The sequence below is a fragment of the Schistocerca nitens genome, chromosome 2 (genome assembly GCF_023898315.1).
Source record: "Schistocerca nitens isolate TAMUIC-IGC-003100 chromosome 2, iqSchNite1.1, whole genome shotgun sequence".
NCBI lineage: Eukaryota > Metazoa > Arthropoda > Insecta > Orthoptera > Acrididae > Schistocerca > Schistocerca nitens.
In genome coordinates this window covers 256,191,275-256,467,768 of record NC_064615.1, presented here as the reverse complement: position 1 = coordinate 256,467,768, position 276,494 = coordinate 256,191,275, and the positions used below count along the sequence as shown (strand labels likewise).

Sequence of the window (276,494 nt, the reverse complement as noted above, 5' to 3'; positions counted from 1 at the left end):
ATCATCGGTGGAGAATTTAATCATCCACCAATTAATTGGGAAATTACAATTCTTTTAGCTGTGGGCGTGATAAGATATCCTGTGAAACTTTACTAAATGCCTTCTCTGAAAATATGTAGAACAGATAGTTAGGAATCCAATTCATGATGGAAATACACCGAAGAGCCAAAGAAACTGGTACACCTGCCTAATATCGTGTAAGGCCCCCGCGAGCACGCAGAAGTGCCGCAAAACGTCGTGGCATGGTTTCGACAAATGTCTGAAGTAGTGCTGGAGGGAACTGACAGCATGACTCCTGCAGGGCTGTACATAAATCCGTAAGAGTACGAGGGGGTGGAGATCTCTTCTGAATATCACGTTGCAAGGCATCCCAGATATACTCATTAATGTTCATATCCGGGGAGTTTTGTGGCCAGCTGAAGTGTTTAAACTCAGAGGCATGTTCCTGGAGCCACTGTGTAGCAATTCTGGACGTATGGGATGTCGCGTTGTCCTGCTGGAATTGTACAAGTCCGTCGGAATGTACAATGGACATGAATGGATGCAGGTGATCAGACAGGATGTTTATGTACGTGTCACCTGTCAGAGTCGTATCTAGACGAATCAGAGGTCGCACATCACTGCCACGGCACACGCCCTACACCATTACAGAGTCTCCACCAGCATTATCAGTCCCCTATTGACATGTAGGGTCCATGTATTCAAGAGGTTGTCTTCATACCCCTACACTTCCATCCGCTCGATACAATTTGAAACGAGACTCGTTCCGACCAGGCAACATGTTTCCAATCATCAACAGTCCAATGTCAGTGTTGACGGGTCCAGGCGAGGTGTGACGCTTTGTGTCGTGCAGTCATCAAGGGTACACAAGTGGGAATTCGGCTCCGAAAGCCCATATAGATATAGTTTCATTGAATGGTGTGAACGCTGACATTTACTGATGGTTCGTCATTGAAATCTGCATAAATTTTCGGAAGGTTTGCGCTCCTGTCACACTGAACGATTCTCTTCACTCGTTGTTGGTCCCTTTCTTGCAGGATCTTTTTCCGGCCTCAGTGATATCAGAGATTTGATGTTTTACCGGATTCCTGATATTCACAGTACACTCGTGAAATGGTCGTACAGGAAAAGCCCCACTTAATCGCTACGTCGGAGATGCTGTGTCCCATTGCTCGGGCGCCGACTGTAACACCATGTTCAAACTCATTTAAATCTTGATAACCTGCCATTGTTGCAGCAGTAACCGATCTAACAACTGCTCCAGACGCTTGTCTTATTCAGGCGTTACCGACCGCAGCGCCGTATTCTGCCCGTTTACATGTCTCTGTGTTTGAAAAAGCATGCATATACCTGTTTCTTTGGCGCTTCAGCGTGTATTGGATCTAATGGCAACAAATATACCTGACTTCTTTGATGACGTCGACATCGAAACTGGTATCAGTCACCATGACATGGCTGTGGCAACAGTGATTAGTAAAGTACAAAGGACAACTAAAACAAGCAGAAAGATATATATGGTCAATAAACTAGATAGAAAAATCAGTAGTGTGATATCTCAATGAGGAACTTGAAACTTTCAGCACAGAACGGGAGCATGTAGAGGAACTCTGGCTTAAGTTTAAAAGAATAGTTGACCATGCACTGGACTGAGCCGGCCAGGGTGGCCGAGCGGTTCTAGGCTCTACAGTCTGGAACCGCGTGACCGCTACGGTCGCAGGTTCGAATTCTGCCTCGGGCATGGATGTGTGTGATGTCATTAGGTTAGTTAGGTTTATGGGTTTAAGTAGTTCTAAGTTCTAGGGGACTGATGACCTCAGATGTTAAGTCCCATAGTGCTTAGAGCCATTAAAAAAAAAAAAAAAAAAGAAGAAACACAAGCCACTGGACTGATATTTACCCAGTAGAACTGTTCATAATGGCAGGGAACCTCCATGGTATACAGTCACTGTAAAGAAACAGAGATTGCTGCGTAATAGGTATAAAACAAAGTGTAGGGCTGTAGGTAGAGAGATGCTTGAATGAAACGCGTTCGGCTGTCAAGAGAGCAACACGTGATGCCTTCAATGATTACCGTAGCAGAATATTATCAGTGACCTTTCGCAGAATTCAAAGAAATTCTGATTGTATGTGAAGGCTGTTAGCGGCACCAAAGTTAGTGTCCAGTCCCTAGCGAATGAGGAAGAAACGGAAACAGAGAGTAGCAAAGCAAAAGCTGTAATGCCTAATTCCGTTTTCAAATGTTCCTTTACAAAACGAAAATGCAATAGAATTGTCCCAATTTAATCCTCGTACCAGGGAAAAGGCGAATGAAATAAGTGTTAGTGTCAGTGTTAGGGTGTTGAGAAACAGAATCGTTAAAACTGAACAAAGCTCCAGATCCCGAAGGAATCAGTGTCAGACTGTATACTGTACTTGCTGCTGAGTTATCTTCTCTTTTAGGTATAATCTGTCGCAGATAGCTCTAACAAAAAACCGGGGCCGGTTCTTGAAAAAAGGCACGGGTCACATCCTACTGCAAGAAGAGTAGTAGAGGTGATCCATAAAACTACCGTCCAATATCCTTGACATCGATTCGCTGTAGAATCTTCTAATCTGAACGCGAACTTAATGAGATATTAGAACAGAATGACTTCCTCAATGCCAACTAGCATGGTTTTCGGAAACATCGATCATGTGAAACCCATCATACTTTTCTCACATGACATACTGAAAGCTTTGGCTCAAGGGAACCGGGTAGACGCAATATTTCTTGATTTCCGTAAAGCATTTGACTCAGTACCGCACCTATGCTTATTGTCAAAAGAACGATCATATGGGGTATCAAGTGAAATTTGTGACTGGATTGAGGACATTTTGGTAGGGAGGACACAGCATGTTATCTTGGATGGAGAGTCATCGTCAGACGTAGAAGTAGCTTTGTGTGTGCCCCAGGGATGTGTGCTGGGACCCTTGCTGTTCATATTGTATATTAATGACCTTGCAGACAATATTAATAGTAAAATCAGGCTTTTTGCACATGATGCAGTTATCTATAATGAAGTGCAATCTCAAATAAATATTCAGTCAGGTCTCGATAAAATTTCAGCGTGGTCCTGAGATTGGCAACTTGCTCTCAATGTTCAGAAATGTAAAATTTTGCACTTCACGAAACGAAAAAAACGTAGTGTCCTATGACTATAATATCAATGAGTCATTGGTGGAAGCGGCCAACTCATACAAATACTTGGATGTAATACATTTTAGGGGGAATAATCACATAGGTTCAGTCGTGGGTAAAGCCGGCGGTAGACTTCGGTTTATTAGTAAAATACTGGGGAAGGGGAATCAGTCTGTAAAGGAGATTGCTTACAGATCACTCGTGCGACCGGTTCTAGAATATTGCTCAAGTGTGTGGGACCCATACCAGGTAGGACTAATAAGGGATATTGAATGTATACAGAGAAGGGCAGCTTGATCCGTGGAAGAGTGTCTCAGAGATACTGGAGGAACTAAACTGGAAGGCTCCTGAAGGTAGACTAAACTATCCCGAAAAAGTCTATCAACAAAGTGTCAAGAACCGGCTTTCCGGCTTTAAATGGCTACTCTAGAAATATACTACAACCCCGTACGTATCGCACACATAGGGAGCATGAGGTTAAGATTATAAATAATTACTGCACGCACAAAGGCATTCAAACAATCATTCTTCGCCCGCTCGTGAATAGAACAGGAAGAAACCCTAATAACTGGTACAGTGGAACATACACTCTGCCATGCATCTCACGGTGGTTTGCAGAGTATATACGTAGATGTAGATGTAGGGTAGCTAAGGGCGTTACAGATCTGAGTAAATGGGCGACACTGTAATCGGAATTTAGAAGTACTTGCTTTCATATTGCTAGCGAGAGATTTTGACACACACTGTTTACAATTACCAAGTTTAAGCTTTAAAAGTTATATTCTAATGAATCCATTTAATTTTTGTGGTGATGGTTTCGCATGGCGCGATGATCTTGTCTTGAACTGCCTTTAGCAGGTGTGTGGGTCAGCGTGGAAGCCAAGATGTGTGACTTAAATACCTATAAATCGATATTTGCAGACGTGGGAACTATTTCATGATAAGTATTTGGTTATTTAGAGATTCCGGAGGTATTTTTTTTTTCAAACTGAATTTTTTACAACTTGTTTCAAAGATTTGGTACGGTTCAAGAACGTTCAAAGTTCTGTACGTTTTCCCAAGTCAAATAAAAAATACAAAATGTCATCATGGACGTGTTATTAGTTCCTTTTCCACCCACTGCTTATTCTTTATCGATCTCTCCAAAAGTCTTGTATGTTAAAAATCTGCTATCATTTTCATTCTTACAAACATTGCAGACAATGGTAGGGGTTACATTATACTGTATTAAAAACGTCTGTTTCGGAATAATGCCTTGAGATGCTGGTAGAGCCATAGTGTGACAAAAAAATTTAAATCCTCGCTCACTTGATCAGTTAAAGACACGGCAATACAAGCATTGAGTGAAATATAGAGAGTAGCTACTGTAAGGACCGTAACACTTTTAGAGGGTAAATATAACATTTAAAATACCATACTCAACGTGTTCGTAAAGTTTGTAGTTTCTCTTGATATTGTCCTCAGTTTCTGGATTAAAAATGAACCTCTCCACTTCCTTCAAACTGTATGTAGATGACTATTTCTCCGCAAATCAGCGAAATTCAATTTGGATTTAAAGCGTTACGTACCCACTTCTTAATATGAAACCCTGGAACATCTCGTCTAATCGACCACCTATAAAATAATAATACACTCTTCAGTGACACTGTGATCACCTGTCAAGAGCCTGAATAACCACCGTTTGCAGCCCGGGCAACAGCGAAACGTGCAGTGAGGTGGTGGGAGGTACCGACAGGGATGTAGAGCCACGCCCACTCCAGCACCGTGGCCAGCTGCGCTAGGTCTCTCGGTTGAGGATCCAAGGCGCGAAAAGCCCAACTGATGTGATCGCAGAGATTCTGGATTGTGTTTAAATCCGAGGAGTTTGGTGACCAAGGAAGTACGGTAGAGTCATCCTGGTGCTCTTCCAGGCGCACTGCGAGTTGTGTGACAAGTTGCGTTGTCCTGCTGGTAGACACCACCTGGGCGAGGAAAAACAAACCGCATGTAAGGCTAGAAATAGTCCCCTAGGATAGATGTATCATTGCAGTTGATACATTGTGGCTTCCAGAATGACGAGATTACCCATGGACCGCCCTCAGGCATAGACCCCTCCGACGGTGATTGCAGGGTGTTTGCTTTCTGACGTCTCACGGCTTACGCACCAATGGCCAACAGTACAATGGAGCGTAAAACGTGATTCGTATGGAAAGGAGTGGACGTCCAGTTGCGTTACTGAAATGTATATTCCAGACTTCGTCGTCGATGAACAGCAGTCAGCGTGGGTGCGTGAACCAGGCGCCTGTTGCGAAAGCCCATAAGCAGCAACGTTCGCTCAACGGTCGTTGAGGAGACATTGCTGGTAGCCCCTTGATTCATCCGGGCGGACAGTCGCTCAACCGTCGCACGTTTATTCGCCCGTACACATTTCTGCAGTCATCTTTCACCTCCGTCATCTGTGGCGCATGATGCTCGGAAGTTGGCTTGGCGCCAGGTTTAGATATGGCCATTATTCCAAGCACGGTAGACTAACATTAGCGCATTGTCTGCGGGCAAATGCTGGACTCGGCTAAACTAGCGGTAGCTGCAACAACGCAACACTTAATCTGCGATGAAGCAAATCAATGGACATGGAAATGCCGTGTGGCTAGGGCCTCCCGTCGGGTAGACCGTTCGCCTGGTGCAAGTCTTTCGAGTTGACGCCTCTTCAGCGACTTGCGTCTCGATAGGGATGAAATGATGATGATAAGGACAACACAACACCCAGTCCCTGAGCGGAGAAAATCTCCGACCCAGCCGGGGATCGTACACGGGCCGTTAGGTATGACATTCCGTCGCGCTGACTACTCAGCTACCAGGGGCGGACACCATCAGAGATTGGACGGCGATAGTGTTCGCACGGAGATCCAGTGGATCCCATGATGCGCGCCGCTGAGCCATGCCTTCAGCAGCTCTGACTATGAGCGCCCTCCGCCGCCGCGATACAGGATGGCCAGCGGCAGCTACTCGGCCCAGCCTTCTGCCTTAGTCAGCGTTCGACAGTATGCTCGTGCATTGGTGGGAGCCTCAGACTGCACGACGCTCTTTTGCAATAGCTGGACTTTACTGCTCTTTGTTCTTTTGTAAGGTTTCTTTGCAACACTTGGAGAAAGCTACAAGTTAAATGAAACTTCTATTTACTGTATTTATGTATTCGCTAATTAGTTGAGCTCCTATCCAGATTCCTACGACGACAGCTGCCACACTACTCTGTAGCCCACCTCTCTTTACCGTTGTATACCAGGCAGTACAACCGGCCAGAGTGGCCGAGCGGTTCTAGGCGCTACGGTCTGGAACCGCGCGACCGCTACGGTCGCAGGTTCGAATCCTGCCTAGGGCATGGATGTGTGTGATGTCTTTACGTTAGTTAGGTTTAAGTAGTTCTAAGTTCTAGGGGACTGATGACCTCAGAAGTTGAGTCTCATAGTGCTCAAAGCCATTTGAACCATTTGAACCAGGCAGTACACAACAGAAACTACTTTTGAAAGCGACTTTCTAAAACAGAAACTTCATGCATTATCTTCCTCTACATACAGATAGTTGGCGCTGCTCCTACTTCCTTCATGGAGTTGCGCCGAAATGCTAATCATTTGCACATCCAAACACGCAGTACACTTTAGGCCAGTTTGACGTTGATACCTGCCGTCTCCATAGTGTTGACGATTTAATGGTCAGCAGTGTACATACACTGGCTAAAGAAAATTTGAAGCACCCAGAACACAAGGTTGAATTCAAAGTAACTTCGTACACGTACACGTCATCGGTGGGCATGTAAATGATTAGAATTGCAATTCCCTGTGAGATATCGGACGGCCACCAGAGTGCATTAGTTTTCTTCGTGTTTAGTGTTTTTAACAATCAATGTCACAAAGAATGACAAATATGTCAACGTGGTAGGATAAAGGATCCTCGCAAGGAAAACAAACACTCTTTGAAATTCTGAAGGTAGGGAGGTTACTATGTAAGGAACAAAGACTCTCTAAAACCAGTTTAGAAACCAGAGTGCCACTATGAGTAGAAAGACGTGAAAGGCAGGCAGTAGTTGTCAAGAGTGAGACACGGCTGTAGGCTATCCCCGAAATTGTACAATCTGTGCAGCGAGCAAGCTGTGAAGGAAAAAAAAAAAAAAAAGCTCCGTCTTTAGGCCACAAGTGGCCCTTCCGGGACCGTCCGGCCGCCGTGTCATCTTCCGAGGAGGATGCGGATAAGGAGGGGCGTGTGGTCAGCACACCGCACTCCCGACCGTTAGGACGGTATTCTTTGACCGAAGCCGCTACTAATCGGTCGAGTAGCTCCTCAATTGGCCTCACGAGGCTGAGTGCACCCCGAAAAATGGCAACAGCACATGGCGGCAGGATGGTGACCCATCCAAGCGCCGGCCACGCCCGACAGCGCTTAACTTCGGTGATCCCACGGGAACCGGTGTAGCCACTGCGGCAAGGCCGTTGCCTGTGAAGGAAAAGGTCAGGATAAATTTGGGAAGAGAATTGAGGTTCCGTGACAAGGCATTAAAGGTCAGCTCGCACTAAACCGAACTGCAGTGCAGCAGGGCGGCGCGTCACGATGCGACCAAATATTGTTTATACGAAATCGTACGAGAGAGAACGCACTACGCGGCAGTGGAACTGCGTGTCGCGGCAGTGCGAGGAAAAGTTGACCATCTGGCCGACTGTGGCGACCCGTGTGGTTTCGCGTTCCGTTATCGCTAGAGCGTTGGAGCAAAGTACTGCGACACTGCACGTCTTGCAAATCGTTGCTCCTTTGATGTGCGAAAAGAAAGTTTCTTTAGCTAATTGGCGTCTGACGAGGGAAAGTTAATTAATTGTATGTATGAATGGATATCCAGAGGTCTAGGACCTCCAAAATGAACATTACCACAAAAAGCAATATTTGTAAAAAAAAATTCAAGGAAATGGGAGTAAACAGAATGTGCAAATACTTACAAAAACTTTTTGTTTTTGTTTGGTGAAACGGACCTGGCTCTGAGCACTATGGGACTTAACAGCTGCGGTCATCAGTCCCCTAGAACGTAGAACTACTTAAACCTAACTAACCTAAGGACATCTCACACATCCATGCCCGAGGCAGGATTCGAACCTGCGACCGTAGCAGTCGCGCGGTTCCGGACTGAGCGCCTAGAACCGCGAGACCACCGCGGTGAAACGGACCATTAGGTCTTTGCTTTTTATGGTTTAACGCTTTTATTACATTATTTTGACGTCTTATTTTCTCTTCGCCGACATCCCCCGTTTACCATGTCGTTTTGCCAGACCAAACTAACTTACGGCAAACTGAAATATTCGTTGAATCTATCCTGCATGTCGAATGCATTATTTACGAAATTGGTTGCTATGTGAGGTAGGTCTCGTAATTGTATCTCTTCAGTCACTTGCCGGCCGAGTTGGCCGAGCGGTTCTAGGCGCTCTGTCCAGAAGCGCGCGACTGCTACGGTCGCAGGTTCGAATCATGTGTGTGATGTCCTTAGGTTAGTTAGGTTTAAGAGTTCTAAGTCTAGGGGACTGATGACCACAGATGTTAAGTCCCACAGTGTTGAGAGCCATTTAAAACATTTTTTCTTCAGTCACTTCTTTGTCGAACAGCACTGTATTGTGTGTGAGAAAACTGTGCAAGACAGAGACAGATCTTGCGACAGTAAATCTTAAATTTTTGGCACAGTATTCTAAAAGCGTTTTCTGAAACTCTTCGGGCTCTGTTACGTCTGTAACCCTACACTTTTTTCGATTGGTCATCTGACTGTGTACCAGGATGCCTCATCAAATATGTTTTAATGGAAAAGTTAAGTTTCAAACAATCACCTGAGACAGTCGAATTCTCGTGCGTTATAATTATTTTGGGCAAGGTATATTCAAGGTACTTGTTTCCAGTGTTGTTACTAAATATGTACGTGAAAAGATTCCAGAGTAGCTGTTCTTTCCACGGTCAACCTCGTTCACACACACAAATTTACAGTCTTCTTCCTCACATAACAAAGAAATAATTATCACATCCATGTCACTTCCGTCCTTCTTCCTCGGAGACTGCAAAACGACTTACATGGAAAATAAAGAATATAATGTCGCACCGCTGCGTGTAATTTGCGGTGTGCTAGATAGAGCCGTGTCGTGCGGCGCCGCTTTGCTACGGAGCAGTTCCAGTCAGTGCCGTCTTTCTTTAACAGTACTGGATGTTTCGTTTTTGGATTGCAAAATAAGTGAACCTGCGGGCAGTAGAGGTGACATGAAATGGTGACTGCCAGCAGCACGAAAAGCATCTTGAACAATCGGGTTTCTGCCGGTTATTCGCGTCTTTCTTGCACGATATTTCAACTGCGTGATTCGCAGTCTTCTTCAGGTGCTGTCTGATACTGAGTCCAGTGTGGAACCAGTCCTCTCCTCCTTGATTTCTGAAGGTCTCTGGACCTCGTTTCGCGTAGTTTGATCAGTCATAATGCCTAGCCTACGTGTAATCTTGGGTTGGGAAGTTCAAACCTCGCGCTTGTTTGTTTGTCTTCTCTTGTCATCCAGTTTTGTGCAACTGCTCTTGCTACTTGCCAAAGTATTGCTGTTAAAGTAGCGCGTCCGGCCAGCCACTGGTCGGTAGACAGGGAACTGGTTGCCCAGGTTGGCGATGAAACTATTCTCTGACCGCTGCGCCAATGTGTAAAATTGGCGATCAGTCTGTTTAAATCTGTGTCGTGGAAGTGGTACGCCTGCCATCTCATGCACTTCTCTGGTGCTCGGTTCTCACCTTAGGAGATGTAGTGCAAGGTTCAAAAATGTTCAAATGTGTGTGAAATCTTATGGGACTTAACTGCTAAGGTCATCAGTCCCTAAGCTTACACACTAATTAACCTAAATTATCCTAAGGACAAACACACACACACATGCCCGAGGGAGGACTCGAACCTCCGCCGGGACCAGCCGCAGTGCAAGGTGTAAAGCTTTATTTTGCACCCACTGTATTGAGTCAATATGTTTATTAGTTGCATTTCCCCACACCGCAGCGGTGTATTCTAGAAAGGCCATATAAGGGCCATATACAGTGTTACTCCACAGTGTGTGGGTAGAGTCGAAATGGAGTTTAGTAGGGGGTAGAGCGTTTCCATACGCCCCAATGCTTTCTCCCTGACCTCTCTGACGTGCGGTCTCCACGTTGTGTGTCCGTCGAAGGTCAAGTCTAGGTGCTTCCCGGTTCGCGACCAAGGGATGGGGCCTCCCATGATGCGAATCGGTACTAAGTCTGCTGGAAGCTTTTTTCTCGTTATGATTAAATCCTGACTCTTCGTCAGGTTCATTTGGAGCTGCCACTTGGTGGCCCAAGCTCCAAGCGTGTCGCAAACTAGCTGTAAGCGACGTCTTATAATGTGTATCACTTAAACTGCTCGCAAGCAGCACAGTGTCACCGCCACATAACGCCAGATCAACTCTCGGGGTTTTCGGAGTATCGGAGGGGTATACTGTACGGACCCCTCTGATACTCCCGCCCTCATTTTTCACGCTGTCGAGACGCCTCCATCGGCTCTGACGTGGAATGTTCTATTACTGAGGTACGATTTGAGCAGGGACACATGTAACACGGATACCCCCTTGTCAAGAAGTTTGAACATGAGGTCGTTATGCCACACGCCATCGAAGACCTTCAAGACGTCTAATAATACTGCCCCAACGTACTCACGACGGCCTGGTGTCCCCATGCCTCGTTTGCGGTCCGCGCCGCATCAGGCGCTCTGTTCGTGGTGTGCGCCAACCAAGTGCAGTTGCCAGTGGTCGGCTTAGCACAACATAGACATAAATACGGGACTCGTTCCACACTGGAATCGGTACTCGTTCCACACTCGAATCAGTATCCGACAAGAAGACTGCGAGTCACGCAGTTGAAATGTCGTCCAACGAAGGCGCGAGTAACCGGCAGAAACCCGATTGTTCAACATAACAACGCCTCGCCGGGAAAACCTGAATTACAGCACGAAAAGCGTTTCCGAAAAAGTGACCCGTTAACTTCGAATAAAAATTAATATATTGGGATGTCTTTCTGTGAAACTATCTCTGGTGTGCCCCACTGCATGGAAGAGAAACGTGGACGGTAAGCAGTACAGACAACTGCAGAATAAAAGCCTTTGAAAAATGAAATACGGTGGTACGGAATAATATGGAAGATAGTGTGGATATATCGCGGTACTAATGAAAGGCTATCGAATCGACCTGTAGGCAAAAAATCGCTCCCAGTACGAGTAGTCAGCTCGCAGAGCACAAGATGGCGGAGAGGGCGCTAGCTGTTAGTGCGATGGGCGGCGCGCTCACGTCCCTCCGTGGCGGGTCCGCACAGGTAGCGCCGAGATGTTCGAAGAAGACACAATGGCGATTGCAACGATCTTGCTAAAAGTAGATGTAGCACTTACATGGAAACTGCGATAAAGGCCCTGCAAAAATAACACGATAAATCCAAAATCACAGTTATAATTGCGGTGACGAGACGAGCTCATTACTACTGTCAGCATAATTCTACCGTAAGTACTAACAAGTTACAATTGTTTTTAATCATGATTACATAGCAGAATAGAAATTATTAATAATTCAATCTTTGGACTACCATAGGTGAAAAAACTCAACAAGCTACAGGTAGTACAAAGGCGGCAACAGTTATTTAGTTTCTCACCTAATCGTCCCATGTAATGACTACCCACAGTTACTTTAAATGATTATTTGAGTAAACGGTCAGGAATAAGTTTTATTACATCGTTGGATGTAAGGTCCGCCAGTTACGCAAAACAACGTTTTTTTCAAAGTTTCCAAACATGTTTCAGCACCTCTGTGTCATCAACAGTGGGTTTCTGTTTTATTTAATCTGTAATGTGAACATTTTTACTAAATGATTACAAATTTACAGAAATACAGGGTGTTTCAAAAATGACCGGTATATTTGAAACGGCAATAAAAACTAAACGAGCAGCGATAGAAATACACCGTTTGTTGCAATATGCCTGGGACAACAGTACATTTTCAGGCAGACAAACTTTCGAAATTACAGTAGTTACAATTTTCAACAACAGATGGCGCTGCGGTCTGGGAAACTCTATAGTACGATATTTTCCACATATCCACCATGCGTAGCAATAATATGGCGTAGTCTCTGAATGAAATTACCCGAAACCTTTGACAACGTGTCTGGCGGAATGGCTTCACATGCAGATAAGATGTACTGCTTCAGCTGTTCAATTGTTTCTGGATTCTGGCGGTACACCTGGTCTTTCAAGTGTCCCCACAGAAAGAAGTCACAGGGGTTCATGTCTGGCGAATAGGGAGGCCAATCCACGCCGCCTCCTGTATGTTTCGGATAGCCCAAAACAATCACACGATCATCGAAATATTCATTCAGGAAATTAAAGACGTCGGCCGTGCGATGTGGCCGGGCACCATCTTGCATAAACCACGAGGTGTTCGCAGTGTCGTCTAAGGCAGTTTGTACCGCCACAAATTCACGAAGAATGTCCAGATAGCGTGATGCAGTAATCGTTTCGGATCTGAAAAATGGGCCAATGATTCCTTTGGAAGAAATGGCGGCCCAGACCAGTACTTTTTGAGGATGCAGGAACGATGGGACTGCAACATGGGGCTTTTCGGTTCCCCATATGCGCCACTTCTGTTTATTGACGAAGCCGTCCAGGTAAAAATAAGCTTCGTCAGTAAACCAAATGCTGCCCACATGCATATCGCCGTCATCAATCCTGTGCACTATATCGTTAGCGAATGTCTCTCGTGCAGCAATGGTAGCGGCGCTGAGGGGTTGCCGCGTTTGAATTTTGTATGGATAGAGGTGTAAACTCTGGCGCATGAGACGATACGTGGACGTTGGCGTCATTTGGACCGCAGCTGCAACACGGCGAACGGAAACCCGAGGCCGCTGTTGGATCACCTGCTGCACTAGCTGCTCGTTGCCCTCTGTGGTTGCCGTACGCGGTCGCCCTACCTTTCCAGCACGTTCATCCGTCACGTTCCCAGTCCGTTGAAATTTTTCAAACAGAACCTTTATTGTATCGCTTTTCGGTCCTTTGGTTACATTAAACCTCCGTTGAAAACTTCGTCTTGTTGCAACAACACTGTGTTCTAGGCGGTGGAATTCCAACACCGGAAAAATCCTCTGTTCAATGGAATAAACCATGTTGTCTACAGCACACTTGCACGTTGTGAACAGCACACGCTTACAGCAGAAAGACGACGTACAGAATGGCGCACCCACAGACTGCGTTGTCTTCTATATCTTTCACATCACTTGCAGCGCCATCTGTTGTTGAAAATTGTAACTACTGTAATTTCGAAAGTTTGTCCGCCTGAAAATGTACTGTTGTCCCAAGCATATTGCAACAAACGGTGTATTTCTATCGCTGCTCGTTTAGTTTTTATTGCCGTTTCAAATATACCGGTCATTTTTGAAACACCCTGCATGTAGTTCAAACAACTATTTGTTTCTGTTAGTTAATACCTTTACATTCGGTTCGCATCGTTTTGCAGGACAACTTGTGTATTATGTCGTACTGATAGCTTGTCATCTGCAACCAAACAATGTTTCTTGGGAGCCACCCTATCATTTTACGCTTTAAACGTAATTTAGTCTGTCGCGATATTACCCGCATATATTCGTTTTTACCTACGTTTTCCTGTGGCAAATCCTTTTTTGTGTTGTGAAGTACACGTAAATATAAGACATTTTTCAGAAAATTGGTCGCGAAGAGCACTTTACACTTCACCAAAACACACTATAATCGTGGTTGTTGTGTGTCCCAGCCCAGTCAGTATTCATTGGTTCACCAGTGAGTTTGGTGCCAAATTTGAATTTTGATGTATTCTTCAATTTCTCCAGGCGTATTTTATGACGAAATAAATCTCGGGTGCACAGCCTGTTTTGAGTGTGCATAGGACACAATATTTCGGCAATAGACCACGTTGCCATTATCAGGTGCGCTGATGTACTGACCGGCGGTGGGCCGGCGCCATGTATATATAGGACAATCCCCCTCCTGCTCCTCCCTCAGGCGCTTCCTATGAGTCGGTGCGGTCCGCGCCCCGCGCGCGGTCCAGGTACAGCGTCCGTTCTCCCGCCGTCTGGGCGCTGCGTCCTAGGTCTTCTCGTTCAGGAGGGTCTGCCGGCAACGCTCTCGTTACTCCTCCCTCCTTCCCCGAAGTCGGAACACTCTGAGAAATATCCTTTTTCTTCTTAATCCACTCTTACCAGGCTGTTCACCCGATATTTATTTCGTCATAAACTACGTCTGGAGAAATTGAAGAATCACATCACATACCTCTACGGGGAGGAGATGTATCGCAGTATGAAAAGGATCGACAAGCTGCGTCATCGGAGAAGTCGTCTACTGACCTCTTTTGTTTTTCTTATGAAGTGCCGAGAAGAACGTGTGGTACCGACTTTTGCTAAGGTCAAGCATCACATCGACTCAGCTGCGGCCAGAATAATCAAGAAACGTGCCAGCCTAGCTTTGGTACGACAGAGAGTTCGCTTCACGCGGTGGCGCTTGGACACCAAACAAACCAAAATAAAGCTGATAAAACCGAACATCTCCTACAGGGAAAGGGCCGCCATGCGGGAGCTAAGAGAAGATCCAGACAAAATAATATTACCTGCAGACAAGGGCAACGCAACAGCGATCTTTGCCCGACAGGATTATGCTGAGAAGATGCGGGGCCTACTTGGTGACAGTGCATACCGCAAGATTGACACCGATCCTACAAAGAGGGTCGAGAGGAAGACTGGCGCTTCTCAAGGATTCAGGCTTCCCTAACGAGATCACCAAGAAGCTACGCCCGAGGGCTGCTATTCCTCCTAGACTTTACGGACTGCCGAAGGTGCACAAGGAATCGATTCCGCTACATCCCATTGTCAGCAATATTGGTACCCCAACGTACCTTCTCTCCAAGAACCTCAAACAACTGCTTAGCCCTTACGTTGGGAGATGTACACACCATATCCGTAACTCCGTGTAATTCCTAGGACGCAACAACAACTTTGTGCTTAAGGAATCCGACATACTGGTGAGCTTCGACGTGGTATCTCTATTCACTAAAGTTCTGTTACAAGAATCCTTGGAACTCATCAGCCAGAAATTTGACGAAGAGACCACCAACCTTTTCAGACATGCTTGGAATGACATGGGGTTTTATTAGAACCAAAAAAATACAAAAGTTCAAAAAATGTCTGACAGATGGCGCTTCATCTGATCAGAATAGCAATAATTAGCATAACAAAGTAAGACAAAGCAAAGATGATGTTGTGAACAGCGCTGTAAAGCATGTCCGGAGTTACGGTGAGGCATTGGCGTCGGATGTTGTCTTTCAACATCCCTAGACATGTCGGTCGATCACGATACACTTGCGACTTCAGGTAACCCCAAAGCCAATAATCGCACAGACTGAGGTCTGGGGACCTGGGAGGCCAAGCATGACGAAAGTGGCGGCTGAGCACACGATCATCACCAAACGACGCGCGCAGGAGATCTTTCGGTAGATGTGGTAAATTCAACCCGTACCGTGACTTTCTCGTCGTGCAGTGGAGTTTCCACGACAGTTCTAGGATTTTCGGTAGCCCAAATTCTGCATTTGTGGGCGTTGACAGACCCTCGGAGGGTGAAATGCGCTTCGTCGGTCCACAAGACGTCACTCAACCAATCGTTATCTTCCGCCATCTTTTGAAACGCCCACACCGCAAATGCCCTCCGCTTCACTAAATCGCCAGGTAACAGTTCATGATGCAGATGGATTTTGTACGGATAGCATCGGAGGGTACGCCTCAGTGCCAACCAAACAGTAGTGTATGGAATGCCGGTGCGACGTGCGACTGCACGAGTGCTGACTTCCTGGTGCATAGACGAACCCGCTACTGTCTCCATTTCTTCCTGAACTGTCTCAGCAGCATTACGCCTTGTGCTCGGTCGGCCACTACGGGGTCTATCATCTAAACAACCCATGGCTTCGAACTTCGAAATCATTCTCGCCACAGCTGCGTTTGTCAACGGACCCTTACCCGTTCGAATCCCCTTCCTATGGGGATAGGATCGTAACGCTGAACTAGCACATTCCCCATTCTGATAATACAGCTTCACTAAAAGCGCCTTTTCAGGTACCGTCAACATGATGCGACTCCTGGCGCATCTGATTCTCTCTCTCATTACAGCTCCTTGTATACACGATTGTCATGCGCAGTCACTGACGTTTTGCTGTCCAGCGCCATCTGTCGGACATTTTGTGAACTTTGTTTTTTGTGGTTCTAATAAAACCCCATGTCATTCCAAGCATGTGTGTCAATTTTTACCTCTCTATCTACATTATTCCGTGGTATATTAAGTTTTCAAATTTATACTGACTTTTTGATCACCCAGTGCATGGAACATTTCGAGGAGGAAGCCCTTGAATCAGCACATCTAAAACCCACCTGTTTCTTTAGATATGTGGATGATACCTTCGTTGTCTGGCCACATGGAAGAGATAAATTGGCAGACTTCCTCACACATCTCAACTCCAGACACGAGAATATTAAGTTCACCATGGAGATCGAAATGGGATGGGATGCTCCCTTTCCTAGATGTTTTGATTAGAAGACGAGCAGTCGGCACTTTGGGCCATAGCGTGTATCTACATCTACATCTACATTTATACTCCGCAAGCCACCCAACGGTGTGTGGCGGAGGGCACTTTACGTGCCACTGTCATTACCTCCCTTTTCTGTTCCAGTTGCGTATGGTTCGCGGGAAAAACGACTGTCTGAAAGCCTCCGTGCGCGCTCGAATCTCTCTAATTTTATATTCGTGATCTCCTCGGGAGGTACTAGTATAAGTAGGGGGAAGCAATATATTCGATACCTCATCCAGAAACGCACCCTCTCGAAACCTGGCGAGCAAGCTACAACGCGATGCAGAACGCCTCTCTTGCAGAGTCTGCCACTTGAGTTTGCTAAACATCTCCGTAACGCTATCACGCTTACCAAATAATCCTGTGACGAAACGCGCCGCTCTTCTTTGGATCTTCTCTATCTCCTCCGTCAACCCGATCTGGTACGGATCCCACACTGATGAACAATACTCAAGTATAGGTCGAACGAGTGTTTTGTAAGCCACCTCCTTTGTTGATGGACTACATTTTCTAAGGACTCTCCCAATGAATCTCAACCTGGTACCCGCTTTACCAACAATTAATTTTATATGATCATTCCACTTCAAATCGTTCCGCACGCATACTGCCAGATATTTTACAGAAGTAACTGCTACCAGTGTTCGTTCCGCTATCATATAATCATACAAGAATGGATCCTTCTTTCTATGTATTCGCAATACATTACATTTATCTATGTTAAGGGTCAGTTGCCATTCCCTGCACCAAGTGCCTATCCGGTGCAGATCTTCCTGCATTTCGCTACAATTTTCTAATGCTGCAACTTCTCTGTATACTACAGCATCATCCGCGAAAAGCCGCATGGAACTTCCGACACTATCTACTAGGTCATTTATATATATTGTGAAAAGCAATGGTCCCATAACACTCCCCTGTGGCACGCCAGAGGTTACCTTAAGGTCTGTAGACGTCTCTCCATAGAGAACAACATGCTGTGTTCTGTTTGCTAAAAACTCTTCAATCCAGCCACACAGCTGGTCTGATATTCCGTAGGCTCTTACTTTGTTTATCAGGCGACAGTGCGAAACTGTATCGAATGCCTTCCGGAAGTCAAGGAAAATAGCATCTACCTGGGAGCCTGTATCTAATATTTTCTGGGTCTCATGAACAAATAAAGCGAGTTGAGTCTCACACGATCGCTGTTTCCGGAATCCATGTTGATTCCTATAGAGTAGATTCTGGGTTTCCAAAAACGACATGATACGCGAGCAAAAAACATGTTCTAGAATTCTACAACAGATCGACGTCAAAGATATAGCTCTATAGTTTTGCGCATCTGCCCGACGACCCTTCTTGAAGACTGGGAATACCTGCGCTCTTTTCCAATCATTTGGAACCTTCCGTTCCTCTAGAGACTTGCGGTACACGGCTGTTAGAAGGGGGGCAAGTTCTTTTGCGTACTCTGTGTAGAATCGAATTGGTATCCCGTCAGGTTCAGTGGACTTTCCTCTGTTGAGTGATTCCAGTTGCTTTTCTATTCCTTGGACACTTACTTCGATGTCAGCCATTTTTTCGTTTGTGCGAGGATTTAGAGAAGGAACTGCCGTGCGGTCTTCCTGTGTGAAACAGCTTTGGAATAAGGTGTTTAGTATTTCAGCATTACGCGTGTCATCCTCTGTTTCAATGCCATCATCATCCCGGAGTGTCTGGATATGCTGTTTCGAGCCACTTACTGATTTAACGTAAGACCAGAACTTCCTAGGATTTTCTGTCAATTCGGTACATAGAATTTTACTTTCGAGTTCACTGAACGCTTCACGCATAGCCCTCCTTACGCTAACTTTGACATCGTTTAGCATCTGCTCGTCTGAGAGGTTTTGGCTGCGTTTAAACTTGGAGTGAAGCTCTCTTTGCTTTCGCAGTAGTTTCCTAGCTTTGTTGTTGAACCACGGTGGGTTTTTGCCGTCCCTCACAGTTTTACTCGGCACGTACCTGTCTAAAACGCATTTTACGATTGCCTTAAACTTTTTCCATAAACACTCAACATTGTCAGTGTCGGAACAGAAATTTTCATTTTGATCTGTTAGGTAGTCTCAAATCAGCGTTCTATTACTCTTGCTAAACAGATAAACCTTACTCCCTTTTTTTATATTCGTATTAACTTTCATATTCAGGGATGCTGCAACGGCCTTATGATCACCGATTCCTGTTCTGCACTTACAGAATTGAAAAGTTCGGGTCTTTTTGTTATCAGTAGGTCCAAGATGTTATCTCCACGAGTCGGTTGTCTGTTTAATTGCTCGAGGTAATTTTCGGATAGTGCACTCAGTATAATGTCACTCGATGCTCTGTCCCTACCACCCGTCCTAAACATCTGAGTGTCCCAGTCTATATCTGGTAAATTGAAATCTCCACCTAAGACTATAACATGCTGAGAAAATTTATGTGAAATGTATTCCAAATTTTCTCTGAGTCAGGAGGTCGGTAAAAGGAGCCAACTATTAACCTAGCTCGGTTGTTGAGTGTAAACTCCACCCATAATAATTCACAGGAACTATCCACTTCTACTTCACTACAGGATAACCTACTACTAACAGCGACAAACACACCACCACCTTTCTAAACACCGTCTGTGCCTTTGTAAAAATTTTGGTAGAATTTATCTCTGGCTTCAGCCAGCTTTCTGTACTTATAACGATTTCAGCTTCGGTGCTTTCTATCAGCGCTTGAAGTTCCGGTACTTTACCAATGCAGCTTCGACAGTTGACAATTACTATACCGATTGCTGCTTGGTCCCCGCATGTCCTGACTTTGCCCCGCACCCTTTGAGGCTGTTGCTCTTTCTGTACTTGCCCGAGGCCATCTAACCTAAAAAACCGCCCAGTCCACGCCACACAACCCCTGCTACCCGTGTAGCCGCTTGCTGCGTGTAGTGGACTCCTGACCTATCCAGCGGAACGCGGAACCCCACCACCCTATGGCACAAGTCGAGGAACCTGCAGCCCACACGATCGCAGAACCGTCTCAGCCTCTGATTCAGACCCTTCACTCGGCTCTGTACCAAAGGTCCGCAGTCAGTCATGTCGACGATGCTGCAGATGGTGAGCTCTGCTTTCATCCCGCTAGCGAGACTGGCAGTCTTCACCAAATCAAATAGCCGCCGGAAGCCAGAGAGGATTTCCTCCGATCCATAGCGACATACATCATTGGTGCCGACATGAGCGACCACCTGCAGATGGGTGTACCCTTCATGGCATGCGGAAGGACCCTTTCCACATCTGGAATGACGCCCCCCGGTACGCACACAGAGTGCACATTGGTTTTCTTCCCCTCTCTTGCTGCCATATCCCTTAGGGGCCCCATTACGCGTCTGACATTGGAGCTCCCAACTACCAGTAAGCCCACCCTCTGCGACCGCCCGGATCTTGCAGACTGAGGAGCAACCTCTGGAACAGGACATGCAGCCATGTCCGGCCGAAGATCAGTATCAGCCTGAGACAGAGCCTGAAACCGGTTCGTCAGACAAACTGGAGAGGCTTTCCGTTCAGCCCTCCGGAATGTCTTTCGCCCCTGCCACACATCGAGACGACCTCCCACTCTACCATATGTGAGGGATCAGCCTCAATGTGGGCAGTATCCCGGGCAGCCACAGTCGTAGTCCGATCGGGGGATGCGTGGGACGAGCTGGCCGTCCCCGACAAGCCCCCATCCGGACCCCCACAGTGATGCCCATTGGCAACAGCCTCAAGCTGTGTGACCGAAGCCAACACTGCCTGAAGCTGGGAGCGAAGGGATGCCAACCCAGCCTGCATCCGAACACAGCAGTTGCAGTCCCTATCCATGCTAAAAACTGTTGTGCAAAGAACGTCTGAACTAATCTACAGAGAGCACAAACAATTCGACACAAAATTTAAACGGTTATTAAAATGCAAGATTGCCTAATAGATGCAGTAATGCTGCTACTTGCGCACTGCTGACACACTGCTCGGCGGCGGAAGGAGACTACGGGATTTTACACTATTCAGGTACTAAAACGCGATGCTACAGTCTCAAATACTATAATACGCCCGAAATTTAAAAATTAAACAATGCAAGTACACAAAAACACGCAAAGGAATTAAGAATTAAACTATGTAACAAATAAGTGAGCTAAGAGTATACGACTTGCTGCTGCAGCTGCTTCTCCAACGGCGGCAGGGAGCACACCGATTTGTACCTACATGCGGATAGCTGCCACCACCCGGCACAAAAGAATGGCGTGCTCAAAACTCTTGTACACTGAGCTCACACCATCTCCGACAGGGACAGTCTCCAACAAGAATTGGAAATTGGACCATCTGAAGACCGTGTTTCGGAGGAACGGTTACAAGGAAGGGCAAATTCGGAAGGCTCTACATCCCACACCTGCAGCACCGGCGGAAACTGAAGATGAACCTCAGGAGTAGGCGGACTTGGATATTATTCCGTTGTCTGCGGCCTTATCCGGAAACATTGGGCGCATTTTACGTAAACACCAAGTGAAAACCATCTTCCGTCCTCCAAGCAAAACCAAGAGCCTTCTTGGTAGTGTCAGGGACAACCTTGGTCTACATAAATCAGGGGTTTATGAGAAACCTTGCCATTGCGGTAGTGTATACATAGGGCAGACCATTCGTACCATTCAGGAACGATGCCGAGATCATCAACGGCATACTAGACTGCAACAGCCCAGTAAGCCGGCAATCGCTTAGCATTGCCTGTCGGAACACCACAGCATGGATTATGACCAAACCAAAGTCCTGACACAGACTTCCAAATACTGGGACTGTGTCATCAAAGAAGCCATAGAGATCAGAGTAAGGGAGCCACAACTAAATCGTGACAGCTTTTACATCCTTAGCAAGGCGTGGGAACCCACGATGACCCGGATTAAGAACAAAAAGGATATTTCCCAGAGTGTACTGACTTCGGGGGAGGAGGGAAGAATAACGAGAGCGGCGCCGGCAGGCCCTCCTGAAAAAGAAGACCTAGGACGCAGCGCCCACACGTCGGGAGAACGGACGCCGGTCAGTACATCAGCGCACCTGATAATGACAACGTGGTCGATGCCGAAATATTGTGTCCTATGCACACTCTTACCAGGCTGTTCACCAGAGATTTATTTCTGCAATTTGAATTTTGTTTACATTTTATGTGTGTGTATGTGTGTGTGTGTGTGTGTTTGTTCTGTACGCTTCTTAGCTGCTAGTGTTGTCTGTTAAGTGGTGTTCCCTTAGAGTGGAAAATTGATGAGCCTTCACAGAGCATAGTGTATTCATTTGTCATATATATATGACATATGAATACACTATATATCCTACCCCCATGAACCATGGACCTGGCCGTTGATGGGGAGGCTTGCGTGCCTCAGCGATACAGATGGCCGTACCGTAGGTTCAACCACAATGGAGGGGTATCTGTTGAGAGGCCAGACAAACATGTGGTTCCTGAAGAGGGGCAACAGCCTTTTCAGTAGTTGCAGGGGCAACAGTCTGGATGATTGACTGATCTGGCCTTGCAACACTAACCAAAATGGCCTTGCTGTGCTGGTACTGCGAACAGCTGAAAGCAAGGGGAAACTACAACCGTAATTTTTCCCGAGGGCATGCAGTTTTGATGTATGGTTAAATGATGATGGCGTCCTCTTGGGTAAATTATTCCGGAGGTAAAATAGTCACCCATTCGGATCTCCTGGCGGGGACAACTCAAGAGGACGTCGTTGTCAGGAGAAAGAAAACTGGAGTTCTACGGATCGGAGCGTGGAATGTCAGATCCCTCAATCGGGGAGGTAGGTTAGAAAATTTAAAAAGGGAAATGGATAGGTTGAAGTTAGATATAGTGGGAATCAGTGAAGTTCGGTGGCAGGAGGATAAAGACTTTTGGTCAGGTGAATAAAGGGTTATAAATACAAAATCAAATAGGGGTAATGCAGGAGTAGGTTTAATAATGAATAAAAAAAATAGGAGTGCGGGTAAGCTATTACCAACAGCATAGTGAACGCATTATTGTGGCCAAGATAGACACGAAGCCCATGCCTACTACAGTAGTTCAAGTTCATATGCCAACTAGCTCTGCAGATGATGAAGAAATTGATGAAATGTACGATGAGATAAAATAAATTATTCAGGTAGTGAAGGGAGACGAAAATTTAATAGTCATGGGTGATTGGAATTCCAAAGTAGGAAAAGGGAGAGAAGGAAACATAGTGGGTGAATATGGATTGGGGGAGAGAAATGAAAGAGGAAGCCGTCTGGTGGAATTTTGCACAGAGCATAACTTAATCATAGCTAACACTTGGTTCAAGAATCATAAAAGAAGGTTGTATACATGGAAGAATCTTCGAGATACAACAAGGTATCAGATAGATTATATAATGGTAAGACAGAGAATTAGGAACCAGGTATTAAATTGTAAGACATTTCCAGGGGCAGATGTGGACTCTGACCACAATCTATTGGTTATGAACTGTAGATTAAAACTGATGAAACTGCAAAAAGGTGGTAATTTAAGGAGATGGGACCTGGATAAACTGAAAGAACCAGAGGTTGTACAGAGTTTCAGAGAGAGCATAAGGGAACAACTGACAGGAATGGGGGAAAGAAATACAGTAGAAGAAGAATGGGTAGCTCTGAGGGATGAAGTAGTGAAGGCAGCAGACGATCAAGTAGGTAAAAAGACGAGGGCTAGTAGAAATCCTTGGGTAACAGAAGAAATATTGAATTTATTTGATGAAAGGAGAAAATATAATAATGCAGTAAATGAAGCAGGCAAAAAGGAATACAAATGACTCAAAAATGAGATCGACAGGAAGTGCAAAATGGCTAAGCAAGGATGGCTAGAGGACAAATGTAAGGATGTAGAGGCTTATCTCACTAGGGGTAAGATAGATACTGCCTATAGGAAAATTAAAGAGACCTTTGGAGAAAAGAGAACCACTTGTATGAATATCAAGAGCTCAGATGGCAACCCAGTTCTAAGCAAAGAAGGGAAGGCAGAAAGGTGGAAGGAGTATATAGAGGGTTTATACAAGGGTGATGTACTTGAAGACAATATTATGGAAATTGAAGAGGATTTAGATGAAGATGAAATGGGAGATAAGATACTGCGTGAAGAGTTTGACAGAGCACTGAAAGACCTGAGCCGAAACAAGGCCCCGGGAGTAGACAACATTCCATTAGAACTACTGATGGCCTTGGGAGAGCCAGTCATGACAAAACTCTACCATCTGGTGAGCAAGATGTATGAGACAGGCGAAATACCCTCAGACTTCAAGAAGAATATAATAATTCCAATCCCAAAGAAAGCAGGTGTTGACAGATGTGTAAATTATCGCACTATCAGTTTAATAAGTCACAGCTGCAAAATACTAACGCGAATTCTTTACAGACGAATGGAAAAACTGGTAGAAGCCGACCTTGGCGAAGATCAGTTTGGATTCCGTAGAAATGTTGGAACACGTGAGGCAATACTGACCCTAAGACTTACCTTAGAAAATAGATTAAGTAAAGGCAAACCTACATTTCTAGCATTTGCAGACTTAGAGAAAGCTTTTGACAATGTTTACTGGAATACTCTATTTCAAATTCTAAAGGCGGCAGGGGTTAAATACAGGGAGCGAAAGGCTATTTGCAATTTGCACAGAAACCAGACAGCAGTTATAAGAGTCGAGGGGCATGAAAGGGAAGCAGCGGTTGGGAAGGGAGTGAGACAGGGTTGTAGCCTCTCCCAGATGTTATTCAATCTGTATATTGAGCAAGCAGTAAAGGAAACAAACGAAAAATTCTGGGTAGGTATTAAAATTCATGGAGAAGAAGTAAAAACTTTGAGGTTCGCCGATGACATTGTAATTCTGTCAGAGACAGCAAAGGACTTGGAAGAGCAGTTGAACGGAATGGACAGTGTCTTGAAAGGAGGATATAAGATGAACATCAACAAAAGCAAAACGAGGATCATGGAATGTAGTCGAATTAAGTCGGGTGATGCTGAGGGAATTAGATTAGGAAAGGAGACACTTAAAGTAGTAAAGGAGTTCTGCTATTTGGGGAGCAAAATAACTGATGATGGTCGAAGTAGAGAGGATATAAAATGTAGACTGGCAATGGCAAGGAAAGCGTTTCTGAAGAAGAGAAATTTGTTAACATCGAGTATAGATTTAAGTGTCAGGAAGTTGTTTCTGAAAGTATTTGTATGGAGTGTAGCCATGTATGGAAGTGAAACATGGACGATAAATAGTTTGAACAAGAAGAGAATAGAAGCTTTCGAACTGTGGTGCTATAGAAGAATGCTGAAGATTAGATGGGTAGATCACATAACTAATGAGGAGGTATTGAATAGAATTGGGGAGAAGAGGAGTTAGTGGTACAACTTGACAAGAAGAAGGGACCGGTTGGTAGGACATGTTCTGAAGCATCAAGGGATCACAAATTTAGTATTGGAGGGCAGCGTGGAGGGTAAAGATCGTAGAGGGAGACCAAGAGATGAATACACTAAGCAGATTCAGATGCATGTAGGCTGCAGTATGTACTGGGAGATGAAGAAGCTTGCACAGGATAGAGTAGCATGGAGAGCTGCATCAAACCAGTCTCAGGACTGAAGACAACTACAACATATATTTACTGTGTTAAGTAGTGTGCCCTTGCAGAGTGTAGTTTATTCATTTATGATCTGTTTTCCTCCTGCTATTGCCTTCTGTATGTGGAAGTTTACCTCAGTGGTCGGTTTGCTGTATAGGCTGTGACTGGATTTTAATATTCTTAAGTCTGTGTCTATTGCAGTTGGGTGGTGATTGTGGGCTGTTAGGTGGTCATCAAAGGTGCTGTGGGAGCTATTGCTTTTTAAATCTCTGACATGTTCTGAATATCTTGTTTTGAAGTTCCTGCATGTCTGTCAAAAAAATGGTTGAAATGGCTCTGAGCACTATGCGACTTAACTTCTAAGGTCATCAGTCGCCTAGAACTTAGAACCAATCAAACCTAACTAACCTAAGGACATCACACCCATCCATGGCCGAGGCAGGATTCGAACCTGCGACCGTAGCGGTCGCCCGGTTCCAGACTGTAGCGCCCAGAACCGCACGGCCACTCCGGCCGGCCTCCTGCATGTCTGTCCACTGTATACTGACTGGCAGCTGTGCATGTGAGTTCATATATTCCTCAGCTGTTAAATTTATGTGTGGGTGTTTTCTTGTGTTCTGATCTTTTTCTCTGTTGTGTTCTCTCCCCTGCATCCTATTTGGAGTTCCTGTTTCTTTAATATGGTGCCTATTCTATGAATAATTTTGTTGTTGTAGATCAGTATGTGCCATTTCGTTTTTTCTGTATGTCGTTGCTGTGTTGTGTCTTGTATGTGGTCATTGTTAGTGTTTCGTGTTGTTCGTGTTGGATGAGAACTTGTGTCTGTCGTGTGATCTTTTCTGTATTGTTTACATACTTTTCGGTTTAATTTGTCTACCATACGGATATTATAACCATTTGTTGTTCTCATCATCATTTCATCCTCATCACTGGCACGCAAGTCGCCCAATGTGGCGTCGACTGAAATAAGACTTGCACTCGGCGACCGAACTTCCATGGTTGGGGCCTCCCGACCAACAATGCCACACGATCATTTCATTTTTTTCCCGCCTGAGTAGCAGATCCATTAGGGACATTTCGGTCCTTCTAAAGTTGCCCAAGTCGACTGTTAATAGCGAGACTGTGAAGTGGGTACGCGAAGGAACAACCACGACTGAACCAAGATCAGGGAGACTAGATGTACCGACAGATGTGGACGGTCGAACGTTGTGGAAGGTACCTGTAAAAAATCATATGCCCGTGAAAAAACTTCCTCGTGAATTCCACGGTGGTATCAGTTGTCCAGCTTACACAGTGATAGTGCGCAAGGAATTAAAAAGAATAGGCTACGATGGCCGAGCAGCTACTCATAGACTTCGCATTTCTATAGTCAGTGTTAAGCGACACTTAAGATGATGTTTTAAGGAGACCGAGCGACCGCTACGGTCGCAGGTTCGAATCCTGCCTCGGGCATGGATGTGTGTGATGTTCTTAGGTTAGTTAGGTTTAAGTATTTCTAAGTTCTAGGGGACTGATGACCTCAGATGTTAAGTCCCACAGTGCTCAGAGCCATTTGAACAACTTTTTTATGGAAACACCACTGGGTAGTGGATGACTGGAAATGAGTATTGCACAGAGATGAATCGCGCTATACCCTGCGTCAATCCTATTAAAGACTTTCATAGGGTTTGTCGAATTGCTAGAGAGAGCCACCTGCCATATTGTGTTGTGAATAATAACGATCCTGAAATAGATTGACCTCAGAAGGGACCTGACCTGAACCCAATGGAACACTATGGGATCACTTAAGACTTCGATGTCGCACGAGATACCAGGTCCAACATTACTACCTTGTCTGGTTTCATCTCTTGAGGAAGAACGAGCTGTCATTCCTCCACAGACACCAAGGTACACTCTTTGACATAAAACTTGACCGGCGGCCGGCCGCTTCAGAGGCTAAGTCCGCGCCGATCGCGACATGGGACAAAAAAACTGGCCAACTCGCTAATTCTCTAAGTCCGGTTATCTGCACAATCTGGCAACACTGTAGACTGCGGCACTTCGGGAGGAAAACTTGTCCCATGATAGAGAAACTATAGGCTGATTACGCCTGTGGTCTAGCGGTAGCGTGCGTTGTTTCTGTTCATAATGTTAGTGGATCGAGAGCAGCTGGCATAAAATATTTTTATAGCCTCTTCTGTCTGAATGCTGAAGACGTGAATGTAATGGTAGCGCAGATTCAATCTATTTCGCTTTGTGACACACCGATATCAAAATTTTATCCAGTAACGATTTTGCGGCAGATTTCCTGCAGACTGTCCTCCTCTGGACGCCGTATGCGGCAAAGCTCCGGGATCCATTTGCTGGCTACTGGCAGCGGCCGTGGCGACAGCAGCGGCGCTGCACTCCCCCGTTCTTTATCGAAAGCGCCTGCTACCGCTCATCGCTTTTGATGATTTAAAACGCTTTATTATTAAATGTTGCTCCACAGAAAATTTCTACAATTTCCATTCGCGCTCAAAAGCAACGGAGACAGACGCCCTGATTAGTAGGCGGGTATTATATTACATTAATCGGCAAGAGCTGAGTATGGCCCGGAATTAATTTTATAGACTGGGACGAAATTAAACCACCTCACTACATTCGATGAATTTATAAATGCTTCATACCTCGTTTCTTTTCCTTTCAAACTCAATTATTTGTGCAACTTTTGGTCAATATTTGGATGTTTTCGTCAAGCCAGAGTGAGCGTCTGTGGTGTAAAGTGTATTACAGTTCTTGTTTCATTCCTTATGGTAAGTCTATGCGATAAACTGTGTGAATACCTTGCAATGCATGCTCTGTAGCAGTGCAGGAACACTGCACATTTGGAGTTCCATGTATGGGTTCATGAAGTATTTATTGTTGATCGGAAGTGATAGTTAAGGTCATCAGATTTAAACCAGAAAAATTTGTCGTTTTGAAGGTTTCAGAGAACGGAAAGGAATTGCTAACGCCGGTGTTAGAAAACTTCTACAGTTAAATGCTATTGCAAAAATTTAGAAGAAGGGAACTACATTAATGAACATGTGCACTTCATAAACAACCTTGTGACATGTTAGACCTATATGACGAACAATGCTCAAATTTATATCGTTGACAGTCGGTTTGAATCTTTTCAGGGTCTATTTTACAGTGAAGCACCTTGGAATTTGCAAAGCAGAAATCCATGATATTAACTTAATTTACTAAGTCGAAATCGGACGAAGATTGATGTTTAAAGGCATTCTTCAGATTTCGTATAAGAAATTTTTACTAGCAGTTTGCAACTCCATTAATTAAAATGGAAAATAAAAGGTTGTAGTCAGCGGCTTCTACCGTGATTCGAACTGCTATTTCTTATAGTACAAGCACTGCAACGCACAAGGGAACCTCTGAGCTAACGACACACTGGCGGCCATAGGCGGAATATAGTCACTGCGATGTTGCCTGAGCCTCAAAACGCAACCTTAAACACACGAGCAGAGGAGGTGGAGATTACTGTTTTAACGTCCCGTCGACAACGATGTCATTAGAGACGGAGCACACTCTCGGATTAGGGAAGGATGGGGAAGGAAATCGGCCGTGCCCTTCCTAAGGAACCATCCCGGCATTTGCCTGAAGCGATTTCGGGAAATCATTGAAAACCTAAATCAGGATGGCCGGGCGCGGGATTGCACCGTCGTCCTCCCGAATGCACACACAAACAGGTGTTACTTATGTGAAGAACGCCGTTCTTGGAGTCCAGAAATTAAATATACTTTCTAATTGTGTCATCTTGCAGTGGATTATATCGTACGAGTCTTCGATGTGGAAAACGAATGTCAAGTGAATTTAGCGAGGTAACGCCGACCTACACCCGGAAATAAATGCACTATCAGAGTGTTGACAAATACTTGCTACGACGCTGCCATTTCTAGGCTCTCTGACGAGGCAGCTCTTTAGCGAAATGCTTGCCGTGATTCACCGATACTGTTCTTCAGGATGGAGACGCGCGCGCACGTTTGGTTTTTATGCGGCGTTCTCCCCTGATGGTTTCTGACGTCGCCTTGTGGGTTATGTATACATATGAGACATTCAATTATCATTAATCCTGAATGATACAAGTTTCAGCTTCCGGCGTGGAAGAAGGCTGTTGACGCCGACATTATATCATTTCAACGTAGGGAAAGCAAAACGGATCATTCAATGTTTCTCATTCAACATAAAGCATGTGAGATAATTTTCCGTATCGGTCATAATCATCTAAAAATACAAACGAAGTAAAAATACACCGGAAGCTTATTCGAATTGAATATAACGCTTTGCACCTCGATGTCGAATTTGTCCACTTGCAATCTTTTGCAGCATACTAAGTGGCCCGATCATTGTTTCAGTAATGTTACCCTCTTGTTTGACCCCGTAACGATGAACAGATTCCAAATGCATGTCTCCCTTCCTGGGTTGTTTTTGTGTTTTATTGCTTGGAATTCCTGAAGCAGACCACTGTGCCTTCCCCCCTCGTGGGTTAGGTCTCAAAACTAAACCGCTTTGTATCCAATGGCATAATTTATTCAGACAGCATCAGCATAAGACTATCAAACAAAGCCTTCCATTTACAGTTGCAGCACTCTAACCAGCACTGACCAAAGTGTAATCCACGGTCATGGTCCTAAATTACCAGCTGTCTGCTACTGTGGCAAAGTCCGTACTACACTTTCGATTCGGCAGCACCATTTTATCTGGTAACACTGTGTAGTTGCACAGTTGTGCTACCAGGTCTGTCCTCACACTGTCGACTTTATTTATCTCACTTCTCCTGTAGCGTAGATCACGAGGAGCCGAAGTAAATGAGTGTATTCTGCATGACGTAACATTCAGTATTCCCTTCTTTCATAGCCACTCTTCATGTGCATCGATACCAAATAGGAATGCGAAAACTCTTGCGAGTGAGAGAATGACAATAACAATCGTAACAAGAACAAGCAAATAATGAATGATGTTTATTCCAACGCAGAACGAGAATGGCTTTAAATATAAAAATCTGTATCTATATCTATATCCATATCTATTGATCTTTGAGTTGGCACAATGCAAATATATTCTTAGCATTTAGTTACTGAATTTAGTTCTGGATGTTTGCAGAGAAAAGGAAAAGTCGGTACTTCTCGCTAGTGTAATATAATGTGAACCAGCAACTACCCTTTCCTTAGAACACGACTCAAGCAGGTCCTCAAGTAGGTAGCAAGGCACTGCTGCATTCTGTTCCCTGACATTGCTCTGATGACGGTTAATGCAGATAGTTCCGATTATGAAATACAAAACGTATTGCAGGTTAGTTCCTAGGATAGTAACATTAAATTTGCGTTGTAGACGGCACATGAACGTGACGACTATCCATATTACTCATCAATATAAAAAGACAATATTTTGGGAATTTAGCAGGATTACTCAAAATGAATTCTGAAATTGGGTGACTGACTGCACAGGTGCTAAACGTCGTCAAGAGTATACGATGTCCTAATCGCATTAGGAATATGAAGATCGTCTTCGACAGCTCGCAACTTTCACATTGCTATCTCCACCCTACTCCAGACAGCCCTCGGTGGAGTTGCACTACGTTGCCGATGTTATGGAAGGCCTTCAAACCGACAACAGACCACATATTGAAAAATACAAGCGAATTCTGTTGCAGCGTAAGCTTATTGTAACTAATCTAAAAATTATTGGAGAGGAACATTGTCCTATTCAAAAAAAGTAAAATGTTACACACTGTTGACGTCAAACGGACATTATCTATGTCCTGTCTTGTGTCCTACTCATCTATAATATCAAGTGTACTATGAAAATGATTATATATAATGGATGATAGGGTAATGCATTGATACCAGGTGGTGGGGGCCGGCCGGTGTGGCCGTGCGGTTCTAGGCGCTTCAGTCTGGAACCGCGTGACCGCTACGGTCGCAGGTTCGAATCCTGCCTCGGGCATGGATGTGAGTGATGTCCTTAGGTTAGTTAGGTTTAAGTAGTTCTAAGTTCTAGGGGACTGATGACCTTAGAAGTTAAGTCCCATAGTGCTCAGAGCCATTTGAACCATTTGAACTATTTAACACAAAATGACATTAAAAATTAAAGTTATTCACGAGCAGCTAGTTGAGAATATGTATGAACATTAAATGACACGACGAACTGAAATAATATGACGAAGAGTTCAGCGCTCACTGGGAATAGAGCCCCACACATATCGTTGTTGACTACACACAAAGAGACGTCAGCTACCGAATTTTTCTCCACCAGCTGCTCAGAATAGTATCTTGAACTTACAGTCATCTCGCAAATAGTTCTGTGTCTCACTGGGAGTTAAAAACGTCAGATATCGTTAGTGTTGACAACGAATGAAAATACATTAAAAATCAAAATTATTATCCACCAGCAGATAGGTGTTCTCATGATAGAGCTTGATAATACATAATTAAATCTTTAGTGCCGGGCCAGGATTCGATCCCATTCACGCGTAATATGTAAAGGTGTTGAGGAATCTGCAGTTTTGAACAAACAACAAATTGTAGCCGAGCTGTATTGCCACGATGGGATCAAATTCCGCGTTAAGGGCGGTCTGAGTTGCATTCCCAGTTTAGAACCAATTTTATCGACATACAGAAGCTCAAATAAAAGATGGACTAAGTGTCCTGTGACCATACATAGCATTTGTGTCGTCACTTGAAATAAATAACTAGTATAAGAAAGGTTACTGGTGATAGAGTTTCTACATGTCGCCACTCCAGACTTTATTGTGGTTCAACCTACCGTCTACTTGGTAAAGAACGAATATAATCTTTAATGTGAATTTTCAGACCACGCAGCCATTATATCTCCTTCACTTGGTGTAGCCAGGAGAGAATGGAATCTGTCTCTCCCTATCTCAAATCATTGACGGTAGTGGGAATCGAACCCAGACCATAGGTATAACAACCTACCATCCGTCCAACAGACACGAAATCCTCTTCTCTGCGAGTCATTTTTCTATCGTAACGCAGTTGCGCCACACTGGATGAGAATTCTGACACACAGGCTCCCTGTAGTAATTTTCAGCATGTTCAGTAAATTCATTTACTTGGTTGACCGAATCACCATGAACTAGCTGCCTCGGCTACCCAGTGCATACATTCAACTATTTTGTAATCACAGAAATAAAATCACGTAACTGCCACCTACACACAACTGCCAACAGTGTAGGATGCAGAAGTTTAAATAGGAATGTTCCTTTCCACTTGAGCTATTCTATTGCGCTATCTGTTACTAGAAAACGTCGTTCAGTCCAAAAGAATAGCTGTAACTGTTTGTCTCTCAGAAGTCAAGACCTGGCCATATGCATAATCTCACAGTGCTGTGGAATCCAAAAGTTCTGGAGGAATAGTTGCCGAGCTCTGGAGCTGCTGTAGCTACGTGTCAGCTTGTAGCATAGATAAGATGTCGCGAGTTCGAATACATTCAGTGCTACATTTTTTAAAACACAATTCTGCTCTCTGCTGAAGGTATCAATCTAATGGAACTTTGAACATAATTCCCTTCACTTCTCAACCCAAAGTCGTCGCATGTGGAAAAAGAGCTAACTACTGTGACATTTTGTTCTATTCAGGTTTAATAGACAGCAGGCAGCAGATGCATCTCGAAGATGTGCAGGGAGAGCGCATCGTGCCATAATATGTCAGAAAAGTATTTTCTACATTAGCCGTCGTGTGGTAGTGATATTTTATTCTTCTTCAAACTTTGTTTGACAGCTTTAACTCAGAACAAGTTTTCTACATGCATGTAATCAATAAACTGCATGTGCATTGTCAGACTGTCATAGGTAACATCAGAGAATTCGCATATATCGTTGATGATTAATTTCTCTCTCATGTTTACTATTGTTTTAACAACACTAAAGGAAACCTTACGAAAATTGTGCACTGTATTATAAGAAATGAAATAAAACTAACCATGATAACCTTACGACGAAAGTATCTGTACACAAGCATGCCTCTATCGACACGAATTAGTAAAATACTACTCACTTAGATTTTGATTGGGTCTGTGTTTAATTGGTATGCTGTGTCATACTCAAGAGGTATGCAAATGTGGCATTTCATAAATATAGTTACGTATTCCTAGAAACCCAAAATTCGCTTGTCAGCAGCGGAAAGAGGCCTTACCTGTTGTGCAGCCTTGTAAGTTTTTCAACATTGCACTATGAGCTGAAAGCATTTTCTTGCGATTTCCTTATTGATGTTTGATCTGACTGCTTGTAGCTCTTTCACAGAAGGGATAAAAACGTTACAGTCAGTGAGACTGGAACTGCGAACCGTAACAGACGCTTTTTCACAGGTCAGCACGTTACCACAGAGCCGGCGAGGAGGTATGGGTCCTAGCTTCCTATTACGAGGGCAATAGTAACTAGAACTCGTAAACCGCTATTTGAAGGTCGAGATTAGTTGCGGTTTCCACCTGCAACGACTTTCCTGGGCTGAAAACCGTAAATTTTCAATCTTTTGTTACCCTTCAAGCGATAATAACTCAGATTATTCAATGGAAATGACAGGTAAAATCAAGTGAACTTTGAGGCTTAATTCCGTGCACACCAGGAAGTAACTCGTCGATCACAGAGTTGCCAAACATACGTTGCCTTGTTGCCAAATCTCAGTTACAGTACCAGCAGGAAGAAGACGAACCGATGTGATCCTACAGCGGTCTGGGAAGTGACCATAGCTGGTGTCTCCAAGTCGCGGCTGCTACGGCCTGGAATACGTAATGCGTATGATTCGCTTTCTGTAACTAGGTTTAGGGACTGGAGCGTAGTTACTAATAATACTCAGAACTGACTGCAAACTGAGCATCATAAATCAGTAACTCTCATTGTTGTTTTTATATTTCTTTCGTAAGTGTACTCAAAACTAAGAAAGTCATTCACAGGCGTTTTCGTGCCTCGCCGATAGTCGAGCACAACATACAAATAAAAATAAAAAAGAATGTGTGTGTGTGTGTGTGTGTGTGTGTGTGTTTGTGTGTGTGTGTGTGTGAGAGAGAGAGAGAGAGAGAGAGAGAGAGAGAGAGAGAGATAAATAAAAAGCAATGAGAGAGGGTGTAAAAAATTGTTGTAAAGAAATTGAATCATGGTATTTAAAGAAATCTTTCCTTAAAATGACACGTTTCACATCATTAAGAAATGTCGTATTCATGATCTATGGAACAAGAGTTAATCTAATGTAATGTAATCTAATCTAATCACATCATATTGATGATTAGCCATGAAGAGTCATGAATTACCGAAATATTGGCCAATACCAGTAACCAAATCTAAACTTGAAAATAAAAGACGACAATTTTTGTAATAAACCGTGACTCCTATCAAGACCCTTTCGTCCCTGTTATCTAACCACGAAAGATGTCTGATATACCTCCATTCTGAAGTAACAAAGTGTGCATGCATTTAAAGATGAAGTGCATGATGTGAAGTTCTGTGACGGAGATACGAACCCAACACGTAATCCGATTGTTAACTAAGAAAAATCAAATGGTACGTATCGGTTTTTCTTACGAGCCGCTAGGTGTCTGAATCTAAAATAAGGATACAAACTTTTGTGCCTAAGCGACAATCGAACTGCACACCTACCGTGCATCCACGAATATAGCTTAAGTATCAGTTGCTTACTCATGAACAGTAAGATGTGTGCGTGTTTGACCAGAAATAACGACACCTGTTGCGATTGTTGGAAACACATGAACAGACATTGAAATTGCGCGTTAATTTTCACTAGCAGGTGGGTGTGCACTTGATAAAGCTAGAAATGAAATTATGAATATTTTTGTACTGGATCAGGTTTCAGACCCACATACTTACCTTTGGAGGAGACCTAGAGAAGACTGCAGTCTTGGGAAAAGGAACGAAATGACTGAACTATACTGTTCCGAGAGATTCAGATTCTCGAAAGAGGAGATACGAATTCGAATCACAGTCCAGCACCAAATTTTTAAACATCTCTAGTTCAATCAAGTACAAGTAAAATAAGAGCCCTGTCCCTTTAAATGGCTATCGGTTCATCAAATAAAATAAAATTTTCTAATGTAAGTAAGCTTACTGGCGACTGTATTTCTGTTTACCATGACTTCTGCTGTGTCATTTCCCAACGTAAACCGGCTCTGCCCAGTTGGTAATGAAGGAACGTGATGTTTAATGCGGATTCTGGATTATAACGTCTTTCTCTTGAGGTTACCAGAGGTAAAATAAATCTGTTTGTGCCTCTTAAAAGTAAATGCCTGAACCCACGCATTGCACCTGTGATAGCTCGTTCCACCATACCATTGTGGCCACATTACCCAGCCCCAAGAGTGTGCTGTAACGGATGATGTGCTTAGCTTACAAAATTAGTCACGGTGGAAAAAATGCGAGTCTATTAAATGGTCAAGTAGAAGCAAGCTTCTGACGCAGAGATTATGCTATTCTCATGTCAGCAGGATGTAAAGACTCTTCTAGGCATCATAGGCTGGATGTGAAGCCATTTTGATTTTTCACAAATTCAGCAAATTTCTTAGTTCGAGAAAATCCACTGTGAAGTGTGAAGTTGCCGGATAATTCGATTATTACTGTTATTATTACTATCATTTTATTCATATCGCTGCTGGAACACGACCGTAGTCTTCAGGTAAAACGCGAGACCAGCTAATATGACGTCTGGCGACCGAAAGCACATATCGACAAAATTTTTATCGCCCCTTTCCTCTCGGTGCTGAAGCTATGAGTGTAATTCAAGCGAATCTACAATATCATATTAGCTGGTCTCGCGTTTTACCTCAAGACTACGGTCGTAGTCAAGAGTAATGTACTAAACCTGGAGTCAAGACATCCTCTGGGAAGTGCCGCAGTCTACATGTTGCTAGATCGAGCATATTGCCAGACATAGAATTCTGAGAGGAGCACGACTGTATTTTCCACATTACGTGAACGACTCGGTGGTCAATTTTTTGGTCTGAGACTGTATCTACAACACGTATTGCACGCTGAAGACCCAGAAGAATTAAAAAAAAAAAGTAGTTTATGAGAGCAACGTTAACCATAGCGTTCGAAGTATTCATAGTATTGTATACGTGTGTGTAAACGCCTTCCAATGACCACTCAAGAAAGACAAGGATACACAGTCTAGCTCCAATATTATAAATACGCCTCAGTTTGTGGATGAACTCAGACTTAGGTTGATAATAATTGTGACAATTTAGCAGCACTGTACCCATTGGTGTTAAACTCGTTTTCAACCAATGATTCCCACAGCTACAGAGATACTACTTGTGATACCTCTTAGACAAAATACTTAAGCAGTGTTATCAGACGAAAAGATCAACCTGACACAAACTGTGGGAAGTTTGTTTTACAACCTTCGTACCTGGATATTCAGCTTTTTCCTATTTGAGATATCTGTGAACGTTGCTGCTTAAGACGATTTAAGCAGAAACTAAATTCCCTCAGCTTCGACAATGTTTAAAGAAATCGTCTTATTGGCACTAAATCGTGGTTTGTGAATTGTTTACCGGCCGTACTCTGCCGTATTTTGCCGGTTGGAAGGCAAAAGCTTACTGACAAATTTCACACAGAAATTACTGTTACAGTGTACTTATGGAGCCAAATGAGTGAATTGCGTATTTTCCGGTGAGAAAGAGCACTGGCAAACAGTCTTCGCTACATTTGGTTATTTAAACTGGTGTCACTCTGAGCTAGAATTTATGGTCAGCGACTAAGTGTAAGGTCAACGTTTCGGATGCGAGTTTTTAAAGGGACAGGGCTCTTATTTTACTTGTACTTGATTGAACTAGAGATGTTTAAAAATTTGGTGCTGGACTGTGATTCGAATTCGTATCTCCTCTTTCGAGAATCTGAATCTCTCGGAACAGTATAGTTCAGTCATTTCGTTCCTTTTCCCAAGACTGCAATCTTCTCTAGGTCTCCTCCAAAGGTAAGTATGTGGGTCTGAAACCTGATCCAGTACAAAAATATTCATAATTTCATTTCTAGCTTTATCAAGTGCACACCCACCTGCTAGTGAAAATTAACGCGCAATTTCAATGTCTGTTCATGTGTTTCCAACAATCGCAACAGGTGTCGTTATTTCTGGTCAAACACGCACACATCTTACTGTTCATGAGTAAGCAACTGATACTTAAGCTATATTCGTGGATGCACGGTAGGTGTGCAGTTCGATTGTCGCTTAGGCACAAAAGTTTGTATCCTTATTTTAGATTCAGACACCTAGCGGCTCGTAAGAAAAACCGATACGTACCATTTGATTTTTCTTAGTTAACAATCGGATTACGTGTTGGGTTCGTATCTCCGTCACAGAACTTCACATCATGCACTTCATCTTTAAATGCATGCACACTTTGTTACTTCAGAATGGAGGTATATCAGACATCTTTCGTGGTTAGATAACAGGGACGAAAGGGTCTTGATAGGAGTCACGGTTTATTACAAAAATTGTCGTCTTTTATTTTCAAGTTTAGATTTGGTTACTGGTATTGGCCAATATTTCGGTAATTCATGACTCTTCATGGCTAATCATCAATATGATGTGATTAGATTAGATTACATTACATTAGATTAACTCTTGTTCCATAGATCATGAATATGACATTTCTTAATGATGTGAAACGTGTCATTTTAAGGAAAGATTTCTTTAAATACCATGATTCAATTTCTTTACAACAATTTTTTACACTCTCTCTCTCTCTCTCTCTCTCACACACACACAAACACACACACACACACACACACACATTCTTTTTTATTTTTATTTGTATGTTGTGCTCGACTATAGGCGAGGCACGAAAACGCCTGTGAATGACTTTCTTAGTTTTGAGTACACTTACGAAAGAAATATAAAAACAACAATGAGAGTTACTGATTTATGATGCTCAGTTTGCAGTCAGTTCTGAGTATTATTAGTAACTACGCTCCAGTCCCTAAACCTAGTTACAGAAAGCGAATCATACGCATTACGTATTCCAGGCCGTAGCAGCCGCGACTTGGAGACACCAGCTATGGTCACTTCCCAGACCGCTGTAGGATCACATCGGTTCGTCTTCTTCCTGCTGGTACTGTAACTGAGATTTGGCAACAAGGCAACGTATGTTTGGCAACTCTGTGATCGACGAGTTACTTCCTGGTGTGCACGGAATTAAGCCTCAAAGTTCACTTGATTTTACCTGTCATTTCCATTGAATAATCTGAGTTATTATCGCTTGAAGGGTAACAAAAGATTGAAAATTTACGGTTTTCAGCCCAGGAAAGTCGTTGCAGGTGGAAACCGCAACTAATCTCGACCTTCAAATAGCGGTTTACGAGTTCTAGTTACTATTGCCCTCGTAATAGGAAGCTAGGACCCATACCTCCTCGCCGGCTCTGTGGTAACGTGCTGACCTGTGAAAAAGCGTCTGTTACGGTTCGCAGTTCCAGTCTCACTGACTGTAACGTTTTTATCCCTTCTGTGAAAGAGCTACAAGCAGTCAGATCAAACATCAATAAGGAAATCGCAAGAAAATGCTTTCAGCTCATAGTGCAATGTTGAAAAACTTACAAGGCTGCACAACAGGTAAGGCCTCTTTCCGCTGCTGACAAGCGAATTTTGGGTTTCTAGGAATACGTAACTATATTTATGAAATGCCACATTTGCATACCTCTTGAGTATGACACAGCATACCAATTAAACACAGACCCAATCAAAATCTAAGTGAGTAGTATTTTACTAATTCGTGTCGATAGAGGCATGCTTGTGTACAGATACTTTCGTCGTAAGGTTATCATGGTTAGTTTTATTTCATTTCTTATAATACAGTGCACAATTTTCGTAAGGTTTCCTTTAGTGTTGTTAAAACAATAGTAAACATGAGAGAGAAATTAATCATCAACGATATATGCGAATTCTCTGATGTTACCTATGACAGTCTGACAATGCACATGCAGTTTATTGATTACATGCATGTAGAAAACTTGTTCTGAGTTAAAGCTGTCAAACAAAGTTTGAAGAAGAATAAAATATCACTACCACACGACGGCTAATGTAGAAAATACTTTTCTGACATATTATGGCACGATGCGCTCTCCCTGCACATCTTCGAGATGCATCTGCTGCCTGCTGTCTATTAAACCTGAATAGAACAAAATGTCACAGTAGTTAGCTCTTTTTCCACATGCGACGACTTTGGGTTGAGAAGTGAAGGGAATTATGTTCAAAGTTCCATTAGATTGATACCTTCAGCAGAGAGCAGAATTGTGTTTTAAAAAATGTAGCACTGAATGTATTCGAACTCGCGACATCTTATCTATGCTACAAGCTGACACGTAGCTACAGCAGCTCCAGAGCTCGGCAACTATTCCTCTAGAACTTTTGGATTCCAAAGCACTGTGAGATTATGCATATGGCCAGGTCTTGACTTCTGAGAGACAAACAGTTACAGCTTTTCTTTTGTACTGAACGACGTTTTCTAGTAACAGATAGCGCAATAGAATAGCTCAAGTGGAAAGGAACACTTCCTATTTAAACTTCTGCATCCTACACTGTTGGCAGTTGTGTGTAGGTGGCAATTACGTGATTTTATTTCTGTGATTACAAAATAGTCGAATGTATGCACTGGGTAGCCGAGGCAGCTAGTTCATGGTGATTCGGTCAACCAAGTAAATGAATTTACTAAACATGCTGAAAATTACTACAGGGAGCCTGTGTGTCAGAATTCTCATCCAGTGTGGCGCAACTGCGTTACGATAGAAAAATGACTCGCAGAGAAGAGGATTTCGTGTCTGTTGGACGGATGGTAGGTTGTTATACCTACGGTCTGGGTTCGATTCCCACTTCCGTTAATGATTTTAGATAGGGAGAGACAGATTCCATTCTCTCCTGGCTACACCAAGTGAAGGAGATATAATGGCTGCGTGGTCTGAAAATTCACATTAAAGATGATATTCGTTCTTTACCAAGTAGACGGTAGGTTGAACCACAATAAAGTCTGGAGTGGCGACATGTAGAAACTCTATCACCAGTAACCTTTCTTATACTAGTTATTTATTTCAAGTGACGACACAAACGCTATGTATGGTCACAGGACACTTAGTCCATCTTTTATTTGAGCTTCTGTATGTCGATAAAATTGGTTCTAAACTGGGAATGCAACTCAGACCGCCCTTAACGCGGAATTTGATCCCATCGTGGCAATACAGCTCGGCTACAATTTGTTGTTTGTTCAAAACTGCAGATTCCTCAACACCTTCACATATTACGCGTGAATGGGATCGAATCCTGGCCCGGCACTAAAGATTTAATTATGTATTATCAAGCTCTATCATGAGAACACCTATCTGCTGGTGGATAATAATTTTGATTTTTAATGTATTTTCATTCGTTGTCAACACAAACGATATCTGACGTTTTTAACTCCCAGTGAGACACAGAACTATTTGCGAGATGACTGTAAGTTCAAGATGCTATTCTGAGCAGCTGGTGGAGAAAAATTCGGTAGCTGACGTCTCTTTGTGTGTAGTCAACAACGATATGTGTGGGGCTCTATTCCCAGTGAGCGCTGAACTCTTCGTCATATTATTTCAGTTCGTCGTGTCATTTAATGTTCATACATATTCTCAACTAGCTGCTCGTGAATAACTTTAATTTTTAATGTCATTTTGTGTTAAATAGTTCAAATGGTTCAAATGGCTCTGAGCACTATGGGACTTAACTTCTAAGGTCATCAGTCCCCTAGAACTTAGAACTACTTAAACCTAACTAACCTAAGGACATCACTCACATCCATGCCCGAGGCAGGATTCGAACCTGCGACCGTAGCGGTCACGCGGTTCCAGACTGAAGCGCCTAGAACCGCACGGCCACACCGGCCGGCCCCCACCACCTGGTATCAATGCATTACCCTATCATCCATTATATATAATCATTTTCATAGTACAATTGATATTATAGATGAGTAGGACACAAGACAGGACATAGATAATGTCCGTTTGACGTCAACAGTGTGTAACATTTTACTTTTTTTGAATAGGACAATGTTCCTCTCCAATAATTTTTAGATTAGTTACAATAAGCTTACGCTGCAACAGAATTCGCTTGTATTTTTCAATATGTGGTCTGTTGTCGGTTTGAAGGCCTTCCATAACATCGGCAACGTAGTGCAACTCCACCGAGGGCTGTCTGGAGTAGGGTGGAGATAGCAATGTGAAAGTTGCGAGCTGTCGAAGACGATCTTCATATTCCTAATGCGATTAGGACATCGTATACTCTTGACGACGTTTAGCACCTGTGCAGTCAGTCACCCAATTTCAGAATTCATTTTGAGTAATCCTGCTAAATTCCCAAAATATTGTCTTTTTATATTGATGAGTAATATGGATAGTCGTCACGTTCATGTGCCGTCTACAACGCAAATTTAATGTTACTATCCTAGGAACTAACCTGCAATACGTTTTGTATTTCATAATCGGAACTATCTGCATTAACCGTCATCAGAGCAATGTCAGGGAACAGAATGCAGCAGTGCCTTGCTACCTACTTGAGGACCTGCTTGAGTCGTGTTCTAAGGAAAGGGTGGTTGCTGGTTCACATTATATTACACTAGCGAGAAGTACCGACTTTTCCTTTTCTCTGCAAACATCCAGAACTAAATTCAGTAACTAAATGCTAAGAATATATTTGCATTGTGCCAACTCAAAGATCAATAGATATGGATATAGATATAGATACAGATTTTTATATTTAAAGCCATTCTCGTTCTGCGTTGGAATAAACATCATTCATTATTTGCTTGTTCTTGTTACGATTGTTATTGTCATTCTCTCACTCGCAAGAGTTTTCGCATTCCTATTTGGTATCGATGCACATGAAGAGTGGCTATGAAAGAAGGGAATACTGAATGTTACGTCATGCAGAATACACTCATTTACTTCGGCTCCTCGTGATCTACGCTACAGGAGAGGTGAGATAAATAAAGTCGACAGTGTGAGGACAGACCTGGTAGCACAACTGTGCAACTACACAGTGTTACCAGATAAAATGGTGCTGCCGAATCGAAAGTGTAGTACGGACTTTGCCACAGTAGCAGACAGCTGGTAATTTAGGACCATGACCGTGGATTACACTTTGGTCAGTGCTGGTTAGAGTGCTGCAACTGTAAATGGAAGGCTTTGTTTGATAGTCTTATGCTGATGCTGTCTGAATAAATTATGCCATTGGATACAAAGCGGTTTAGTTTTGAGACCTAACCCACGAGGGGGGAAGGCACAGTGGTCTGCTTCAGGAATTCCAAGCAATAAAACACAAAAAACAACCCAGGAAGGGAGACATGCATTTGGAATCTGTTCATCGTTACCGGGTCAAACAAGAGGGTAACATTACTGAAACAATGATCGGGCTACTTAGTATATAATAGAGCATACAGATTTCAAGGAGGAAACGTATGAAGACGCAGACTTCCTCGTTATCAATATGTGGGGCATATCTTTCGTGTTAACGAAAGTAAATTCCCGCTTTACTTCTTCTTACGTGTCAAATGAAATGAATGCCATGAGGAATAGAATATTTGTTGACTGCGTCTCTTCTTGCTTCGATTCTCGTGGTAATCATGACATTCTATGTGTATGCTGCAAAAGATTGCAAGTGGACAAATTCGACATCGAGGTGCAAAGCGTTATATTCAATTCGAATAAGCTTCCGGTGTATTTTTACTTCGTTTGTATTTTTAGATGATTATGAACGTTACGGAAAATTATCTCACATCCTTTATGTTGAATGAGAAACATTGAATGATCCGTTTTGCTTTCCCTACGTTGAAATGATATAATGTCGGCGTCAACAGCCTTCTTCCACGCCGGAAGCTGAAACTTGTATCATTCTGGATTAATGATAATTGAATGTCTCATATGTATACATAAACCACAAGGCGACGTCAGAAACCATCAGGGGAGAACGCCGCATAAAAACCAAACGTGCGCGCGCGTCTCCACTCTGAAGAACAGTATCAGAGAATCACGGCAAGCATTTCGCTGAAGAGCTGCCTCGTCAGAGAGCCTAGAAATGGCAGCGTCGAAGCAAGTATTTGTCAACACTCTGATAGTGCATTTATTTCCGGGTGTAGGTCGGCGTTACTTCGCTAAATTCACTTGACATTCGTTTTCCACATCGAAGACTCGTACGATATAATCCACTGCAAGATGACACAATTAGAAAGTATATTTAATTTCTGGACTCCAAGAACGGCGTTCTTCACATAAGTAACACCTGTTTGTGTGTGCATTCGGGAGGACGACGGTGCAATCCCGCGCCCGGCCATCCTGATTTAGGTTTTCAATGATTTACCGAAATCGCTTCAGGCAAATGCCGGGATGGTTCCTTAGGAAGGGCACGGCCGATTTCCTTCCCCATCCTTCCCTAATCAGAGCGTGTGCTCCGTCTCTAATGACATCGTTGTCGACGGGACGTTAAAACAGTAATCTCCACCTCCTCTGTTCGTGTGTTTAAGGTTGCGTTTTGAGGCTCAGGCAACATCGCAGTGACTATATTCCGCCTATGGCCGCCAGTGTGTCGTTAGCTCAGAGGTTCCCTTGTGCGTTGCAGTGCTTGTACTATAAGACATGGCAGTTCGAATCACGGTAGAAGCCGCTGACTACAACCTTTTATTTTCCATTTTAATTAATGGAGTTGCAAACTGCTAGTAAAAATTTCTTATGCGAAATCTGAAGAATGCCTTTAAACATCAATCTTCGTCCGATTTCGACTTAGTAAATTAAGTTAATATCATGGATTTCTGCTTTGCAAATTCCAAGGTGCTTCACTGTAAAATAGACCCTGAAAAGATTCAAACCGACTGTCAACGATATAAATTTGAGCATTGTTCGTCATATAGGTCTAACATGTCACAAGTTTGTTTATGAAGTGCACATGTTCATTAATGTAGTTCCCTTCTTCTAAATTTTTGCAATAGCATTTAACTGTAGAAGTTTTGTAACACCGGCGTTAGCAATTCCTTTCCGTTCTCTGAAACCTTCAAAACGACAAATTTTTCTGGTTTAAATCTGATGACCTTAACTATCACTTCCGATCAACAATAAATACTTCATGAACCCATACATGGAACTCCAAATGTGCAGTGTTCCTGCACTGCTACAGAGCATGCATTGCAAGGTATTCACACAGTTTATCGCATAGACTTACCATAAGGAATGAAACAAGAACTGTAATACACTTTACACCACAGACGCTCACTCTGGCTTGACGAAAACATCCAAATATTGACCAAAAGTTGCACAAATAATTGAGTTTGAAAGGAAAAGAAACGAGGTATGAAGCATTTATAAATTCATCGAATGTAGTGAGGTGGTTTAATTTCGTCCCAGTCTATAAAATTAATTCCGGGCCATACTCAGCTCTTGCCGATTAATGTAATATAATACCCGCCTACTAATCAGGGCGTCTGTCTCCGTTGCTTTTGAGCGTGAATGGAAATTGTAGAAATTTTCTGTGGAGCAACATTTAATAATAAAGCGTTTTAAATCATCAAAAGCGATGAGCGGTAGCAGGCGCTTTCGATAAAGAACGGGGGAGTGCAGCGCCGCTGCTGTCGCCACGGCCGCTGCCAGTAGCCAGCAAATGGATCCCGGAGTTTTGCCGCATACGGCGTCCAGAGGAGGACAGTCTGCAGGAAATCTGCCGCAAAATCGTTACTGGATAAAATTTTGATATCGGTGTGTCACAAAGCGAAATAGATTGAATCTGCGCTACCATTACATTCACGTCTTCAGCATTCAGACAGAAGAGGCTATAAAAATATTTTATTCCAGCTGCTCTCGATCCACTAACATTATGAACAGAAACAACGCACGCTACCGCTAGACCACAGGCGTAATCAGCCTATAGTTTCTCTATCATGGGACAAGTTTTCCTCCAGGAAGTGCCGCAGTCTACAGTGTTGCCAGATTGTGCAGATAACCGGACTTAGAGAATTAGCGAGTTGGCCAGTTTTTTTGTCCCATGTCGCGATCGGCGCGGACTTAGCCTCTGAAGCGGCCGGCCGCCGGTCAATTTTTATGTCAAAGAGTGTACCTCATTGGAAGTGTCCCCAACAGAGTTCATGCAGTAATAAAGGCGAATGATTGACCCCTCTCACATCAATGTTCACTAACAGGTGTGCGGATACATCTGGTGATATAGTGCACCACATAGAAAGATATAGGTGTCACATAGATGTCTCAGTTACAGATACAGCAGAGAAAATATTGTTAAGGTTACATTTCTCCTTTTACTGAAGTATAAAAATGAATTTTTTCTTACCTAATTCATTTTTATACCTAGGTGTTATAAGCCTACCACTACCCTTGTAATTTAGTTTGTTTTTCCCTAAATAACAGAAAACCCTGTCTCTATGTTGCCATATACAACCCTCTTACCAAACTTAGTTTAGTTTCCAAATAATGTGCACTATTAGAAGATAGTTATGTTAATAGGAAAAGCTAATCAATAGGATTTGACCGTGCGTTATGTATAATGGATAAGTAAATCAGATTATTCAGTTCTTTTCCTAAGATTTTACCCAGCGATTAGAAAGGAACGCAGTATGAATAGTATTATATTGAAGCTAATGCAAATCAGTTCCAAGTTCATTTAGTGGTTTACAATAGTTACTAACGGTCGCCAGCCTATCCAGGCAATGAAGCAGTAAAGTATTGTAAAAGCAGAATTCTGCGTACTTTCTTCCAACTGTTTAAGTTGCTTCTTCAAATAATTATTACTGCACGTAAAAAAAGTTGGTGTAGACATTGGAATTTCTTTTTGACTGCTACACCTTGTAAGTAGGCTGTTTAGGTTCTTTTATTGGTAACGCCAACGCCACGTAGCGCTCTGTATGAAAATCACTGGCTGTGCTGTGTGCAGTCTGTGGCTGCTTTGCATTGTTGTTGGCTATTCTAGTGTTGGGCAGTTGGCTGTTAACAGCGCGCAGCGTTGCGCAGTTGGAGGTGAGCCGCCAGCAGTGGTGGATGTGGGGAGTGAGATGGCGGAGTTTTGAGAGCGGATGATCTGGACAGAGACAGTAAATTTGTAAGACTGGATGTCATGAAGTGATATATAATGACTTTTGAACACTGTTAGGGTAAATACATTGTTGTTTCTCTGTCAAAATCTTTCATTTGCTAACTATGCCTATCAGTAGTTAGTCCCTTCAGTGGTTAGAATCTTTTATTTATCTGGCAGTAGTGGCGCTCGGTGTATTGCAGTAGTTCGAGTAACGAAGATTTTTGTGAGGTAGGTGATTTGTGAAAGGTATGGGTTAATGCTAGTCAAGGCCATTCTTTTGTAGGGATTATTGAAAGTCAGATTGAGTTGCGCTAAAAATATTGTGTGACAGTTTAGTGTTGATCAGAATAAGTAAAGAGCGAAATGTCTGAGTACGTTCAAATAACGTAAGGGGTTAACCAGCATAGTAATTCACTAATTTTTCTAAGGGGACGTTTCAACCTTTATACATTACGATCTTAAAAGAAAACCCAGTAGATAACTCCGAGGAAGCTAAAAAAATTATTCCTGGGGGAGGGGGGACCTTTAGAAGAGCACTTTCCGTATTCAACAAACTCAAATACTAAAATACTTAGATACTAAAGCACACACTTTTTATACTGAACATTTCACTTCAAGAAAATCTCTTCCTTACTGGAATTTACTTTCAAACACTATTATTCTTTGAATTAACACTGTGTAGTCATTTAGCAGGTAATAGTAACTTGGCTTCACTCTGATTTAATTTTACGTAAGCAAACTTTCACTATAATAAAGCGCTGTACCTCCGAGGATGTCTCCCGCAGTCGGAGACAAAACGTCAGGAGAGAGTTTCATATTTCGACCACGGCCTATCAGCCTGGAAGTTTCAAGTGAAGACAATACCGGCCGTGAAAGCCTACATTGTATGATTTTACTATAATACTTTGCAATTGTTAAAAAAACTTTCTCATTATTTCCACAAAACAATTTAAATTGTGCCTTTTTATATGAACTTGTCACTTCATGAATCTGTAAAACAGGATACTCGGAATAATCAAACATCAGGAAGAAACCCTTTATAGGTGTATGATTAGGATGAAAAACAGGGTGAACCAGTTTCTTTAAAGTTCGAGAACAATTATTCACAGTTTAAGTTAATGGTTTACTCTGTATAAAAGTGGAATACAAAAAAAAATTATCTGGTGGCTGTGGACTTGAGAGTGGTGAACAATTATAGTGGCTACACTCCCACAGCTTCGCGTAGTTCGCGTATAAGGTCGTTGTGACAGAGACGGTCGAAAACTTTTTCGATGTCCAGGAACACGGCCCCTGTGGCTTTGTCCGTGTTGTAGCCGTGTATTATATGTTCGACTACGCGGAGGAGTTGTGTGTTATTGAGTGGTGATTCCTAAAGCCGAACTGCTCCGGTCTTAGGGTGTCGTTGGTGATGCAGTGTCTAGTGATGCGTTTTAGCATTACCTTCTCAACAATCTTGCTGGGCGAGCACAGCAGACCGATGGGTCGGTAATTATGGGGGCGAGAGTGTTCTTTCCCCGGCTTCCTGAACATCAGGACCTTGGCCACCTTCCAAAAGTCAGGGACATGGAGGACACGGATGTGAATGCCATCAGACGCAGGGGCTTTCCTAGCATTGGTATGTTTGATAGCCCAAGTAATTTCATTTGTCCTCCTTCGTCTGATTGCGTCACGCGAGGTCTGGGCTACAAGTCGTGTAACCTTCTGGTCCGTTTAAAATGTAAATACTGGATCTGAAGAAGCCAGATTCGGCATGAAAGACGCTGCAAGTGTTGTGACATAAGCTCTGCCTGCTCCATCGCGGAGTAAGCTGAGCCGTCTGGTCCTTGTAAAATGGGAATGTAATGTTTCTCCCTGGTGAAGTGTCTGGCTAGCTTCCACACGCCAGGACGTGTGGTCTCTAGCCCTGCGAGATTCTCTTCCACCCGCCCCCCCCCCCCCTCCCCATTGTTCGTTTCGAAATGTTTGTATTTTGTCCCGTATTATACCCTGAAGTCTCTAGAACTGGCACCTGGTACTCTGTCAGTATCTCCTGAGGCTGTTGCTCATTGAGATAAGGTCCAGGATTTCCTGGGGCAGGGCCGTCGAGTGTTGTTTTGGTGTTATACGTGGAATGGCATCAGTCATTGCGTCTTGGACGGCAGTAGTAAGAGCCTCCACCGCCTCATCAATTTGTTGCGTGTTGTTAATTTAGTGGCTGCCCGGAATACGACTATCAAGCTTTTCATTGAACAGGGTCCAATTCGCGCCCTTGTAGCTCAGTATCCTGCGTGGTTCTGTGTGCTGCAGTTTTTCTTTCGTGTGCAGTGTTACAGGCATGTGGTCTGAGTCCAGATCGTTTTCAACCGTGTGCTGTGTGACCACCAGCGCATTTGCGGCAGTGGGGAGCGAGACCGCAGCGGATACCCGAGTGCGCAAAGCGCTGGCAGTTGTGGCATTGTTGGGGGGGGGGGGGGAGGGTGCGCCGCGTGTTGTAAACCTCTACATTGACTACCATGTGAAGAAATAATTTTAACTTCAGCAGGTCTCGGCCAGCTTGACCATGTAGTTATGTGATGATCTCACTGTGACGAGCTCAAGTCATTCGATTTACACGAATGCACTCCCATACGAGGGCGGTGAGTTCCTCGTATACTGTCTCGATCTGGGTTCGAGAGTGTACTTCCTTGATCACGTACTGCTTGGTAGTTTCAAAGACTGCCCTGTACGTGAAGTGTTTTACCTTTCTTTCTTTAAGAAAGTCCAGCAGAATCTTGTAGTGTAATTTGTTCGCCACGTACTGTGCGGCGTGGTCCCCGGTGAGTTTGGAGTAGAATGTCGTGGGGTGGTGTTTGTTATTAAATTATTTGTTTAGGAGACTAAGGTCTCCATAGTTGTGTACAATGACTGGTGGGAAGCCAGCCGAGGGCTTGTTCGGATTCTGCGCAGCTGCTTGTGTGTTTGTGTGTGCTGCATTAGCAGGGTTGTTCCCTGTGTTGCTGGTGTTGCTATTTTGCGTTGTAGGTAGAGTTGGCAGCAGGACACGGCGGTTGCCTCGTGAGTTTGTGGGCTCACTTGTTTGTGTGTTTTAAGGGGTTTGTGTCGTAGACCGATCTGCTGCCATGACAGTTGTTTGTCTCTTCTGTCGGCTCTGGCTCCGGCTCTGTCGGAGCCTCGGCCGCCAGAGGTGAAAGCGAGGACATATCTAATGTGTTTTTAGCAGGCGCTTGTGTGTGCGGTGCGTGTGTCGGGGTTTGTGTGTGTTCACCCTCCATCAGCAGCTCGATCAGCTGTTGCTGCTCGGCGATCTGCTGATCCTTCGAAGCAACTGCCTCTTGGAACACGGAGAGTGGGATGGAATGGTTCAAATGGCTCTGAGCACTATGGGACTCAACTGCTGTGGTCATAAGTCCCCTAGAACTTAGAACTACTTAAACCTAACTAACCTAAGGACAGCACACAACACCCAGCCATCACGAGGCAGAGAAAATCCCTGACCCCGCCGGGAATCGAACCCGGGAACCCGGGCGTGGGAAGCGAGAACGCTACCGCACGACCACGAGATGCGGGCAGAGTGGGATGGAGATGCTGGCGGGAACAGCCGGCATTCCCGCCTCTCGTGCTGCAGCTTTGCTACTGGTTAATTGGAGGAGATATGCTGGAAGGATCGGACATGTTTCCTGAATAAGGATGTTTTATTTGGATAGGTTCAAGGGGGCAGGCAGTCTACGACAATTTTGCTCTTTTCGAAAACGACAACTTTTGCTTTTTCGGCGAGAGTGTAATGTATTGTGTACCTACAGAAGAGGGGAGTCACTACGACCTATTTGCACAAAGTGCAATGCGTGGCGCAAGAGAGCGCGGGTAGAAGAGAGCGGCCTACAGTGCGCGGGGTTATCCGACGTGAACGAACCCCTGTCACTGAAACACCCTACCAAAAAACGGGAGAGTCCCACTGGGGGGGTTTGCAATTGAGGTTGCGGAGAGGTGAGCCGAAACTCTTGCCGCTTAGCGCTATGAAGCGAATGCCAGTATGGCCTGCAAGTAACTTGTTGTACGGCTTCAATTTCTCTTCTTGGCGTCGTTCAGTTTAACATACAGTTGCCCAACAACTTGCAGCTATGCCGTAAGCCGTTTGCAGTCTTCATGCGAGGCATTTTCGTGCAAATATGCACGCAAAGCTTCTCCTGCTCCACAAGGGTGTTGCCTCAATCACTGCTTCCTACAGACTGTGTGACTTACTTTCTGAGCTCGCTCTAGGTAGCTCGCTAATTCACCCTTGCCACCTTTTCCACTCCCCAGAGCCACTTTCGGTACAAACAAAAGCACGCTGGGTTTTACATAACACCTATTTCTTACATTGTTCTTAAGCGTGGCCATTTATTACAACTGTCAAATTTACCTCAACATGAGTAGTTTCTACACACAACTATTTTTAAATATAAATGTCATAATAGAATAAAATGTTCTCGGGTTTCCAACGGCGTCACTTGCTTAAAACTAGACGAGCTTTCAGCCAAGCACTCCTTGGCCATTGTCAAGTGTTATGACTGCCGGTGGGCTGTTGATGCGCCCTTATATATGCTAGCTGCAGCTCTGATGTCACTGGTGCCCGTGACATTGCCATATATGGGCATGTTTTGAGTCGGCGTTCGATGTGCCCTCTTCAACCGCGCGATCGCTGGATCCCACGCAGCGCTGAGCTGCAAGCCACCGTCTCTATTCAGGGTGTTTGCGGTAATTTTTATTTCAATAGCTTCCTTTATTAACCTGTCCCAGAAGCCGTTAGTGCGAGCCACGACAGAGGTATCGTCAGATTTTATGTGGTGACCGTTTTCTAACGCACGCTCAGCTAACGCAGATTTATCTGGATAGCGTCGGCGATAATATCTCTGACGTTATTTTCTGCGTAGTTCCACAAAAATGGTTCAAATGGCTCTGAGCACTATGGGACTTAACATCTGTGGTCATCAGCCCCCTAGAACTTAGAACTACTTAAACCTAACTAACCTAAGGACATCACACACATCCATGCCCGAGGCAGGATTCGAACCTGCGACCGTAGCAGTCGCGCGGTTCCGGACTGAGCGCCTTAACCGCGAGACCACCGCGGCCGGCGTAGTTCCACACTGCGCACTGTTTGTCCGATATACTTCTGGCCACACTCACAAGGTATTTCGTAGACTCCAGGTATTCTGAGACCTACTGTGTCTTTAACTGGTCTCAGTAATTGTCGGATTTTCGTTGGAGGCCTGAAGATTGATTTGATCTTGTGTCTTTTCAACAAGCGGCTTATCTTGACCGACACAGAGCCACAGAATGGCAGTAAGCAAGTTTCTTTTCCTGCTCTTCGTCGGTGGTCTTATTCTGATATTTCCCAGAAATCACTTCTTTCACTTGATGGGCGCTGTAGCCGTTATTCCTGAAAACCTTGCGTAGGTGGCTCAGTTCATGGGGCAGGTTATCGTCGTCTGAGATTACTATTGCACGATGCACCAATGTTTGTAATACTGTGCGCTTCTGTGCTGGATGATGATGGTTGGTGGCGTGAAGGTACAGGTCTGTATGGGTGGGTTTTCTGTAGACGCTGTGGCCGAGGCACCCATTTCGTTTACGGTGGGCAAGGACGTCGAGGAAGTGCAATGCATTATCTTTTTCCACCTCCTTGGTGAACTGGATATTACTGTTGATGTCATTGAGATGTTACAAAAACTCGTCTGGTTTCTCGCGTCCGTGTGGCCAAATGACGAACGTGTCGTCAACGTATCGAAAGAAACACTTCGGCTTCAATGGCGCAGTATCTATGGCAATATCCACAAAATTCTCCATGAAGAGGTTTGCAACAGCTGGAGCCAACGGGCTACCCATTGCTACGCCGTCTGTCTGATCGTAATACTGGCCGTTGTACACGAAATAGGAGGACGTAAGAGTGTGCCTAAATAGCTAGACCACGTCACTTAAGAAGTACTGGGAAGACACAAGATCAAATCAATCTTCAGGCCTCCAACGAAAATCCGTCAATTAATGAGACCAGTTAAAGACGCAGTAGGTCTCAGAACACCTGGAGTCTACGAAATACCTTGCGAGTGTGGCCAGAAGTACATCGGACAAACAGTGCGCACTGTGGAACAACGCAGACAGGAACATCAGAGGTATTATCGCCTACGCTATCCAGATAAATCTGCGTTAGCTGAGCATGCGTTAGAAAACGGTCACCGCATAAAATTTGACGATACCTCTGTCGTGGCTCGCACTAACGGCTTCTGGGACAGGTTAATAAAGGAAGCTATTGAAATAAAAATTACCGCAAACACCCTGAATAGAGACGGTGGCTTGCAGCTCAGCGCTGCGTGGGATCCAGCGATCACGCCGTTGAAGAGGGCACATCGAACGCCGACTCAAAACATGCCCATATATGGCATTGTCACGGGCACCAGTGACGTCACAGCCGGCGGCTAGCGTATATAAGGGCGCACCAACAGCCCACTTGACAATGGCCAAGGAGTACTTGGCCGAAAACTCGTGTAGTTGTAAGCAATTGACGCGGTTGGAAACCCGAGAACATTTTGTTCAATGTTATCGCCGCGAGACTCTGCATTCATACATAAATGTCATAAGAAAATTATTGAACATAATAAATAACTTACATAGTATTTTACAAACATTACTAACATACAATGCCAAAAACTTCAATCTCCAGTATAGTACACTTTACATATACAGAAAATGTAGTACCAATATGCGAAAAATTTAAAGAAAGAAATTATAAAAAATGTTCATGAACCATAAACAAATAGTGTTATATTGTGAGGAGGATGGCAAAAAGGAAGTGTGAGAGATGAAGTACGGTTAACATTTTGGGAAATTGTGAAAGAGAGGGGGAGTGGTGTAAGGCTTCAAAATTATCGGGAGTAATTTTACATCCGAAATGGTCGCCCCAACCGCTTTGGTGTCAACTGTAAGTGAATTAAAGCCCCATAAGTGGACTGCGGATGTTTAGGTCGTAGAACGTGTAATTTAGGCACCTAAAATAGGTTCTTTCAGTACATCATTTAGGCCATATTAAAACTAAAATAGACCCTAAAAAGTATTTCACAGAAAAACGAAACGTAATGTAAAGTACGCATTGTTCACTTATGAGCGAATTGTTATTCATTTACGATAAGGAAAATGAAAACAGGCACAGCTGCACAACACAGAAAGCATTACCCACTATTAATGTTCCAAATGACTCCAAACCTTTATAGATTATCGAAGATAAAAATACGGTACAGAACACAAGCCATATGTTGAAATACATGTAATATATAATTTAACAAAGGCTGAATAAACTAGTGGTTTCAAAGTTGAGACCATAGTTGGATTCACAGTAAATGACTAAATACTTCATAGGTTTTCCATTGAAAAACTACGGTGCTTGTCAGTAAATGTTAATTTATACGCCGAGAAAAAACGTTCTAAATCAACGGATGTCACAGGGACGCACTTCATTAGCGGCACATGTTGGATAGGAACGCTGTATCCAGCAGAACTGGATTTTCAACTATTGATGCTGCCGCGCTCACGTCCTTCAGGCCGGGTCTCTTCTGGAAAACCTGCTCCTTTTTTGCCTGTACCTTTCCGCCGACTTCTACTGGCGCTTCATTAATTTTCTTTCTCACTTCCCGTGGCAAAGCAATGTTCTCGTAGGTAGATCTCCCTGAGCCTTGTAATTCGGAAATAATTCTCGCCATAAATGTGTAGGTTGCTCTAGTGTAAGTCCAGTCCCGTTGAACTGAGGGATCTTTGAGTAACTGTTTTGCGGAAGTTACAGAAGCGGCATCCTCCGGCGGATTTTGAATTACCCTCTGAACTGCTGGGATGTGCTTACTGTAATATTCTGCTGCAGCGAACGACGTGCCCCAGCGAGTAACTATAGGTTCAGGTGGCTAGAGGACATCTGGAAGTTGGTCCTTGAATGCCTGTACCCTTGATAGTCCCTTAACAAAAACTTCTTTTGCCGTGGAGATTAATTTATTTACCTTAGGGAACTCTACCCTTACTTGCTCCGCTATATGGTTGATACCATGTGCTACACAAGTTACATGCAGCATCAAAGGGTAGAACACTTGGAGCAAATGAGACGCGGCAAGCATGTATGCAGCGGCATCTATGACGGCCAGAAGCACTTTATTTTCATCTGCGCCATTTGGATATGGCACCTTCAGCCTATTGTTGACAAACTGTGCAATTGTTTGTCTTTGGGAGTTATTCTGAGCAAATCGAATAAGCTGTGGATGGCACATCTGGATCCAACTTGCCAACAGTCAGACTTGCAATGTACCGGCCGAGATTGTCAGTAGTTCCGTCCACAGAAATCCACATGCAAGACTCCCAAATTCCTTCTTGGATTCTTTGCAATGCATCAGTGTAAGTTGGGTCCACGTAATTTTTACGCAACGTTGATTCTGCAGGTACAGACTGACGGCAGTACTTCTAAACAAAACCTTTGAAAATAGGATTTTCCTATTTTTCTAAAAGGCTGCGTTAAGTGGGACTTTCGAAACCTAATCCAAGAAAGAAGCAGGATGCTGTAGAGAAGTGTGTATAGAAGTGGCATTCTTTGTGCCTTTCGTTTATAAAAAATCAAAAAAACATTAGAAAAACTTAAAGCACAGATTACAAATTTTTGTTTCCCAAGTATCCTGTCACTGAATAGATTTTTGTTATAACTCAAAACTTTTATAAAAATGTGCATCATTTTAAAAACATTCATGCTTTGCACCGTAGAAATGACATTTTCACATCGCTTAATTTTCCTTTACATCAAAATCGAACTCGGCAACTTAGAAGTTATGGTAAAACAATTAAGCCCCTGTGTCTGTTAGTATTATTTTAAAGGATATTTACACAATAAACTGCCTCACAAATGCCCTGGTGTCGAAAGATGTGAGAAGAAATTCGCAATTCCGAAATGGCAGGAAAAGCTAAGAGGCATAAAAATATAACAGCTGACTTCTTTGTTGCAAGCCTGGCAAAACATAAGTATCCCATCTGTCGTATAGAGCGGAAACTCTGTCAGCCACTGTCTTATGCGATTACACTTTGAACCAGCAGTTTTCGCCATTTTCTTCTGTTGAACCACTTGCCCACTGAAACTAGAATACGTTTTGAACAGTGAACATGTTCCACCTTGTACATGCAACTTTACACTATGTAGCAGTTGCCGCCACCAAAATAGATAAGAGAAGGTCATACCCGCTGCATGACGTCGTCAGCGCATAGCACTCTGATTTGTTAGCTTCACAGCATTGTTGCCACATTCGAGACACTGCAAAACGATGGTCAGCGCCAGCTGAATTTTCAGTCTTTCCGTGCAGTACTCACGTGTGGCTTCAGTCTTCAGGGGAAAGGTGAATGTCCGAAAGAACAAATACCATCGGTAACCATGCGGCTCGTTAGAATGAATTTACAATGAAGTAAACGCCCTTAGCTGCTTACAGGCGTTGACATACGTCAACGGGGACAGATGAAAATGTGTGCCCCGACCGGGACTCGAACTCGTGATCTCCCGCTTACATGGCAGACGCTCTATCCGTCTGAGCCACGGAGAACACAGATGACAGCGCGATTGCAGGGATTTATCTCTGGCACGCCTCCCGCGAAACCCACATTCTCAACGTATTGTCCCGCACTACATACGTAGTGCCCCCGACCATTATACTCATTACTCGCGGCTCGTTGCCTATTCCCGTAAGAGTTCGGGCTCTATTTGTGCATTCGCACATAAGAAGAAGATGGTCAAGTGGCCGGTGAGCCTTAACTATATATACACTCCTGGAAATGGAAAAAAAGAACACATTGACACCGGTGTGTCAGACCCACCATACTTGCTCCGGACACTGCGAGAGGGCTGTACAAGCAATGATCACACGCACGGCACAGCGGACACACCAGGAACCGCGGTGTTGGCCGTCGAATGGCGCTAGCTGCGCAGCATTTGTGCACCGCCGCCGTCAGTGTCAGCCAGTTTGCCGTGGCATACGGAGCTCCATCGCAGTCTTTAACACTGGTAGCATGCCGCGACAGCGTGGACGTGAACCGCATGTGCAGTTGACGGACTTTGAGCGAGGGCGTATAGTGGGCATGCGGGAGGCCGGGTGGACGTACCGCCGAATTGCTCAACACGTGGGGCGTGAGGTCTCCACAGTACATCGATGTTGTCGCCAGTGGTCGGCGGAAGGTGCACGTGCCCGTCGACCTGGGACCGGACCGCAGCGACGCACGGATGCACGCCAAGACCGTAGGATCCGACGCAGTGCCGTAGGGGACCGCACCGCCACTCCCCAGCAAATTAGGGACACTGTTGCTCCTGGGGTATCGGCGAGGACCATTCGCAACCGTCTCCATGAAGCTGGGCTACGGTCCCGCACACCGTTAGGCCGTCTTCCGCTCACGCCCCAACATCGTGCAGCCCGCCTCCAGTGGTGTCGCGACAGGCGTGAATGGAGGGACGAATGGAGACGTGTCGTCTTCAGCGATGAGAGTCGCTTCTGCCTTGGTGCCAATGATGGTCGTATGCGTGTTTGGCGCCGTGCAGGTGAGCGCCACAATCAGGACTGCATACGGCCGAGGCACACAGGGCCAACACCCGGCATCATGGTGTGGGGAGCGATCTCCTACACTGGCCGTACACCACTGGTGATCGTCGAGGGGACACTGAATAGTGCACGGTACATCCAAACCGTCATCGAACCCATCGTTCTACCATTCCTAGACCGGGAAGGGAACTTGCTGTTCCAACAGGACAATTCACGTCCGCATGTATCCCGTGCCACCCAACGTGCTCTAGAAGGTGTAAGTCAACTACCCTGGCCAGCAAGATCTCCGGATCTGTCCCCCACTGAGCATGTTTGGGACTGGATGAAGCGTCGTCTCACGCGGTCTGCACGTCCAGCACGAACGCTGGTCCAACTGAGGCGCCAGGTGGAAATGGCATGGCAAGCCGTTCCACAGGACTACATCCAGCATCTCTACGATCGTCTCGATGGGAGAATAGCAGCCTGCATTGCTGCGAAAGGTGGATATACACTGTACTAGTGCCGACATTGTGCATGCTCTGTTGCCTGTGTCTATGTGCCTGTGGTTCTGTCAGTGTGATCATGTGATGTATCTGACCCCAGGAATGTGTCAATAAAGTTTCCCCTTCCTGGGACAATGAATTCACGGTGTTCTTATTTCAATTTCCAGGAGTGTATATACTAAGATGGTATCTGTTCTTTCGGACATGTAATGAGTATAATGGGCGGGGGCACTACGTATGTAGTGCGGGACAATACGTTGAGAATGTGGGTTTCGCGGGAGGCGTGTCAGAGATAAAGCCCTGCAGTCGGGCTATCTTCTGTGTCCTCGGTGGCTCAGACGGATAGAGCGTCTGCCATGTAAGTGGGAGATCCCGGGTTCGAGTCCCGGTCGGAGCACACATTTTCATCTGTTCCCGTTGACGTATGTCAACCCCTGTAAGCAGCTAAGTATCTTCCTCTCATTGTGAATTGATTTCTGTTTGTAGTAAGTGTAATGCAGGAGCAAGGGCGTGCATCGAGCGGTAAGCGTAAAGGGCGAGAAACTAATATTTTAGTATCAAATGTACTGATCTCCAGATGTGAGCACATGTTGTGATTCTCGAAGGAAGAGACATAAATGAAAACGGGAATATACGGAAAATGGCGAGTTTGACAAAAAGTTTGGGCGTAGAACTGCACTCCTTTACTACGAAAGAGAACGGTATCTGACGGATAGAAAAATACATATTGATCTCGTGATAAAATTTATTATTCTGGCTCAGAGACCTCCGTTAATTGCCTTCTCCGTTCACCAGATTTTCGATTTAGAAAGTGTAACGATGGTTGAAAATGTTTATGGAATACAGGGACAGTACAGCAGCAAGAACGAAGGTTTGTGTACAATGCACTGTTTGCGTTCTGAGGATAACAGTCTTGCAGTACATTTCGATGGAACGTGGCTTTGACAAAACCATACGCACAAATTCAGTATACTTTTCTCGGCTTCAACGGAAATATTAGTCTAAACTAACCACAATTTCTTTTTTATAGCGTATACCGGCGTCTTGCGTGGTGGGATAGTACTGAAGAGTTTGCAGCAGCTGCAGATTTAAAATTCCACGAGGTAAGGAATATTCACAGTTCTGTTAAGACGAGTCCCAGGAACTAAAATCCTGTCGCGGATAGATGAGCTCGCAAATAAATTGCGTTCATAACGGGTGACAATTATTGAACTGTATGAAATGAAATCGTCATAATTTCTGAACCGTTTGCGTTAGGACGTTCAAACTGCACAGTTGGCTGCATGGGAATTACTATGGGAATTAGTACGCGCACGCGCACAGCACATAGCGACCAAGCCCACTTTGGTTTGGATGGGTGCGTCAATGAGCAAAATTGGCGCATTTTGGGGACTGAGAATCCCCATTTCGCGATCGAGAAGTCTCTTCGGCCTCAACGGCTGACTGTGTGGTGTACACTGTCCAGTCACGGAATTATCGATCCGATATTCCTTGATGACACGGTGACTACCGAACGGCATTTGAAGGATTTGGAAGGTGATTTCATCCCCATCATCCAAAGTGACCCTGATTTCGACAAGATGTGATGCATGTAAGACGGAGCTCGACCACATCGAAGCAGGAGAGTGATGTCCTGGAGGAGCACTTAGGGGACCACATTCTGGCGGTGGGTCACTGGCATGTGCCTCGATTGGCCACCATATTCTCCAGATCTGAACACTTGCGACTCCTTTTTGCGGGGCTATATTAAAGACAAGGTGTACAGAAAAACTGCCAAAACCATTACTGTGTTGAAAAACGCCATTCAGGAGCTCATCGACAGCATCGATGTTTCGATACGTCAGTGGGTCATGCAGAATTTCACTATTCGTCTCCGCCACATCATCGCCAATGATGGCAGGCACATCGAACATGTCATAACTTAAATCCGAATATCTGTAGTGACGTTTACATGTTGAATAAAGCGTGTGCACGCCATAGTTTGTAACTAATTCACATTTTGTTTTTTTCAGATGGTTCAATAATTGTCACTCCGTAGGTGACGCGTTAAAATAATGATGTCTCAGATGTCACCAGAATTAATTTCAGGAACGTACCTACAGCTTTTGCATGGGGGGGGGGGTCCAACACTATCATTTTGGAAGGTAAACCTGTCTTCGCCCACCACATAAAAAGGTTTTGCTGTTAACGCCAATAGAGTCAATCAACAAGAAATCAAAAACCCCACAAATACGGTAGCATCCACATTACATGCAGGTAAAACTGTAGAGAAACACTAATTGATCCAAGTGTCTTTAAATAAAACATATGTATTGTAGCTGTTGAGGTATTTATTTATGAAAAAGCAACTAATTGTAAGTTAACATTGGAGGTAATTATATATTTTTGAATATCATTATTAATCATTTATGTTAAGCAATAATATTATTATATTAGTCTTTATATTTAAATTGTGACACTTTGGCATTTTGCTGTAACTTCAGGTCGTAAGTTAATTTAAAAATAAACTTTAATTACTTTAATTTAAAGTATTATATTTAGCCTTTTACGTCTTGCTGCTAACTTACTAATAATTTCTTCACAATCTGATTGCACCTCCAGATCACGATGAACACTCAGCAGAGCAAGACCAGTAAGTCTTTCACCTCCCATTTTTTTCCTTATGTAAGTTTTTAGCGTCTTCATAGTCGAGAAACATCTTTCAGCGGTCGCCGTTGACACTGGGAGTGTGGCTAATATGATAAGAAGCTTTTTCATCGAAGGGAAAAACAGTTCATCACACTGATCAATAACTTCTATTGCAGTGACAGGTTTTTCCTCTACAGATTTCCAGTGATTGTGCCATATCTCGTATTCACTCAGATTGTTGTGCCTACATTCTCACCGGGAAATATTTGCACTATCTTCTTAAGATCTTCTTTTGTCCTGGAGTCATTATTGGTTTTCTCAGGCAGAAGCATCTGAATTCCTTCGATTGTTTCTCCATGTGGTTTAAAACGAGTATCAAATTCTGTTATCACATGTTCAATAGAAGAGTAAAATACATTTCAACGATAATATATTTCAGCAGTTTCTCCTGGTACATTGCTGCGCTGGGTTTGCCTTCCAGTCGTTCTTGGAACAGCTATGTCACTTGGGCTCATCTACTTTGCTGCTCGAAAAGGACTGAGAACTCACTTTGATTCCGAATATTTTGTAGAGCAATTTTAACTGTTTTCGCGTAACTGCAAGTGTTCATCAGGTCAACATTGACCTTCTGCATTGCTTTATTCAGGTTCGCTGGATATGAAAAACTTTTCGTAATATAACAAGCGACATGATAAATTGAGTATTGGCCCATTTGTTCACTTGTAATTAAATGTTAATCTAGAAGGTTCTTCTTTATTTTTTACAAAACTGCGGCTCAAAATCATATAACCCTTTTTATAATGGTAAATAGGAGACTCATCCTTCTTTGCTTCATCCTCAGTCTTCCTGGATGGTCCCGCTTCTTCACGCTGGGATTCCGCATCACGTGGTGACATGCCACTCTCTTTCGAAACAGGTGCATCAGAATTCTGTGTCTCTATTTTAGAAGAAAAACCAGAAGGTATTTCTGTCTTGTTCGTTTCATAGTTTTTTTCTTTCTTCAAACACGACTCTTTTAAACAACCAAACACACGCACGCACACTATAAGCGAGCTTAACACACGACGCTCTTAGCTTCGTCACTCTAATTGTGATTTCCCAACGGGAAGCGACAGAACACACTGCATTGGTTCCGATCAGTGTTGCCAGCCAAAAATAACTTAATACCGCTACGAGCTCATCCAAATTCCACTACAGTTTCAAATGTAATTTATGATATAGTCGAGATAATTCCTGACGATATACAGGCTAAATAAATAATTTAAGTTATAATCAAATATATTTCATATCTTTCCAACTGGCGCATTTAACGATCAGCAACAGCTAGGACGACAGTGTCCAGTGATGGACCTGAATATCGTGCTTCATTCAAATAGTTGCTGTAAATATAGTAAACGTAGTTTGATGCGGCAGGTAATTTTCCTCTTTATGTGGAATCTGAACTGGCTAATGCGTAAGGAATTAATTAACAAGGTTTTGTTAGCTTTGTGTGTGTGAAACGTTTCAATGTTTATTAAAATCGCAGTGAAATGTATGAATTTGTTGATGCAGCAATACTTTGGTCACCTTCAGTTCTCAGGTAATAATTGATACGTTTTTCAAACTTAAGGAAATGTTCCTCCGGAATTGTGTACGAAATATAATAATGATCAATAATGGTTGTTGTTTTGGATGTCTAGTCATACTTTCAACAAGTGGTTCAAAATGGTTCAAATGGCTCTGAGCACTATGGAACTTAACTGCTGAGGTCATCAGTCCTGTAGAACATAGAACTACTTAAACCTAACTAACCTAAGGATATCACACACATCCATGCCCGAGGCAGGATTCGACCCTGCGACCGTAGCGGACGAGCGGTTCCAGACTCTAGCGCCTAGAAAGGCTCGGACACACCGGAAGGCTTTCAACAAGTCACTTAACTTCCTGCGAGTAGCTTAATAAGTCTTTAAGTTTAATGTCTGGCATCATGAAGAAAGACTGTTCGGTATCTGCATTCCCGTGCATATATTACATGTTTTGTACTTGGCAGTGAAAATTTACGAGGGTTTTACATTTCGCCAAGTTGAAGTCCGCTACATCTTTAACAATTTCAGAATTTCGCCGCTACGCCACGAAGGCCAAAAAACTCCAATACGCGTAGAGGAATTCCGCTACGGTTGGCAAAATTGCACTCACTTCCTGTTGCACACATAGTGAGGGTGGGGGTAGACACCCCGCCGCAGGGCACAGCTATTTTTTGCAGCTCATTCCTCCATGCCGGCCAGAGTGGCCGTGCGGTTCCAGGCGCTACAGTCTGGAACCGCGCGACCGCTACGGTCGCAGGTTCGAATCCTGCCTCGGGCATGGATGTGTGTGATGTCCTTAGGTTAGTTAGGTTTAAGTAGTTCTAAGTTCTAGGGGACTGATGACCTCAGAAGTTAAGTCCGATAGTGCTCTGAGCCATTTGAACCATTTTTTTTTTCATTCCTCCATGGCTTCTCACTACGTCAACCAAGCGCAGTGCGCGACTATTTTGTGGCACGGGGTTTCAAAAGCGGGTATTCTTCTAATATTGGCGTTTCTTGTGTATACTATGGGGGGGGGGGGGAGGGTCCGGATCCCCTTATATACGTCCGTGATTAATTTTATAGTTTTGTTAACAACTTTCCCGCTGGAAGTTTCTGCAAGGTCTGACAGAACGCAAATTCATCAACGACGACAGTATTCGTTGCAGTGGTGGAATAGGTTCACTCTACATACGGTATTTTATTGTTTATCTTGGTATAGTTTTTGTTTTCACGTGAAAATATTTATGGCGTGGATCTATAATTTCTGAGAGTGTTCACATATTTTTTCAGTCCTGATAGTCCACTCTGTTTTTTTTTTCCAAACGTTGAAGTAAAAAATTATTTTCTTCAAAATTTATTGTAACTTTAGTTTATTTTATAACAGTTGACTAGAATTCTCTTTTGGAAAGTACTCCTACATACTGTAGACTCAAAATACAGATGTCTGGTGTTTTTTCGGAATTTTTACTAACATTTGAAATTACCGTTGACTGGTAATGCTGTAAAGGCCTGGCCAGACAGAAAAGAGCTTGCATCAGCGGCATACGGCACAGTGGATGGCCGGGGCGTTAAGTGACAAGCACCGCCACTAGAGGAGAGCGGCTGGCAAGTGTCACGCTGTGTAATCCGCCGAAACCCCATTTAGGAGGTTGCATGTGCAGCACAGTAGGACAGAGCTGCCTCGCACTGCTGCTGGCGAGTGCGGTACCAGATGCAAACAGTCCGACCAGCGGTGAATCTCTATTGTGAGACAAGCTGGTTGCCGCTGCGTCAGAGCCGCTTTCTGTGAGACCGACACCATACAACACCGAGCACGTCATCGATGCTGCCTAGCCGTTGCAACTCGAGGCCACAGGTTGGAGCACAAGGCCGCGTTGTGTCTGGTCAGGCGTTAGGGTGCGGTCACAGTGGCTTCGATATCGGTGCATTCCGCTGACGACCGACATCGGCCAGAGAATGCCGATCTTTTCAAATCAGTACGCCACTATGTGCGCGGTTACACTATAGACGATCTTATTTCCCGAACGTACAGACTTCGGACGACAATCGGTGAAATTCAAGTCAGTTTGTTTTCTTCGGTCAAATCGACCGACGTCCCCGCAAACGAAATATGGAGCGTGGGAAACTGATTAACTTAGTCCAAGAAAGAGCGAGTTTGTGGCATACTGAGGATGGAAATATCACCATCGGGTTATAGCTCGGAATCTATGCACTGAAATCGCAGGTTTATTCGAAACCTCAAATAGGTAAAATCTGTATTGGAAATTTTAAGCATAAATTATAACCTCAAAAAATAACGTATTCTAGTGAAAACGTATCTTATATGCTTATAGCAACTGTACTGGATCTTTCTTGCGGTAGGTTGTCATTAGTTGTCAACAAATCATTATTACTGCTTACTGGCGTTTTATGCCAGCGGGGGAGTGATTCTGTAAATACGACGTGGTTTGCAAATGTGGTGTACGGTATGTATTTCCACTTTTAAGAGCTTTATGTTTTCAGAGTTTCTTATGCTACGTATTTTGCTTGTCTTTCGCTAAATGACAGTCATTGAAGGTTAATTGACGTACGTCTGCACAGCGAAACAGTGTTTATAAGTTGCTTTTCAAGGTCATCACGAATTACCTTGAGTATGTAACAGAACGTTTCTCCCGTCATCTCATATATTCGTAAAACTTTCTGCTTATTCCGATAAAGAGGACAGAGTGTATAGTACGAGGCAGGAAAGCTCACTCGTATGTATCCGGCGTCTCTTTAACAGCAGAAGCCACTATGCAGCACTCGTATCCAAGCACAGAGGTGTCGGATCTAAAAGGTTAAAATCAAACCTACTTCATACCTACAATAGCTTCTAACCTAACCTAACCTAACCTAGCCTAGCCTAGCCTCCTTGACCCTGCAAAAAACTGACAAAGGAGATCGGACACACTATGACCATGCTGTCGGCCGATATTATCGGGCGACTTCTGGCCTAGATCTCTGACGACCGTTGTCGGTGCCACTGTGAACACAGCCTTAAGACCGTGAGATGAGCTCCAGGTGCGTATTTTCGTTACAGACGCTAGTGTTCAGTTTGGCGGGTGGATAACAAAAATTCAACAATGACCTTGAAACGCCCCCTCAGAAAAATTTATAAATTACTGTGTGGTAAACCTCTTACATTATTTGATTTTCAAACAGCTGAGCAATACTGAACGTACTCAGACATTCACTAAAGTGACACAGAATATTTTTAGCGCAACGCAATCTGACTTTCAGTAATCCCTACAAAAGAATGGCCCTGACAGACAATCACCTATACCTCACAAAAATCTTCGTTACTCAGGCTACTGCAATACAGCGAGCGCCACTGCTGCCAGCTAAATAAAAGATTCAAACTACTGAAGGCACTACCTACTGATAGGCATAGTTAGCAAATGAAAGATTTTGATAGAGAGCAAACAATGCATTTACCTTAATAGTGTTCAAAAGTCATTTTATATATATATATATATATATATATATATATATATATATATATATATATAGTCCCATGCTTCTTTACAGAGCGTAGGGGAACAATACGGGAGACCCGCACCGCCTTACTAGGCAAGGTCCTAATGGAGGTGGTTTGCCGTTGCCTTCCTCCGACCGTAATGGGGCCGTAATGGGGATGAATGATGATGATGAACACGACACAACAAGACCCAGTCATCTCGAGGCAGGAAAAATCCCTGACCCCGCCGGGAATCGAACCCGGCGTATATATATATATATATATATATATATATATATATATAGTAGTTCATGACTACCAGTCTTACTGTCTCTGTCCAGATCATCCGCTCTCAAAACTCCGCCATCTCTCCCCACATCCACCACTGCTGGCGGCTCACCTCCAACTGCGCAACGCCCAATACTACAATAACACTGTTCCAACAATGCAAATCAGCCACAGACTGCACACAGCATAGCCAGTGATTTTCATACAGAGCGCTACGTGGCGTTACCAATATAAAAACCTAAACAGCCTACTTACAACCTTGCTTTTCTACAACGAGAGTCGCTGTATAACTGAGGAGAAAAGTGAGAGTTTTTTTCTTTTTTTTCTTTTTTACGACACTTGTTAGGCCATTTCAACTCCCCTTTTTTATGTGTGTTTATCTTCTTTTTCCATCTGAGGTCGATTCAAGGCCTACGAATATCTTTCCTTGTGATTCTACGAGCTACAGATCTTTTTTTTCCAAATATCGACTTCGGTGCTTCTACCTATGATTCTTCGATGCAAGTCTAATCTTTTAAAAATAGAAGAAATAGGTGCCTTTTAGGATTTTAAAGTTGAAGTAGGCAAAAAGAGGCCTTAACATTAAAATAGGTTATATTAGGTGCTATGAAGTTAACGGTTTCGGTTTTAATTAGTCATGAAACGCATAAGTACAAGTTTATTTGCAACTAGGAACTCAGGAAAGGAATAGGTTTTAACCTAAAGATCCACGGTCTACTAATAAGTGTGTTACATACAGATGTGTGAGTTGTGGATTTCTTATATGAGTTCTTGTTAATTTTGTAGTGGTGGCGACAATGTAGTGTAACGGAAAAAACAACCTCGCAGCTGTCCTCAGCAGCATCAGCGGGCGGCTGCAAATGATGATAACTTGATTGTTAAAGGCTGAGTGGAACGCTTCATTTGCTTGGAAAATGGTTCCGAATGAAATGAACGTAGGGCTTCTGGTCAGTACGGTCTGAGGTTGAGAGATGGACAGTTCAGTTTTGGCTTGAGAGTCAATCGTTCGGGAGTAGTAATGAACAGTCGGGAGTTGGCCGCAAGAACTGTGGTAGTGCGCCAACGATCTGTTGAATTCAGTATTGCGCGTCCGGTAAAGTAATGTGAGACGCGTGGCTCACTGGTTAGTAAAGAGCATGTCAGTATAGGGCGATGTTATAGATTTTCCGCGAGAGAGGTTATTGACGCGAACGTGTATCGGAAGTTTGAGTGTCGAGATCTGAGTCTATTGAAAGTTAATTTGACGTTAATGCCTTATGATTTAATTCGGTAATAGTTGATTCACCGAAACACCTATTGGCCTTTGATAAGGTTAAATTGATTTGTTTGGTGATATTTGAAACGGATCGGAGAGCCGACTATTCCGAAGTAATAAAAGCAGTGCGTCTGTCTAGCTCGCTCAAAATTAGTTGAGTCGAAGCTTTTGAATACGCTACGGTATTCTTGTGGATTTGTGGGAAATGTTTCAGATTGTAACTCCGTTGTATGTTAGGTTGACGACCCCTACGTACACGCGAATGGAACATTATATGGTAACAGCACTTGGTAATTGATTTAACGTTGCGACTCGGATTTGAAGGTTTAATTTCGTACTCTCTGGAATTGAACAAGTTTCTACGGAACCATTTCACTGAGCAAATACAGTTGACCCATCCACTGTGAATAGAAAATTGCGAGTGGCTTAAAGTAACATTTTTAATTTGCGCGCTTTATTGGTCCAACGCCTTAAATGACTTTGTACCCTAACCCACTAAACGTCAGAGTTTAAGTGGTGGTGGTTGTGGTTTATTTTTATTTATTTTTCAGATATTTAGTCCGCTTTTCAGGGAGTTGCCAGATCTCGTAACGTACCATCGTATGACTGTATTAAAGAGAAATGAAATATTGTTGTTCAAAGTGAAAGAAAACTATATCCCGACATATTAATAAATTGAAACCCATCTATTGCCCTTTGATGCAAAGGAAGAGAAAAATAAATGGTTAAATAAAGTAATAATTTTAATAAAGAATACTTGTTAGATCAGAGACGTTTGCTAGACAGAAGTTTTGAAGCTTGTGGAATAATCAAAGATATTAAAATGAGGTTATTAATTAGGAAAGAAACAAAGTTGTTAAAACTAGTCAAAAGAAGAAGTATAATATCATTCGGAAGGAAAGATCAGGAGTAGCTGGCATATTAGGAACAGAAAATAATATTTTGAACAGTTACTAGTACGAAATATTTAGTAAAGACAGCAAAGACAGAGATTACCAGTAGTCAATCCTGCAAGCACTGTATCGATGGCATGAATTTAAATTCATAACTGACTTCAGAGAAAAGATGTGTAATCTTTAAACGAGAATTTTTAACGTTGAATTATCATAGGAAGAGTGGAAGAAAAATATCGGGCTTGAGTTTTTGAAGAACTTCAATGATACAGGATTTCGTGAGTATTTACTCCGCTGGTCGGTAAGTTATGTGAAATGAATTGACAGGGGTATAATCCTGTGAGGTTTAAAAGTACATGATTGACCGCCATTTAAGACCTGTGTACTAAAGCTGCGAACGGCAAATATTATTTGTTACTAAATTATTTAGTCCCAAGACGGGCTTTGTATGTTATTTGTTAGGAGATTGAATGTTACGAGTGGATTAATCTCTCGTGTATATGCTAACATTCTTGAATACCGTAAAAAAATTATTAGATGAACTTTGTATGTGTTGATGCGCAATATACGCGTCATTTATCTTAGGAGTTGAGCATAGAAAAGGCTGAAGTCAAAGTAACCACGTTCATTGAAATAGTTGGACTGTAGGGGCGATAGCATGGAAAGGCCCTGCTATGTATTAATAGGAAAACTGTTAGCAAAGGGTTAACGTTTTGCTCTTATGGAAGCAGTACGAGCGTGCATTACATTTAGAAGTTGGCGCGGCTGGTACTCAAGTGCTGCAGAGTATGATTGCAGCTGCCTCAGTTAAAACAGTCTTGGAATCGAATAATCTTAGCCCAGCATGACGTCTTGTAAGGCTGTATTCATTGTGAATTGTGATTAACTTTGGTTTACTTGCACGTGTGAAACGGAGTGACGTGAGTAAAGCAAAAAACAACACAGCTACCAGTAGTGGTATGTGCCGAAATGTACATCCGGCGTAGACGATTTGTTCATTAGTTCACCTACAGTTAAGGTGGAGACTGTTTCTTCAAACAGTGTCTGTGATCCAATTAGTGAACGTCGTTTCGTACCATTCTCGGCAGAAGTTTTCTGTGGGAAGGACGCATATGCACAATAATACGATACATATAGCATGCTGGTGTATAGTGTTCGTGGTTGCGTATTAAAGTAGTGATCCTGTACCAGATAAAACAAAGAATAGGGGATATTCGGATTAACTCTTTAATAAGGCAAATGGGCGAAAGAGATACAGTGTTGTATAGATATACAGGGTGCATCAAAAAGAATCATCCAATCAGGCACATCTACATTTCTGAAACTAATAAACATATACAATGAATTTTGTTTTTTGATGAACCGGAGACTGAAAAAGTTTTTTTTTTCATAGCTTTTCATAGGTGTTCAATATGCCCCCTTTGATGATGATGATGATGTTTGGTTTGTGGGGCGCTCTACTGCGCGGTCAGCAGCTCCCGTAAAAAGTTCCAATTTTTACACAGTCCAATTAGCCACTGTCATGAATGATGACGATGGTGATGACATGATGACATGATGACAACACAAACACCCAGTCCCTGGGCACAGAAACTCGCCAACGCGGCCGGAAATCGAACCCAGGACCTCATGATCCTGAGGCAGCAACGCTGTCCACTAGCTGCGGACTGCCCCCTTAGAGATGCACGGCCTATGTTAATGCGGTATTCAAACTGTTCTCACACTGCAGCTAGAATGTATCGAGTTACAGCTTCCACAGCTGCTGTTATGCGATGTCTCACTTTACTCATTATTGCTGGTAACGGAGGTACAGAAATAGTCTTTTATAAACTCCCACGAGAAATAATCACATACAGTCAGGTCCAGTGACCTTGTAGGCCAGTAATGTAAAGAAGAATCATGTGGTCCAGTGTGATCGATCCATCGTTCAGTAATCCTTTGATTTAAAAATTCCCGCACTTCCAGATGCCAGAGCCCCGTTCTGTTAGTAAATGAAGTCGTTCGAATCAGTCTCCAACTGTGGGAAAAAGAAATTTCTCAAGCATGTCGAGATATGTGCTTCCTGCAACAGACAAGAAAAATAGACCATACAGCTTTTCCCGTGAAACTGCACAAAACACATTAAATTTTCGAGAGTCCCTCTCATGTTGTACAACTTCATGTGTTTGTTCCGTGCCACATGTTCCATTCGGATGGTTCACCTTTCCATTTAAATGGAATGTTGCCACATTACTAAACACTAAGTGCGGAAGAAAACTGTTCTCCTCCGTCTTACCAAGAACGAAATTACAGAACTCGACACGTTGTTGTTTGTCACCTTCACGAAGAGCTTGCAGTAGCTGAATTTTGTAGGATTTCATGTGTACACGTTGACGCAACACACGCCAGATGGACATTGGGGGCATGCTGAGCTGTCCAGCAGCACGGCGAACGGATTTCTGCGGACTTCTTATGAAACTATGACGGATACATTCGACATCTGTGTCAGACACTTGGGGACGGCCCGGCGATTTGTTTTTACACGAACAACCTGTTTTTCGGAGTTGTTCATGCCATCATCTAATGCTCTGTGCTGCAGGAGGATCCACACCATACGTTATACCAAAATAACGCTGAACAGTTATTACCGAACCGCTCCGCGCAAAACGTAGAACACAAAACACTTCCTGTTGTCCCGACACCATTTTTACTAGAACTGAAGTGGGTGCATACTGCTGCTACCTAGCGGGAACCATGTAAAAGTCGAGAATTTGTTCTTTCCAACAGTACGTTGTTCACGCACATATCTCAAATAATCTCAAATAACATAATAGTAATGATTTTTTTAAAATGGGATGATTCTTTTTGATACACGCTGTATTTATAGGACGTCCGATTAGAGTATTCCTAACACGGCTAGCAATTCGTTTGCTTATCCGAAAATGGCACAGAAAATGGCGTAACTGTTTAGGTGTGGTGAAAGGCTGTAGCGGCACGCTCCGGAGCTTTCATTACTGTGGTTACGCCCCTGGTATTGAGCGCACAATGAATGACTGTCTATTTGATCCGTACATGTCATAATTTCTCTTATCTTATTTTCGTGAGCCTCGTGTAAGACACAAGATTGTGGCAGCAATGCGTTTGTACGGTCTTCCTGAAATACATCAAATGGTTCAAATGGCTCTGAGCACTATGGGACTCAACTGCTGAGGTCATAAGTCCCCTAGAACTTAGAACTACTTAAACCTAACTAACCTAAGGACATCACACACATCCATGCCCGAGGCAGGATTCGAACCTGCGACCGTAGCAGTCGCGCGGCTCCGGACTGAGCGCCTAGAACCGCTAGACCACCGCGGCCGGCCCCTGAAATACAGCTCCTCTACACTTATGCAATAGGATTTGGCAAGATATTCGTCTTCTTTGAGGATTCTCCTTGAAGTTCCCATCCTTTGCAGATCGTAAATCTAGCTGTTCAGCTTTGAGCAGTCTACAGTGCAATAGTCGTATAGTTGTACCTCTTGTTACAATAGCCTCCCTTTAAGTTTTGATTACTACTCTTTCGTATTATTATACAGTGGTATCTAGTAGAAAGTAGATGAGGATGCAAGAGGAATTGTCGCTTCCCCAGCCAGTGGATGTGGCGTTAGATGTCGTGCCATGCCCTCGGTCGTCTTCTCGGTATTTTGGTTTATGTCAAAGTGTAGTTTTGGTGGCCTTTATTCCTCCGGAGAACCAATGCCACGAGGAACATGTTGTGATGTGAATTCCCTTGTTGGTTTACCATGTTATTATGGCCATGAGAAATTCATTCTGGGATGGCTGGGATCTTTTTGACTTGCTCTTTTCTAGTGGCGTCCTTGGTGCAATTATGCTGCCCTGCTGCAGTCGATCTGATGTTCCCTGTGTCCAAGTAGACAACCTATAGCTTAGAGAGGTAAATCATGTCATCTGCTGATAAACAGCTAACACGAAGTGCCCAGAAAGAGTATAACAGTATTTATAACTTTGCTGATTCTTAGTGTCTTACTGGTGTTCTCTCGCTAATTAACTATACTGCGGTGGCTAAATTGCATTCACAACATTCATAAAAATACAAATACACAACATCGATATCTGTCAAATGTTGTAAAGCATAATAGTTTCTGCTATCTAAAATTGTGTAGGTGTATGACGTTCAATATTTTAATTTAACATATTGCTGTCTACAAGGTATCGTGACAACTGCCATCTGTGTTAGTTCTTAAAACATCTTATTTCTAGGGAAACCAAATAAATGTATAACGGTCTCGTTAATAGTGCCTGCGAGTTTCCCCATAAAAGAAATATGTCTTTAAACCGTATGTTCGTTCTTGTTATGTATTCATGGCTTTATTTTCACATTTACTGTCAATTTTTCTCGATACCCAAAGATTATATGCAAAGAAGCCTCTCTTAGCTCATGACGTATCAAGACAGCGAGTGATACTTCAGTCTCTACCTTGTGTGGTCCCTTTCTCGATTTTACGAGAACATAGCCTAAAATGTTTACTGGCGCTTTTGGGCGAAGTTACGCAATTAACATGCTATAAAATGAAGCTGCAACTTTTACGGGTATATAATGATACAACTGAATTTCAGGAATTTATCACTGGAACGATAGAAACTTTGATATTGTAAATCACAGACACCGATTTAAAACTCTGCTGAAGTAGGCCTACAGGTGAGAGATTAAACATGGCAGCAAATAACCGAACAATTTCATAGGTTATGATCAGTTTATTTCACAATACAGATTTGTGCTTGATATTACTTTGACTCCAATAACTTTCGTATGCTGCATCATCAACTGCTAATTTATGATGCGTCTACGGCTTCCTCGCGACGCAGAGGATACAAGGGAAGTTGTAAGAAAACTTCGTTTTCCCAGTATCTTCGTCACGACGGATGGTAATTGACTTTTGCTTTAGGTTGGCTTCCCATACTGCGTTCATGAAGTCTTCCTTCTCGTGCGCGGGTATGCGATTCAAGAATGGGTTGACAGAGGTCAAGATACCTGAAATAAATAAAAAAGTCTGCTATTTACTACATATAGACAGCAAGAAAATTTTAGGGAAGAGGATGCCAGATCATGTGTAGGCAAAGTAGCGTATTGTAATCCATGTAAGAGTACAATAAAAGTTTCATAATCACACATAGATATCTGTTTCCAACAGTTGAGTCTCTGTAAGTAACGCGGGAACTGTGTCAGACACATATACTATTAGGACCAAAACTGCTGTTACTTGGTGGTGTACTCTGAGATAAGAATTCTGCTCTGAAACATATTGCAGTATCTGACGAACCTTTCATCGCAACTAACTGCGCCTGTGCAGGAAAATTTAATATGCATGACAGTATCTGTCGGTGAGCAGAGTGAAGGGAGGTAGTACAGAGGGAAGCACTGTGACAGCATGATTTACACCAGCCACAAATAACTAATGCTGCCCGACCTATGCACATCACAAAAGAGTTAGAATGATCTCCAAATTTCCCTATATGTAACAATGAACGTCTCTGCGTTCGCATGTGACTAAGGATTGCAAGGAGTAGCGAACTTTTGATACACACACACCTCACACATACGCAACCACGCGTAACACAAAATATATGGACTTTGCACTTTTACTTTGATGTGAAACCAACGAAAGTGACGATTCCCGCCCTCGCTGGCTCAGATGGATAGAGCGTCTGCCATGTAAGCAGGAGACCCCCGGTTCGAGTCCCGCTCAGGGCACACATTTTCAGCTGTCCCTATTGAGGTATATCAACAACACCTGTTGGCAGCTGACGGTTTCGATTAGTTATCATGTCTTTGAATAAGTCTTTACCGTTCGTCTCATTGCGTATTTCTTTCAATTATCTTCTGTACTATACTGTACAAGTTCTTTCTACATATGGTCCTAACGACACATCGTGCAAATGATACCTTCGTCCTTCAGTGTTGCAACCATTGTATGAGGGAATTGTATGGACTACCAAATTGGATGACAATACCATCCTCTGCTCAGGACTGCCAGCACCTCTTCCTCAGCACAATAAGGCATTTGTGTTAAAGCAGGAAAGAGTGAAAGTATTAACTGTGTAAATACACGTAATAAAACTAAAGTTTGTTATGCCTCATTTACGACTGCATGCTGAAAAGTAATGCCTACGAATTTTTTACATGAAAATTCTTTAAGGTTTTTAAATAAAACAAATGTTATCAGCGTTCAACACCTTTATTCTTCATGGCTAAATATTTTTTCTCAACACTATCACTCTGGCGACGAACAAATTTTTCCCAACGAGAGACCGGTTTGTTGAGACCGTTACTATGGAATGTTTGACTCTGTCGACAGAGGCACAAGCTGACCTCTGGTCGCACTGCTTCACCACTATCAAAGTGAAGCCATCGAAGGTGTTCTGTAGTTTCTGGGAACAGATGAAAATCGGATGGGGCCAAGTCGGGACTGTATATAGAATGATATGACGGTGAAACCAAGGCGTCGGATTGTTGCAGATGTCACAGAGTTCGTGCATAGACTGGCAGAAGTTGCGTCTGAGTGGACGAACTCGTGGAATTCGAAACTCCATTTCGGCACGCTGTTTGTTTTGCGCCGACATAGTTAGGTAATAGACCGTCACGTTAGACGCTACAATTCGGAGCCCTCTAGCGGAAGAGACCTGCAAATCGGTGGACATGAAGAATAAAGATGTAGAATCTTATAACGTTTGATTTACATAAAAAGCTTTAAGAGTTTCCACGTAAAAAATTCTGAGGAATTTCTTTACAACACCCTCTACATCTGGAGTCATTATATCTTTAATGGTAATGATGGTCCATTACAAAATTAAATAAGGTACCGGTACTAAATCCAGTTTTTAAAGTTTCTCAACAGTTCGCATTATTGCAGTTTGCAACGAATAACATCGTTATTTTATTTTTCGATCGTTTACGGTTTTTAATATCGTGTTGCCTTATCTTTTCTTTTCAAATGTGATGTAGTAATTTTGTTACTATAATTTGTAAAGGTTGTTGTTCTTTCCTTTGATGCGTTGTTGGAAACAGTATTGTAACGGCGTTGCTGTGCATACTATACAAACATTAGTAATGAAATAGTGTTAAATAAAGGTAATCTTGCATGATTCATGAAATTAGTATTGGAAGCATGTAAAGTAGTCTACGGGAAACATCTGTACTATACGAGTACTAATTGCAAACATGTAAACCTTCGTGCCTGCTTGTTTGTCTTTCAACAAGTCAGTCTCCAAAACTACTACACCAATTTCTATGAACTACGAGATTTTCACTGGTAATGTCAACGTAGCTGGAGACCATGTACAAGCTTTATTGCAACAAAATCGAATCATGGAAAAAATGTATCCATACATATAAAAATGTATGTTCACATCTTCTCCGAAACCAATGAACCGATTTCAAAGTAGACATTTCACTTACTGTCTGGAAAGAATTGCTGCGGGGGTAAGAACCCCTGCAAATCAAAGTGGTGAAAAAGAAGTGTAGGACACGACATGCGAATGCCCAGATTTTATTCATCTAGTAATTGAGAACTAGAGCACTTAGTGACTTACAACAAACTTTAAACATAATTTCAAGCCTTTAAGAAACTCCCACAAAATAATGAAAGGAAAAAAGTTTATCGCTTACTACTATTTCGCTGTTCATTTTCGCATCAGACATGAACTTTTAATTTATTACTTTCTTTTTACTAACTGTATTCGCATCACATTTTGCCGAGAATATTGGCATAAACCCCAGAATATACGTGAAACATTTTATGACTGTACGACACTGCGTCAGGATATATTGAGTCATAAACACTGAGATGCGTTAAAAACTGCCGCATCGTGCATGACATTTAACTTTGTTATTACTAACCCACAGAACAGATTTCGATGAAATTTCATAAATAGATTGAACCCTCAGGGAAAATATGGATTACTTGAGAACGAGTATTGTGCAAGATACTTACTGATTTCAAGAATGTGACGTTAATTAGGGAAAACTGTATACTCTTTGATAAAGCCATTTACTCATTGATTTTTGAACTTTTCACATTTATGGAAATACTTCTGTTGGTTGATATTTGCTATCTGATATGATTAAAATGAATATACAGTGCTTTTGCAATCATCGGTGTGTTCCGTCAGTACTTGCACACTAACGTACACTTTGCATAACGTACAGCTATTATGCACGCATCCAGTATTCGAGGACGAGAGCACTTGTCAGTGACTTGCAACTATTTTTGCATATAATTTAAAACTTTCAAGAAACTTTTTCTCGCTTACAACCTCCGCAAAATGAAGAAAGGAAAAAAAAAACTCATTTACTGCATTTTCGCCATTCATGCAGCAACACAGTCGCGTGAGGCGTGACGTCATAACGTTTAAATTTATTACGTCTTATGTACTAACTCTATTCACAACGTATTTAGCAGACAGTACCCACATATGTCGCTGAATGTACCTACATACCTACAAATGTCATTGTACGACACAGAGGAGGAGATGGATAGGGAGAAGGGGGCCAAGAGGATATGGACGTACACCTAAAAATTTTAACAAATAAAAGGGTACACCACGAAGTAATTATCCGAATGGGACAGAAATTGATAGATGTAATTTACATGTACAGATGAACAAATACAATTTCAGAAAAACTGGATGATTTATTCAGGAGAAAGAGCTTCACAAATTGAGCAAAGAAAAACGCGTTGGTCTACCTCTGATCCTTATGGGAGCTGTTATTTGGCTTGGCATTGATTGATAGATGTGTTGCATATTCTCTTGAGGTATTTCGTTCAACTGGCGCATTAGAACGTTAAAATCCCGAAATGGTTGCAGGACCCTGCCTGTTATGCTCAAAACGTTAATTGGGGACAGATGCGGTGACCTTGCTAGCCAAGCAAGGCTGTGGCAAGCACCAAGACAAGCAGTAGAAACTCTCATTGTGTGCAGGCGGGTATTAAGGCTAAAATGTACGCCCAAGGTGGCTTGACACGAAGGGGTCAAAACAGGACGCAGAATGTCGTCGACATATCAACCAAAGGAGTCCTTATGAAAAGAAATGGCACCCCACACCATCACTCCTGGTTCTCAGGCTACATGGCGGGCAACGATCAGGTCGGTATCCCATCTAATCTCATTGGAGTAGAATTGTCTTCAGTGATGAGTCACGCTTCTAAATGATCCCCGATGACCAGTGAAGTCGTGTCTGGAGACGACCTAGATCTTTCACTGTGTGATTTTCACACCCTTGTCGACCTGAGGAAAGTCATACGTGAATGTCGTTTTCAGTCGTTAGGAAGTATTGATCGTCTCGTCCTCCAGTGGTATAAATGTCTTAATGCATGTGGTGATTGCTTTTGAATGGAACCATTTTATGGTCCCACTCAGGCGGACGTTCGATTTTCGTTTGACTGCGTCCCATAGAAAGAGGAGATGGACAGAGAGATGGGGCCGAGGAGAGGAACGAATACAGGAGGGAGTAGCACAATGGGAGAAGATGGACAGAGTGTGGCAGTTGGCGGAGGTGGACAGAGAGAAGAGATAGGAGTGGGACAAAGAGGGGAGGGAGTAGCAAGTGGAGACGAACGGAATCAGATGGAGAGAGAGTGACAGGTGGAAGAGGTGGACGGAGAGAAGAAGAAGGGGATGGACAGACAGAGGGGGAAAGGAGGACTGCACTAGCAGAATTTAAATGATTATATACCCAGGCATGTTGGATACTCAGTTAGTGAAGTAATGTTTCAAGTCAGCCTGTTTAAGCTTCACAATAATTAATTTCTGTTATCTAACTAGCAAATTTCTACACACAGTTCGAAGGTAACCAGTGGCTTCAGTTCTCTAAAGTACTCAGAATTATGATAGTGAAGAAATACTGAGCCGCGCGGAGTGGCTACGCAGTTGGAGGCGCCATGTCACTAATCGTGCGGCCGCTCCCGCCGGAGGTTCGAGTCCTCCCTCGGGCATGGGTGTGAGTGTTGTCCCGCCGGAGGTTCGAGTCCTCCCTCGGGCATGGGTGTGAGTGTTGTCCTTAGAGTTAAGTAGTTAAAGTAGTGTGTAAGTCTAGGGACCGATGACCTCAGCAGTTTGGTCCCTTAGGAATTCACACACATTTAAAGAAGAAATACTGATATTTCAAAGTGATTTGAGTGTTGATTATCGTATTTCTGGTCACTGTCCTTTCTTTAGAAGTGAACTTAAGTTGTGCTGATAGTTGCTACAAACGTCGGTTTCTTCATCTACTGTCGATCGTCTATACACGACGTAATTTAAAATCATGCAGAATAAGAGAATACAAGCATCCTATCTTAAATCGCTATTTACTATCCTTGTGTGCTGTGACAGCATTAAAAGCGGAGGCTTCTCCATTGTGTTTATGCAAACATAATCACGATCATTTACAAACAAAACAGAAAATTTGCGAAACAGATTCGCCTATTGCGACACTGAGGTGACAAAAGTCATGGCATGTCTCCTAATATCGTATCGGACCTCCTTTTGCCCGGTGCAGTGCAGCAGCTCGACGTGGTATGGACTCAACAATTCGTGGAAGCCCGCTGCAGAGAATCTGAACCGTCCGTAACAGTGAAAGTGTTGCCGTTGCTGGATTGTGTGCTCGAACTGACCTCTCGATTATGTCCCATAAATGTTCGCTGGAATTCATGTCAGGCGATCCGAATGGTCAAATCATTTGCGCGAATTGTCGAGAATGTTCTTCAAACGAATAGCGAACAATTGTGCCCCGATGACACGGCGCATTGTAATCCACGAAAATCCTATCATTGACTGGGAACACAAAGCCGATGAATGGCTGCAAATAGTCTCCAAGTAGCCGAACATAACTATAACCAATTAATTCAGTTTGACCACACTCCATTACTAAGCCACAACAAGTTTGCACAGTCCCTTGTTGACAACTTGGGTCCATGGCTTCGACGGATCTACGCCACACTCGAATCTTACCATCAGCTCTCACCAAATGAAATGTGGACTTGTGTGACAGTGCCACGATTTTCCAATCGTAGGGTCCAACCTATATAGTCATGAACCCGGAAGATGCGCTACAAAGGCACTCGCGTCGGTCGTCTGTTGCCATGACCTATTAACGACAAATTTCGCAGCATTGTCCTAACGGATACGTTCGTCGTACGTCCGACATTGATTCCTGGGTTTATTTCACACGGAATGAGTGCTGTCGACAAGGGATCTCAGATCGATTCCATATTCCTAGATTTCCAGAAGGCTTTTGATACATTTCCTCACAAGCGACTATTAATCAAATTGCGTGCATATGGAGTATCGTCTCAGTTGCGTGACTGGATTCGTGATTTCCTCTGAGAGAGGTCATAGTTCGTAGCGATAGACGTTAAATCATCGAGTAGAACAGAAGTGATATCTAGTTTTCCGCAAGGTAGTGTCATAGACCTCCTGCTGTTCTTGATTTATATAAATGACCTAGGTGACAATCTGAGCAGCACCCTTAGATTGTTTCCAGATGATGCTGTAATTTACCGTCTAGTAAAATCATCAGACGATCAATTCCAATCACAAAATGATCTAGAGAGAATTTCTGTACGGTGCGAAAAGTAGCAATTGGCAATAAACAAAGAAAAGTGCGAGGTCATCCACATGGGTACTGAAAGAAATCCGATAAATTTTGGGTATACGATAAATCGCACAAATCTAAGGGCTGTCAATTCGACTAAAGACCTAGGAATTACAATTATGAGCAACTTAAATTCGAAAGACCACATAGATAATATTGTGGGGAAGGCGAAACAAAGACTGCGCTTTGTTGGCAGAACACTTAGAAGATGCGACAAACGCACTAAAGAGACAGCCTACATTACACTTGTCCGTCATCTCCTGGAATATTGCTACGCTGTATGGGATCCTTACCGGGTAGGATTGACGGAGGACATCGAAAAAGTGCAAAGAAGGGTAGGTCGTTTCGTGTTATCGCGCAATAAGGGAGAGAGTGTCACTGATAAGATACGCGAGTTGGGGTGGCAGTCACTGAAACAAAGGCGGTTTGCTTTGCGGCGAAATCTATTTACGAAATTTCAGTCACCTACTTTCTCCTCTGAATGCGTAAATATTTTGTTGACCCCACCTAATTAGGAAGAAATGTTCATCATAAAAAAATAAGAGAAATCAGAGCTCGAACGGAAATATTTGGGTGCTCCTTTTTCCCACGCGCCATTCTAGAGTGGAATGTTAGAGAAGTGGTATAAAAATGGTTCGATGAACCCTCTGCCACGCACTTAAGTGTGAATTGCAGAGTAACCATGTAGATGTAGTAGATGGAACTCCTTGTCTGTTACCAATGCCAACTCTACGAAAATGCCGCTGCTCTCGGTCGTTAAGCGAAGGACGTCGTCGGCCACTGCGTTGTCCGTCGTGAGAGGTAATGCCTGAAGTTTAGTATCCTCGACACACTCTTGACACTGTGGATCTCGGAATATTGAATTCCCTAATGATTTCGGAAATTCAGTGTTCCATGCGTTAGCTCCAACTAACATTCCGCATTCAGAATCTGTTAATTTTCCTCGTGCGGCCATAATCACGTCGGAAACCTTTTCATATGCATCACCCGACTACAAATGAAAAATCCGCCAATGCAGTGCCCTTTTATATCTTGCGTACACGATACTATCGCCATCTGTATATGTGCACATCGCTACCACAAGACTTTTGTCACCTCAGTGTACATTGACATCAGCTGTTTGACATCAGAGTGGTGGAGTGGGACTCGAGCCCGGAATTGCGGCTTATCGGAAGCAATCACCTTAACCACATCGGCTATCCCAGCACGCCGGTTGCGGTGGCCGAGCAGTTCTAGGCGCTTCAGTCCGGAACCGCGCTACTGCTACGGTCCCAGGTTCGAATCCTGCCTCGGGTATGGATGTGTGTGATGTCCTTAGGTTAGTTAGGTTTAAGTAGTTCTAAGTTCTAGGGGACTGATGACCTCAGATGTTAAGTTCCATAGTGCTCAGAGCCATTTGAACCATTTATCCCAGCACGCCTCCATGACCGATCAAACCTTCCATATGTCACGTAATCACAGCCCTTATGCTCGCACAATTCGTGATTCCAACACAGGGAGGCAGATATTATATCGTCATTTTAGATTGATTACTGCGTTTCATTAGTAGGTATGGATGCTGCAGATTGTTCGTTTTTTGTGCACTGGTTAATGGACATTGTCATAAGACAGGTTGTCTGTTCAAAGAGCTGGACAGTATCTTGTCTTTAGAGGAAAATAATAGTTTCTGGACAAATACTGAAATTAACGAAGGTGTACATCGAGTCATTAGTTGGTAAATAGGCAGTCAAAATCCACGATGTATTCTGCATGTTGAAAAAATTTGTATTTAAGGGACCTCAAATACTACATAGCACATTTAACACATTCTCACATTCACATATGGATTTCATGTTTGAATTAAACACTTTCGTACAGACATTAAACTCTTACCTTTACAGTCTTCTTTAGTGTCGTAATCAATGCTTCTGGGTTCTGAAATCCGGTAAACGACTTCGAAACCTGCGTCCAGCAACAGCTGCAGGAAGTCTGCTGTTGGGTCCTTGGAATAGTGGTACGGCGACAGGAACAGCTCAACATCCTGCAACAGAAGTGGCGACATTTTATGGTCGTCAACTGTGCTGTCTGTTGCTACCAGCAGACCTTCTTCCATAGCTTTTTATTAAAAAATGGTTCTGAGCACTATGGGACTTAACATCTATGGTCATCAGTCCCCTAGAACTTAAAACTACTTAAACCTAACTAACCTAAGGACATCACACAACACCCAGTCATCACGAGGCAGAGAGCTTTTTATACCTGGGATTCATAGTCATGTAGAACTTTATAAAAGACATATTTACGCCAGTGACTGTAACACTTTCTCTATTTCACGATTGCAATTTCGGCCTTAGACCATTATCAAATGCAGATTTTTGTGGCTTTAAGCCATGTCAACTTAAAATGAGTTGACACATTTATACGTCGTCGTCATTACTATTAAATACATTCGTGACGCTGTTACATATTGCGGGCACACATATTCTTAAGTTTTATGATCTTTTATTTTTCCATAGCGTGCAACAGTCACTGAAGAAAAAGTGATAACAGGTGGTAACGCCTATAAGCTACGTAGAAAGCCCGCTGTCTTTCTGCCTCTAAAGTGTTCCTTGTTTCAAGTTTATCACATCAGCCTGCCACCAAGTTTTCTGGCAGACGTAGATTCGTTTGAAACTGTAATGCTGACAACACAAGTCTTACGACTTGAGCGCTGGTGTGTTTTCATGTAGTCAGTGAATCAGTGGACTGTAGAGTGTAGTAGTGGCAGGCGGAATTTTGAGGGACAGAATTACTTGGAATATTAGGTAATATAAAACGTGAAATTAGTGAAGACCACTGGTAAGCAGTATAGTTGTGATTAGAAGCGGAATATTAATTGGAAATATATACGAGAAAGATGATAATAAGCTGTACTGTGGAAGTAATAGTCGAGTTTAAAGTGGCTCAAGTGGTAAGGCTAACAATCTCGCGTGAATCGTAAGAAGCAGTAATTATCCTGTACAATGTTACATCTGATCTTTAGTGATTTTGATGGAGTCATATTCCGAATCCTTCCAGCCAGATTGAAATCAGTATTTTAAGAGCGGAGTGCGAGTAGCAGGTGAAGCTGTTTAGGTTTGAAATTCTTGTCGTATAAACAGTGACGGTATTTGTGTGCTTTGCTGCTTCTTAATTACTGAATACAAACCATGTGCATACTAGCATCTAATAAATTGGAATGAACAATTATGAAACTATATTAACATCGAAACGGCAGAGTCTTGGTACTACACGTGCAGTCACAACTCTCAAGAATCCCATGTTTCTCTTTATGTGTTTCTCCCACTCACCCACCCTCCCTCCTCACCAACTAAATAATTTCCTAAATTTGTGACCCATAATGTCGTTTCAGATATGGGACTTGGCGTGGGCAGAAGACTACATTGTGTTGGATGAGCTTGTTAAGGTTGCTTCAGATTCCTTTCATCAGGAAGATGGAACATGTCAGCTGCTGTTTGGCTAAGGACAGAACTGAGTAGTTTTAACTGTTACAAAATTGAAAATTAATTGAATTATATCGACAATTTTCATGTTAGGTCCGTCTGTACATAAGCGAATCAAACTAATTTGATCATGATACACATGTACCGCCTACTATTTTATTTTACATATTAGACATTGTAAACTGAGCTCAGAAACAGCTCTGGCACATTCTGATTCTCTATAACGTTACAGTAGTCCAAATTTCTGCTTACAGTGTTCATAGGTGCTGCTCTGTACGTGTTCTTGTTCTGGTTTTATAGCGATTCTTCTGCTTTCTGACATTCGAATTTTCATTGGTGCAGCACTGTGAATATGGACGTTCATTTACTTCGTTTTATGCTTTGAATGTTTCTGCCAAATACTGAGCATACATACTACAACAAATCGCATTAGGGACAATCGCACATAGGAGCCAGTATTCAAACAATGAAGCAAAAGATAATAATCAGTAACTTCACAATAACTAAGACAGACAAAGTATACGTAACATTATTCATTAATAAAGAACAATCATCACAAAAACAAAGGAATACATAAATACCAACATCATACGACCATTGAAATCGGACTCAATAACACCACTCCAGGCAAATGTGAGAAAGACTTTTCAAAAATTCAACATGCACACTTAGACAGACAGAAATACTATGTAACTCAGAAGGACCCACAAGAACCAATACTCTACAGCCAAACAAAAGTAGCTAAATACAACATACCCATAAACTAGATATAAATTTCAGAAAAGCTCCAACGTACCACCTGACAAAATGTTTCCAATAAGTGCTCACAAAACATTAAAAACAGAAACTAATAAGCCGTGAAAAAGCAGACATAACCTAATAGAACATATGCACAACATGTATACACCACACACAGGATTACTGATCTCATTTGACATTGAAAACATGTACACTTCATTCCTCATCATGAACACAATCGAAATGATAGAGCTAAGTGTCACATTACACGGCAGCCACATTTCTGTAGTGTCAGGAATAAGAAATAAGCTCAGAATGATCACTTGACAAAACTACTTCAAGTATGAAGACGAATATTATCTGCAATGTGATTTGCTACCAATGGATCCCCAATATCAAGAATCTTAGCTAACATATTATCACTCATTTCGTAAACCAAATATTTGAAAAAACAGTGACTGAAAAAAGATTTAAAATCACGTATTGGCCCAGATATGTGGATGGTGTAATTTACCTGGAAAATGAGCCGAAAGGAAAAACAGATGAAATCCACTCACAAGAAAAGCCTTGACCGTGTGGTCGCAAGTTCAATCTTCAGTAATGCTCATTTGAAAGTATTGTATAAACGATTAAGACACAAAATATATTCGCTACCATGTGCGTCAGGAGGGCGATAGAAAATGAGTGTCCAGGAGCATTTTCTATGGGATGTATGTATTACACATCACAACATGAACATCGTCAACGTTTAAGAAATGTTCAAAACAAACCATTAACTTGCTCCATGAACCGAAAGAAACATGGCACTCCGGAGTGATCACAAAGGCTCGCACCATCAAGATCGAAGTTGAACTCCTTGGGAGTTACAAACCGTGCGTTTCAGATGCAGACGTGATTTGTGGCTCCCTGTCCGGCAGCCCCATCAGTCAAATAAATCAGTAACGGTTTGCACTGTACGCGCTTGAGCATTGTCCTGTAAAATGATGGTCAGGTCCTGCAGAAAGTGTCATCACGTCTGTCTCTATGCTGTTCATGTTTGGAACACAACCTACGACCAGCTTAGAGACATAAGTGATGACACTTTCTGCAGGATCTGGCCATCATTTTAGAGGACAATGCTCAAGCACTTACAGTGCAAGCTGTTACTGATTTGTTTGACTGATGGGGCTAATAAGTGCTATACTACCTACTGCACTCCCCTGATTTAAGCCCTCGTAAGTTCAACTCGATTTCTAAACTGAAGGAAACACTTCGCTTCAGAACTGCTACAAATTCGTCGGGCAATAGACCGCGCCGCTCGAACTGTCAACACATCTGGCACTGCTGAGAGTATCCTACGACTTCCACGTCGCTGGCAGTGGGCTGTACACAAGGCTAGTGACTACTTTGAAGGTCAGTAAGCCGCCCGGTGTGGCCAAGCGGTTCTAGGCGCTTCAGTCTGGAACTGCGCGACCGCTACGGTCACAGGTTCGAATCCTGCCTCGGGCATGGACGTGTGTGATGTCCTTAGGTTGGTTAGGTTTAAGTAGTTCTAAGTTGTAGGGGACTGATGACCTCAGATGTTAAGTCCCATAGTGCTCAGAGCAATTTGAACCATTTTGAAAGTCAGTAATACTTTGAAACATGTATATGTTTTGTGCGAGCTGTAAATAAATAGTTGCAAATATTAAAGTTCCAACCCTTGAATTTTAATATTTTTCACAGTATGTTCCCAATGCCTAAATTGTTTCAAATCTATCTTTCCGACAACGTACTGAAATGCTTTTGGAACAGATGTTGTCTGGACTATTTTCAATTTGATTTATAACGCTGCGCTTTTCATGACGTACACCTCGAATAAGTATTTATAATTCTATCAGTTAAAGTGAAAATACAGCAATCCTGAAAAATGTGCATGCAGACGACATTTAATACGAATCCAAAAATCTAACGTAAATGCAGTAAGTAAAAATCACACTTTACTATCGTAGTAAATGCAGTAAGTGAAAATCACACTTTACTATCGTATGAAACGAAATGGTTTTAGATCAGGAGCCAAACCAACATTTTCAGTAAGTACGATTACAGACCATTCTTAAGTGAATAAAACGAAAAGCATATGGTAAAAGAAATAGGAAATTTTTTGGAGTAGCAAAGACGGATTTGAAATACTTTAAATAAGTAAATAACAGCTATGACACAAAGGCGACAAAAATGAAAAACTGAGTAAATGATTATAAAGCTGCCACCTCAATCCATTCGAGGGATGAAAGACGACATAGGAAAAAAATGGAGATCTGACACTATCGTCTGTGTGTCAGCAAAGACATCTACTACCAGAATGCTCTGTAACTCATTGGAATGTTTACACTCAATGAGAGGAGTGAATACATTGAATCTACTTGAGCCTTTTAACGTTAGGCAGAGATAACATAGGTAAGCGTATTTCATTGTTATCTGTGCCTAACATAAAACTATATGTCAAAATCTTGTCCTTGAAAATGGCTTAATGACGAAATAGCAATCGTAAAACAAAATTCTGACAGACGAAGGCAAGATGACAACTTTTAAAAAATCGGATGTGTTATTCGAAGATAATACCAACCTGTGTATCAATGCACATAATGAAGTTGATTTAAAGTAAAAGTTAGTGTTATAATACAAGAAGTTACAAGATAATTTAAGACAACCATTAAATTAGAGAAACATAATTGGTCAACATAACACATAAGGACAACATAATCATGGATTTGTAATACTGAGCAGACATCTTTTGTAACGTTTTATGGATATGTTGTTAGAAGATCATATAAGATGGTAAAATCGCGATGAGCTATCGAAAATGATTGAGAGATTATTGATGTAACAAAATATGTTTAATGGTTAGTGTAGTACTGAAACACAATTGTTTCCTTGCTACTCAAACACGTTTTATATATTGCAAACTCCTGAGATATAAAGCAGAAAGAGAGTCGTACAAAAATCATTTAAATTTCAAAAATTAGCACTAATGATAATGATGGGTGTAACCAACAGGTAACAGCGCAGAATGTTTATGTATACTTTCTGGTAACACATAATTAATTTTCAGACTTCAACAGCGAGGATCTAATTTATGAAACTAGCAGGGAGATACTTCCGTAACTGACTGCGTAGAATAACCAGGTATCAGAAAAACAGCCTAAAATAATAGCTTCTATATCTACATCATACTCCGCAAGCAACCTAATGGTGTGTGGCGGAGGGTACTATCGGTACCACTATCTGATCCCTCCAACCCTGTTCCACTCGCGAATAGTGCGTGGGAAGAACGATTGTCGGTAAGCCTCTGTATTGGCTCTAATTTCTCGAAATTTCTCCTAGTGGTCAATACGCGAGATATATGTGGGGAGAAGTAATATTTGTCTGACTCCTCCTGAAAAATGCTGTCCCGAAATTTTAATAGTAAATCTCTCCGTGATCGACAACCTCTCTCTTGTAACGTCTGCCAGTGGAGTTTGTTTAGCATCTCCGTAACGCGCTCTCGCCAGCTGAACGATCCCGTGACGAAACGCGCCGCTCTTCGTTGGATCTTCTCTGTCTCCTCTATCAATACTACATTATACGCATCCCAGATAGATGATCAGTACTCAAGAATCGGGCGAACAAGCGCCTTATAAGCCACTTCTTTCGTAGACGAGTTACATTTCCTTACGATTATTCCGATGAATCTGACTGTTGTGTCTGATTTTCCCACTACCTGTTTCATATAGTCATTCCACTTAAGGTCGTTCTGGATGGTTACGCCTGGATATTTTACAGCGGACGTTGTCTCCAGCTGTTTGCCATCAATAGTGCAGCTGTACAGTAATGGGATTTCTTTTCCTATGTATGCGCAACATGTTGCATTTATTTACGTTCGGGGTCAACTGCCAGAGACTGCACCATTCATCAATTCTCTGCAGGTCGTTCTGCAAATTCTTACTATCTTCTGGCGTTCCAACTTTGGTATAAACATGTGCATCATCTGCGAATGCTCTTGAAGAGCATCCGACGCTTTCTACTAGATCGTTTATATATTTTGTGAACAGCAACGGTCCTATCACACTTCCCTGTGGTACTCCGGATATTACCTTTACATCTGTCGATTTAGTTCCGTTTAGAGCGACGTGTTGAGTTCTGTCTGCAAGAAAGTCTTGAATCCAATCGCAGGGCTACTCCGATACTCCGTAACCTCTATTTTTTTCATTAAACGGCAATGCGGGTCGGTGTCAAATGCCTTACTGAAATCAAGGAACACGGCATCAGCCTGTGGAACTCATGGAGGAAAAGAGCGAGCTGAGTTTCGCAGGGTCTCTGTTTGCGGAATCCATGTTGATTTTTTTAGAGGAGATGTTCATTTTCCAAGAACGTCATAATTCTTGAGAATAAAACATGTTCCATAATTCTGAAACAGATTGACGTCAACGATATAGGTCTATAATTCTGTGGATCTGTCTTATGGCCCTTTCTTAAAATCGGGAATGACCTGCGCTTTTTTCCAGTCGTTAGGTACCTTTCGTTGCTCAAGCGATCTACGATAAATAACTACTAGAAGCGGAGCAAGCTCTTTCGCATAATCTTTACAGAATCTTATAGGTAATCTGGTCCTGAAGCCTTTCCGCTACTAAGCGATTGTACATCCACATCTACATGATTACTCTGCAATTCACATTTAAGTGCTTGGCAGAGGGTTCATCGGACCACAATCATACTATCTCTCTACCATTCTACTCCCGAACAGCGCGCGGGAAAGACGAACACCTAAACCTTTCTGTTCGAGCTCTGATTTCTCTTATTTTATTTTGATGATCATTCCTACCTATGTAGGTTGGGCTCAACAAAATATTTTCAATTCCGCGATCGGGTATCTCAATATCTGCCATTTCGACGTTCGCACGACGGTTGAAAGCAGGGATCGTGTTACGATCTTCCGCGGTGAAACAACTTCGGAAGACCGAATTCAGTATTTCTGCCTTCTCTCTGTTATCTTCCGTTTCGGTGCCGGTGTGGTCGCTGAGAGAATGAATAGATGATTTTGACCCACTTACTGATTTTACATATGACCAAAATCTCTTAGGGTATTTACTCAGGTCGGTTGACAACGTCTTACTTCCAAAATCTTTGAACGCTTCTCTCATTGCTATCCTTGCGCTCATTTTCACTTCGTTCAGCTTTTGTTTGTCAGCTAGGTTTTTACTTCTCTTGAATCTGAGATGAAGTACTCTTTGTTTACGTAGCCCTTTTCTAACACGGCTATGAAACCATAGTGGATCTTTCCCATCCCTTAAAACCTTACTCGGAACATACTCCTCTAGGGTGATGTGTCGACAGAAGTGCCGACACAGTGTGGTTTGAGGGGACCGCAATGCACGCTATAAGCTCACGAAGGATGGCGTGAGGTCTGAAACAGGATACGTAATGAATGCTATAAAGAAAAGTACGTAGCTGCTGGAATACTTAACTTTAATCCATCATTTGTATACAGCGTTCTTGATGATACAAGTGAGACTCTGTAGATTCATGCAATGTAATGCTAATGGCGCCTTGCTAGGTCGTAGCCATTGACTTAGCTGAAGGCTATGCTAACTATCTGCTCTGCAAATGAGCGAGGCTTCGTCAGTGTGCATCGCTAGCTAAGTCGTCCGTACAACTGGGGCGAGTGCTAGTAAGTCTCTCGAGACCTGCCGTGTGGTGGCGCTCGGTCTGCGATCACTGACAGTGGCGACACGCGGGTCCGACATGTACTAATGGACCGCGGCCGACTTAAAGCTACCACCTAGCAAGTGTGGTGTCTGGCGGTGACACCACATAGGGCATATTCAACGATGCTTTTGAATTTTTTCGATTTGTTATCCACATCTTCGTCCTCATCACCGAATATTTGATGCTGACTGCTGATATATTCTGAAATTTGTATCCTGTCACCCTTGCTAAGCAAATATATCTTTCTACCTCCCTTAACGTTCCTTGTAGGACCCGTCGTCACAGATTCTGTCACAGCCTTATGATCACTGATACCTTCCTCTACATTAACTGATTCGATAAGTTCAGGTCTGTTTGTTGCCAGGAGGTCTACGACGTTACCCTCACGAGTTGATTCTCTAACTATCTGCTCAAGGTAATTTTCGGACAAGACATCCAGAACAATGCCACACGAATCCCTGTCTCTCGCACCAGTTTTGGTGGCATAACACTCCCAATCTATACCTGGCAAGTTGAAGTCACCCCCTATTACAACGGCATGATCAGGGAAATTACTAATGATATTCTGCAAGCTCTGTCTGAAACGCTCTACAACTACAGATCTTGACCCAGGTGATCTATAAAAGCATCCGATCACCATTTTTGACCGTTCTTTGCTACTCAGTTTCAGCCAGATTAATTCACATTTGGAATCAGTGATAACCTCGCTAGATTTTATCGAATTTTTTACTGCAATAAACACGCCGCCACCATTGGCGACTAACCTATCCTTACAATAAACATTCCAGTCTGAACTTGGGATTTCGTTGTCACTGACCTGTGGCTTCAACCACCTTTCTGTTCCCAATACTATCTGTGCATTATAACCTTCAATAAGCGATACTAATCCTGGGACTTTTCCTTGGATGCTCCAGCAGTTTACTAGAATCATATTAATCTTTTCAATCTCTGATCTGCGAGGACCAGCATTCTCTGAGGTCGCTGTGGCTGATTTAACTGGCAAATCGTGTTTGTTCCCAGAGGAGGGGTCATCTAACCTAAAAAGGCCCTATGTGCATGCCACACGTACTGCGCTACCCTGGTAGCAGCTTCCTGAGTGTAGTGCACGCCTGACTTATTAAGGGGAACCCTTCAATGCAACACCTGATGGCGAAGGTCGAGAAATTCGCATCCGATACCGTCGCAGAGCCGCCTGCGCCTCTGGTTTACACCTTCCACTGCTCCAAACCAGAGGACCGCGATCAACCCTGGTTACGATGCTACAAATAGGCAGATTAGCTTGCACTTCTACGTTCAATGAAAAAAAAAATACAAGAAAATTACTTTCATTAAGAATTTATAGGAATAGTTGCTTCTAATAAATTCTATTGCATTAATGTACATTTTCTTACTAATTAATTTGTAGGGTGATATAATTAAACTTCCAAACCGCTGTAGAAATAACACCCTGGCGTTGTAAGCATCATAATTTAATAGTAGTCGCTACAAATGACAATCATACAACAATGCCTAAGGTGTACGTTTGACATTAAACAAACTGTACTACTCAGTGTGCTTGGGTGTACAGATGAGATACTGTTAGTTACGTAAGCCCATCCACCATGGCAAGGTCATATCACATCGGATGGGAAAATCGGTTTTTAGGTCACGAGGGGTACCCGCAAGGTCTAAGGAGCCTTGTCACGGTCCTCGCGGCTCCCCCCCCCCCCCCCCCCCACCACCCATCGGAGGTTCGAGTCCTCCCTCGGGCATGGGTGTGTGTGTTGTCCTTAGCGTAAGTTAGGTTTAAGTTAGATTAAGTAGAGGATAAGCTTAGGGACCGATGACCTACGCAGTTTTGCCGGCCGGAGTGGCCGTGCGGTTCTAGGCGCTACAGTCTGGAACCGCGTGACCGCTACGGTCGCAGGTTCGAATCCTGCCTCGGGCATGGATGTGTGTGATGTCCTTAGGTTAGTTAGGTTTAAGTAGCTCTAAGTTCTAGGGGACTGATGACCACAGCAGTTAAGTCCCATAGTGCTCAGAGCCATTTGGACCTACGCAGTTTGGTTCCATAAGACCGTACTACAAATTTCCTAAAAAAATTTAATTGTCCTGAGGCCAAAAACCGCATAAAAATAATCACTCACATGGTTTTTAATTGTCCTGAGGCCAAAAATACCATAAAAAGCATTTAAAAAAATGGTTCAAATGGCTCTGAGCACTATGGGACTTAACATCTAAGGTCATCAGTCCCCTACAACTTAGAACTACTTAAACCTAACTAACCTAAGGACATCACACAACACCCAGTCATCACGTGGCAGAGAAAATCCCTGACCCCGCCGGGAATCGAACCCGGGAACCCGGGCGCGGGAAGCGAGAACGCTACCGCACGACCACGAGCTGCGGACTAAAAAGCATCAATCAAAATCATATAGGGTTATTAGTTTCCGTGTGACTGGCGCAAAACATGTTCAGTATGCTGTCCACCGTTTTGTGCATCAAGTTGAAGCCGAGAAATAGCATGTTCCACAACTGGTCGAGGTGTTTCCGTGGTCACGCTCAGAAAGTGTTGCGCAATGCATGCCTTCAATACAGCTAAGTTTACAATCGTAACACTGAACACAGAACCTTTCTGATAGTCCCACAACCGGAAGTCACACTGATTAAGATCAGGAGGTCGGGACGGCCAGGCTGATAGGAAATGGCGGCTGATATTCTAGCATTCCCGAAATGGCGCTTCAGCAGCTGCTTAACTGGATTTTCAATGTGTGGAGGTGTGCTATCTTGCATAAAAATGATTCCATCCATATATCCACGTTGTTGGACAGCTAAAACGACGTGGTTGCGCAAAACACACTCATAACGCTTACCAGTGATGGTACAGGTAACAGGACCGGAAGCAACTGTCTCTTCGGAAAAATATGGCCCTATTATAAGTGATGCCTTAAACCCGCACCACAAAGTGACCTTTTCAGGATGAAGTGGTATTGCAACCAGAACCACTTCATCCTGAAAAGGTCACTTTGCGTGTGGATTTTCCGTTTCCCATATTCGACAATTCTGTGTGTTGACATATCCTGGCAGATGGAAGTGGACTGTCCACAAAATCTTCCACGGCCAATCATTGTCCACTTCCATGAGGGCAAAAAATTCTAAAGCAGAGGTCTGTCTTACTGACAGGTCAAAAGGAAGCAACCCGTACACAGGGATAATTTTGACTGGATAGCAAAGAAGGATGTTTCGTAGAATTTTACCCACAGTGCTCACGGGTATGTCCAGCGTTCGGGCAATTCTCCGTGCAATACATGTTTGCATACCACCACTCGTCTCCTTCTGCATTGCTGTGGCCGCTGCTTCCGCTGACGTCGAATCAGTTCGTTTCCTCCCTCTACCAGGTTCCACACCAAAAGAACCCGTCTTTTCGAATTTCTGAATCATTTTCTCCTGCAGTCATCGAACCAACGCCTTTTTTCAAACTCTCCAATGTCCGGAACTTGTGCGTCTTTTATAAGAGTGTTTCTATTAATGTTCTTCTGTTTTTATTTCTGCTGTATCATTACCAGTACAGTTTTCTCAAATGAATCTGTTGAAGAACAAGAAAGTAATGTATAAAATGATGTTAGGATAGCACTGTGAAACTGGGTACTGTACAAGGGAAGTCATAAAGTAAAGAGAGTTTCTAATTTCTTGCCATAGAGCTTGGTAACACTGGTAGTATCCAATGCTGAAATATTGTCATCTGCAGCAATTATACACAAGGTGTCATTCTTATTTCCGCGTTAGTCGTTGTATTGTAGTAGACCGTGAAACATGGCAGTTCCATTGTCGATCTGCACCAAGGAAATGAGGGCAGTTATTAGCTTTTTGTTTGCGGAAGGTGTTAAACCTGCGGAAATTATTCGTCGAATGCAAGCGCAGAAGGGTGATAGCTGTTTATCGCGAAGCAAGATCTACGAATGTATCGACCGCTTCAATAAGGGGACGAAGTAACCAGTGAGAAGAGGAAAGATCGTGCAGGCCATCGACGTCAACAACTGAGTACAATTTGGAAGTAGGCGAGGGTACGGTGATGGAAAACAGATGAATTACAGTGGACAAAATCGCCAATACTTTACATATCAGTCATGTTTTAGCATATTGCATCTTACACGACAGGTTAGATTTTCGGAAAGTGTGTGCAAAGTGGATACCGACAGAATTGTCAGCGCAACTTAGGCGCAAAAGATGGACATATGTCTTAAACATCTGGCCCATAATCATAGCGAGGGAGATGGATTTTTTTCGGCAAATCGTTACTGCAGACGATACAAGGGTGAATCATCACAAACCGGAGAGTAAGGCTGCGAGCATCGTTCGGAAACACCCATCATCAACAGAAGTTAAGAAATTTAAACATCAACCATCAGCTGCTAAGATTATGCTAACTGTATTCTGGGACATGGAAGATATGGTAGCTGTTCTTATCACCCCAAGAGGCGAAACTGTGAACAGTGAGAATTATTGTGATGTGTCGCGAATTACACTGAACCCTGCAAGCAGATCCAAACTTTGCAGAAAACTGCGAAAAGGTGTCATCCTGCAGCAAGATAATGCTCGGTCACATTCTGCCAAACGGACGGCCGAAACAATAAAGGAGTTGCGATTCGAATTGCTGGAATACCCGCTATACAGTCCAGTCCTGACTACAAGCGATTTCCATATGTTTGAACCACTGAAGAAAGCGAAAAGTTTTTCAACCGATGCAGAAGTCATTGATGTGGTGGAAAATTGGTTACAGGTGCAACCAAAAACCTTTTTTTTCCAACGGAATCAAAAACTTGTGAAACGTTGGACGAAGTGCATTGAAGTGCAGGGAGTTCATGTAGAAAAATAATGTATGTTTCAGTTTTCTATCGTTTAGAATTAATATTCCTTTTCTCGAAAGTTCCTATACTTTTTCACTGTCTCTCGTATATTATTATAAATTTAATTATGCACTGATCAGTCAGAACATTTTGACCACCGACCTACTATCGATATAAACCCGTCCAGGCGATAGCAGCAACTGGCGAGGAATGATTTCGTCAGACACATACACAGTGCATGTAGTATCAGTGAGCGTGCTATCCGTGGGTAGAAGGGGAAGGGACGTGATCTATCTGAGTTTGACTGAGGGCAGATTGTGATGGCCCAGAAGCTTGGCACGAGCATTTCGCAAACTGCGCGACTTCTCGGGTGTTCGAGGACTGCTGTGGTGTCTTCAACAAGTGGCGAAACCAAGGTGAAACCACGTCCAGACGTCGTGGGGTTGGACGGCCATCCCTCATTACAGATGTCGGACGTCGTAGGCTGCTCAGACCGGTAAAATAGGACAGGCGGCGAACTGCGGCGGAAATAACACCAGACTTCATGCTGGGCAGAGTACAGGAGTGTCTGAGTACACAGTCCACCGAACACTTGTAACGATGGGCCTTCGCAGCCGACGACCCATGTATGTGTCAGTGTTAGCAACACGACATCGTCAACTACGACTGAAATGGGCACGTGACGATCGGCACTAGACATCTGCGCAGTGTCAAAGCGTTGCACTTTCTGGTGGGCCCTATACCTTCATCATGCCGATGGGAGCGCGCGAATCTGTTGTCTTCCAGGGGAACAGCTCCTTGCCACCTGCATACCTGGACGTCTGGCGGCGGCTCCATTATGCTCTGGGGAACATTCAGGTGGGCATCATGGCTCGAGCCATGACGACCAAGGAGTATCGCGCACTGGTTAGAGACGCGAAAATTCAGCTGGGCATCAATGGGTGCAGTGGAGCTCGTCATGGCTCGAGCCATGACGACCAAGGAGTATCGCGCACTGGTTGGAGACGCGAACATTCAGCTGGGCATCAATGGGTGCAGTGGAGCTCGTCATGGCTCAAGCTATGACGATCAAGGAGTATCGCGCACTGGTTGGAGACGCGAACATTCAGCTGGGCATCAATGGGTGCAGTGGAGCTCGTCATGGCTCGAGCCATGACGACCAAGGAGTATCGCGCACAGGTTGGAGACGCGAATATTCAGCTGGGCATCAATGGGTGCAGTGGAGACTACGTACACCCCTTCATGGCGAACATGTTTCCCGACGGCAGCGGCATTTTTAGCAAGATAATGCGCCGTGTCCCGAGGCCAGGAGTCTGATGGAATGTACTGGCTCCCAGACTCGCCAGATATGAACCATATATAACACATCTGGGATGTGATTGAACGCAGTGTCAGAGCTTGTCATCCATCTTCCAGGAATTTACGGCAATTAGATGACTTGTGTGTGCAGATTGGTGCCAACTCCCTCCAGCGACCCACCAAGGCCTCACTGCTTCCAAGCATACACGCGTCGCCGCTGTTATCCGTCGCAAATGTGGACGTACCAGCTATTGGGTAGGTGGTCATAATATCGTGGCTGATCAGTGTACATGTATTTTGATTAGGTTTTTAGTTATTCACAATTTTTATACACTTTTTTGTAATACGTCCGATTGTTTCTATGTTATGAACATTGCGAAGTTTCCTGAAATATTAGAAAGTTGTGAATGTATTGTCTCAATACACATTCTTCAAAATGTCTTTTACACATCTGAGCTAATTATCAGTGAACTTACTTGCATGTATTTGCTCCACCTGGGATCTTTTCCCACGATATCATGTGCGAGGAAAGGGCTTGTTGCCATCATGACGAATACAGCTTCTCCTCCAGACGCCAGTAGCTTGTACATGTTCAGTATCGCGCGCCTGGAAAAAAAAAACAGCACTTCTTTTTTTAGTGTAATTGGTGTACACAAATTTCTTATCATTAAATTCAATAATCTTTCCAATTCTTGGGTCCACATTGCATTAAATCTAATCTGTATCTACATCTACACTCTGCAAACCACTGTGGAGTGCACGGCAGAGGGTACTTTCCACTGAAAAAGATATTAAGAGTTTCTTCCAGTTCCATTCGCGTGTAGAGCGCAGGAAGATGGAGTGCTTTCCTGCATCTGTGCGCACGGTAATACTCTACCTGACCAGAAATATCAGGACATTCTTATGTAATGTGGAATCGAACACTAGACATCATGAGAGGCCGACAAACGGTATTCAGTGGGACGGAGATTATTGTGCTGTCAGTAGAGAAGCGGTAACAGCCCAATGTGTTGGGCGGGAGAGCTCAGTTACTTCTAACGTAGAAGGAGGAACCACCACAGCAAAACAAGTACAGGCAGACCTTATGCACTGACGGACGCGAACTGTCGAGCATCCCAGAGGGTGGTTGCAAAATATCGTATGAAATCAGTGGAAGGAATCACTCCTGAGTTCAAAAGTGCTACTACAATTCCAGCTAGCACAACGTCTGTGCGTAGGAAGTTAAAAAGAATGGGGTATAAGGGTCGAACAACTCGCAAGTCACACATTTTTGCAGTCAGTATTAAGTGACGGTTGTGGTGGCGTAATAAGCTGCGCCACTGAACCGTTGATGACTGGAAGCTATTGATTCCGAGTGACGGTTCACGTGACATCTTGTGACAATTCATGTGTAGTGCCAACAGTAAAGTGCAGATGAGATGGTGTCACGGTATGGCGGTGTTTTACGTGGTCAGAATGCGGTCTCCTTACTGCGCCTAAGAAAACGCTAAGTGGGGAGGGATACGAATGCATTTTACAGCATTAAGTACTGCGTACAGCAGAGGAACAGTTCGGAGACGATGATGGTTTGTATCAGCACGACAATGTGTTCTGTCATAAAACAGCAATTGTGAAGCGACGGTCTGAGGACAGTAACATTCCTGAAATGAAATGGTCGGCCCATAATCCAGCCCTGAATTCAATGTAACACCTTTAGAATGAGTTAGTACGTTGCTCCAGATCTCAGCGTCCAATATCGTTACCTTCTCTGCTTTTGGCTCTTTAGGAAGCAGGGGCTGCCTTTCCTCAGCAGACATTCAGTCACCCCGTTGAAAGTGTTTCCAGCAGAGTTCAGAACCGTCATAAAGGCGGTCGGTGGACTGACCCCATATTAATGTTCACTAACATTTGTCCGGATACCTTTGATCAGAGACTGTATATGTACTTTCTATTCGCGTTACCTACGAGTGAATTGTAGGAGGTTGCAGTATACTTCTAGATTCCACACTGATTCTTGGAGCTTTGCAAACAGACTTTCGTGGGGTTGTTTGTTTCTACTTTCAAACGACTGCCTGTTGACTTTTTTTGCATCCGTGATATTCTCACATGGATCAGACAAACCTGTGACTATTAGTGCTGTTGGTTCTACGTATTCGGTATGGGTCTCTCAATCTTGAGAAACATTCTAGAATATGTAGCACGAGTGCTTTTTAAGCAGTCTTCTATGTAGACTCATTCCATTTTCCCAGTATTCCACCAATGAAGCGAAGTCTATTATCTGCATTGTTGCACTGTCTATGACAGAGGCTCATGTGACCACTCCCTTTCTTATCCTTACAAATTATTTCATCCACGTGTTTGTATGGGATGACTAATTCCAATCGTGACTCACTGATGCAAAAATAGCAGATACAACATTTGAGCGTTTTGTGAAGTGCACGATTTTACATTTAAAGCAAGTTGGTTCAAATGGCTCTGAGCACTATGGGACTTAACAGCTATGGTCATCAGTCCCCTAGAACTTAGAACTACTTAAACCTAACTAACCTAAGGACATCACACAACACCCAGCCATCACGAGGCAGAGAAAATCCCTGACCCCGCCGGGAATCGAACCCGGGAACCCGGGCGTGGGAAGCGAGAACACTACCGCACGACCACGAGATGCGGGCATTTAAAGCAAGTACTCTCGGCATTACATTGAAGTGGTGCCAAGATCTGGGTGCACAACTGTGCAGCTATTTAATTTCTGGTATGAAGCCATTTTTCTGCATTGGCTGTATTTTTATTCGAGACAAACATTTTATCGCATTGGAACCGAGTCTTCTACAGGAAAAAAGGACTTCGTGCAACAAACGAGTCGCTTCCACAACTTAAGGTTGTAAGAGTGCAATAAGGCTATAGGGGACCTACATAAATTTTTTTCTTTTATTAATTTGCTATGCTTATTATTTATTGTATTAAATATCGACATTCAAATACTACAAATATATCTATCTGGACATAAATTTTTCAACGTATATTTACGTATCTTTCCGAAAAGAGAACATATTTCGACTATCGAAACTGAACGATCGAATGAAAGGATCCGTAACGAGGAAACAATGGCTTTTAACGTGACGGGATGGCTGGTATGTTGGCTCCTATGTGTGAGGAGACGGATAAAACATGTAAATTATGTATACCGCATCATGTGAACAACACAAAGTGCTTATTATTGAGAGAACTGTGAAACTGAATGAAGTTGGACCTTTATTAAGTGCGCAGGGGCGCGTATCGGTGGCCGCTGCTGAAAAAAATCTGTGTACATGATATCATATTTGATCATTACGGGGACTGTGCTGTTTTGTTTCAGTGACTGTCACCCCAACTAGCGTATCATATCAGTGACACTCACACCCCTATTGCGCGATAACACGAAACGTGATGCCCTTCTTTGCACTTTTTCGATGTCCTCCGTCAATCCTACCCGGTAAGGATCCCACATCGCGCAGCAATATTCCAGCAGAGGACGGACAAGTGTAATGTAGGCTGTCTCTTTAATGGGTTTGTCGCATCTTCTAAGTGTTCTGCCAACAAAGCACAGTCTTTGTTTCGCCTTCCCCACAATATTATCTATTTGGTCTTCACAATTTAAGTTGCTCATAATTGTAATTCCTAGGTCTTTAGTCGAATTGACAGCCGTTAGATTTGTGCGATTTATCGTGTACCCAAAATTTATCGGATTTCTTTCAGAACCCATGTGGATGACCCTGCACTTTTCTTTGTTTAGTGCCAATAACCACTTTTCGCACCATATTGAAATTCTCTCTAGATCATTTTGTAATTGGAATTGATCGTCTGATGATTTTACTAGACGGTAAATTACAGCCTCATCTGGAAACAATCTAAGGGGGCTGCTCAGATTATCACCTAGATCATTTATGTAAATCAGGAACAGCAGAGGGCCTGTAACACTACTTTGCGGAACGCCAGATATCACTTCTGTTCTGCTCGATGATTTACCGTCTATCACTACGAACTGTGACCTCTCTGAGAGGAAATCACGAATCCACACAACTGAGACGATACTCCATATGCACGCAATTTGATTAATAGTCGCTTGTGAGGAACGGTATCAAAAGCCTTCTGGAAACTAGGAATATGGAATCGATTTGAGATCCTTTGTCGACAGCACTCATTACTTCATGGGAATAAAGAGCTTGCTGTGTTGCACAAGAACGATATTTTCTGAATCCGTGTTGGTTATGTATCAATAAGTCATTTTCGTCAAGGTGATTCATAATGTTCGAGTACAGTATATGCTCCAAAATCCTACTGCAAATTGAAGTCAGTGATATGGGTGTGTAATTCAATGGATTACTACATTTCCTTTCTTGAATATTGGTGTGACCTGTTCTGCTTTCCAGTCTTTAGGAACAGACCTTCCGTCAAGTGAGCGGATGTATATGATTGCTAACAAAGGCGCTATTGTTTCTGCATACTCTGAAAGGAACCTGATTGGTATACCATCTGGACCGGAAGACTTGCCTTCCTTAAGTGATTGGAGTTGTTTCGCAACACCTAAGATATCTACTTTTATGTCACTCATGCTAACAGCTGTTCTGGTTTAGAATTCTGGAATATTTACTTCATCTTCTTTCGTGAAGGAATTACGGAAAACTGTGTTGTGTCTTGCTCATACAGCATAGACACAATGAGGTAGCTAGGTGCACGCTAAACTAACGCAGACGGGCTTGAAGTTCTGGAACATGAGACTTATCAATGAATAAGAAGAAAAGTACGTAGATGTTACTTAACTTTTATTCTCTTGTTGGAATACATCTCTCTTGAATTTTAGTAAGCTATAAGCACTGATACAAATGGCGCCTTGCTAGGTAGTAGCTATGGACTAAACTGAAGGCTATTCTATCTGTCTCTCGGCAAATGAGAGGAAAGCTTCGTACGTCTGGTCTCAAGCTATGTCTTCCGTACAACTGGTGCGAGGTCTCGTCCGTGTCTTGTGACCTGCCATGTGGTGGCGCAAGGTTTGCGAATACACAGTGGCGACACGCGGGTCCGACATGTACTACAGGACCGCGGCCGATTTAAGTTACCACCTAGCAAGTGTGGTGTCTGGCGGTGACACCACAAACTGTATTTAGTAACTCCGCTTTAGTGGCAGCATCATCGTTAACATTTCATTCGCTATCGCGCTTCGAGGGGAGTGGGATGTATGCAGTTTGGAGTGAGGTGACATGGTATGTGGCAGTGATATGCTGTTTCACTGATCATAGGCATTTCTGAACGAACAAGGTACGTAATATACGTAGTAAGTCACATTAGAGAATAATTTAAGTCGTAATATATCTTAAATATGGTCTTTGATTTGCAATTTACTGACACTGACCACTTCAAAATTCGTCATTTGGAACACGATATGTGACTTTTAAACTGAGTAGCGTACCAAAATCCACCGAGGCATGCGGTAACCGGTTTCGGCCATTGAAATACAAGTTGTGGTGGCGCCACCACTGAAAAGGGGGAGCCTCCAGGTGAGGCGGAAGCGAGGGCGTCTAGAAGGTCCTCGAAGCTTCGCATAGGAATAATTCTGGGGGAAACTAAAAGTAAGGTGCAGATTTTGTGGGGAGACGTACCATGGGAACAGTTGGCGGACTCCGTACCTGGCCCTCACGGATGGGAGATGCAAAAGTAGTCCACTCAGAAACATACACTAATCTTCATCAAACGAGCTGGACACAGAAGGACAAGGCGAACTGCAATCATTGTTGGTAGCCAGGTAAATGGTACCAAACGTACAATACGATTACATTTTCAGCCTGGAAAGACCAACATGTATTGTGCTGCGTGGTCCAAAGACATAATTTTTCGAATCGCATCGAGACCCTATAGTTGCGAACATAAGCATCAGCACGAGTGGCATGCGCCTGTACTCAGATTTAGTCCTGTGATGCTCTATCCTACGCCGCTTGCTCCTGAGCGAACAGGTCCTACGTATTGTTGGGTGTAGGTGGAGTCCTGATGGCATACCCCACAATATCCCACTCATTCACCATCGGCCAGAGGCTGGCGATGCGGCTGGCCCTAGCAATCAAAAAAGGTTCAAATGGCTCTGAGCACAATGGGACTTAACATCTGAGGTCATTAGTCCCCTAGAACTTAGAACTACTTAAACCTAACTAACCTAAAGGCATCACTCACATTCATGCCCGAGGCAGGATTCGAACCTGCGACCGTAGCGGTTCCGGATTGAAGCGCCTAGAACCGCTCGGCCACAGCGGCCGGCTACCAGAGTATCCGTACCTGCGAGGCATGCTCCGGAGGTGGCTGTAGTATGAGGATGAGAGTTGTCTTGTTGAAAGAGAGCATGGACAAGGGCGTGCACATACGTCGAGCTACCGCTTTCAGGACCACATCCATGCACTGTGAACTAGAAACAGTAACGATGAATTGGAACCACAGGAGAATGCTACCCACAGTATCGCACCAGGCTGACAGGACGTGTGATAGGAGACCACAAACTGTGACGTTTTGCACTGCGGCTCCTGGCACATTCCAGCCACTAAAAAGGACTTGATGCCAGTCTGCAAAGCCCCATGCTCATCGTTGCTGACACCAGGCGCGTCGGGCGCGACACCGTAGGCTTGTGAGCGACGTGTGTTACAACAGTCGGAGTACTGTGAGGCCTTTGTGATGCACCCGCCTGTCAATAGTACCAGCTCTTACGGCACGTTGCATGGTAGGCGGATAGCCCGCCAGATATAACGTATTATTGCCTTCAGATCTAATCGCGTGTGGTGGACAAACTGTCGGTGCTCCCGGCTTGTATTGCGTGTCCTGATCCTACATGTCATGCATGCATGCCTTCCTGTATCCATTGTCGGCAATGATGGACAACGGTAGCCTCTGTACGACCGACGTGGTGCGCAGCAGGACGAGAGGAGCACCCAGTCACCCGCAACGCCACGGTGCGGCCGCTCTAGAACTCGTTCAGCTGGGCAATTTACGAATACTATCAGACGTGTCGCCTGACCGCAGCGCACATACAGCTGATATTTATTTATGCTATCCGCTGTCATACTGGCTGTCACAGGCGTTTGGGGCCCTCTTATATCAGCCTATAAGTGAAACGTCACGAGTCACTCATGGTCAATGAGTAGGTGACGAACCGTGCAAAATGAAATTGGTGCCACAGCTGGTATCGTGCAACATACGACGGCGGTATGCAGTGCATCAGTTGGGTCATTCTGGATGCAGCTCTTTTTATAACAGTGAGTGTACTTTTTGCAGCTAATCCTGGGATCGCTAAATTACTATAAGCAGGGTTCAGAATGAGCTTATGCAGTAGGAACATGTGTGGAGTATCAAAATATCAAAATTTTATATTTTCAGAAAATTGATATATCTGACATCACAGTCGGCTAAATAGTTGGGGTCGCCGGTCCTTGTTCTAGGTAGATCGAGACTAGGGATGACTGAGAACGGATCTGTAGTTAACGGCAGCTCAAACTCAATGACGCAATATTCTTTTTGGTACTTCTGACTTTTGTAAAGTCGAAATATGAACAATCGCATAGGAAGAGTCTTTAGCTGGTGTTTACAAGTTCCACTTTTGACTGTGATAATAGTTACAAAGTTCTAGTTTAGATCAGATGAACAAAGCTGAAGTCATGTTATGGCGTCATATCTCACCTTGGTACCGAGAATTGGATCTACGCTCAATATCTGGCTGTCAGCTTGCTCAGTGTTGTGTTGTATAATAGCAGATTACCTTTTGGTCGCGACTGTGGGTGCTATTTTTACTGTATTGGAGAACATTGCGCGCTTAAGCAGTTTCAGAAGTATCCTGGCATTTTGCTTGTAAAGTCCCACGTGGCAACAATATGCTTTGCTTAGGACTGGGGTCGAAGGACAGCCAAATTTACGGGAGACTAGAAATTATTGGCTACAGTGAAGGCTGCACGAATTATGGTGAACGGTACATTCATCTTTGTGTTTACATTGTTGCTAATGTACGGCAACTTAATACGAGGACACAGGGCCGCGACAACATTGTGCGTTTTTACCGGATTCGTGTGACACTTATTTGCTGGTGTACAATCTCTCCCCAAGTTGTTTTTGGCAACGCAGAGCTTAGGTACGCTAGCCCAGTTGAAGCGCAGCGTCAGAACGAATGCCGACCAGGTAAGGGAAGATAGGTTTTAACAGATGGATGCAGTGCTGGTACAGAAGGAGTAACTGAACCAGCAGACCAGTCTCTGGTATCACTAGACCATACATGGCTGTTAGCCCGTTCTAAAATACATTGTATGATTGCTTTTGTAGTCTTTCTTGTATCCGTTCTAAGTTGATGCATTAATAATTAATGGGTAAGCAGGAATAGCGGTTCAAGCAGAGGATGAATTTTTATGCATCAGTCCCACCCTCCCCCCCCCCCCTCTCTCTCTCTCTCCCTCTTCCCCTGTATGAGTGTATACAGTTTTATCTCATGAGGGTTCTAGGCCGTTGTCCTGTTTTTTTCAGAAATACTTGACAGTTTCGGCCTACCAACTCTACCGATGGCATCGCCAGCACCAGCTCCCGGACCATCGTGACTGCACCTTGACTTTCAACCTCAACACCCTCAGCAGCATTATCATCAGTACCTGGAGCATCACTGCAATAGCGCTGCCTGTGCAAGGACCGTCAACAAACTGGATGCGGTCACTGTAGTTTTGATGACGATCATCTATCGCCCAGTAGCAGTCTCTCAGCCCATTCTGTTTGTGATAATGACCATCAGGTTTGTTGGCCCCACAGCTTTGCCGTACTCAGTGATTCGAGGTGCAATTGGGGAAAGGATATCGTTTGCCCACATCGATAATTGGGTCGGATAGCATTACCCTATCTTTTTCCCTTAAGCGCGTGCCAACCCATGTTGTAAAGGGAATTTCCCGAAATCTTAAACGCCCTGTGGTATCCCGCCACTAAGTGTAACGCTGCACTACGCTGCAAGTTCACCGATCCGCATAAGGATGGACTTCCCTAAAATTCCACTATACATACTGGGGTGAAAATGGCGTGATATCGCGGGGCACCTCAGTTGCTGTGTGGTTTGATAGATCTGCCCTAAATGTCATATAGGCTCGATTCTCCACGAGAGAGATTCTGGGGAAACCCTTAGTAGAGCCCCGTATCGGGACATCCACATTCATGTGTTTGATCCAAAACGTGGGTGAGAGGGGTCTTCCAAAGGATGTAGCTGGAAAAGAGGGCGTTATTAATATCTAAAATAAATACAGTTATTACTCTGTGTGGTTACTTTCAGCTTCCGAGAGAAATTACAATAAACATCCACAGCATACAAGAAAACAGCACAAGGTGATAATATTAGTGGGTATTATAAACATGGTGGTATTTAATTCCCCACAAAACTCCAGGACGTTGCTAAATTTGAGAGGCGGAATACCTATTGCCCAATCCGTCACTTCACTGTTACACATTAAAAGACCTGACTTCAACACAAGCGTTAGGCATTGTTTTGGAGTAAGATGCATCGAAGCATACGAATTTATAGAGTATTAATTATCTGATTTTCTCGTTGACGGTCTCGTTATCTTCCGTAACGGCACAATACACTGATCTAGTACGATGAAAATTAACTGACGGAAGGACTGCAAAATTCAGGTGTCTTCTAAAACTTACTGAATGAAGTAAAGTTCCTGAACTTTAAACTGTTTGTATTCAGCAGTATTTCGCACTCTGAAAAATTAGCACAAAATACTTCTGCCTTCAGCAGTTTTACAGAAGCAGACCATCATTTCAAAAACATGTTATCAAAAAAATGGTTCAAATGGATCTAAGCACCATGCGACTTAACATCTGAGGTCATCAGTCCCCTAGACTTAGAACTACTTAAACCAAACCAACCTACGGACATCGCACACATCCATGCCCGAGGCAGGATTCGAACGTGCGACCGTAGCAGCAGCGCGGTTCCAGACTGAAGTGCCTAGAACCACTCGGCCACAGCGGCCGGCATGCTACCAAAACTGTCCATTTACAGCTAACCTCCCCCCGAGACTGTATACAACGAACAACAGAGATGTAACTTGTAAACCAAAGAGTTTACAACTCTGACAATTCTAACCGCTGGTGCATCTTTAAAAAACTTAATAAAATGAATTTACACAATTTTAAGTAAACTTCTTCAAAAAAAAAAAAAAATGTGTGTGAAATCTTATGGGACTTAACTGCTAAGGTCATCAGTCCCTAAGCTGACACACTACTTAACCTAAATCATCCTAAGGACAAACACACACACCCATGGCCGAGGGAGGACTCGAACCTCCGCCCGGACTAGCCGCACTGTCCATGACTGCAGCGCCTTAGACCGCTCGGCTAATCCCGTGCGGCAAACTACTTCAACATTAATTCAAATATGTAGATGGTACAAATGGCTCTGAGCACTATGGGACTCAACTGCTGTGGTCATCAGTCCCCTAGAACTTAGAACTACTTAAACCTAACTAACCTAAGGACATCACACACATCCATGCCCGAGGCAGGATTCGAACCTGCGACCGTAGCAGTCGCACGGTTCCGGACTGCGCGCCTAGAACCGCGAGACCACCGCGGCCGGCGAATACGTAGAATATGAATGAATATGAAATAATTAGTTTTATGAAGATGTATTTATCCGAAGTCATTTTTGTATAAGAAAAAGTTAGCGATACCGCCTGGTAACATAAGATTCTTATTGTATCACTGGCTCGATTGCATTACACCATATGTCTATTCGCGTATACAGACGGAATGAATGTAGGTAAGAGAAGTACAATAATGATATGCAGAACATTCAGCAAAAAGTTCTTGTATTCTTTCGCTTCACCAAATTTGCTAGTCGGCGTCTAAGGTAGATATGTTCTTCATCTCTCGGGGAAAAAAACGGCAATGGTACAGCCCGTTCTATCTTAGCGCTAGTTAATGAAAATGTACTAGTAGAAGTTTAAATTGAGAAAAGACTACAAAATATTTTTCTTTCTTTGTTCCATGAACTACACAATCAATAGACTAAGTAGGAGGCGAGACGGCAGTTTCCACCGCTGCACGAGGAATTTGTGTCGGTGAATGTAATCTTCCCGGAGTCGACGGCCACGCAGAAGAATAAGATGCCTGATGGTGCATTTCACTGTTTTGTTTACTCTTACAACAATGTAAAAAAAAGGAAAATATTGCATGTTGTGAAATATGTTCAGTCCTGATCTAGCCACGATTGCTTCTGCACACAGACTGATTACGTGGCGGTATTGTGCACGTTGTTCTGTGCTATAAGTATGTGCGATATGTTGAACATAACAGAAATATGTTTGTGTAATGATATATTTTGAAATAACCTAAATGAAGATATTTTTGAAAATATCTACTGAGGAAATAGTTCAATGAGCTGATAACGCATTACGACGCTAAAGCGTACGTGTATCTATGTTTGGTCGTTGCACATTACGTCTGCTTGAATTTAACATTGAATATTTTGATGTTTGTGAAAGGATGGAAGCAATACATTGTTTGTCAGTGAAAGGTTCTGTAATTAACTGTCCTAAAAGTGATCATAATGAACACGAACTTTAAATACCAGCTAACAGTAGACTGAGATCAACTATCTGCTTGTCAGAAACCGTTGCACGCTGCGCCATCGCCAAAGTTATCGCTGTCGTAGGTTAACTCTGGCTGACGTAGCAACGCAATCAACCGCGCCGTTAATAAACAACATGGCAGCCAGCCAGGAATCGCAATTGTCAGAAACAAGATACTTTGTAAAAACAGTGGTCTGGCAAGCTGCGCACTCCCGTACTTGTGAAACAAGTCGCCAAGAATAGCCGACTTGGTTCCCTATTAATAAATCACAATCATCTTTTTCCTCTCGACCTCGTGTTACACTGAACATCCAGGGAAACTGGTACAACTGCCAAGTATCGCGCAGAATTGCTGCAACACGACGTAGCATGGACTCGACTAATATATGAAGTAGTGTTGGAGGGAATTGACACCATGAATCCTACAGGGCTGTCCATAAATCCGCGAGGATAAGAGGGGGGTGGAGATCTCTTCTGAAGAGCACGTTGCAAGGCACCCCAGATATGCCCAAGAAAGTTCCTGTCTGGGGAGTTTGGTGGCCAGAGGAAATGTTTAAACTCAGAAGAGTGTTCCCGGAGCCACTCTGTAGAAATTCTGGACGTGTGGGGTGTCGCTTTGTTCTGCTGGAATTGCCCAAGTCCGTCGAGATGGAGAGTGGACATGAATGGATGCAGGTGATCAGACAGGATGCTTACCTACGTGTAACCTGTCAAGAGTCGTATCTAGACGTATGAGGTCCCATATCACTCCAACTCCACTCGCCCCACACCATTACAGAGCATCTGCTACCTTGAACAGTCCCTGCTGACACGCAGAGTTTATGGGTTCTTGGGGTTGTCTCCATACCCGTAAACGTCCATCCGATTGACACAATTTGAAACGAGACTCGTCCGACCAGGCACCATGTTTCCACTCACCAACAGCCTAATGTCGGGATCGTCGGGCCCAGGCGAGGCGTAAAACTTTCTGACGTGCAGTCATCAAGGGTACACGAGTTGGCCTTCGGTTCCGAAAGCCCTTATCGATGATGTTTCATTGAATGCTTCGCACGCTGACACTTGTTGATGGCCCAGCATTGAAATTGGCAGCAATTTGTGGAAGGGTTACACTTCTGTCATGTTGAACGATTCTCTTCAGTCCTCGTTAGCCCCGTTCTTGCAGGATCTTTTTCCTGGTGCAGCGATGACGGAGATTTGATGTTTTACCGGATTTCTGATATTCACGGTACACTTGTGAAATGGTCGTATGGGAAAGTGCCCACTTCATCGCTTCCTGTGTCCCATCGCTCGTGCGCCGACTATGACACTCCGTTCAAACTCACTTAAAACTTCATAACCTGCCGTTGTAGCAGCAGTAACCGATCTAACAACTGCGCCAGACACTTGTTGTTTTATATAGGCGTTGCCTACCGCAGCACGGTATTCTGCCTGTTTACATACCTCTCTATTTGTACCAGTTTCTTTGGCGCTTCAGATTATCGCTAGGCGTCGTGTTGTCCACGGACACATTTTACGCAGGAAGTATTCTTCTCAATTACTTGCAAAGTGCTCTGTAATGTTTTACATTATTGGTCCTTCGGAATTCGCGCTATATTTGGAAAGTGCTGGATTGTATACTTCGTCTATGATTACAGAAAGTTCCTGCGATGCATATCTTCACGCAAGCACACTAACAATAAGTAGTATCTACTGATTACAGATTATTTCATAACTGGAGTTTGGAAAACCGCCAAAAGTCCCGAGTGGACGACGCTGCTCTGCATCGGTCTCTCTTGCAACTGTGACGTATTCACATTGCACCATGGTATACAACCATAGGACTCTTCGCATTGGTTGCCATGCAAATATTGGTATAATCGCCTTGTTCTTGGTCGCATGGGTGCATAGTGCGTGTTCAGATGGTCGTCCGTTTCCCTATAAGCATGTTATTAATCTTTGTCCACTAAGCACTCCGTGTTTATACTGTTTATCGTGTAGTTTTGTTCAATTATTTCTCTTATAGTGAGAAAACTTCGCACCCAACTGAATCGATTCGGTGAAGAGGATTATCATTCTTTTGTATTAACTTTTGTTTAAAGATGGTCACGTCCCAGTTAACGCCTGCCATCATAAGTTGCTACATCTCTTTGTGAGTTGTACTGTTCTCCGTACGAAATGGTGCCTCCTGTTTCTTTACAACTAATAATGACAGAAATTGCAATACAAATAACAGCGTGACTCCGAGCTGACGTTCGGAGTTGACCACTCGTCAGAAACAGGTGCGCCCCACGTGACTCCCGTATGGTCCAAAACAGCGACAATTAGGCCAATTGAGAAGACTTTTATATACATAGCGCCTAACTTCAATAAAAGTTATTCGCAGATATAAAGAGTGTCACTATTCGGTGTTTTCTAATTCACAGGTCGAAAACATTTACATCCTCTGTACACTGAAGCGCTAAAGAAACTGGTATAGGCATGCGTATTCAAATACAGAGGTATGTAAACAGGCAGAAGACGGCCCTGCGGCCGGCGGTGCCTATATAAGACGAGTGTCTGGCGCAGTTGTTAGATCGGTTATTACTGCTACAATGTCAGGTTAAGATTTAAGTGAGTTTGAACGTGGTGTTATAATCAGCGCACGAGCAATGGGACACAGCGTCACCGTGGTGGCGATGAATGGTCACTTTCCCGTACGAACATTTCGCTAGAGTATGGTGAATATTAGAAATCCGGTAAAACATTTCCGATATCGCTGCGCCCGGAAAAAGATCCTGCAAGTTCGGGACCAACGATGACTGAAGAGAATCGTTCAACGTGACAAAAGTGCAACCCTTCCGCAAATTGCTGCAGATTTCAATTCTGGGCCATCAACAAGTGTTAGCGTGCGAACCATTCAACGAAACATCATCAATAAGGGCTTTCGGAGCCGAAGGGACACTTGTGTACCCTTGATGACTGCACGACACAAAGGTTTACGCCTCTCCTGGACCCGTCCACACCGACGTTGGGCTGTTGATGACTGGAAACATGTTGCTTGGTCGAAAGAGTTTCGTTTCAAATTGTATTGAGCGGATGGACGTTTACGAGTATGGAGACAACCTCATAAGTTCATGGACCCTGCGTGTTAGCAGGGGACTGTTGAAGCTGATGGAGGGTCTGTAATGGTGTGGGGCGTGTGCAGTTGGAGTGATATGGGACCCCTGATAGGTCTAGATACGAGTGTGACAGGTACACGTGCTTAAGCATCCTGTCTGATCACCTGCATCCATTCATGTGCATTGTACATTCCGACGGACTTGGGCAATTCCAGAAGGACAACGTGGCGTCCCATACGTCCAGAATTGCTACGGAGTGGCTCCAGGAACACTCTTCTGAGTTTGAACATCCTCTGGCCACTAAACCCCCAGACATGGTCATTACTGAGCATATCTGAGATGTCTTGCAGCGTGGTCTTCAGTAGAGATCTGCATCACGTCGTACTCTTACGGATTTATGGACAGCCCTGTAGTATTCATGGAGTCAGTTCCCTCCAGCACTACTTCAAACATACGTCGAGTCCATGCCATATCGTGCTGCGTCACTTCTGCGTGCTCTCGGGAGCCCTACACGATATTAGACACGTTCGTTGGCTCTTTAGTGTATAAGGAACGTTCAGGTGAAGCACTGATTCTTGTTTGAGACATGACAGATACAATGATGATACGAAACACCATGTACTGTAGTCGATAGGCGTAGCTGGCACCTGCTACCGACACCACAAAGATGCTCCTTGCTATCGGAGCATCGCTGGCCACTGTCTGCGGCTTGTCTTGAAAGAGACCGACACACGGACACGATGGCAGTTCTGCATCTGGCTACGTTCCAGTCAACGCCTAGTCCACAGCAAGCAGCGAGAGAAGGACGTTTACAGTGACAACAGAGTTAGAGGCAATCAATTAAACTCTTCATCTTAATCTGCAAGTACTCCCACATGTTTGTGACCTTTGTCTTTGAACAGTGCTCCGAGAAATAGTGATCATAGGTCTGTGAAAAGAGGCAGTTCTTTTGCTGCAGGCCACTATGCAACTCTGGTTGAGGGCAGCAATTGAAACTTCGTGTAGCCGTAACGAATGTTCATACTGGAGTTGACGTGACTGGTCCGTGTACGGAAGAAGAACCTTTAAGTCATACTATACTGACTGCACAATTTATTACATTTGAAGCCGTAGGAAGACGTTATGGAGGGCGGTACTTGTGGTTGTTGTGTTAACGAGGTGAGGCAGAATTACAAGGTACTAAACTGTGACTGTACACAGATTTTTTTGAGTGAGCTCGGTGTTTTGAACTCCATCCCGAATAACGGATGTCGACTGCTGTTGTCAGAAGTTTGATGTATCCATACTACCGGTATTGACGAATAGTAGAGACATGGTGTGGGTTGCTACCTGATATCGGAAATTTTGGTTTCCTTCCAGGACATAACTTAAGAGATAGGAGTGATTTCTGCATAGCACGTTATCTGGCATAGCCTGTTACGATTGTGCGGTTATTTTGTCTTCCTAAATTAGCGAATGCATTTGCCCTTGAACACATTTTGACCTGTCTGTGCAGTTTCCTGTTATCGCCATTGATAATGGGAAGATGTCGGTCCCAGGGATTCCAAGGCTTTCCCGAATATTTTAATTTCAGGTTTGAAGATGGATAACAAACGACAAAAGAAATAGTTCTTTGTGTGGTACAGTTACAAATTAAAAATTATCGGATGTTTTCCTTTACTTGTACAGTGAAACTTTGCTTCTTGCCAAATTTAATGTTTGTAGACGAACGGGAAGTACCCTACAGGTTTTGATGAGTGAGTTTGCGATTATCAATATATGTGACATAAATAGGCGTATCTTTTCATTGCACTGACTTAGAAGATTACATTTATTACACCGCCAAGTGACTAAAGACCTTAGCACGTAACATAAATTTCAACTTAATGCGTCTACCCATTACTGAGGAGCAGGGTTTTGAACAGTACGACAGACAGACAGACGGACAACAAAGTGAACGTACAAGGGTTCCGTTTTACCGATTAAGGTACGGAATCTTAAAAAAATGGAATTTCCCTGGATTAGTTTTATATATAGACTTTGTGATTTGTAAGCTGTATTATTAAGTGGGGTTTGACTTAAAAGTGGTTTAAATTTTAATTTATAAACGAGACATCTACTGTGTAGATTACAGATCAGCTACTGCGAGACGGAAGACGTTTAACACATTTACGTTTCTTCTGTGTGGTATTAAACCAGGTCTTTTCAGGTTGCTATCTAAATGTTTATCTGCTTTAGCTTTGTTAGAGATGAATAAAGAAACAGAATGCTATTGAAGATTTGATCGACGTCTTTGGCAGTATATCGTGTATGGCAGTAGCCGGAACATATTCATATTTGTTTATGTGGAAGCGATAGTGGAGATGTCGGAGCATGGCTGACATTTTTGGAAGTGCAGGAGGTCCTACAAGAATCTGAGCTTTTAAAGATTTTAATAATTGTATTTAGCTAGATATTTTACAGAATTTTTGATTATTATGCTAAATTTCCAAGCTGTGACATGGAAACTGATACTAAGTTTTAATAAGCGTGTGTTTTTCATTTGTTCCTTGATTGGCAATTGACTTCAATTGTGCAGGCTTTAAATCGTGTAGGTATTGTTTAGCATTTTGCGTTGTGATGTTAACAGTGCAAAAATATATTAATCCTGACTGCGTTCAGGCTTATGCCATTTGTGTATTTGAAAAGAAATGAGTAATTAAACCTGCAACATATACGTGAATTAGTCCCTTTTTGGTATTCTAATTTGTGTTTTGTCATCCACCCTAAGCGGAGAGGAGCTAGAGGGGCCTCAGTACAGTGCTGGTAGAAACGGATTCGTGACTCTTCACACCGAAACACCCCAGCAACGAATGACTCAGTAGTAGACATTCGACCACCCGCAGCGGCCCTGCGAAAAGAACATGCAGTGTGTTCCCTAAAACATTGTCATCTTCCTTTGGGGCGGTTTAAGCGTCTGGAAACATTCCTTTTGCCATACTAAAAATCCAGACACTGCTCACCTCGGAAACAAGAATCAATGTCTCCCACAAGTTTTGATCCACGCGTCTTGCCCGATTGTCATTCCACGTTTGAAGTCGGTTAACTCACCATGCCGCGACATGTTCACATCTTACTTATCTATGTTCAAAATATTCAAATATGTGTGAAATCTTATGGGACTTAACTGCTAAGGTCATCAGTCCCTAAGCTTACACACTACTTAACCTAAAGTATCCTAAGGACTAACATACACACCCATGCCCGAGGGAGGACTCGAACCTCCGCCGGGACCAGCCGCACAGTCCATGACTGCAGCGCCTTAGACCGCTGGGCTAATCCCGCGCTGCTTACTTATCTATGTCGAACTATTCACAAGCATATACCCAAGTGGCCTACCAGTTTCCTCGTCTTTCGCCCGACTATTGTACTGTATGGAAGTGGGGACCTAGAAACGACGGAGAGGCTTCGTCCCCGCCCTAGCCCTCAGTGGTTCACAACTATCCCCCGGGAACGTCTCATACCAGACGAGTGTAACCCCAACGTTTGCGTGGTAGAGCAATTATGGTGTACTCGTACGAGGAGAAAGTGTTTGCCCAGCAATCGCCGACATAGCATTCGCCGAGGCAGATGGAAAACCGCCTTAAAAACCATCCACAGACTGGCCGGCTCACCGGACGTCGACACTAATCCGCCGGGCGGGTTCGTGCCTGGGACCGGCGTACCTCCCCGCCCGGAAAGCAGTGCGTTAGACTGCACGGCAAAAGGGCGAGCCTCGCTACCGCCTACAGTACATACGTAGATGTGATAAATCCTGCTCTCGTACACTGCGTTCCTCAAGCATTTCCGAGAAATCGAGATTCAGAGTTCTGCGAGAGTTCAAATGGTTCAAATGGCTCTGAGCACTATGGGACTCAACTGCTGAGGTCATAAGTCCCCTAGAACTTAGAACTACTTAAACCTAACCAACCTAAGGACAACACACACATCCAAGCCCGAGGCAGGATTCGAACCTGCGACCGTGGCGGTCGCGCGGTTCCAGACTGCAGCGCCAGAACCGCTCGGCCACCAGCGGCCTGCTTCTGTGAGAGTGTTTTAATTCACTTCGCAAAATATGAGACTGATGATCACGAGACAGTAGCTAACATTCTGTGAGAAAAGATCTGTAAAGAAGCAGCGAAGCCTATAGCTAAGTGTCCCTGTTCGATGTAGCCCCAAGTAGATAAGTATTTTCAGCAAAAGGAAACAGAGTTAGAGCCGGCCGAAGTGGCCGTGCGGTTAAAGGCGCTGCAGTCTGGAACCGCAAGACCGCTACGGTCGCAGGTTCGAATCCTGCCTCGGGCGTGGATGTTTGTGATGTCATTAGGTTAGTTAGGTTTAACTAGTTCTAAGTTCTAGGGGACTAATGACCGCAGCAGTTGAGTCCCATAGTGCTCAGAGCCAAACAGAGTTAGACGTACAAAGATATTATGACACATAATTCTACTTATGCGAAACGACAATATGCACTTACTGGACGACCTCCAATGATACAGCCAGTTGGATTGGTCTGGTAATTTCTCTCCGCACCGGAATAGTGAAGATAGCAGTCTGTTAATCTCCGTGCAAAGCCGTATAAGTCCTTTACGCTTGACTTTTTCCACATTGTCGGCCCAAGACATCTTCTTGGAGAAGAACGATGTTGCCCATTCTGATTTTGCCTCTTTGGCTACGTTCTGAATTGATAAAAGCTCTTGGGTAACGGTAAGTAATCTTTTCTCCAACGAGTCTATAACTCTTCTGTTAGTCTCTGCCAGGCCCCCACAACCGCACGAGTGGTCGACTGTGAAGAGCGGACAAATTGAATAGCTGGGTGGCGGCCGTTAGAGTGGTAAACTGACGCGCAGGGTTCGAATATTTATACATCGCTTTTTGTTATAAAATGCCTTCCCTTGAGTTAGGTCGCAAACATAATGCCTCATTTAAATACGTTACTACAATATACTTTTTAATTTATGAACAAACAGCAACTAGTCACTGTTTATGAATTTATCTTACGTACTACATGGAATCTGCCGTAGCTAAAAGTTATGTACTGGATCCCTAGCATTTTTCGTAGTTCATTTACGATAGATGTACGCAAAATGCATCAAAATACTCAAAGATTTACCCACTATATTAATAGATATTATCTGACTGTACTTTGCTTTAGATTTTATGACAAGAAGTGCGTTATAGCCTATATGGCATAGTGCTTTGGCAACTCACGACCAAATTATCAAGTTTCAACCTAACCTAGACCATGAAAACACTACCTATCAGCCAACTTTCTTCAAAATGATCAGAACATATAAAATGGTATTCTGTCGGCCGGAAATCTTGTCTCCTGACAGCGTGTAACCATTTTTGTAACAGCTGTGGTTTTGAGAAAGGAAACCTGCAAATAGATGCACAGACATTATGCTAATACCATGTTACAAAAACATTTATTAAGCAAGCGCACTGACATATAAAACAATTTAAAATTTTCACATACCTGTGAAATGTAATAATCGTTCCTTTCTCGAATTTATTTGTACAATTAATCGCTGCACAACTCTTCACCATTGTACTTCTTTTGATTGGAACGTACAGACAGTAGAATTACGAGTAACAAATACTGTATGTACCCCCCAACAAATATACAACATTGAATCAGGGTCTTCATAAACAACAATACTACACAACACATCAGACTACAACCACTATAATGGCGTCCAGCCGAAGGTTCAAATTATTCCGCGACTGCAGCGCCATCAGTGAGTCTAGTTATTTTTTACAAGGTCTTTGGTCTCTGCTGACACATTAATTCTTTTAGAAAGGCAGTTGACTTTGAGAGCTCGTTCCCTCTCAGTAAAATAAGAAATCCCCCAGTATTAGAAAGCGCGCTGACGTAAGCACTTCATCATCATTCTGGGAGATAGATCTCGAGCGACTTGAGTCCAGCTTCGATGCTCACAACAATTTGAAGTCTCTCGTCGTCCAGCTTACTTCGCCCGAGTGCTTTACAAGGGCATCGTTTAACTGAACCAACGATCCTTCCTGGAGATACACCTTTGGGTGATAGATTCGTGGGTTCGATCAGATGTAAGGGTTTTCCAAAGTTACAATACTTGTCGGTGAGCTGTTTGGGTGGTCTTAGCCTCGTCACTGTAAATACGCGCCCGCATCTCGTGGTCGTGCGGTAGCGTTCTCGCTTCCCACGCCCGGGTTCCCGGGTTCGATTCCCGGCGGGGTCAGGGATTTTCTCTGCCTCGTGATGGCTGGGTGTTGTGTGTTGTCCTTAGGTTAGTTAGGTTTAAGTAGTTCTAAGTTCTAGGGGACTTATGACCACAGCAGTTGAGTCCCATAGTGCTCAGAGCCATTTTTTTGTAAATACGCTACGCGACGCAATTTAGGTGTCACGTTTTTGAAACCTCGTCATTTTCTCCCATTACGACGCAAAAGTTAGAAATTTGGTTCGAGGATGCCTAAAGTCTTCCCACAGCAAGGTGTCGACACTTGCCATCCTGATTTAGGTTTTCCGTGACTCCCCTAAATCACTCCAGGCAAATGCCGGGATGGTTCCTTTGAAAGGGCACGGCCGACTTCCGTCCCCGTCCTTGCCTAATCCGATGAGACCGATGACCTCGCTGTCTGGTCTCCTTTCCCAAAACAACCCAACCCCCATGATAGGTTACACCTTAGAACCTCATGTGGCGTGTAATGTGGGCTAATGGCGTCACATTGGCACCAAATTTCATCACGATTTTGCGCAACGCCACCCTTGAACATGGCACATGATGGGAAGGTCGTCACATCCCCCTTTACCCCCATCTCATCCCTTCTCTTGAAGTCTCTGCGATGGAGGTCAGAACCGGACTCTCACGAGTTCAAATCATTCTGTTTTCTTATGGATGGTCGAGGAAAACATTTCAGACACACCACCGCTCAGAATTTACACAAAAAAGGCTCAGGAGGTGGCACAAAGGGTGGCAATGAAAGCGCCCCTGCCCCTGTGGTGTATTTACACATATTTAGCACTCGAAAACGACAGTTTACAGTGCATCCATGTTATGGCCTCGATCAAATGTTATAACATTGCACGTCTCACTCATCCTGGATTTGAGTGACACGGTGATGGCCAACATAAACCTGTGGACATCTCTATCTCGTTGAAATAATCCATTCACCTGGCAGCAGGCAAGCGCGGATGCAGGGCTCATTTTCGGTGGGTGGAGTTTTTCACTGGGTATCGCCCCATCTCCCCTCAAACATGTCATCACACCATAACAACCACGTTTGAAGTGCCTTCAATGCCAAAGATTTTAATAATAATAAAAATGAAATAGTTAAAATTTTTAGTACTATCACAATAATTTGTTTACATCAGGGGTTGGTGAAATGCTTTTGCTTCTTGCGGTTGGGGCATCATAACCCATATCCGTGTGCCCCTTTCACCCCCCCCCCCCCCCGTGGAACCAGCTCCTGGCACGGGAACGCTCTCTGCCGGCCGCGGTGGCCGTGCGGTTCTAGGCGCTCAGTCAGGAACCGCGCGACTGCTACGGTCGCAGGTTCGAATCCTGCCTCGGGCATGGATGTGTGTGATGTCCTTAGGTTAGTTAGGTTTAAGTAGTTCTAAGTTCTAGGGGACTTATGACTATAGATGTTGAGTCCCATTGTACTCAGAGCCATTTGAACCATTTTGAACGGGAACGCTCTCTCTATCTCTCTCTCTCTCTCTCTCTCTCTCTCTCTCTCTCTCTCTCTGAGACGCTTATGAGTGTAGATAAAATGACACAGCTCATTGACTGAAGATGACACGAGACTGGCTCACCTGTTGTCTGGTATCCAGTGCATTGAGTACACAGTGAATATTTTTCCATAAGGTGCATGCTCCCACGCCCGAGTCTGCTCCAAGTGGCGAGATGCCGCGTCGTACACGTCATACTGTATGACGCCTGGGAGTGCGCTGTGCTTCTCGGCGTGCTTCAACATGGCCGGGCTCACGTCCGTCGCGATGAGCCTCACGCCTCTGGGAAGCCGTGCCGCTATCACCTGCCGCGAGAAACGGGAGTTTCGGATTCTGAGACACATATCAGCGAAAAAAATTTATTCTGCAGTGCATGTACGAGAAAGTGTTTTGGTCAGCGTGTGTTTCTTGTCATCGCAAAAGAGGGTGTAACCAAAATCAAAGGAAGTTACTACAAATAATATGAATTCGGCAATGAAACGTAAAGAAACGCCTGGGGCTAGTTTTGTTGGATTCCAGTTAGGGGAAGAGACAGGAATAGACTCCTACTGTGGAATTTTATGTTGCTACACCAAATGTGAGGCACTTTGACTTCTTCAGGGAGCTTGTTCATTGCTTTGCCTGTGAATGTAAGCGATAATACCACAAGTCATTAACAGTGTAGGTCTGAGAAATTGACTGGTTTTCCTTTCTAGTTCGTGGGTGATGAATGATTGTCTGTGTGTGAAATCTTATGGGACTTAACTGCTAAGGACACCAGTCCCTAGGCTTACACACTACTTAACCTAAATTATCCTAAGAACAAACACACACACCCATGCCCGAGGGAGGACTCGAACCTCCGCCGGGACCAGCCGCACAGTCCATCACTGTAGCGCCTTAGATCGCTCGGCTACTCTTGTGATACGCCAGCCTTTATCGGAATCCTTGAAGATGGATTATTATTCTGTTGCTCTCTATAATCTTCTTCAGATTCAACTATGGCAAAATAATCGAAATATGTGCAAAGAATTACCGACCATCGCCCTCAATTGATAAATCTAGATCTAGCAAAAGATATCGAGTATGTTATGGAGACTCTTATTATTTCATAGATTTCAGCAAAGTTAATTTGAAAGAAGCGTTTCTCCACAAAGGGAACTAGTTTCTTCCTCTCCCCATTCCATATGCTGTTAATTTGAAGAACACGTATGAGAACTTTAAACTGCTGCTCATACTTATCAAGTATGAGAAATACAAATGAGTGTATGAGAAGATACCTAGGTGACTACAATTCTTCTCGGCGTTGAGCTTCGGTACACAAAGCACGGCTGCTTTCTATGCGAGTGAGACAGGAGATACAGAGAAAAACGCTATTAAAGAAAAACTGACCTTTTCGTAATGAACTCCCAGCTGGGCAGAAGAATATAGTGAACGTCCTCTTTATTAACCCCAAAAATGTGTGTCTAGAGCTACTGCACGTTAAATACTGTCTTGTCAAAGTCCTTGTGAAATACGTGGACAAAACTTCAAGTGTATTCATGCACTTGCGAGAGACGTTTTCGAGGATCAGTAAATCAAAAGTTAAAGGAGAGAATTTTGTAGGCCCGCAAAGTTATTGATTTAATGTCTGAATAACATTTCCTCGATTTGTTGAGTCATATTGAAAAAAAAGGCATGACTGTCTTTCAGGAGTGTCTGCAAGAACTTTGGAAGGCAGAACAGGGCAGAGAACTATAACGATATTGCCCAAGAAGTACTGACATCATACCAATTAATGGGTTGTAAGATGTCACTTGAATTATATTTCTTGAATGATCATTTGGACTTCAACCTCATAACTTTTACGTTTTTAGAGACAAACAAGAATAACGGTTCCACTAGGACATTTCTCAAGTGGAAGAGGCGTTATCAAGGCAAATAGAGAACCGCAATGTCGTCCTACTACTTCTGGTCCAAAATGTCGTAGGTAATCAGGAAGGAACCATTTTTTGGTATGATTATTTACTTTTATTTACTCTTATGTCACTTGTTTCTTCAATTCCTTTGCATATCGACAAAGATTTTTGCTATTTACTTTTGAAAGGCTTAATAGACAGCTGTCATTTTACCAGACGCACATAATAGACTGGCATTTACAAAAACAATTATTATATGAGAACTATGGTTGGCACAGAAAGTCTGATAATAAATCCGTGTTTAGGGACGAATTGTCTTCCACAAACAGTGTATACTGTTCCTGCAACTGAAAAATGCGGCTTTCAGTAGATCAGTGTAATCATAAAAAGTGATCCACTCTGAGCGGGAGAAGCGACAACAAGCCATCACCAAGCACCCAGACACGTTTCTGGCTCATGCATATAGCATGAAAGCCACACTGGGTGCTCACCATTGGGCAATGAAATGCACTGATGTCCTCTAAGTAATAGCTACCTCCAAGTGTTCCATTCGCCTGTAACGACTAATAGCTATAGAAATAAACATCAGATTATCATTCAAACAATACACATACTACAGTTTTTTATCTTAATGTGTGATGGTGCTATGTTAACTGTTTGAAGTGAAACACTTGAGAGTTAGGGTTCATTAGCTTCCTTTGGCTCATGGTAAAATATGTTATACATTATGAATGGAAAACAAGCGGCCATGTCTAAACTTCTACAAAATTTTTTAACTAACCGATTTCCGGCTTTTAGGCCGTCATCGGGCACTAAGATATTTGTGACTGCGAATTTTTTCGTATCAAAGATTGTAAACTAGGTGCCTTCAGAGAGTCAAAAACGACAGATATTAACGTCGAATACAAGACTAAAGTAAGAAAAATTATTTCTATAAAATAGTGGAGTAAAAACAATTTAGTTCAAATAAAATATATGACTTATTGAATTAATGGTTTAGATAACAAATTCCAACAACTGTTCAGAGACGAAAAAGCAAACTGATGAAAATTCAGTAATCTTTAGCGACTTGTTACGAAGATAAGACTGTGAAAGGTAGTACTGTTTTAGATAAGTATTATATTAAAAGTGAGATACATGATGAGAGTAGCCTGGTAAGTGAAACAACAGTAACTATATGTAGTAGAATTATAGGGAAACTGAAAAATGTAACTGAAGTAAAGTAAAGGATGGGCCATATAAGTAGAAGAGTAATTTACAAAGTAGTTTGGTTGGACTTGTTTGCAGCATCTGCAGTTAAAAATGGTGAGTAAAACTCTCTCTAATCATTCAGTACCATGTTCGCGAAATAGAAATATGTTTATTCATTCCCATTATCTCATGACGGTTTATCTTCTTCTCTTTTTGTATATATATAGGACTTCATGCTGCACATTGTAACTGTGGTCTTCATTAAGCAGGTGGTCCTCAAAGGTAGAATCTCATTTTCTAAGTCTCCAACTTCTTTGGTGGTCCATCATGTAGGTCGACATGGCCCTGCTAAGCTGGCCTTCGCAGAATTTGCACAGTTACAAGTGATTTTGTATATTCTAAAGCTGATTTTCTGTCGTTATAATTCTATAAAATGTGTTCCCTAATGTTGTACACGTAAGATTAAAGCTTCCTCTCTAAATTCGGAGGGAGTTTTCCTGAAACTGGAACGCCGGCCGGAGTGGCCGTGCGGTTCTGGCCGCTACAGTCTGGAACCGCGTGACCGCTACGGTCGCAGGTTCAAATCCTGCCTCGGGCATGGATGTGTGTGATGTCCTTAGGTTAGTTAGGTTTAAGTAGTTCTAGGTTCTAGGGGACTGATGATCTCAGCAGTTAAGTCCCACAGTGCTCAGAGCCATTTGAACCATTTTTTGAAACTGGAACTGTGTACATTTATTTGAGGCGTGTGTCGAACGCAGGGCAAAAAATAATGGAGAACTGTTGTTTTCCTTTTTCCACGCAGTATAAAGTCTACCATGGCAAGAGTAAAACCATAGGTTGATGTTGTTTGTTTAATTTTGGGTGGAAATTATCACACTCATTTATCTGAGCTAAATAGTTTGTACAGGATAGGCAAAATAAAGCCACTAATGTCAATGAGCAGGAGAACTGTCCATCACAAAAAACGATGGAAACCGAGATTTCGATGCACCAATCGGTTCCTATTACATGTCTGAGTCAAGTGGAATCACGCTTTTGGATTCTCTATTCCTCATTTCTTCAGATGAGTCCTGGTTCAGCCTGTTGGTGTTGATGAGGTCACAGAACATGCGCCATTACGCATGAGAAAATCCACGTCAATATGTCGAAGAGCCGTTACAAAATCTCAAGGTAGATGTTTTTTTGCGATATGCCTAGTATCTGCATCTTAAACGTTTGTTTCAGGTAGTGATAACCGCTATGTCCAGAAACTGTGCAATCCATATCTGGATCAACTCACAGAAGATGAACGAATGTATGGATATTTTCAGCGAGACGGAGCAATTGGACGTACTATCTTGACAACCCTGTCACGACTGCATGAGATGTTCGGTGAGCAAGGGGAAATCGGCAGAGGCAGAGATATCTCCTAGCCACCTCGATCGCCTGGTCTATGTCCCTATGATTTTTATCTGGGGGTGAACCTGAAGGGTCAGATGTACTCAAATAATACTCACACACACTGCAACAGCTACGGTAGAACACTGAAAACGCTATTTCTGCTACAGAGGTACTACGCGTGTCTCAGTTTGATAAACCGAGCACGGTGCTGCGTCGACTTCAACGGCGGCCACTTTCGGTATCTCCTGTGATGTTCATTAACAAAAGCCAATCGTGCGTCAGTCTTATTGTATATATTTTCTGGGTCAGTTGTATTTAGCCCATCTCTTCTTCACATTTGTATCGACGTAACTATTCTCACTTTAGTGTTATATGTAACGTTATTAACTGTCTTCTTTCGCAGTCAACTATGAGACTCTTTGGATTACCTAGTTTCAAATCAATACAATTCACGGCCATCTTTGTACCTGATGACTGCATAACAGTCGAAAACCGATTACCGATTGATTACATAAATATTGTGTAACATTATGCAATTGCTGTGCGTTTCTCATTCAAAATGATTTGAGAGTGACTTGTCAATCACCTTTGTTAAGAGTATCACAAATTTAGCTGTAGCGCAAAATAGATTCAGTATCTGATGAAAATTATCCGGACAATGCTATGTAATGCCGCATTGACCACCAGACATCAGGAGAATAGTACGCGCTAGCATAAACGGAGGCGGGGAGTATAGTGTTGTCAGTACAGAACTACTAATGGCAGAGCGGTTCCGTTAGGACAGCTCAGTGATTCGAACGTGAACTAGCCATTTGATGTCAGCGAGTAACAAATCCATCATGGGCATAACAACGCTTCTAAAGCTGCCAAGGTCGAAATGTTGTAACTGTGAAGTGGAAACATGAAGAAACAACCATAGATAAACGAGCGGCATGCCAACCTCAATTACTGACGGACAGGGTCATCGCGCTTTGCATAGGGTGGTCGTAAAAAATCGCATTAAATCATTGGAAGGAGTCACTCGTCAGTTCCAAAGCTCAGTCAGCAGTCCAGCTAGCACAGTGACCGTGCTTAGGGAGTTAAAAAGAATGGAGTGTCTCAGATACTGCACTGCAGTAAAAGCAATGACACACAATGCTCGACAAATTCGTCATAAGCCTTAAATTTCTAAAGTCAGTACTGACCGAAATTTTTGGAAATTTGTGGTAAGGTCTTGTGGGACCAATCTGCTGAGGTCATCGGTCCCTAAGCTTACGCACTATTTAATCTAACTTAAACTAACTTACACTAAGGACAACACACACACCAATGCCGAGGGAGGACTCGATCCTCCGACGGGGGGAGCCGCGCGGATACTGAGCGACGTTTGGGGTTTTGTAAAGATTGATGCTACTGGGTAGTGGATGACTTGAAATGAATGATTCTGGGTCATGAATCACGCTATTCCTGTGGCAATCCAATGGAAGAGTCTAGATTTGGAGAATGCCTGGAGAGCGTGATGTACCCTCACGTAAAGAGCTAACAGTGAAATACAGCGGAGGTTTTGTTACGGTATGGGTATGCATTTCATGATTAGGGCGTGATAGCTTTATTGCTCTTAAAAACCTCTAAATGCGGAAGGATATGAACAAATTTTACAGCAGTATTTGTTTTGTAAATAAAAATGCCTTGCCTTGCTGCACTGTGTTCTATTTTCCCAGATGCGTTTCGTCTTTTTTCACTTTAAGGCATCATCAGTGGGTTTTATAATGATACAATTATGATACACTTTTGTTTTGATATGTATTATTCGTGGATTATAAAACTGTATGTGTGTGTGTGTGTGTGTGTTTGTGCGAGTGAGCGAGAGAGAGAGATAGAAAGAGAGAGAGAGAGACAGACTAAATATGCATGGATTTTTTGTGGTTTAAATGTCTTGTGGAGAGGTTCATGGACACTTGAGTGGCAAGAGGGTTAGGAGGTATTATTATTGTTATTATTATTATTATTATTATTATTGTAGTCCTCTGTTGCACTGTTACTCTATTATTTTATCTATTAGTGTAAACAATGAGTTGTTTGATATATGTACTTGATAATTCAACGGGGTTTTCTCTTCTGCTTTGGTTTTCTGTATGTGATAATTTTCTTGCAGAGTTAGGAGGTGTTTTTTATTGTTGATTCTAATAATTTTCATGTGTTGTTCTCTAGTGGTTGTTTTGTGATGGTGTTCTCTTAGGTGTTCTGCAAATGTGGAGTGGTTTGTCCTATACTTCTAGGCTCTCATGAGAGCTTTGTATCTGACATCAAATGTTCTGCCTGTCAGAAGACTGAGAGTGCATCAAACCAAAAAGTGCAAACAAAATAAGAAGTGAGAAGAAACACAAAAAAAGTGTACGTGTTTATGTTTCGTAAATAGAGCGGTAATGCGACCTCCAAGTGACCAGATGAGAGGAGACACGGATGCCAACTAAAAGCAGGAAGAGCCGTAAGTAATCACTTGTTTACATAAAAAGCTAGCAGTAAACTGTTTTATAATCTACGAATAATACATATCAAAAGAAAAGTGTATCATTATAGATCCCACTGATGATTCCTTAAAGTGAGAAAAAAGGCGAAACCTGTCTGGGAAAAGCCGGCCGCTGGTGGCCGAGCGGTTCTGGCGCTACAGTCTGGAACCGCGCGACCGCTGCGGTCGCAGGTTCGAATCCTGCCTCGGGCATGGATGTGTGTGTTGTCCTTAGGTTAGTTCGGTTTAAGTAGTTCTAAGTTCTAGGGGACTTATGACCTCAGCAGTTGAGTCCCATAGTGCTCAGAGCCATTTGAACCAATCTGTCTGGGAAAATGAAACACAGTACAAGTATTTCTGTGCTCCCTGCGGAGGATGGCCACGCAAAGAAACTCGTCATTTTACAGAACTGTATACTGAGTACAGTACAGGAACAGTCCGGAGACGTGATCGTTTGTATCGGTATAAAAATGTACCCCGTTAAAAAATCAGTATCTGTGACACAATGGTTTGTGGACAATAACATTCCTAAAATGGAATGGCCTGGCCAGATCCCTGACGTGAACCCACTGGACCATACATGGACTGAATTAGAAGGTAGACTTTGCTTCATAGCCCAGTGTCCAACATCACTACCTAGCTTTGTTTCGGCTCTTGAGAAACAATCTGCTGTCATTCCTCTACAGACATTTACACACTTCACTGAAAATGTCTCCAACAGAATTGAATCCGTCATAAAGGAGAAGAGTGGACATATCCCCATGTTAATGTCCACTAATAGGTGTCCGTAAAGAATGAGATTTTCACTCTGCAGCGGAGTGTGCGCTGATATGAAACTTCCTGGCAGATTAAAACTTCCTGGCAGATTAAAACTGTTTGCCGGACCGAGACTCGAACTCGGGACCTTTGCCTTTCGCGGGCAAGTGCTCTCATTCTGGAATCATCCCCAAGGCTGTGAGTAAGCCATGTCACTGCAATATCCTTTCTTTCAAGAGTGCTAGTTCTGCAAGGTTCGCAGGAGAGCTTCTGTAAAGTTTGGAAGGTAGGTTACGAGGTACTGGCTGTGAGGACGGGGCGTGATTCGTGCTTGGGTAGCTCAGATGGTAGAGCACTTACCCGTGAAAGGCAAAGGTCCCGAGTTCGAGTCTCGGTCCGGCACACAGTTTTAACCGGCCAGGGTGTTTGACGTAACCGTATACTTTTGATCAGGTTGTATAATTTTTGTGGAAGTGTGAGAAATCGCGAGGTACTCTAGTCAGGGTGACTGGTGTTCCTGAACTGTTTACTTCTAGCGTTTACCAGCCGATAAGCCCAGGAGGAACAACATCGGTAAGTTCGGGTGGTAGCATATGCGAATGACGTAGCATTAATGGCAAGGATTGTAAGGACACTAAAGGGGAACTACGATATGTTAGAGGAAGCAGCAAGAGGACTAGGTTTAGAAGTAAAAATAAACAAAACAAAGTATATGGTGATGTGGGGAGCCCAATATAAACGGAAAATAGAATTCAATAGTAATGAATGGGAAAGAATATGAAAGAGTGAAAGCAGTTAAATATTTACGTTCTGTAATAACGCAGGACAATAAAGTAGCAGTAGAAATTCAAGAAAGGATACCAAGTAGCCGGCCGGGGTAGCCGAGCGGTTCTAGGCGCTACAGTCTGGAACCGCGCGACCGCTACGGTCGCAGGTTTGAATCCTGCCTCGGGCATGGATGTGTGTGATGTCCTTAGGTTAGTTAGGTTTAAGTAGTTCTAAGTTCTAGGGGACTGATGACCTCAGAATTTAAGTCCCATAGCGCTCAGAGCCATTTGAACCATTGATACCAAGTGGAAATCGTTGCTATTTTGCCTTGTGGAGCGTATTTAATTCCAGGAATGTTAGTAGGAATAAAAATATACACGACCATATTAAGACCTATAGTAATAATTGCATCAGAAGACATTAAAGGAGGAGAACTGGTTATTGAGGTGGGAATTAAAGATACTGAGAAGGATTTTTGGAGCAATGAGAGAGGAAAATGGCTGTAGAGTAAGGACAAATGTAGAACTACAAACACTTTTTGGAGAGATGGATATTGTTGTTAAAATTAAGCAGGGAAGAATAAGATGGGCAAGAAATGTACAGAGAATGCCAGAAACTCGGAGTGTCAATAAATTTTCATGGGAAAACCTGACGGGAGAAGGAGAAGAGGAGACCCAAGAAAAGGTGGCTGGACGATATTGAAGAAGATCTAAAGGCGATGGGAATAAGAAACTGGAGAAGGAAGGCGATGGACAGGAAAGAATGGAGGCAGGTGATACAGGGGGCCAAGGTTCTTCAAGGACTGTAGAGCCAACCAAGAAGAAAAAGCTTTCTAGCGCCACGGCGGCTGAGTTACCTGCCGGCTGACCTCGCCGGTGCCGCAGCCGACGTCGAGGGCGGGCAGCGGCGGGTCCGGCCACGAGAGTCGCGGCCACAGCTCGTCCAGGAAGGCGCCCGCCGTCTCGAACACCTTGGCGCCGTGTCGCGCGTACAGTCCCGGGTCCTCCATCTCCACCTGCAACACCGCTACTCAACGTAAACACACCTGTTCCGCTACGCTACACCTAGGTGTTTCTACTTAATGGACACAGGTGATACCTTTTATTGGAATGGGGGTGGGCGGGAGAGGACTGCGAGACATTGATACAGTCATCCACTACATCTTCTCCTGTGCTAACCTCTTCATCGCAGATTAACAGTGAAGCTCGGTTTACACCTGAGCATATGGAGGCGAACTAGTATTCGCAGACAATTCGCCATTGCTCACTACCGTTCTTCTGCATCTCTGAACGTTTACAGGGGAGAGAACACGAGAGAACGAGCATAGCCCATGAAAGCTGTGTTACTGTTTTCTTTTTTTTTATTTTTTTTTAATATATAGCGCTAGCAATCCGCACAGTATACAGTTATGTAGTTAGAGTCACGAAGCAAGACTTTGATATTCAGATAGGATCATTTGGGGAGGGGGAACTTCAATAACGGGTAAGTGCTTGTAGCGGGACTTTGAATTTCGCCGCGCTACAGTCGTTCCCTCAGATAAAAATATCCCGTCGCAGCGGTATGAGCGCTCGACGGCAGAGAAAATACCAAAATTGTAACCTTTTTTGTTTTCTATCCGTTTTCAATTGTCTCTTGATAGCCGAAGCTTAAGGCAGACGTGATCTGATGCTGACGTAAAAAACTTAATAGCTAGTCTTGATCTGATTTTAATGTGTAGACACATTGAGGAAGTTGTTACGAAATTTGGAGGAGGGAAGCAACGTAAAATAAATTGCATTTAATATCAAGTCGGTTTTGTGTACATTAGAAATTCCTGGACAATGAAACTTATTGCAAGATTTCGGAGCCGACTTTTCATGCAGAAATGAAGGAGATTTTTGAAGACCTGGACGCCGCACGAAAGAAGACAAGTTAACCTGGTAAAGGATGATTTATCTACGCCACTTCCCCCTGTCAGTTACATTTTGTTATTCTCTGTTTCTTTTCAGTAAGTTTTGTTGTGGAAAGTGGTTTAACTTCTGCTCAAAAACGCCACAAGGACCACTCCAACTATAGCTTTTCTGTAATACGAAGTCCGATTTGATTTTCATTCTTTCCCTTTTTCACGGTCTCTCTTCTCCATTTATTTTTTTTATTAACCACTACAACTGGCGACCGTGAGAGGACGCAATTTTCGGATGTGTCGTTTTTGAGCAAAATTGAAACTTTAATTTGTATTTTTTCCCAACAGAGAATAACCAAAAATCCTGAAGTTTAAAGGGTAACGAAAACACCAACTTTATTGTACCTAAGCAAATGATTATACCACAATATTGTAAAGAATTTTTGTAACTAATTCAATCTGTTTTCTTTTCATGGCATATATTGATGCAAAACTGTTATTGTGAGGCCTTTTGGTGGTTATCCGATGGAGATGTATTAAGAAAATCCATATTTTGACGAATACGATTTACGCAGAAGTGATTGACCAGCCGCTGCAGGACAGAAAATTTAATGGTGAGTCACACAATTATGTTTCATTCAAACATTCAATAGCCAACTGCAGAATCCATTTTTCCCTTTCCACACATCCTGTAGTTTTCTTCTAGATTTTTCCACAATTATCTATCTCTATTGTAGTTTGTGGTAATTATAGTATTGTTGTAGCATATGAAGATCGTGAATTTGACCGCCAAACAGTCATTTGTTACGAAAAATTTTGTCCATCCTGCTGCATCTTTCTCAACCATTGTTTGCAATAGAGCAATCATTTACATTGACGAGAAAATATTTCATCCTAAATTTGAGTCAAATCTTTATTAATCAGACTTATATTATTCCCTTTTTGACTTACGATTATACATCCTATTACAATGGAACGCGGTAAGGTAGAGATAGTTTCGGCAGATGAGTTAAGTGAAGTAGATTCATCTTTCAACCAACAAGAAAGTCCGCGTTTCCCTCCATGGACGAGTTCACAGATCAACGCAATGATTTTGCCTCAAACTCGCAACATTTGTGATAATACACAGATGGCGACTTTATATGACGAAATGAGGAATGGACGCGAGACTAGACCGTCAGCGCCATTGTTAACATCAATGTCAGAACCGAATATGAGACAAATTCAGCAATGTGACACAAATCGGACGCAGGAAACTGACAAACTGGACCGACTATTAGAGTTATTTGCAGACATGAAACGAGACGTTAGTCAGAAAATTGGCGCAAATTGGTCAGGACTTTAAACAGAGGCTAGATAAAAGCGACGAAAAATTTGACGTATTAAACCGTACTATGATCGAGAATTTTGAACGAACGACAAAACGGATGACAGAATTAAATAACACCACTCAACAGCTCAGCCAGCGATTTGAGACATTGTCCGACCGAGTCACTAAACAGGAAGAAACTTTGGTTACATTCACACATGAAACAAAAAACAATATCACCCGATGTGAGAATCAGTTAACTCAAATAGTTAATGTGCAGCAGGAAGTGAACACTCGTGTGGAAGAGTTAGCTCAGGCCCACACTTCAGCTAGCTCCACCCAAGAAAAGCTGACTGAAGAAGTGGGAAATATTACCCAACAGCTCACAATGGTAGTTCTTGAACAAACCCACCTCAAAGAAAAGATAGAAAAATTAGAAGACCGAGCGGACCTCGCGTCACTAAACAACGACACCAACATGTCCGAAAGAATTGTACATGAATGTAAATTGTGTGACGACTATCTGGACAAAAAACTTGAAACAATTACACAAGACATACTTTCATAAACAAAGACACATGTTAAAGACGAGACAAAACACATAAAAGACGAAGTGACAAAATTACGAGACAATGTTGTGCCGTGTTTGGCGATTGGTGCATCGTCAGGGAACGACAAAACAGCTAAAACCATGGCTAATGACACAGACAGAACACCTATTGTGGAATCACCTATTACAAGTCAAAATTACAATGTGCCGCTTTCTTTTCCACCAAACGAGCAATATTACGGTACGACACCTAGAGTAGCAAGTGACACAAACCACGTCAATAGTGCTATACCAACCGGCATGGCCGATGACACGTTTGTAAGGCATGGGTATTTCCAGACATTTTCCAGTGAGGACAAGCACAAAGTCCACCCTATTGTGTTTATTAGATCATTTGACGGTGTTTTTCCACGTAGTTGGTCAGAAGTCGATAAAATCAGATACGTCACCAATCTCATGAGAGGACGAGCAGCTAAGTGGGGTGCCGCTATGAAGCGGCGGTGCCTTACGTTTGAACAGTTCGAACAAGCCTTCTTGGACGAATTCTGGTCCGAGAATGAGCAACAGAGTCTAAAGAGAGAAGTGTGCAACCCCGAGACCTATGACCCTAAAAAAGAGACATTAAGACAATACTTTGAGAGGTACCTAGACAAGACACTGTACTGGACCAAACCAGCCGACTTACCAGCGATAATTGACACTTTAAAGAGCCACTTACCCTTTCCATACCGCGAGAGATTAATAGGAGTACCGGAGAATGACGTTAAGACTTTCTTAAACTTCTTAGATCAAATGGACGTAGTTTACAGAGGCGATTCATGCCATTCAAATTTTACTCATATTAGTAACCAAAATCAGCACCCACCCCAAAGGAATCGTAGGGACGGTGGTTGGTGGAACCATCCGTCCGCGCCGCGACACAATACGATGCCTGCGCGCGAAACATATTCAAATGGAAACGTGTATGACAGTAGGAACAACCGCAGAAATTCGTGGAATAATAATAACGACAATAATTATCACCCATATCAAAATGGTAACTACATGAAAAACGAAAATCACAGACAGTACAACAACAACCACAATAGGAGACGTGAGAATAACCGGTACAACCCGGGCTACTTTGACAGGAACATGCCATATAACAGACATAATTACCATCAAAACAATAACAATCCCAACAATCACTGACAGAATATGTGGAACACACATAATTCACGCATGACAAATCATGACCCTCCACGGAATCCGCCGCCGTCCCCCATTACAGTTATGCACTCCCCGCCACGAAGTAGCAATAACAATTGCGGCGCGCCATCAGCTGACGCGTGGGCGCCAACCGGCCGGAATGTAAACATAGTGGAGCTGGTCAATGAACCCGGCCAGACATAGCAGACGACGGAAAACAGTCGACGACCGAGCTAAGCGCTCGTGCTTCGGTCGTGAGGTGTTGTAAGAGCGCAATGGCTGAGACGGTTTGTTTCCTCAGGTACGATGACAAAATGACAGAAGAACAGGAATTAACAAACCTATCAAGTTGATGACCTCGTTCTTTTGCGTTCACATCCCAAGTCTACAAAATTAAAACAACTGAACAGAAAATGGCAGCTATTATATTCAGGTCCTTTCAGAATAGCAAGCATACCTCACCCAGGTTGTTACTCCATAGAATACCCGTTATCTCACAAGCCGAGGGGGCTGCTTCCCCACAGACATTTGAAACCCTTTGTGCACTATAACAACATAATATATTGATAACTAAGTTGAACATGAGCAAGTTGCTGTGAAAACGAGATCATAAATATTTGTATTGAATACACGAACATTAAGTTATACAGCCTAAGAACACAAACATTCATTTATGGAAATTATATACTGCAGTTACACTTGTACACATAATTATGAAGAGAATGTAAACCCAGGTGAGTACACTTACTGAATGGGAAAAGATATTCATATAGGAATGAGATCTACACAGGTTACATTTGTTGTTAATTGTAAATTATAAGGTGAATCAACAATTAGTTAGTTATTTCAAGGCAATCTAATGACAGGAGATAATAGCTATTGAGATCAGTAATGACGTAGGTATGTAGCAGAATGAATGAGAACGTAAGAATGAATGATCAGTATGAATGAGTTAATATTTAAGTTAATATAAGAAGGTAAGTTACTGTGAAGTAGTTGATGGAGACAGATTATTTGAGGAAAATATTATTGGAGTTTTATGAGAATGGAAGTGCCAAATGGCCCCACGTATGTGATATATTAATGTTTGATGAGGAATATGTTTAATGTATAAGAATATATATATTATGATGAATATGTGAGTAAGGAATGAGTGAGAATGTTTTGGTAATATTGTGCTACATAGAGAAGTGAGTAAACAGTCTACATCTTTAAGATTACGTAAGAATTTCAGTTTGAAAGAAAACATTTGTGATGAGTTAGAACACGTGAGTACAAGATACAAGACGTTAAATGTGAATCTATTTTCAGTGCTCTTGAAAATGAACAAATGCAAGAAAAGCAGAGTGTAAATAATGATGATTACAGCTGTTGAAAGAAATGTAATAAGATTGTAACTTGGAAACACATCAGCTTTAATTTATTTCAGAAGTGTAACTTGGTAACATTTTGTTAAGTTTTGTTAAGCCACTGTGTGGAAGAAAACATTTTTATTTCGTGTTCAGACAGGAGAATGATATTTTAAGGAACTTAAGTTGAAATATAGTTTTCACACAGCCCTCATGTGAATACATTTGTGTATGAAAGTGAAATTTAGTGCCATGTTAGCCTTTATTATACTTACATATGACAGAAAACCCTGAGGAAGCAAAAGATAGGAGAGTTATTAAGGCTGTTTTGCGACTCGTACAACACCTCCACTTAAGCGAACAAATGACAAAATTACATCTATGTTCAAGACAACATTTGACTTTTCAGGCTATGCAAGGTAAGTGCAAAGGAGCAGTGACCACCTGTGCAGCCGATGTCGAGCAACGGACACTGAGAAAGAGACGTTTTACTGTCAATTATAATACTATGTTCTTTACTTATGTTTTATAGAAAGAAATGATATATATATATATATATATATATATATATATATATATATATATATATATATATATATACCATATACATGATGTCTAACCTTCATTAAAGTAGAAGAAAGTCCATGGTTGAACTCTTGAGAGGAAATTTGATATGTTATTATATAATACACATTATGAGAGAGACAATCTCTGTGAGATATATTTTCCATTTGTATAGAAGGTATCCACAAGAAGTGGAGAGATATCGAAGAAGTGCTGAGCAGTGATTTACTCATGCGAAGATTTGTTAATGTATAATACACTTAGTCATATGAACAGTCAGAACACAAACAGAGAATCTGTCATGATGTTACACTACGCAGACTTGACGTAAGGACACTTACATTTACCTCTGATTTGGTAAATGGTAAGCACCTCCTTTCACACACCCCTTGAAGGTGATGCAGATGTTATAATGTATTATGTTCTCTTTGTATGTAGTAGCTGTAGGATTTGATAGTTTATAGGTAGTGAATAGTTTCTTCCGTTCTATCTTTTTTTTTTTTCTCCATTATCCTACCACCTCCTGCAGCTGGGTATTGTTTGTTTATGGAATGTAAGAATATATTGTGTGACAGTAAACTTTCAGGTATGAATAAAAAGACATGAATATTAATGGCATTACAAGCCTGGTTAACCACTAGCCAGCCAAGATATGGAATCAAAAGAAAGAAAGAAATAATAAATGAAGGAAAGCCCGTGCTTTAAACATTAAGTTTTATATCCCTTGGCACGTCAAAACCTTAATAAAGAAAATCAAAATGTCCATAAACCCCAATAAAAGAAAGCCAATGGGACTTAGTATAATTTTTTTAGTGTAAATATTTCACATGCAAATTCTTGTAAATTTATATGTATTTGTATATGTGTTAAAACTTTGCATATTGTCAACATATTTTGAAATGTGACCACGAAATGTAAGCTTTCATAATTAACTATGTAAACATGCTGGGACACCGTGAACTTTGTTAAAATGTAAATATGGCAAAAAAATGTTGCAAACTGTGTTAAACTGTGAACGTTATAAACGACGAATTTTGTGTTATTTGTGAAACTTATGGTGCATAAACCAAATAACTGTTTGTAAATCGATATAAACTGCAATTTACTTCGACGATAATGAGGATTTTCACACTGCAATTGAACGTTTGTTGGCGAGTGTAAACAACGTGATGATACACCTACCTTTGCGAACATAGACGCCGTTGTTCCTGGCCGGCCATCAGATGCTTTGGAGAAAATAAACTCAGCACCTGTCGTAGGCGATGTGGAGGCTAAAAACTACATCGACCATATATGCACCGGGAACAATAGTCATGAAAACGTACAAGGACCTGGAGTGTTGTGTTGTAACAGAAGACATGGACGTTGCTTCAGATCACGCACACGCTCAATCTTATGGTGTCACCGGACTTAACACGCCATTTATGCTGGAATAACAACTTGTAATTAACACTATGTGAAAGTGAATACCGTGCAAGATTGTCATAACACAGCGATTTTGAAACTACCGCACGCGAAATTCAGTGATGCTATTGCGCATGCGCAAAGACTACGTGCTGCCAGAGATGCATTGGGAAACCAACGCTGGCGAGCAAGCTTGTTTGAAACAAACTGTATGTTAATATATATTAATTGTGTAAAAAGGATCAAAACTGTAACAATTGTACGTAGTATATAGATTTAGAAAGTAAGTATTGACAAAGATTATCCCCTATGGATGCACGTGGACTTTCCAATGAAAATATGCATATATTGACTTTTAGGTTTGCTAGCCTGCCACGCTAAATGTTTTAGCGTGACAGTCGAGGGGGCGATGTAGCGGGACTTTGAATTTCGCCGCGCTACACTCGTTCCCTCAGATAAAAATATCCCGTCGCAGCGGTATGAGCGCTCGACGGCAGAGAAAATACCAAAATTGTAACTTTTTTTGTTTTCTATCCGTTTTCAATTGTCTCTTGATAGCCGAAGCTTAAGGCAGACGTGATCTGATGCTGACGTAAAAAACTTAATAGCTAGTCTTGATCTGACTTTAATGTGTAGACACATTGAGGAAGTTGTTATGAAATTTGGAGGAGGGAAGTAACGTAAAATAAATTGCATTTAATATCAAGACGGTCTTGTGTACATTAGAAATTCCTGGACAATGAAACTTATTGCAAGATTTCGGAGCCGACTTTTCACACAGAAATGAAGGAGATTTTTTAAGACCTGGACGCCGCACGAAAGAAGACAAGTTAACCTGGTAAAGGATGATTTATCTACGCCACTTCCCCCTGTCAGTTACATTTTGTTATTCTCTGTTTCGTTTCAGTAAGTTTTGTTGTGGAAATTGGTTTAACTTTTGCTCAAAAACGCCACAAGGACCACCCCAACTATAGCTTTTCTGTAATACGAAGTCCGATGTGCTTTTCATCCTTTCCCTTTTTCACGGTCTCTCTTCTCCATTTATTTTTTTACTAACCACTACATGCTCTACCAACTGAGCTATCCAAGCACGACACACGACTCACCCTCACAGATTCACTTCCTCCAGTACCACCTTCCAAACTTCACAGAAGTTATGCTGACTAGCGCTCCTGGAAGAAATGATGTTGTGGACATGTGGCTTAGTCACATACCGGAGAATTGTTTCCAAAATGAATTTTTCGCTCTGCAGCGGAATGTGCGCCCAATTCAAAGCCGTATCTCGCTGTTTAGCTTTTTTATTAAAAAATGGAAATGTCTTATGGCGAGGGCCTCCCGTCGGTAGACCGGTCACCTGGTGGAAGCATTTTTAGTTGACGCCACTTCGGTGACTTGCGTGTCGATGGGGATGATATGATGATATGATGATGATGAAGACAACACAATACCCAGCCCCTGAGCGGAGAAAATCTCCGACCCAGCCGGGAATCGAGTCCGGGCCTCTCGGCATGCCAGTCTGCTGCGCTGACCACTCAGCTATCGAGGCGAACTTTTTTTTAAAACCGCATACCCATCAGCAGATGGTCAAATCTATAAACCCTGTGAAATACACACCTCGCACTACCCAGCGTGCTGTCAAAGATGTACACCAATCCGACTTCCAGACCAATCACCCGCTGAGCATAGGCATACATGGAATATGAAAGGATGGTCTCTGCTCCAGTCTGCAAAGCTGACAACAAATGGAACTAGTGTGATTCATAGTCTAACACATCTGACCGGTCGCAGTGCACTTGTTGAGCTTGGACAAAAGGAACAGGGCATTATGGGTTGAGCTCTATTATCAAAACAACAGTAATGCTCCAGCTACACTTCGAGAATATCGCCGGCTGGAAGGATTACGGAAGGGTCCTCTTTCTCCACCTGCTGTGCAGAGCGGGATGAAGAAGTTCGAAACAAGTGGAGAACTGGCCGTCGCTCTGGGAAGAGGCCGACGACTGGTTGCACCACAGGCGGTTGATGAAATCACTGTTGCTATGGCAGACAACGCAGCGCGCGATTCCTGATCGTCAGGCAATGGGCGTGCCGTGTCACGACAGTTGAATATCCCGTGGTGTTTCAAACCATTCTCAAATGGTATCCGTACAAGATCCATATCGTACAGCAGCTTGCACCACAGGACGCACACCGATCTGTTGACTTCGCTATCGACTTTCTCGTAAGAACTGAAGTTGACGAGGGATTGCCCTGTACAATCCTATTGACAGACGGCCGGCCGAAGTGGCCGTGCGGTTAAAGGCGCTGCAGTCTGGAACCGCAAGACCGCTACGGTCGCAGGTTCGAATCCTGCCTCGGGCATGGATGTTTGTGATGTCCTTAGGTTAGTTAGGTTTAACTAGTTCTAGGTCCTAGGGGACTAATGACCTCAGAAGTTGAGTCCCATAGTGCTCAGAGCCATTAGAACCTATTGACAGACGAAGCTTACTTTTCTCTGATGGGTGAGGTGACCACACAGAATTTCCGAGTGTGAGGATCTTCACCTCCAGCCAATGTGCATGAAGTTCCTCTGTATGGTGAACATGTCACAGTATGGTGTGGCTTCACGGCTGCGTTCATCATTGGTCCAATCGATTTTGAACAGGTGGCGCTCAGGGACAACAGACGCGCAGTGTGACGCTTTGTTTCCATCAGACACAGAAACGTTACACAAGATTCTTGTATTTTTTTCTACTAGAGAGACGAAATACCTGAAAGGCAAATAGGTATTTACATTTTGAAAAAAAAGCCCACACTATGCATAAATAAAAAACACACAGATAAACAAGGGTTAATGAAAATTATTTCAGCAGTGAAAAAGTAAGAATTATTTGACGAGAAAAATTATTTTCGTTGTCATTTGGCACATAACAAGAAAAAGGATTAAACAAAAAAGCGCTATTTACTGCATTCTTCATATTGTTTGATGAATTTGCAGGAATATATCTTCTCGAGCAAATAAATGCATTTGATCTGAAATGTTTGGTCGACACTTCTCCCATTCTTTCAGTTCTCAAGAGCACATAGAATTTACTGCATGACATTTGGCAAGAACTTCCACAATGAATTCTGTTTTCCTGATTAATAAACCCTACTATCAATGCATCATTGGTTGTTCCTACATTTTGTTTTGGATTTTTTCATATAAAGAATAGTCCCTCATAACCTCGCTTTTATCGTTCAAATGCCAAACTGCTCAGCAGACAACTCTTATAACACGATATTTTGGCACTGACTCGTAAACGAAAATTACGACTCGAAACAGACGAGAGTCAGTACAGTAATTGGGCTCACTCGTTAAGAGAACTCTGAACATGGACCAGTATGTTTATTTCAACACTAACTGCGTCTCGCAATGTCAACCATAGCTAAACAGTTATTGATAAAGAAATTTAATGCCGAACCTTACTATCCACGCAGATGCGCCATCACGAACTTTCCTGCTTGGAGATATTGACGCGTGAAACACTTACAGCTCAACAAAATGCGCGACATAAAAAAAAACACCAAAGTCTGAGACAATGGAAGAAGCTGACGGAATACACGCAAGCTTTAAGGGTTTTCACATAAAAAAATTGGAGGCATAACTTTTCAGCATGCCCTCGTATCCAGAACCTAACGAGTCAATATATTGATGTGCAACTTTCGCTAACTTATAGGGGACATAACTGCGAAATTTCAGAGGTAGCAAACTAATTTTCAACGTTTATAACTGCCGAACTACGACACTCAAGTTTTTAATGGAAATATATACTCGGGAGAAACCTTGGAAGAGGACTTCGATGGCTTAACATGTGTGGAAGTGATGTTCCATGATACATGGAATTTCTTCTTTTCGAAAAACTTGTTTCCTTTTAGATCTCTTTTTTTTAGTTTTCTGCCCAGAAAGAAACCCAGAGTTATGTTATTCATGGATGATATTTTGCGTATGTGGACTGTATGTTATTGCTGCTACAATGTTAGTTGGCTTTTCTCTCGTAAGTTGCCATTGCTCTTCGCTGGGGCATTTTATTCTTCACATTTACTGTCTGCAAAGTTTTTTAAACTTAATTGTACAGCATGATCGTGATGGCTTAGCAGGATGTGTGTATAACCCCATCGCTTCTCTAACACGCTGAAGACACTTTCTATATACAACCATAGCAATATTTCGACTGTCGTAAACTTAGAGAAATCCGAGTAGCTTCACGAGAAATTTGTCTTGATATGCTGCGCTACTGTCAGTCCTATTCGAGGGAAAGGCAAACTTTATCAAAAATCAGTGAAGGCGCAGTTTGGCGATGAAATCTGGGGCCGCTGGCAGAGTGTGGTAACAGACGACAGCCAGCGGGCCAGGTAAGGTAAACATGGCACTCGCGGACGCGGAGCTGCGACGGCGGTATTGCACGCACGATTTGTTTTGAGTGGAGCAACAACGAGGCAGGAAACTGCAGCGTTGCTTTAAGTTATTGCAATGTATGAGGTGGGGCACTAGGCCAGAGCCAAGAGTGGCGATTTGTAAGTGGCTGACGTGTGGGAATTTATCCCTGCCATAGTTTCTGTATCTCTCTGACACTACGTCAGAAGCGAGGGAGAAACCAAGATAAACAGATGGGCAATTTTAGCTTGGGACGGAGTGTGCCAGGTCAGTCGAGCATCGGGACGGACCTGTGCTGGTCTACACTTATAGGGGCCAGTCTGGCAGCAATGTTATAAGTCTTCTGCATAAACTTGTACTGTGTTTCTATGTACTTGTTGGGGCTATATTCCGCCTCTGGGGACACAACACCGGGGCAGGACGGAACGGTAGCATGGAACTTGGAGATTGCACGTTCTGCCTGAAGGAGGGCAGTCACAGTGGTCTGCAATGGGTTCAGGAGGGGCTCGGCCCCACTCGAGTCTACGGGCCACATTCGCTTCCCACCTGGCGTACCGGGGTTCGTGCGAGGCGTACGCTGTGGGAGGCGCAGCAGCGCCAGAGACGGATGCGGGTGTTGCCATCCGGCAAATTAGTTGAATAAACGGATGTTACCGAATACCGCTGAATCACTCTACACTGCCTCTCGACGCTCTTGGCCGGCCGCAATGGCTGAGCGGTTCTAGGTGCTTCTGTCTGGTACCGCGCGACCACTACGGTCGCAGGTTCGAATTCTGCCTCGGGCATGGATGTGTGTGATGTCCTTAGGTTAGTTAGGTTTAAGTAGTTCTAAGTTCTAGGGGCTGATGACCTCAGATGTTAAGTCCCATAGTGCTCAGAGCTATTTGAACCATTTGAACGCTCTTGAACTTGCTCGGCCTCCTGACAAAATACGGAGTGGTGGGTCCCAGCTTCAGCTCTGCCAACTTGAGTCTCGGGTTCGACACCCCAACTCCGTAGCAGATAATTACAAAAGCAGACTACAGACTAATGGACTTTTAGTGTAGAGGTAAACAGAATAACGATGCCTACATGTTTACATGTGCTATGGGGGAAAATACGTTGCGGCAACCGAGTGAGGTGGCAAAGTGGTTAGCACACTGGACACCCATTCGGGAGATGGTGGTGGTTAGTGTTTAACGTCCCGTCGACAACGAGGTCATTAGAGACGGAGCTCATGCTCGGGTTAGGGAAGGATTGGGACGGAAATCGGCCGTGCCCTTTCAAAGGAACCATCCCGACATTTTCCTGAAGCAATTTAGCGAAATCACGGAAAACCTAAATCAGGATGGCTGGAGACGGGATTGAACCATCGTCCTCCCGAATGCGAGTCCAGTGTGCTAACCACTGCGCCACCTCGCTCGGTCGCCCATTCGGGAGACTGACGGTTCAAACTCGAGCTCGGCCTTTCTGATTTAGGTTTTCCGTGATTTCCCTAAATCGCTTCTGACAAATGCCGGGATGATTCGTTTGAAAGAGCATGGCCTAATTCCTTCGCCATCCTTCCCTAATCTGATGTGACTGATGAGTTTGTTGTTTAGTCCCTTTCCCCAAATCAACCAAACTAACTAACTTTGTGCCACCTTTTCTCTTGGAGGAAGGACTGCCGTTTACAGCTTTATTATCTTGTTACTATTTAATCAAGTTCCACATTTTATGTTATGCCGCTGAAGTTGTCTTTCGTGGCTGTTTCCAAGGCCGCAGGTAAAGTATGTAGTTCCATTAAAAATGTCTACGACGTATTTGGGCAACTATAAACGTACATCGGATTTATCACAATGTGCACGATACATTAGTGCGGTCATGCCAGTGTTACAAAACCGTTAATATATAGAGCTGCATTTCCAGCGTGAAATTTTCACTCTGTAGCGGAGTGTGCGCTGATATGAAACTTCATGGCAGTGTGAAAATTTCATTTTGGAAGAATCCTTCAGGCTGTGGCTAAGCCATTCTTCCAGGAGGTCTGCAGGAGAGCTTCTGTGAAGTTTGGAAGGTAGGAGACGAGGTATTAGCAGAATAAAAACTGAGAGGAGGGATTGTGTGTCATGCTTAGGTAGCTCAGATGGTAGAGCTATTGCCGGCGAAAGGTAAAGGTCACGAGTTCGAGTCTCAGTCCGGCATGCAGTTTTTATCTGCCAGGAAATTTCAAGGCTACATTTATTTAGAAACGCTACAAGTGATGTGTAAATTACAAAGTGATAAACTATCCTAGTTTGATTTTTCATCGTCCCAGATGCCCAAGTACTGGTAAAAAGTATTTCAACAACAAGTGTATCGGTCGTGACTCGCCAGTGTCGTGGCATTCCGGTTCTCTCGACTTGAACCCAGTTGATTTTTTTGTTTGGGGATACTTAAGAGTTTTGATGTATTCAAGCCCTGATGACAGCGTCGATGAACTCTGTGAAAGCATTGTGGCTGCTTGTCTCTATCTGCATCTACATCTGAATCTGTTCTCTGCAGACCACGTGAATTGTGGCTATGTGGATCACTTGTTGTATTGTATTTGTCCTCAAGTGCATATCTGCAGTTCGGATCCTCGGGGACTCGGTTATAAGACGAACATGAACTGTGTCGTAACACGTCGTAATAGGGAAATGATTGGTTTCTTTTCCCATGTTTTTTAAGGATTATTTGGTTGTTTTATGGTCGTCTACCCACTCCATTTCGCTTGCAAGTACCATAGTAAGACACCCCGTATTGTGGATATCCTACTTCAAATACTTCACCTTATACTGGAATGGCCAATATTCAGAGATATGACAGGAACGATCGTTCGAAGCGGCGAACTTCATATGGACATAGGCACTAACCAGAATGGTTTCCTAGATATAACACATTTAATGTACATTCTTACTTATGTTCGGCATTATTCAATACATTGTCAGGTTTCGACATCTGCACATGCACGACATGCGTCTTATAAAGTTTCAATTGAAAAATCCGACCAGGAATTCGACATGTCGGAAAGCGCCGACGGTATTCTTCGACAGCAACAGGAGCACTACCGTCGCAGAAGCTATACAATATCTGTATATTCTTTTTTAGTGTGGCTACGTGGCATTTTAGCCAGCACATGTATAAACACAGTTAATCGATGCTTCTGTCTTATACACTCAGGCCCTCGCAATAACTAACTCACAACACGGCATGGACAACTGCGCCGTTCAACGGACTAGTTTAATGGCAGTAAGAAATCCCGAGCAACGAGACTGAAAGCAACGATATAAGCTGGGCGAGAACAAAGCGTCAGAGAGGTGTTCTGGGTAAGACACATACGAACGCGCCACTAATCGAAACACAAATTTACAATGAATATCTTCTCTCTCGTAAATCATTAGGAATAGGGTATATGGCCATACGACGTATTTTGCTTCAAATGAGCTTTCCTGCATATCCCTGAATACTGACCATTCCTCCAGGGACAACATAAAGGTTCACAATTATTGAATTACTTGAAAAAAAAAGGTAAATTAGTTACAAACTACGGCGTGCACACACTTTATTCAACATGTAAACTTTCTTTCTTTCTCTTATGCCTTTGTCCCGCAGGTCAGCATGTTAGATTAAGGGGTGGCCGGATGCCCTTCCTGCCGCCACCCCGTACCCCCCAGGACGGAATTAGTGTCCCCCAACAGTCTGCGACTAGTGTAACCCATGGAATAATGCGAAAGTGTTCAGATGTCTGTGAGCCATGTAACTGAGGCGGGACCGTGGGGACCAGCCCAATATTCACCTAGGGGGATGAGGAAAACCGCCTAAAAACCACATCCAGGCCGGCGGGCACACCAACCATCGTCTTTAATCCGCTGGGCGGATTCGATCCGGGGCCGGCGCGCCTACCCGAGTCCACGAAGCAGCGCATTAGCGCTATCGGCTAACGTGGCGGGTTTTTATTCAACATGTAAACATTACTACAGATATCAGGATTAGGTTATGACATGTTCGATATGCCTGTCATCATTGGTGACGATGTGGCGCAGACGAATAGCGAAATTCTGCATGACCCACAGAAGTGTCGAGACAACTATGCTGTCGATGACCTTCTGACTGGCTGTTTTTGGGGTTATTGCTGTGCATCTTGTCTTTAATACAGACCCACCAAAAGGAGTGGCACGTGTTCAGATCGGGAGAATATGGCGGCCAATCGAGGCTCATGACGGTGGCCTTTGGGTACCCCAGAGCCAGAATGTGGTCCCCAAAGTGCTCTTCCAGGACATAAAACTCTCTCCTGCTTCGATGGGGTCGAGCTCCTTCTTACATGAACCACATCTTGTCAAAGTCAGGGTCACCTTGGATAATGTGAATGAAATCATCTTCCAAAACCTTCACTTACCGTTCGCCGGCCGGAGTGGCCGAGCGGTTAAAGGCGCTACAGTCTGGAACCGCACGACCGCTACGGTCGCAGGTTCGACTCCTGCCTCGGACATGGATGTGTTTGATGTCCTTAGGTTAGTTAGGTTTAATTAGTTCTAAGTTCTAGGGGACTTATGACCACAGCAGTTGAGTCCCATAGTGCTCAGAGCCATTTGAACCATTTGAACTTACCGTTCGGTAGTCACCGTGCCATCGAGGAATATCAAACCGATTATTCCGTGACTGGACATGGCACACCAGTCACCCGTTGTGGGTGTAGCGAGTTCTCGATTGCGAAATGCGCATTCTCATTCCTCCAAATGAGCTGTACCGTGACATTTTCACGTGCAAATGGCCGACAACAACAAAGTGAGTGCGCATGCACATACTAATTCCCATCATGCCCCGCGGCGAACCGTGCAGTTTGAATGTCCGAACGCAAACCGTTCAGAAGGTATGACGATTTTATTTCGTATAGTTCATGAATTGTCACCCTGTATGTTTGACTCACCAGGAAAAAGTGAGAGACACGGTCACATACAGGTCATAGTTCTCTGACGATGTTGTCTTCACATCAAATGATATCACAGGAAATGGAAACCAGCGCAGTGTAATTTTTCGGATGTGTTGTTATTAGTAAACTGTCATAAATAAAGATAAGTAAAAACCAATAGTACTTGATCGCAGTTTGTCTGTGGCATCTTGACTCAGTCACGTGGCGACGTTACGAAGCAATATAAATTAGGATAAGTGGAAGAGAGAAAAAAAAAATTCGGGTAGTCGTAGATTCCCAGATAAAAGCTGCGAGAGGGCAAAGGAAATGATACGCAGCAGTGCAGTGTGAGATTTTATTATTATTTCTGTATTTAAGCATCAAGCACTGCTGTAACGGGTTCAACTGTGTTCTTGAGACAAACGAGCCGGTTTATTCTTTTGGAAAAAGTTAGAGATGTTTCGGGGGTCTTAAACTGGCAACGTATGGAAAAACATTGTCAGTTGCCGTAATCGGTATGTCGGTATTCGATTTTGACAGCCAGACCATTTTCAACAGCATCCCTCGTTAAGAGGAGATAACAGACATAGGGATGTGAGAAGAAGTATCCGAAAGTCATTATTGCTTTGTAATGGCTATGCTATCTAACACCCTCCATCGTGCTCCATACAGCGGTTTGAGGAATTTCGTTGTGTATACAGAAACAAATTTATAAGCATAATTTATCTTGACGTAGTGTTTCTCCCTAGTGGCATAAGTTTGTTTTTGGAGAAGTTCCACATTGAGCAGACACATTTTCTTCTTCTTTTGTACCCAGACATGTTTATTTGAAGTTACATAATCTTCAGTGGGTTCTTTATTTGCTTTCTATCAAATAACAGGAAAGACTACTTTTTACAATCTGTACAAATACTTTAATTAAAAACTGAAATTCTGACTGTACAGACAGTTAAAAGTAATTTACCCTGTTATTTGTCAGAAACGAAACAAAAGGAAACTTCTGAACGTCTGTAATTTCAACGAAACAATTCTGAGTAAAAAATAAGTAAATAAATAGTGTCTGCTGAAGGCTGAACATAATCAAACAGAAATACATTCATAAATTACTCCAAGACAATGCATATGATATACGGCGAAAATGCATCAGAAACAAGCACAAAGTTAAAAGTGCTGGTTGTTACTGACCTCGGTCACGGTAACCGCAAGTGAGCGCTGGTACCTGCGAAGTGAGGATGAGTGGGGTAGGCACCTCAGGACGGTTATATAGCGAGCAGCAGGCCTGTTATTTCCAAGGACGAGCAAGGAGACTGCTAGTCTGTGAACGCGTAGCCAATGAGCGTCAGCACCAACCTCGAAAAAAGTGCGATTACAGTTAACGAAGCATCGACGCTGTATGAATTTTCAGTTTCGGTGTCGCCAGGCGTAGTTGAGATTTCTCTTGCCGGCATCTGTTCTGAAACGAGTCTAGTAGGTCACGCAGTTATTTACATGATGGGCCGGAGATAATTGGCAGCCATTCATGTGGAAAGTCTGGTATTAATCTTCTTTAATGACTTCGGCTTCTAACACAACAGTTGCCGACAGGTATAGATCTCGCTACCATGGAGAGGTAGGGCCAAATACAAAATGAAACCTGCAACGTAATCAACGGTTCTTTGAAGACAACGAGTCTGTGCATCCTGTACGTTTTTTCTGTCATATTGCCTTCAGATAATCGTCAACCAGCCTTGTACCTGTACGGAATCCTCGTCCTGTTCTTAGACTTCAGGATTTCTGCGGTTTTCCTGAACTACATCAAGCGACCGACGATATTCTTGTTTTACTACATGTAGTTACTTAGGTGATTTCTTAGTTCCATGTTCCGTACATATTATTCGTGATAAATGTTATGAAGTCGAGCGTGTCAGTTGAACAAAGTCTTACAAAATGGGAGTATGTGCTGGCCTTTTACAGGTTTGTAATTGAATAATTATTTCTATTAAAGAACTCGTCTGTGGTGTAGAAACAGTTGTTAAGGAGAAACGGCTTTGAAACTTCCTGGCAGTTTAAAACTGTGTGTCGGACCGAGATTCGAATTCGGGACCTTTGCCTATTGGGGGCAACTGCTCCAGCAATTTTTTTTTTGGTTGATATACTTTTGTTCTATATTGTTCGTTGAATTCGTTCTGGGCGGACGTCCGATGACACCCATTTAGGTTCTTGATCCATTCACTCAGTTTTTTGTTACAGAGGGCAGCTAACCGTCTGACGGAACACGCTGAGCTACCGTTCCGGCAGCCAACTGAGCTACCCAAGGACGCCTGACGCGCCGTCCTCACAGCTTTATTTCCGGCAGTACGTCGTCTCCTGCCTTCTAAATTTCACAGAAGCTCTCCTGCGAACCTTGCAGAACTTTCATTCTAGAAACAACTTTGTTGTTGTTTGTTTGGGGCGGTCAACATCGTGGTTATCGGCACCATGGCAAATCCTACATGACATGAATGTGATTAAAACATAGAAAATGTAGACATGTCAGAAACTAGCTAAGATCACATTTAATTTATCCATTTTATTAGTTTTTTTTTTAACTCCGTGGCTATGGATCAAATTACCTTAAGAAATATAGCAAGCAGTCACTTCTTCGCGTATTTTTAAAACTAATCTGCGCCCGAACAAGGCCCAATGGCACGGACCGGCCGCCGTGTCATCCCGAGCCCACGGGCGTCACTGGATGAGAATATGGAAGGGAATGTGGTCAGCACGCCGCTCTCCCGGCCGTATGTCAGTCTGCGAGACCGGAGCCGCTATTCTCGATCAAGTAGTTCCTCAGAATGAGATTTTCACTCTGCAGCAGAGTGTGCGCTGATATAAAACTTCCTGACAGATTAAAAGTGTGTGCCGGATCGAGACTCGAGCTCGGGACCTTTGCCTTTCGCGGGCAAGTGCTCTATCAACTGAGCTACCCAAGCACGACTCACACCCCGTCCTCACAGCTTTACTTCTGCCACGCAAAGGTCCCGAGTTCGAGTCTCTGTCCGGCACACAGTTTTAACCTGCCAGGAAGTTTCAAGTACTTCCTCCGTTTGGCTCACAAGGGCTGAGTGTCTTCCCACTTGTCAACAGCGCTCCGCAGACCGGATGGCCAGCCATCCAAGTGCTAGCCCAGCCCGACACCGCTTAACATCGCTCATTTGACGGGAACTGTTGTTACCACTGTGTCAAGGCAGTATTTTTACTTGTTTTTATACGCGTTTCATGCCTTCATCCATGCTCAGTTAGCGTAATACATATTTGAATCTTCAGCAAGTACATCTCTTAAAATATCGACAGCAAATAGAAGGCTGCAGCCGCCCTGTGCAAAATAAAAATTTTGTTTGGTTACTACACTTTGCGACTTGTATATATACGCTATAGCGCTGGCTGCGTGTACTTAACTTCCCACTCAGCTTGCTGTTATTTCGATTTTCGCGTTTATAGATGTGGCGCCAATACCTGTTCGCTTCTATCTTGTACAAAAACAGCCCGGTATCCGCAATTTTGCCGACTGACAACTTTTATTGCATTCAGAAGTTTTATCTGAGATCAAAATTGAATTTTGCTTACAGGTTCTGAAAGTACTAATTCTAGTTTAAGCTTCTGTATGACTACACAGAACCGAAATTGTTTGGCGTGAATGAGCTAAGTACTGTCTGAGATTATTAAGTAGAAGTAATGTAGTACATTTTATATAAAAATTAATAATCTAAATTTTACTCACAGTTGGAATGATATTTACAAATAGAAAAGATACAACAACAGATTTTCATAATTCAGTTTCTTCATTGAAGTTCATTTTTCTTCTTTTATTAACCAGGTAGACTATTTGTAAGTTTTGAGCTACGTCGGTCGCTTGACGTTCACCTTCAGTTACCTGTAGAACAAATGTGCAACATACTCCACCTGGCCAACAAAGGAAAAATAATGAACTTATTTGCAGAAACTGAAAATCTAAAGAGAAGACGAAGTAAATATTCCAGAATTCGAATCAAGAACAGCTGCCAACACGAGTAACGTAGAAGTAAATATCCTCGGAGTAGTGAAGCTACTGAAATCACTTAATCAAAACAAGTCTTTTAGTCCAGACTGTACACCAATTAGGTTCCTTTCAGAGTATGCCGATGCAATAGCTCCATGCTTAACAATCACATACAACCGTTCGCTCGACGAAAGATCCGTACCCAGAGCCTGGAAAGTTGCACAGGTCACACCAATATTCAAGAAAGGTAGTAGGAGTAATCCACTAAATTAGAGGCCCATATCGTTAACGTCGATATGTAGCAGGATTTTAGAACATATATTCTGTTCGAACATAACGAATTACCTCAAAGAAAACGGACTATTGACACACCGTCAACATGGGTTTAGAGAACATCCTTCTTGTGAAACACAACTAGCTCTTTATTCACATGAAGTGCTGAGTGCTATTGACAAGAGATTTCAGATTGATTCCTTATTTCTGGATTTCCGGAAGGCTTTTGACACAGTACCACACAAGCGTCTCGTAGTGAAATTGCGTGCTTATGGAATATCGACTCAGTTATGTGATTCGATTCGTGATTTCCTGTCAGAGAGGTCACATTTCGTAGTAACTGATGGAAAGTCATCGAGTAAAACAGAAGTGATTTCTGGCGTTCCCCAAGGTAGTGTTATATGCTTTCGCTGTTCCTTATCCATATGAATGATTTGGGAGATAATCTGAGCAGCCTTCTTAGGTTGTTTGCACATGACGCTGACGTTTATCGACTAAAAAAGTAATCAGAAGATCAAAACAACTTGCAAAACGATTTAGAAAAGATATCTATATGATACGAAAATTGGCAGTTGACCGTAAATAACGAAAAGTGTGAGCTCATCCACATGAGTGCTGAAAGGAAGTCGTTAAACTTCGGTTACACGATAAATCAGTCAAATCTAAAGGCCGTAAATTCAACTAAATACCTAGGAATTACAGTTACGAACAACTTAAATTGGAAGGAACACATAGAAAATTTTGTGGGGAAGACTAACAAAAGAGTGCGTTTTATTGCGAGAACACTTAGAAAATGTAACAGTTCTACTGAGGAGACTGCCTACACTACGCTTGTCGGTCCTCGTTTAGGATACTGCTGCGCGGTGTGGAATCCTTACCAGATATGACAGACGGAGTACATCGATAAAGTTCAAAGAAGGGCAGCATGTTTTGTATTATCGCGAAATAGGGGAGAGAGTGTCACTGAAATGATAAAGTATTTGGGGTGGACATCAGTTAAACAAAGGCGTTTTTCGTTGCGGTGGAATATTCTCACGAAATTCCAATCAACAACTTTCTCCTCCGAATGTGAAAATATTTTGTTGACACCAACTTACATAGGGAGAAACTATCACCATGATAAAATAATGGAAATCAGATCTCGTACGGAAAGATATAGGTGTTCGTTCTTTCAGCGAGCTGTACGAGATTGGAATAGAGAATTGTGAAGGAGGTTCTATGAACCCTCTGCCAGGCACTTAAATGTGATTTGCAGGGTATCCATGTAAATATATATATTCTCACAAATGTGCATCCCAAAATGTCACCCTAAATAAGTTCTTGAAAACAGCCACAAGTCGCACTTGTTGTTGTTGTTGTGGTCTTCAGTCCTGAGACTGGTTTGATGCAGCTCTCCATGCTACTCTATCCTGTGCAAGTTTCTTCATCTCCCAGTACCTACTGCAACCAACATCCTTCTGAATCTGCTTAGTGTATTCATCTCTTGGTCTCCCTCTACGATTTTTACCCTCCACGCTGCCCTCCAATGCTAAATTTGTGATCCCTTGATGCCTCAAAACATGTCCTACCAACCGATCCCTTCTTCTAGTCACGTTGTGCCACAAACTTCTCTTCTCCCCAATCCTATTCAATACCGCCTCATTAGTTACGTGATCTACCCATCTTATCTTCAGCATTCTTCTGTAGCACCACATTTCGAAAGCTTCTATTCTCTTCTTGTCCAAACTAGTTATCGTCCATGTTTCACTTCCATACATGGCTACACTCCATACAAATACTTTCAGAAATGACTTCCTGACACTTAAATCTATACTTGATGTTAACAAATTTCTCTTCTTCAGAAACGCTTTCCTTGCCATTGCCAGTCTACATTTTATATCCTCTCTACTTCGACCATCATTAGTTATTTTACTCCCTAAATAGCAAAACTCCTTTACTACTTTAAGTGTCTCATTTCCTAGTTTAATCCCCGCAGCATCACACTTAGTATTTTTTATTTCGCTTTTCAAATGAACTAGAGCATCATCAGAATATATAGTCTAAACCTGGATGACAACATTAAATACTGCATTTAAAGGTGGCTGACGGCACTAAGAATTAAACTGCCTATACTATAGTAATTAAACTTACGTTTAAAGTACAGTAGTAAATGATGACACTGACAGCGCTAAAGGTTAATCTTTGACACTGTCGATATCATCATTTACTACTGTACTTGAAAGATCGAAACGCGTTCTACTACTACTACTAGTTTAAATAAAAATAGATGAAAATTTGCTGTTGTTGTTGTGGTCTTCAGTTCAGAGACTGGTTTGATGCAGCTGTCCATGCTCCCTATCCTGTCCAAGCTTCTTCATCTCCAAGTACCTACTGCAACCTACATCCTTCTGAATCTGCTTAGTGTATTCATCTCTTGGTCTCCCTCTACGATTTTTACCCTTCACGCTGCCCGCCAATACTAAATTGACGACCCCTTGATGCCCTGGTGTATGTCCTATCAATCGATTCCTTCTTCTAGTCAAGTTGTGCCACAAATTCCTCTTCTCCCCAATTCTATTCAATACCTCCTCATTAGTTACATTATCTATTGTTCAGCATTCTTCTGTAGCACCACATTCCGAAAGCCTCTATCATCGTCTTATCTAAACTATTTATCGTCCATGTTTCACTTACATACGTGGCTACACTCCATACAAATACATTCAGAAAAGACTTCCTGACACTTAAATCTATACTCGATGTTAACAAATTTTTCTTCTTCAGAAACGCTTTCCTAGCTATTGCCAGTCTACATTTTATATCTTCTCTACTTCAACCATCATCAGTTATTTTGCTCCCCAAATAGCAAAACTCCTTTACTTCTTTAAGTGTCTCATTTCCTAATCTATTTCCCTCAGCATCATCTGATTAAATTCGAGTACATTTCATTATCCTCATTATGTTTTCGTTGATGTTATCTTATATTCTCCTTTCAAGACACTGTCCGTTCCGTTCAGATGCTCTTCCAAGTCCTTTGCTGTCTCTGACAGAATTACAGAATCATCAGCAAACATCGTTTTTATTTCTTCTCCGCGAATTTTAATTCCTGCTCCAAACTTTTCTTTTGTTTCCTTTACTGCTTGCTCAATATACACATTGGATAACATTGGGGACAAGCTACAACTCCGTCTCACTCCCTTCCAAACCACTGCTTCCTTTCATGCCCCTTGACTCTTTCAACTGCCATCTGGTTTCTGTACAAATTCTAAGTAGCCTTTCCTTCCCTGTATTTGACCTCTGCGACCTTCAGAATTGGAAAGAGAATATTCCAGTCAACATTATCAAAATCCGTCTGTAAGTCTACTGTAGAGTGAATTTTGGATGAGGACAGGCTGTCAGGATGCACTGTATAAAAACTCGTCCGAGTTTCCCAAGTGATTGATTATTTCCAGCGACAGTGCCCCTATTCCTCTCAGTCTGTGTCACCAGGTCCCGCAATGCTGAGGACACCACTTTGCTGTCAGCGAAATGGCTTGGCGTGGAAAAGCTGCCTCAGTGACCTATACAGAGCAATGCTGCGTGTCAGCCTTGTATGGCTGCAGAGTTGTGACGATGTTAGGAGGTTCTGGCAGTCGACTCAGTGGTCTCTGTCCCTGTTGCCTCAGTGTCGCTCGCGGGGGAGCTGCAATGCGGTCTGTGGCGTGCTTTCTCGTTTATGTGGCTAATATCGCAGTGACAACAAGCCCCCGTGATCCAGTGTCCGAATCTGCGGCCATTGTGTCGTCATGCCTCTGACGTGTGTTGGGAGCCAACATGAGTGCCCGCAGTAGTGAGCTGTGGTGTGACCCACTGCTGGCTGGATGCAGACCCCACGTTGGCCCCAGAGATTCGAACCAGCGACTTGCTGTGGATTGGAATGCTGGCACCCCGTCTGCCGCTGCATGTAGCTGGTGGTGTGACATGCCCTGCCATCCTGCCATCCAGGATAGCTGTCACACTTGAAGGCCTTGCTAGTGAACTGGCACTTATTTATACGCTGGTGTGCGCCTCTGTTTTGCTAGCGCGCCACTCTGAGTCATGTACTCATAACACCTGGGTTGGCCAGTGGGCCCCTTCTGCCTGTAACATGCGCCATGCAAACCGCTGCGTTTACTCTTTTCAGCGGGTCTATGGCCGTGTGGCCTTCATTCTACTTCGCAACCGCCGTTAGTGTAACTTACTGTCAACAGACCTGCTCCTGGCTGTAGTTTGTGCGCTCTGAAATATTGAACCAAAGTTAACCTTTTCCCATCTTAAACGGTGATGCCGCTACATTATTCACCCCTTCGGAAAGACCCAGTCCCTGGGTCGACCTCTAACTACTCTTAAACTTGTTTGGGTCGGCACATACTTGTGACATATTTACTACTACTATTAGGAAACTTAGACGTGGTCTAGTCCTCTTAAAACACGAGACAAAACGTAAAAATTCCTTACTGGATGACTACTCCACTTAATGAACGATCAACTCCTTACCTACCCGTCTTGTGCCCTCGGTATCCAATCCACTAGGGTTTGGACTACCATCAGTTCTGTCTTGGAATTGGCTCTCCGCGTGATCAGAATAAAAACAACACACAAAACTGTTAAGGCTGCAATGACACTTGGCACAGAGGTGCTCAAGATGATCGTTACTTGTCGGTGCCTTTCCCTATATTGAGCGACATGCTGCACAAGCTGTTCAGCTGATATGCGGCCCTCTTGCTCTGAAGTGAACTGGTTTACAGATCTCAACAGACCTGACTCCAGAGTTTGATGTAACAAGGTCAGATTCTGCCTTGGCAAAACTCTTAACCTGCTTCTGGCCAGATCAGCTATGGCTGTGTAACATTCCATTGTGTGACTCCTGAAATTGACGCTGGCAGATGGAAGGTTGGTCTTATTATGTTACACGCAGTTCCAATGATTAAAATTCCGCTCCCCTAGAGATCTATACGTTTCGCTTCTGCAAATACGGTCTGCTCAAAACAGCTTGCTACTACTATCAGATTTTCGTAGGTGGAGAAGATCCAATGCGTCCCGACGCGTTACAGGCTCAATTTTGGCTCCACGATGTCCCTTGGACAGTCTATTTCTTTCCTCCTGGCTAAAAATAACTGCACCATGCACGTGTCCAGATTGGTGCTTCTCACCCTGGCTGGATATACCGTTACCTTCCCTCTAAGGCAGCTCTGTAATTCCTCCCTTGTCTTCTTGGCATACTGGCTGTTAACTGCCGAGATCATGAATACCTCCTGAGGTTTTTTACTTCAAAACGACTGATGTCCCCAGCAGGCTCACAATTCTCGGAAACACATACAACATATGAAAATACAATGCCTAATTAATCAATGCATACCCAATGACACACAACAAGAAAAAAAAAACTATAAATAACTCACTACTTTCTGGATCGAAAAGCATATGCCACATCATGCTGTACTCTATCTTGCTGGTTTTCTCTGCACTGAACGCCTCTCTTCAGTCTCACTTTCTTCCCCTTACCTTCCTGTGATATGCCTGAAATCACGTCCGGACAACCCTTAAATGGCCACAACCACCCAATGTGCACTATCGTTGTTCTAATTAGCAGCTGAAGCTTAACATTAATGAGGGATGTGGTTTCAACTACTTGGTATGGCCCTTGATACCTCGTGACGAACTTCTTCGTTTTCCCTCTTGGCGTATAGGGGCTGGATAACATTACCCATTGCCCTACTCTATACCGCGGTAAACTTCCTTTCCGCTTCACTGCGTCTTCCTGCCCTTCCAAAGCCTTTGTATTTGCCTTTTGTACCCGTTTTCAAACATCGCGAATTGTCCTCGTGAATTGACGTACATATTCACTGGTCCTTCCTTTCTGTAGCTTCACTAAATCAAACGATGACGGCATTTTTCGCCCGTACACTACCTCATACAGAGACAAACTGGTATTGGCATGGACTTTTGCATTGTATGCACATACAATATGCTTCAAATACTCGTTCCACTGACGGTGATCGTCCCAATTGTTCTGTGTACCCATTCTGTCCTTCCGTTTGCCTGTGGATGCAACACACTCATCCTCAGCTTCTTTACGTTCAACAATTTACACAACCGCTTCATTAAATCCAACATGAAGTTGGTCCCTTGGTCAGTAATTATTGCCTCTGGTACACCAAACTTCTAAATCCAGTAATTTACTAATGCTTGCACGACCATTGCTGTCTGTTGATTTGGCATAGCCATCATCTCCACATACCTCGAAAAATGACCTGATATTGTCAGAACGAATCTGTTCCCCGTTGGTGATCGACTGAAAGGTCCTAAGACATCAATTCCCAACACAGAAAACGGACATGTCGCTTCCGGCAATCGTTGTAGCTGTATCCGTTTATGTCTCAAATCTGCTCTCTTCGCACATGGTATACAATTCTTGACATACTGATCCACATCTACTTTCTTACCTCTCTACAAATACCTCTCCACCACTCTCCTATTCGTCGCTCTACTCCCACCGTGACCAGATAACACGTAATCATGTACTTCCTTTAAAACCTCATCTGTGAGTTTCGCTAGCACTACTACCCTTGGCCCTAACTTAGTTTCCCTGCACAGAAGACCGTTGTACATATTAAATTGTGGCTGTGTCTGATATACTTTACAATCGTTGTCAGTGTCCTGTAATCCTTGCCATACTGCTAGGTCATAACCTATAACTTCTACTTTTGCCACCTTTCTACTCAGTGCATCCGCATTACCGTGCTTCTTCCAAGGCTTGTGCACCACCTCGTAGTCGAATTCACTAAGCCTCACAGCCCACCTAGCGAGTCTAGTGGATGGGTCCTTTAACCCGAACAACCACTTCAATGGAGCATGATCTGTCACTACCTGAAATCTTGTCCCATATAAATAACATTTAAAATACGTGATGCTATAGATTACGCTAAGCATCTCCCTGTCTGTTGTTGAGTAATTCCTCTCTGCTGCATTCAACTGCCTAGACGCATAGGCTACAGGATGTTCTTTTCCATCAATTTTCTGACTAAGAACACACCCTAATGCTGGATTCGATGCATCGCATGCTGGAATAAATCCCTTTTCAAAATCTGGAAACACAAGAACCGGACTTGATGTTAAAACTTCTTTCAGTTTTTCAAACGTTTTCTGACATTCTCCTGTCCACTCAAATTTCACACCCTTCCGTAACAATAGCGTCAATGGCTGTCCTAAATCTGCAAAACCATTCACAAACATTCGATAGAAATTGCAAATTCCGACGAATGATTGCACTTCCTTAACTGTTTTGGGCTCCCGAAAATCCCTTACAGCCTGTACCAACCTCGGATCTGTTCGCACTCCGTCCTAAGTGGTTATATGACCTAAATATTCCACTTCTTCCAATGAAAAATGACACTTCTCCAGGCTCAAAGTCAAATGAGCTGCTCTTAACCTCATAAAGACTTCCCTTAACCGCTGTCTGTGCTGCTCCATACTACCTGAAAACAATATAATGTCATCCAAATAGACAAGACACTGCCGTGTTTTCAAACCGCTCAACACACTGTCTAGCAACCTTTGAAACGTTACTGGAGCGTTTTTCAAACCGAATGGCACTCTGATGTACTGGTAATGGACTCTCCGATTAGAGAAAGTAGTTTTTGGACGATCCTCTGGAGCCACCTCTAACTGATGGTAACCACTTGTCAAATCCTTCGTAGAAACGTACTGGCACTGTCCTAAGTGATCTAAAGTCTCCGACATGTTTGGAATGGGGTATGCGTCCATCACTGTCTTATTAGTGAGGTATCAGTAGTCACAACAGAACCTGTATTTCTTAGTTCCATCCATAGATTTTTTAGGCACAACGACAGTGCCCACTCCCCAGCAACTATTACTATGCTCTATAATACCGTCCGCAAGCTGCTGATCAATGAAATCCTCCACAATTAGCTGCAAATACCTTGGTATTTTGTATGGTTTACGGTAAAAAACTGCTTCGCTCCCTGTTGGTACCCTAAGTTGAATTAATGGAGTTACTGGTAACCTTTTCCCGTCTTAAACGGTGGTACCGCTACACTACGAATGGTAGAAACGTAGGTTTGCCTTTCACTAATCTATCTTCTAACTTCTAACATAAGTCGTAGGGTCAGTATTGCCTCACGTGTTCCAAAATTTCTACAGAATCCAAACTGATCTTCCCCAAGATCGGATACTACATAATTTCATTCGTCTGTAAAGAATTCGTGTCAGTAATTTGCAGCCGTGACTTATGAAAGTGATAGTTCGGTAATTTTCACATCTGTAAACACCTTTTTCTTTGGGATTGGAATTATTATATTCTTCTTGAAGCTTGAGGGTATTTTGCCTGTCTCATACATCTTGCTCACCAGATGGTAGAGTTTTGTCAGGACTGGCTCCCGCTAGGCTATCAGTAGTTCTAATGGAATGTTGCCTAGTCCTAGGGCATTGTTTCGACTTAGGTCTTTCAAAAATGGTTCAAATGGCTCTGAGCACTATGGGACTCAACTGCTGTGGTCATAAGTCCCCTAGAACTTAGAACTACTTAAACCTAACTAACCTAAGGACAGCACACAACACCCAGCCATCACGAGGCAGAGAAAATCCCTGACCCCGCTGGGAATCGAACCCGGGACTTAGGTCTTTCAGTGCTCTGTCAAACTCGTCACGCAGTATCATATCTCCCATTTCATCTTCATCTACGTCCGCTTCCATTTCCATAATATTGCCCTCCAGTACATCGCCCTTGTGTGGACCCTCTGTATACTCCTTCCACCTTCCTGCTTTCCCTTCTTTGCTTAGAACTGGTTTCCCATATGAGCTCTTGATATTCATACAAGTGGTTTACTATTCGCCAAAGGTCTCTTTAATTTTCCTGTAGGAAGTACCTATCTTATCCCGAGTGATATGTGCCTCTACATATCTACATTTGTCATCTATCCATCCCTGCTTAGCCATTTTGCACTTCCTGTCGACCTTATTTTTGAGATGTTTGTATTCCTTTTTGCCTGCTTCATTTACTGAATGTTTATATTTTCTCCTTTCATCAGTTTAATTCAATATCTCTTTTGTTACCCAAGGATTTCTATTAGCCCTCGTCTTGATCCTCTTGATCCTCTGTTGCCTTCACTATTTCATCCCTCAAAGCTACTCATCCTTCTTCTACTGAATTTCTTTCCCCAGTTCTTGTCAATCGTTCCCTAATGCTTTCTCTGAAACTCTCTACAACCTCTGGTTCTTTCAGTTTCTCCAGGTCCCATCTCCTTAAATTCCCACCTTTCTGCAGGTTCTTCAGTTTGAATCTACAGTTCATAACCAATTGAATGTGCTCAGAGTTCACATCTACCCTTGGAAATGTCTTAAAATTTAAAACCTGGTTCCTAAATCTCTGTCTTGCCATTATATAATATATCTGAAACCTTCCAATGTCTCCAGGCATCTTCCATGTATACAGCCTTCTTTCATGATTCTTGAACCAAGTGTTAGCTATAATTAAGTTATGCTCTCTGCAAAATTCTACCAGGCGGCTTCCTCTTTCATTCCTTATCCCCATTGCATATTCACCTACTACTTTTCCTTCTCTTCCTTTTCCTATTATCGAATTCCATTCTCTCATAACTATTAAATTTTCGTCTCCCCTCACTATATGAATGATTTTTTTATCTCATCATACATTCCTTCAATCTCTTCGTCATCTGCGGAGATAGTTGGCATATAAACTTGTACTACTGTGGTGGGTGTGGGCTTCGTGTCTTTCTTGGTCACAATAATGCGTTCGCTATGCTGTTCCTAGCAGCTTACCCGCATTCCTTATTTTTTCATTCTTTATTAAACCTTCTCCTGCATTACCCCTATTTGATTTTGTACTTATAGCCCTGTATTCACGTGACCAGAAATCTTGTTCCTCTAACCTTTCCATTTCCCTTTTCAAATTTTCTATCCTACCTGCCCGATTAAGAGATCTGACAATTCATGGTCCGATCTGTAGAACGACAGTTTTGTTTCTCCTGATAACGACATCCTCTGACAATTCATGGTCCGATCTGTAGAACGCCAGTTTTGTTTCTCCTGATAACGACATCCTCCTGAGTAGTCCCCGCCCGGAGATCGGAATGGGCGATTATTTTACCTTCGGGTTATTTTCCCCAAGAGGACGCCATCATCATTTAAACATACACTAAAGCTGCATGCCCTCGGGAAAAATTACGGCTGTAGTTTCCCCTTGCTTTCAGCCATTCTCAGTACCAGCACAGTAAGGCCGTTTTGGTTAGTGTTACAAAGTCAGATCAGTCAATCATCCAGACTGTTGCCCCTGCAACTATTGGAAAGGCTGCTGCCCCTCTTCAGGAACCACACGTTTGTCTGTCCTCTCAACAGATACCCTTGGTTGTGGTTGCACCTACGTTGTAGCTATCTACTCCAAAGCCTCTCCACCAGCGCACCAGCGGATGGTCCATGGTTCATGGGAAGGGGGGGGGGGGAGAAACGTTGCTATATTTTTTTAAATAATATTACATTTGCTCTCTCTTACACGTTCTCACATTAGCACACATGTCACTCTTAATGGAGAAAAACTGAAAACTGCCTTAAGACGTACCATTGTAATAAGTTTTTAAAACAGAAAAGCAACGGAAGAATAAAAGTCCGGAAATGATAGTTATCTGATCACTAACACGAGCCACCCACCCTCGACGCACACTAAAGTCTCCTGCCCAGCGGCTTAGAGAAAACGCTGTATCTTACAATGCATGCTACATTCATCTTATAGTCACTAAAATTGAGGGGAAGGTCAGTTTATAAACAGCATCAAAAATAATTAATGCAGATTAATGAAATTTCGGGAACAAGTTGTCTAGTTAACATACACTCCTGGAAATTGAAATAAGAACACCGTGAATTCATTGTCCCAGGAAGGGGAAACTTTATTGACACATTCCTGGGGTCAGATACATCACATGATCACACTGACAGAACCACAGGCACATAGACACAGGCAACAGAGCATGCACAATGTCGGCACTAGTACAGTGTATATCCACCTTTCGCAGCAATGCAGGCTGCTATTCTCCCATGGAGACGATCGTAGAGATGCTGGATGTAGTCCTGTGGAACGGCTTGCCATGCCATTTCCACCTGGCGCCTCAGTTGGACCAGCGTTCGTGCTGGACGTGCAGACCGTGTGAGACGACGCTTCATCCAGTCCCAAACATGCTCAATGGGGGACAGATCCGGAGATCTTGCTGGCCAGGGTAGTTGACTTACACCTTCTAGAGCACGTTGGGTGGCACGGGATACATGCGGACGTGCATTGTCCTGTTGGAACAGCAAGTTCCCTTGCCGGTCTAGGAATGGTAGAACGATGGGTTCGATGACGGTTTGGATGTACCGTGCACTATTCAGTGTCCCCTCGACGATCACCAGTGGTGTACGGCCAGTGTAAGAGATCGCTCCCCACACCATGATGCCGGGTGTTGGCCCTGTGTGCCTCGGTCGTATGCAGTCCTGATTGTGGCGCTCACCTGCACGGCGCCAAACACACATACGACCATCATTGGCACCAAGGCAGAAGCGACTCTCATCGCTGAAGACGACACGTCTCCATTCGTCCCTCCATTCACGCCTGTCGCGACACCACTGGAGGCGGGCTGCACGATGTTGGGGCGTGAGCGGAAGACGGCCTAACGGTGTGCGGGACCGTAGCCCAGCTTCATGGAGACGGTTGCGAATGGTCCTCGCCGATACCCCAGGAGCAACAGTGTCCCTAATTTGCTGGGAAGTGGCGGTGCGGTCCCCTACGGCACTGCGTAGGATCCTACGGTCTTGGCGTGCATCCGTGCGTCGCTGCGGTCCGGTCCCAGGTCGACGGGCACGTGCACCTTCCACCGACCACTGGCGACAACATCGATGTACTGTGGAGACCTCACGCCCCACGTGTTGAGCAATTCGGCGGTACGTCCACCCGGCCTCCCGCATGCCCACTATACGCCCTCGCTCAAAGTCCGTCAACTGCACATACGGTTCACGTCCACGCTGTCGCGGCATGCTACCAGTGTTAAAGACTGCGATGGAGCTCCGTATGCCACGGCAAACTGGCTGACACTGACGGCGGCGGTGCACAAATGCTGCGCAGCTAGCGCCATTCGACGGCCAACACCGCGGTTCCTGGTGTGTCCGCTGTGCCGTGCGTGTGATCATTGCTTGTACAGCCCTCTCGCAGTGTCCGGAGCAAGTATGGTGGGTCTGACACACCGGTGTCAATGTGTTCTTTTTTCCATTTCCAGGAGTGTATTTAAATGATTAACATTGGAAGACCACAATTTAATTTAAGCTCGAGACAGGCCATTGCAAATGTGAAATGCTGTTGCATTATTAATAAGTGTAACAGCCACAATATAGAATGCAAGCATGCAATCGTGCAATCATTGTGTTGTACAGCGATGGATGTCAATTTGTTCAAATGTGTGTGAAATCTTATGGGACTTAATAGCTAAGGTCATCAGTTCCTAAGCTTACACACTACTTAACCTAAATTATCCTGAGGACAAACACACACACCCATGCCCGAGGGAGGACTCGAACCTCCGCCGGAACCAGCCGCACAGTCAATACAGGGGCAGTTAGTGCCGTTTGTGGATGACGCTAGAGCTGTCGTCCGGTGATTTCCCATATGTGCTCGATTGGATACCGATCAGCTGACCGAGAGAGCCATGGCAATAAATCAATACTCTGTAGATCATGTAGGATAACAACAGCGGTATTAGGGCGATCGTTATCCTGTTGGAATGCTGTTTATGAATGGCAGCACAACAGGTCAATCACCAGACTGATGTACAAATTTGCAGTCAGGATGTGTGAAATAACCGCGAGAGTTCCCATGCTGTCATACGAAATTGCACTCCAGACCATAACTCTAGCTGCAGGTCTAGTGTGTTTAGTACTCAACAAGTTGGTTGAAGGCCTTCGTCTGGTCTCTTCCTAGCCAACACGCAGCCATCACTGGCACCGCGGCAGAACCAGCTTTCATTAGGAAACTTAACAGAGCTCCACCCTGCCTTCCAATGAGATCTCCCTTGACACCACTGAAGTCACAAATGGCGGTGGTTTGTGGTCAGTGGAATGCACGCTGGAGGCGTCTTGCTCGGAGCTGCCGTTGCTGTAACCGACTTGTAACAGTGCCTTGTGCCACTGTGGGTGGCGTCACTCCTGGTAAGATTGGCGCTACAGGTGGAGATGCACTAGAGCCACACGCCCAGCCCGATTGTCTTCCCTCTCGGAAGTGCCACGCGGCCATCCAGAGCCAGGTCTTCTTGCGCACATCCCCGTGACCACCACTGTCAGCAGTCATGTACAGTGGCTACATTCCTGAAAATTTATTCTGCAGTAGCGTAGAAGGAGCATTAAGCTGCTTGTAGCCCTACTGCACGACTTCCATCGAACCCAGTGAGGTGATGATAATGGCGTTTTTGTCCCCTTAAAAGTATTCTTGACTAACATCAACAGGCCCAAGGTACCCAACCCTCACGACCGTTGCAGCTTGTACTTTAAGCAAACCTGATTTGCAACCTGATAGTGGCACTACTAGCGCCACTCTTATGCGACTGGCGCGGAATTTGAAAAGACGTCATCTTTCAGGTGTGGAAACACCCCTACCAACTTTCGTTCATGTCGCACAGTCCCTTCTTGGTGTTGCGATTTTTTTGCCATCAGTGTATATTCAGATAAAATGTGGCGAACTGCAGTCAGCACGTCACAATCATGACGATCCGGCGCTTCTTCATGCTTGAGAAGGAGGGCATGCCTCGATGGGCTGCGTCCCATCCGAAAACGTATCAAGCAAATAATCATCGCTTCTAACTGGACGTATGGAGATGCGCCACGGCCTCATAGCCCCTTTTATTGAATTCAACTTGTCAGCCATCATGCCCAGCCACTCTTCCTGCCTTAGACACATTACGAACGTTCCGAGTAATGACGGACGGTTCGCAGAGGAATAGCACTTTGGATTACATTCGTTAGGATTTGTTGGCAGCGGCTTCGGCAAACTCGTTTCACGAATTGCCATGTGTCCTCGTAGCCAGCAGACTGATATGTCTAAAGGCAACTGGAGAAAGGCGTTCTGGGCTACTTTATCTGCTGGCTGCACAGGGCGGATGGTCTGCGGAACATTGAGTGAATAGGAGCATATCATGAATTTCCAACCTGATCACGTCTCATCTTGTACATAGCCTTAGGAATCAGGTAGAGATCAGCGTCAAATACTTTCGACTCATTGGGCAGATAAATTTTGAGGACATGGTCGGGAAAAGCGATAGAACAATCAGTAGCGCCGCCATGTTTGGGCCCATCAGTATATACTATGTTAATGACATCTCGTTTAAAACGGCAGAAAATGTTTTCCAAAAACGTAATCCTGAGTAAACATATTGTTACAACTCTGTCAAGAGTGAAACTATCTTAAGATTCTTGAGCAACTACTGTGATTAGGATCGTAAAACAGCCCCTTTTGCACTTATACAAGGTGTATCATAAGTAATGATGTAAATGCATACAGTTGAAAGTACAAGATATTTTAAGCAAAAGTGTTTCAGTAAACATGGTCTCTAAATCGCAGCAGTTTTTCATCTTCGATACTGTGAAGCAAATCTTTTCTACTCCAAGCTCATTGCTCTCCATGTTTTGTGAGAAGACAGTATGCACCGGAACATAAAAAAAGTCCAGTAAACATGGGCTCTAAAGTGCGTACTTTAAAAGCTATGAGCACTTCTTCAGTATAAGAGATGTGTTTCACAGTAGCGAAATGAAGAAGCGCTCATAGCTCTGAAAGTTTGTACTTTAGAGACCATGTTTAGTGGAGATCGTTTCCTTGTTTTGATCCATACTACCACTTCTCGAAACTACAGTTTTAAACATGGCTGTTACTCAGCAACCGTATACTACACTACTGGCCATTAAAATTGCGACACCGGGAAGAAATGCAGATGATAAATGGGTATTCATTGGACAAATATATTATGCTAGAACCGACATGTGATTACATTTTCACGCAATTTGGGTGCATAGATCCTGAGAAATCAGTACCCAGAACAACCACCTCTGGCCGTAATAACGCCCATGATGCGCCTGGGCATTGAGTCAAACAGAGCTTGGATGGCGTGTTTCAACACGATACCACAGTTCATCAAGAGTAGTGACTGGCAAAATGTGACGAGCCATTGCCCGGCATCCGTTGACCAGAGGTTTACAATTGGTGAGAGATCTGGAGAATGTGCTGGCCAGGGCAGCAGTCGAACATTTTCTGTATCCATAAAGGCCCGTACAGGACCTGCAACATGCGGTCGTACATTATCTTGCTGAAATGTAGCGTTTCGCAGGGATCGAATGAAGGGTAGAGCCACGGGTCGTAACACATCTGAAATGTAACGTCCACTGTTCAGAGTGCCGTCAATGCGAACAAGAGGTGACCGAGACGCGTAACCAATGGCACCCCATACCATCACGCCGGGTGATACGCCAGTATGGCGATGACGAATACAAGCTTCCAATGTGCGTTCACCGTGATGTCGCCAAACACTCATACGACCATCATGATGCTATAAACAGAACCTGGATTCATCCGAAAAAATGACGTTTTGCCATTCGTGCACCCAGGTTAGTCGTTGAGTACACCATCGCAGGCGCTCCTGTCTGTGATGCAGCGTCAAGGGTAACCGCAGCCATGGTCTCCGAGCTGATAGTCCATGGTGCTGCAAACGTCGTCGAACTGTTCGTGCAGATGGTTGTTGACTTGCAAACGTCCTCATCTGTTGACTCAGGGATCGAGACGTGGCTGCACGATCCGTTACAGCCATGCGGATAAGATGCCTGTCATCTCGACTGCTAGTGATATGAGGCCGTTGGGATCCAGCACGGCGTTCCGTGTTACCCTCCTGAATCCACCGATTCCATATTCTGCTAACAGTCATTGGATCTCGACCAACGCGAGCAGCAACGTCGCGATACGATAATCCGCAATCGCGATAGGCTACAATCCGACCTTTATCAAAGTCGGAAACGTGATGATACGCACTTCTCCTACTTACACGAAGCTACAATCCGACATTTATCAAAGTCGGAAACGTGATGATACGCATTTCTCCTACTTACACGAAGCTACAATCCGACCTTTATCAAAGTCGGAAACGTGATGATACGCATTTCTCCTACTTACACGAAGCATCACAACGTTTCACCAGGCAACGCCGGTCAGCTGCTGTTTGAGTATGAGAAATCGGTTGGAAACTTTCCTCGTGTCAGCACGTTGTAGGTGTCGCCACCGGAGCCAACCTTGTGTGAATTCTCTGAAAAGCTAATCACTCTGCCTCGTGATGACTGGGTGTTGTGTGCTGTCCTTAGGTTAGTTAGGTTTAAGTAGTTCGAAGTTCTAGGGGACTGATGACCATAGATGTTAAGTCCCATAGTGCTCAGAGCCAAAAGCTAATCATTTGCACATAACGTCATCGTTTTCCTGTCGGTTAAATTTCGCGTCTGTGGCACGTCATCTTCGTGGTGCAGCAATTTTAATGGCCAGTAGTGTAGTTTCAACATAGGATTATACAGCTTACCGGTTGCAAATTACTGTTTGGTGCATTGACCTTGAGCTTCGACACCTACTTCTACTGTCTTATCAACAAACAAAAATGGTTCCAATGGCTCTGAGCACTATGGGACTTAGCATCTGAGGTCATCAGTCCCCTAGAACGTAGAACTACTTAAACCTAACTGACCTAAGGACATAATACACATCCATGGCCGAGGCAGGATTCGAACCTGCGACCGTAGTGGTCGCGCGGTTCCAGACTGAAGCGCCTAGATCCGCCCGGCTGAATTTTTCTTAAACCGCAATGTAATTTTACGGTTTATAAAAATTTCATTCTGATGAAGACATCCTTAGTAGGTGTCGAAACCTAGGTCAATGTACCAAACAGTAACTTGCAACCGGTTGGCTGTATAATCCTGTGTTGAGACTTCTCAAAATGTGGGAAGCAGAGAGCTTGCCGTAGAAGAGATTGGTTTAGCAGTTACGAAGATGAATAAGTGCTCATAGCTCTTACGATCTGAGTGTTAAGGCCCACGTCTACTTTACACTTGTTTCTAGTAGCGTGTATCTTCAGCTGCATGCATTTACGTGATGTATTTTTGTTTTTGACTATCTGTTCGGGCTTCGGCCAACAATACCATTTCCAGAAGTTATCTGAACACAGTTAAAAAAAAAAACAAAAAAAAAACAATGTACACCGGTGTAAGTTATATAAAAAATAAAGTAACAATGTATAAGGGGCGATCAATAAGTTACTCTCTGAGGGCGTTGCTACAGCGCATATGCAAGTAGCACCACTCCGATGCAAGTATATAAGCTCCAACATCTAGGCAAGGGCAGTGGCATTCTTGTCTTTCTTACGTGTTTGCAGTAAATCCATAAACGTGAACTATGGCGAAATTATTACCACATGCGTCCAAACAAGACCAACGTACTGTTACTCTTTTCTTGACGCCGAAGGACAAACACCGACAGACATCTATCGGAGAATGAAGAGTGTATATGAGGCAGCGCGTCTGTCGAAAACCACCATAATCGAATGGTGCGGCAAGTTCCGTGCGGGTCACGGCTCGATGCAAGACGCAGGTCTGTCTGGGAGGCCAGCCTCATCCAGTTCAAGTGGGAGACACTAGAGCATCCGCCCTATATTCCTGATCTCCTCTCATGCTATTATCACGCCTTTGGTCCCTTAAAAAAGGCCTTGAAGGGTCGATGATTCCTGTCGGACGAGCATGTGCAGCAGGCAGTTATAAGATTTGCTCAAGCAGCATGACACAGTGTCTTACCAAAGGGGTATCTTCAACCTGGTGTGTCAATGGTATGATTATCTCAATGCTCTAGACGATTGTGCCTGATTGGCATAACGATTCTGGACTGTACAACTTTCGGACGGGAACTTTTTTGATCGCTTCTTATAAATTGTCAGAACAAGGATAGTAAAATAAGTACCGTGGCCTAACAACTCGACTGCAAACATCATTGTAAAATGAATACTGTTACACAGAAACTCATGCACAGTTTCAGAAAGCGACATACGTAAACTGAACTTACGTGTTTGTGGGAGAATACAGACAGACTGGTGAGACTTGTGAAGGGGCAGTGCTTATATAAGAGAAACGGGGGAAGGAGAGTGTGGGGGTTACGGGGAGGGCCTGTAGGGAGACGGAAGGTGGACAGGGGGAAGCAAATAATAATGGCACACCAATAGTAATGACGTAAGTACAATGCTTTGAGAATAAAACAAAATACAGAAATAGACGCATATGTAAGATTTTCATAGAACATAAGGTAAAGACGAGTAAAAAGTAATAGCATAAAAAGAGGAAAGAAGAAAGGAGCTTAGCCATAAAAAAAGTGGAATCAACGAACACAACTCTGTACGTTAACAAGATGTTGTTTACACGACGTGAAGCCTGAGGCGCGGCCTGTTTGTTACGACGTGCGTACTTTGTAACCGTAAGTGACGCCACTAGGTTCAATCACATTGTAACACATCGAACACACTTAGTTCTTTATTAGCTTCATTAGCATTTACACGTAACTGGCGTACACCGCTAATCACTGTCTGAAAGAAGGCTTGCCGAGCGGTCTAGGGCGCTGCAGTCATGGACTGTGCGGCTGGTCCCGGAGGAGGTTCGAGTCCTCCCTCGGGTATGGGCGTGTGTGTTTGTCCTTAGGATAATTTAGGTTAAGTAGTGTGTAAGCCTAGGGACTGATAACCTTAGCAGTGTAAACTTAGGGACTGATAACCTTAGCAGTTAAGTCCCATAGGATTTCACACACATTTCATTGTCAAAGAAGGCTTTTTTGTTGTGCATTATGGGAAATGATGACATTTATTGAAGTAGGCTTACGATAAACACTAAAATAATGAGTTTGATTGACATTAAGATGTCCCTCACCTGCGTATACGCATGTACAGAATTCCACCGTAGAAATGTATCCTATTTGTTATGGGCAAGAGCGCTTCATTAAGAAGCGCTTCTACTCTTGTTCTTCATAAAATGTTCACAATATTATAGGTGAGGTCACGTGTCGCAGTTCCTACGATGAATACAGTTGCACAAACAACTTCACCGGAATTCACTTCCTCCACCGTATCAGCTCGTAAAAGGATTTTTATCCATTACGGGTTAGAAATTGCAAGGACATTTACTATGCACATGCCGATTCTCCGATTCTATGAAGCAATACTTAATTCAGGACGACAGTTATCCGTGCAGTATTTTGAGTCAGTGTACAAACCTAAAATCTTACAGTATCATATCGCAATAGGTGTTTGCAAGAGTTCTGCCGTATCAAGAAGAAATCGCCGGAAGTCAGTACCCTCAATGATTGCGCTCAGCGGCACGTGGGAGTAATATGTGCATTCTGAGGGGTTGCAGTCTTATTGACTCCTTTGTCACGGTCATCGAGGACCAGATGGTGCTCAGGAGGTCTGTCTGTGCACCCTCTGCTGCGACTCGGCGGACAGTAACTGTGTTGAATTTAGAGATGGCCGGTGTTCGCAGTATTCACTGTAGGATGCAACCATTCCCCACAGCCGACCGTTTACTTCTGTTGAACAGCTTCAGCCATTTGAACGGGGTCGCACTACTGGAATGAGGGAAGCTGGATGGCCGTATTTAGGGACTGCTGCACATGTTGAGCACAATGCATCGGTGGTGTGTCGCTGCTGTCAACAGTGTCTCCACAGCTGTAGACCAGGTTGTGGACGTCCGCGTAGTAAAGAGGAGCGTCAAGACCGACTGTTTCGCCGGTCTGTGTGACCGTGCGGTTCTAGGCGCTTCAGTCTGGACCCGCGTGACCGCTACGGTCGCAGGTTCGAATCCTGCCTCGGGCATGGATGTGTGTGATGTCCTTAGGTTAGTTAGGTTTAAGTTGTTCTAAGTTGTAGGGGACTGATGAGCACAGATGTTAAGTCCCATAATGCTCAGAGCCATTTGAACCATTTTTTGAACCGACTGTTTCAGCGAGGAGTGGTGGCAGATCGAACTTCAGGGACGAAATCTGGACACCTGTTGTGTCATTAGCGGCCAGTGGGAACTGTTTGCTTGCAGCAGGACTGAGCTCACGGGTGCCTCTGGTCACACTATCGCTGACAAGACACCGCCATGCATCGTGTCGTGAAAGAGTCGGCTGGCGAAATGTCGTGAAATAGCTGACTGGACGTAACCCTATAATATGGCGTGGACCTGGTCGTCTACCTACTCCAGAATGCATTTGCCCACGACACACTGATCCCATTTCAGGCTTCATGGTATGGAGGGTCATCAGTTACAACGCGTGGTAACATTCGGTGTTTTTCAGGGTGCCTACATTGCATAGGATGTTATACATGTGGTATTGCCATTTCTTCGACAGGAAGGTGACGTGCTGTTTCAGCAGGACAATGCACGTCTACATCCGGATACTGTGACGCAACGTGCTCTTCGTGGTGTGCAGTAACTGCCCTGGGAACCAAGATCACCAGATCTCTTGCCAATGGAATACATACGGGACACGAGGACATGGAAACTTACTCGTTCTCAAGGGCGTGGAAGAATCGTTGACTAATGCAACAAAAGGAGCCATGGGAAAATCTATCACAGGATGGCATTCGGCACCTTCACGATATTTGCAAGAGAGAATACACGTCTGCCTAGTCGCCAGAGAGAGTACATTGTGTATCGCTGCGATTACTTAGGCACCTTTCACAGTGACATGTGTGTTTCGTGTGGCCTGAATTTGTTATCGTATACCCTGTAATGTCTCCTTTCTCTTGGCCTTTAACGATATAAACACTTTTGCAGATTTGAAACTAAGATATGTACACTTCTAGCAATGGACACTTCTACTGCAATAAATTTCTGATATTATCCGAAAGGTAGACATCAAATAAAGTTCATAATAAAATTATTATCTGAGTAGATTTCGTACTCCTCTGTATAATAGTTCCAGATTCACGGTTCTTTTCTTCATTGTCTATGGATGAAAAAGAGATCCTGGTTTATGATTTTTGTTAGCGTACCAAAACTCCACAACGAAAATTCTTTTCTTGCTAAAGAGACCTTCCTTATAATTGCTGCTTTTTTTTTTTTTTTTTTTTTTTTTTTTGACAACCACAATTCACAGATTACGCATATAAGAACAAGACGCAATATTCTCACATACTTGTTGCCAAACACTATTTGAGATAAAGAACAAGCGCTTCGCGTACAAACTACGCGGTAGGTGTTGCCTCAACAGCGATTGTACACCGACTGATTACTGTGCCGCATGATCTGTTCCGTATGTTAGAATATAGCTTTCACGAATGCTCCAGAAACAATAATGATTCAAAATACACTCTGTATACATTTAATTTTTTCAGTAGTGAATAATTTACACAAAGCAACGTCTTTTGAAGTTTACGAAAGTATAAGGATAAATTTACTAGCATAGTTCGCTTTAAATAACAGAAAAATACGATTTTTAAAATTTCTAATACACCACATGCTTAAGACAACGAAAATTTGGCTTTTTCTACCGTATAATTCTATTTATGAACGATTAGGTCTATTTACTGACTAAATACCCCCCCCCCCATGAACCATGGACCTTGCCGTTGGTGGGGAGGCTTGTGTGCTTCAGCGATACAGATGGCCATTCCGTAGGTGAAACCACAACGGAGGGGTATCTGTTGAGAGGACAGACAAACGTGTGGTTCCTGAAGAGGGGTAGCAGCCTTTTCAGTAGTTGGAGGGGCAACAGTCTGGATGATTGACTGATCTGGCCTTGTACCACTAACCAAAATGGCCTTGCCGTGCTGGTACTGCGAACGGCTGAAAGCAAGGGGAAACTACAGCCGTAATTTTTCCCGAGGGCATGCAGCTTTACTGTATGGTTAAATGATGATGGCGTCCTCTTGGGTAAAATATTCCGGAGGTAAAATAGTCCCCCCATTCGGATCTCCGGGCGGGGACTGCTCAAGAGGACGTCGTTATCACGAGAAAGAAAACTGGCATTCTACGGATCGGAGCGTGGAATGTCAGATCCCTTAATCGGGCAGGTAGGTTAGAAAATTTAAAAAGGGAAATGGATAGGTTAAAGTTAGATATAGCGGGAATTACTGAAGTTCGGTGGCAGGAGGAACAAGACTTTTGGTCAGGTGAATACAGGGTTATAAATACTAAATCAAATAGGGGTAATGCAGGAGTAGCTTAAATAATGAATAAAAAATAGGAGTGCGGGTAAGCTACTACAAACAGCATAGTGAACACATTATTGTGGCCAAGATAGACACGAAGCCCACACCTACTACAGTAGTACAAGTTTATATGCCAACTAGCTCTGCAGATGATGAAGAAATTGATGAATGTATGATGAGATAAAAGAAATTATTCAGGTAGTGAAGGGAGACGAAAATTTAATAGTCATGGGTGACTGGAATTCGAGGGAGAGAAGGAAACATAGTAGGTGAATATGGATTGGGGGTAAGAAATGAAAGAGGAAGCTGTCTGGTAGAATTTTGCACAGAGCATAACTTAATCATAGCTAACACTTGGTTCAAGAATCATAAAAGAAGGTTGTACACATGGAAGAATCCTGGAAATACTAGAAGGTATCAGATAGATTATACAATGGAAAGACAGAGATTTAGGAACCAGGTATTAAATTGTAAGACATTTCCAGGGGCAGATGTGGACTCTGGCCACAATCTATTGGTTATGAACTGTAGGTTAAAACTGAAGAACCTGCATAAAGGTGGGAATTTAAGGAGATGGGACCTGGACAAACTGAAAGAACCAGAGGTTGTAAAAAGTTTCAGGGAGAGCATAAGGGCACAATTGACAGGAATGGGGGAAAGAAATACAGTAGAAGAAGAATGGGTAGCTTTGGGGGATGAAATGGTGAAGGCAGCAGAGGATCAAATAGGTAAAAAGACGAGGCCTAGTAGAAACCATTGGGTAACAGAAGAAATATTGAAATTAATTGATGAAAGGAGAAAATATAAAAATGCAGTAAATGAAGCAGGCAAAAAGGAATACAACGTCTCAAAACAGGAAGTGCAAAATGGCTAAGCAGGGATGGCTGGAGGACAAATGTAAGCATGTAGAGGTTTATGTCACTAGGGGTAAGATAGATACTGCCTACAGGAAAATTAAAGAGACCTTTTGAGAAAAGAAAACCATTTGTATGAATATCAAGAGCTCAGATGGAAATCCAGTTACAAGCAAGGAAGGGAAAGCAGAAAGGTGGAAGGAGTATATAGAGAGTCTATACAATGGCGACGTACTTGAGGAGAAAATTCTGGAAATGGAAGAGAATGTAGATGAAGACGAAATGGGAGATACAATACTGCATGAATAGTTTGACAGAGCACTGAAAGACCTGAGTCGAAACAGGGCCCCGGGAGTAGCCAACATTCCATTAGAACTACTGACGGCCTTGGGAGAGCCAGTCAAGACAAAACTCTACCATCTGGTGAGCAACATGTATGAGACAGGCGAAATACCCTCAGACTTCAAGAAGAATATAATAATTCCAATCCCAAAGAATGCAGGTGTAGACAGATGTGAAAACTACCGAACAATCAGTTTACTAAGCCACAGCTGCAAAATACTAATGCGAATTCTTTACAGACGAGTGGAAAAGCTAGTAGAAGCCGACCTTGGGGAAGATCAGTTTGCATTCTGTAGAAATATTGGAACACGTGAGGGAATACTGACCTTACGACTTATCTTAGAAGAAAGATTAAGGAAAGGCAAACCTCCATTTCTAGCATTTGTAGGATTAGAGAAAGCTTTTGACAATGTTGACTGGAATACTCTCTTTCAAAGTCTGAAGGTGGCAGGGGTAAAATACAGGGAGCGAAAGGCTATTTACAATTTGTACAGAAACCAGATGGCAGTTATAAGAGTCGCGGGACATGAAAGGGAAGCAGTGGTTGGGAAGGGAGTGTGACAGGGTTGTAGCCTATCCCCGATGTTATTGAATCTGCATATTGAGCAAGCAGTAAAGGAAACAAAAGAAAAATTCGGAGTAGGTATTAAAATCCATGGAGAAGAAATAAAAACTTTGAGGTTCGCCGATTACATTGTAATTCTGTCAGAGACAGCAAAGGACTTGGAAGAGCAGTTGAACGGAATGGACAGTGTCTTGAAAGGAGGATATAAGATGAACATCAACAAAAGCAAAACGAGGATAATGGAATGTAGTCGAATTAAGTCGGGTGATGCTGAGGGAATTAGATTAGGAAATGAGACACTTAAAGTAGTAAAGGAGTTTTACTATTTGGGGAGCAAAATAACTAATGATGGTCGAAGTAGAGAGGATATAAAATGTAGACTGGCAATGGCAAGGAAAGCGTTTCTGTAGAAGAGAAATTTGTTTACATCGAGTATAGATTTAAGTGCCAGGAAGTCGTTTTTGAAAGTATTTATATGGAGTGTAGCCTTGTATGGAAGAGAAACATGGATAGATAGTTTGGACAAGAAGAGAATAGAAGCTTTTGAAATGTGGTGCTACAGAAGAATGCTGAAGATTAGATGGGTAGATCACATAACTAATGAGGAGGTATTGAATAGAATTGGGGAGAAGAAGAGTTTATGGCACAACTTGACAAGAAGAAGGGACCGGTTGGTAGGACATGTTCTGAGGCATCAAGGGATCACAAATTTAGCATTGGAGGGCAGCGTGGAGGGTAAAAATCGTAGAGGGAGACCAAGAGATGAATACACTAAGCAGATTCAGAAGGATGTAAGTTGCAGTAAGTACTGGGTGATGAAGAAGCTTGCACAGGATAGAGTAGCATGGAGAGCTGCATCAAACCAGTCTCAGGACTGAAGACAACAACAACAACAAATACCTTTAGTGAATAATAAAGCAACTGATCTGTGGACATTTATCTAAAATCCGTGGCCTTTTTGGTAATTCATGGAAATTGGAATCCATCAGATAACTAGCTTTCTTAGTAAAATACAGATTCAGAGAAATATGGAAAATTATTACCACGTTTTGTACCAAGTTGGAGAAACAGAACATTTTAGCAAAAGCACTAACATGTAACCTAAAGATCTGGAAAACATGAAGCGCATAACATGTAACCGAAATTTATTTAAAGCTTTACGGAAAGACAAGGTGGCACCGCTCATTTCGGTTATCTCCATAAATTACCGTAAACCTTCGTTCATTATAGCTCGTGCAGTGATGTACAAGGATGATTCACCTGTCATGTCATCTCACCTGTCAATGAAATTACCTAGTCCTTCAAGGTAATGCACTTTTTGCGGCAGTGCGTTATTCTTCTAATTAGATACCGTTTGCAAGACTATAAATTTAATCACTTTAGGGTAAATTTCAAGGTAAACTGCGTTCAGGAATTTTCATTAACATCCAGGTTTATATTTTCAAATTGCCCGATTCATTCTGTCTCAACATAGTTTAGTACGCCTTTTCACTGTCGAAAAACAAAGTGACTTACAAGATATCTGGGCTCTTTGGAGTCCATACAGCGCAGGAGTCAATCATTCGCTCTAGACCCCTTCATACACAGTTGCTGTGAGCGACACAACGATAGCTGCTACTGTGTGTGCTGCCCTCTCCCGGTTTAAAAAGTGTGTAAGAGGTCCATGACTAAGGAATTTTTTGCTAGCGCACTCGAGCGGATGTAATTTCGATGGATTGCTCACGCGCTGCCTGAGATATGTAAGCTATAAGAGAATCGCAGACCAGAGAGCAGTGTTGGCTGCAGTAAGAGCAGTGGTAGTAGGAGTGAGTAGGACCTAGCAGTCGTGTATATGGAGACGGCGGGACCGGTCGTGGGGAACGATGGCGGTGCCTGAGCGATGTAGTATAAGGTAAAAGCAGCCGCGCGCATATGTAGTTTGTTACAAGTAAATTTGTACTATTGTTATATCAAGTCCCCTGTAAATGTTTCAAAAAATCTTTTAATAACAATCTTTTTTTATAAAATTAAGTTTTTGAGAATCATTCACCTGAATTTATAGAATTTACTAATTTCTGCAATCCATGGTCATCTGGATTATCGTAAAGAAAAATCAGTTGTTTCTTTCTATACATGACAAATCTAGCCTCCAGCATTGCGCTGGGCTGTGCCAGAAAATTTTCTTATAGGAGTAGATATATACGCGTTATCTGGCGACTTCATTGAGGTAAGAATTTTCAGTTTATTCAGTATGATCTTTCAGGGCCATGACGCACCACTGCTGACATCCAAATTTACCAGTTTAGATTCACAGCCAGTTAATTATTGAAAGGTTACATATGAGTCACATGTTTTTATTGGACGGTTAGTCACGTTATTATTGCAAGGTTACGGAATAGTAAACTGTTGGGAGGTTACAAGTGGAATCATTACTGACTTCCTTTAGAGGTCAAGATATTGACCATTACTGCAAATTTCATTAAAAAATTCGAGGACTCCTTTAGATTAGTGGTAAAATTGTCGCAGCATGACCATAATGTATTAAGTCCTGTGCAGGACAGGAACCATCAGTTGCAGAGCGCGCTGTGTCCCGTTTCCTAAGTGACAGGGTTAGGTTATAGGCCTCTTCATGGCTGGAGCTGAGTTCGTCTCCTTCTCACAGCTTCTCGATAGGTCTGGCAACCTGCAACTGGACGCACGGACGATGTTATATCGTAAAACTACCGCTCCATGGTCTATGTTATCTCCACTGAAATGAATTTCAGGCAACATTGTCCCATATGGCGGCTAACGGACATGACATCTATTTCTCAGAGATCTTCTTCACTGATTCGTGTTCTACAGTGGCGGATGTCGATTGTTAATGGACTTTAGAAAGTCATTACGCGATCGCTACTTGCCCGTCGAACTACTGCGCTCTCTAGCCGAAAGGCTTCAAGATCCATCAACATCGACATCATACTCCGCAAGCCACCTAACAGTGTGTGGCAGAGGGTACTTCTCATGCCACTAACTGATGTCCCCTTCCCTGGTCCACTCACGAATGGCATGTGGGAAGAATGATTCTCGGTGAGCCTGTGTATTAGCTGTTTCTAATTTATCGAACTTTCTCGTCGTGGTTATTTCCGAGATGTATGACGGAGGAAGTAATATGCTGTCCGACTCTTTTCGGAAAGAGCTCTCTCGGAATTTCAATAGCAAAGCTTGAAAGCGGACTGTTCTATTTGACATGACGATTTTCATGTAGTTTTGGCCGTAAATATAGAGGAAGTTGAGAATTCGATAAATGCACTGAACCTCTGTAGTATTGGTATAATAATATTCTTTTTAAGTCTGTTTTGAGACCACAGATGTTGGTCAGAGACGTTACTTCTTTTGAAGAGAGTAGCAGTGTGCGCTGGACTTAATTTGAAAAGGATGGAAGCTGGCCTTTCGTGTAGAGAAGGCACCATTGAAGCCACATACCCACAGGTCTAGCCTGGCTTGGAGGTATCGAAAACCTCTCAAATTTCACTGTAGCATGTCCATTATATGCTGGTAAATGAAGATGTACTTTTAAGATAGCTGTTCACGCTTTTCATCGTGCACTGGTCCGCCCCCGGTAGCTGAATGGTCAGCGTGGCGGATTGTCAATCCTCTGGGCCCGGGTTCGATTCCCAGCTGGGTCCGGGACTGGGTGTTGTGTTGTCCTCATCACCATCCTATCATCCTCATCGACTGCAGGTCGCCGAAGTGGCGTCAAAGTGAAAGACCGGCACCCGGCGAACGGTCTGCTCGACGGGGGGCCCTAGCTATACGATTAAATAAATAAATCAGGTTCTGCATATCCGTAACGCCTTCGTCTGCCTATTCTTTCTGCAGTACAACAGAGTCATAGTTTATCAGTTCTTCTCATGACACCACCACACAACTGCAATTTAGAATTTTATAGAAGTCATCTACAGTGGGGTATCCGCCAAGTGTGTTAGAAGGTACGTGTTACAACTGTATGAGTCGTATTTGGGTGAAAGGCACGTACTGAGCTCGGTGTGTGTTGCTGATTGCAGTCATGGTAGTCCCTTGGACAGGAAATGCATTATTTTCGTACTATAAAGGTATACTATTTGTGAGCCATATGTCCTTGTTCCGTGCAATCACACCACTCCACTGTGAGCAGTATGGTACTGTGACATTGGGCCTTTACGGCATGTTCATTCGAGCAGTTTCCACTGCTGTTGTGCAGAAGGAACTAACCGTAGTTCACTAGTGCGCACTTACACATCCTAGATCATTCTGGCTCCGTGCTGTTAAATATTCAGCTACGTTTAAAATATAATAGCGACGTAACTATGAAAGTACTGTTAATACATTTATTCTTTTCCACGTATGTATATTATAAACTTTTGATTTTCAGCCAGCATGCACCACATCAATCCAGCTGATGTAGTGGACATTTTACAAAACTGTGTGGAACAGTCAACTGTGGAATTGAAGACCTTTCTTTTGCAAATACACTATTCGAACTCATTAACTATAAGCTTTTTGGAGAAACGTCGTTGTGTGAAAATGACACATTAGAGGTTACTGATGAGAATAACTTTTAGGATGTATGTTTTTTTTTTTTTTGAGTGATCTGTCTCATGATTGGTTCGATGCGGCCCGCCACAAGTTCCTCTCCTGTGCCAATCCCTTCATCTCAGAGTAGCACTTGCAACCTGCGTCCTCAGTTATTTGCTGGATGTATTCCAATCTCTGTCTTCCTCTACAGTTTTTGCCGTCTACAGCTCCTTATAATACCATGGAACTCATTTCCTGATGTCTTAACAGATGTCCTATCATCCTGTCCCTTCTTCTTGGCAGTTTTTTTCCACATTTCATTTCCTCTCCGATTCTGCGCAGAAGCTCCCCATTCCCTACCTTACCTGTCCACCTAAATTTTAACATTCGTCTGTATCACCACATCTCAAATGCTTCGATTCTCTTCTCTTCCGGTTTTACCACACTCCTTGCTTCACTATCATACAATGCTGTGCCCCAAACTTACATTCTCAGAAATTTCTCCTCAAATTGAGGCCTATGTTTGATACTAGTAGTCTTCTCTTGGCCAGGAATGCCCTTATTGCCACTGCTAGACTGCTTTTGATGTCCTCCATGCTCCTTCCGTCGTTGGTTCCTCGCTGTACTCATTTCTGCTACTTCTCATTACATTCGTCTTTCTTAGATTTAGTCTCAATCCATATTCTGGTTTCATGATACTGTTCATTACATTCAGCAGGTAAAGTAATTATTATTCACTTTCGCAATGTCATCAGCGAATCGTATCACTGATATTCTTTCACCATGAATTTTAATTCCACACTTGAACCTTTCTTTTATTTCCATCATTGCTTCTTCGATGTACAGATTGAACAGTAGGGGCGACAGACTATATCCCTGTCTTACACCCTTTTCAATCCGAGCACTTCCTTCCTGGACGTCCACTCTTATTATTTCCTCTTGGCTCTTGTACATATTGTATATTACCCGTCTCTCCCTATAACTTACCCTTATTTTTCTCAGAATTTCAATGAGCTTGCACAATTTTACATTGTTGAACGCTTTTTGCAGGTCGACAAATCCTATGGACGTGTCTTTATTTTTCTTAAGTCTTGCTTCCATTAACAACCGCAACGTCATAATTGCCTCTCTGGTGCCTTTACCTTTCCTAAAATCAATTTCCTTTCCCATTCTTCTTGTCAGCAACTTGCATGTATGAGCTGTTACGCTAATTGTGCGATAATTCTCGTACTTGTCAGCTCTTGCAGTCTTCAAAATTATGTGGATGATATTTTTACGAAGATCTGATGGTATATCGCCAGTCTCGTACATTCTACACACCAACGTGAATAGTCAACTTGTTGCCATTTCGCTCGATGAGTTTAGAAATTCTGACGGAATGTTATCCATCCCTTGTTCCTTATTTGATCTTAAGTTCTCCAAACATCTCTTAAATTCTGAGGCCGGCCGAAGTGGCCGTGCGGTTAAAGGCGCTGCAGTCTGGAACCGCAAGACCGCTACGGTCGCAGGTTCGAATCCTGCTCCGGGCATGGATGTTTGTGATGTCCTTAGGTTAGTTAGGTTTAACTAGTTCTAAGTTCTAGGGGACTAATGACCTCAGCAGTTGAGTCCCATAGTGCTCAGAGCCATTTGAACCATTTTTTTCTTAAATTCTGAATCTAATAATGGATACCCTATTTCTTCTAAATCGACTCCTGTTTCTTCTTCTATCACATCAGACAAATCTTACCCCTCATAGAGGCCTTGAATGTAGCTTTCCACCTACCCACCCTTGCTTTTAATTTCACCGAAAGTTGTTTTGACTTTCCTATATGCTCAGTCAGTCCTTCCGACAATCATTTCTTTTTAGATATCTTCACATTTTTCATGCATCTAATTGGTCTTAGCTCCCGGCACTTCCTGTTTATTTCATTCCTCAGCGACTTGTATTTCCGTATTCATGAATTTCCCCGAACATTTTTGTACTTCCATCTTTCATCGATCAACTGAAGTATTTCTTCTGTTACCCATGGTTTCTTCGCAGTTACCTTCTTCATACCTATATTCTTCTTTCCAACTTCTTTGATTGCTCGTTTTACAGATGTCAATTCCTCTTCAACTGGGCTGCCTAGTGAGCTAACCCTTATTGTTGTATCTACAGCCTTAGAGAATTTAAAGCGTATCCCGTCATTCCTTAGTGCTTTCGTGTGTTAATGAAGCCATAATAATTAAGGGAGGGAACGAAGAATGTTATTCTACGAGTGAATGTGAACCATCATCATCAGGCAGAGTTAAACGAAATGAATTGACAGAAATTTCTACAGAAAGGCAGGAGAAAAATTAAAAAAAGGAGCGCACTAGAAAATATGTATCAGTGACCGTAAAGAGATTTTAATGTGCAACGAATGTAGTTAAAAAAACCTCCAAAATCGTGTCAGTATTCTTTAATAAAAACGAAAATCTTTGAAAAATTTAAAGGATGCAGGGGTCATGGTTTGATTGTCCACGGTTACTGATGGTGATGATGGCTGAGGATAAAATGCATAGTGGCAATGGCAAGAAATGCGTTTCTGAATAAGAGAAACTTAATAATATCGAGTATAAATTTAGGTTTTAGGAAGTCTTTTCTGGCTGGATTTGTCTAGGGTGCAGCCATGTATGGAAGTGAAACATGCACGATAAACATTTTAGACAAGAAGAGAATGGAGACTTTTGAAATGTGATGCTACTGAAGAATGCTGAAGATTAGATGGGTGGAACAAGTACCTATGAGGAGCTACTGAATAGAATTGGGGAGAAAAGAAATTTGTTGGGCAACTTGCCTAAAAGAAGGGATCGGTAGACAAAACACATTCTCAGACATCAATTGATCACTAATGTAGTACTGACGGGACGTACGTGGGCTTCAATTCGTAGAAGGACACCAAAAGGTGATTACAATAAACAGAAGGATGTAGGTTGCAGTAGTTATTCGGGGATGAAAAGGCTTGCATGGGATAGAGAAGCATGGAGAGCTCCAGCAAATTTGTCTTCTGACTGGAGACAACAACAACAACAAAGGCAACATTCAGAAAATCGGCGAGTTTTTCAATTATTATCAAACGTAATTCGTAAAAACTTTTGTGCAATGTATTTTGTGTATTAACCTTTAGTGAGTTCTTTATTTCTGAAAGTAGTTTCACTGTAGTTATTTTCAGTCATTGGTAAAGGTACTGACCTTATTCGACGGAAAAAGGCCAGTATATTGACTTTTTTGTCACGTTGTCAAAACAGTGAGCCCAGATATTGCTCATATCGAAGGAATTTTATAGTCCACGTTTCGAAATATAAGCAACAAACTGAAAAAATAATGGAAGTCTCGAAGGCAGCGGACAGGTGAATGCGGCGAAAACGCACTGCATCCCCTAGAATAAACAGAGAAATAAGACGAATGGTAGTGGAAAACTGAAGAAACCCAGCACGGGTGATTCAGAACTAATGGTTCAATGGCTCTAAGCACTATGGGACTTAACAACTGAGGTCATCAGTCCCCTAGACTTAGAACTACTTAAACCTAATTAACGTAAGGACATCACACACATCCATGCTCGAGGCAGGAGTCTTTCCTGCGACCGTAGCAGCAGCGCGGTTCCGGACTGAAGCGCCTAGAACCGCTCGGCCACAGTGGCCGGCAATTCAGAACATGTTGGAGGATTGTCGAGTGCCTGTATCTACCCGAACTCTGTAGCGAAGCCTCAGTGAAATGGGGCTATGATGTCACAGTCCTACCAAGAAACAGAAAAATTGCTCCAGTGATAAAACAAAAACGAATATAATGGGCCGAAAAGTACAAAAACTGGATCGTGGATGACTGGAATAAGGAAAATAAACCTAATATCACCCTACTCCTTTTTTTATGATAATAGAGACATCATAATGTGACATGATTTTATTTCGGGTTCACGTCGCTGAGGAAAACAACATCCAAATTCTTCTAGACAAAACGGAATTTGTGAGACGCAGAAGCCATGAAAAATGCCACCAAGATTGCATAGTTCAACGAGTGAAGCATCCTCTATCAGCAATAGTTTGGTCTATAATACGTAGCAAAGGAAATGGGTGACTTTATATTGTGAAAGGGACGATGCGACAAGATCAGTATGGTTCAGTAGTGGAAACTCGACTTCTTTCCCAGGCGAAAGAATGTTCCCGACAATAATTACATCTTTACGTACGATTCTGCACCATGCCAAAAGGCAAAATATGTGACTAAATATTTAACTGAGACTGGAATTCTTGTCTTGGACTGGTCAGGGAACTCCCCAGACGTGAACTCCATTGAAAATGTTTGGCAAGGACTGAAGAGGGAAATTGCGAAGGGTGATATACCCTCAAACAAGACCAGGCTGCTGGAAAAACTTGTCAGAGCGTGGCGTCGCACAGGACACGTGCATTGGAGAACATATCGCAGAAATGCATTATGAATATGACAAGGAGAATTTAAGATTTGATCACTCTCTAAGGAGGTTACATCAGATATTGAACTGTTTATCTTCATAACTTTCAGTAAAATTTTGCGTTTTAAATCATTTTTACTTTAAAATACTTTAATAAATTCTCAAAAAAGTAATAATAGGGATACAAAAAATTGAATTTCATAAAATTGGCAGGATAAAGTGGCATAATCAAACCAGACGTGTCCATTCAGTGAGTGTAATAGCCACTCCCAGTGGACGGGATGTCCCACTCAAATCCATCCCAGCAACATAACTCGTGAGGGTAGCACACTCCTACAAAAATAAGTATCAGTTTTAGCAACAGGACACAAACGTGTCAAAATGTATTCGTAATTGTTAAAATGAGAGAGGGTACTTTTGTTAACGTGTCCTCATTCCACATCGTGTTAAAAGTCCCCTGAAATCAGTGGAGAGTCTCCGAAATGGTACTTTGTTGATCGAAACCGCCACTTTTGGCCACGTACAAAAACTACTTAAATCTATCAAGGTGCGTGTTTCAACTGTATGAGTCGCATGTAGTGAAACTCATATATCATACTCATTTCGAGTGGTGAAGATCCCCTTTTAAGGAAATGCCTACTTTTCGAGCAATATGGCCTTTCATTCATAAGTCACATGTTTGTTTTGTTGGAAAACGTCGTGTTATTGTCGAACGAAAGTAAACTTCGCAATATACTGTCCAGTACGTAACGGAAAAGACTGAACATTAACGGACACATTTATTTTATCCTTTAAAATGCATACATATACACAAAAATACGTACAATGAGAGGGAAAAAGATCGCCCGGCCCAAATAATATCAGAGTCAAAGAAGAGAGCACTGCACATGCCCATGTTCAGAAGTGCCAGTGTTCACAATTCTAGTGGTCTGTGGAGCTTCAGCTTGGTATTTACATCGTCAAATTCAAGCAATATAACGAACTTTAATTCCTACTCCAGATTATCCTTTTTTTTCCTTTACTGTTTGCTCAGAGTACAGATTGAATATCATCAGGGATAGGCTACAACCCTGTCTCCCTCCCTTCTCATCCACTGGCTCCCTTTCACGCCTCTCGACTTTTATAACTGCCGTCTGGTTTCCGTACAAGTTGTAAACACCCTTTCGCTCCCTGTGTTTTAACCTTGCTACCTTCAGAATTTTGAAGAGCGTATTCCAGACAACATTGTCAAAAGCTTTATCTAAGTCTACAAATGCTGTAAACTTAAGTTTTCCTTTCCTTAACTATCTTCTAAGATAAGTCGTGGGGTCAGTATTGCCTCGTGTGTTACTACATTTCTCCGGAGTCCAAACTGATCTTCCCCGAGATCGGCTTCTACCAGTTTTTCCATTATTTTGTAAGGAATTCGTGTCAGTATCTTGCGACTATTATTTATTAAACAGATAATTCGGTAATATTCACAACTGTCAGTGGCTGCATTCTTTGGAACTGGAATTATTACATCCTGCCTGAAGTCTGAGAGTATTCGCCTGTCTCATGCATCTTGCACACCAGGTGGAATAGTTTTGTTGTGGTTGGCTCTCCCAAAGCTATCAGTAGTTCTGACGGAATGTTGTCTACTCCAGGATCTGGTCACAATATGCTATATTCCATTCCACAAAGGTACTTCTGACAGCCACAGTTATTCAGTATCTTAGCAAACACTGAATTAATCGTCTGAATACATTACTGAATGGGAATAAATTGTTGTCAAACAATGTAAGCTGATTTACTATTCTACAATACAGGGTGATTCAAAAAGAATACCACAACTTTAAAAATGTGTATTTAATGAAAGAAACATAATATAATCTTCTGTTATACATCATTACAAAGAGTATTTAAAAAGGTTTTTTTTCACTCAAAAACAGGTTCAGAGATGTTCAATATGGCCCCCTCCAGACACACGAGCAATATCAACGCGATACTCCAACTCGTTCCACACTCTCTGTAGCATATCAGGCGTAACAGTTTGGATAGCTGCTGTTATTTCTCGTTTCAAATCATCAATGATGGCTGGGAGAGGTGGCCGAAACACCATATCCTTAACATACCCCCATAAGAAAAAATCGCAAGGGGTAAGATCAGGGCTTCTTGGAGGCCAGTGATGAAGTGCTCTGTCACGAGCTGCCTGGCGGCCGATCCATCGCCTCGGGTAGTTGACGTTCAGGTAGTTACGGACAGATAAGTGCCAATGTGGTGGCGCTCCATCCTGCTGAAATATGAATTGTTGTGCTTCTTGTTCGAGCTGAGGGAACAGCCAATTCTCTAACATCTCCAGATACTGTAGTCCAGTTACAGTAGAACCTTCGAAGAAAAAGGGACCAAAAACTTTATTGGCTGAAATGGCACAGAAAACGTTCACCTTAGGCGAGTCACGTTCACACTGAGTTGTTTTCCGCGGATTCTCAGTGCTCCATATACAGACATTGTGACAGTTGATTTTCCCGTTAGTGTGGAAAGTTGCTTCATCACTAAACACAATCTTTGAAACGAAAGATTCATCTGTTTCCATTTGAGCAAGGATAAAATCACAGAAATCGATTCTTTTAATCTTATCAGCTGCAGACAGTGCTTGAACCAATTTCAGACGATAAGGTTTCATAACTAACCTTTTTCGTAGGACTCTCCATACAGTTGGTTGTGTAATTTGCAGCTCTCTGCTAGCTCTGCGAGTCGATTTTCCTGGGCTGCGAACAAATACTTGCTGGATGCGTGCTACATTTTCATCACTCGTTCTCGGCCGTCCAGAACTTTTTCCTTTGCACAAACACCCATTCTCTGTAAACTGTTTATACCAACGTTTAATAAACCACCTATCAGGAGGTTTAACACCATACTTCGTTCGAAATGCACGCTGAACAACTGTCGTCGATTCACTTCTGCCGTACTCAGTAACACAAAAAACTTTCTGTTGAGCGGTCGCCATCTTAGCATCAACTGACGCTGACGCCTAGTCAACAGCGCCTCAAGCGAACAAATGTACAACTAAATGAAACTTTATAGCTCCCTTAATTCGCCGACAGGTAGTGCTTAGCTCTGCCTTTTGTCGTTGCAGAGTTTTAAATTCCTAAAGTTGTGGTATTCTTTTTGAATCACCCTGTACTGTAGAAACAATACGATTCAGAAATCGCTGTTTAGTGTAGAGTACTTCGAAACCAAACTTCAAAACTTCGTGAACTTCATGGTGAGTATATTAATTTGGCATCCCACTGTAACAGGCAGGTTCCATAGGCGCCCCACAAATGCAACAAGTGTCCACCCAGACAGAGCCCCGCTTACACAGATACGCCCTGTACAAGTAAGATGCGGTAGGTTGCCCAGAGGATGTCCGCTAATGACTGTAGCACCTCGAAAGCCATTAATCACATCGGCGCAGAGCACACCTTGAGCGTGAGACTTTTATTACAGCGGTTTTTACCATCCTCACGATCCGGGCGGATGAGCCAAGGTTCCCTGTGATACACAGCTTTCCTCCGCCTCGCCGCACGGTGGTCGCTGAAGCACGCTCAGAGCTTATGGCTGCAGAGACCCGTACCCAGCCAACAGATCTCATCTCCCTTAAATGGTCACCATTTGGCTCGACCGGAGTGGCACATGTGACTCATGGAGTGTCCCGGACGCGACGAGCATTAACCGACAGAAACAGCTTTAATGTAATTTGAAAACACATCTGCTCTCTGTTAGACATTTTATTTCAATGAGTAAATTATTAAATCGTTTAATAAGTGAATATTGCACTGCTTACTGTGCCAAAGTCAGATTCACTATAAGAAACTGGATACCATTTTTTCCCCTCTAGTGTTGTGCTGGTGAATATCTATTCCCTCAAACAGCGATGGATGGCTGACAACAAATTTCAGGAGTCAATAAATGTACTGCGAGGATGTGCATTGTTTAAATATATGCCTGGAAGACGTAATTGTATTATTTCCGCATATAATTCCAATAACTTCCTTTTGTGTTTAGCATGGACTATGTCCTACCCGCCCTTGTCAGCTGTGTGCCCAGTTACCACAAAGTCAATGTTGAGGTGACTAATTTAAACGTCATATACTTGTAAATGTAACAGTTAAACAGGAGAAGACAGCTATTAAAATAACAAAAAATTATAGTAAAAACTTTAACAATGTAAGCTTTCTTATAATTATCGCGATACTCATTCTGAGGAAGTAAAAGGAGTTCTCTGTGAAATATGGGTCCCATCTCGTAAAATTTTTGTAATGTGGTACATGCAGTTCACAGAATAACAACTTGAAAAAAAATTATTTATGTTATTGTGTGTGGATAAAATTGCTTTTATAAATGGAGCGATCATGCTCAGTTTTGTGGCGTTGCACTGACACGTTCCATGACCTTGGAGATTCGCTCCTCAAATTGGTCCTGCGGAACTTGACGTGTAAATAAAATAAATAAATATTGCCCAGATAGCACTTGTGACATCCATCTTGCTCTTATAGTGTTTCTACCTAGCGAGACAGCACTGGCGGTAAGGTACTGATGCATATCCGTTGAAACAGGGCTCATATAACCTTTCAGCCATACTCCATAGATTTCCTGTGGTTTGCATAAAAAATGTGAAAAGAGATGAAATCGCGACTCGCTGGGCTGCATTTCAAGGTTCTAGTTAGATACTGTCTGTTGTTTGGCCCACTAAAGACTTGCCGCTTTGAGCAATGGACTTTTGTGACGAATTCCGCAACAAATGCTACGTGTATATACACTATTGGCCATTAAAATTGCTACACCACGAAGATGTCGTGCTACAGACGCGAAATTTAACCGACAGGAAGAAGATAGTGTGGTATGCAAATGTTTAGCTTTTCAGAGCATTCACACAAGGTTGGCACTGATATGAGGAAATTTTCCAACCGATTTCTCATACACAAACAGCAGCTGACCGGCGTTGCCTGGTGAAACGTTGTTGTGATGCCTCCTGTAAGGAGGAGAAATGCGTACCATCACGTTTCCAACTTTGATAAAGGTCGGATTGTAGCCTATCACGATTGCGGTTTATCGTACCGCGACATTGCTGCTCGCGTTGGTCGAGATCCAATGACTGTTAGCAGAATATGGAATCGGTGGTTTCAGGAGGCTAATACGGAACGCCGTGCTGCATCCTAACGGCCTCGTATCACTAGCATTCAAGACAGGCATCTTATCCGCATGGCTGTAAACGATCGTGCAGCCCCGTCTCGATCTCTGACTCAACAGATGAGGACGTTTTCAACAACCATCTGCACGAACAGTTCGACGACATTCGCAGCACCATGGACTATCAGCTCAAAGACCATGGCTGCGATTACCCTTGACGCTGCATCACAGACAGGAGCGCCTGCGATGGTGTACTCAACGACGAACCTGGTTGCACGAATGGCAAAACGTCATTTTTTCGCATGAATCCAGCTTCTGTTTACAGCATCATGATAGTCGCATCCGTGTTTGGCGACATCGCGGTGAACGAACATTGGAAGCATGTATTCGTCATCGCCATACTGGCGTATCACCCGGCGTGATGGTATGGGGTGCCATTGGTTACACGTCTCGGTCACATCTTGTTCGCATTGACTGCACTCTGAACAGTGGACGTCACATTTCAGATGTGTCACGACCTGTGGCTCTACCATTCATTCGATCCCTGCGAAACGCTACATTTCAGCATGTTGCAGGTCCTGTACGGGCCTTTCTGGATACAGAAAACGTTCGACTGCTGCCCTGGCCAGCACATTCCTCAGATCTCCCACCAACTGAAAACGTCTGGTCAATGGTGGGCGAGCAACTGGCTCGTCACAATACGCCAGTCACTACTCTTGATGAACTTTGGTATCGTGTTGAAGCTGCATGGGCAGCTGTACCTGTACACGCCAGGTAAGCTCTGTTTGACTCAATGCCCAGGCGTATCAAGGCCGTTATTACGTCCAGAGGTGGTTGTTCTGAGTACTGATTTCTCAGGATCTATGCACTCAAATTGCGTGAAAATGTAATCACATGTCAGTTCCAGTATAATATATTTGTCCAATGAACATCTGTTTATCATCTGCATTTCTTCTTGGTGTAGAAATTTCAATGGACAGTAGTGTATGTATTGGCATAGGATGCGGCTTTGAACTTTTACTTTGGAGGAGAGGTAGTGTGACATCACTCCAAGGATCGCCGTTCTGTTTCCGGTTCGAAGTGATAAATGCATGCTTCATCGCCTGTGACTATGTTCAACAGAAAATTGTCACGACCAGCATTGCAATGCGCAAGCAATTGTGCACAGATGGTTCCTCGTTGCTGTTTATAGTCTTCTTTCAGGCGACGCGCAGCTATCGAGGTGTCTGTCTGTGATCCGTCTATCACCTCTAATGAGAGTATCCACACGTCCCAACATTGCAGGAATCACAACTGCGTGCGACGGCCGGCACATGGGACATCGGACAGGTTTTCACCAACTTGTTGCGATGATGACAGACACCTCGCCCAGTGAGTCACTGTGCTTTTGTTCACTGCCATGTCTGTGTAGACATTCTGCAAGCGTCTATGAATCTCTGCGATGCTCTGATTTTCCGCCAAACGAAACTCAATGACAGGTTTCTGCTTCCAGCGCATCACCGTTGCGGCCGCCATTTTGAAGGCTACATGTAGCGCCGTCATGTATCAGAACTTCACGAAACTATTTTGGCTGAAGCGGATTATTACACGGTATCCCACAACAAATTCCGCATTTTTTTGAACCACCATTTCCCGAGAAAAAAATATGTTACGTTACTTATTGAAAGGTCCTTCAACTTTATGACGAGTTGAATTCTATTGGACTCATTTTCAGAAAGGTGACCAAATGTTTATGGAGAAATGGCGGCCCATTCTTCCTCAAGAGCCGAAACTACGGAAGGTAGTGATGTTGGACTCTGGAGTCTGAGGTGAAGCTGATGACCTAACTCGCCCCAGAGGTGTACCATTAAGTTCACGTTGGGACTCGGATCAGGCCATTCCATTTCAGAAATGGTATTGTCCACAAACCATTGCCTCGTAGATGCAGATTTATGGTAGGACACAATGTCATCGTCTCTAAACTTTCCTCTATTGTACATAGAACGAATTGCTGAAAATTGCGCTGATATCCTTCCACTTTCAGCATTCTGTTAAGAACAATAAGGGGGCCACGCCCTAAGCATGAAAAGGAAAAAAGAAAAACCCACACCTTAGCACAGCCTGCTCCGTGTTTCACTGACGGCACTAAACGTGATGGCACATAACTTTCTCCACTCATTCACCAAACTCAAACCCTTCCATTGCATTGACACGGGATGTATCGTGAATCACCACTCCGGATCACTCGTTTCCAGTCATCCACTGTTAGTGACGTCGCGCATCACACCACCTCACGTGTCGCTTACACCCAAACCTACAGATGTTAAACACTCAGATCGTTACCAAACGTTGTACAACAGAGTATTAACTTAAACTCCGATTCAGTTCGTACTAAGTGCTGTCGTCCAGCAGAAATGGGATAAAATTTAATTAAAAGCAACACGACAACTACGGAACACATCAAAAACATAACTATGAGTTGCTTCCGTGGGAACTTTGATAGAGCGCTAGATCCTTGTACCAAGCGTTTCAGGTCAAAATCATATGACGACAATTTTTTTTATTGTATAACGTGAAAGCGTTTTATGCGAAAACGCGTTTATGTAAAAGGGCTGTTTGGAGTTTACAGCAGTGTTCTCTTGGCAGTCTACTTTCGCTTCGTTTCTTTGAAAGTAGTAAACCTATAGAGTACGTATGTAGTTTCGCAGAATATACTGTCAGAACAGAAAAATAAAGAGGCAACTGAGTCAAACATGCGGAAGTAATAGTAAAAATAACAATTAATAATAAATAAAGTAATAAGATCAATAATAAGTACATAACGTTCAATTACCGAAGCGAAAAGAAGACCATTGCTACAGACACCGAAAAGTCCGTTTACATGCCAGGAAAATGCTCTCCCATATAACAGTTCCACGCGTAAACAGTTCAAAGAAATTGTCATCAGCGGTGTTTGAACGCCCTAGCTTCTCACCAACACGAGATCAACAGATACGTTTTTCCTGTGCTCCGTAGCTCTAGTGATACTTTTAATTACCGTTTACGCGTGTTTTGCTGGACGACAGCACACGTCGCGAACTAAATCGGTGTTTTCATATTAGAACTACTGATAGCCTTGGGAGAGCCAGCCCTGACAAAAATCTTCCATCTGGTGAGCAGGATGTATGAGACAGGCGAAATATCCTCAGACTTCAAGAGGAATATAATAATTCCAATCCCAAAGAAAGAAGGTGTTGACGGGTGTGAAAATTACCGAAGTATCAGTTTAATAAGTCACAACTGCAAAATATTAACAGGAATTCTTTACAGACGAATGGAAAAACTGGTAAAAGCCGACCTCGTCGAGGACCAGTTTGGATTCAGTAGAAATCTTGGAACACGTGAGGCAATACTGACCCTACTACTTATCTTAGGAGATAGAGTAAGGAAAGGCAAATCTACGTTTCTAGCTTTTGTAGAACTAGAGAACGCTTTTGAAAATGTTGACTGGAATACGCTCTTTCAAATTATTAAGGTGGCAGGGGTAAAATACAGGGAGCGAAAGACTAGTTACAATTTGTACAGAAACCAGATGACAGTAATAAGATTCGAGGGGCATGGAAGAGAAGCAGTGGTTGGGAAGGGAGTAAGAGAGGGTTGTAGCCTATCCCTGATGTTATTCAATCTGTATACTGAACAAGCAGTAAAGGAAACAAAAGAGAAATTTGGAGTAGGAATTAAAATCCATGAAGAAGAAATAAGAACGTTGAGGTTTGCCGATTACATCGTTATTTTGTCGGAGACAGCAAACGACCTGCAAGAGCAGTTGAACGGAATGAACAGTGTCTCGAAAGGAGGATATAAGATGAACATGAACAAAAGCAAAACGAGAATAAAGGAATGTACTCGAATTAAATCAGGTGATGCTGACGGAATTAGATTAGGAAATGAGACACTTAAAGTAATAGATTAGTTTTCCTATTTGGGGAGCAATATAACTGATGATGGTCGAAGTAGAGAGGATATAAAATGTAGACTGGCAATGGCAAGTAAAGCGTTTCTGAAGAAGACAAATTTGTTAACATCGAGTATAGATATGTCAGGAAGTCTTTGCTGAAAGTATTTGTGTGGAGTATAGCCATGTATGGAAGTGAGACATGGACGATGCATAGCTTAGTCAAGAAGAGAATAGAAGCTTTCAGATTGTGTTGCTACAGCAGAATGCTGACGATTAGATGGGTAGATCATGTAACTGATGAAGAGGTACTGAATGGAATCAGGGAGAAGAGAAATTTGTGGCACAATTTGACTAGAAGAAGGGATCCGTTTTTAGGACGTATTCTGAGGCATCAAGAGATCGTCAATTTAGTATTGGAGGGGAGCATAGAGAGTGATCAAGAGATGAATATATTAAGCAGATTCAGAAGAATGCAGGTTGCAGTAGGTGCTTGGAGATGAAGCAGCTTGCACAGGATAGACTAGCATGGAGAGCTGCATCAAGCCAGTCTCTGGACTGAAGACCACACCAGCTACTACAGCAACAACGTTTGGTACAGATCTGAGTGTCTGGTATCTGAAGTTTTGGGTGTTAGCTCCGATGACAGAAATGTTTGGCTTATTAGGACTTGGTCGATCATTGTACCCCATACATTTTGACTCCATACGCGTAGTTATGCTAATTGGTCTGCTGGTAGCACATTTGAATACACGAGTGGTTGTTTCCGCTGTCTTCATACGACTTTTTACAACCACTTTCGCAATGTTCGACGGTGCCTGTCCGTTGGTACATGAGATCTGTCTGGTCTTTGTTTAGCTGTGGCTGTTCCTTCACGTTTCCACTTTACATCACCTACAGTCGCCATGGGCAGATTTTGAAGGACTGAAATATCTGTAGTGGATTCGTTACTCAGGTGACATCCAATGACTAGTCTACGTTTGAAGTCACTGAGCTGTCCTGACTGACGCATTCTGGCATTACCGATTCTCTGCGTACATCTCGATACTCCCGGCTTCCTTTTATACCGATGTGTCCACCTCTTGTGACATCTTGTGATCAATTCCGCATTGCATAGAGGTGTCCAGGAACTTTTGATCAGACAGTGCACACACCACTTCACTGTCAATATAGCATTCTAAAATTATGAACTAATTCACAATGTTGATAAGGGTTGTGATGTGGGGTCTGCGTGGGGTACTGTGAAGTGGGGGGTGCCCCAGGGATCAGTGTTAGGACCACTCCCCTTCCTTATTTATCTAAATGATATGCTCTCTAGTATTATGGGTAACTCTAAAATATTTCTGTTTGCTGATGACACTAGTTTGGTAGTAAAGGATATTGTGTGCAATATTGGCTCAGTTTCAAATAGTGCAGTACTTGACCTAAGTTCATGGCATGCAGAAAATAAACTACCGCTGAACCATAGTAAGACTCAGTTTTTACAGTTTCTAGCACACAATTCAACAAAACCTGACGTTTTAACGTCATAGAACGGGCATATGCTCAGTGAAACTGAACAGTTCAAATTTCTAAGTGTTCAGACAGATAGTAAGTCGTCGTGGAAAGCCCACATTCAGGATCTTGTTCAAAGACTTAACACTGCCATTATTACTATACTAACGGTGTCAGAAGTAAGTGATCTTTCGACACGAAAATTAGTCTACTTTGCTTATTTTTATTCGCTTACGTCGTATAGATATATATTTTGGGGTAACTCATCCCATTCTAAAAGGATATTTTTGGCTTAGAAACGGGCGGTTCGGGCAATAAGTGGTGTAAGTCCCCAAACCTCTTGTCGACCCTTGTTCACGAGTCTGGGTATTTTGACAATGGCCTCTCAATATATATATTCCTGACTGTTATTTCTTGTTAACAATATTAGCTTATTCCCAAGAATAAGCAGCTTTCACTCGGTTAATACTCGGCAGAAATCAAATCTGCATTTGGATCGGACTTTCTCAACTCGAAGTAAAAAATCTTAGCAGTTATCCACTCGCTTTCAAATCGAAACTGAAGAGTTTCCTTATAGGTCATTCCTTCTATTCTGTCGATGAGTTCCTTGAAAAATTAAGCTGATTCTTATTGTATTGTTGATTGCGTTTACTTAAATTTATGGACTGACTTTTTTCGGGTTCATAAACGTTTATTTTTAACTGTTATTACTTTTATGTTGTAATTTCATGTACTGACACGTTCCATGACCTTGGAGATTTGCTCCTCAATTTGGTGCTATGGAACTTGACGTGTAAATAAATAAAATAAAACGATTTTGACAAACGGCCAAGTTGTATTCAGAAAATATCTGTCTTGTGAAACACAACTCGCTCTTTAATCTCACGAAGTAATGAGTGCTATCGGCAGGGAGTGTCAAATTGATTCCTTATTTAGAAGTCTTTTGGCAGAGTTCCTCACAAGCGAATTGTAGTCAAATTGCTTGCCTATGGAGAATCGCCGCAGTTATGTGACTAGATTTGTGATTTGTTGTCAGAAGGGTCGCAGTTCGAAGTAACTTACGGAAAGCCATCGGGTAAAACGGAATTAACATCTGGAGTTCCTCAAGGAAGTGTTTATAGGCCCTCTGATGTTCATGCTGTACGTAAACGATTTAGGTGATAATCTGAGCGGTCCTCTCAGATTGTCTGCAGATGATGGTGTTATTTACCGTCTTGTAAAGTCATCAGATAATCAAATCCAACTGCAAAATGATTTTGACAAGATATCTGTAAGTTGCGAAAATTGGCAGTTTACTCTAAATTATCAAAAGTGTGAATTCATGTACATTAGTAACAAAAGGAACGCGCTAAATTTAGGTTACACGATAAATCACAAAAATCTAAAGGCTGTAAATTCAACTAAATACTTAAGAATTAATAACGAATAACATAAATTGGAACGACACATAGATAATGTTGAAAGGAAAGCGAACAGAAGACTGTGATTTGTTGGCAGAGCACTTAGAAAAAATAACCGGTCTGATAAAGAGACTCCTTACAATACGCTTGTCCGACCTCTTGTGTAGTATTGATGTCTGGTTTGGGATCAGCATCAGATGCGATTGACGGAGGACACCAAAAACGTTCAAAGAAATACAACTCGTTTTATATCTTCGCGAAATAGGGGATAGAGTGCCACAGATGTCATACTCGATTTGTGTGGCAATCATTATAACAAAGGTGTTTTTCGTTGCAGCAGCATGTTGTCTTCTGAAATTTCAATCACCAACTTTCTCCTCATAATGTAAAAATATTTTATTGGTGCCATCTACATATGGAGAAATGATCATCGTAAGGAAAGAAGAGAAATCAGAGCTGGCATAGAAAGATTTAAGTGTTTATTTTTCCCGCTCGTGGTTCGAGAATTGAACAGTAGAGAAACAGCTAGTGGACTAGCACTGGAAAAAGTATCAAACATAGGCCTTAATTTGAGGAAGAAATTTCTGAAAATGTACGTCTTGAGCTCAGCATTGTATGGTAGCGAAACACGGACTGTGGGAAAACCGGAACAGAAGAGGATCGACGCACTTGAGATGCGGTGCTACAGATGAATGTTGAAAATTAGGTGGACTGATAAGGTAAGGGATGAGGAGGTTCTGCGCAGAATCGGAGAGGAAAGGAATATGTGCAAAACACTGATAAGGAGGAGGGACAGGATGATAGAACATCTGTCAAAGACATCAGAAAATGACTTCCATAGTACTAGATTGAATTGTACAGGGCAAAAACTGTAGAGGACTACTGAGATTGGAATACATCCAGTAGATAATTGAGAACGTGGGTTGGAAATGCTACTCTGAGATGAAGATGTTAGCACAGGAGAGAAATTCGTGTCGGGTGGCATCAAACCAGTCAGAAAACTGATGACTCAAAAAAAAAAATGGTGATGGGAAGTGGGTCTACGTTTGTGATGTTGAGACCAAGGTTCAGTCTTCGCCGTGGGTCGGGAAAGGTTCTCCAAGACCATAGACAGCTCGTTAGGTCAGGTCAAATGTCAAAGCTGATAGTTTTCTTTGACTTGAAGGATTAGTGCCACAGGGACAAACTTAATAAATGGTACTACCGGGACGTATTGCGACGCCTGCGAGAAAATATGAGAAGGAAACGGCCTGAAATGTGGTGAGACAATTCACAGCTTTTGGATCACGATAACTCACTCTCACATTCATCCCTGTTGCTGTGTGACTATCGCACAAAAACGAAATCACTGTGCTGCCACATCCTCCGTACTCTCCAGACATGAGTCCTGCTGGTTTTTTTTTTTTCATTTTTAAAGCTGAAACCCCCGTTCAGAGGACGAAGATTTGTAACGATAGACGAGATAAAAGAAAATTCGCAGCCGGGGCACTTTGCGCGATCCAGCAAGAGGCGTACCAAGACTGCTTCGGGAAGTGGACACGGCGTTTTGAGCGGAGTACCTATTGTGGAGGAGAGTATTTCGAAGGAGACTATGCACAATGAGTAACAGGACAGCGCAGAAAAAATTTGTGAGGACGTTTCGGAATTTTTTGAACAGACCTCGTATGTAGACCATTGAAATACGCCTGTGGTATCTGAGCGAATGCTTCTGCAGGTGTATCTGGTGCGGTTGGTCATCTCTCGAAATCCAGTATACGGTTACAGACGCCCTGTCACCCGAACGTCGTAGTGTTAGTTGCCACGAATTAGGAGGTTGGGAGTCATGGCCGCTCTAAACGAAGACAATGGCTCGTGCAAGTGTCTTTTTGGTATTTGAAGTTCCTCCTTTGCCCGCCGCTGGTATACACTTATGGTTGCTGTGTTCGTATTGTCCGCCTCCTTAAATGAGTAATTTTCTCCTCTCGAGGTCATAGTGTTGTATTGCCCTTGTCGTCATTGACGCGTAAACCACCCATTGTGGCGTAAACCGAAGAGACCTGCCACTCGGCGCCCGAACTTTCCCAGGCAAGGAATCTCGGCCATCAAAACCATACGATCATTTCATTTAATTTCTTTACTATCCTGTTTCTGTTATTGTCTCTTCCTTGGCGAGTGCTCCTCTCCGCGCAAACACTCACACTCGGTATTACCAACTAAAATTTTACAGTAAGATATTTACAGAAGTTCAAAGTTATTTCAAAACCTTTACGACGAGAATACACTCAATATACACTGGTGTCCAAAATTGAAGCAACAAAGGAGCATTTCCCCGTCCTGTGCGTCATTCGTGATATAATCGTACAAACTGTCGGCAGATGTCTGTACGGTCGTGTTCTGCGCGGAAGATGGCATTCCAATCAATGGACAACCGCGCCAACGATGACGTCAGGACATCTGTCAAACTGAATAATCCAGAATGAGATTTTCACTCTGCAGCGGAGTGTGCGCTGACATGAAACTTCCTGGCAGATTAAAACTGTGTGCCCGACCGAGACTCGAACTCGGGATTTGCCTTTCGCGGGCAAGTTCGAGTCTCGGTCGGGCACACAGTTTTAATCTGCCAGGAAGTTTCAAACTGAATAATGTTTGCCGGATAGTCCCACATCTGAAATCGCTGCGTACACAGTCACAGAGGGTGTAGTATGGCACACAGAAGACGCCTACGAGCCTCTCTGCGTCGGAGGGCCACGGGAAGAATGGAAGCAGGACAGTCACAAACTGATGTGGCCCGATGGCTTAATGTGAATAGTTGTGTTGTTTCTCGGATATAGAGACAGTTTATAGAGATCGAAACTGTATCCCGAAGTTCAGGGCTGGGCCGACCACTTGTAATCTCAGAAACAGAGGACCGTTATCTGGCTGTAAGGGTACGACGGTATCGCCTTAGTACTGCAGGGCAACTGGCATCTGACCTCGCGGCATCCACTGGCCCTATTGTAGCGAGGCAAACGGGGCATAGAAGGCTCAGCAAAGTGGCCTTTATTCTAGGAGACCTGCTGTATGTGTACCTCTGACCCGTCTTCACAGAGCGGACGTCTAGTGTAGCACCGTCAAGATGCCACCTGGACGGTCGAGCAGTGAACGAGTGTTTTTTTTACAGATGAGTCCCGATTTGGTATGGAGAGTGATACTTGACAGATTCGCATCTGGAGGGAACGTGGAACACGATTTCAGGAGTCAACCATTGTGGAAAGAGACTGATATCAAGGACGATCCCTAGTAGTGTGGACAGGGACTATGTTGACCACTCGGACACCACTTCACGAAATTGTACGGTTAAATCGGCAAGGTTTAACTACTCTCAGGTACATGACGAGATATTGGGACATCATGTGCGGTTGTTGCGTGGTCCTGTGGGCCTAGACTTCGTATTGTTGGACAATAATGCTCGAGATCATAGAGCACAGGTGGTTGATGTTTTTCTGGAAACGGAAGATATTGCACGCATGGTGTGGCTTATTCGCTCTTCTGGGATGCACTAGGGAGACATGTTGCATCATGTCAGCATCCAGCAACCACTCTTCAAGACTTGCGAGGCAGCGCAGCAGAAAGAATGGGCGTTATTGCCTCAACATCAGACTGATGACATCATTCACAGCATGCCTCGTCATTTGTTAGGCCTGTATTGCTGCCAGAGGTGGTCACAATCCATACTGAGAGTATTAACCAGCTGTTGGAATGTGAGTGTAAATACGTTAAGTTGAAAAAAAAAAACAAAGAACATTTTTGTCCATCGTTATGCATCTTGCGGTTGTTTACGTTCTGTATTCTTTATATTGTTCCTACTTTACTAACCTCTGTTCATGATTCTTTGTGACAAAACACGTTGCAAAATTTTGGTTTGCTTCTTTAATTTTGGACACCAGCGTATTACGATACTGCAGACTGTTGCAATTGGGCAGTGTACAGTTTGTTCTACATTGAATATTCACCAAATAAATTACGTTTTAAATTAACTATGTGAATGTTGCCAAAATATTATTGTTACTCATCATTCTCCATATACAGGAGCACGCCACCCACCAAGCACCCACCTATGCTATGTGTGCGGCGCACGCAGGCGCCAGTATTCAGGGGCGGCGCGAGGCGCCCCCGACTGTGGCTTGGTAAAACTGCCGGCTCCTTTTAATGAAATGAAATATTTAGTAATGGCATAATTCGCATAGGGTTATAATAAATCATTATTCCTGTGTGCTGTATGTAATATCAAGTTAAAAAATGCATGCGCCGTGCTGCGGCTCGCATTGGTGCTGTTTGTGGGTTTCGGCCCTCTCTTGGATGCCAGACGGTATGGTTTAGTTGGCATGGTTGCAGTTGTTTGTCTTCTTCTCATGTTGAGTGGCGCCTATCGGTTTCGCAAGCGTGTCCTGTCCGCTAGTGGCAGCAGCGGCGGTTATCGGTATGTAGTAACTGTTGCCCTATCTTTGGGTCGACGTCGTTGTTTTTCCGGGTCGTGCGAGTGTGCCAGTTCGGTTGGGGACTCAGGAGGAGCCAGGTCCGCGCAGTGCGAGAACACGGCGGGACCGCTGGCGGCACGCATGGACTGCCGGATGGAAGGGCTGTGGTCACGAGGGTGCACGACCTCGTCGTAAACCGGATCCTGCAAGCTTTAGATGAGTGCATTTCAATCCAAGTAGAGAAATTTCCACCATTGTGATATCTCGCGATCTCCAGTGTTGCTGCTCGTAGTGTCGCCGAGGCGAAGAGCAGCGCGTGGAGTGCTTGGGGAAGTCGGCTCTGATTAGCTTTCCTCGACTTCTTACTACTATTTATTGCTTTCAGCTTGTTACAATCTGTTAAGGTCAACCAGCTGTATTTTTTCTTGCCTGGTGGCCGCTAACGCCCCAGTTACTTGCCTTGGGGGCCGGTTAGTTGTTCTTCTACTCTAGTGGTAGTGATTCCTTTCTCGTTCCAGGCACTCTAAGCACAGACCGCAGGTTACGGCTTTGGCGTATTGTTCCTAGTTGCATTTGGTTTATTGGACGTCAGGTAGATTCAGCAACGTTATCATTAGTCATTTGTTAGATTGCCAACAGACTGAGTTACCATCTTGTGAAGTTAATGCAACTCTTGGCTGCCTATCTCATCGCTCGCGAAAGTGTTTAATTGCCGGACCTTCTCAGATGTCGATTCCTGGAGCACCGTCTGTGGCCCCTTTGTTCTTGTAAGACGTGTGTTCTAAAAGGAGGTGTGATGGCCTGTTTTTCAGTGTAACACTCGTTCATTCCGCGCCTTCTACGGGTATAATCTGCATCCATACCCTTTATTGAACTTACGTACTGGTCCTTATGTTTTATTGTTGTATTATTTGTTACGATACCTTGTAATGCCTACATTAAAGGTTACATATTTTTAGTTAATAGTTGCGGTCGCCTTCTGGAATAAATCTAGCAGTGTAGTGTTCAGTGGATGTTAAGGGTTGTGTTAAAAATTTTCTCATCATCTTATTTCACCGGTTTGGTGATTAGTTGCTTGTATTTTTGATTAATCTTTGCTATTGTATTTTCTGTTGTACAGTAGGTTTCTTAATTTGTTACATCATTGCCGTTCCTGGCGTGTGAGGCCTTCAGCCGTGATTGTGGTCAGTTGCCTTAAAATTCTAATTAGGTATCTGTACTTACGCAGTAAGCCTTTGAAACCTTATTTACTGCCATTCCTGGCGTCTGATGCCTTCTGCTGTGTTTGTGGCGACTTGCCTTTAATATTTCAATACCTAATTTATAAGCTGCACCGAGTTTTAAACAATTCTTAATTCATTGCCATTCCTGGCGTGCAAAGGCCTTCTGCCCAGATCACAGTGGATTGCTTTTAAAACATTATCTGCTGTATCTGTATTTAATGGTGATTTGTTAAATTGTAACTCACTGAAAACACTATTATTTACACAGTTGTTTATTCCTTCATTAATAACGTGTGGTATTTTTATTTATTGTTGAGTCTGGGATTACTGGTTTGAAATAAATTGTGTGTAACTGTAAAAGGCAACCAGTAGTAACTGCTTACAGCCCCGCCCACAATCGTAACCGAATCCTGCCTTCCCTTGACTACCAGGTATCAATGCAATATTTCGATATACACGTACTACAGTTGGCGCAAGAATAGTTGTCCAGTGGGCCCACAGCTCGTTTTCGTCGCACACAGGTTCCATACAGACCGCTTCGCGTCGACTGTCCTCTTTTTTACCATTGTTGCCAACGCCACTGACCGACCAGTTGTAGCACCATACTTCCGCAAGCGAAGCTAATTGTAAAGCTGATGTGAATTGTTGTGTTACTTGCTACTAATGAGTACAGCATCTGAATAGGATCATCCCTATAATACGTGTACACAGATTTACGCTGCTGGCGTGCGAAATACACTCCTGGAAATGGAAAAAAGAACACATTGACACCGGTGTGTCAGACCCACCATACTTGCTCCGGACACTGCGAGAGGGCTGTACAAGCAATGATCACACGCACGGCACAGCGGACACACCAGGAACCGCGGTGTTGGCCGTCCAATGGCGCTAGCTGCGCAGCATTTGTGCACCGCCGCCGTCAGTGTCAGCCAGTTTGCCGTGGCATACGGAGCTCCATCGCAGACTTTAACACTGGTAGCATGCCGCGACAGCGTGGACGTGAACCGTATGTGCAGTTGACGGACTTTGAGCGAGGGCGTATAGTGGGCATGCGGGAGGCCGGGTGGACGTACCGCCGAATTGCTCAACACGTGGGGCGTGAGGTTTCCACAGTACATCGATGTTGTCACCAGTGGTCGGCGGAAGGTGCACGTGCCCGTCGACCTGGGACCGGACCGCAGCGACGCACGGATGCACGCCAAGACCGTAGGATCCTACGCAGTGCCGTAGGGGACCGCACCGCCACTTCCCAGCAAATTAGGGACACTATTGCTCCTGGGGTATCGGCGAGGACCATTCGCAACCGTCTCCATGAAGCTGGGCTACGGTCCCGCACACCGTTAGGCCGTCTTCCGCTCACGCCCCAACATCGTGCAGCCCGCCTCCAGTGGTGTCGCGACAGGCGTGAATGGAGGGACGAATGGAGACGTGTCGTCTTCAGCGATGAGAGTCACTTCTGCCTTGGTGCCAATGATGGTCGTATGCGTGTTTGGCGCCGTGCAGGTGAGCGCCACAATCAGGACTGCATACGACCGAGGCACACAGGGCCAACACCCGGCATCATGGTGTGGGGAGCGATCTCCTACACTGGCCGTACACCACTGGTGATCGTCGAGGGGACACTGAATAGTGCACGGTACATCCAAACCGTCATCGAACCCATCGTTCTACCATTCCTAGACCAGCAAGGGAACTTGCTGTTCCAACAGGACAATGCACGTCCGCATGTATCCCGTGCCACCCAACGTGCTCTAGAAAGTGTAAGTCAACTACCCTGGCCAGCAAGATCTCCGGATCTGTCCCCCATTGAGCATGTTTGGGACTGGATGAAGCGTCGTCTCACGCGGTCTGCACGTCCAGCACGAACGCTGGTCCAACTAAGGCGCCAGGTGGAAATGGCATGGCAAGCCGTTCCACAGGACTACATCCAGCATCTCTACGATCGTCTCCATGGGAGAATAGCAGCCTGCATTGCTGCGAAAGGTGGATATACACTGTACTAGTGCCGACATTGTGCATGCTCTTTTGCCTGTGTCTATGTGCCTGTGGTTCTGTCAGTGTGATCATGTGATGTATCTGACCCCAGGAATGTGTCAATAAAGTTTCCCCTTCCTGGGACAATGAATTCACGGTGTTCTTATTTCAATTTCCACGAGTGTATGTACCGCTGCAGTCGATCGGCGCAAGAGGCGCTTGGCGTCGAGCAGTGCCCTAACGCGGGTTTTCAGCACCGACCCTGGGTTACGACAGCATCTGCTTGTACACGTCTTCACGCACAGGTCTCAGGCACCCCTCTAGTTACTTACTTCACCCCAGCAACCAAATACTACTACACCTGTGATTTCTTAAAATACTATTGTGCCCCAGTGATTGCGGCATACGTCACGTTACGTATCATCAGAAAAACGACCAGTGGTTTTCGCTATGTTTTACTTAGGCACGACGAAGATACAACTGAAATTGCTACAAGTTCAAGACTTAGGCTAGAATTCATTTCCCATTTCTTTCTGTGAGCGACAGGAGATGATTATCCATTTGTTGGGAATGTCATCTTGTTTGTTTTACAGTACTGCCAAATCACGGGTGTGTGTGTGTGTCTTGCACTAATCAGTTGCTGTGCTATAAATTTCACACGCTAGTAACACTGATTTGTGAACATGCATGTTAGAACCAATGAACTGCATGCGCTAGAGGTGACTGACGAATTGAGACAGTTACGCTCAAATGAGGTTGTTTGTAACAAGGAATATGATATTAAATGTAAGCTGCTGCACTATAGGCCCTAACGCTTCAGAGCAATCGGTACGAAGCGTTCCGGGAGGTTCCAAATGTTCCCGACAATGAAGCCACTGGTCGCCGTTTCGCGCGTTTGCAATGCGCGCAGCTTGGATAGCCGATCGCAGAAGTCAGATCATATTACTCAGTAAAAAGTGGACAAAGGGTGAAGTTACACCAGGCATTCTCTGTGTAAACGCAGCCACCGCCGAACTGACTAGAACACAGCCACCGCCGGACTGACTAAACCTGGAATAAGTGTAATTGAATTGTGTTCTCTCACTAATCATTGAAAATGTGCGATGAAGATAAAAAAAAGAAATTATCAGGCCACAAAAATCACGTGAAGAAAAAAAAGAGAAGAGGAACAAGATAGAAATTTAAAAAAAAACTAGTAATTATCACAAAACTTCACCATCCACTTCCAAACAATTTTCCAAATCCTTTCGGAATCGTAAACCATGTTGTGGAGACATCCAAAATTACTCTATTCAGTGGTAAGTGTTTCCCCCGTTTCATGATAATGTAGCTGTACTGTTTAACTTTTAATTACTCTCACAAAACGTTGGCGGGATCTCTCTCCGATCCTCTCAATCCACCATGCGTAAATACAAGCACAATGTAAATATTGGTCTCGTAGTGGTCTTGTAACATTAAGGGATTGTATTTTTACTTGTCCTTTACTGTTTTTGGTAATCTGCTTAGCTGGGTGGTAACGTGCTCGCCTCCCATGCAAGCGGTACCGGGTTCGCTTCCCGGCCGGGTTGGAGACTTTCTCCACTCGGGGACTGTGTGCTGTGTTCTCCTCATCAACATTTCATCCTCATCACAGACGCGCAAGTCGCCCAATGTGGCGTCGACTGAAATAAGACTTCCACTTGGCGGCCGAACTTCCCCGGATGGGGCCTCGCGGCCAACGATGCCATATGCTCATTTCTATTTTTTTTTTTTTTGTAATTTTGAAGAATGCTATCAGAGCGATACATATAATATCGAACGAGGTAAGGTGAGTTACATGTCCACGTGTTCCACTTAGGTTTTGCTGTTTTTTGGTATAAACTAAAAAGTGTAGTGAGCATACGATGAGTTACGTGTGAATAATACTATGGCATTCACAGTTTTTAATTTAAAACCAAAAAGCTCCTAAACTAAGTGAAAATCGCGGACACACAACTCGCTATACTTTGATCGATATATATTGCTTTGACCACCTTCTATAAAATTACTAGTGTTTTGAATAAAATGTATTTGCCTGCGACTAAACTCACGATATTTTGTTATATGAAAACAACTCTTAATTGAATGCGTTTCACATGCACCGCTCATCTTATATCTCAGCTTTCAGACAGCAAAATTTGATTAAACAAGCACTGTTTTTCGAAGCAATGCCTTTTCCAGTTTCGTTTTGATAGTTTGCTGATAGTGTCGGTGCAAACAGACATTCAAACAGGCAAAAACTCCCAAAACCAATTATTTGGCTTCTGTTGATGTTGCGGGTGATTTTTTTAAATTAAATTTAGAGACAAGGAAGTTCACAGTTTTATTATTTGTACAGCACTGATGAGACCTTTTTTTACTAATGAAAATAGGGAAAATACATCGTAATTTATAGTTTGTTATTGTATGTAGAGTGTGATTGGTTAGTTATTTACTAATTAAGAGAATTGATTTGTGGTGACTCGCACATAATTAACAGAACGGCTGGCTTTGTGGTGATTCACGCAGTTTAATTGCTTGTCTAGGATAGGTTTGCCATCTGTCACGATCTATCGGAACCATCACCATCATGGACCCTTTTGTCCAGACGTGGCCCAATTTTGTTCCGATTTCGCGAAATACTGTCACGAGCTTGGGTCAGGTACTGAAGTAACGCCATCTGTTAGCGCAACATGTAAACTGTTTAAACACGCCACGCGGAAGAATCGGGCAGTTCCCGTTTGAATACCTATCCGACGATTCTTTCTAAACGTAATACGAACAAGGGCAAGTTAGTAATGTTTGAAGTGTTTACTGTGGGTATATAGAGGATGACGTGTACTTCGATGACTGTTTACCATCTTATTGTTGATTATTGTTGTTGTTGTGGTCTTCAGTCCTGAGACTGGTTTTATGCAGCTCTCCATGCTACTCTATCCTGTGCAAGCTTCTTCATCTCCCAGTACTTACTGCAACCTACATCCTTCTGAACCTGCTTCATGTAGTTCAAAATGGTTCAAATGGCTCTGAGCACTATGGGACTTAACATTTGTGGTCATCAGTCCCCTAGAACTTAGAACTACTGAAACCTAACTAACCTAAGGACATCACACACATCCATGCCCGAGGCAGGATTCGAACCTGCGACCGTAGCAATCGCGCGGTTCCGGACTGCGCGCCTAGAAGCTTAGTGTAGTCATCTCTTGGTCTCCCTCTACGATTTTTACCCTCCACGCTGCCCTCCAATGCTAAACCTGTGATCCCTTGATGCCTCAGAACGTGTCCTACCAACCGGTCCCTTCTCCTTGTCAAGTTGTGCCACAAACTCCTTTTCTCCCCAATTCTATTGAGTACCTACTCATTAGTTATGTGATCTACCCATCTAATGGCTCAAATGGTTCAAATGGCTCTCAGCACAATGGGACTTAACGTCTGAGGTCATCAGTCCCCTAGAACTTGAAACTACTTAAACCTAACTAACCTAAGGACATCACACATATCCATGCCCGAGGCAGGATTCAAACCTGCGACCGCAGCGGTCGTGCGGTTCCAGACTGAAGCGCCTAGAACCGCTCGGTCACTGTGGCCGGCTACCCATCTAATCTTCAGCATTCTTCTGTAGCACCACATTTCGAAAGCTTCAATTCTCTTCTTGTCCAAACTATTTATCGTCCATGTTTCACTTCCATACATGGCAACACTCCATACAAATACTTTCAGAAACGACTTCCTGACACTTAAGTCTATACTCGATGTTAACAAATTTCTCTTCTTCAGGAACGCTTTCCTTGCCATTGACTATCTACATTTTATATCCTCTCTACTTCGACCATCATCAGTTATTTTGCTCTCCAAATAGCAAAACTCCTTTACTACTTTAAGTGACTCGTTTCCTAATCTAATTCCCTCAGCATCATCCGACTACATTTGACTACACTCCATTATCCTCGTTTTGCTTTTGTTGGTGTTCATCTTATAACCTCGTTTCAAGACACTGTCCATTCCGTTCAACTGCTCTTCCAAGTCCTTTGCTGTCTCTGACAGAATTACAATGTCAAATGTCATCGGCGCCCCTCAAAGTTTTTCTTTCTTCTCCATGGATTTTAATTCCTACTCCGAATTTTTCTTTTGTTTCCTTTACTGTTTGCTCAATATACAGATTGAATAACATCGGGGAGAGGTTACAACCCTGTCTCACTCCCGTCCCAAAGACTGCTTCCCTTTCATGCCCCTCGACTCTTATAACTGCCATCTGCTTTCTGTAAAAATTGTAAATAGCCTTCGCTCCCTGTATTTTACCGCTGCCTCCTTTAGAATCTGAAATAGAGTATTCCAGTCAACATTATTAAAAGCTTTTTCTAAGTCTACAAACGCTAGAAACGTAGATTTGCCTTTCCTTAATCTTTCTTCTAAAATAAATCGTAAGGTCAGTATTGCCTCATGTGTTCCAACATTTCTACGAAATCCAAACCGATCTTCCCCGAGGTCGGCTTCTACTAGTTTTTCCATTCGTCTATAAAGAATTCGCGTTAGTATATTGCAGCTGTGCCTTATTAAACTGATAGTTCGGTAATTTTCACATCTGTCAACACCTGCTTTCTTTGGGATTGGAATTATTATATTCTTCTTGAAGTCTGAGGGTATTTCGCCTGTCTCATACATCTTGCTCACCAGATGGTAGAGTTCTGTCAGGACTAGCTCACCCAAGGCCGTCAGTAGTTCTAATGGAATGTTGTCTACTCCCGGGGCCTCGTTTCGACTCAGGTCTTTCAGTGCTCTGTCAAACTCTCCCATTTCATCTTCATCCACATCCTCTTCCGTTTCCATAATATTGTCCTCAATTACATCGCCATTGTATAGCCCCCATGTTACTCCTTCCACCTTTCTGCCTTCCCTTCTTTGCTTAGAACTGGGTTTCCATCTGAGCTCTTGATATTCATACAAGTGACTCTCTTTTCTCCAAAGGTCTCTTTAAATTTCCTGTAGGCAGTATCTATCTTACCCCTAGTGAGATAAGCCTCTACATCCTAACATTTGTCCTCTAGCCATCCCTGCTTAGCCATTTTGCACTTCCGGTCGATCTCGTTTTCGAGACGTTTGTATTCCTTTTTGCCTGCTACATTTATGCATTTTTATATTTTCTCCTTTCATCAATTAAATTCAATATTTCTTCTGTTACTGAAGGATTCCTACTAGCCCTCGTCTTTTTACCTACTTGGCCCTCTGCTGCCTTCACTACTTCATCATTCAAAGCTACCCATTATTCTTCTACTGTATTTCTTTCCTCGATTTCTGTCAATTGTTCCCTTATGTTCTCCCTGAAGCTCTGTACAACCTCTGGTTCTTTCAGTTTACCCAGATCCCATCTCCTTAAATTCCCACCTTTTTGCAGATTCTTCCATTTTAATCTACAGTTCATAACCAATAGATTGTGCTCAGAGTCCACATCTCCCCTGGAAATGTCTTACAATTTAATACCTGGTTCCTAAATCTCTGTCTTTCCATTGTATAATCTATCTGATACCTTCTAGTATTTCCAGGATTCTTCCATGTGTACAACCTTCTTTTATGATTCTTGAACCAAGTGTTAGCTATGATTAAGTTATGCTCTGTGCAAAATTCTACCAGACGGCTTCCTCTTTCATTTCTTCCCCCCAATCCATATTCACCTACTATGTTTCCTTCTCTCCCTTTTCCTACTCTAGAATTCCAGTCACCCATGACTATTAAATTTTCGCCTCCCTTCACTACCTGAATAATTTCTTTTATCTCATCATACATTTCATCAATTTCTTCATCATCTGCAGAGCTAGTTAGCATATAAACTTGTACTACTGTAGTAGGCATGGGCTTCGTGTCTATCTTGGCCACAATAATGCGTTCACTATGCTGTTTATAGTAGCTTACCCGTACTTCTATTTTTTTTATTCATTATTAAACCTACTCCTGCTTTACCCCTGTTTGATTTTGTGTTAATAACCCTGTATTCACCTGACCAAATGTCTTGTTCCTCCTGCCACCCAACTTCACTAATTCCCACTATATCTAACTTTAACCTATCCATTTCCCCTTTTTAAATTTTCTAACCTACCTGCCCGATTAAGGGATCTGACATTCCACGCTCCGATCCGTAGAACGCCAGTTTTCTTTCTCCTGATAACGACGTCCTCTTGAGTAGTCCCTGCCCGGAGATCCGAATGGGGGACTATTTTCCCTCCGGAATATTTTACCCAAGAGGATGCCATCATCATTTAACCATACAGTAAAGCTGCATGCCCTCGGGAAAAATTACGGCTGTAGTTTTCCCTTGGTTTCAGCCGTTCGCATTACCAGCTCAGCAAGGCCGTTTTGGTTAGTGTTTCAAGGCCAGATCACTCAAGCATCCAGACTATTGCCCCTGCAACTAATGAAAAGGCTGCTGCCCCTCTTCAGGCACCACATGTTTGTCTGGCCTCTCAACAGATATCCCTCCGTTGTGGTTGCACCTACGGCACGGCCATCTGTATCGCTGAGGCACGCAAGCCTCCCCACCAACGGCAAGGTCTATGGTTCTTATTGTAGCTTACGAAAATGAAGGCTGGAAAGAGAAATTGTCACATTTCGGATGACTACTCAAATGAATGGTCTTTTTTCAACAAAGGCTGTACGGATCAGGAAGGATTGTCTGAGATTTGTTGCTGTTTTATCTCAGTAATTCGCGGAAGAAAGGAAGATGTGAGACATCACATTTCTACGAAGAATCATATAAATAGAGTCGCGGTAGCATCGACATCAAAGCCTATTTCTACATTCATCATTAAAGAATATTCCCAGGAAGAAATGCTCGTTGTCTCTGCAGAACTGACAACAGCTTATAAAGTTGTCAAGCATCACCAATCCATCAGTTCTCTTTACTGTACCGTAAAACTGACTCCAAAGTCGCCGCAAAGCAGTCTACAGCCAGTACCAAAGCTACAGCGATTGTTAAAAATGCTCTCGCACCACAGTCTGTGTGCAATTGCAAGAAGTTTCATTTTATGGCATAGGCACCGACACATCGAACCACAAGGCTGGAAAGATGTCCCCTGTAGTTGGTCAATACTTTACTGAAACTGAAGGAATCCAGCAGAAGGTGTTGTAGTTTGATTCGCTAAATAACTAAACATTGGGGACAATTGGAAAGTTTTGTCTAGACACTTTAAGACAGCTGCAAATCCCATTAGACACATTAATCGCTTTTTGTAGAGACAGTACGAGTATTAATTTCGGAGGCTTCATCGTCACGGCCAGCGGAATGTGTTTCACCAAATTAAAGAAGAACTAGAAAAAAATGTAGAAGGAATTGGATGCCCTGTTCATATTCTCCACAATACTACTTGTATATCAAGATATCAAGCGGAGCTGGAGTCTTATCTGTCGTCACTGAAATAATCGTCATGTAAATATGTAATTATTTCTCATTATACACGGTAAGGACAGAGAAGCTGAAAGAGTTGACGTCCATCATCAGACTGTTTTATCTCACTCAAAAACAAGATGGCTGTCTTCAATGCCCGCAACTGAGAGATATCATAAACTCTGGATTTCCGTGAAACAGTTTTTTGACGCCGATTAGGGGCCACCTAAAATAATTTCAGATTTTTTTCAGTAGTCCGGTCACTGAAATTTACTTCATGTTTCCAGTCAAACTTGGCTCTATTTGAAAAAAATATAAAAATGTGGAAAAGATTAGTCTCGATAATTGAAGAAAGAAATATATTAACCGACACTCAAAGATGTCTGAATGAATGGAAGAGTACCTGTTTTATTGTCATGCAAACCAAAATGAATTTGAACAAATTAAAGAACGATAATCGTAACCGAGAAATAATTAATCTGATTTCGAAATTTGAAGAAGACACCATTGCTTTCTTCAGGGCGATTTTTTGGTTCAAAAAATGGTTCAAATGGCTCTGAGCACTATGCGACTTAACTTCTGAGGTCATCAGTCGCCTAGAACTTAGAACCAGTTAAACCTGACTAACCTAAGGACATCAAACACAGCCATGCCCGAGGCAGGATTCGAACCTGCGACCGTAGCGGTCGCTCGGCTCCAGACTGTAGCGCTTGGAACCGCACGGTCACTCCGGCCGGCGGCGATTTTTTCCACCTTGTAAAAACTCCAGGGACTGATCGATGAGACGATACGGAATAAATAAGGTCTAATGAACGCTAGAAATGCATAGTTTCGATGCTAGAGATCATTTATTCCGTCATACATTGTTACAGAGACTGCGGTCTAATACGCGCTGTACCATGCACCCACAGTTACAGTACGTGTTGAAAGTTCCTTCCACGTGGCTCTATGTGCTGTAGCATGTTCTGTCTCACACGTTCACATGGGCAGGCTGCATCCGAACAGTGTCAAAGGCAGCATAAATACCCTGCTCCAGTGTCTCCACATCTGGATTGGGCTCTGCATACACGATACTTGTGAGATTATCCCCATAACCAAAAATCGCACGGGTTGAGATCCAGTGAACGAGCAGGCCGTGCAATTGGACACCCTTGTCCGATCCACCGACCAGGGAATACACGATTGAGATGCGTCCGGACGTTAACGGCGACGTGTGTTGCAGTACCGTCATGTAGCAGCCACATAGCCCTTCGAATCATCAATGGTACTTCTTCCAGCAGGGGAGACAAAGTCACCCGCAAGAAACGCGTGTTGTTCCGGCCTGTTAGGCGACGTGGAAGGAATACTGGTCCCAAAAATACGGTCGCTAGTTACACCGACCCACAAATTCCGGCTGCACTGATACTGATTTTCTGCATAATATCCTACAGCTGACTGTTATGAAAGCTGAAGATACCACTCCGCGTAAAGATGGCCTCATCTATGAATAGAATGGTTGACACAATCCAGAAATCGTGGTTGCCTGGTGAAGAAACCAGTCACAAAACTACTCCCGATGTGGAAAGTCTGTCGCTGGTAAGCCCTGCACACGCTGTAAGTAATGAGGGTAGTAACAATTGTCATGAAGAATATTCTGCACGTTCGTCTGGCTTACATTGTACTGGCGGGCCAACTGCCTGGTACTGACACAGTGTTAATCACATTTTCCTCCAAATCTGATGTCCGAACATTTCGGGTATTTCCCTCATCATTTCCTGCTTCCTGAAACGACCCTCTCTCGGACAAAAGCGAAACATTGTGGCAAACATTGAATGCTGTGGTTTTTGTCGGCGGGGATAGGTCTCCTGATACAACCTTCTGCTCGCCGGACGTTGCCATTTGCTTTCCGAAAGTAAACACCATTTCGGAAAGCTCTCGATTCGTATACGTAACCACTGTGTACAACGCTGTTCAAATGGTTCAAATGGCTCTGAGCACTATGGGACTTAAGTGCTCAGGTCATCAGTCCCCTAGAACTTAGAACTACTTAAACCTAACTAACCTAAGGGCATCACACACATCCACGCCCGAGGCAGGATTCAAACCTGCGATCGTAGCGGTCGCGCGGTTCCAGACGGTAGCGCCTAGAACCGCTCGGCCACTCCGGCCGGCTAAAACGCTGTATCACACCCACTACGAAGTGAGTCAGCAAGAGAAGTGAATCGGATACACCATTACCAATTACTATGTCAGGAGAGAGCACTAGAGCGTGACGTATGAGGAACAGTACCATACTGCAACTGTGGCTGCATGGTACAGCGCGTATTAGACCGCAGTCTCTGTAACAAAGTATGACTGAATAAATGGCGTGTGGCCTGGAAACCATGCATTTCCGGAGATAAGTTCATTAGATCCTTTTTGTTTCGTATCCACTCATCGATCTGCCCGTAGAGTTTTTACACGGTGGAAAAAATCATCATGTATACCACAGTATTTGATTACTTAGAGAAAGGGGCTATTTCTTTTAATAAACATGAAGTATCTGATTGGATGACGCTCAGTCTGGGTGATGATTGGAAACACTAGTAATACCTGATTAAAAATGGTGTGAAGATTTCATGCGACTATTGTATTTAGGAATATATGTATCTGAACAGCTTTTTAGATACTAAACGTGACTCGGAAGAATGGAAGTCTCACACTCCGAGGAAGAAAGGTGGATTTACTTTCTTAAGGGAACTGAAATCCTGAACACAGATGTGTTATGCGAGTGTTTGTTTTCTATTCCCGTATAGGACATCACTGTGGAAAGAGTATTTTCGCTGGTGTCGGCCCAGTGGACTGATGAAAGAAATCGACTGCTGCTAGGGACTGTGGGATCAATCTTACAGTGCCAGTTTAACTACAAAGTTATACTTACGTAAAAGGGAAAAACTACTTCATGAAAATGCTGAAATATTCCGAAAAATGTGGTGTACCAACTACTTCTGCAGCAACAAGTTGTATATAATTCTGTTATAAATAAAAAGTAATTATATTTAAAAAAATTTGCTTCATTTTTGCTCCCCCATTCAGGGCAAGCCTAGTCTAGGGCATACCAGTATGGTGAAGTCGTATTGTATATGTTAACTGAGAAATAAATTGACATCATATATGTAAAACACACGATAATAAACGATGCAGCAGCTTTACTGTATGATTAAATGATGATGGCGTCCTCTTGGGTAAAATATTCCGGAGGGAAAATAGTCCCCCATTCGGATCTCCGGGCAGGGACTACTCAAGAGGACGTCGTTATCAGGAGAAAGAAAACTGGCGTTCTACGGATCGGAGCGTGGAATGTCAGATCCCTTAATCGGGCAGGTAGGTTAGAAAATTTAAAAAGGGGAAATGGATAGGTTAAAGTTAGATATAGTGGGAATTAGTGAAGTTGGGTGGCAGGAGGAACAAGACATTTGGTCAGGTGAATACAGGGTTATTAACACAAAATCAAACAGGGGTAAAGCAGGAGTAGGTTTAATAATGAATAAAAAAAAATAGAAGTACGGGTAAGCTACTATAAACAGCATAGTGAACGCATTATTGTGGCCAAGATAGACACAAAGCCCATGCCTACTACAGTAGTACAAGTTTATATGCCAACTAGCTCTGCAGATGATGAAGAAATTGATGAAATGTATGATGAGATAAAAGAAATTATTCAGGTAGTGAAGGGAGACGAAAATTTAATAGTCATGGGTGACAGGATTCCGTCAGTAGGAAAAGGGAGAGAAGGAATCATAGTAGGTGAATATGGATTGAGGGGAATAAATGAAAGAGGAAGCCGCCTGGTAGAATTTTGTACAGAGCAAAACTTAATCATAGCTAACACTTGGTTCAAGAATCATAAAAGAAGGTTGTATACATGGAAGAATCCTCGATATACTAAAAGGTATCAGATAGATTATATAATGGGAAGACAAAGATTTAGGAACCAGGTTTTAAATTGTAAGACATTTTCAGGGGCAGATGTGGACTCTGACCACAATCTGTTGCTTATGAACTGTAGCTTAAAACTGAAGAAACTGCAAAAAGATGGGAATTTAAGGAGATGAGACATGGATAAACTGACTAAACCAGAGGTTTTACAGAGTTTCAGGGAGAGCATAAGGGAACGATTGACAGGAATGGGGGAAAGAAATACAGTGGAAGAAGAATGGGTAGCTCTGAGGGATGAAGTAGTGAAGGCAGCAGACGATCAAGTAGGTAAAAGGACGAGGGCCAAAAGAAATCCTTGGGTAACAGAAGAAATATTGAATTTAATTGATGAAAGGAGAAAATATAAAAATGCATAAATGAAGCAGGCAAAAAGGAATACAAACGTCTCAAAAATGAGATCGGCAGGAAGTGCAAAATGGCTAAGCAGGGATGGCTAGAGGACAAATGTAAGGATGTAGAGGCTTATCTCACTAGGGGTAAGGTAAATACTGCCTACAGGAAAATTAAAGAGACCTTTGGAGAGAAGAGAACCACTTGTATGAATATCAAGAACTAAGATGGAAACCCAGTTTTAAGCAAAGAAGGGAAGGCAGAAAGGTGGAAGGAGTATATAGAGGGTTTATACAAGGGCGATGTACTTGAGGACAATATTATGGAAATGGAAGAGGATGTAGATGAAGATGAAGTGGGAGATACGATACTTCGTGAAGAGTTTGACAGAGCACTGAAAGACCTGAGTCGAAACAAGGCCCCGGGAGTGGACAACATTCCGTTACAGATACTGACGGCCTTGGGAGAGCCTGTCCTGACAAAACTCTACCATGTGGTCAGCAAGATGTATGAGACAGGCGAAATACCCTCAGACTTCAAGAAGAATATAATAATTCCAATCCCAAAGAAATCAGGTGTTGACAGATGTGAAAATTACCGAACTATCAGTTTAATAAGTCACAGCTGCAAAATACTAACGCGTATTCTTTATAGACGAATTGAAAAACTGGTAGAAGCGGACCTCGGGGAAGATCAGTTTGGATTCTGTAGAAATGTTGGAACACGTGAGGCAATACTAACCTTAAGACTTATCTTAGAAGAAAGATTAAGAAAAGGGAAACCTACATTTCTAGTATTTGTAGACTTAGAGAAAGCTTTTGACAATGTTAACTGGAATACTCTCTTTCAAATTCTGAAGGTGGCAGGGGTAAAATACAGGGAGCGAAAGGCTATTTACCATTTGTACAGAAACCAGATGGCAGTTATAAGAGTCGAGGGGCATGAAAGGGAAGCAGTAGTTGGGAAGGGAGTGAGACAGGGTTGTAGCCTCTCCCCGATGTTATTCAATCTGTATATTGAGCAAGCAGTAAAGGAAACAAAAGAAAAATTCGTAGTATTATTAAAATTCACGGAGAAGAAATAAAAACTTTGAGGTTCGCCGATGAAATTGTAATTCTGTCAGAGACAGCAAAGGACTTGGAAGAGCAGTTGAACGGAATGGACAGTGTCTTGAAAGGAGGATATAAGATGAACATCAACAAAAGCAAAACGAGGATAATGGAGTGTAGTCAAATGTAGTCGGATGATGCTGAGGGAATTATATTAGGAAATGAGACACTTAAAGTAGTAAACGAGTTTCACTATTTAGGGAGTAAAATAACTGATGATGGTCGAAGTAGAGAGGATATAAAATGTAGACTGGCAATGGCAAGGAAATCCTTTCTGCAGAATGGAAATCTGTTAACATCGAGTATAGATTTAAGTGCCAGGAAGTCGTTTCTGAAAATACTTGTATGGAGTGTAGCCATGTATGGAAGTGAAACATGGACGATAAATAGTTTGGACAAGAAGAGAATAGAAGCTTTCGAAATGTGGTGCTACAGAATAATGCTGAAGATAGATGGGTAGATCACATAACTATTGAGGAAGTATTGAATAGAACTGGGGAGAAGTGGAGTTTGTGGCACAACTTGACTAAAAGAAGGGACCGGTTGGTAGGACATGTTTTGGGGCATTTAGGGATCACAAATTTAGCATTGGAGGGCAGCGTGGAGGGTAAAAATCGTAGAGGGAGACCAAGAGAAGAATACACTAAGCCGATTCAGAAAGATGTAGGTTGCAGTAAGTACTGGGAGATGAAGAAGCTTGCACAGGATAGAGTAGCATTGAGAGCTGCATCGAACCAGTCTCAGGACTGAAGACCACAACAACAACAATGAATGATCTATAAAACGCTTTCACAAAACCTTTTACTTTGTGTGCAGTTTATATTATAGCTGCTGGTCTACTGCGCCTTACAGCAGCATTGTACTGATAGACTGAACAAATACACTCCTGTTCAGAAAAAAAAAAAAAACAGGACATCTTCAACGACTAGAGACGGGTGTTCATATTCACACGACATGGACATTAGTATGCCTTGTAGAAGTGTCATAGGACTGAGCTGAATGAGTCTTTTAAAAACAAAGCAACTGTGGATAGCGCGCATCATAGACTTGTAGACGCAGAAAAGAAGCGCTGGTACAATGTTATTAAATTGTTTATATATGTGATTCAGTTTTTGAGTTCACAAAACATGGAATTTCGTGGATAGAGCAGAAAATTATTTTAGTGGAACAATAGATATGGGAAATTCGATCCAAATACTACCGAACACAATAGACGTGTAATGAATGATACAACTCTCACGAATATGGCGACAAATCTCGCAGACAAAATTCAAAATGAAATAATTTCTGTACTTGAAACCCAAACCCAAAGTCACATTTTAAATCTAGGCCGAACTAATAAATATATTTCAATTATAATTAATTGTACTCCCTATTATTCAATGTGGAACAAATTAGTGTTATAACTGGATCATCAGTTTTACCAAACACTTTACGACTGTTGGAAATACGAGACCACTTCTTAGCACTTTGTCTAATTTTTGATGCTGCTGGCGCCGGTTTACTTACTTTATTACAGAACGAGCTACCAACACATGATCTGGATGTAAATAATTTAAGGGCGGAGGGCTACGACAATGATTCAAGAATTTCGATAGAAATAATGGTTTGCCAAAACGATTGTTGGAGCTAAATCCGTGGGCTTTTTATGTACCGTGTGCCGGTCATAGTCTACATTTTATTGTTAAAGACGCAGCTGATTTAAACTACTGTACTTCACTAGTGGTTTTTTCAGTATAATGCAAGAGTTGTACAGTTATTTTTCATCGTCTAGAAAAAAATGGGATTTATTAAGAAGTACGCATTACTGTTGTAAGTTTAAAACCACCGTCTGGGACAAGATGGACAAGTAGAATAGATGTCGAAAGACAGTAGCATAATAATTAACAGAGAGTTATGATGCTTCCTACGGAATTATCAACACTTCTTCTTTAGACCAAAAATCAAAATATGATGTGCCATGTCTAGCAGACAAAATTGTACGTTTTCACTTATTTGCTCATTTTATGTATGGAATAATGTACTGACAAAAGTAAAGTTTGTTAGTAAAATTCTTCAGTCTATTAATGTGAATATGCATGTCGCTTTAGAAGACTTACCACAGGTAGAAACTTTTTGATCGGCTGTCTAACTAACGAAAAATTTGAGAAAGCGGTAAATAATGCCAAAGAAATTGCTGCAAAATTTGAAAAAGAAACTGATTTTGAAACTTACAACCCCCCTGGGCGCCGAAACCTTATGAAAACTTTTGGTTATGAACATGAAGACCAGGCCTAACATGAAGACCAGGCTCCTCAAATGGACCCCAAAACCTCTTTCAAGTTTAATGTCTACCTTTACATTTTAGACCAGGCTCTAATGCCAGTAAAAGAAAGATTTGATGTATTATTTAGTCACAACAACCTATTTTTTTATTTTATTTTATTCATTAGTGAAACTCAGCTTGTGATTAACTGCAGTCATGTAAAGGAAAGACGTTCTGTGAACGATGCTTTGTCAGATATAAATGCTTCAGGTTTTTGCGAAGAAATTTTGTCATGTCAGTCCCTTTTTAAAGGTTTCGGTAATGGCGAGATAAAAATTCTGTAAATTACATTTTTAAATAATTTAATAGATATATATCCTAACCGCACAATTCCATTACGAATTTTAATAACGATGTCAGTCACAGCAGCATGCACAGAAAGATCCTTTTGTGAATTATAATTAATGAAAAATTACTTGAAAGGTTGTCCAACTTGGATGTAATATCGATGGAAGGGAACACTTTAGGTAACATAGATTCTCATAACGTTATTAAGGACTTTGCAAATAGAAAATCGAGAAGAGTTGATATTGTACAACTGCGTTCAGTCTTTCTAACTTTTTAATATTATTTCTTACGTATGTTAAATATTAAAATCTAGATACACGGCGATAACTCGCAAGAGTAAAAACGCGAGAAAAATAAAAAAATTGCATTTTACACACAAGAATATGACTTTTTTATTACTTTCTATTAAAAAGAAGTTAGAGACGTAACATCTGTTGTGATCCTGTAAACATGTAACGTCGTGAAACATTATGGCTAAAAAAGCCAAGGTCAACAAATATAGAAAAATAAAATCCTTCATTTCTTATAACTTGTACTTAAGATAATATTAGCAGATACATGATGAATAATTGTTGTGTAATGTGATGATGGTCGAAGTAGAGAGGATATAAAATGTTGATTGGCAATGGCAAGGAAAGCGTTTCTGAAGAAGAGAAATTTGTTAACATCGAGTATAGATTTATGTGTCAGGAAGTCATTTCTGAAAGTATTTGTATGGAGTGTAGCCAGGTATGGAAGTGAAACATGGACGATAAATAGTTTGGACAAGAAGAGAATAGAAGCTTTCGAAATGTGGTGCTACAGAAGAACGCTGAAGATTAGATGGGTAGATCACATATGGGTAGGAAGTATTGAATAGGATTGGGGAGAAGAGAAGTTTGTGGCACAACTTGACTAGAAGTAGGGATCGGTTGGTAGGACATGTGTTGAGGCATCAAGGGATCACCAATTTAGTATTGGAGGGCAGCGTGGAGGGTAAAAATCGTAGAGGGAGACAAAGGGATGAATACACTAAGCAGATTCAGAAGGATGTAGGCTGCAGTAGGTACTGGGAGATGAAGAAGCTGGCACAGGATAGAGTAGCATGGAGAGCTGCATCAAACCAGTCTCAGGACTGAAGACCACAACAACAACAATGTGGGTTCTCTTTTTGCCATTTTTTTCCAACTGATTTCCAACTGATTCACTCATTTACAAAAGGGGGCACTTCCTTGGTTTCGCATACATCATGCATAGGGCTCCATATTTGCAGTATGCTCCCTAAGGGGGAACAAATTTTAAAACTGTGGTACAAGACCAGAGGTAGACAGCATCAGAAATTCACCCACGTACTGCACACACTATCTGCTTATTGCGATGAGGAGCTTCATGCGGCCTGCCATTGCGGATATCACTAGCGTTTGGCGTTGTTGATACCTGGAAATCTTGGACGGATAGCCCAAATAAAGGCAGTTAATTTGCTCATTAGATGTTTCATGTAACTCATAGCGATAACAGATATTCATTACAATACTCATTAGAAACGGTATGGTGGGTTAACCCGGAATCGCTCGCACATGAGGAAAAATCTAACATTCATGATTTTACCGAAATATTACAATATATTTTAAAGATATTTAAGTGTTGATCTTGGAAAGCTTTCTTTAATATTTCTACCTTCAGTCCACGTGGCTTTTGCCGGTCTAATTACAAGTAAAGCCCGCAATTAGCGGCTTTGTTTGGAGCGGTGCGTATTATTAGATTATTTCTCGCACCGGAGTTCTCGCGTAACAGTGCCCTGTACATTCATGAAACACCGTCTTGCTTCTCGTTTAGTCTGTTTCTCTGTGTTAGTGACGTGAGATTAGGTTAATTTTTTCTCCTGGACGTATTCTGCACATATTACGCGTTCTATTAAGGAAAAGTAAGTATACTTATTTGGTATCGAATGAAGCAGCTGTGTACACAGAGTACTTGATATGCTCTGTCAGATGTGAAAATATATAAAATTTTACAGGATAGGTGTCATGTCAGGCGAACAGATATTGATGCGGTTAGAGGAGCCGCTGGATGAAAATATTCATATAGAAGGCCTGTCTTCAGATACCGACGCCCAGTCCGAACACGGAGAGATTGACAAAGCAACACAGCAGTCTGACAGCGATTCTGAAACTGTCTCTACAGTAGCTACAACATCTGCAAATAATGATACGTATCAAGGTAGGGATGGGGAAACAAAATGGTTTAATCGCAAAGCCCCTCCATCAAAAACTGCTCGTCAGAATATTGTGACACAGCTTCCAGGTGTAAAGGGGGAAGCAAAAATTTCGAAAACTGATCTCGACTGCTGGAAAGTATTTTTTCCAGACAGTGTAACTGACCGCATTGTAAAATACACAAACCAAGAACTAGACTTAATGGCAGCAGGCTATTCACGGTGTTAATTAACTTTTCATAACTGGGATTCACAGTCATGTAATATTTTTTGAAAGACATCATGTTTACGCCAGTGACTGTTAAGCTTTTATTTCCACTACTGCAATTTCGGCTCTAGGCCATTATCAAGTGCAGATGTTTTGGCTTTAAGCCATGTCAAATTTATACATGCTAACACATTTATATGTCATTTTCATTTGCTGTTATATACATTCGTAACCCTGCTAAGTAGTGCGAGCACACATGTCCATATATCGTAAAACAGCACAATCTGCACACACACATATTCGTTCCACCATCACTAGTAACTTTTGCACTGTTTAACAGTCACTGGCGTAAACATGATGTCTTTCAAAAAATATTCACAGAGTGCTCGAGACTGCCAACAGACAGATTTTAAAGAATTATCTGCTTTCCATGGTGTTTTATATCTCGCAGCAGTGAAAAAGTCAGCACCTCCATACGGATGAACTATGGGCCACTGATGGAACTGCACCAGATTTCTTTTATTGCATCGATGAGGAGACAAAGATTCCATACTCTTCTGCAAGCTGTACGATGGCGGAGAGGAAGGAAATAGGAAACCTGACACTGATTAGGGAAATATTCGAAAGGTTTGTAAACGTCTGCAAGATGAGTTACAGTGTAGGACCATGGACAACAACAGATGAGATGCTGGAAGCTTTCCGTGGACGTTGCAAATTCGGGCAGTATATTCCCAATAAGCCAGCAAAATACGGAATAAAAGTATATGCACTCTGTGATGCTACAACTTTTTACACGCTGGGTATGGAAATATATGCAGGCAAACAGCCTGCTAATCCACATCAAGTACCTAATGATGCAAGGAATGTGATGTTACGACTAATTCGACCCATTGAAAAGACAGGCAGAAACGTGACATGGTCAGTTATTTTACATCCATACCAGTTGCTAACGAACTGTACACTGATCATCGACTCACAGTAGTGGGTAGTTTGCGGACTAATAAGGGAGAAATTCCAGCAGAGCTACTGTCTGTAAAGGTTGGGTCAATAAGCAGCAGCATTTTCGCGTTTGCAGAGAAGGCAGATAACAATTGTCTCCTTTGTTCATACGTTCGGAACAAGAAACAGAAAGGATTGTACTAACGATTTCAACCGTGCACAGGGACGATAGTAAAGAAGCGGACAGTGACGAATCAAATAAACCTGAAGTGATTACATTCTACAATCGTACAAAAGGCGGCGTAGATGTTGCAGACCGCCTGAAATCGGAATATTCTGTTTCAAGAATGAGCAACCGCTTGCTCCTTACGCTGTTTTTCACCTTGCTGAACATCGAGGCGATAAATGCTCAAATAATATATAAGATAAATAAGAATGACTTAATGCCAAAGAGAAGATTCCTAACAGAATGGAGTACAGTGTTTACAAAAGCACATATGATCAAACGTGTGCAAATTCCTAGCATATCACACCACTTGAAGAAGAAAATAAAAGTTGTTGTAGGTCTCCACAACCTGCCTACAGCAGAAGAAGCAAGTGAATCAAGAGAAAAAACAAGATGTCATTACTGCCATAAAAGAAAAAAATAACAGATAAACACAGCATGGATGCCATCTTTGTTCCAGTTCCATTTGTAAAGAACATACAGCAACGATTGTTCTTACTTACCATGTGGGTTCGTCACAAGAAGCTGGAACTGACTCAGATTAGTAAAACGGGTAATCTTGGATGTTCACTAACAGTCATCGTTTCGAAGTGCTACCAATACGTGTCGGAATTCTACACAGTTAGGTGCGTGCTCTATCGAGACTGTGCTGTATTGTTCCGTGTTGCTGCTGCTCTCTTTCGTCGGGATACCATGATTGTCGTGCAACTATGGAATCGATGGATTGAGGAGGTTCAGACTCATCGCTGAGGAGGGTAACAAAGCCCCACGCAACTAGCGGACAATAGGACAGACATACTGTATTCTTCGCTTCGCTCATCCGTTCAGTATATACACTGCTGGCCACCGTAAATGCAACACCAAGAAAGACAAGCGGTAGCACAACAAAATTTATTTTGTAGATAACATGTTGACCAAGTATCAAATGATTACGTTTACAGACGTCTGTGATATGTGGTTCCTGCCAAAATCAGTAGCCAGAGTAGCCGCCATTGTTGGAGATCACCGCTGCCACACGTCTCGGCATTGAGTCAAAGAGACGTTGGATGTGTTCCTGGGGTACAGCAGCCCAAGCAGCTTCCACACGTTGCCAAAGATCATCTGGTGTGGCAGCTGGGGATGTAATCTGGGTCACTCGTTGAGCAACCATGGACCACATGTTTTCTATCGGCGAAAGATCCGGAGAGCGAGCCGGCCAGGGAAGCAATTCAATCTGGTTATTGACGAAGAACCTTTGGACAATGCGTGCCACGTGTGGTCGCGCATTATCCTGTTGAAATATGGCTGCGGCCGAGCCCTGAAGGTAAGGAAGGACAACTGGCTCCAGCACCTCGGATATGTAGCGCCGGCTATTTAAAGTACCGGCAATGCGTACTAGAGGCGTGCGAGAGTAATATCCAATACCGCCCCATACCATAATACCCGGTGCAAGACCAGTGTGGCGGTGCATGGTGCAGCTGTCCAGCATCCTCTCTCCACGGTGTCTCCACACTCGAATCCGACCATCGTGGTGCTGCAGACACAAGCGTTCCTCGTCAGTAAAGACAACGTCATTCCATTCTGCCGTCCACATCCGTCTGTCATCATACCATTGGCGACGGAGACGTCTGTGGTTCTGCGTCAATGGTAGACGAAGCAATGGACGTCTTGCGGACAGACCACTCTGCTGTAAACGGCGTCGAATGGTACGCGCAGACACTGGATGATGCGTTACAGACGCAATGTGCTGTGCTATGGTTCGGGATGTCACTGAGCGATCCGTCACTGCCATGCGCACAATTTGCCTATCAGCACGTGCAGTGGTGCACCAAGGTGAATGCGATCGACCACGTCGGTCCGTCGTACCCTCCTGCATCCAACGGTCACATATCCGCATTACAGTTGTTTGGTTTCGTCCAACACGACTAGCGATTTCTCTGTATGATAATCCACAATCTCGGTAAGCCACTATCCTTCCTCTGTCGAACTCGGTTACTTGATCAAACGATGTTCGCTGTTGTCTACGAGGCATAACTGATCATCTTGTGAAACAACCACCAGGTAAACACACGTGCCGAACGTACACTCGTCGAAATCGCCAAGCCTTAAATGGCGCAATGAGGTGGCGCCACAGGCGCGCGTAATGTGCGTCTGCGCTGAAATTCTAATCCTTTGCATATCCCATCGCTGCAAACCCATGGTGTAAATTTCACTTGATTCAGATGCTTCCTTCAGGGTGTCGCATTTACGGTGGCCAGCAGTGTATATAATTTTTTGGCCTTTGGCCAGGGGCGAACCCAGGATCTGAACTATTGGGGGGGGGGGGGGGGGGGGGGAGTGGCAGGTCATACTAGTCTCAGGAAACAAGGACTCGAGACAACATACAGCACTTCTTATTAAATAAAACAGTAAACCAGTGAAAAGCTGCTTTTAATAAACATTTTAAATACAAGAATGCACTTATACAATCCGAGAAAACATGCAGCATTTCTTATCAAATAAAACAGTAAACTAGTGAAAAACTGCGAATATCTTCTAGGGGGGGGGGGGACGGCAGCTGCCCCCCCCCCCCCTGCCCCTCGCTGGGTACGCCCATGCCTTTGGCATTAACCAATTACCCAGAGAAACGAGTAACTACAGGTTTGGTATACAATATCACATTAAAGCATACACATTAGAAATTACATTAGTTACAGGTGAAATTCATGGTACAGAGTGTACATTCATGCACTCAGTGCAGTCCGTATATCACAACTTCTTAGACTCGAGTCTGATTTATAATTCGGTATCCGCTTCTTGCAGGAACTGGGCCATACTGATATAGTCTATTGTGGTCAGTTGTCAAAACAGGTCCGTCACAGATGTAGGCTGAGGATTTTATGGTGTGATCAAGGCCTTAAGAAACTTACGGCGTTGTGTCATAGCGTGAACATCCTAGTATCACATCGTTGATGTCTGCAATTTCGGTTGGGTGATCTTCACAGTATGGAGATGGCAACGTTTCATCCTACGTTATAAAGATGTGTAGGGTAGCAGCCGTGACGCATCCGGATGCGCGTTGGTTGGTTGGTTGGTTTCGGGAAGGAGACCAGACAGCGTGGTCATCGGTCTCATCGGATTAGGGAAGGATGGGGAAGGAAGTCGGCCGTGCCCTTTCAGAGGAACCATCCCGGCATTTGCCTGGAGTGATTTAGGGAAATCACGGAAAACCTAAATCAGAATGGCCGGACGCGGGAGTGAACCGTCGTCCTCCCGAATGCGAGTCCAGTGTCTAACCACTGCGCCACCCCGCTCGGTGATGCGCGTTGTGGTAGTGGTATGACGTGCTGGGTTTTTCACGGAATACCCGGCTGTATTGCGACATAAAATGGTTCAAATGGCTCTGAGCACTATGAGACTTAACATCTGAGGTCATCAGTCCCCTTGAACTTAAAACTACTTAAACCTAACTAACCTAAGTACATCACACACATCCATGTCCGAGGCAGGATTCGAACCTGCGACCGTAGCAGTCCCGCGGTTCCGGACTGAAGTGCCTAGAACAGCTCGGCCACCACGGCCGCCTATTGCGGCATAATGTCCTCCTTTGGACTGTTGTGAGATCTCCCACGTATGTGACCATTCTTGATGAACCTTTATTTTCACGCCAGCAACAAAATCTGTATGTGAAATGCAGGTGTAGTAAGCTGGGCCATCGGTCACACTTTGTTTTGCCAGGCGGTCCATCATCTCATTACATGAGATACTAGAATGTCGCTTGATCCATAATAACTGGACACGTTTATGGTGAATTTGACACTGATAGAGTTTCTTAATTACAGCGAGTACATGACGGTTAGCGGTGGAGCCCCATTTCCTTTTTTCCAGGTTTTCCAGTTTCTGTACATATTGGTGACACTGCATCGTCCTACAGACGAGTCCGTTTCAGTGTACGGCACCATAAGGTATGCATGTGTGGACGCTCTGATGAAAACGAATGTTACCTAATTGCATTTCCCACAGTCATCTCCAACTTGCATTCGTCGTCGTAATATGAGTCCAATACCTGGCCTAATGGTATATGGTACTCAGTAAACAACACGATCACCTTTGGTTTGCATAGACAACATGTTTGACGTGTAAAGGCCTGTGGCCGTGCCCTATCTTTCAACGAGATAACACAAGACTGCATGTTGCCCCACGGGTTAAATTCTGCACCCTCTATACCCCAAAATCATTTTCAAATTTAATCATGTATTTTTCTTAATACACTGTATATGCACAATAAAAAATTCCGTTAGTTACAGTCCTTCCTTGCTGTTGCAATTTTAGTGACCAGTAGTGTATTAAATTCAGAAAGTTCAGAGTAAAATTCAGTCGCCAGTTGCAAACATATTTTTATATCGCTTTACGGGCTTTAACAAATTTATTTATCATCTTCACAAGCCTGCAAAATTTGTGATTTCATAAATCTTTAGACCTTATTTACATATTTATCTAAAATACAAGAAGTGTATACAGAAACTTACTTAGTACTGTCATGTCCATTATAATTATCCGGGCTGTTATGCCGTGGTCGGTTGATGAATTTTGTGTTAATTCCCAACGTTTCGTCTCCGACTGCGGGAGACATCTTCAAGGGGGTCCGTAGCTCGATGGAAGGTCCAAAACACCCACTGGCTCGCTACAGTCAGTAGCTGCTACTGCTACTGCTACTGCTAAACCAGTACTAAGTTTAAGTTTCTGTAATACAATTATTGTACTTTACAAAAAAAAAATATAGCCAAGATCTAAACGTTTAAAATATCCATAATTTTGTGCGCTTCTGAAGATGACTAATTAATTTGTTGAAACCGGTAAAGCATAATAAAAATACCGAGTGATCAAAAAGTCAATATAAATTTGAAAACTGAATAAATCACGGAATAATGTAGATAGAGAGGTACAAATTGACACACATGCTTGGAATGACATGGGGTTTTATTAGAACCAAAAAAATACAAAAGTTCAAAAAATGTCCGATAGATGGGGCTTCATCTGATCGGAATAGCAATAATTAGCATAACAAAGTAAGAAAAAGCAAAGATGATGTGAACAGCGCTGTAAAGCATGTCCGGAGTTATGGTGAGGCATTGGCGTCGGATGTTGTCTTTCAGCATCCCTAGAGATGTCGGTCGATCACGATACACGTGCGACTTCAGGTAACCCCAAAGCCAATAATCGCACGGACTGAGGTCTGGGGACCTGGGAGGCCAAGCATGATGAAAGTGGCGACTGAGCACACGATCATCACCAAACGACGCGCATAAGAGATCTTTCACGCGTCTAGCAATATAGGGTGGAGCGCCATCCTGCATAAACATCATACGCTCCAGCAGCTGTTTATCAGCCAGGCTGGGGATGATGCGATTCTGTAATATATCGGCGTACCTCTCACCCGTCACGGTAGCAGTTACAAAACCAGAATTACGCATTTCCTCGAAGAAAAAAGGCCCCATAACGGTAGATGTGGTAAATCCAACCCATACCGTGACTTTCTCGTCGTGCAATGGAGTTTCCGCAACAGTTCTAGGATTTTCGGTAGCCCAAATTCTGCAGTTATGGGCGTTGACAGACCCTCGGAGCGTGAAATGCGCTTCGTCGGTCCACAATACGTTACTCAACCAATCGCCATCTTTCGCCATCTTTTGAAACGCCCACACCGAAAATGCGCTCTGATTCACTAAATCGCCAGGTAACAGTTCATGATGCCGATGGATTTTGTAGGATAGCATCGGAGGGTACGCCTAAGTGCCAACCAAACAGTAGTGTATGGAATGCCGGTGCGACGTGCGACTGCACGAGCGCTGACTTCCCCGTGCATAGACGAACCCGCTACAGACACCATTTCTTCCTGCAGCATTACGCCTTGTGCTCGGTCGGCCACTACGGGGTCTATCGTCTAAACAACCCGTGGCTTCGAACTTCGAAATCATTCTCGCCACAGCTGCATTTGTCAACGGACCTTTACCCGTTCGAATCCCCTTCCTATGGCGATAGGGTCGTAACGCTGAACTAGTACATTCCCCATTCTGATAATACAGCTTCACTAAAAGCGCCTTTTCAGGTAACGTCAACATGCTGTGGCTGCTGGCGCATTTGATTCTCTCTCTCATTACAGCCCCTTTTATACACGATTGTCATGCGCAGTCACTGACGTTTTGCTGTCCAGCGCCATCTGTCGGACATTTTGTGAACTTTTTTTGTTCTAATAAAACCTCATGTCGTTCCAAACATGTGTGTCAATTCTTACCTCTCTATCTACATTATTCCGCGGTTTATTAAGTTTTCAAATTAATAATGACTGTTTGATCACCCGGTATATTTCCAACTGACGATTAAATTTTACTCTGAAATACATACAGCTGCTGAAAAAGTAGCAGCTACGAATAAAACGAGTTCAGAGATGTTTATTAAATGGGTCAGGAAAATCTGAAGCGCAACGTTATCTTCTCTATACTCAGGCCGCAGATAGGAACACATGGTGGTTTCTGTCCCGCTAAAACGTCCTTAAAAATTCTTGAGCCGAATGTCACACCAGATGAAATTGAGTACGCCCCATCACTTTTGTCCTGTAACATCCCTCCTCATTCAGCACATGTACAGGATGTTTCAAAAAGAATCATCCGATTTTTAAAAAAATCAAAACTATTTTATTATTTGAGATATGCGAGTGAACAGCGTACTATTGGAAAGAGTAAGCTCTCGAGTTTTACATGATTCCTGCTAGGTAGCAGCAGTGTGCACCCACTTCAGTTCCAGTAAAAATGGTATCGGGACAACAGAAAGCTTTTTGTGACGTTTTGCACAGTCCGGGTCGGCAACTGTTCAGCGTGACTTTCGTGCTAGTTATGGTGCGCATCCTCCTACAGCACAGAGCGTTAGACGATGGCATCAACAGTTCCTAGAAACAGGCTGTTTGTGTAAAGGCACATCGCCGGGCCGTCCCCGATTGTCTGACGCATCCGCCACAGTTTCACAAGGAGTCCACAGGAATCCATTCGCCATGCAGCTCGACAGCTCATCATGCCCCTGAGGTCCGTCTGGCGTGTGTTGCGTCGACGTTTACACATCAAACCATACAAAATTCTGCTACTGCTAGCTCTTCGTAAAGGTGAAAAACAACAACGTGTGGAGTTCGGTAATTTCGTTCTCGGCAGATAGAGGATGACAGTTTTCTTCCACGTTTAGTGTTCAGCGACGAGGCAACATTCCATTTAAATGGAAAGGTGAATTGTCATAATGTGAGAATACGGGGTACAGAATAACTACATGAAGTTGTACAACACGAGAGAAACTCTCCAAAATTTAATGTGTTTTGTGCAGTTTTATGGGAAAAGGTGTATGGTCCATTTTTCTTTACCGAGAACAGTGTTACAGGAATCACACATCTCGATATGAGAACTATCTTTTCCCACAGTTGGAGACTGATTCGAATGACTTCATTTACTAACATGATGGGGCTGCGTCACACTGGCATCTGGAAGAGTGGGAATTTTTAAATCGAAGGATTGCTGAACAATGGACCGGTCGCAGAGGACCAAATGATTCAGCCTTACATTACTGGCCTCCAAGGTCACCGAACCTGACTGTATGTGACTATTTCTTGTGAGGGTTTATAAAAGACTGTGTTTATGTGCCTCCGTTAGCAACAACAATGAATGAACTGAGACATCGCATAACAGCAGCTGTGGAAGCCGTAACTCAAGACATGCTCGCTGCAATATGGGAACAATATGACTACTGCATTGACATATGTCGTACGTCTCAGAGGGGGTGTATTGAACACCTCTGAGGAGGTATGAAAAAAAAAAACTTTTTGTGTTTCCCGTCCATCAAAAAATGAATTCATTGTATATGCATATTAGTTTCAGAAATATAGACGTGCCAATTCGGACGATTCTTTTTGATACACCCTGTATTTCTTAAATTTTTATGTATAAACAACTAAAGATGATTATCGAATTTTTAATGTATTAAGACAATCGTAATACAATCAGTTAACGTTTGTTATACTGGTCTGATGTAAAAACAGATGCATTATGTACAGTGAAACACTACAAATGCAGCTAATGGTTTGAGAATGAACAAAAATGCTAGAAACTAATCACTAAAAAAAATAGTGTTTGCAAATCTGGCGGAAAACTTAAACATTAAATTATACACATATTTTAATTTTTATTTTGCTTATGCTTTTGCCATGAATCCCATATAGAGTTTTTATTGATGACCGCGTCGCTTATCTCATAGATGAGGGAATGTTGCAAAATATTTCTCTCACTCTGGTCCTCGGTTGACAGGAATCTCGGAACATAGGGGTCTCTTTCGATTATTAAAAAACAAGACACAGAAATTAGTGGTTCGATCATAACTGCTTCAAGTACACACTTTTGATACACTTCGTAAGATTATTACAACTAATTACGCTACATCGAATAATAGTTACAAGTCGCATGTAATGGTGCGTATTGTTTAATGGTGGAGTTCATTACAAAAACGTCTTTTTCTCTCTGCTGATAAGCGCTAACTAACTTCTGTGGATACAAAAGAACACAGAGAGAGTGATATAAGTCTTCGTCCTACTTGGTCGTACATGATAACGCCTGTAAAATATTACGTGTCGATATGAATTTGCTTCGTTAGAGGCGCAAAATAAAACTGAGTTTCTGCAGTACAGAGATTTACAATTTAACTATAATTAACTATAAATAATGAGATCGACACGATAAAATTGGAAGTTTGTGGTAAGTTTCTGTGGGACCAAACTGCTAAGGTCATCGGTCCCTAGGCTTACACACTACTTAATCTAACTTAAACTAACTTATGCTAAAGACAACACAGACACCCATATCACCTATGCCCCTTGGGAGTACTCGAACCTCCGACGGGGAAAGGGGGGGAGGTGGGGGGTGGGGGGGGGGAGCCACGCAAACCGTCACAAGAAGCCTGAGACCGCGAGGCTAACCCGCGCGTCTCGACACGATATTTTTACATTTTAACACATCAGTTCAACATTGGCAATGCTGTCTCTTCTGCAAATCTGTTTCTCGATTATTACTGCTGAATCGTCCAATCATGATTTGTAGATACATTCGATTTACCGCACAGAGTTACACAAAAATGAATTATATCCTCCATAAGTAACAGATTGTGATGCGGACAATAAAAACTTCAATTGGCAAGAACTAATTACGAGTTACAAAATGAAGTGTTTAAGCTTGCTGTTGTTCTTTCTCGAAAAATTCAAGCTATGCTCTAATTCAGCACAAAAAATGGTTCAAATGGCTCTGAACACTATGGGACTTAACTTCTGAGGTCATCAGTTCCCTAGAACTTAGAACTACTTAAACCTAACTAACCTAAGGACATCACACACATCCATGCCCGAGGCAGGATTCGAATCTGCAACGTAGCGGTCGCGCGGTTCCAGACTTTAGCGCCTAGAACCGCTCGGCCACTCCGGCCGGCAATTCAGCACACTTCCGTATGCCAAACACACAATGCATTTCCTCAGACAAAGTTAAGTGCGCATTAATAAATTGAACACAATCTCGGGATGGGCGCAAATTGTTCCATGTTGTACCCAAACACACACCTCGACACGTCTGCATCTCATCTCAAGAGTCCTGGCAACAATCTTCTCTGAGTCAAATATTACACAGTGCAAGCACATCACGAACAACAACAATAATTTATAAAACATTGGCAGCAAAAAATGGTTCAAATGGCTCTGAACACTATGGGACTTAAATTCTGAGGTCATCAGTTCCCTAGAACTTAGAACTACTTAAACCTAACTAACCTAAGGACATCACACACATCCATGCCCGAGGCAGGATTCGAACCTGCGACCGTAGTGGTCACGCGGTTCCAGACTGAAGCGCCTAGAACCGCACAGCCACGTCGGCCGGCCATTGGCAGCAACCAAAGATTATTTTTACTGCTTGATATTGTTTTATCACTGTTGCTACACGACTATCGACACTTCGCTGCTCAGTAGGTGGTCTCAGTAAAGAATAAGTTAATAATGCCAAAAAATTGTAAATCCAGAATTGTCATACTGCGCTACCATATTTCGCACTTAAATGCGATGAGCAAGCCTTGTTCGATGTAACATCATATCCCGTAAAATGAAAATACTGAGAATGAGAATGCTATGACCTGGTGTTTCAGTGGTAGGTAACGTTATAACGGTGTTGTTCGGCAAGCACTTTCACATCGGACCCCACGTTGGAGGTGATGCACACTGCCGCATCGAGCATTTGCTACGTTTTCTCGGTTATATAATGTGTCATTTCACAAGCAATTCATTTTGTCTAGACTGCCACATTTTGTGCGTGTTTTAGAGCACTCTAAATTTCTTACTGTTCTTATTTATTTTTCAGATCTGTTAAAATTGATTCCTGTAGCTTCCCTTTAGATGCAGGAAAAAGGCCAGAAATTCAAAATCTAGCGGTCCTAAGTAGATTATTACATACCTAAAATTAGCAAATAATAATCAGTGCATACGGATTTAACCCTTTCATGGGAAGTGGTTCCGCCTGAAAGCACCTACAATTTTCTCATTTTGTGGCAAAAGGGCAGTGGCTACATTTGGGGAAACCATTCAGCAGCCTAGTTAGTGCTGCCCTCTAGCGGCTGTCACTGGAACCGCTTCAAAATCTGTAAATATTAAAAAAGTAGTGAGGCGAGTTGGATAGCCATTTTTGTACGCTGTGAGCGAATGTATTTATTCTCAAATTGTGACTGTTTTCTTCTGTATTAGGTAACTTTTATGCATGTATTAAATGCAGAATACTGTTCTGTTTACATTAATACTATATGTACTGCATTAATAACCAAAATAATGCATTTATTTCCTTGAATGTTGTGGTGGTTCCATTTGAAACCACTGCTCCTGTTGTAAGTAGGCTGTTTATGTTTTCTTATTGGCAACGTTACGTAGCGGTCTGTGTGAGAATCACTGGCTGTGCTGTGTGCAGTCTGTGGCTGGTTTGCATTGTTGTCTGCCATTGTAGTGTTGGGCAGCGGCAGCTGGATGTGAACAGCGCGTAGCGTTGCGCAGTTGGAGGTGAGCCGCCAGCAGTGGTGGATGTGGGGAGAGAAATGGCGGAGTTTTGAAATTTGTCATGTACTGCTATATATATTATGACTATTAAGGTAAATACATTGTTTGTTCTCTATTAAAATCTTTCATTTGCTAACTATGCCTATCAGTAGTTAGTGCCTTCAGTAGTCTGAATCTTTTATTTAGCTGGCAGTAGTGGCGCTCGCTGTATTGCAGTAGTTCGAGTAACCAAGATTTTTGTGAGGTAAGCGATTTGTGAAATGCATAGGTTAATGTTAGTCAGGGCCAGTCTTTGTAGGGATTTCTGAAAGTCAGATTGCGTTGCGCTAAAAATATTGTGTGTCAGGTTAAGCACAGTCATGTATAATTGTTGAAAGGGGACGTTTCACTGTAACGGCAGCATTAGTAGGTGTGACGAAATTTTTTTTCCAGTTTCACGTGATGTATTCTCACAGACTAAAGGATGAGGAAATTCTGGAGTGCCTTTTCGCAGATATTCCTTCAGATCCCGACTCACAGATTGACACCAGCAGTGACATTGAAAGTGATGTGCTAGCTGAAGATAGTGATCTGGATTTGCGAATGAAAACACCTGTTTTATCTCAGATTATTTCGCAAAGAGAGAGTAAGGACAATTTTGACAGTGACAGTGATGATAGTTTCAGCACTAACGACGATTTGCCACTGTCTTCCATTGCGAATTTTTGATGGAGAAAGGACGTCAGTGTAATGAACTTGGCCGCGAATTTTTCAGAGGAAACTGGTGTACGAGGAAAACTTAAAAATGACAGTGAAGGTATGCAACCAGCAGATTTTTTTGTGTCTGTTTTGTGACACTATGTTAGAACACTTAGTTTTCCAGTCTAACCTGTACGCAACACAGAAAGGTGGCAATTTCAGGCCTCTTTCTAAAGCAGAACTAAAAGTATTTTTGGCTATAAACATTCTAATGGGAACCAAGGAGCATTGTTATTATCGTGATTGCTGGTCATCCCATAAGGAACTTCGATATGAGTACATTTCCTCACTAATGTCAGTAAAAAGGTTCAGCTGGATTTTGACCCATATTCACATCAATGACAACGCTGTTATGCCTTCAAGGGTGAGCAGAAATTATGACAAATTATATAAAATCCGTCCACTAATCAATCAGATACTGATAAACTTCAAAGAATTCTCTGCACCTACTAAGGAGCAAGCTATAGATGAATGCATGGTGAAGTTCAAAGGACGAATCGCATTCAAACAATATATGCCCGAAAAGCCAATCAAGAGAGGATACAAAATGCGGGTCAGACTGATAAGCTTGGGTATATTTGTGATTTTCAGATATATACTGGAAAATTTGAAGGCATCCTTAGGAGAGAGAATTGTGAGAGATATGTGTAAATGCTTGGAAGGAAAGGGATACCACATATACTTTGACAATTTTTTTACCAGCGTCTCACTTTTACAGAAGCTAAGAGATGACGGACTTTTTGCCTGTGGAACAATTAGATCACACAGAAAAGGACTTCCTACGCTAAAAACAGACAAAGAGTTGCAAAGAGGAGAGTTTCACTGGTCAGTTCGTTCTAATGGCATTACCTGCATCAAATGGAAAGACAAACATGTAGTCATGTTGCTGTCTACAATTGATTCGCCTGTATGTGTTGAAGAAGTCAGCCATAAAGAAAACGATGGAAAAATCACAAAGGTACCTTTCCCAAAAATAGTGAAATCATATAATGCAAATATGGGATATGTCGATAAGGCAGATATGATGAACAGTTTTTATGCAATAGGCAGGAAATCACGAAGGTGGTGGCTAAGATTATTTTGGTATATAGTTGATATTTCTATTGGAAATGCATTTATTCTTTTTCGATTATGTAATCCAACAGCGAAGCAAGTGCTAAAGGATTTTCGAAGACGTGTTGCCACAGGCCTGGTGGGTAGTAATGTCTTCAAACAAAGTCCTGGCCATCCCAGTACACCGTCAGAACCATCTGTAAAAAAATGCAAAATTGTTGTTCCCCATGAGAAACTTATATCGGAAGCAAAACATCTGCCAAAACATGGAACCTCAAGGCGCTGTGTGCACTGCAGCACAAAGAAAGAACCCCACAGAAGCAGATGGACATGTAGTCTGTCACTGCCAGGTAGCCTTACGCTTATCTGCAGAAAGGAATTGCTTTTTACTGTATCATCAAAAGTGATGACATTTAGTGGGCAGTGGCTCCATTTGAAACCACCCTGTATGTGTTCAGTTTATGTATATTTCATTTAATTTTTACATTTTTCTGTCTCACCGTATGAAAATTAATACAATAAAAACAAGGAAAAATTAAAAATTATTTTTTTTTATTTTGCCCTTGAAAGGGTTAAGCCATATGAACCGCGACTGCCGAAAACACCGAATGCACAAGTTACTTCCGCAAAGCAGCAGAATTTAATCAGCTCAGAATAGAACTCGTACATGCAAACAGTTGGTGACGTTTCGTCTTTCTCACGTAGTAAAGAAAGATGTTGCTCAGCGAAGATCCGCAATACTCATTAGTGTTTGGCGGTAGACCAAAATGTATCCTGTTCTAATCTTGTTGGCCTCCTAAGAGAGGAGGGGACAAAGAGGGTGTCGCTATGTTTGTAGCACACAGTGCGCCTGTTTCATGAGTTAAATCTCTAACCTTTTCATCTTTTCTCGTAATTTATTTTGTAAAGCGTGTTACTATATGCTGTATTAAAGTTTGTAGCGATTTATTCATTGTATCGTTAGAATTGTATGTTGTCCATTGCAAGCAGTTTTATAACTACGATTATGTAAAACGCAGTGCACTTGCTAATATACAACTTTATGTTTGCGTGTGTATGTCGTCGTTATTTTTACTAATACTAGAAGAAGGCTCCGTAATGTTATTGTTGTTGTTGTTAATGATCATGATAATTACCATGATTACACTGCCAAACTGACTGCACTCATCACATTTCCGAACCACTTTATGTACTGTTAACTTGCATTTGAAAGTATGAGATAGCGTTGCGCCTAGAGGAGATAGTGTACCTGGGAACACATAAAGTTTTTTCGTCGGTACTTCAATCTAATGATTGATTTTAGAATCACATGAAGGAATGCGCAACAGTGACCACCATAGGCAGTTTCCAACGTTTTTTGCAGTTTTTGTTGGTGTTAGACATGAGGTTGTGGTTTGGGCAGCATCTGTACATATTTCGACTTCTGTGTATTTAAGTACTGTATAACACATTAAAAGTTTTTGGAATGTATACTTAATTCCTCAGCTACAGAATTTTATGACAAATAAAATTCTATATATTTTTTAAACTAATTACATCACTTGATGACTGTCGGTCGTGCACCTTCTTATGCGTTAGAAGAGAAGGATTTATTTTACAATAGAACAGGTGACATTTGCAAATTAACTGAGTTTCGTTAGTGTTCTAACAATTCTTCTTGTTTTTATGTGTAGAAACTGAAACGGCGAGTGAAAATTTGTACCAAGGCCGGGAATCGAACCCAGGTCTCCTACTTACTAGGCAGGTGCATTAGCCACTATGCTACCTTGGCATAGTGGTTCAGACACCTGCACGGAATGGTGAACCTCAAGGGGTAATTTGAAGTCGACTAGGGTGGCAGTGAGAATTTGGATTGAGGATGGAGGCGTGCCAGGGTAATCAGTGCAGTTGTGTGAACTGCTATGCCAAGGTGGCATCTGCCTAGAAATTAGCAGGCCCGGGTTCGATTTCCGGGCTAAGTACAAATTTTCACTTGCCACTTCGGTCTATATACATAAATTCGTGTCTGCATAGGACCAGTAAAATCTCTGTAAGTGTGTAATTTCGTTTGTAATTCTAACTTTCTTGAAAACGAAACTTGTGTTAGTTTCCAGTAGCTTCAATTTCAAAACTATTGAACTTGTGACTGGCTTTTCATAATATTCAACTTAATTTCGTTTCACTTACTAATTACTGGTACTTAGTACAGTAACAGCGTAACGTACACGCGACAAAATACAGCACTGACAACGCTTTTACGAGGACGTGCTGAAAAGCAATGCCTCCAAATATTTTATGGGAAAGCTATTAAAGTTTTTAAACGAAATATCGGTTATTAACATTCTTCATCCTTATTTTTCGTATCTACATATTTGCAGCCTTCTGAAGCCATAGGGCTCCCAATTGCAGCATGTAACATGGCGGTGGGTAACGTAATTATGTCGTGCTGTAATGGAGTTTCGAATTCTAAGAGTTCGCCCACACATAGAGCATCCTCTTGTCCTGCATGATATCCAGACCGCACGCGGGTGCTGCGACATTTGCAACAATCCGACGCCTTGGGTTCATTGCCATTCATCATCCCCCCAATATTCCCGGCGTGGCCCCATCCGGTTTTTATCCGTCTCCAAAACTTAAAGAATACCGTTGAGGACTTCACTTTCATGGTGAGGAAGCGATCTAAGCGGAGGTGAGGTTGTGGCTCCGTCAATGAACATTCTGCAGTGACGGTGTCTACAAACTGGCCTCTCGTTGGGGAAAATGTGTTAATCGCCCGGGTGACTGTGTTGAGAAATAAATGTGTACTTAGGCAGTTAGTTAGTTACATCTTCTATAGATCATTTGAACGATTCTTGTGTCGAAATGATACGGAACGAGTCAGTTTAGAGGAGATGCATACATGAGTACTGTTAAAATTAATGAACACATTATTTTCAGTCCTTCTCTAGCAGCTACACTGAATTCTCTTAGTTCTGTAGACACGAAGAATAAAGATGTAGTGTGCTGATAACTTTCGTTTTAGTTAAAAAGCTTCAAGAATTTTTACGTAAAAGTTCGGACGCATTGTGGTTCTGTGGTTAGCGTTGCAGCTTCTTAATTTTGTCTCCCGTGTTCAAAACCAGATTATTGTTATTATTGTTTTATTTTACTTTATTTTATTTGTACTATTTTCATTTATCTACTCATGTCCGTAGAAGGTTATTACACGAATGTTTCTTACCAAATTAGGGGATACAAGGACATTACGTTATTTGTAAAATTACAGCTGGATTTCACAATAAGTATCAAGCATTTATTACGTAATGTATATGCGAATAGTATTTCTAAATTCACATTTTCCCATCAATTCTTATATTAACTCGTATATTTAATTCATATGTTTATTCTTCAGGAAGGTTTGGTGCATCCTCTTAGATGATACCGGTCGTAGAAACATTCGTAACACATATAATGAACACCACGATCATCGCGTGAAGGTCGGTTTGCCAGAGTGATATTATTTTTCTACCTATGAATCTCACTCGGGAAAGAAACGTCGTTAACACTGCTGAAGATTTCGCGCGTTGGCAGTAATTTCACGGCTCAACGTGCGTAACGGATTACTTTTCCGAAAACTGGCGCTTACAGTTGATTATGAACAAGATACACTACACGGATTTCATCGAAAACAATTTCAAATAATTTTCTCATTCTTTTTCTTTTAATTCATTCACCCGATGTATAATTAGTAGACGAATAAGGCAAACGTTGTATCACTATACACTGGACAACATTCGTATAGTAAGGGGTATACAAATGGAAAACAAAAAAGTAATAATCAGTTTTCGAACAAAAAAGCCGCAATGCTAACAACTGTGCCACCATTGAGCGTGAGGGCAGCGCGCGATAAAAGGCAAGTAAAGTACCAGGAAACGACCTCGAAAACTTTGACTTTCATTTTCTCAGAAATATTCGAGTAATTACGGGTAAGACGAGACACGTGCTAGCTTATTTTGACTCCTGTTGCACTGAGCAACGATTCTGGCAACTCGGGTGATGGAATTTGTCGTATTCTCCCCGTAAGCCTGCCTGGTTACGTAAGGCGCGGATTCTGCGCCCTTCTTCAGAGCTGCCTATTCCACAAGTCGTTTGAGAAACAGTGTTTAGTCTGCACTAAATTATGCATCGTCATGTCGCTATGAAACTTTTTGTAATAGCTGCATATTTATTTTCTGCTTGAGCTTGTAACGCTACCGCCCTACTCGGACGTACGTTAGCTGTATAAAGCCTGTACTGTAATAAGTTCACGGGCTTCACCTTATAAACAAGGATTTTAGTACATAAGTTGACCGCGTGTACCTAATAGAAGCAAGATCGGACTAGTACTCAGTCAATAACTACAGTCACCTGTGAGCTGGGATGAAGACCTGACAGCCGAAGACTGGCAAGCGGGAGTCCGTGGTTCGAGTCCGGGACACTGGCCTTGCCCCGCCGCGCCGCTCCGCTGGTCGACGCACAACACACGCGGCCGCTTAGAGAAGAGAAACACTGGGACGCCACATCCAAGGTATCACCATCCGATGCACGACTTCGCTCGCAATAATTAAACGGGCCACCTCGCGCTGCGCGTCTCCAGTCAACTGGGCGAGACGGCGACACGAGATACACACCGCTACGCGTAATCAGACGCCGCCGCCGCCGCCGCCGCCGCCGCCGCTGCCGCAGCATAAGACTTCACAAACGACACAGCTGCCGCTCTCCGAACCAGAACATACAGTAAGATACAGTTGTACAAATCTTCAATAAAAGTTATCTTATGTAAAAATGATGTTTCATTCGACCTCATACCCGAGCCAAGGAAGAACCCACCCTGCCCACATGTTGTGAAGAGAGAAAAGTTAATTTATTTAATATTTTCACCCTGACAGAATGCTTTAGAATGTTCATCCTGACAATTGACAGCATCAAAAGAGAAAACCCAGATGCATTTAGTGACAGAAGTGTCACATTTAGTAACACAACTGTTACATTTGGTGTCAGAAGTGTTACAGTTCTGTAGGCAATGGCAAAAAGTTTTCCAAGAAGTCATTGAACTTCTAGTCTTACGGGTAGGATAAATGTAGTAATAGCTATGGCGATAGCTTCTGAAATAATAAACAGCGAACGTAGTTTTCTTCTCCTCTGTCTCGTTTCCATTTGACTGCCACATCCTGTTGTGTTCTTGAGGAAATTCATTTCATTGACCTCTATTTTTATTTTATCTTTTCTTCGTTATCCAACACTAACTCCCATAAAATAGTGTTGTTATCGTACGCAACTTAACAAAATATACCATAAGTTTCTGTTCTTTATGTATTTTGGAGAGATCTTCTAATATAACCGTTTACATTACAGAACTTCTCAATTTTGTCTTTTTAATCTAGACCTCCTCTGTACGTTAGCATGGTTCCTAAAATTTTTAATCACTATTTTTGTTCTTGCTGGGATTTTCCACATCAAGCCACGGCTGTTTTTGTATTGATATTGGCAAGTTATGTATCTGACATACTCTGTGCAGTTAGTAGGGAGCTTTATACAGTCCATCTTCACTGCTAGAGATTAGAACTTGACTGTCTGCAAATAGCACTGTCATCATACAATCTTGTTGGTTAAAATCGTGTGTGAAATTGAATAGTTTCGTATTCCATTACCGTACAATTTCGTCTGTGTATTTGGTAAAGAGCAGTAGCGAAACGCTGAAACCTTATCGAACGTCTAAATAAAATAATGAATAAACGGTTTTTATGCTCTTCGTTCAGAGAAATTTGTCTGGCAGACAGTCTAGCTGTTTTAGAAAAATGATGCCCAGTGCTAGGATGGGCTGTTTTCATCTTTATTTTCCGGGCGAATGGATGCAGAAATATTGCACAGGCGCACGAATCGTTTGTGCATGATGAGGGATGTCTACCGCTCACTCACATCATCAGACGAAAGATTAATTCTCCCTCTCTCATTAGTTGAAGAGCTTAAATTCTCCGTAGTTTCTTAAATCGCTCAAGACAAATGACGGCCAGAGCTCCCTGGAAAACTACACAGCCTCTTTCCTCTGCAACTCTTGTGCTCTCCGTGCCTATGCTCAGTCTCTATAATGACTTCATCATCGCCTAACGTTAAACCCTAATTTCCATTTCTTCTTACGGCACCACTCTTTGTTCTATTTAGGCATGCGCTCAATGTAATAGGTTCCACTGTCAACAAGTTTTTGTAGGTCTGAATGCCTAAACACATTCACCGTTTTGTGAGTGCTGTTTAATGGCCGGTACTAGTGGAATCGTTGGGCAGTTGTTGGCTCAGATCTGTGACGCCAGCTGTGGTCAGCTCTTTGTCCTGCAAAGAGGTTCCCGTCTTTCGACAGCCCTTCCTCTGTTTCTGTGTTTATCTCGTTTTGAAAGCAATGCGTTAGACCATTTGCTTTGGTAGGAGGTTTAGTATTTACGTTTTGTCGAAATCGTCCTATATTTCCGGGACCCTGTTTATGCAATAAGTTTATCGTTCATTCAAAAAAAAAGATGGTTCAAATGGTTCTGAGCACTATGGGACTTAACATCTGTGGTCATCAGTCCCCTAGAACTTAGAACTACTTAAACCTAACTAACCTAAGGACTTCACACATATCCATGCCCGAGGCAGGATTCGAACCTGCGACCGTAGCAGTCGCGCAGTTCCGGACTGCACGCCTAGAACCGCTAGACCACCGCGGCTGACCTATCGTTCATTCACATCGTATGATATATACGATAAAATAGGTTGCACATGTAAGTATCGCAGCAGCTATTGAAAATGGACTGCAGTCCGGAACCGCAGGACTACTACGGTCACAGGTTCGAATCCTGCCTCGGGCATGGATGTGTGTGATGTCCTTAGGTTAGTTAGGTTTAAGTAGTTCTAAGTTCTAGGGGACTGATGACCTAAGATGTTAAGCCCATAGTGCTCAGAGCCATTTCAGCCATTGAAAATGGACGTGAAATAACACTAATTATAAAGGGGACACATTGCTTTTACGAAAGCTTGTACGAAGTAGAAAACTGTTGCTCTGGATAGACACCCAGCCCACAATAGAACTCCATTACCTCCTCACAGTGAACTATGTGGTCAAACAATGATAAATCAAGGTCGTATAAAATTTCTGGGTCCTTGGATACAGCGGAATCTTCAGTGGGACACACATGTAGATGGTATGATCAAATAACCAAGTACAGCCCCTTCTGTTATAAGAGTATTAAAGTAAAAATAAAGCCAGAAGCGAAACATTCAGACGTATTGTTTCGCAAATGTCTAGTCCACACTTGCACGGATGAGGCAAAACAAAAAGTGGCTCTAAGCCCTATGGGACTTAAAAATCAGAGTTCATCAGTCCCCTAGACTTAGAACTACTTAAACCTAACTAACCTAAGGATATCACACACATCCATACCCAAGGCAGGATTCGAACCTGCGGTTCCGGACTGAAGCACCTAGAACGCTCGGTCACAGAGGCCGGCTGAGGCAAAACACTATGACCGCCTGCCTAATCGCTTGTTTGTCCGTCTACGGAACGAAATATGTCACTGATTTTGTGTATCAGGGATCCGATAGTTTGTTGGTAAGTTTGTGGAAGTATTTCGCATTAGATGTCTACGCACACGTCATGTAATTCGCGTAAATAACGGGCCGCTAGTTTACGTACCTGGTGATGGCACCCGACAGCGACCGAGATGGGTTGCATAGGATTTACATCAGTCGAATTTGGTCGCCGAGACATCAAAGTGAGTTCACTATATTGTTCGTCAAACCACTGTATCACGGTTCTGGCTCCGAGACACGGACAGTTACACTGCTGAAATATGACATTGCCGTCGAGGAAGACATCAAGCATTAAGGGATGCAGGTGGTTGGCAGCTGTCAGCGTGTCTTCGATTACTACCGCAGATCTCGTGCAAGCGCAGGAGAATGTCTCCCGTAGCATAACACTGCTCCCACCAACCTGCGTCCACGAGAGCCTCACGTTTCGAGCATCTGTTCATCTCGATGGCGGCGTTTGTGGAGGCAAAAATGTGATTCGCCCGAAGAGTCGACATGTTTCCATTGATCGACTGTCGAAACCAGATGGTCCTGTGCTCACTGTAAATACAGCTGGAGGAATTTCTTCACTTTTAATATAAATTTATACCAGCTGAGCCGGCCGAGGTGGCCGAGCGGTCTAGGCGCTACAGTCTGGAACAGCGCGACCGCTGCGGTCGCAGGTTCGAATCCTGCCTCGGGCATGGATGTGTGTTATGTCCTTAGGTTAGTTAGGTTTAAGTAGTTCTAAGTTCTAGGGGAGTGATGATCTTAGAAGTTAAGTCCCATAGTGCTCAGAGCCATTTGAATCATAGGCCTACCAGCTGACGTTCCACTGTCCTCCATTTCAACTATGGATCAACGAAGATCAAATCTTTAAGTCGGCGATACTCTCCCAGTTCAGCACTGAAATTGCTGGCGCTCACATAAAACAGTTTCACTAACAGCGTAAGTTCTCTCTTCTCGATAGCCTCCGGTTATAGCTTGTCAAGTGACAGCGTGGGTGTCTTACGGTCATACGAACAGTGTACAGTGCCAGATTTGTACCTGGTCGCAGCAACAGCAGCCCACGTTTTTCCAGGGTAAATCGGTCCACATCAACGATTTAGCGTATCTATGAAGTTTCACAGCCATACAATAATCACAGCCCACACTAGACCTTAATTATAACCATCCGGTGTGGCTTTCATACTTTTGGCGTTGTCTCTTCCTGTTGCTGCTAATTGTGACGTAATCAATGTTCAGGTGTTACATTTCTGGTGACGCACTTTGTATACTAGGAGGAATTGCTTAGTAAAACATAATACAGTGAAAATTATAGTGAAATAGTGTCTCAGCTATCATCGCCTTACGTCTTTCACTTAGTAACTTACTTTTGAGTTTGAGCAGTTGTAAAATATTCCTTGTCGAAATGATTAGCTTTCAGACATTTTATAACAGCTTGTATCTTCAGCTGTGCTCTCACGAGTGAATTGACCGTCGTCGTTTACATAAATTTCAGTAATTGTCACTTAAATTCAGTTTCGAGCGAACATAGTTAGGTTCATAACTTCTGTCCTTAAACACTGTGGTGACCGTATTATTTCATCAAAAAGTACAGATATGCTAAAATTCAAGTTCATAAATGATAACATTCGCGTTAGATAATTGAAATCATTTAACACAATTACACATAATTTGTGTTTTCGATCGTTACTAGGGCATCGTGTTTCATTGGCATCATAACTTTCATAAGTACACTTATCAGCATTCTGTCGGTGCAAATATTTGGAATTGACGACTTTTCTGAAAATTACACAACTCCAGGTACATATGTCTTTAATATACGGGAAATGTGGTTAGGTTACAGGGTCTTCAATTGATTCGCTTCTCAATATCGTACTGTAATATTCGCACTCCATTACACGTTTCGGCTATCGTGCTTACTATTCATGTTGCAGATAATATCACCCCTGGCATCTTTCTTTAATATTTCTCAGGGTCGATGAAATTTCATTATTTTGCGTCCAGTCTATGGTTTTAATCTGTGCTTGTTTAAAAACGCTTTCTCTTTAAACCAAGTCATACGTATTTTAAGTGTGATCTTGGTCTGTTGTCTAAAACGCTGCGTGAGGGAAGCTGTTTTTCCGCGACAACTGTCTGAATAACAACGTCGTACAGTTGCTGGAATCCATGTTGTTTTACGATTGCCATTCTCAGCTGGGTGATGCCCGTTTGCCTTGTATAGTAGGCGCGCCCACATTACATATGTGTTACATTATTTTGTTTTGTTGACGTGATTCGGTGTGCACAGTTTAATTTGATTTAGTTGTCTGGCCGGCTGGAGCCGGTAGTTCGCGTCCAGCGTCTGGATATCTAATTTGCATTGACGTCATTGGGTTCTGTGGAGGTCATTCTGTCTGGATGTTATCTGTGCTACTAAACTGTCGTCTTTTATTTATCTAGAATTAATCTAACTGGTACGACGTTAGTGAGAAGGCGTATTGGGGGCAAATTGCGCCATGATGACGTAAATCTCTCTCTTCGAACGACCACTCATCTACCTGACAAACTTTTGGTATTTCGAGGCCGTATGGAAAATCAAATCTGTTCCCACACTTTCAACACGGGGCTCGTTAGCTTTGGGCGCCGCTTGCGGTACGTGCGCAGTCCAGTTAAACAGTGAAAGTCTGCTGGCCCGTGCGAAGACCACTTACTGGCAAACACATCCCCTCGCGGCGACAGGCGGTACAACTGTCAGCCATAAGCACCACGGACGGGAAGTTTTCTTTGTTGTTTTTGTGGTCTTCAGTGCTGAGAACGGTTTGTTGTAGCTCTCTACGTTAGTCTGTTCAGTGCAAACCTCTTCTTCTTCACTGCATAACTAATGCAGCTTTCATCTGTTTCAACCTGCGTACGGCATTGAAGCCGTTGTTTCTCTCTGTAAGTTCCACCCAGCACATTCCCCTCTATTGCCAAATTGACGATGCCTTAATGCCTCAGAATTTGACCTACCGACTGATTCCTTCTTCCAATCTACTTGTGCCACAAATTTCTTTTATTTCCGATTCGATTCAGCGCCTTTTTCATTAATCTTTCGATCTAGCAAACAAATTCTCAGCATTCTCCTGTAGCGTCACATTACAAAAATGTATATTTTCTTTTTTCTGAACTATTTAGCATCAATTTTTGTTTTCGTACAAGGCTACATATAACATACTTTCATCAAACATTTTCTAATACTTCAATTTATAATACATACATCAAAAAAAGTTTTGCATCACCCCAGTTCCCAGAACTCCTGCAGACAGACGTTCACTGTGGATTTTGTATCACTGACACAGTCCCTTTTAATGTACAGAGATGTCACTAAACCCACCCAAATATGTAAACAACCATGCATGAGCAGAGCCTATTAGATAGAGAGGGTCCGACAGCCGATCAGTTCCACTCATTCCACGAGGAAGGAGGTACACGGCTCATGTTGTCTGTAGTTCAACCATGCTAGACGGTCAATATCGCGGTTCGATCGCGTCTACATTGTTACTTTGTGCCAGGAAGGGCTCTCAACAAGGGAAGTCCAGGCGTCTCGGAGTGAACTAAAGCAATGTTGTTCGGACTTGGAGGAGATAGAGAGAGACAGGAACTGTCGATACTTCGCTCAGGCCGCCCAAGGGCTACTACTGCAGTGGATAACCGCTACCTCCGAATTATGGCTCGGAGGAACCCTGACAGCAACGCCACCATGTGGAATAATGCTTTTCGTGCAGCCACAGGACGTCATGTTACGACTCAAACTGTGCGCAATAGGCTGCATGATGCGTAACTTCACTCCCGACGTCCATGGCGAGGTCCTTCTCTGCAACAACACCATGCAGCGCAGTACAGATGAGCCCAACAACTTGCCAAAAGGACCACTCAGGGTTGGCATCACATTCTCTTCACCGATGAGTGTCACATATGCCTTCAATCAGCCAACCGACGGAGACGCGTTTGGAGGCTACCCGGTGAGAGTGAACGCCTTAGACAAACTGTCCAGCGAGAGCAGCAAGGTGGATGTTCCCTGCTGTTCTGGGGTGGCATTATGTGGGACCGTCGTACGCCGCTGGTGGCCATGGAAGGCGCAGTAACGGCTATACGATACGTGAATGCCATCCTACGACCGATAGTGCAACCATATCGGCAGCATATTGGCGAGGCATTTGACTTCATGGACGAAATTTCGCGCCCCCATCGTGCACATCTTGTGAATTACTTCCTTCAGGATAACGACATCGCTCGACTAGAGTGGCCAGCATATTCTCCAGACATTAACCCTATCGAACATGTCTGGAATAGATTGAAAAGGGCTGTTTACGGACGACGTGACCCACCAGCCAATTTGAGGGATCTACGCCGAATCGCCGTTGAGGAGTGGGACATTCTGGACCAACAGTGCCTTGATGAACTGTGGATAGTATGCCACGACAATTACAGGCATGCATCAATGCAAGAGGACATGCAACTGGGTTTTAGCGGTACCGTTGTGTACACCAATCTGCACCACCACCTCCGAAGGTCTGACTGTATGGTGGTACTACATGCAATGTGTGGTTTTCATGAGCAATAAAAATGGCGGAAATGATGTTTATATTGACCTCTATTTCAATTTTCTGCACAGGTTCCGCAACCCTCGGAACCGAGGTGATCCAAACCTTTTTTTGGTGTGTGTAGATACGGGGGCGTACATAACCAGACGGGGAAACAGAGCCAAATGAAAGAAACGAAAAAAAACGAGGAAAAATATGTAAAATAAATCAGTAAAGTGCAGTATATGACAATATTAAAACAATCGAAGTTTGTTTTGGAAGTCCTTCTGACTTAAAAAATGTGAATCATGTAGTCAGTTTTAGCTGGCAGGTGACGCTGTGTTTAGTGCGCCTGTATACCAGTAAACGAAAGAAGACAGAGTTAAAGATCACAGAAATATTACACATAGTTAAATTTGAAATGGTTTTAATTTATCAGGTTTCAGGTACCCCGTTTTAAAGTCAAAATAACAGAAGAGCTCCAACAAAATGTTTAAGAATGCGTAGAAAAGTAAGGTTAGCGTATTTCATGAAAGTATTGGACGATTGAGTAGCAAGGTAGAAGTGCTTCTTGTCTGTTCGGAAAATACAGCGAGCTCTGAAAAGATAGATATCTTGTGCCTGTCTGAGGAGCACACAACCACGGTGTTAGGTAAGTTACACATAAAAGATTACACTCTCGCAGCTTACTCATGCAGAACTAATATGGGAAAAGGAGGAGGTGTTACACAGATTAACACAAAAAACAACTTTAAAAGCATTGGGACAAGTAGATTTTGTAGTGATTAGCACTTAAAAGTTTGTGCTTCTGAATTAGTACTGAAAAATAGTTACATTTGATTGTAACTGTATATAGATCCCCACTGGGAAATTTTGAACTGTTTACGAGGGATCCGCGATTCCTTACCTTGCTATCTGTCAGAAAGCAGCAAGCAGTTCATAGTTCGTGGTAGATTTTGTAAAGTATTCTGATAGGAAAAACGAACTCGAAACCTTGTTAGAATCCGACAATTTAATCTTAACAGTTAACTTTCCAGCAAGGGTGGATAGAGACGGTAGGGTCCTAATTAATAATGTTTTCTTTGGTGAAGTTCAAAGGAAGAAGATAACTGTTTAACCAGTAACAAATGCTCTCTCTGATCGTGATCACCGTTATTTAGGACAAATGATATATACTGCCTTACAGTAGAAATCAGTTAAAATAATTAATGACTCCAGGACAAATATATTTATGAACAGTTTACAAGAGATGACTGGGGATGAAAATTGTGATGAACGAAATGCTAACATAAAATTTAATCTACTCTATGATAAATTCATATCATTATTTGAAAATAGCTTTCCTCATAAGCTAATCTGAAAGGGCACTAAAGAGCCACAGATAAGATCATGGATCAATAGAAGGATTAAAGTATCTTGTGAAAGGAAAAGGGAAAAGTATCTGTTGGCATGAAGAAGCAGAGATCTTGCATTAGTTGTACACTACAAAAACCACCAATAATTGTTATTAAAAATCAAGGAACATGCACATAATGACAGAAATGAGTAATTTCAACAACAGACGTAAGACTGTATGGAATGTAGTGAAATGAGAGACAGGCCGAACAACCACAGTACAAGATAACACTACTACTGAACTGAATGGAAGGGACTATGAATGATGAGTCACAGGTAGCAAATGTATTTAATAATCATTTCTTAAATATAGTAGAAAGCATAGGGACAAGCAGCTCAAGGGAAAAATCATATCACTTCGTTGAAAAAGCAACTTCATAAAATTCTATCCTATGACTCTATTACCAACTTCTCCTACTGAAATTATAAAAAAAAAAAATTAAAAATTCTCTCAAAAATAAAAGTTCATCAGATTTTGATGGTGCTTCCAGTAGAGTACTAATGATTTTTTCCCATATAATAAGTCTGTCTTATCTGAAATATGTAATGCATCACTAACTCAAGGCATTTTTCTACAGAGATTGAAGGACACTGTAGTCAAACCACTGTTTGTAAGAAATATGATAAGAGAGATGTCAACAACTACTGACCTGTTTCACTACCGACATCATTTAATAATTTTTAAGGAGTTGATGCCTTCTAGAATAATATCTCACCTGAACAACAATAATATCCTCAAAAAAGCATAGTTTGGATTTCAGAAGAGTTGCTCTGCTGAGAATGCCATTTAAATGTTCACTCACCAGACTTTCCAAGCATAAAAAAAATAGCGCTGGTTGGTATTTTCTGCGACCCATATAACACATATGACTGTGCGAATCATAGTACTCTCCTAGATAAATTGAACTTTTATGGTATTGATGATGGAGCTAACGAATGGATAATGTAATATCTGACCAAAAGCATGCAGAAAGTTGTACTTAGTAATTCAACCACTGTAGTATGGGGACATAATTCTGACTGGGGGAAGGTCACGTATGGGGCTCCCCAGTACTCAAACTTAGGTCCACTATTGTTCCTCATATATGTAAACAAATTTCCGTATAATATGCAAACGCACAAATAGTTTTTTGTAGATGACGTTAGCATTGTAATCAATCCAAGTATGCATACAGAAACAGAAGAAATAGTAACCAAAGTTCTTAAAAGTATCATTGACTGGTTTTGAGCAAATTGTTTTACTCTCAGTTTTAAAAAGACACAGATCATTCAGTACTGCATAGCTAGGCCTATTATACCAATGATAAGTGTAACATGTGGTGAAGAAATACTAAATGGGGTTGAAACTTCAAAATTTAGATCAGAAGTTAAACTGGAAAATCACATTTTGGAACTAATAAAACGACTTATTTCAGCCACATATGCTCTAAGAGACATTTGAAATCTTGGGGATAAACAGATCAGTAAGTCGACATATTTTGCGTATTTTCATGCAATAACGCCATATGGAGTAATGTTCTTGGGTAACTCACCTTTGGAAAGAAAGACTTTCTTGTTCAAAAACATGCTGCAGGAATAATATGTGGCCCTCACACACGATCATTTTGTGTAGGAGTTTGGCATACCGACTACTGCTTCCACATCTTCATCTACATAGATACTCTGCAAATCACGTTTGAGTGCCTTGCAGAGGGCTCATCGAACCATCTTCACAATTCTCTATTGTTACAATATCGTATAGCGAGCGGAAAGAACGAACACCTATATCTATCCGTACAAGCTCTGATTTTCGTTAATTTATCATGGTGATCGTTTATTCCTATGAAGGAGAAAGTTGGTGATTGGAATCTCATGAGAAGATTCCGCCGCAGCGAAAAACGCTTTTGTTTTAATGATGTCTACCCCAAATCCTGTGTCATTTCAGTGACACTCTCTCCTATATTTCGCGATAGTACAAAACGTGCTGCCCTTCTTAGAACTTTCTCGATATACTCCGTCAGTCCTATCTGGTAAGGATCCCACACCGCGCAGCAATATTCTAAAAGAGGACGCAGAAGCGTAGTGTAGGCAGTCTCCTTAGTAGATATGTTACATTATCCAAGTGTCCTGCAATAAAACGCAGTCTTTGGTTAGCCTTGCCCACAACATTTTCTATGTGTTGCTTACAATTTAAGTTGTTCGTAATTCTAATTCCTAGGTATTTAATTGAATTTACGGCATTTAGATTTGAGTGATCCATCGTGTAACCGAAGTTTAACGGATCCTTTTAGCACTCATGTAGATGTCCTCATACTTTTCGTTATTTAGGGTCAACTGATAATTTTTGCACCATACAGATATCTCTTCTAAATCGTTTCACAATTTGTTTTGATCTTCTGATGACTTTATTAGTCGATAAACAAAAGCGTCATCTGCAAACAACCTAAGACGGCTGCTCAGATTATCTCCCAAATCATTTATATAGATAAGGAACAGCAAAGAGCCTATAACACTACCTTGGGGAACGCCAGAAGTAACTTCTGTTTTACTCGATGACTTTACGTCAGTTACTACGAAATGTGACCTCTCTGTTAGAAAATCAGGAATCCAGTCACATAACTTAGACGATATTCCATAAGCACTCAAGTTCACTACAAGCTGCTTGTGTATTACAGTGACAGAAGCCTTCCGGAAATCCAGAAATACGGAATCAATCGGAAATCGCTTGTCAATAGCACTCAAGACTTTATGCGGGTAAAGAGCTAGTGTGTTTCACGAGAACGATGTTTTCTAAATCCACGTTGACCATGTGTCAATAGACATTTTTCTTCGAGGTAATTCATGATGTTCGAACCCAATATATGTTCCAAAATCCTGCTGCATATCAACGTTAATGATATGGGTCTGTAATTTAGTGGAGTACCCCTAGTACCTTTATTGAATACTGGTGTGATCTGCGCAACTTTACAGTCTCTGGGTACGGATGTTTCGTCGACCGAACGGTTTTATATGATAATTAGAAATGGAGCTATTTCGTCAGCATACTCTGAAAGGATCTTAATTGGTATACAGTCTGGACCAGAAGACTTGCTTTTATTAAGTGATTTACGTTTCTTCATTATTACGAGGTTATCTACTTCTAAGTTACTCATATTGGTAGCTGTTCTTGATTCGAATTCTGGAATATTTACTTCGTCTTCTTTGGTGAAGGAATTTCGGAAGGCTGTGTTCTGTATCTCTGTTTTGGCAGCACTGTCTCCACTGCTCTTGCACACAGAAGGCATTGATTGTGTCTTGGCGCTAACATACTTCACATATGTCCAAAATCTCTTTAGATTTTCATTCAGGTTCCGGGACAAAGTTTCCTTGTGGAATTTATTATAAGCATCTTGCATTGAAGTCCGCGCTACATTTCGAGTTTCTGTAAAAGATCTACAGTATTGGGGATTTTGCGTCTGTTTAAATTTGGCATGTTTGTTTCGTTGTTTCTGCAACCGTGCTCTGACTCGTTTTGTGTACCAAGGAGGATCAGCTCCGTCGTTTGTTAATTTATTTAGTATAAATCTCTCAACTGCTGCCGATACTATTTCTTTGAATTTAAGCCACATCTGGTCTACACATATTGTTAATTTGGAAGGAATGGAGATTGTCTCTCAGGAAGGCGTGAAGTGAATTTTTATCTGCTTTTCTGAATAGATATATTTTTCGTTTATTTTTGGAGGATTTGGGGGTTACAATATTCAGTCTCGCTACGACAGCTCTGTGTTCACTAATCCCTATTCAAATGGTTCAAATGACTCTGAGCACTATGGGACTTAACATCTGAGGTCATCAGTCCCGTAGAACTTAGAACTACTTAAACCTAACTAACCTAAGGACATCACACACATCCATGCCCGAGGCAGGATTCGAACCTGCGACCGTAGCGGTCACGCGGTTCCAGACTGAAGCGCCTAGAACGGCTTGGCCACAGCGGCCGGCCCGTTATTAACTCAGGATTATTTTTTTCTAAGAGGTCAAGTGTGTTTTTACCTCTGCTATAAATAATCCACTGCGGTTCAAAAGTAACAATGATGTACATAATTACCAGACGCAAAAATTACATTCGTTACTGCACATAAATGTCGTCTTTAGCGCAAAAAGGGTTGCACAATTCTGCAGGAAAAACTTTTCATCACTTACTCAGTGATATAAAATGTCTGACAGACATAAAATTAAAATCTGAGAAAGAAAAGAAAAAAACAGAGGGTTTATTCATGACAACTCTCTCCATTCCGCAGAAGAATTTCTATTACTGTAATTTATAAAAGTTGGTGAGTAGGAAAGGAATTTGTAACTCACATCTGTATATAGTTTTTCTTTTTCTTAAAAAAAAAGTCTAGCATGTAAGCATGTGCACGAATTAATTTGCGATGGGAAAGTAAAATGACTCATTCCGCATCGTTACGATTTATCGCGCAAAATGATCCGTGGAACATGAAAGTAACTAAGTGTTGATAACTCCAATGTGGGTACTCTTTACACACAGTATTGATAGTTATGATTGATAGCGACTGTAAACGAGTTAATATCTGTTCGGATTTACATACAGCTTTTCGACTTCGATCGAAACAGCTATTCCCGGTAGCTTAGATACGAGAGTCTTTGTACAGAGAACGAATAATACTTACTGTGAGAGATCACAGTGTACACAGTGGCGTAAGAAAATGGTACTTACTGCTGTAAATTGCTTACCAACGAAATGAGACACAGCATAAGCAATGACGGCTCTGCTCTAAAGAGCCCTACTGCGTACAGCAACATTTGACGCTGAAGTTGGCAGCGAGAAGAATCAGCATATTAGCATCTCGAAATCCAGTGACGCCCACTGGTTCAGAACTGGATAGACTTGGAGCCATGAAACGTAGGCGCACTGTGCTGGGATTGCTAATACGAACTGCTCTGGCACAAAGACGATATCGCTGATAATATTTAATAACGCGTTGGTTGGTTGGTTTTCGGAAAGGAGACCAGACAGCGAGGTCATCGGTCTCATCGGATTAGGGAAGGTTGGGGAAGGAAGTCGGCCGTGCCCTTTCAAAGGAACCATCCCGGCATTTGCCTGGAGCGATTTAGGGAAATCACGGAAAACCTAAATCAGGATGGCCGGACGCGGGATAATAACGCGTAAGCATAAAAACGATTTCAAATCACATTTCATTCCGTTTATAATTCACCTGTGATTTAGCAGCTGACAGTAATATAGTTTAATATGTGAATGTGGGTTTTCCTGGGGTACACTGCTGCTGAAATCTTCTCGGGCTTCCATCTGAGCGGTTGCGCTGAAATTCCGCGACGTTTCGATGAACTGTCTGTCGCTGTCATCAGCTTCTGCAGAAGAAAATGATGAGCGTGACACTCATCGGAACGTCGCCGAATTTCAAAGCTGCCCCTCGGGTGGAAGCCCAAGAAGATTTCATTCGACATTTTAATGTTTGAAGTAACCGTTAGAAATTATTAAAAAACTGTTTTTTATGACACGTGCATATAAAACGTGTGCTTCAAGACAGTATGACGACTCACTCCTGTTCAAACAATGTCTGTACGAGTGAATAAAGATCTCAATTTGCACGCAAGCTTCGGGAGAATGTCTACCCCGTAGTATACCGATTTTTCGGTAGTTGAAAGATTTATAAAATTCGTGCTTGTCCAACACAAATGTCCTCAGACAAACCTTGATATACAGTCTGGAAAAATGGTCTGCAAAATCAAATTACTCTGAATATAAGTGCGGTGTGGAAGATCTCCGTATTCATTAAATACACATGCCTGTCAGAATTTATGTTACGCGTCCGCAGAAAAGTGCATTCGAGTTGACGTCTGAATTTTGTAAGCCACGGATAGAAGGAACTCAGACGTTTGTTCATTGATGGCTTACCTTCTGACTGCTACTGCTGTTCCGTGTTCTTGCTGCAGTTCAGTTTTCTTAATATTCTGCTGACTGGGGACGGAGAGATTCGTGTTGCTCACCGGGCGCCTCGTCCCAAACTGATGCTAAGTAAGCGCGTGGACCGCTGCAAACGACCGTTAGCCGTAGGGAATTGCGTCACATCGCGATATATTGTACTCTAACAGTACACGCGGAAAATAACGGCCGGACGGTTGAGGAAACTATCCAGCGATAATAACAGAGACGTAACTGCGCCGAAACGACTGGGCCAATGCCCACGAGGGTGTGATGAGTCCGAAATAAAAAAATAAATAAATAAATAAATAAATAAAAAAAAACTGGCCAGGTGCGAGAAAGACTCGCGCAGTGAGAGTTCCGTACAAACTTAATTACGTCTACAGACAGTTTACCCGTTCCGGAAATCAAGGATGCTGGCGATCTTTGCCCGATATCGACACTGATACTGGCAAGATGTCGGTCCCAGGGATTCCAAGAGGTTCGAGAATTTTTTAATTTCGAGTTTGAAGTCTGATAAGAAATGATGACAGAAATAGTATTTCGTTTGATCTATCTATATCTGGATCCCGCTCCAGCTACTGGCGGGTCTGGGTGCTGACGAGTGCTCTCCATTTGGCTCGGTCACCCCACCACTCTTCTTCCTCCACTTGCTGCCAGGCCACACCGCTCCTTTCCACAGATATTCTCACTCCCATTTTCCACAGTGTTCTTGGGCGCCCTCTAGGTCTTTTCCCATCCATCATTAGTTCTTCCATAATTTTGGGGAGTCTCTGCCCATGCATCCTCTTAACATGCCCATACCATCTCAATCTTTTTTTTTTCAATTTATTCTCTCATACTTTCTTGTTTAAGGTCCTTTCTAATCTCTACATTCCTTACTCTGTCGATTCTTGTTTTTCCCTCAACGGCTCTGAGAAATTTCATTTCCTCTGCTTGGAGTCTCCTCCAGTCCTTTTCTGTCATTGTCCATGTTTCTCCATCATAGGTGACAATAGGGAAGTAATAATTCTTATACATAAGGAGTTTTGCTTTTTCTGAAACTTCCTTATTCCAAATCAGGTGTTTTATTGTTTGGTAGAAATTGCCTCCCTTCTGTAACCCCCTATTAATTTCGTTAGTTATTCTTCCATCCCTAGATATTTCACTCCCTAAATAAGTGAAACTTTCTACCACTTTGAGGGATTCTCGATTCAAGGTAATATTTCCGTTGATCCCTTTCTCTCTTCCAAATACCATTACTTCATTCTTATCTTTATTTATTTTCAATCCATACCTTTTCATTATTTCCTTCCACGCATCAAGTTGTAACTGTACATCTACCTCTTTATCACCCCATATTACCATATCATCTGCAAAAATCATCTTTTTGCCTTTTTCTTTTACTATATCTTTCACTGCCCTATTCATTCCCTCCATCACAACATTAAAAAGTGCAGGAGATGGAATACTTCCTTGCTTAAGTCCTTGTCTTATTTCGAAATATTCAGAGTTTCTCAATGGTGTTCTAATTCTACAATTGTGTCCTCTGTATATTGTCTTTATTAAATTAATGTATCCATCGTCTATACCTATCTTCTTCATTTCTTCCCAGAATCTTTCCCTGTTAACTGAGTCATATGCCTTTTCTATGTCTATAGAAACCATTGTCACCCTTTTGTTATACTCCCAACTTTTTTCCATCAGTTTTCGTCGGTTTTGTTTGATGTAACTGCAAAAAAAACAATTTTGGATTTTTCCCTTTACTTGTACTGTGAAACATCGCTTCTTGTTAAATTTTATGATTCTAGATCAATGGGAAGTACCTTACAGGTTTCGACGAGTGAGCTTTCGAGTATCAAAATGCTTGACACAAATAACCGTATCTTTGGACTGAATTGACTTCGAAGCTCAAAATTTCTACACCACCAAGTGACCATCGGCCTTAATACTATATTGCAGTGCTTGTGTTGTTCTGATAGCGATGCAAAGATCTTTTGGAAACGCATGCATGTCCAAAGGAACTTTTCATCGTACTCACAATAACACAGACACTGCAACATCGTATGTATCAGCCGATACCGGGCAAGTGACTTTCAAATACAACGTCTGACCTGTACGGGAATATACATAATGGATGTACGAGTATAGGTCGTAAACGCTTGGTTGACGACATATGGAAGTTTGGCAGTGAGTCATGCACGGATAGCCAAAAGGAGCCGGTACGGTAGCTCAGCGTGTTCGTTCAAAGGGTTAGCTGCCCTCTAAAAAACCTGAGTTAATGGATCAATGATGAGCTTGAACAAGTATCACCAGACGTCCGCCCTGAGCAAACAGAACGAACAATACCGGACAAATGAGATTTAAAAAAAGGTAAGGTGACTGCTCGCGATAACCGGGAAATCCGGGTTCGAGTCCCGCTCCAATACAAATTTTCATTGTTGTCATTCGATTCTACAGCTGATGGTAGTCCTTATTCGCAATTGTGAATTCATTTGATAACCCTTAATATGTGACATAAATTTGTACTTGGTACGTCAATTGTTCCAGAGAAAAAGGGTCTAAACAGACGGGCAGACAAACAATTAAACAGATAAAAAAATTACAAAAAGTATTTTTCTTGTTATATCATTACAAATTAACAATTACTGGATTTTTCGTTTACTTGTAATGTTAAACCTTCCTTCCTGCCAAATTTCATGATTCTAGGTGGACGGGTGATAACCATTCTAGATTTTGAAGAGAGTTTCCGCGTATCAAAGTACACTGACGAGCCGCAACATTATGACCACTGTGCAGCACGAGATTGAATAACGCCTCGTGGCGTTTCGGGCCCGTAATGCTCCGAGGAAAGTATATGAACGGCGCAAAGACGAATGATGAATCATTCTATCGACGACACTGGCCGCAAATGGGGAAATCCTCTGATACGAGCGACTTTGACAAATGTCGAATGAATCACGTTTATTGTTACACTAGATCGATGGTCATGACAGGCAAACGGTTGCTCGAAACATGCGCCGTACCACGGACACAGGGCTGTGGCGACAGCATTATGCTATGAGAGACATTCACCTGAGCTTCCCTGGGACCTGTGGTAGTAATCAAGGCACCATGATGGCTTTGGACTACGTGAAGATTATAGCGGACCACCTGCATCCCTTCATGCTTAAAGTCTTCCCCGACGGCTATGGCATCTTCCAGCAGCATAACTGTTCATCTTACAAGGCCAGCCAAGTGCTACAGTGGCTTAAGGAGTATGATACTGAACTGATGTTGACGTCTGAACAAAATGTAACACATCTGGGACACTATCCGGCGCCAGCTTCACATCCACAAACCACCGGCCCGTAATTTACGGGAATAGTGTGACCTGCGCGTAGACATGTCATGCCATATACCTGCCAGAAGCCTACCAGGGACTTGTTGAACCCATGTCATGCAAAATCAGTGCTACATCGCGTCCCAATGGTGTACAACACGTTATTAAGCAGGTGGCTCATCTGTGTATGTGACGTAAATGATCGTATCTTTTGACTGCACTGACTTAGAAGCTTAAAATTATTCTACCGCCGATCGGCCACAGATCGTCTTCTCGTTCCTGACAAAAAGGGTTCTTGACAGTCCGACAGACCTACGGACAAACGGTCAAACGGTCAACAAACCGATCCTACATGGATTCCGTTTTCATATACTGAGGCACGGAGGGAGGTAAAACCGAAAAATTTAGTAAAACCGATCACCAAGAGACGTCTTTCACTATGTTACAGTAATGTAATACATTTGTAAATCTTTCTGACGTAAAGACATCCGAATCATTTACCTCCCTTATCCAGATCAAATAGCAATCTGCATTAGGATACGAAAACCAGTTAACTGAGTAGATGGAACGAAAAGGGTCAGAAGTCAGTAAATGTTTCGGTCAAGGCTTTCATGGAGCATTCGTCATGAATGGTCTACACAGCGATGTGAAAACAGAATTGCATCACAGCTTAAACGTAGTTCTTAAAGGCGCTGTCGGCGCTAAGAGGCTAATGAGGAAACAGCCCCACTCTGATAAGTAGTTGAGATCATCTACAAAGTTTTTGATCGCTACATGCTATTGTCGTCGGATTCAAAAATTTCTTCCAGAGTTTTTATAAGGTAACGCTAGACACCAAAGCCAATGCGTTAGGGTGGTAGATAAGAAACTATGTATACTCATAAAGAGACATTCATGACAAAAGTAACACTGTTCGACATGGGTTCTATTTCTGATATTAAAGTATGTGCTTCTAGACCATTTTACCGTGGGAAATTCAAATATGTAAACAAAATATCGTTGTCAGGGATACTTTTTATGTAATACGTAATATATGTATATTCACAATTCATGGCAAACACAGAGACGTTATAGAGAAATACGGTCATGTTGCTGCATCCAGTAGTGATAGAACGTGATAATTTCTTGTGCAACAGCAGGTGGGAAGAATCAGACATCATTAGGTTACCGCTGCCACACCTATGTCATTAAGACCACCTGAAACATCTCATTAACTCGAACGGCGACAGCCGGTCGCTGCCTCGGCAGTAAAGCTTCACGCCTCCTAGGGGCAGTTGCATCGAGTTTACAACAGTGGTGTGAGCCGCAATTTGTGTCAGTCTTAACAAGTGGGTGTTTTGGCTGACAAGTGACTGTCTGTCATATTTCTGAGCACGGTTGAATTTTTTAGTTCCTGTGTGTAAACTGATTGAGCCTGGTGCTGAAGGTAAAACGACTGCTTGTTTTTACACATCAGCGTTCCTCTAGTTCCCTACTATTAATTTAATACAGATGTATTACCAAAGTGGTATTTTTAAATTTGCAGAAATGCCACGTCATCGTGGATGTCGATATAAGCCGGAAAACTTCTGCTACATCTGTGGGAAGTTCACTTTTGCCAGAAATAGGAAGAAAATTTCTTCAGTCATAAAGAAAGCATACAAACATTACTTTGGAGTAGAGGTAGGAGACCAAGATAAAGAATGGGCACCACATTTCTGTTGTGCTACATGTTACTGCAAAATAATTCAGTGGTGGAAAGGTAAAGAGAATGTGGCGTTGTTTGCTGTTCTCATGGTGTGGAGGGAGCCTAAGGACCATGTTAATGATTGTTATTTCTGTCTAACAAAAATTCAGGGTTTTACAAGCAAAAAGTCGAAGAGGCACATTGTTTACCCAGATCTGCCTTCAGCGAGAATGCCAGTTCAGCATTCCGACAACCTTCCAGTACCTTCAAGAGCTCGAGGTCAAATTCTGAGTGACAGTGAAATAAGTAGTACTGATAAAAACACAGATGATGATTCTTTATATCACTGCACAAGTGAGTCATCGCCACATTTGTTAACACAGGCAGATTTAAATGATTTAGTACGTGATCTAGGACTAAGTAAACAAAAGGCGCAGCTGCTTGGTTCAAGATTACAAGAGTATAATCTACTGCACCAAAGTACTAAAATCAGTGTGTTCAGGCACAGAGAACATGCCTTTATTTCTTATTTTTCAACTGACGAAGCACTGACATTTTGCAATGACGTTGCTGGCCTGATGAAAGTGCTGAACTTCACTTATATTTGACTGGAGTGGAGACTTTTCATAGATGCATCGAAAACAAGTCTGAAGGGTGTTTTGCTCCATAACGGAAATAAAATACCCTCTGTTCCAGTATCTTACGCTAGTTTGACAAAAGAGAATTACGAATTCGTACAAAGGATGCTAAATTCATTAAAATACAATGAACACAAATGGAAAATATGTGCAGATTTCAAGGTAATTGCTATGGAACTGGGAATGCAACAAGGCTACACAAAGTATGCCTGTTTTCTTTGCGAGTGGGATAGTCGAGACCAAAATTCTCACTACGTGAAAAAGAAATGGCCTAGGCGAAGAGGGAAAGTTGGCGAAAAGAATGTACAACGTGAAAGTCTGGTAGCTCCTGAATATATACTACTTCCACCGCTTCACATCAAACTTGGCCTGATGAAACAATTCGTGAAGGCCATGGATCCAACAGGCTGTGGGTTTGTATATCTAGCTACCAAATTACCCCGTCTTTCAGCTGCAAAAATAAAGGAAGGTTTTTTTGTGGACCCACAAATCAGAGAGCTGCAGAAAGATGCAAATTTTGAAGCATGTTTAACTGATAAAAAACCGCATGGGACTGTTTCAAGATGATGTCGGAAAACTTCCTCGGAAGAAGAAGAGCTACTAACTACAAAGCAATGGTGAAGGATATGATCAAAGCATATCAGGATTTGGGGTGCAATATGTCTTTGAAAGGTACATATGTTGGACTCTCATCTGAACTACTTCACAGAGAGTTGTAGTGACGTATCGGATGAACATGCCGAAAGATTCCATAAAGACATTTCTATCATAGAAAGGCACTATGAAGGGAAGTGGGTACCTTCTATGTTAGCAGATTATTGCTGGAATATCATTCGAGAGAAGAAAGATTCACAATACAAGAGAAAAAAGTGATGTGCATTACAAGGCAGTGGCTCATTGTCAATTTTCTGTAATTTCTCATGTCAAATAAATGCTTCAAAGTGTATACACAAAGGTTACTGTGTTATATGTTAGATACCACCCTCCATTAATGTGATGAACTTATAACATCATAAAGATGTGCATTTGTTTGTCGAATTTCACCTCACGTTTGCTGCACTATATCAGAAACTGAAAAGAGAAATAAAATTGCGATTACTCATAAACTATCCCTGACAGAAAAAAACCAAAAACAGTTTTCAATTCAGCACTGAAATTACAACTAGGATCACAATACTTTTTATCAGAAATAGAAAAAAAGGTTTTTTTTGTAGAACAGTGATAATTTGTAAAAGTAAGAAATGTAGCGAACGAAATCTAGCAATAGGCCTTAAAAAGTAAACTTATCATTTTTAGATTCAATATAAACAACTAGAAAGAATGAATGTACCATTTAATGTTTTACAGTTGTGGCGTTACTTCGTATCTCAGTAATGAGACGATTGCAGTATAGGTTTCTCAAAGGTACGAAATTAATTTAATAATTAGCTATATTGGTGACTTGGAGGAAACCCTCATTGAGGATTGTCATTACGTCCATAAATGGCTCGCTACAGTGCAGCATATCGAAATTGCTGTGGTACTGTTGGCCAGATTACCTTATTGTAACATACCCTGATATTTCTATTCTCTGTCATTTTTTTTATATCAAGTCAGTGAGAAGAGTGACAGGCATCGTTGTTAGTAACTGATCAGACTCGCCTAATACTGTCTATAGAATATTGCAGACAGCAGGAAAATGATCGGATTAAATATCTCAGGGGTTTCTGGAACTTGACAGAAAAACAATTAATGATCGATCGTTCGTGTCCGAAGAATCCACCGAAGTCCTCGCCGGCGTTTTCCCTAAAACATACATAAATCACAAAGTAAATGTAATAAATGATTACGCCACAAGGTAGTGGCTTGAATCAATGATAGAGTCGACACAATAGGTAGACTTAAATTGCATTTATCGACCAAAAATTTAAGAACTACAGAACTTACATCTCGCTCAACTTAAGCTCCTAAGAACAAAAGACAAAAGACAACTCGTCTTTCAACTTTTTCTCAGTGGCTTTACATTGACTATCTACGCAGTTACTGGAAGTATCGATGTCTCAAACCGTTTCTTTGCATGTTTAACAACTATTACCTTTCGCTAGATAGTTTCGTTTTCTTATAGGTAAACATACTCTCTTTTACACTACTGGCTATTAAAATTGCTACACCATGAAGATGACGTGCTACAGACTCTAAATTTAACCGACAGGAAGAAGATGCTGTGATATACAAATGATTAGCTTTTCAGAGCATTCACACAAGGTTGGCGCCGCTGGCGACACCTACAACGTCCTGACATGAGGAAAGTTTCCAACCGATTTCTCATACACAAACAGCAGTTGACCGGCGTTGCCTGGTGAAACGTTGTTGTGCTGCCTCGTGTAAGGGGGAGAAATGCGTACCATCACGTTTCCGACTTTGATAAGGGTCGGATTGTAGCCTATCGCGATTGCGGTTTATCGTATCGCGACATTGCTGCTCGCGTTGGTCGAGATCCAATGACTGTTAGCAGAATATGGAATCGGTGGGTTCAGGAGGGTAATACGGAACCCCGTGCTGGATCCCAAAGGCCTCGTATCACTAGCAGTCGAGATGACAGTCATCTTATTCGCATGGCTGTAACGGATCGTGCAGCCACGTCTCGATCCCTGAGTCAACAGATGGGGACGTTTGCAAGACAACAACCATCTGCACGAACAGTTCGACGACGTTTGCAGCAGCATGGACTATCAGCTCGGAGACCATGGCTGCGGTTATGCGGTTACCCTTGACGCTGCATCACAGACAGGAGCGCCTGCGATGGTGTACTCAACGACGAACCTGGGTGCACGAATGGCAAAACGTCATTTTTTCGGATGAATCCAGGTTCTGTTAACAGCATCATGATGGTCGCATCAGTGTTTGGCGACATCGCGGTGAACGAACATTGGAAGCGTGTATTCGTCATCGCCATACTGGCGTATCATCCGTCGTGATGGTATGGGGTGCCATTGGTTACACGCCAGTCACTACTCTAGATGCACTGTGGTATCGTGTTGCAGCTGCGTGGGCAGCTGTACCTGTACATGCCATCCAATTCTGTTTGACTCAATGCCCAGGCGTATCAAGGCCGTTATTACGGCCAGAGTTGGTTGTTCTGGGTACTGATTTCTCGGGATCTATCCACCCAAATTGCGTGAAAATGTAATCATATGTCAGTTCTAGTATAATATATTTGTCCAATGAATACCCGTTTATCATCTGCATTTCTTCTTGGTGTAGCAATTTTAATGGCCAGTAGTGTATTATGTATTACCACATCATTTATTGAGGAGAAACAAGAAGAAAGAAAGAAATAATAAGCGACGCTTCACAACCTGAGAGACGGACGCTGCAGCTGCACATGGCTTCTTAAGAACGACACTGTCAAAAATAAAAATGGAAGATTAGGGTTTAATTTTTCACCTATGACGAGGTAAGTATCGACAGAGCTCAAACTCGGGTAGGGGAAGGATTGGTAATGAATGTGGCTGTATCCTTATCAGATGAACGATTCCGACATTTTCCTCGAATGCAAGTCCAATGTCGTACCACTACGCCACCTCGATCGGTTGCTGTCAAAAATAAGTAGCATCAAAGGAACATGCTACATACTTGCTAACTAAAGTTTTAATACCAATGAAAAATGGAGAATCGAGTTAAATTGTCGAATTATAAAGTGTAAAACGCCGAACTATGGAGTGTAAATTGCCGAACCAAGGAAATGAAGCAGTAAAATAGAGCTTCGTGGGAACGAGAGGCTGACAAAGACGGTCACTGAACTCGCTGAAACATTTTTATCCTGTGACTGACAACATTTGTTCGCAACTAAATACCTGGTTTTGAAGAACGATGTTCGTTATAAACGCATACAACCTTTTCTCACATCTGCCTGTAAAGAACATATTAAAAACGAAGCACTTAACAATTCCAGTGGTATTTTCTCATGTCATTTCTGTTTTCTTTCCAGAACACCAAATATCTATAAGAACTATGTTTCAGATACAAATACAAAGAATATCTGGTGTACAAGACTTAGTAAAGCTGATGTCGAGTTACCCTGGCACTGGCTACATGTACGACTGTTGCAAAAGCTGAACGTCCTTTCTCCAAAATAAAAAATATTTTTAAATATCTTTATATTTACATTTAAATGAGTCAGACATGGCTATCCAGTTTGGCACTAGTAGACTGTGGGTAATAAAAAGCTTGTTGGACTAATGAGAGAGTCTGACAGGAATGTTGAAAAATCTTAACCGTCAGAACTCGAAGCGAGACGCTGTACGTGCTTGCAGCACAGAAGCCAGGGATGTTCTTCAGCCCGCCACGTAACAGTGCCGTAGGGATGGAGTAGCTGTGATTAGGCCCGCACAGAGGCGTGGAAGCGGTCACTCTCCCCACGCTCCAGTTGCAGGTGGAACAGGAATAGACTTCAGTGTATGGTTCAATAAAAGTATCACTTGTCGCGCAGTATATTCCATAAAGTTTCGGGATTCAAGCCGGAAGACGTCTACATCTTGCCTCGATATTTCGGTTGATAAACATTCAGCCATCTTCAGGTGAGTGTTTCGCACCGGAGACTGCTGGTACACGTCACTAATTTTATACAAAATAGTTATTTATAAAAAATGAATTTTAATACAGCACGTTTTTAAATCTGACTGAAAAGTATAAAATAATCCTCCCTACCCTAAACATATTCCCAATATCATAAAAATAATCATGAAAATTTGTGATTGCGAATTTTTGATAGTTATGAAAATACTTGTAATATTTAAAATGAAAAACTTAGAGCGGATGCAAGAGATAATAAGGAGGTGACCCATTCACGTATCAACAAGTAAGTAGCGTAATAGTAAGGAGGTGAACTATTCTTGCACCATTTATGCATTGCATGCGCCTCAAGTATTTCGTTTTAAGTCTTAGAAACATATTAATAGCTACCAAGAATTCGCAGTAACAAATTTTCAGGACTACATATGTGGGTTTAGGAAACTATATGGAGCTAGGAGAAATTACTTTATGCTTTTTAGTTCGATCTAAAAACGTTCTATGTTTAAAATTCATTTTTCAGCCCATTTAAAATATTTCGATGAGATTGTAAGAGAGACACGTCGAAAATTTCAGTTTAATTTCAGTTTATCTTCAGTTGATTCAGCCAATATGCTGCTTCTTCCTACATACATGTCACGAGAAGACCGAGAAGGTAAAAATTAGAGATATTCTACTTCACACAGAGTCTCATCAGCAATTGTTGTAACTGCTAACCATTCGCAACTGGAACAGGAAAAGGCGGAAAAGGCTGTCGTACACAAAGTACTGACCACCTCATATGACACAAGAACGCGAGTTAATATTGGATTGTCATCCAGTTCTGAGCTATGTTGAACGATTGAAGTCTCTAGCTTACGGGGAAGTTAGTTTAAAATTAACTGTAAAATTTGTATCCAACATACAGACAGGCATGAAAGCGACCTAATGAAAACGTGGTAACATTGTCATGGAGATTATAACGACATATTACTATTTTTCTTTTTTTCTCTTTTAGCAAAATTATTTAGTTCCAGGATCTTATACAATGAGGTGACAAAAGTCATATTATATAATACCGTGTCGGATCTCCTTTTGCCCGACGAACTGCAGCAATTCGACGTGCAATGGAAGTCCCCTGCGGAAATATTCAGCCATGCTGCCTGTATAGCCCACCGTAGTTCCAAAAGTGTTGCCGTTGCAGGACTGTGCGCCGATATGACCTCTCGATTATGTCTCTCAAGCGTTCTACGTGATTCATGTCGGGTCATCTGGAATTGTCCAGAATTTTCTTCAAACCAGTCACAAACCACGTGGCGCATTGTCATCCATAACAATTCCATCGTTGTCTGGGAACATTAAGTCAATGAATGGCTACAAATGGTCTCCAAATAGTAGAACATAACCATTTCGGGTCAATGATTACTTCAGTTGGACCAAAAGACCCAGTCCATTACATGTAAACACAGTCGACATCATCATGGAATCGCCCACGGCGTGCACAGTGCCTTGTCGACAACTTGAGTTGATGGCTTCGTGGGGGCTCAGCCTTACTCGAACTCTACTACCAACTCTTACCAACTGAAACCGGGACTCATCTGACCAGACCATGGTTTTCTGGTCGTCTAGGGTCCAACTGATATGGTCACGAGCTCGGGAGAGACGCTGCAGGCCGTGGCGTGCTGTTAGCATAGGCACTCGCGTCGGTCGTCTGGTGCCACAGCCTATTAACGCCAGATTTCGCCGCACTCTATTAACTTTTACGTTCGTCGTACCTCCCACGTTGGTTTCTGCGGTTATTTCACGCTATGCTGCTTGTCTGTTAGCACTGACAACTCTATGCAAACGGTGCTGCTCTCGGTAGTTAAGTGGAGGCCGTCGGCCACTGCGTTGTCCGTGGTGAGAGGTAATGCCCTGAATTTAGTATTATCGGCACACTCTTCTCACTGTGGATCTCGGAATCCTGAATTCCCTGAAGTTTTCCGAAACGGAATGTCCTATGGGTCTAGCTACAACTACCATCCCGCATTCAAAGTCTGTTAATTTCCGTCGTGCAGCCATAATCACGTCGTAAACCTTTACACATGAATCACCTGAGAAGAAATGACAACCCCGCTAATGCACCGCCCTTGTGTAGACGATACTACAACCATTTGTATATGTGCATGTCGGTACCCCCACGACTTGTCACATGAGTGTATATTTGTCTCATTATGAAGTATATTATTTATGATGAAGAAAAGAGTCATGTACACGACACATAAAATCATAACGCTTAAAATTCGGAGCAATTCGTTGAATAATGAAGTTATGCGTCTTTTGTCACACATACTTCATTTCTCACTTCCTTCTTTACCTTTCCACCTCCTAGCCACGATCTATCAACACGTCTGTATTTATGTAAGTAAAATGTCTTTAAGTGAGAATAATCACTCATGTTTGTTCAAACATAGTGTCATGTTCTTTTGTTTGATACCACTAAGTGCATGGCATGTTACAGGCAGGTTTTGCAGTGGAGCCGCGAGTGAGTCTTATTTTTTTGAATAGAAATAACCGGCTTGGGCGATATTTGCTTAGCCGACATTGCGTGCTTTTCACCGAGACAACTATAAATTGTACTAATGACTAAGAACCTGCTTGTCACTTAATAAACGAAGTCCGACTCCCTAGTGCGAATAAAATTGGCGATATTCCAAACTTTCAGGGTCGCGAAATTAAAGAGCCAGGACAGTTATTTCCAGAAATTGAAATCTCGTGCGTCATAGTAATTTGGCTGTATAGAGTTTTCCTCAGCTGAGCTCACACTCTGTAAAGGAAGAGTTAAAAGATATATGCGCATATGTTACCGTTACATCGCGGTCTGTGGGATTAGAGCCGTCTTCGATTATTGCCCTTAAAATTCACTTAAATTTCTGGGAATTTGTTGTAAGTTCTATGGGACCAAACTGCTGAGGTCATATATAAGTCAAACTAACTTACGCAAATGACAACACACACATCCATGTCCGAGGGAGGACTCGAACCTCCGACGGAGGGAGCCGCGCGAACCACGGCAAGGCGCCGCAGATAAAATTCACGTGTCAGCACAATAAAATTAACTGTCGCTAGACGTGCGATTAGGCGTGAAGTATTTTCCTTCTGAAGATGTTAAAGATATCACTGAGCTCTGTGCCTCATCCGGCTGAAACCCGCCATCACCATTAACAAGATGTTCAGCTAAACATGTTTGCAGAGATCCCGTGTTACCTGAATTCCAGAATGATCTCACCGGGGCCAAGATTTCCGTAGCAGAGTAATCCATAGAGTGTCCTGTGGAGATGCAACGCTTGACTATGTCAAACGTACTGGGCTGCGAAAGGAGCGTGTGACGATCATGTTCAACGTTACTTCCACGTTCGGTGAACGTGGCCTGACAAATATAGGCTCTGCTGCACTGGCGTGACTGTAAGTCTACCATAGCAGAGCATTATATCTCCACAGGACATTTTATGGAGTATTCTGCCAGGGAAACCTTGGCCCCAACGAATTCCTTCGGGAATTCAGTTATGAAGGAATCTGCGGAAATACTTTTGCCGGAAGATCTTATTAATTGTGATATCGACTTTCGGCTGGATAAGGCGTGGACCCACTAATTCGATTAATGTCTTCAGAATGAAAACATTTGAAGCCTAATGACATGCCTAACGACAGATTTTCACCAGGCCCGAATCTGAAAGGGAGGGGAGGGGGGGGGGTATGTATATCGGGCGGCAATTTCGGGGAGCACCAAATTCATATTATTGAAGAAAAAAACCTTGTTTTAAAAAACGCCTAGCAGCCGGCGAACGTTGGTCTATCTATTGTTCATATGATTTTGAAACGCATCCCTTGGTTTTCGAACATTTTTGAACACATTCTAAGTTGATTTGTGAACGAGTCATACGTTGATTTTTGAATGCGTGCATAGTGTTCGTCATGGGGCTATACGAGCTGAGCCAAATAAACCCGAACGGGTGAATGCCAGTCGCTGTTTGTTTAAGTCGTTGATTGGGTGTGTGAATGATGACCATTGTTATAATTACTAGCGCAATCCATAGGTTCAAACTACTAGAGTGGAAATAAACGACTAACAGGAATAACAGGTAAAAAATATTACGTATTGCCTTCACGGCGTATGCAAGAAAATGAAACGTTGACAGAAAATTTTTAACAGATCGCTACACCACTAATAGCCAGTTCTACAGCAGCCGCTTAAATCCTGTCCTCGGAAAAGCGCGGAAGGCGCCTTGTACGAAGAGTCAATAATACCTAACCGGAGAATAAACGCGTCATAACTGAACAAGTGATTCTGGCAGGGTTAGCGATTTTCACAGGAGAATAAGTTTTGACAGTTGCAGGAATAGTTAAATAATTAGTGATGACAAGATTATTTTTTAGAAATAGGAAGGAAAAGGAACGGGGACATCAAACAAATTATATTGAATAATATGACGATTCCAAATTTATATAAAAGTTTTAATACCACTACTACTTTTCGATCTCATGCTTGAGAAAAAGGAGCGTATGAACGAAATGTGGAACTGTTTCCTAACATAAAACTTTTTTGTTATAGTAGGCCTAATAGGCATTTGAACTGATACTTCATCAGTTATATTCTGTCGTGTTATTTATGTAATTAAAGCAGATAAAAATGACCATTTGTGCCAAAACAGTCTCGTTTATTTGGCGTGCTGTATTAGAAATGACTATTTCATTTTATCTAGCAGACAGTGACCTCCCCCAGTCGGAGATTCGAGTCCTCCATCGGGCATGGTTGTGTGTGTCGTCCTTAGCGTAAGTTGGTTTAAGGTAGAGTAAGTAGTGTGTAAGCTTAGGGACCGAAGATCTTAGCAGTTTGGTCCCATAAGACCGTACCACAAATTTTTACCAGACAGTCACAAAATATACGTAATCAAATCGAGAAACAACACCAGTATTTCTGGCCAGAGTGGCCGAGCGGTTCTAGGAGCTTCAGTCTCGAACCGCGCGACCGCTACGGTCGCAGGTTCCAATCCTGCCTCGGGCATGGATGTGTGTGATGTCCTTAGGTTAGTTAGGTTTAAGTAGTTCGAAGTTCTAGGGGACAGATGACCTCAGATGTTAAGTCCCATAGTGCTCAGGGCCATTTGAACATCAGTCTTTGGTAATATTCGTAGTAACAGCTTTTCCAGCAGTAGACAACAAAATTTTGAGTTTTCATGTAGCAAAACGTTTGACGAACTTTGAAGAGGTAACAGATTCTTTTGCAGAAGGGAAAGCACGAGGGTGTGATGCTGTACAAGGTTAGATAGAAAAAAATACTGGGACCTAAGGTTTGAAGAAATGTGTAGTGGTTGCTTGTCTGTTGCCTTTACTGCTTTTATGTTTCCAATATTTAAATGGTTCAAATGGCTCTGAGCACTATGGGACTTAACATCTGAGTTCATCAGTCCCCTAGAACTTAGAACTACTTAAACCTAACTAACCTAAGGACATCACACATATCCATGTCCGAGGCAGGATTCGAACCTGCGACCGTAGCGGTCGGGCGGTTCCAGACTGAAGCGCCTAGAACCGCTCTCCTATATTTAATTTTATGTCACGCGGAACATTTCATCGAACATATATGTTTTCTATGTCAGCCTCTTCAGAAAGATGTGCTCTACAAAATAAAAATATTTTTGAAAAATCTCAAACGCTCGAATGGGAGGAGGGAGGAGGCGCCGCTATCAAGTGTTTGCCGCGGTATCGTAGATCCTGGACTGATTTTTACCGTGCTGACACCTGAATTTTAACTCCACAAGCCTGCATTCCGACAGACGACATGCATGCACCAGTGCGCCTCAGGTGGAGCAATATTAGAAGAGGACACTAGAGCCGACACAGGGCGCTCCTGCAGCGATAAGATACGGTTGCTCATGCGCCTCCATGCTAATTTTCAGTATAAATTTCGTGACCTGCACCAGGTGTAATCTCCATCGATTTGTACCCCGACCTGTGGAAGACTTCCCATGCCCTCCTGTTCCTCAAACCCAACAAACCTTCCAGTGCCTCTTCCTATCGTCCCATCTGCCTCACCTTCGTCCCCAGTGAGGTCTTCGAATCCATCCTCTCTCCCGCATCCTTAGCCACCTTAATCAACACTACCTACTCCCCCTTACCCATTGTAGCTTCCAACTCTCCTTCTCCACTAAAGACCCAGCCTTAACCTCGTTCACCTTCTCTCCCTCCAACTAAACTCCCGTCGCTCTGCAATTTTTATTTCCTTCAACCTCCAGAATACTTACGACTATGTACGGTATCCCGGTCTCCTCTTTAAACTCCAAACCTACCCTCTGCCTATCAATTTTGTCCATCTGGTCGCCTCCTTCCTCTCACGTCGTCCTTCCTATGTCACCCTCCACAATACCATCTTTTATACCACCGCCGGCATCCCCCAAGGCTCCGTCCTGCCCCTCTCCTCTATCTCTTGTACTTTGCCGATATACCCAAGCCACCTCCACCTCTACACCTCCTCCAGTATGCTGATGACACCACATTCCTGGCTCTCTATCCTACCCTTCAACGGCCCCAATGCACCCTCCAAACCCACCTTGACCAGTTCACCACTTGGTGCAACCAGTGCTTCCTTTCTCTCAACTCCACGAAGAACCAGGCAATCATCATAGGCCACACCACCCACTCCTTCTGTCATCATGATTTCTTCCTAATCGTTTATTGTTGTCCCATCAGCTCACCCCCACTCTGAGATACCTTGGCCTCACCCTCGACCGCCACCTCACTTGGAATTCTCATTTCCTGACCATACAGCAGAAAGCCCATACCTGGCTCCACCTCCTGAAACTCCTGTCCAGCCGGACATGGGGATTGCATCCTTCCACCATCCTCCACACCTAAAAATCCCTCATCCATCCTATCCTCTGTTATGCCATCATTGCCTGGATCTCCACCCCCACCCTCTTTTTTTATAAAGCCATTGACCACGCGGGGTAGCCACATGGTCTGACGCGCCTTGTTACGGTCCGTGCAAACGGTGACAGTTTCTACTGCTTGTCTTCGTGCTTACCAAAGTCTGACTTTGCCAGCAAGATCGCCGGAGCTGTGCCAAGTTGAGATCGTTTGCCGCATTATGGGCAGGGCCCTCCAACCAACTCGGATTTATCACTATCTGACGCGCCACGTGGACGGAAATTGGCACGATATTCGTCAGGAAACATTCAACAACCTTATCAATCAACGCCAAGCTGCATAACTGTTTCCATAGTGGCCAGAGACGTACCAGCGCGTTATTGACTTGCTCTATTTGTAAAGATATGTCTCTTGAATATATCACTCAATTTTTATGAAATTTTGATCATTAAAATGTAAACGTCGTATGACTAGGGCCTCCCGTAGGGGAGACCGTTCGCCGGGTGCCAGTGTTTCGATTTCACGCCACTTCGGCAACTTGCGAGTCGAAGGGGATGAAATAATGAAGATTAGGACAGGACAACACAACACCTAGTCCCTGAGACGAGAAAAATCACCTACCCAGCCGGGAATCGAACCCGGGTCCTTGGGATTGAGATCCTGTCGCGCTGACCACTTTTTTTTCTATTTTTTTTTGTGAGATAAGAAACGTAAAAACTGAAAATAAAATAAAAAAGTTTCTTCAGAGATATCCGATCCCACGGATCTCAGATTAGCGTCCTGTACTCTTTCCGCTAATCTAACCAGTGCCTGAATACTACAACAATATGAATGGGTCATTCCTTGGCCTACCCGCACCAAAAATTTTATTTCTTCCAAACACTTGGGCATCTGAAGCTCTCACTTCTGCCAACTTCATTTTTGGCTAAGCCTTGCACAGGCCACATATTTGGACGAAACCAGTGATGACGAGGAGGCACCGCTCACTTGTGAGTGCACCCCATCACAGTCCGCCTAGCAAGGAAAAATTCCAGACAGCACCGGGAATCGAACCCGTGTCTCCCACATGGTAGTCAGCCGCATTCACCCCCTTTTTTTTATTTTTTTATTTTTTTTTGACTCATAACTTTAGACCGACTGTGGAAAAAAAAATACAGTTGGACGCGAACAGGCGACTACAAGTATAGAACGCACGACACATGCCACTTTTTTTTCCTTTGTTTTTTCCTTTTATTTATTTATTTATTTATTTATTTATTTTTTTTTTTTTGTAAAGTAGTGGACCGGTGGGGGCTCGGGGGGCAAAGTGGGCAGGGGTCGAAAACGTGAGGCCTGGCCACAGTGTCCCCCTCACCACCACCGAGTCTGTGGTGCTTAGGGAAGTGGGAGAAACAGGAATCAACAGTAGTGGAAGGCGTTGTTATTTATTTATTTGCATGTGTTTTTGTAATATTCACTAATAGCATGAAATTATGGGAACACATATGCGAAAGAGAAAAGAAAGATAAATTCTGGGTAAAGAAAAAGAAAGGAAAAAGGAAAAGCAAAAAGAAATAAAATCCGCGCAATCTGCGACGCGCTCTCCCATCCGCGGAGGTCAGAAGTAGAATAGATCGTAAGCGGTGGAAACTCAGACACCGCCGGGGGAGGAGGGGTGGGTGCCCTCTGTGCCAGGCACCCCCCAACTCAGTGGAGGTCTAACAAAGACCGCTCGAAGATAGTTAGCAAATAATGTTCGGTAACGTGGCGTGTTTTCGAGAGCTGCATGGGCTGTTCGTAAATAGGTCCAGAAGTCGAGGCGGGATTTAGGTCCCTCATTAAAGAGATAAGCGACCGCCCACCCTTTGACCCACGTAATAGCATGACATTTGGCGGCGGGAAAATGTCGGTCCTCCGGGTATAGAAACATTCGAGGCTCGACTGTGTCTGGTGGCACCCGGAGATAGCAGGCAATGATTTGCTGCACGAAGCGCCATACATCTTGCGATGAGGCGCATGTCAGACGGTGTTCATCAGTGTCCAGTTGCTGGCAAAGGAGACAAAGAGGGGATTCTGACAAGCCAATGTTGTGCAGTCGCTGCTTCGTGACAAATTTCCTGTTGACGATATGATACCACAGTGCCCGGACGTTCGTAGGGAGGAAGGGCTGGTGGACGGTAGTTCACACTATGGGCCACTGGATGGAGGGGTGTTTGGTCTCCATCACATTCCGGGGAACACAGCGCAGCAACAGGCTGTAAAAATCCTTAGTCCTAGGTGGGCGTGTATCTGGGAGACTGGTATGTATATAACTGTAGTCGACGAAAAAGGTCGAAATATGGGACAAATGAGGCACGATATGGCCGACAGACACTGGTGGTGAGGTGGAAGCAGGTAGGAGGACCTCAAGCAAGCTGCGTGTTAGAGATGTACCCTGGCCCATCCACTGTTTTCTCATGGTACTCATGTACAAGGCTGCAGCTCGCATACGGACGTTGACGAGCCCGACGCCACAATACCGTGAGGGCAGGGTAAGTGTCTCATAACGGACTTTAAACATTGAACCAGCCGTGAGATAATAGCCAAAAGCCGCCTGAAGGTTGCGCCCAATTGCAGTTGGCAGAGGGAGAACGTTTTTTTTTTTTTTTTTTTTTTTAAATTCTTTATTCAACAATCATATTTATACAATAGAACCCACTACCTTAGTGATTAGTGGGTCATAACTGATCTACATTTTAGATGTTAGCAGCTATTTCTATTTATTAGTATATATATTGCTATGTTAATTATTGTAAGCTACAGACAGAATACTAGAAGATAATAGGCAGACTACAGCTAAATTCTACTAACTAATTATTAATATCTTCCAACTAGTTGATTCCTAACTGCCTGCAGCGTTACAGGTGTGTCAGCATAAGTATAAACCTACTGCTTTAGGCCCTGCTCATCGAGCTAATCCCGATGAGCGTGCCCCTGACACTGGGCTGGCCAAGACTGTTTGTCGCTGCAGGTTCCTAACTTAATATCTATATCTAAAGCTACAACTACTACTAACCTACATCAATTCCGGTGCTTTGGTCTTTATCGGTGTACCCTGATCCCCCTAGTCCTGCCCGTGGCGGATTGCAACTAAGAAGTCGACCTGTCCACGTACAGGCGGTATAGGATGAGGGTAATTGGTCACATTCGGTAAATGTCACTAATCGTGAACGACCCTCATGTATCTCGTAATGGGACACATTTGGTATATGTCTTAATCATGAAAGTTAGTCAGGTATGCCGTCAATACTTTTCGTGATACCTCATCTGCCAATTTGTTTAAAGTGTCGAAAGTTCCTTCGTGTCTTAATAGGTCATATGTGTTATTGTGTGGAAGTTGTTGTCTTAGTGTCATTGCTACATCATCGAAAAGGGGGCACTCGTAAACCACATGGTCGGGAGTGCCCTCCGAAGCACCACAGTCACACTCGGGTGTAGCCTTTTTCCCAAACCGACACAAGTATGTCGGGTAGGGCCCATGACCAGTGAGAAAGTGTATTAGACCCCGCGTTGGCTTAAAGTACTTCATCCCTAACCTTTCTTTTACATCCGGCAAGAACCCAAACGTTCTTCTGCCAGTTTCTTCTGTTTCCCAAGACCGTTGCCATAGGTCTTCGCCCCTTCTACGTATTTCTCTCTTATCTGTTACCAGTATTCCCATGATGTTCTCTGTTTTCGCGTTGTTTCCCTTCTTGACCCAGTACCAAGCTGCTTGTTCCCGAATTTTGATGTCTAAAGGACAGAGCCCCATTATTATTAAGAGTGCACTTCCTGGAGAAGTTCTATACGCCCCTATGGATCTTAGAAGCATGTTTCTTTGTACTCTTCTCACTGCCATGGCTGGCACCACCCTTGTGAGCCTATGTGCCCAGACTCCCGCTCCGTAACCCACTACTGATGTTAATATGCTAGTATGATACAACTTGATTAGGTGCGGTGGAAGATGAAATCGTTTATGACCTATTGAGATGAGATTGTTTAATAATTGCAATGCTTTTTGGGATACGGACTCAATATGCTTTCCAAAGTTCCACCTTTCATCGATGATGACGCCTAGGTAGCGAGTCTCTTGTCGTCTTATTACTGGTGAGCCTCCAATTCTGACTGTAGGGTTCCTCGCCAGCTGTCCCTTCAGTAATAAGTACGTCGATTTGGTCGGTGAGATCGTCATCTTGGTATTTGAGCACCACAGTTGTAATTTGGTCATTGCTCTGTCTATTTTTGGTTCGATGTCTTCGCGGCTTCGGCCGCCGACCAGCAAGAGGAGGTCATCCGCGTAGGCTATCACCTCTAGCACTTCTTCTCCCTGTTCCATACTGTCTAACAGCGGTTCCATATGGATGTCCCAGAACAGGGGACCTAGTACAAAGCCCTGGGGACATCCCTTAGTTATGGATTTTCCTACTCTGCTGCTAGGGGATGATAGCCAAACCTCCCGCCCTTCACAATAGCTCCTCAGGCATCCATATAGCGACCCTGGACACTCTTTCTCCCGCAAGCAGGAGAAGAGCGAAGGCCACCACAGGTTGTCAAAGGCGCCACTGATGTCAACCATGATGCCAACAACGTACTTGTATGGGGTAGAGTCGCAGACCTCAGCCGCCAGAGCGATCGCATCAGTTGCCGATCGCCCCGGCCTGAAGCCGAACTGCCTGCCACTCATCCCACACAGCACTCGGTGTGCAGTCAGTCTGTCAGCTAGCAATTTTTCAAATAATTTCCCGAGGATATTCAATAGGCAAATCGGCCTATAAGACTTAACATCTGCTGGGTCCTTGTCGGGGCCCTTTTTGATTATGACAACATTTGCCTCTTTCCAGATTTTCGGGAATTTTTCCTGTCTTAGGCATTCATTATACAACTGGGTTAGTGGTGCCACCAGTTGAGGTGCCAGGAACTGCACCACCTCCGCCTCAATGCCGTCTGGGCCGGGGGCTTTTCCTGTTTTCAGTGCTTTAATGTGGCCAGCCACCTCCTCCTCAGAGAAGGGGTAGACTGCCCTGTTGTTAGCAATTCTATCTAGATCTTGATTTCGTAGCTGGGACTGTCCCTCCGTGTCACTGGCCTCATCGTCGTCAGGGAGCAGGGACCGGAGAAGAACCTCGGCAGTCTCCTGCCAGGACTCTGTCATCCCATCCCCGCGCCTGACCGTTGATAGCATCATTGGGGACCGGATCTTTTCCCTCACTAGTTTGTAGGGTATTCCCCATGGATCCAGGGCCAACTGCTCCAGCACGAATCTTTCCCAGCTACGTAGTCTGACTTCTTTTAGTTCTTTCTGGAATTTATCTTTTTCCTCCCGGTATAGCTGTAACCATCGTTGTTTTTCCCACCAGACGACACTGCGCTGGTAGTGCCTCCTCAGCCTTCTGACAGACTGACGCAATTCCTGAAGTTCAGCTGACCATGGTGACGGGGAGGCCGCCATGGCTCTCCTCCTGGTTGGAACAGCTGCCTTGACCGCTCTGGTCACTGCGCCTACCAGTTCTTCGGCCCGCCTGTCTATGTCTAAGTCCTGTTCTGCTTCACCTTCTGGCAATGGAGGAATGTCGCACTCTCTCGCTAGTCTCTCCCAGTCAGCTCTCTTGAAATTCAGTTGCAGCTCCCACCCTGCGGTACAGTGACGACCTCCATTCCCTAAGCTGAACATTATAAGATTATGGTCGCTTGTTGTCGCATTCTCCTTGACTTCCCAGTTCTGAATAATGTTGGCAGAATTTGGCGTAACTAGCGTTACATCTATATTGGTACCACGCCCCCCTCCCGCTGCGTAAGTGGGAGGGTTACCAGGTCTATTTGCAACTACAAGTTGTAGAGCCATAATCATTTCCTCTACTTTTTCACCATTTTCATCTCTTGTGCCACTGTACCACAGGGGGGATTTTGCATTTATATCTGCTGTTATAACCAGTTTCCGACCTCGCAACGCCGTGGCTACTCTGGTCAGGTGATCCAGATGTTGTTCGATGTTATCCCCGTATTGAAAGTACATGTTTACAAAGGTTATAATTCCCATGGGAGCCTGTACCTCCACGACGTTGCAGTGACTGGTAGAGAACTGTGCAAGTGTTGTTACTCGTAGAGACTGGTTTGTACTGACAACTGCCGCTTTGGGGGCTTCCCCAGTGCTAGCGATTTGCCATGTAGCGGCTGCAAATGAAAGTTTCCCAGCTTGAGAGTACGGCTCCTGCAAGCAGAGTACGTCAAGCCTCTTCTCCTCCACCTCTCTTCGGAGCTCCTGCATCACAAGTCTGCTGTTATGTGTGTTTAGTTGTCCAACAGTTAATTTTGTCATTATGGGAAGTAAGTGTGCATTCTGTCCTCCGGCCAATTCTTTCTCCAATCAAATGCAATTCGGCCATGAGCCAGGACTGATTGAGTATAGATGTCATTTATGTCAAATTTCTCCCCACGTCTGTCAACCACTTTCTGTAGTAAGTCTCGCAGTGCCCCGAAGTCGGTGGGAAGATTCACTGACTTTAATTGTATCCTGTCCACAGCCTCCATTACCGAGAAGGTGACCCTTCTTCCTTCCACGTGTCCTACCCGGACCACATGTCGTAAGGCAGTGGTCAGGATAGCCGGCTGCTCCAATCTTGCCAGTTGCATTGTGAATTCCAAATTGGGATACACCCTAATCGGATCTACAGGCGGTAGCCTGACTACTGGGGTATCTGCCTTAGTTGAGTTGGTGCTGGTGCTAGTAACAGTACTTACTTGGAGAGGTTGTTTGGTTTGTATAGCTTCGTGTGTAGGGGCCAGGGAGGCCGCCACCACTACAGGATGCTTCTGCCGTTGAATGTTGTTACTCGGCCTTTCTCCCCGGTCTAGGGAAGGGGGAGCTGTGTTTCTGTCCGGAGAATCAGTCTGTATGCATCTGTCCACCATAAAGGGATCTGTTTGAATTTCCTTCTCGACTGTCGTGATGTTTGAGGTGCCTGAAAGCGACCTTAAAAATTCCTTGAATTTGTTAGCCCTCACAGCATCCCTCCTTCTTTTACTCGGGGACTTGTGTTTGAGCATCCTGTTAGCTGTGGTCTGCTCAGCCATAGTCAATTCTTGAGATCAGGCGTTGTTCAAGCATCCGGTAAGTGGGGCAGTTCCGTCCCGTGGCACCACAGGATTTCTTCCCCCGATTTTTACATGGAATGCAGACCCCTGATACTTTACATTCCCTACGGTCGTGCCTCAGAATGTGGTCCAGGTCGCCACAGTTATGGCAGCGAGGTACCACTATATAGTCCCTGGTGTTTATGGCATGAAAGCCTACATATAGTCTGCCCATTGATCTTATTCTCTTCCATAATTGCGCAGAGACCTCGGCCACGTGGTGTACCACATCGCGATCTCGAGGTCCTGTTTTAAATTTCAGCTTAAAAGAGTTTTTGAATTCTTGCTCATTAATATCATCGAAATTTTGTGATCGAACTGTCTCATGTAGCTCCTCATTGGTCATAACTGTGGGTGCATCGTATAATATTATTAAAGGGTTTCTTTTTCTGGGTGGTTCACACTTAACTACTGCATTTAATTTTTGATTGTTTAAGAGTTTCTCTTTATCCTCCTCACTAGCAACTTCCACAATGACAGAATTTCTACTGGGTTTCACCTTTTTGATCTTAATTTTGTCCTTCACTGGATCTATTGTTGTCGTTAGCAGCTCTTGTAATCTCTTAACGCTAGTATCTTGGCCAGGCAGTGTCCTCAAAAAGACTGCTGTGTCTGACCGTTTAGCAACTTTTTCTATAGTGTCCTTTGTTGAGGTCTGTTTAGTTGGCGCCTGTGCAGCCACAGCCGCCCAAGTCTTACTGGGTTGCTTTCTTAGCCTTTCATTTTCTTTTGTTAATTCCATTACGCGGCCTTCGAGTCTTGCATGAGCTATGGCCCAGGCCGATAGCTCATTTTT

The 276,494-nt window shown here is 42.9% G+C and overlaps 1 protein-coding gene and 1 non-coding gene across 2 annotated transcripts; both read right to left on the bottom strand.

Moving 5' to 3' along the window:
• Positions 1-72,309: 72,309 nt before the first annotated feature.
• LOC126234341 (juvenile hormone acid O-methyltransferase-like) lies at positions 72,310-236,506 on the bottom strand. Its single transcript, XM_049943025.1, has 6 exons — positions 236,494-236,506; positions 126,905-127,063; positions 117,673-117,893; positions 95,686-95,815; positions 81,055-81,202; positions 72,310-72,582 (listed from the first exon to the last, which is right to left on the bottom strand). Exons 2-6 carry the CDS (start codon positions 127,055-127,057, stop codon positions 72,395-72,397), a joined length of 840 nt encoding a protein of 279 aa, XP_049798982.1. The 5' UTR covers positions 127,058-127,063; positions 236,494-236,506; the 3' UTR covers positions 72,310-72,394.
• On the bottom strand, positions 233,828-233,899 carry Trnat-agu (transfer RNA threonine (anticodon AGU)). Its single transcript has one exon. It is a non-coding gene; the product is annotated as a tRNA-Thr (tRNA).
• Positions 236,507-276,494: the final 39,988 nt, after the last annotated feature.

Excerpts from the sequence above, each read along its gene's own strand:
- LOC126234341 (XM_049943025.1), bottom strand. The coding sequence starts at position 127,057 with ATGGAGGACCCGGGACTGTACGCGCGACACGGCGCCAAGGTGTTCGAG. Across the intron at positions 95,816-117,672 it reads CACTGGATACCAGACAACAG|GCGCGCGATACTGAACATGT; the intron begins GTGAGCCAGTCT and ends TTTTTTTTCCAG. Across the intron at positions 81,203-95,685 it reads GGTGGAGCAAATACATGCAA|GATGTTGAGCTGTTCCTGTC; the intron begins GTAAGTTCACTG and ends CTTCTGTTGCAG.